Consider the following 280,868-nt stretch of genomic DNA (forward strand, 5'->3'; position numbering starts at 1 on the left):
GCCTCGCAAAGCCGCATCTGGGGGGAATATAATGAATTCTTTGGGAAGTCTAACCTGGCTTTCTTCATGAATAAGATATATTTCCAAAGCATATCGACCCCTCTTAATAAAAACACATAGTCTGCCAGGAATAGCCAAAGCCGCTTTAGGGGCCGCCCGTGTACACGTTAATATTTCTGTTTCTCTATAAATGTTCTCGGGGCCCCACTTCTGTCTCCAGGCCTGTCACTGCAAGGCCAGCTCCAAGGTGGAGGAGCCGGCGATGACAAACTGTCATTAAAACCTGGGCCGGAGTCCCTCTCTCCTTCAAGGAACTCCAAACTCTTGGATGCTCCCTCCTCTTCCTCCGTGCACCCTACCCCCCATGCAACCCTGAAAAGGAACTGGGCTTTGTCTGAGGAGCAAAGGAGAGAGGAACACCCCCACCCCTTCAACCCAACCTCCCCTCCCCGAACCCTGTTCCTCACTCCCTGCGGAGTATTGTTAAAACACAGCCCCCCTCTCTCTCTCTCTCTTTCCGAAAGCCCGGGTCTCTTAAAACAGCGTGCTTTGCATGAGAAAAAACGATTAGTCTTCAAATGCTCCGCTGTCAAAGGAGGGCTCTCTTTCAGGTTGGGGCAGAAATTCGCTCAGATAGTAGAGTTCCCCCTTTTGTTTTTTTCAAGATGAGGCATTATTGGAGCCAGGCTCTGTTAGCATTCATTGCTGAGAAGAACACACTAGAGGGGTTTATACTCCATGCTCCCCCCCCCCCCACCCCCTATCCCCCTCCCCTTTTTTTCCCAACTTGCCCCAAGTCCGCCAGCAGACGGAAATGAAGGAGCGGAGTGGGGGTTAGAGGTACTCATCTCAACATGTTTGGAGAGGAGAGAGAATGTCCGGGCATGTGCTTCTTTCAGGTATTAACCTTGGGATTTACATTTGACATTCAAACAACAGACCCCTCGTTGACCTCGACTCCAGGATGCAGCAATACTGCCGGTATAACACCCACTGAAAGACAACGGAGCGGCATGGGAACGCAAACATGTGGGAGAGGGGGGGGGGGGACAATGCGTAACTTCATTACTGGTGTCAGGGCAGGAGTTTAGTTTGAGAAATGCAACAAACCAAAAAAAAAGAAGCGTCCAGATCATTTGAGAGAGCGTGTGTGTATGTATGCTGGTGTGCCTGACTCGTGGCATCACACATCAAGAGGCAGGGGGCGGGGGGTGGAGGGGTGGGGGGGGGGGGTGGGTAAGTGACGGATCATTGTTCACAGCAAGCGGACAGTTCATCCGTCCCCACCGTCGCCGTCCCGGCCGAGGGAAGGCGCGCAGACCCCCTCACGGATGCCACAACCGGGTCCCGTCAAAGCTGACACAATGCCACATCTGCAATAACAGAGTCCCCCCCCCCCCCTCAACTTTACACGCGGAACCGAGAGCAAATGCCCCCCCCCCCCCATAAAAAACCCAAAAGCACTTCACCTCTTGCTGCTATCCTTCACACCGCGGACTTAAAGACGTTTTTACGGCGGCTGCACGCAAACAAGAGGAGGGGATGAGCGGCGGCCACAGGCAGGCGCGACTTGTCCTGTTTCTCCTCAAGTGTGTGAAAGAAGAAGAAAAACACACACACACACCCACACACACACACACACACACACACAGGCGCTTGACGGCACACTCTGCTTTCTCGCACACGAACCGGAGCATTCGCAATAAAACCGTGTTCCACGACCTACAACGGGGCTTATGTTAAGCTGTCGGACGCGACTCAATCGATCGTAAATTCAAATAGACTTTGCTGTTTTCACTCTTTTTTAAAACTTCTTTTCTTTCTTTTCTTTTTTTAACGGCCGTCTTCGGTGCCTCGCTCTGGGAGAGCAGTTGACCAGAATAGTTGTCAGGTCCAGTTGGAGTTTCCGACAGGCCACAGCCATGGAAAACAAACCGCCCCCCCTCCCCCCCATCCTCCCTGCTAAGGCAACTTGAGCTCACACTTTTTTTTCCTTCTTTTTTTTCTCTCTCCCATTTGGTATTTCAAATGAAAAAAATAAAGTTGCTTCCAAAAGAGAGGAAAGAAAGAAGAAGAGAAAGAAGAAAAAAAAGAAGAAAAAAATCTTCTAAACACGCTGGTGTGTATGAGCCAGAGAAGAAGAAGAAAAAAGGAGGGAGACGGAGAAGTGTGAATGAGTGATTGCGTGTACATGCATGCAGGTTGAGAGCGGCGAGGTGTCTGGATGTGTCAGGAGGCCTCGAGTGCATTAAGATTCCTGGACGTGTGTAATATACATATCTGAAATTACCGTGCGATATCTCGAGCCCTCTCCATCGCCACTCCCACCCCCACACACACACACATCTTATACGCACACACACGCCTTATCCGGAGACATCACCCGGCCTTGAAAGGTGCCTTTAGCAGGGCTCCTTGAAGCGGTGGAAGCGGGGGTCCCGCTCTGGGACAATGATGGTGGAGGTGGAGGGGGAGCCGGGGGAGCGGGAACACACAGCATATTAAATCTGCTGGCGGAGCTGGGTCGTCCGCGCGGAGAGAGAGAGCCAGAGAGCCAGATCTGAGGCATGCCCTGAAGGGATGGCTGGGCCTGGGGATTAGGAGGCCAAGGAGAAGCCCGCGCGAGCCCCAAGACCCCTTCTTGTCTCCGCTCGCACGCAAATGCATCCAGACGTTTTGACGCTTTTCAGGTTCCCCATCTCAGCCCCAACTTTTCATAGCACTCCTCGCAAACCACACACACACACACACACACACACACTCGCATATCTCCACATTTCCATCCGCTCTCATCTTTTTTTTTCTTCTCCTCAATCACTACCTCTGTCTGACTTGTCCCTCTTTCTTTCCCCTCTGTGTCTGCTTCATTTGATGTCAACATATCAAAGTACTAAATCATCAAAGTGAGAGAGTTCTTTTTCGGGGTCCATCAACTCGACTATACGCCGGTCACACGCGAGGGAAGCAACAAGCTCGTCACATCGCACGGGGGAATGACTCCAAACTTCCGCTTGTTTCTGTGTATTTTAAAACTTATTTGCACCTCCTGTAACACAAAACACCTGCAGGAGAAACACGCAGAGCGAGCGAACACAAAAACAAAAAAAACGCAGTCCTCATTATCTTGAGGAAAAACAACTTCCTCACATTACCCTTGTTTTAACAAAACATCTGCCACCTCTTTGAGGGCATTAGCACAACAACACAGCTCATTAGGGCCTCGTGCATACAGACCTGATAACAGGTATTCCTCCTGCGGGGTGTAAAAAGGGCCCCGAAGACACAACCTGCCCTTTTTTCCCCTCTTTGCTGTGAGTGCGAGGCCCTTGAAGAGAAGAGAGGGGCCATACCTCAAAAGCTAATAGCGTGTCATCTCTCCTGCATTAACACGACAGCTCCTTATTCTGCCGGGTCGGAGGTCACGGGTGAGCCGGGCCAGCGTCGCTATGCATAACTTTACTTTTAAAAGGGAAGCTTTAGGGTTGAGATAAAAAAAGATACACAATGCGACGCTACGCCGCTATCTGACGGGCGCTGAAGCGATGCTGGCGCGTGGACCCGGAGGCGGCGGGGAGGCGGCTGTGATGCATCTCTGCTGGCTACAGTAAGCGAGTGGGCTGTGCATCTCATTCTGAGCAGATTAGCATCTTAAACATTGCTGCATTCATCACCGCTGCTGCATCATAATGAGACAAAGTCCTTTTTTTTCTCCTCTTTTTTTTTGTTGGTAAAGGTGCACCTGTTTGAAATCAGTATGCCCCTCTGTGGTTTCTTTTAGGTTTAAATATAATAGTTTTAAAAAAGGCGTGTTCTTTTATAATATTCGTAGATATTTATTATCGCATTGTTCTTTTTTTTAACCTTTTTTGGAAGCTGTTTTGTATGTTTTATTATTAATCAACTTCTTAAAAATAAAATATTACTGACATCCACATGTGAAGTAAAGACAAATTAAACATAAATATTAAATCCAGAAATGTCACAGATGTCTTTTCGGTCACTGATTTTTCATTTAATCACATTTAATTCAAGGCTTGTGGAAAATGTAGCATATCTTAGTATTTTATATGAATAAAACCAGATGCCATTGTAATTTTATGACCTCAAATACAAATTATATAGCAATCATGTTATATTTTTAAAGATCAGTTTTATTTCACAATTATTAATAAGCCACAAAATGCCAAATGTAGAAGGGAGAAATGTACATCCCTGTTGGTTTTATTACAATAAACAAAACGACATGTAATGATTATTCTCACGATGCAATTTAAAAATATAAAATGTTAACCTTAAAGTCGGAGGCCTGAAGCGTCAGTCCATTCTGCTCATTGTTAACTGACGTGACAGTGATTCACTTTCTACTTGTAGGGTAATGTTATTTTATTATCATAAATAAAATAAGGGACATATCAAGTGACAGCTCATGTGACAGTTCCTTTTTTTAAATTTTATTAGACAAATGTAACCAAGACCTCTCCTCAAACCAAAGCCACAGCCGCGATGAGTGATGGAAGAGCCTCGTAAAAACAGTTTTAAAAAAAGGAGATTTGTATCTGTGGTAACTTGTGCTGTTAAACATCTTATTAGGTGTGTTCGCCCACATGCTCCGTCTCAAGGCAGCCAGACCTCCGTTAATAATTTGCCAAGTGTCAAAAAAAGAAAGGGAAAAAAAGGAGTATTTGAGCTGCACCGCATGGCTGAGCACCTCGGACCCTCGTCGTCTGTATGAAACCCGAGAGCAGACGAGCAGATAAAATGTGGAACAGCTGGCGTGGACAGAAGGGAAAGTTTCAAACAAATATCCGCACATGTGGAGGCTCGGGGGCTCGCAAACGTTTTCATGTCCCGGACCCCCCCAAAAAATGAATACAGACTTCTGTTTGAGAGTCTTTCTTGTTTCACCCTGAACAAGTCCATGTGAGAGTTTGTTATGTTGCTGTTGGTTTTGGTTTTTAGAAGAAGGGCTGTGTGTGACGACAAGAGGCCTTTGTATCTTTAATTGTGATAAATCCAGTGAGTTCGAATGAACTAAATCAGAGTGGCTTTACTCCCATTTCTAATTTTGCTCGGGGCCCCATAAAAACTCCCCACATGGACCCCTGCAGGGCCACAGACCCCCCCTGCAATGGGCTTACATTTCTGAGCACGTGTCTCCAAACACATTGCTACGCTTCCTTACACATTAGTTGTTTCTTTTTTAAGGTGAAGCACATATTAATTTAGATTTATAATATTTAGTGTTTGGATTATATCAAGTTTCCAGATACTGAGTGACATTGACATTTTCACCAAAAAAATTATATGAGCTGCAAAACGTCAAACTAAAAAGAAAAAAGAGTTAGAATTGACTTTGTTTTCTTTCTTTTTTACAGTGCAAATATATCCTGCTTGTCTAAAATAAAGGCCTCAAATTGACTTTAGAGTTTAGAAAATACTATAAAAGCCAGAGATTAAGAAATGTGTGTGCGTGTGTGCGCACGCGTGTGCGTGTGTGTGCACGCAGCCGTTTCAACGCGTCTTGCGGACTCTAAACGGAATAAACTAAATCAATAGCAGACCCTGAAATATGATCACACATTGCACATACACATGCACCCCCCCCCCCCCGCCCACCCTCACCCCCGCACACGCGTTTCTTTAGGCAAGTCCAATAAAGTTGATTAATAAAAAAAGTTTCAGTTCCGATCAGATATACGTGCACGTGTTGCTTCTGTTCTTACGACACACACACACTCACAGAGCAAAAAAGATCCAGAAAACCTCAGTTTTACCATGAAGACCAAACTTTATGCAACTTTCTAAATAGTTGATAAACGCGCACATCTGTGGCTCGCCTGGTTGTAAAGTGTGCCATCCGGGGATTCCAACAACCAGCGCGTATTTCACAGAGCATAAATCACGCGCAGCCCGGCCAAGTGTAACACAAGTCTGCCGGGAAGACCGAAGCTTTCATCGTGTTTCGCACCAGTGTTTCCTCCGTTAATCCACTTTCCATGTCTACATCTGAACTCGTATGAAATCCCATCGTTTTGAAATGTGAAACCTCTCCCGGCTCGCTCCACAAACGGCTCCTCTAAAACTTTTCAAAAAAAAGTAGAGAGACGCGCGTAAAATAGATTTTACTTACTTCTTTTTTTTGGGGTTCTGGGAGATTTCCCCTTCCAATTGTGGACTTTGTGTGTATCTTCACGGAGAGAAGAGGACGAAGAAGAAGAAAATAAAAAGGTGCTTTCTCTTGTTTCTTCGGCTCCTTCTCTGTCCAAGTTGCAGATGTGCCTCAGGAGTTGCCTGGGACTTCTTTTTTTCTCTTACTTTTTTTTTCTTCTTCTTTTTTCTTTGGACGCTGCAACTCCAAAGCGGCGCTGCCAGAGTTTTTTTTTCTTCTTCTTCTTTTCTTCCTCTTTGACCGTCTTTTCTCCTCCTTGTCACAGTGTTCCGTGTCCGCCGGTACCGACAGCACCGAAAGCCGGCCGACTCAATCAGACCGCAGGACGTGCGTAAAAAAAAGAAAGAAAAGCAGCTCGGGCGTGAGAGGAGAAACGCGTGGAGAGTTGTTATTACATTTAGTGCGCTTTTTCCAGGAGAAGAGAGAGAGAGGGCGAAGTGTGGGACTCCAGCTGCTCCTTCCCTCGCTTGACTCCTCCCTTCGGATTGCTCCCTCCTTTCCTCACTGCCTCCCTCCTTTTGTATTACATTGTCGGTACCCCTTTCTTTCTTTTCTTTAAAACCATCATGTTTTTTTTTTTTTTTTTTACTGTAATCCTAGTTAGTCCTAATACTACAATGTATGGCACACAAACCCACATTACGCAGTGTGCCCACCTCGCTCTTCCTTACAGGGGCCCCTGGTCTCCAACTGACCCGAGTTTGGGGGGGGAAACACTGACAAGAGAGTCGGAGGTCAATAATCTGTTTATTTTCTCCTTGCACAACCATGTAACTTAGTTATGAGTGTTATGTTTGGTTCCTGGATCACATCAAAGACTATTACTTTGAGATTTACGCTGCTATACTGCCACTTTTCACGAAAGGACAGCGAGAAAATACATTGCTTTGTGTATATTTAAATAAATCCCTATAGTTAGACTGATATGTGACAATACATTTAGTATAATGTCACATAGACGCATCAAATGGATGTCTTTTATTATAATCTATTGCTGAAATTCTGCATTATGTGATAATTGTTTTGATTAATTTGCTGGTGAGAATCAAAGTAATAAGAAGGTATGTTGATTTGGTTTGTAATTATATTGTGTATAAGGTGTAATGTAACTTTTTTACATTAGCAGTTCAATGAAATTTACACGCGCCCTTTTCTTAAATATCCCCCTTAAACACCTCTATTGACACGATGGAGCTCACATATTTGAAACTGTCGATTTATGAGAGCTAAAATAGTCTCCTGGGCTCAGCCGTCAGAGTGATACCTAAAGCAGAGGGAAGCCCTCCTGTAGGGTTAGGTTATAATCAATATACATAATCAATATACAGGGAAATGATGTGGTACGGAAGGTCTTTAGGGTGCTGTTTCAATCAATGAAGAGGTGGGAGTTGGGAGAGGAAAATCACCGGTTAATCGCTTAACCAGGATTTGAATGTGTGTGTGTGTGTGTGTGTGTGGCCGAGAGGTCAAGTGCTGCGAGTCACAGGAAGTGTGTTTGTCCCGATTGGAACGCACATCCAATCAGCTGCTGCGGGTAAATAGAGAAGACTGTAAAAAAAGGGTTTATTTCCTGTTTAAAAAAAATTATTTTTTGCAATCACTTTTTCCTATAAGCGTATTATGCAAATGAGAGCGGCATTGACTCATTAGGGCCTTAATCCATCAGAGCCGAAGATCTTCTGTCACCACTGTCAACACCTCCGTCGTCAATAAAGCCCCAAATGTTTGACTCGGATTGTGTACAAAAAAGATGGATTTTCAATGTAAACATGTTGGCGTCTATGACGAGTCCTTTGAGGAGCCATTTAAAACATTACAGCGCTTTAACTCAAATAGTTTCTACATTCATCCAAAAAATCTTCAGATGCATTTATTTAATAACGATCGATAAAATATCAAATAAAAAAAGCACACGTTTGTAATTGAGACGGAATATATCAGGTTATGTATGTAAAAAAAATAATTTTGGGATGGAATATGAGCCCATACAATGGCAACGCTCGTGTCCATGGCGACAGGAAGTGGCGCCGAGAGAGGAGGAGGAGGCGGTCGAAGGAGGCTCTCTGTAAGACACGACTAATTCTCCTGTCAGTTTGTCAGGCGGTGCTCATCTGGCCCGGACTACACAGAGATAAAGTCCTCGTTATGAATCTCTCAAAGAGAATCCGAGGAACGTGGAGGTGGGGGGGGGGGGGGGAGAACATAAGGGTAAAGGAGAAAGGAGGGGGGGGGTGCACACGGGCATCAGTGGGGTTAGCGGGCTCCCGAAAGTATTTCATCAAAGAGGGCCCGGGATCCTGGGGATTGAGATTCTGCCTGGAGGCAAGTAACCAATGGTCTCCCAAGAACATATTCCAAAGTACGGCTCGCAAAGCCAAAGCACACATCAAAAGATCTCGGCAGCCAAAGCGATTCTGGAGGAGTGGAGAAAAAAGGGGGTTCGGGTCGCTTCTTGGCCCCCTTTAAGCCCCCGATCTCACCCCAATTAAGAAGGAACTCCTGTTTGTTCCAGACCCTGAGATCCACAGACAGGGAGGTGTACTCACCAAGGTAGACACACACACACACACACACACACACACGATGACCAATCACAAGCATACACACAGTCTCATGCACACACACACACACATACACACACGATAACCAATCACAAGCATACACACAGTCTCATGCACACACACACACACATACACACACATACTGTACACACATGATAACCAATCACAAGCATACACACAGTCTCATGCGCACACACACACACACGATAAACAATCACAAGCATACACACAGTCTCATGCGCACACACACACACACGATAAACAATCACAAGCATACACACAGTCTCATGCACACACACACACACACACACGATAACCAATCACAAGCATACACACAGTCTCATGCACACACACACACACATACACACATGATAACCAATCACAAGCATACACACAGTCTCATGCGCACACACACACACACGATAAACAATCACAAGCATACACACAGTCTCATGCGCACACACACACACACACGATAAACAATCACAAGCATACACACAGTCTCATGCACACACACACACACACACACACGATAAACAATCACAAGCATACACACAGTCTCATGCACACACACACACACACACATACACACAAAGTAGAATGGGAGCCAGAGCCTTTAGTTATCAATCTCCTCTTTTATGGAACCAGCTTCCAATTTCAGTCCGGGAGGCAGACACAGTCACCTCGTTTAAGAGTAGACTTAAGACCTTCCTCTTTGACAGAGCTTATAGTTAGGGCTGAATCAGGTTTGCCCTGGTCCAGCCCCTTGATATGCTGCTATAGGCTTATAGCTGCCGGGGGACGTTTTAGGATGCACTGAGTACCTATCTCCTCTTTTTTCTCTCCATAAGGATGAATTTTCATCTCTCAATCACACGTTACTAACTCTGCTTTCTCCCCGGAAGTCCTTTTGACTTTACGTCTCATGGGGTCATCGGACCCTATGAGACGGCATAGATCCATCTCCCTGATGGACGGTCTGGGTGTGAAATTCCTGCTCATGACTACGCCACTGTCCTGTTGAGACTCCGCCCACTCCTCCTCCCCACCGCCATCTGCCTGATGGATCGTGGAGGTCTCCATCGTGGAATATGCCTACTATGAACTATTCATACACTCTGTCATATTCATTGAATGTATTTTAACTCTAAATCTGTCCTTCTGTACACATTACATCTATTGCATCTGTCCATCCTAGGAGAGGGATCCTCCTCTGTTGCTCTCCTCCAGGTTTCTTCCCTTTTTTTCCCCCTGAAGGGTTATTTGGGAGTTTTTCCTGGTCCGATGTGAGGTTTTGGGGCAGGGATGTCTATGTGTACAGATTAGACAAATTTGTAATTTGTGAAATTGGGCTATACAAATAAACTGAATTGAATTGAATTGAATGATAACCAATCACAAGCATACACACAGTCTCATGCACACACACACACACATACACACACGACAACCAATCACAAGCATACACACAGTCTCATGCACACACACACACACACATGATAACCAATCACAAGCATACACACAGTCTCATGCACACACACACACACACACACACACATGATAACCAATCACAAGCATACACACAATCTCATGCACACACACACACACGACAACCAATCACAAGCATACACACACTCATGCACACACACACACACACACACGATAAACAATCACAAGCATACACACAGTCTCATGCACACACACACACACACACACATGATAACCAATCACAAGCATACACACACACACACACACACACATGATAACCAATCACAAGCATACACACACACACACACACACACACATGATAACCAATCACAAGCATACACACACTCTCATGCACACACACACACACACACACACATGATAACCAATCACAAGCATACACACAATCTCATGCACACACACACACATGATAACCAATCACAAGCATACACACAGTCTCATGCACACACACACACACACACACACGATAACCAATCACACGCATACACTCACTCTCATACACACACACACATGATAACCAATCACAAGCATACACACACTCTCATGCACACACACACACACACACACACACACACTCACTCATTGTCACTTTTCCCTCACAGCACAATCAAAAAGAAAAGAAATGCTGCTCACTGGAGATCAACATCTGCGTCTCGTGCTTCTTTCTTTCCTTTTTTTTCCTTCTTCTTTTTTCCCCGAGAGTGACCGACTGACAGAGCGTGTTTTCCATGATCTCACTGAGATATTATGTCGTGCTCAGTGTGTCCACCACGTTTGTTACACGAGTAACAGGAAATCAATACTTGGCAGAATGTTGCGTAGGCATTTGGATTTTCTTTGGGCCTTCAATTTCTTCGCCGTTGGACAGATGTCACCGTGAAATGGATACGGCGGAATAGGCATATTATACCCACGCAGATGTGACGGCTGGAAATGCACCGGCTGCAGGAACGGAGCAACGACAGAGGCTTGCTGCAGAGAGGGTTGAGGATGGAGGCCCATTGGAAGAGTCTTCAGCCGGCGTTGAGGGCTTTCACTTCACTCCAATGATATGAAAAGCCTCGCAGATAACAGTCTGGCATAAAAATATATCTTGGATAAAGCAGGAAAATGTACTTTATGCACAATGAGGAACAGGTCTTGTTATGCAGAATGCACTGTGTCTCATAGATACATCATATCTTATTTTCTAAATGTGTAAATTGCATTATAATGCAGTATAAACTCATTTTGACTCTCACATATACTGACGGGGATGATCATACAAAGGTTTTATATGCAAAATCCTGAATTAGCCTGAACTGAACCAGTCAAGTTTGTATTTCCATCAGGAATGTACAGTGGATTATTAAATATCTGAAAACCTGGACCTATGAAATCCACATCTCCGCGCATGGCTTCACACCTCTTTGTATTTCTGGTGAAGTGATCCGGGAATAAAAAATAGGGCGGTCAGTTTATTGAACATCAATATTTCCACACTTCCACATCCGAGATGGTTGAAACTAAATAAGGAACATTTCACTTCTTCATTTTGAGCTGGTGTCCGTAGTCGTTGTCCCTTCAAACACATTCATCTCCCAATTGTCATCTTTTCAGTGGCAATCCCATAATCCAGTGGGTCTTTAAATGTGTTTTTAGGATAATCTCTCAGCCCATAAAGGAGCCCTCCTTCAGTGAATCTTAAATTGACGACCATACGAGTGCAAACATGAGCCCCGGGAGCCCCTCTTTCCCTCCCCGTGCCTCCTGTCTCTCGACTAGAGGCCGGTGGGATGCTACTCAAAGTGTTTCCCTTGCTCTTCATCTTTGTGCTCCGAGTGCATCTTCACACTGGGCCTGTTTGCCGAGGACCAAGAGATGTTGGGACCGAGCAAACATCCCACAAAGGAGACCTTCCGTGACCCGCTCTCCTCCATCCTTAAGCTGTGTGCACAGCAGCTCAAAACGGGCCTCCCGCCGCCTCGTCCAGGCCGCTCCGCCCTCCTCCTCCTTCCTTCTCCTTCCTTCTTCTCCACATGTGCTGTACCTGTACACACTCGTACACCCAGGACACTAAACGCACCGCTCCCCTCTTCTCCACCCATCCTCCCTCCCTCCCTCGCTCCCTCCCTCCCTCCTCCACCCTGCCTGCCGGAGGTATCGGGTGGCTTTGAGTGGGCCCCCATTAGTGTGAATGACTGATAAGACTCTCTGCCCCCCCCCACCCTCCCCCAATAACCAGAAGAGGATATTTGCAGTTATTTTTGAATCCGTCAGAAATAATAAATGCCAAACTATATCCACTTGGGCTATTTAAGCAATTTCCCCCACGATAACATCCCTTGGGGATTTTCATTGTGGATTCCAAATGACGACATAACAAAACCACGACGCCTGGTGCCCCCCCCCCCTTATCAGGCGGGATTAAAAGGGAATAATGAAACAGAGAGCGGTTGGAGCCTTGTGTGGTATGAATATGATTATCTAATGGACTCCAATGGAAGGGCATGTTAATTCCATTTTAACGCGAGACCTTTTCCCGGACTATCTCCTGCCCCTGGCTCCTCCTCAGACCCCTCCCTCCTCCCTTCTCCCCCCCTCGACCCGTTTTCCCTGCCTCTTTCTTCTCTTGCTTTAAGTTTAAATAATCGTTTCCCCCCCGCAGAAGTCATTATGCCCTCCGTCTATCTGTGTGTGTGAACGTGACCATGGGACGGTGATACCCCCCCCCCTCTCCCCCTCCCCTCATCTTTTCCAGTTTGACTGTAGTGTGTTGGCCTCTTAACTTTCAGACAAAAGCACTCTGGGCAATTATCAATATTCAGATTTTTCTTCTCTTTTTTTTCCGGCACTGAGATCATTGTTGCTTGATGAATGTGGGTCACTCGTATAAACTCGAATCAAAGTTTCTGAGCAGCCAGTTGAAATCACATTACATGGTCTGATCTGGGCCTTCATATTGTGTATGCACCGGGCCATAAAGAGTCCCTTTTTCAAATGATACATTTTTTATTCTGCAGCATCAAATAATCTCCGATGAGTCAGAAGCTTTTCTCCAAGCTACATGCACACTGATGACTTTTAAGGGAGGCATTCTCCATTTATAAACACCAGTGTTAAAGTACTCAACGTGTGCACTGAAAGCCGCTGCGCCTTTGTTTCAAGTGCAAATAATTACCCATCCAACACCAAATAGAGATTTAAGTCATGCGCAGACTTTGCTGTCAAGACCCTGGAAGGATGCTGCCTGACTCACCCATAAAGTGTGTATTTCACAATTGATGTTGACTGATTAGAGTACCCTTTTTCTTTTGATCCAGCGAGTGGGGGGTCATCATTAGGCCCATTAGGACCGATGAGACTCCTGGAGCCGCGTAGACAAGTCCGTTCTGATCTTCCCGGGCATGGAGCAGTATTGTGCATCAGCACACACATCCTGAGAGCAGACTGAGCTCCCACAGGACACAGTTAAAAATAAAAAAAGAAGAAAAAAACATCAATATTTCATCAAACTACTCTCTCTTTCTGGTCCAGATCAAAGCCTCGACTCCCACAGTCCTACAGGTAGAGATGGCTCTTTTGTTTTCGCTCCTCAGGTAGAGAGCAGCAGTCAGACTCTTTTCGCTTTTGGAGTCTTTGCAACGCTCAGCCCGTCCATCTCGCCGCCTCACTTTTCGGAGGTAAAATCGGACGGGTGGAGACGGCGAGGGTGAAAAACATGTCCGGAGATTGAACTCCTTGGCCTTGTAGTGCGGTGTTATTTCCTATGTTTCTTCCCCAGGTTGGCCCCATAGTGAGCCTGCTGCTGAGAGCAAACGGAGGGAGGGTGTTGTAACTTCTTCGAGAAACTGCAATAGTTTTGCTAACTTTTCATTTCATTTTTATTTTTATTTATTTATTTATGTGAACAGGGACCGTACACATTAATCAACCCCAGGGGTAAAAGTGTCAATGTTAGCTAAGGCTAAATTTCAAGTGTAGTCCCTGTGGCCAGATGTTACAGCCTTCACTAATGGAGAGAAAGGTTATCACAGTAACATAATTTTAAAAAGCAATAAACATACAGGTTACGATCAGATACTGGCCTCATCATAAAATCATAAAAAATAAAAAAACATCATAAAAAACTATAAGTATATACACAATCACTGAGGAGGGAGTCACGACACAATTTCTTCCTCACTGTTTTCTGCATCGTCATCATTACGACGCTTTTAATATACGTGCCGCCTCATTTAAAGATCCCGTCATACCAACAATCAGGAAGGAAGCGTTCAGCAATGGGCTTTTTCAATATTTCATCAGGCGTGATCGAGATATATATAGAGTGGGTACGGAAAGTATTCCCTTTAAAATGTTCACTCTTCGTTTCATTGCAGCCATTTGCTAAAATCAAAAAAGTTAATTTTATTTCTTATTAATGTTCACTCAGCACCCCATCTTGACAGAAAAAAACAGAAATGTAGAAATTTGTGCAAATTTATTGAAAAAGAAAAACTGAAATATCACATGGTCGTCAGTATTCAGACCCTTTGCTGTGACGCTCGTATTGAACTCACATGCTGTCAGTTTCTTCTGCTCCTCCTTGAGATGGGTCTACGCCTTCATTGGAGTCCAGCTGTGTTTAAATAAACTGAAACATTTAAAGGGGTCTGAATACTTTCCGTACCCTCTGTATAAAAATAAAAATAAGCTATTTTATGTTTGATTTAGGATTTAATTTGAGGGCAGATACATCCGCCACAGAATGTGTTGGCCTAAGTGAAGACAAGTTGAGTTGAAGCAGCTGATGTCAAACGTACATAACAAACGCAGAATGAAGACAGGATGCAGGTTTTATATAATATATATATATATATATATATATATATATAATGAGAGACGTCAAAGTAAAAGTGATTATTAAAGAGTATATAATCTATATTTCTTCTGACAATGCAAATCAATATTGCAATGTAAATAAGAGTCGCTCGTGGTGATGAACCTATTCACACTATACTTCTTAAACTCGTGCAAATGTCACTATTTAAAACACACGTGCACACACGGCAAAACTCAAAGAGGTCTAAATTGTTTTTAAATGAATTCTTCGAGACTTTTCTTTGATTTTTTTGTTGGTTCTCCATTCATCGTGGACTTGTGTGAGAAAAACATGGTTTTCTTCAACAATTCAAGGTAACATGGGGGTGAGAGGGGGAATCAATCATTCAACCAATATTGTATGTATTTATTGATATGCAAATAGTTAATTTGTGGTAGAAGCATTGTTTAAAGTCAAATTGGACCATAAAAGATGTCGACAAAACGGAAAGCCAACTGAACTGTAAGAGTAATTTAAATCAACAAAGTAGTCTCAGAAAACTGAGAACACTGTATACCAGCGGGCCAAACCATTTTAACAACCTCATTTTAACGAGGGCTGGACAGAACCCAAAACTACAATAAATACCATTTATTCAATATTAACTATGCCAACAAAGAAAACAAAATAACTGTAACTAAACTTGTAAAATGACCCACATGATACTTAAAGACAAGTGATCTCTCGCCATCTTTTCACGATGAAACATTAAAAAACAGATTCATTGATATGAACTCTGATTGTTTATCAGAGTTATTTATCTGTTTACTTCATCTAGAGCTTTCAAATATGTTGGATGCATAGCAGCAATAGAAGTGGTTTGCATGCTTCTCTTCACGTCATGAGGTCATTATTATCAACATTGTGTTCCTTGGGATGCCGATTCGTGGATCATAGTAATGGTTTATGAAGTAAAGCCCAGAAAACATTGGGCTTTCAAATATTTTTGTATATTTTCAAAGCATTTCCGAGTAATTAAACTGATATTTAACTGTAGATTTAAAGGACGGTTTATCATAATTCAGTACTAATTATTCATAAAACTGATGTTTAATAGCAACGCAAATTACATTTAATTCAAATTAATTAAACCTAAAGAGTCGTGAACATTATACAACGTATCATCTCTCGACAAACACAAAGAAAATTAAATAAAAAGGAACAATAAAGTTTTACATTATGAATGAATATTTACAGGGATTTTAAAATAAAAAAATCCCTGTAAATCAGTAACTGTCAATTTACTAACCTCTAATACATCTTCTTCTCCGCCGTGCGCGAGTGCATCTTTGTTATGTATTTATATACTTGTGTACATGTGATTCCTCTCCCTACAGCAGCCGTGGTTTCCTGCTGTCCCTGAACACACCGCGCCTCTCCTCCTCTCATCATCAGCATCAATCTGTGGCTGTCACTGGGAGCCGGACAGTGAGTAACGACGCTCCCAGTCAGTCAAACACTTATCACCGCACAGGTAACACACAGGCCTGGAAATGACTGACATGAAATGGAAACGTCTCTCATTCTGTGGGCCCGGGAGCTGAAGTGAAATATTAGCTGTGGGAGAGATGGCGGCTGATAAGGGGGCTCCCTGTTTGGGCTGGAATTGTGGAGGTCCGAGTTCTATTACATTTCTTTTTACGCCGACGATCCTGTGTGGAAAACGTTCCTTATCCGTTTCCCTCGTCGCCGTCGTGTGCATCATTTCATTGTTTTCTCTGCCTGCTCTGAACTGTCCTGATGGGGTTGCTCTGACCTGCCACGGCAGAACATCCTACTGGTGATACACGGGCCATCGTTCATGAGGCTTTCTGTGGGCCGCAGAATCAGACCATTGGCCGGTTGAAACTAGCCTGCTCAATGTCAATGGGTCACATATGCTTACTTTGTCCCTCCTATTACTCATAGACTCCACCACGTCCTCCCTCTTTGCCTCTTTGCCTCTTTTTTCTTCCCCTCACACACACACACACACACTCACAATTCCCCCCGTGCAGAAAGATGGATGGGTTGTTCCCAAACCACAGGTGCTGCTCTACTTGTGACTCTTTTGTATTCTTCACAAAGAAGTTCAGACCGACTGGGTTTTGACTTTTTACTGTTTTTCCCCAGTGGTGCTTCATGTTGTGGGATAATGAGGAAGATGGAATATTAGTAATACGGTGTGCGATCAATCTGCTTGTCTATTAGCAGCTCTTTGGGAATGAGATTGTGTTGCAGGAAGAGACACACTTCATGAACGGGAATCTTTTTCAGACGTGGCCTCCCATCCACACCGCCACTAGATGGAGATGGTTTATTTTAATGGTAGCTCACTGAATCCTGAACGCATCAGGCTCGCGATGCTGTGCAAGCTACGCCCCCTTGTGGTGGATTTAATTAAAAGGACAGCTCACATGTGTTCTGCAGTCTTTTTATACAGACTATAATATATTATATATATATATCATATATATCTATATTTAATATATATAATATTATATATACATATATATAATATATAATATATATACTAATATAATATATATATATACATATAATATATATTATATATATTATATATTATATATGTGTGTATATATATGTATATATAAAAAAGATTTATAACAGCTGAGTGTTTGTCAAGGCTCAGGAAACCTTGCAGGTATTTTCAGTTTATTAGACAAAAAAAGTGTTTTTTTTTTACCTACTAGTATACTTTTCATGATGTTCTAATATTTAGAGATAGGATATTTGAGTTTTCTTAAGCTGTAAGCCATAATCAGCAATAATCAATAAAAAAAGGCTGCAATATTTCATGATTTGTAATGAATCCAGAATGCATGCACATTTTTTTTTTTTTTAATTGCATTACAGAAAATAAAGAACTTCATCACAATATTCTAATTTTCTGAGACAGTCCTGTATATTGTGGTGTTATTTGGTCCACCTCCTGCATTATACAGTATATATATAATATATTGAGGAGTAGATTTGGAAAAATTGTAATTATGATTTGAATATATTTTTATATATATATCAACATATATTCTTTTTTACGAGAAAAATAAACGCAACAACTGGTGAGATTCAGACCGTGGTGGAAGTAACTACTATACATGTGTTCACTCATACTGTAATTAAGTATAATTGTAAGATTCTTGAATATATCATTTAAATAATTTTTTCTAAAGCGTATACAGTAAAACAGGATTTTAAAAATATATTTCGGGTTCTTTATTGAAAGCCAAAGACTATTTCACAAAGAAGCAGAGATTAGAGAAAAGTCCAAGCCCTGGACCTGTAACTGTACCTGTACCTGTACCTGGACCTGGACCTGGACTTGTTTCTACAGAAATTAGAAATTAGATCCACCTCAACTAGCAACAACAGTAACACATGTTTTTTTTTATTACTGCAGGACAATTGCCTTTACTGATATGATTTCTGTACTTTACAAAATAAACATTTCTAATGCATGAATTTTACTTTCAGTCGAATATTTTTCAGTTTGTGGAGTATACAAACTGATTATTTTTCTTGTGGTATAACTACTTAAGTAAATTACCCTAGTACTTCTATATATTATATATTATTTTAATATTGTTTTTGTATAAGCTACAACAATACCCAACTGACATGCCTCAGTGTACCACCGACCATTGAGTGTAGCTATTGGGTGAGACCTAAAACAAGTAGGAAAAAGTCACCAGAAACCTAAAAAATTGCTCTATTTGTTGAGTCAGGACGTTTTTTAAGGTCCTCATGGTGGTAAATACAATCCAGACTGAATACTGAGGGAAAGGAAACAAAAGGCATCAAGCCAAAACAACCAATTTAAGATCACTACTTCCTCTATAAATCAACATCAAGGATTCAATACATCTTGTCTCTGCAGTAAAATACAGTGAAACACATCAGACAAATAGTTATGGGAGGCAATACAATACAATAGATACTGTAAAGTAGTTCTGAAACTGGGCACTTCGCAGATGATGGAAAACAGGCTTCCGGACGCGCGTGAATTAAGTTATCAACATTTAATGGCAGGAAGTGTAAAACAAACATTCAAGGCGCTCTTCCTCGGCTCCCGGCGCCTCCGCCCCCTCAGACTTGCGGCCTCGAGGATACCTGAAGAGTCCCGATTGCCCTCATCCACGGAGTTTCATACTCAATCTCACTGGCCCCGGTCAAAACGTCACTTCCGGTCAAATCGCTAAACAAGTATTTTCACAATAAGAGTCCCGTCTTGTTATTGTCTGCATTAAAGTCACTTTCACAATAAAAGTCCCTTGTTATTGTAAGTCACTTGACGGAATTCAACCGGCCTCGTCAATCTATAATACTAACATACAGTCACTCTCATGCAACATACATTAATTCTTGCCATTTACATTTGCATAGAGTAAACATTACCCCTATGCTTCATAATACATTAATAACAATATAAATATTCTCCCTAATATTTTCTATAATAATATCTTTCTATATCTATTAATTTAAAACATAAGACCTCTGCAGATGTTATCAAAATAAACTATTACAAATTAACAAGACCAAAGTGAGCCCATATAGCATTTACCACATTGTGTGGCGACTCATCTTAAACAGACCGCATCTAATCTGATTACTGTCAACATCAATGACGCACATTTCTGCAGTTTCCCCTTTTCAAACCGGCGTGAGACACACTTCTCCCTGGTGCTCGAGCGCCGAGGGATGTGAAACATCCAGTGGTTTGAAGCAGATACATTTGACATCAAGTTAACAAAGCCTGGTATGCAGATTAAACTGGATTACACAAACCTATTATAGGATAGAATAGGCTAAAGGTCCCCGGCATTGAGACATGAGTTATGACATGGGCTTAGTGACATCCACCGCGGGGCCTCGGCTCTGCAGATGCACGAGAGCGCGTTGTTATTGACTGTTTCCTGTCGTGAGAGGGTGAAGACGTACAAGGCAGGAAGATGAAAGAGCAGCGTCTCTGTGGTCTCACCTGAATTCCGCAGGTAGGCTGCAGTCGTCTTAACCTCGGTGACCACGGGAACACCGGGTTTCGTTTTTCACAGTCCTCCTCCATCTGTCTTTACCCCGTGGACTTTCTATGTGTCAGGAGACGTATACATACACGTAGTCATATATCTGCTCCGGCATGCTTTGAGTGGGTTTACTTACAGGTGGGATAACAACACAGGACAGGTGGGGGCTAATTTCAGTAGATATCTCTGCAACGCAGCCATTGCACCTTTTTAATTGTATAAATGTGGAGTTGGGTTGATTTGCGTCATGGAGGTAACACAGCCACGCCATGCAGACGTCCTCAAAACTATTGAAGTATTGCCCAATGTCAGATTTTTACAAGATAAAGTGGCGGCAGTTTCTGTTCGGAGGCATCATGAAACTGATTGTGTGGCAAGGCCAGGGTTGCCAGGTCTGTGTGACAAAACCAGCCCAATGGCCAATAAAACCAGCCCAATATCAGAACTCAAAATATGCCCGTGCCAAACCATATACACTGCTTTTAAAGTCCATGTCCATGTGTGTACGTGCTGATCTGGAGTCAGTTTGGTAGGATTTTGGTATAAATAAATTATTTCATTTAAAATATGTATTTTTATTTCAAGATATTCATGTAATTTGCATGCAAAATAGGTCTACCCGAACCAGCGGACAAAAAATTCAACCCGCGGCAACACTTCAAAAGTAGCCCAATTCCACGGGAAAACCGCGGACCTGGCAACACTGGGCAAGGCTCATGGCTCACCCATCACAGAGGCATGGAAACACTGGACACATGTACAAATGAACGTTTCAAGAACATTGATGCCCTGGTTCCGACTTTCTGTCTCTTTTGGCTTTTAGCTTCATATTTCCAATGGTAGCCTAAAAATAGATTTAGCTATATTGCACTATAATCTGGTTTACTTTGATGTGTTTGGAGAGCAGTGTTGTGTGAAAGGACAGTTGGCCTCTGTACCAACTTCCATAAGGGACTCTCTCTCTCTCTTGGGTTTGGAGGGCTTTGGAGTGGAGGTTGTCTGTATTTGGACTGAAGGTATTTAAACCATGTTAGTGCTTTTTGAATCAGTGCTATTCATGCATGTGTTCGTGTTTTTCTGTGTAAAATGTGCAGAATTCTGCATGTAAAGATTCTGTTGGATGTTTGTCCCAACGAGTACAGCTATGAGGACTGAGTGGACCGCATATTTTACTACCAACAGAGCCGTAGGTTGGGTTGAAGACGGATTGTGATTGTAATTTGCAAACTTAAAATCTCACTCTTAAAGGGCCAGTGTTTTGGATTTGGCGGCATCTAGAGCTGAGGTTGCAGATTTACAATCAACTGAAATGTCTCTCCTGTGTCAAGTGAGCAGAGGAACTACGGTGGCCTTTGAGGAAATGAAAATGTTTGGTTTGTCCGTTCAGGGTTAAGGTTAAGGCTGTGCAACATAGCAGATCCCTAGATATAAATTGATTATTTTAAAATCACATTTTATTCCCTTTCTGCCAATCGATGCTAAAAAGCTGCAGAAATATCAAATAAATGCTGCTCACTGGCCCTTTTTAAAAAGCATTATGAGCTTTTCTTTTGTTTAGTCATTGCCTTGTTGAAACTCCCCGATGCTGCTTTGGCTATACCAAGGTAGGTTTAACAGATATATGTTCAATGATAGGATTAACTGGTGTTTATTCTCCTGACATTTTGGGGTCCTTGCACTAGGATTTGACATTCACCAGCACAGGTGAAAACTTCTGCAAACTTGTGCGTTGGATTTCATGTAGATTGTGTGCCTTTTACGAAAAAACAACAATGCCTCCAAGGATACAGTTTGCCCTTTTTTTTGGATGTTGGTGAAACTGAAATCAGCTGCTTCAGTTGTGGCTGAACAGGGAAAGTTTTTCAGAGACATTTCCGTCTCTGTGCTACAGCCGTTGCGAGGAGATGGCGGGGGAACCTCTTTCATGCCAGTTTGAATGTGGGCATCCATTGGCATCCACTGGGAAACCGCCAAGTCACAGCCAGACGAGGTTCAACTGTGGTGACGGTGGCGCAGACGGTCGGCAGCAGGACGTCGAGTCAGATCGAAAACATTGTGGATTGAACAGGCCGGATTCTAGTGTTTCCCACCGCAGCAGACACGTTACACCACCGAAAGCACTCAAATACTTTCCCATGCAAAATAGATATGAACCGTCTATGGCAGGCCTATTCAACTAGCGGCCCGCGGGCCGGATTTTCTTATTCGGCCCACTTGCTGCTGAAGTTGAATAGCCCTGGTATGGCATCACTCACCACCGCTTTAACGACTGTTAAAAGTTCCCCCATTTTTTGTTGCAGAAAAAGAATCAAGAAATCTCGCATCATGCCCTTTTGCCATTTTTAATCGATGTTTGTTTTTTTACGCGAAAATAAAAATTACAATTGTTTCGTTGGTTTTAATTCAGTTACAGCAGCCCGCAACACATACATAATGGGGAAAAAGAAAATGTAAGAATACAAACACTTTAAAAAGTATTTACACAAATGTACAGTTTATACAGTGACTCCAGAACAATTGGGATTGTGACTGTCAGAATATGAATGTAAACTCTCGCAGTAAGAATAACGCTGGTGAACAAACGTAAATATTATGTTGAACGAGAATCAGGTTTCAGGTTTTGGGAAACATGGGCCTTCATATAGAAAGGGCAGGTGTCGTATCAGTGTCTGACATGACAGAGGGACGTTTGGGAGCTGCCTGTATTTGACTGAGCCCTCCTTTTCCCAGAGCGCCAGCGCACACCTTCACGATCCTCACGAGGTCTTGTCTGAAGCGCACCCCAATGAAGACGTACAGGAATGGGTTGAGGCAGGCGTGAGTGAACGCCAGGCTCTTGGCGATCTGTCCAGCCACATCGAACCCGTACACGACGTTACAGTTGGTGATCGTGGTGTTCGCGGCCTGCGCGGCCTCCATCATCAGCAGGCCGTTGTGCGGCAGCTGAGAGAGAACGAACACAAGCACCACGACGAAGATGACGCGGAGGGCCTTGTGCTTCTCGAAGCTCTTGGCCTGCAGGAGCGTGCGAATGATGACCGAGTAACAAAACAACATGACGAGTAGGGGGAGGAAGAAGCCCACGCAGATCTGCAGGGACAGAACCAGGATCTTGGTGCGGTTGTACGCGTTGTTCCAGAACACCAGAGCGCAGAAGGACTGCCCGCTTCGGTCCGGCTTCACCTGGGCGAAGAGGAACTCCGGGAGGGCCAGGAGGGCGGAGACGAGCCAGACACCCAGGCAGGCGAGCTTGCTGCAGAGCAGCCGCTTTTTCTTCAGGTTCTGGGCCTTGGTGACTTGTACGATAGCAATGTAGCGGTCCACGCTAATGCAGGTGAGCAGGAGCATGCTGCTGAAGAAGTTGATCTTATAGACCGCCGACACCATTTTGCAGAGGCCGACGCCAACGACCCAGCCCTTGACGGCGTCGACAGCCCAGAAGGGCAGCGTGCACAGGAAGAAGAGGTCAGCCAGCGCCAGGTTGAGCAGGTACACGTCGGTCATGGTTTTCAGGCGGTTGCGCACGGTGGTGTAGATCCAAACCACCATCAGGTTGCCCACGGCGCCGAGGAGGAAGATGATCCAGAAGAGAGGCGGTTCGTACTGCGCGCGGAAACCCCTCACCCAGATCCTGTCACACATGCCTGTCGGCTCGGAACCGTAGTCGTCTGGGTATTCAGTCGGGCCCTGCTATCCAACACAGGAGAACTGATTAGCTTACTCAATATTAACCCTCCTATTACCTTTGGGGTCCATTTGACACCATTCAATGTTTAACGTCTCGAACATTTTTTATTGACATCATCTTTTTTTGCTTCATATTTCATGACTTTTCCTAATTTATTGGGGACAACGGGGAAAACAGAAAATTCACATGATGATATGTTTTCACTGTCCTGTACACAACTTGTACACATCGGTGTTCTTTCGGGTCAATTTGACCGCAGGCTGTTTTTCACTGTGTCAAACATATAAGAAATATCAACTTTTTTATTTATTTAAAGGGCTATTTAGGTAGTCAACAAACAAACATAAAGTACCTCACACTTAAACTTGGGAAACAATATTAATTCTAATAATTTTCTGACGGTTTTAATTGCTGTGGTCAAATTGACCCCGAGGGTAAAAGATGTCAGTACATTTGAAGGTAACAGGAGAGTTAAAGAGGTTTTTTTTGCAGCAGACACTGGTGGAAAGTAACAAAGTACATTTCAAGCACTGTACTTTGCACTTTACATGACTCTTTCCATTTCTCAGAGGCAAATATGGTGTTCCTCACTCCAGGACATTTATTTTGTACCTTTGGTTACTAGTTACTTTGCAGATTCCGAGTAGTAATACAAAATATAACTAAGTACAGTCCAGTATTATGTATTACTATGGATAAAAATAATCATTGCTGGTAATCACAAGCTACCTTGCACTATAAATATTTTTTTTTATGTATGAAAATACACTTTTTAATCTTGATTCTACTTTTGGACTTGTAACTAAGTATTTTCCTTCAGTTCTACTTGAGTAGAAGATCTGAGTACTTCTTCCAGCGCTGCCTTTTGTTCTGCTTTTCATTTCCTGACTCACACACTGCTGTAAGGGTTTCACAACACGCTTCTCGCGAGGATGCAGCGATACGACATGAAAGGCGGTGGGTGACGTACATGCAGAGCGTGCAAAAAAAGAAGAAGAAATTGCTCTCAGGTGCAGGTGTCGTGACTGTACGGGAGAAACCACACGACTGCACAACTTCCTGCTGCAATCCAGGCCGAGGGAGGGGTGGGTAATCGATGGTGAGGGGCTCCAGAAAGGGGTGCGCAGCAGAGCTCAGCACCCCCCCAAGCATCAAGTTTAGATTTAGGGCAGAGATAAACAACGAGTGGAACATGTGACGCTGATGCAGCTGTGAATGTGGCGTGTGAGGATCCTTCAGATGTGTGCTGTCGACATATTTGCACTGCAAAAAACACAATTCTTAACAATAATTTTTGCCTAATTACTCACAATTACCGAACAAGAAACATTGCAGTGAGACGGGTCTTGTTTTTAGAGAGTGCATTTTAAAAAAACACTGCCTTTACAGCATTACAGGCTCATTATGCCACATGACACTTTTACTCGTGAAATATAGCTAAATATGAGTTTCCCCAGTTATTCCTAGATCCGTCTTTTTACTTGAAAGGCCTAAATATTCCATCTTATTTCACAATATCTTACAAAGAATTTTAATTTGGCAATGATTTTGAATTATTACAAGCACTGTAAAACCTTGTATTCATTTTTTAAGGTCTTTTTTTCCAGTGTGAAGCCTACATGCAATCAAAAACATAAAACATAAATAAAATAAAAAAGTAAGAAACTGCACTGTGATATTATCATATATCATATTTAAGAAACTGCATTGTGTTCTACAATATGGTGTTCTTTAAAAGCATACTGTAAATACTACAGCATAAACAAACATGCACGTTTGTTTACATGTGTGTGATGGCAAGTAGTGTCAGCTGTGTTCTACTACAGCCCTTTTAAATCAAGCGCACACCAACATGGACCATACCACTGGTTCAACATTTTCCACTGGTGTCGCGGCTACAGATAATTATCTCAAATTAATACTTACAGTTCCAGAATAATTAGTTCCAGCATAATCAGTTCCTGTGGTCATGTACGTCGTAAATGTCTCTTCCATGTTATCTACAAAGAACAGAAGGATATTAATATAACACACTTGTAAAAAGTTTTTTTTAAAGTTAAAAAAATAATGAAATATAACATTAACGGTTAAATGTAAAATGCCCTGTTCATCCTCCACAGTGTTGTCGTCGCTTACCCACTGGGTGATGAGACGGAGGAGGCGACCTCTCAGTCACAGCTCTAGTTTTTGTCTGGGTTGTGCAAACTGGTCTCTCTAACACACAGACGCATCTCCTCTGGCTTATATGGTTTCCCTTTAACCACATGGATCACGTGCTGAATCGCATCACTCCATCTCCTACTCAGTTTGCAGACAACAAAAACACCCACGACCCTTTGTGCTGTGGATTTCTTACCCTAAACACAGCTATATATATATAAAATATGCATTGATTTGAAAGACAATATGATGTTTGAAAGCTGTGCCGGGGTTTCCCTCGGGAAATATGTGATGTTTAACCCACCGAAGCGTGGCCATCAAACTGGAACCAAAACAATGCACCCACATTCCTTCCACAGCCGATTAAGTCGGGACCAAGTCGGAGCCTGTTTCTGACACACTGTGGGTGCACAGGTGGAGCACTTAACGGCACAGATGATGAGTGATGCATGAAACTGAAAACCTCGAGGTGTGATTAAAGATCACATCTGGCGGAGGTAGTCCGTGTCGAGACGCCGTAAGCCCCATTGTTACATCGCACTTCCAGCTGTCTGAGGCTCAGGTAGTGTGGCCTAAAACGACTGTCCAAGACATCCATTATCTTTCCTTTTAAGATGTCTTACTGAATACATGTGTCAACAACATAAGGAAGTCTTTTTCAAAGGGGAATTTCTATTTCAAGTCAACGCTGATGAAACAACATCCCCTTTTTATCATGAGATAGAGTACCCGACATGTTGAAGTGCATTTAGTATTGTGTATTGTGTATGCATATATGTTGTATATATACATATATATTTTATTTTATATTTTGCTTTGTATGCTTCTATATCTTTCATCCCTGTTTTTTATATTTTATTTTTTATTTTTTATTCTTGTGTGTTTGGTTTATTGGTGCTGCTACTGCTACGACAAATTTCCCCTTGCGGATTAATAAAGTATATATCTATCTATCTAAAGGAACAGATTAACCTTTTGGGACATAATTTACTCTCTTGCTGAGAGGTGGATGGAAAGACCAATCGTTTGTCTGTTCAGTCAATATGGAACCAGGAGTCCTATTTCACAAAATGTCAAAAGATGCCTTAAACCTGGATTTGAGTTTGTTCCATCCAAGTTAAACTAAACTATAAGTCCGGCTCGCACTGCAACACCAAACCATGCAATAGTCTAACTTCACCTGTCAATTCCTGCAAAGTAAAAAATGTCATGTGATGTGTTTTGACAAAAAAAACAAGAACTTTGAGTGAATATAGGGAAATGCAAAGGTCATTGGTAATGCCTAGAGTAAAGGGAAATGAAGAGCACATTGTTGACAAAACGACAAAACATGGCTGGGTAGAGAGTCCCCGAAACAAAGCTGAGTTTACAAAGCTGAGTTTACAAAGCCAGGGTGACGTGGTTTTAAAATGTTTACTCGTCATCAGAAGTTTTTAAAAACCAGTTTTCTGCTTGTTCCCTGTGAGTGTGTGTTCCTCTCGTGGGGTTGTTTTGGCCCTGATGAAGGACAAGCATGTGGTCTTATCTTCTCTGTTTCACTTCTTGGCCGGATGTAACTTTTGTAAGCATCTTGTGAAGAGGAGACGGGGAGCGCGTGGTCCATCAGCTCTTCTGATTTCCACCTAACGACCGGGTGCGTTTCTCTGTTTTGCTCACAGGAAGCGGCTGCGTCACGATCAGATCAGCATTATTATCCTTCTGGGAACGAGCTGTCGAAGAAAGCGGTGCACTGAGAGGTTTCACTCACGCAGCCTCGCTAACGGCAGAGAGCTCGCTGTGAGGGTGGAAGACGATGCAGCATCAGGGCCCAGGTGGAAGTTATTTTGTTGGGAACTGCTGAATGGTGTATATGGATGGAGGTATTTCATAGTGTGTCTTTGCAATAATTTGGTAATTTGCACTACAGTTGCTTTTCTAATGGTCTCCTAAACCTGTAAATGAAAAGTTGTCTTCCATATTTTATTGTTATTATGTGTAAATGTTCTGACTGTTGGTTTACAAATGATTTATAGTCTCCAGTGTAACAAAAACAAACCCATGAGAGTGGTTGTAGAGTGCATGATCAAAGACGAGGGGATAACTTATTGAAGAATATCTTGTTGAGATAATGTGTGTGGCATTGTGTTTGATTAAACCCTCTGTCATCAGCATAATTCAAAATAGCAATAGCATATTACTGTTGTTATTTTTGTAGCAGACACGTGAAAAAATAGCCTTTCCTTAAACTCTCATTCATTTACTTTGAATGTTTTATCATAACTTTGCTTATTATCTACGGAGAAAAAAGACTCATAAGATTTGACTGAGTACTTATCTCACGGTAATGTGTGAATAATACAAGCCTTTGTTATAACACATACATATATGACAGGAAGAAAAGGGGCAATTCTCCCTCAGATCAACCTTTACTCTCCCCTTTATCCTCCGTAATATAACTTTATTTTGACATGCCTTCTGATATATATGATGTTATTAGTTAATTCAGAACTGTTGCATATTCAGCCAAAGCGTCATCTCCTTTAAAAAGGCAATAAGCCTCACAAATAATAAGAAGTTCCCTGTTTTAGTTTACAGAAGCCAGTTTGAGTGTTGAGTCATTTGCTGAACTCAAGCTAAAAATAAACCACTAAGATCATTTATCCTGGTTCTTTGCAGTTCATCGCTGACCTTTAAATACTTGTTAGATGTTTTAACTGTATCACAAAGTCTTTATTCTCCTTTTGAAAATAAAGAACTACAACAGTTACAATACTGGTTCTGGGGTCACTGGAGGCCATAATACCCGAGTATCAACAGAAGCCAATGGACCCAATTGACAATGACATGGTTGGACAACAACTGCACAGGTAGAGGCATAAAGCCCAATATATACAGAAGCTAAATGTATTTTAGTTTGGAAAACATTAGACACCATAAGGGTACATGTATATTATCTCAACCAGGAGTAAACCATGAGGGGATCCTGTGTTTGTGTGTGAGTGCATGTGTGCACGTTTCCCTGTCTGTCTGTCCGCAGATAATCTTGCATACCACTAGATCCCCCAGCTTGATATTTTACTGTGTACATTTATGACTGTATGTGTCAGGACCTCTTGTTGTTGTGGTGAGTCACAATATTTAAATTTATTTTATTGACGACTTTAAACCTTAATTGAGTGCTGACTCCACTTAACAACAAGTGGTCGACAAATAATTCAGTTTGGAAATTCTGCTTCTGCTCGGTATTCTGAATTGATCCTCTCCAGAATTGGTCAAACAATTATGTTTTTAATTTATTCAATTAAACATTTGAGCAGTGGTCGTGAATCTGCACTTTAACGAGAACACTTTTCTAGTATTGTCTTTGAATTTAACGTAACATCTGTAAGGGGAAATAAACATAATTTTTATTTTATTTTTTAAAGCTATACCTACTTACAGTAAGTTTCCATACCATAAACTCTTTCGACAGCTCTGTGAAACTGATGGTTTGGGCAGTTAGAAGCTTTGTGGTCACACAGTATAGATTTGTAATGAAGGACCGAGAGAATAAAGCTATCACGCCACACCGTACGTACATCACCTTCCATTCAGAAACTTGTGTTATTTCTCCTCCAGCCACAGTGGACTCGTTGGTTCTGGAGAGAAACTAAACAACGGAAGCCTTAGTCCTGCTGGTGAAACTGAGAAAACCCGTCTGACGCCTGCCTGGGCGTTGAGCAGGAAGCTCCAGTGAACGGGGACACGGCTCTCACATGTCGCCCCACATTGTGGGAAAGTACTCCCGGCCGGGCTGCAGGGTTGAGTTCGGTACCGAGAGACGCGAGCCACCACTTCCTGTGTAGGCCGCTCGCTGTGATTTACAGTATGTCGTGCACCGAGAGACAACTGCTTAGCCTTTGCGTCCATATCTGAAATTATGGTCTCTCCTTAGATGCTACTATTAGAAAGCAGATGCATGCACGCAGAGGAAATATTATTGTGTTTAGTATTATATACACTGCCGTTCAAAAGTTTGGGGTCACTTAGAAATGTCTTTATTTTTTAAAGAAAAGCACTGTTTTTTCAATAAAGATAACATTAATCAAAAATACACACTATACATTGTTAATGTGGTAAATGACTATTCTAGGTGGAAACGTCTGGTTTCTAATGAAATATCTCCATAGGTGTATAGAGGCCCATTTCCATCAACTATCACTCCAGTGTTCTAATGGTACATTGTGTTTGCTAATCGCCTTAGAAGACTAATGTCTGATTCGAAAACCCTTGTGCAATTATGTTAGCACAGCTGAAAACAGTTATGCTGGTGATATAAGCTATACAACTGGCCTTCCTTTGAGCTTGAAGTTTGAAGAACAAAATTAATACTTCAAATATTAATCATTATTTCTAACCTTGTCAATGTCTTGACTATATTTTCTATTCAATTTTCAATTCATTTGATAAATAAAAGTGAGTTTTCATGGAAGACACGAAATTGTCTGGATGACCCCAAACTTTTGAATGGTAGTGTACCCTCCACGTGGGTGTTTTCTCATCAGTGCCCTCCCCCCCCTCCCCCTTTTACACCACACGTACAACTCCTGCACATGACGCAAAACCAGCACGAGTTTAATTTAGGACAGACTGTGGCTTGAAGAGTTTAGAAAACAACAAGGGGGGGAGGGGCTGGTGACCACTAACCACCACTCTGGTACAACCGATGCAAAAGCAATGAGGCCTTCATACGTGCAGCTTTGGAAGCAGATGAAGTAACTCATATGTTAAATTAGCTCATTCACAGAGGATCTGGACAGGACTCAGTGTGAATAGCAAAAAAAAGCACTTTAATAAGGCAAGAGGATCCAAAAAGCAACAAAGTCCAAAAAGGGGGCAGGCAGAGAATCGGAGGTCTGAACAGGCAGGTCAGGAATACACAGGGCACAAGGAAGATGGAACTAAAGACAACAATCCAGCAGGAGAAAAAGGGAACGACAGGGAAACACAGGTGTACGGCATGAGACACTAACGAGACGAGAGTGGCTGAGAGCAGGTGAAGGGAATGAACCAATCAAGGAGACAGCGGAGACAGAGAACAGGGCCTTACACAATCTGTCTGATTCAGCACAGAACCACTTAAGATACCATCTTAAAGCGTTGTGGACTGTGGAAAATACACACAGCCTTCCCTGAAGGCTCGGGTCTTGTCTGTTTTGACCTCAACAAATATAAATGAAGGTTTCGCGTGACAAATGACAATTATTGCTTTATCGTTATCCTCTTTTCTTCATCTGTCTTTCTCTGTCTCTCTCCAGATTAATATAATATACTAAACAATTAGAAAAAGAGTACCATTCAAAAGAGTGTACGTCACACACTGCCTGCGTCCTCCTTCATCACGCTGATTGGGGTATAAGAGACATCCTGGAGGCTCGGTGAATGGAGCCATCCTCAGTCCTAAAGAGGACAAATGTCTCTCTCACGTTTATGTCCTGACTTGTAAAATCAATTAATGGTTAAAACATGAAGCAATACTGCATTTTCAAAAGAGCTCATCATAATCTTCTGAATCCACATCCACTTCAGTATTTTACGTGTATTTGTGAACAGTAATCGTATGAATTGAGGCCACATTTAGCCACTAAGGTCATTCATTCCCATGGATAAAGCCCATCATGCTTTATGCTGAGGCATATAGTTTTAAATGATTTGCAGTCTGGCGCCCCCTCATTGAAGAAGTCAGAGATATTTAATCAGTCTAGAATTGAAAATAATCAATGTCACACTTTGTATTTTGGTTATTTATTGTTTATTGCCAGACAATACCCTGAAACCAACCCCACCATGTAGTGGGTCAGAGAAGAGAGACATGTTGTGGGTCAGGCCTTCACAGGGTATATTCATCATGGTCCTAGACAGAAAAATATTACAATACAATCAGAGGTCAGAAAGCTTCAGTCTTCAGTGATTGTACTTGGTGTTTAAATGATTAAATATACCTTAAGCTTAAAGTGGAAAAAACTATTACTTGACTCACTAAGAATGACCACACGTTTATTTGTCAACAGCTTTTATTTCCCCATAATTTGCACAATACCAACAAATGCACATCTAGTGTAGTATAAGGTTGATGTATCATACTCTGCAAGAACATTACTTCATGAACATCATATATATATATATATATATATATATATATATATATTCATTTTACATCACCCACAGCAATACGAAATGTACACAGTTAAAGATTCCAGACAAAAATATTCTGTGCCCATTTGTGTCGGGGGAAATCATTCAGGATCACGATCCACGTCATTCAATAAGCAAGAGCAGGGCAAAAAACTAACGAGGTTAAAATGTTAAAATATTGGCATATTTCCGACGATCAGACTTTCACAGAATGTCAGATTGTCGGAAATATGTTTTGTGTGAAATGCAATACATGTTTGAGGTGACAAATTAAAGCAGGGGTGACCTCAAAAAGATTTGGTAAACATGACTTTGAAGCTGTCCCCTATTAATAAACCTGAATGGCTTGGGCTTGGCTTAGGGTCTAACTCGACAATATTTTGGACTGACTGCTAAAAATTAAAAACACAAAATGTCAACGATCAATACCCGCTGCTGGACTAAGCTAAACATCACCTACAACCATCTGGTAGATGCAGTCGCAGTGCGTCTCCTTCCAGTTGGACAAAGGCCTCTTCAAACAGGGACGTGGTGGTTATTGCATCGAGCACACTGAGGGGAGTCTACTCGCTACACTCCGCTCCGCTAACTGGGAACGTAGAAAGAAAAAGAAAAAAATCCACAGCTGGAGAAGGCTATCTTGTCACTGATGACCCCCTCCCCTCCCCCACTCCGCTCACACTCTTTTACTAAAGCCAATCACTGCTGAAGATGCCAGATAAAAGCGCGAAGAAGCAATCCCTCGTCCAATTTCTCTGTCGTCTCTCGGCGGTGGAACCTGTCCGGCCCCTCTGGACCGCCTGTTGTCTGGAGGTACGACTCATTCATTGGGCTCGTATCTGAAACAGACGAGGAATAACAGCGTTACAGACCGGAAAATAGAGACAAATATATATGAAAAAGCAAATCGTCAAGCGAAGGAATGGAACACAGGCGGCTGAACTGAAAGAGGCTCATAGCGGTGCGTCTGCTAGTTTTACGTAACATGTCATCGGTTGTTTTATGTTGTATTTTTTTTCAGACATCCATTCGTTCATTCCTCTGTGCACATGGTGCTTTCTGGAGGATTGCGTTACGCCTGACGCTCACCTCTGCAATCGTTTTCTGATGTCTTTGATCTGCTCATTTTTCTTCGTCAGGATCTCCTTCATGTTGCGGTAGGCCGCAGTTTGCTGGAACTTCTTGTCCAACTCCTGCACGCCACACACACACACACACATGAAAATAACCGCAACAGAAGCTGAACGCACCGACACTGAGCCGTTTCCGTAACTCGGGCGGGACTGAAAAACATGTTTGAGGAAGCCTCTCACACGGGTTAACTTGCAGATGCTGGTTAGTGTCGGTCGTGAGGTCAAAACAAAGAAAACACACACAGTGACACACACCTTCTCTGCCAAGGACAGCTGCTCCTGCACTCGCAGGAGCTCATGTTTGGCAGAGATCAGGTTCTCCTGCAGACCCTTCTGGGAGGCAGAGTTGGCGCTCAGAGACCTTTCGTAGTCGTCCCTCAGAGAAGCCACCGTGTCCTCCAGGCCGCTGATCTCCTGGGATTGAGCAGCCAGCTTGAAGGAGGGGGAAAAAAACAAGCTCAAAATCACTGCCGTCACTACCGAATCTACATGCCCTACTCCGATTACACGGGGAGAGACAAAAGCAACTCTTTGATCAGATGGGTACATACCCATCGAGGTCCAAAGTTAGCAGATAAAAACCAAAATGACAGCAAATGTTCAGATGCAACAAAAAAAATAGAGTTTATAAAAAAAAGTATGACGGTGAGCAAATTCAAAAAGTCAAAATGAAGATGACGCTAGATTGCTCAGCCCAAAAACTCCAAACAGTACCTGCTGGTCCCCTTGCACCTTCTGAAGGTCTTTCAGGGCTCGGTCTGCTTTGGTTCTCTCGTCCAGTGCACTCATCGCCTCAGGAGAAGAATCGGAGCAGAAGGTTCACAACGTGAACTGGTGCATGAATCATAAGCGATGTTGCGGTGTTTAATCATGTTTCTGCTCTACCTGGGATTCTAAAGTCCGCATTCTGGCTTTCAGTTTATCGTTTTCCTCCTGTAGTCTCGTTATCTCCTGGGGGAAAAATATATATTGAAGATGAGGTGCGGAGGAGCGTATGAATATGATTACGACGTTCACAAGGATTACTCCGTCGGCATTTCCTGCGATGTATTTCCGTACCTTGTTGAGAAGTTCGGACACACCGCTTTCATTCAGCGGTGCTAGTTTGGGTTTATTCGTTTCCTGGTACATCTGGGAATAAAGGAAACACTTTAAAAACACATCGACTGTACCGTCACATTGCCCGTATGTAAGATGTAAATGTAAACACGTGTGGGTGTCGAAGCTTTTCAGAGGTCAGGTGTGAAAAGTCAAACCCATGAAACAGCGGCATATTGTGTTACAGCGTTGATATGTTGTTTTTTTAACTGTGCGTCGTGAAAGCACACATCAAACTCAGCGATGTGTGACTTCTTAACCGCACGGCTACTCGTGAAGGGGCAGGTGGCCCGACATATAAAACGACTTGAAATGCACAGCAGCGTTGCTCTCTGGCCACTGAATTCCTCGTGGGTGTAAATATCCTTCGAAACGTGTGATTAATGAGCTCGCCGGCTGTGTGCCGCGTGAAGCGCTGCACATTATACCTTATCGCCGCTTTTAAAGTCCGTCTTCTCAAATTCAGCCACTTGTTCTAACAGCTCCCTGTATGGGTGGAAGAGCAGAGTTGGACCGCAGAATAATGCAGAAAAGATTATACAAAATGCTCGAAATGTTATCAAATATTGTTGAAGCGGGGTTCATAGACATGTTGACAAATGGATTTCCATGACCTTTCCATGACTTTAAAATCAATTTCCATGACGAAACATTTGGTGAAATCTCAATGTATAAATGACACAAATGAATGAGAGACAATAGTTTGATTAAAAGAATAAATAGATACAAATGTTTATTCTTTTGATCAAACGGCGTAAATAAGTCAAAATAACAAATTTCCATGACTTTTCCAAAACTTTAAGGATTTTTTTTAAGGACTTTTCCAGGCCTGGAAATAACCAGTTTGAATTAATTTCTTTATAAAATAAATTTTAAAATTAAGTGTGGAACTGATCTGATTGTATGTCAAATATGTGTATCTCTTCACACAACTGTCAGCTTTCCACCACAATGTTTTTTAGTTTTTTTTTGACATTACAAAAATAAAATGCTATTTGGCAGTTATGTATCTTTGGCAAGGAAAATAAAGACCCAATTGTTCTGGATTGGCAGTTTACCACTTATGATATACGATGTATGCTTGTGAACAGAACAGGTTGAATGTGGTTTTTAAAAAGCAGCGGAACACACGTCGACTGTGACTCGGGGCGTGTTCCTTGCTTTGTACGGCGTATCAGTCACGTAGGGCTGAGAAAACAAAACAACAACCTGGAGGGCCTTTTCACCCACCCAACATGTGCATATTATAAATAAAATAAATGTTCCAAAGCATGCGCAAGGTGAAAGGTTAAAGAGGTCAGAAGTTGTGCAAAGGTCAAGTTATTGTGCACTATGTTATGAAATTAATCCACATGACAACCTCAACCTGACCATATTTGTGCCTTCATGTCAAGAGAGTGAAGTACCTTCTGACAGCAGATCTAATGTGATTAATATTCATTTCAGGTATCACTCGTGCATAAGTGCATTGCTCTATGTTCGGGTTGGAAGATGAAGAGCCTCCCTTGGCACCATCGCTTCGTAACAACGGGACAACCTTTTATATCATTCTGTTTTATCACGACTTCCCCACTTTAAAAGAATGCACTCATAAAACATGACCAGTTAATAATCACTCACGGTAAAAAAAGACGATATTTCTAAAAAAATATGTTTGCGAAATGATTGTAAATGTGTAAAAATACACAATATTGAAAGGGCAAATATTTATTTATTTTACGGATTAAAGAGTTCGTTTTTTAGATTTAAATATTTATATATATAACTGCTAGGACTTCAAAAATTAAAAGAATCAGATAAACAATTTTCTTTTTTCTCAGGAAGATATATTGCGGGGTGTTCCATTACTATTATGGTCTTGGTTTGAGATTCATACACATCGTATGGCGGTAGTCGTCTTAAAGTATGGTATTTTGTATAATTTTGTGAACTGACATTAAAATGTCTCATGTGGCAGTAGTTGTGGTTTTCAAGCTAAATGAACGTTACTGCAAAAAAGGAAACCATTGTAATGGGTAAGAAAAGGGTTAAATGACAAGGCGATGACCTTTTTGCCTTGCATACATACTGTAAACGTGCACGAGATCGAAAGCTGAACAGCTGCAGAGGAAATGGCACAATGTGGAGGTGTTATTCTCATGAAAGTGGAGGCGTGCTGTGTGTTTAGAGGCCTAGCGCACTTCTTACTCTGGGACGCCACTCTGTTTGACCTTGAACTCGCGTCACATCATTTAAAATCATTTTATTGTCATGTTTTCTGTGCACAATTTGTACACACTAAATAACATTAAAAAATAACTTTCAGGACCCAAGAGGCGCTATGTAATATCTGAATAAGAACGTGATGTACTGACCTGAACAGGTGACCTTTCGTCAAATGTTTGCTTCGTGTTTCTCGGTGTATTAACACTAAAAAATTCCAAAGAAAGCCTAAAGCTGCTTCCTCCCTCGCTGCTCACCTGTTCTCAAGCTCGGAGATATCGCTCTGCAGTCGAAGGTAAAACTTCTCCGCCTGTGAGAAGAGCTGCCTGAGCAGCAGCACGTTGGTGTGAGCCGTGTTGATGAGCTCCATCTCCACCTCCCCGCGCACCACCATCTGCAGCCCGTCCAGCATCTCCTTCACCTCGTCCACTGTGAAGGTTTCCTCCACCAGCCTTCAGAGAGAAACACACATGCATCGACATCACAGTTCCATCTTCACTGAAAAGCACGCCGTCGTTGGATTATATACGACCCTTGCATTGAAAACATACAAAGAATGATAACAAAAACTTAAGTGTGACCGGTCACCTGCTATCTTTGAGTTCTTCAAAGCACGAGTCAACGGTCTTAAGTCTCAGGACCATCTTTGAACGTGCAAATCGCATGTAATTGATGACTTCATTCTGATGGTGTTCATTAAACCCAAATTCAGCCTGCATGGGAGACAATAAGAGAGAAACGAGGAACGTTAAAGAGGCTCTCGCCAAAGTTGAAAAATGGACAGAGAGACAGAGAGAGAGAGAGAGAGAGATTGTAGTGGAGAGCACGACTAGCGGATGAGCTAACTTGAAGAGGATTTCCCCACGCTAAGATGTGAAGGCCTATTCACACACACGGTTCTAACTTTGAGGATGTCTGCTATCCGTCTTCTCGTCTTTATATAACACTGAGTGAGATGATTAGCATGCTAGCTTCTAAAAGCAAACAGATGGCCAGGTCTGGCCTGACGCCCCACTAAAAATGAAAACACAGCAAAACGATAGCAGCTACTTACCATGGTGGCTTTGCAGCTAACGTTCACGTTGCTAAGCTAGCGTGTAGACTGAGATGATCCAAACGGGGGGAAAGGATGTTTCAGCCTCTAATTTAGGCCACGCAGCGAACAGTCGAGAAGCTAATGGCAGTATGCTGGAGTCGAGGGTTTCGGGACACCTTTTGGGATGATAGTTCAACTCGGCGAAGAGGCTAGACGGAGGTTATATCATAGCTATAAGATTATCCGGCAGATTGGCGAGCCGAGCTATCCAGCTAGCGAGTGTTTGCCTCGAGAATGCCTTGGTAACGGAGAATAGCGTTATTGCCTTGGTTACTGGAGGTGCGTTCAGTGGCGCTACGTAAAACGTGAAACGAAAAGTTATAATAATAATACTTCGAATTTATAAAGTGCTTTTCGAGACACTCAAATACGCGTATGATTTTGTGTTATTGACACAAAATGTTATTATATAAAAGTTAAAGAATGAATAGACATGTGACTTAGTTGTTATCGTAAGATTTAATATTGTATACAAAGGAGCTCGTTTCACAAGTTATATTCTGTCATTCGCAGTTTGTACTTTCCATTTGTATTTATTTTCTATTTTAAGAACAAATGTTTCAAGAAATATCAACTGTTCTGAAAGAGGTCATTTTTAAACAAACAAATATTTTGTTGTCAAAGTATGATGGCAACCAAGATTAGTATTGTATCTCTGTCATTCATAGTTTTTTTTATTTTTTATTTGACAGGTTATAGGTACAAAAAGGTTGAGATTATTTGTATTTAAATGCATAACATGTATTAACGCGTAAATAAACTGCAAATGGGCTTGAGTGTTAAGTGTGTGATATTGGGCAGCTGGTGGCAGTATTGAGCTGGAAGGTGGGAGAGGTCCTGAGAAGATGTAGGGCAGGCTTATAGGCCTCAGCTCGTCGTCAGCAGTCTATACTGACTAAAACACTATGCTGTTTGTTTCCTATGGCACTTACAGCTCATGAATTAAAAAACTTGAGTAGTCAAGCTACTGGTCAAAACAAGCTGACATATTTGATACTCACTAGCCCAATTTTGCCTGCATCTCACAGTCACATAAAACACTGCTTGTAATAATAATAATAATAATAATAATAATAATAATAATAATAATAATACATACAATTTCTATAGCGCTTTTCATAGTACTCAAAGATGCTTGTGTTTTTTGACGTATGTTTTCTGATAAATAAAAAATATATATAATGTCTAAATTATGATTGGTAGATTATGCCTCCATCAGCAGTTTGGTAAACTATTTTATGCATATGGCCGTGTTTGTATTTGCATATTTACAATACAATTACCCAGGTATAATACATGATTCAATTGATTAACTGATTCGACTCATCATAGCTGCTTCTATTCAATTCAATTCTTCATCAATTAAACTTAAATGACTGCATGTGAGCCAAATAAAAACGTCACAGAGATTGTGTTGCATTGCCTACTTGTAATATGGCTAAAAAAAAAAAAAAAAACATCATCCATTTTGTTAAGGGCTCGAAAAAAAAAAAAAGAAACGTTTTTTTTTCATGTCTCTTCTCTGTAATTAAACTAACAGACCAATAAGCAGCAGGTGGTTGGTGGTGAACAGATAATCAGAATGAAAATGTGACCATGTTTGTTGTGACTCATCAAATTCCTGTCAAACAATCAGTCCAGTCCAGAGACCAAGATGTTTCCCCTTTACCTTCAATCGCAGTAAGTGACTTACAATTTTAGATGAATAATATACACCACACACCTTGATTGGGGGGTGGGGTTATTGCGAGAGAGTAAAAGTATAAAGCAAACAATCAAATGAGAGTATAAAAATGTAATGTCTACTAAACAATAAAGCAATACACAGCATTACAATAAAACAGGATGAGCAGTTGACAGATGTATTTGAACTAAGCTGTTGTAGCAGTAGGATGGATATGACATGATATATTGACTGAAAATGGTGTGTACAGATTTTTTTTAAAGAACTAAATATCCTTAATCATTTAAATCCTTCTTTTGCGACTGTGATGAAGAAAAATGTGTGTACGTGCCTGTATATTTGTGTATGTGTGGACAGTTAATGTTTGTTCCGGTCTCAATCTTGATGTAGGCCCAACTGGTGTACTCTGCTATAATTGCACAGGTATTGCTGCATTGTTGGAAGAGTGTCCCTAGAGGGCACACTACTCTTTCCCCAGGCCACATTGTTATTTTACCTCGTAAGCTACCGATATCTGGAAACCTGCAAAAAATAATCAACAAATAAATAAATAATAATAGCAATAATACTCATGATAATAATAATTGATACTATTTGAAGTTGAATTGCTCTATAAATATGTTTACAGTCTCGATACGATATATACATATTACAATTTAGTTTCCATTTCATCAGATCGATTCAATTTTTTTAAACAGTCCGTTCTAATAAAGTAACTGTTAAAACCGAACAGTTGTTGATATGTTGTGAAATACAGTTGCTGTAATCGGTATAGTTTTGAAACTGTCAAACGGAAACAAAACCGTTTTGACTATATATGTCGTTAGCGTCGGCTGTTCCGAGGTCAGTTTCGGCTGTCCTTATCAATACAAACCCTGAGGACAATGGTGAAACCCCGATCTTGGGTCAGCATCTCGACAATTCCGACAAAACCAATCAGCTGACAGCCGCATGACAGGCAGGCCTCGCGCGTGCGCAGTAGCACACTCTCGGTACGAGGAATATGGCAGCGTCCTGAGCCCTGTTGGGGGGAATACGGCGTAACTGAGCACCTTCAGCATCAGAGTGGGAAAACTGAGAAGCACCAGCCGCACTCAGAGGAGGGTGGGGCTGAGGGACGCCCTCGACTAACACCCGTTAGCGAGTTTACAGGTAAATGTACCCGCCACCACCTGCCACCGCCATCTCCATGTTTGCGTGATTGAACCCCGTTGCTAATGCGACCAGCTAACTCGCCGCTAGCTCGAAGCTAACCCAACATTAGCCTGCCACTAGCCCCCCTCCCTTTTTTTTTTAGCATTTACATTTGGCAAACAAACGCTGACAGCACCAGTGTCTGCGCTATCTGGCATTCTAGTTGATAGCCGCATTGTTGCCGACATCGTAACGGACTGTGCTGTCGTGCTTGTTTTTAGCCTCAGTTAAAGCGTGTAGGCCCGCTGCAATGAAGCAGAATCCGGCTCGGCGCTGGAGCTGCAGGTGACGTTAATGCTGCTCGTCGCGGATTCACTTGACAGATCGGGACCCAACATTTCAGATGCATCGTTTTGGCTATTGTAGTGCATTTCGTGCAACGTCTATATTTATTAATATTTATATATATCTTGGCATGTAAAAGAGAATACAATTCACCGGTTTGATGAAGTAGTGCCCGAGTCGGTGGCCAGAGGGATATTGCTCTATATAAATTGGCAAACACAGAGAGAGCAACCCAACACGTCTCCAGTGCAGACAAAAGATGTCAAGAGGAAAACCGCATTGCAGAAACCAGCGTCGTATTTCCTAGTTTTGTCAAGACTATATCATATTTGATGAATATGTGGTTCATCCAGACTCCAGAGGGCCCCTGTCGCCTCTGTAGGTGATCATGTGCTTTTTTTATTGTGCTGTCAGTTGAGTTGTGGTCAAAGCTTTACGTTCAACATGATACCTGGGGATGTATAAAATGGTGAGGGCCATATAGTGAGACAATGGCAGATGATTATTTGACCCTTGTACCCACACTGATGATGCAAAATGACTTTTTTCCCCTTTTTATATTGTTCTTTACAAAAGGAATCAGGTGATCCAACTTTCTTTCTCCTGCAGCTGTGGGAAGACAGGATGGATTTAAATAGGCAGAGCAAAGGGGCATGAACACAGTATCAAGTGTTAACTGTAGTGACACTTACAGTATATAACCTGTGGCTGTAATCTAGTTAGTCGGCACCTAATCCCCAGTAATATACAGTTAAATGTTTGTTTTCATTTATTCAGATGTCAAATGTACAGACTGTCAAAAAAACTTGTGTTTGTGAAAGTTTCTGAGAAGTTGTGAGACCTGTCTGGAGCCAGTCATTATGTAAATATTGTGTGCTTTGCTTGAGGCCTGGCACCATTTCCATTTTCTCCACTGTCCTGCTGTTTCTTTTTGTTGTGCTTAACTCTGTCATGGACAGGCCATGAATAATTTCCTATTAATCTGCATACAAGTAAGACGTGGTGGGAGGGGTAATCACATGACCCAGTCCTGGAATCTGCCGTGGACTTTTTTTTACAGTCATCCCGGTGCCCTCAGCCCAGTAATGTGATAATAAAAAATCTGCACAGCCCTCTGGTAAAGATCCCGCTGTGCACTGTTTGCTGCTAACACCGATCACTGAAATCAGTATCTGCCGATCCGATAATACCGATCACCGATCACGGTGTCGATTGACGCATTCTATTTATTGTGTAGCATTATTGCCTAGGACTATGAGGAAATACATATATAAAGCACCTCAAACATTAAAGAAATTACAGATTTCTTTAAACATTTAGGACTTTTACTTTGAAAAATGTCCTAATTGATACATTAAAATAGTTTGATTGCTATTGTAGGGGATTTCAGATATGTATGGAACACATCTGCATCATTCATGTCTTGGAACTCTTGGGGAAATCTATTTACAGGACTTTTTTTAACATACAAAAGTCTGACTTATTTTTATAAACTCTTCCTTGGTACAGTAAAAATGTTTTAATGTTAGCATAATTTAAGCTAAATCTCAGAAAAGATCTATAAAGATACAAAATCAGTTCATTGTTTACTTTTATATGTTCGTGTATGATTTGTCGACATCTTATTTTGAAAAACGGATGTTGTTTCACGTGGTTCTTCTGCACTGGCGATTGAAACGTCTCTGATAGTTTTTCTCGCAGATGTTACGTCATCTGATCGGCCGTTTTGAGAACGCCGATCAAAACCGATAATGGGAATATCGGTCGATATGGATCGGCGCCGATCAGATCGGTGCATCCCTAGTATTCATTATGCAGCACCATGAATGAGTGTTTGAAAAAACACTTGGCTCTTGACTGTTCCTTGCACCTTTGTTTCTACAGCACAGGATTCAATTATTGAGACCCCAACACTGGCTAATCTTTACGGATCCTCGTCCGGTGCTGTGTCACCTGAAAGTCGCTCGCATTTGTGTCCCGACCTCTCTGAACAACAGGCAATCGTCCCCTCGGTTAATGGTGGTTTCCATCATTTGGTGATGTCTGGCTGTCCCGAGCTTCAGTCGCACACTGAAATGGAGAGGAAGAAAAACAGGAGTGTGATTTTTTTTTTTTTTTCCCGGATCCTGCCAGAGTGCTGACACAGGTTCCCCCTGTCACAGTGCAGCCGCCAGCAGATTACTGCAGTGAGGATAGCAGAGGCAGTTATGCCCCCAGTTTGCTCTGTTCTGGCCTGTCCACTCGTTTGTCTTTGATGCCTTCATCAATTTATTTGTTGTTGAAAACATCTGGCACAGAAATCTTAACCATCCCACTAATGCTCTGTGGTTTGTTTCTGGTTGGAAAAGGCAACTCTTTGTGTTTAGTGACACCAATAAGGATCCTCCTTCATCTATTGTCCAGGTTTGAGAGCATCTCGCTGTGGGAAAGTTACATTGCAAAACACTGAAACATGGCCTAAACTCTGTTTATCTAAAGCAATCAATAGGCCCAGCTGGCTTTGCGCCAGACTTCATTGACACACACTCAGCTGCTGCACTGTTCCGTGGCTCTGATATAAGACGAGAATGAAAGACCTTTGCCTCCTCTTTGTTTTGCTGAGTCGGCTGTATCCCGGTGGATCCCTCGGTATGCCGCTCATCAGAGTGACCCTGTGAAAAAACGAAAACACGAAGGAGAGCCAGCGTGTGGCTGTCGGAGCGGTTTGTAACCAATTAAAAGAAGTCATGTGCCACCAGCTGCACTCAGGACGCCGATGAAGAAGCGGCGAGACGTGGACGGAGAGGACGGCTCGTTGGATAATCACCGTTTACTCGGCATTGCTTCTGAAGCCGAGGGAGCGTCTGGCGGGAGTCTCTCCCTCCAGACTGCAAAATGTTGAACAACCGTGTGAAGCGTGTGCTGCAGTACATGGGAATGTGCGATACCTAAACTTGATGTAGTAATTACCCGTGAAGGTGCAGGCTCCTATAGAACCGAGACATGAAGAGCTTTTGGTTATCATCCTTCCCTTCTGTTGTGGAGTTAAAAATATAACACGTGATCCAAAGCAGTGTTCAAAGCGCTTACTTTGTGATGTTCGTCATAGTAACTTTTGCTCTGTTTTGTAGGTCCTGTGAAAAGATGAACGTCATCAAAGAAAACAAAGACATGGCCTGTTTCTACACCACCAAACACTCCTGGAGGGGAAAGTAAGGCCCACAACCTTTTTTTATTTAACCCCACCGCTGATCGGATTTCAGAGCTGGCTGTATTGTTTACTCCACATCTTCTTTTCTATTGGTTTACAAGGCAGCAGCTAACTAAACGCTTCCCTTTGTCACCTTGTAAAGACAGTTTGGGAAAATCCTGAACTCCTGACTCAGTACTTCCATTGTGTTGACTTCCTTATCAGAGCCAAGCCTGCAGACACCTGTCAGCAGTCACTGATCATTACTAGTGACGTCGAGATGTCTTATGACATTTAACCCGAAGACACAGATGATGGCAGCCAACACTCGTCTTTAGCGAGATACTGGACATGTACTGACATTCAATTAGTGTACGGATACAAAATATATATATATATTAAATATTATATATTATTATACTAATATAATATATTATTAGAATTATTATTATCTTATATAATATATTATTATTATAATATATATATTATAATAATATATCATAAATAGAGATAGATTAATTGATGGAGTACATTACAGGACAATAAGGCCAACAAACTGTGCATACGCTGTGAATATGTCCGGATGGCCCAATGTCCTCGCTCATCTCAGTGCATAGAGTTTCTACTTTCATGTTAAAGATTATAGCTAAATTACACCCTGAAGCCAATATAGGCCTAAAACAAGATGAGACTTGACATGGATACTAGGTGGCCCTGAAAGCGAAAGGATTTACAAGTTTGAGCCAGAGGGATCACGTTACCGATGCCTGCTTTCTAAATGTCTTTGTGCCATTACGGCCGGCCGTTGACTCTGGTAACCTAAGCAGGGCTGCGGAGCAGTTCGCCTTCATCAGAGCTTCATCCCGCTAATGCGTCCCGAAGTGTCCGTCGGAGACGAGAGCCGATGTATGTGTGGTGGACAGCGTAGGCCGACATCCCATCCTGAATGTTGGTCGACACATGTCAGCTGACCTGGGTCCAGCTCCGGTGAACAGGCATTGCTATCAGGCATGTCACAATTTATCGATATTAACATTTGATGGTCATCTCTCCGAAGAGAGAGATTAAAATTAGAGACAGAAATACAATGCAAGAGGGAGAGAGACATAAAACCCAAACTGTATTTAGTGCGTAATGTTGTTCTTGGATTGTTCCCATGAAGCTTGACTACAGTTGCAGACATCAGTGTTCCATTACTGACTACCGGAGATTACATTTTGACAGCATGTTCGTGTGATTTCCAAGGAAATTCAAAGAGTTTTCTGCCTGTCTTCTGTATGAAAAGGGCAACATTTACACAGAGCTTGAAGAGGCCAACAGAAAGGGAAAGTGTCAAGTCAGCAGATCCTCCTTCAATTGGCTTCACGCTCACCTCAGATATTGTGGGCATGGCAGATAAAATGACGAGTGCCTTTTTAACCCTTTTGGATCACATCCCCAGTCGTACTGTGCACCAATATATGCACAATCTCTTACAAAAACAAACAAATTATCTTTCTTTTCTTTTTATGAATCTGGCTTATGTAAGACAGCAGCGACAATGATCATGCCCATTGTCTTTAAGTAGGCACATTTATTATTTTTATGATAAAAAGTGAACTTGTGTTTCGCCAGTTCCATTTTTTTCATCTGAATGCAGAAGGAAATTTTACAATACAGCATTTTGTTTCCAGGAATGTTGCAACAGACACCAAGTCTGTAATACTGCAGATATAGAAGTATTGCAACACTTCCATCAGTGGGCCGTGTGCTCAATCCTCATCATAGCGCCTCATTCGACGCTGAATAGAGATTTAACAGACCTTTAATTTCAATTTTTTAAAAAATGTTGATTGCCGATTTAAACATAAAAACGTACAGTAGCAATCAAACTGCATAAAAGCTGCAAAAAATGAGGCGTCAGCTTGAAATCATGAGTTTAAATGATTTAATTGGATGATATGGCAGATTGGTCAGCAGACGGGGGGGGATGTAGTTCATCAGTTCTGCAGGGAGTTGAAGGGGAATTAAAGAATCCCTGATGATACGATGTTGCTTCGTAGTCTGCTGTCATGTATGTGCCCAAAACACGCGTTTCTTCGCCTTCCAGTGAGTTAACATCACTCGATGTCTGAGAGACCCTCCGGTCTTCTCTGATACTTTACGACAATAATTACAACGACAACAGCTCTTGGTTGAGTGCAGCAGCTTCCTCTCTCTCTCTCTGTCTCTCTCTCTGTCTCTCTCTCTCTGTCTCTCTCTCTGTCTCTGTCTCTCTCTCTCTCTGTCTCTGTCTCTCTTTGTCTCTCTCTGTTTCTCTCTCTCTCTTTGTCTCTCTCTCTGTCTCTCTCTCTCTGTCTCTCTTTGTCTCTCTCTCTGTCTCTGTCTGTCTCTCTCTGTCTGTTTCTCTCTGTCTCTCTCTATCTGTCTCTCTCTCTCTCTGTGTCTCTCTCTCTCTCTCTGTGCTCACGATCATGGTCAGTTAAAGTCTTGTGACTCCAGCTTTTAGAGATTTAGATTAGTCTCCTCAGGAAGGGCAAGTTCACGGTTTTTGAGACACATTTATTGTCCCAGAGTTTTCTGTCGTTTCAAGCACAGCAGCTCTTCCTCCTCTTCGTCAGAGCAGGAAAATGCAAATCAGAAATCTCATTTGAATCTTCCTCGAATGCCTTTAATCTTCCGACAATAAGGAAGCTGCAGATCCTTCTGTTTTCACCAGCAGGTTACACACCACTATATAGGTGTTCCCCATGTATTTTAATCCATATATGATGATATATGGATTTTAATACATGTTCATATATTACCTATCTGAGCATCACATTTAGCTCAGTTTCCAAAACTCTTTAATTCTCTGAGATCGAGTGTTTGTTGAGTCTTGTTCAGGCAATTATGTTGTTTCGTCCAAGCTTGTTATGTCGTCAAATGAATCTTCAGCTCAGTCTTTGTTTAAAGAGGAGAGGCCGTTGTTAGTCAAACGCCGGACGTTGCTTAACGTGACGCATGATGAAATCCCTGAAAGTGGAAGGAAAAGCTTTGGAAGACGATGTGTACAGTACAGCTGAATGAAGAGGAACTAATCACAAACTATATATGTGGTGAAAACTTATGTGATGCTGGATTAGAGTTCCCTTTTCTCCTCCAGTGGGAAAGCCACTGTTTAAAAAAAGAGTTGGCACAAATCACACATCCATTACATCACTATTAACTTTACGACTACTGCTTTATTTCTATCAAACAAACTAAAGGGTCGAGGCCGACACGGTGCTGCCAAACACAAAGTAGTGTCAAGTCTCTCCTCGGTTGATTTTCATATCTTTGTACGAATGGAAATCTGAACCGCGGCAGCAGCAAGCGTTGCCCAATAATGAGCCGAAATGTCAAGTGTACCTGATGTGTTGTAGCTGAAGCGGAAAGAATCTCCTCATGGTATAATAAATGTACTTATTCACTTTACTCTCATCCCACCTTCCTCCATGCAGCCTTTATTTCATTTCAGCTGGGGAATTTGGACACAGCGCCTCCTCCTGTTCTTATCACTGCATCCATTATGTAGCCGGCTAGAGAGCCACTTAGCGTATTTCTTCATATTCTACAATTGGCAATCAGTCTTTCTCGTTATCTTTCAAAGGAATGCTGCTCGTGATCATCTTCATGAGGTTTCGCCTGCTCTCATGTCCAATGTCGAACCCTGCGTCCATTAAATCTTAAAAACGAGAGTATTGAAATGCTCTGGTAAGCCCCACTGAACTTATACTAGAAGTGACTCCTTCATACACGAAGCTGTTGACAAACTGATCACAATTATGGAAAAATTTGCACATGGCTTTGTTTTCCAGTATTTTATGATGAGACATGAAATAGACAAACACACGCTTATCGGGGAGGGCTGGATATTGTTTTTGTGCAGTTGTTTTTGTAAGAAATAGATGATAAACAGATGGAACTGAAACAAAAGTCGACAAACGAAGCTCTGCCGCAGATTAATATGAGAGCGGTGTAGTCGTTCCCAGCGAGAATATAATGCAGGAGGGGTAAATCAGTCCACAGAGAATGAATAATTAACTAACTTTGCGCTGATACCCAGTTGAACCAGCCACTTAGCACCAAGGTCAAGCCGCGTAGAGACGGCACTCCCGAGAGCGGGACGGAGAGTCTCAGACTTTGTGTCCCGAGATCACAGGAAACCCAGAATAGTGAACAAGGAAAACTCGGTGTGCCGTACGGAATAATGTATTTGAACCAGCTTTCTAGCGGGAGCAAAACGGACGTGACATTTGTATAACTGTGAAAAGGGAAGGCCTCAGGCCGCTGCCTGACCCGTCTGTTTATGTTAGTCATGTCCTCAAGCCTGAACGCATTATGCAGAAGTAACCTCTCAATTTGACCACACAGCGATCAAGCGCACAAACGTCAGTCAGCGTAACGTGCAGAAAGATTGGCACAAAAGTGAATTTCACACTTCCTTCCCTCCTACCGTGTGAGAAAGCCTCGGGTGAATAAGTGCGAGTTGTTTTCAGAGTCAGAGATTGACTCATTAACAAACTGCAAACGTACGTTAAGTTGCAACCTTTTTCATTCGAGAGTCACTCGAGGGACAGAGTGGTAAATACAGGCAACGCATAGCGAAGCCCTTCCTCACGGGACGTGGGTAAATATTCATAACTCCCAGCTGCATTGCTTCAGTCTGGCATGTCGACACTGAATGGTGAGAACTAAGGCTGCATGTTAATGAGGTTCAGATAACTGTCTGGCTATCGCAGCGTCTCATAATTCTTTTGCCCCCGTCTGCCTTCTTAGGTCCACCGTTACCTCACGTTTCTGTAAACTGGCTTAGTTAATCTGTAATATGGAGGATAGCGTAAGTTAACTGAACCCCGGGGGTGTCACCTGTCCGGCACTCATCATCAGCTTCCACAGGGCTACAAATGGAGCGCTCCCTCTCGCGCCATGCCGCAGCTTTATCGACATGATGAGATGTGTGTATTATATTTGAGCTAACTGGGCGTGTTCGCCTCGCTTCAGCTCACCTGTCTGAAAAATACCGCCACACATTCAGCCACTTCCCCACATCTCATGTTGGGTGACGGCTGCAGGTGATGCAGTCGTGGTTGCGTCGGCCGTGTTTGTGACTCATCCCATCTCTGTGTTTCCAGGTACAAGCGAGTCTTCTCGGTGGGGACGCACGGCATCACCACTTACAACCCCACCACGCTAGAAGTAACCAATCAGGTCAGTGTGCATGCCGTCGCACAGGAACGTGTGGGACGTGCTGTTCTCAGTGACATGTGACTATTGAAAATCCATTTGAAGCACATTGCTCTTCTGCTAAAAGCTGAAACGGCGTATTTTTTGCACAAATACACACAAATACACGCCCTGAGTAGAGCGTGAAACATGTCCTCATCAATACCCATCGAGCATGAAACCGTCAAGAAGATGTCTAAACGGGAATTAGCTTGTTGGTTGTTTTAAATAAATAACTATATTAAGCGTAGGTAACACTGTTTTAAGTCCCCCTGTTTAGCTTCTTTTTATTGTATTTATTTATTTAGCTGTTCTTTTTAAGCAGTATATAAATATTTTATAAATTGTTTATTCCACACTATAATGTATGTAGTTGTGAAAGGCAATTGTAAGTGTGTATTAATTATGTATCAGCATTTACAATTGTCACCAATTCTACATTATTTTAAAAAAAATACATATTTATAACTGTTTTCCTATATTATCATTCTTTATATATTTATTCACCAGCCTCCACAGGAGGAATTACATTTGTTAAAGAATGAATAATTCGAGCTTACAGTATGTAGTAAATAGATGATGTGTAATAAACCATTTACGGGGTGTTTGTATACTGCTTCTAAATGCTAAAAGACTTAAAGTAGCATGAGTTCTTATTTCATGTTAAACTGCTTGTGTGTGTGTGTGTGACTCTAACGGTGTGTTTATCTCTGCCCACGGTACCAGTGGCCTTATGGGGACATCTGTGGTATCGGCCCGGTGGGAAAAGGTCAGGGAACAGAGTTCAACCTCACATTCCGCAAAGGCAGCGGCAAGAAGTCCGAAACGCTCAAGTTCTCCACGGAGCACCGGACTGAGCTGCTCACCGAAGCTCTGGTGAGGACCAACCAACCCAGAACGGTCTTCTCGCATCATAACTGCACGTTTTGCTGTGTTGTCCTTAATAATAAATCTCAGCAAAGCCACTTAATGATTTGTGGATGCAGTGCTTGCAAATCACCGACCCTTCGACTCACTGTAGGTGTTTATCACAAGCGTGAACTGGTAGATGGTTTTGTTGATGCTGAGGTGTTTTGAAACGAGGAAGAGGAGGAGGAGGTGGTGGTTCCCCGTGGAACTCATTACCTCTATTTGTTATTCTGCAATAAAGATAACGCATCACAAGTTTTCCAAAAGGCAAGATTTAAAAGCAAGTAAGTTGACTATAAAATGTAAAACTTTCTTTTGTTTTTCTTATTCCCAGAGATTCAGAACAGATTTTTCAGAGGGAAAAATAACTGGCAGAGTAAGTACTGAAATCTATACGGAGGAACATATTTAATTTGAGTATCTGTTTTCCACTGTGGTGACACCCGAATGAATGCCTTTCAACGCGTGTGCTCGCAGCGCTACAACTGCTACAAGCACCACTGGAGTGACACGCGGAAGCCGGTGAGTCTAGAGGTGACGCCGGGCGGCATCGACCAGATCGACCCGCACACCAATCGGGTGGTGTGTTCCTACGACTACCGCAACGTCGAGGGATTCGTGGAGGTCTCCGATTACCAGGGCGGCTTCTGCATCCTGTATGGGGGCTTCAGCAGGCTGGTATGCACTCAGAGAGTTTGTGTGTGTGTGTGTGTGTGTACGCTTCAGTGTGTCTATTGTGTTCCTAGGCTCTAGAAGAACCTGAAGTCATGGTTTGTGGAAGATTAATGGGCATGGAGAAGTCATGGAAATGTGCTTCAATAATAACTGTATAATAGAGTACATGAGGTTCATTTAAGATTGACTTGGAACAATCTACAATGGTTCAACAATACTTTAACGGAAATCTTAAGATTCAAGATCAGACCCAGCCAGGTCCAATGGACCCGATGAGACGTGACGTCACAAGGACTCCGGGGAGGAAGCAGAGTTAGTAATGTGTGATGGAGAGATGAACATTCATCCGTACGTAGAGAGAAGAGGAGACGGGTGCTCCATGTATCCTAAGATGTCCCTCTGCAGCCTATAAGCCTAAGATCACACATTCAGGGTTCATACACACTTTTACCAGGACTTTTCCATAACTTTGAGGCATATTTTTATGACCATCTCTTCTCTGGGAAATGTGTCTATGCATGAAGAATAGTCCGACGTTACTCCACACTTTCAGTGGCGTTACTGATCCGGCCGTCTTCTCCCTCTCACTCCGCCGTTGCCCTTTCTCTCAGCATCTGTTTGCCTCGGAGAACCGGGACGACATCATCCGCAGCGCCATAGAGCACGCCGGGAACTTCATCGGCATCACGCTACGACTGCGGAAGGAGGCGTTGACCTTTGACGACTTCGTGACGGACCGGTTGGGGAAGTACAGCTCGGACGACAGCATCACCTCGCTGGCCGAGTTCGTGGTGCAGAAGATCACCCCTCGACACCCGGTGAGGGCCGCTTCCCCCTGTTCGCCTCGCTGTGCTGTGCGGGAGGGGTTCTCAACACGAGGCCCAGGGACCCACCAGGACTCCCGTAACAGATTGTTGGGTCTTCTTGAAACACGAGCAGCAGTTTCATTTGACTCATTTCATTTTATTGACGGCCATCAGCACGTCATTTAGAAGCTCTTAATATTGTAAATTGATACAAATGTAAGTATTACGTGTTTTAAAAACAGTTATTGGAAAGTGTTGAGCTTTGCACAATACAATTCTGCATGTCTATATATCTGTGATATTTTTGATGAACTTGATGGCAATTGTAATTTTTTCATTTGCAAGCAAATCTCAAAGTATTGACCTACTTTTGCTCTCAGTTGTCTTTATTAACACTTTCTACAATATATAAAATAAGATACGAATAAACTTTATTTAGCCAGAGGGAAATTGTTGTACAGCAGTTGCAATGCATATTGTTAAGCGTGTAAATAAAGGAGTGCAAACATATCATCTATTTAGTGCCCTGAATGACCCGTCTCTCTCCTTAGGAGCCCGTGAAGCGTATTCTGGCCCTGACGGAGACTTGTCTGGTGGAGCGAGACCCGGCTTCGTACAACATCGTCACCATCAAACCCTTCGGAGAGGTGAGCACCGAGAAACTACAGCGGCACCGAGTCATCGCAACCTCAAAGCTGAGATGCTTACACCCACAACCACGTAGTTCTGTCTAGTGGTGCTCCTGTGAAGATAGCTGTCGATTGTCTTGTTTCATCGAGTATGAACTTCATCACTGCAAGTTAGCAGCTTGGATGGAAACACCCGAGTCTGTGTGCTTTCCCTTTTTTCCCCTCACTCTCATCCTCTCGCATCGTCTCCCCGCAGGTTTTTGCTCTCATCTGTGACGTGGACAACCCTCAGGTGTTTACGGTTGAATTCATTCGAGGTCAGATCAGAAAGTTTTCCTCCACAGAAAGGTACACATCCACCCATCTTTGTGTTTCCATTCCAGGCCCTGTGGCTTTATTAAACGTGCTCATTTGCCTTTTTTTCCCCCTCGTGATAACCACATTTTTACGACATGAGTAATTTGCCTGTGTGCACGAGTCTGCTGCACTCTCCGGTGACTGTGCGCTTCTGTGTTGCTTTGAGCCGAGTGTCGCTCTGTGCGTCTGTAGGGACTCTTTGTTAGCCAGCCTACTCGATGGAGTCCGCGCATCAGGCAACAGGGACGTGTGCGTCAAAATGGCGCCCACGCAGCGAGGGCAAAGGTGGGGCCTGCTGAGCATGCCCGTGGACGAGGAGGTGGAGAGTTTGCATCTCAAGTTCCTGGCGGCGCCTCCAAGTGAGTCCAAGCACCTCGTCTCATGAGATTCATCAACTTGAATGGCCACCATAAGGTCAAAGCTTCCAATGTCTTTGGTTGGTGTTCTCTCGTTTAATGGTTCCCTTCCTCGTCCCTTTGCTTAAGATGGAAACTTTGCAGATGCAGTGTTCAGATTCAACGCCAACATCTCCTACAGTGGAGTGCTGCATGCAGTCACCCAAGATGTGAGCGTGTTCAATCCATGTGTTTTTTATGTCAGTCGACCAGAGCAGAAGTCATGCTAATTTCCCCGTCTTTACCTCTCTCTCTCTCTCTCTCTTCTCTTCAGGGTCTTTTCTCCGAGAACAAAGAGAAGCTCATCAACAACGCCATCCTGGCTCTCTTATCCCAGGAGGCCGAGCTGCCGACTCTTAACACGGAGCTGGAGAGCCATTTCCAGGCCATTCGACGCCTGGTGGCCTCCAAGGCCGGCTTCCAGGCCTTTACCCAGCTGCCCAAGTAAGAATTCAACCGTCATGCCCCTGTGTCCTCCTGCTTTTATTTCTTTGAAGTGTACTTTCTGTTGAGCTGCTGGTAACAGGCATGCTCTGTCATTTCAAGGTCTGGTCAAGGGTCTGGAGTCACAGATGCAACGTAAATATGAATCCATACATCTCAGTCTGCCCTTTTGCCTGTCTCTGTTTCTTATCCCTCTTTACTCTTTTCCAAAGTCTCTCTTTGCCGTCTATCGACCAGCCTTCTCCTCTTTTATCTCGGTTCTGCTTTCATCTCAGGCGTTTTAGACAGGCACTTCAGAAGGGTGGTTATGTCACTTAACCGTGTTCAGTCAAGCCGTCTGCCTCGATTCCTCTCGACCTTTTCCCCCCCTCTCTGCTTTGCCCATTTTTATCCTTTTATATTCCTACACATCACAAGCTTTGAGAACCCCACAGTCTTTTCGGGTCACTGAGATGTATGAGAGGAACTGTATTTACTGTTTATTATTTGTTCCTGCGAAGCTAATGAGAATTGGTTTTCCTGGATGATTCATTGCCAGAGTAGCTTGGTGTTCCCCTCAGACCACGACACAAGACACGGACCACTATAAAGACATAAATGGTTTATTTTTGCTTTCAGGGAAACTTATTTGATATGGTAACTTAGTAGTTCAGTGCAGGAGACGGTGTGACACCCTTTTGAGCAAAAGAAGCAACAAGCCGCTTTGGAAGCAATTTCATTCTTTGTGTACCTATTTCAAATAACACATTATTTGTATTTTTTACATTATGTTGCTTATAATCCTCTACGTTTTTACGGCACGGTCATTTCAGTGGCGTTGATAATTCTGTGAATGTTTGTGTGTTCTAGGTTCAGGGAAAAGTTGGGAGTAAAGACCGTGAAAGCTTTAAAACGGAACAACAACAGTGTGACGCATGCTGCTGTAGACATGCTCTGTGCACTTATGTGTGTAAGTATGTCCCCCAAACATCTGGGCGTCGGCCAACTGCAAACAAATGCATCAATCGGATGAAACTCGGGTGTCTCTTTTATCTTGCCGTTTCTTTGCAGCCGATGCACGATGACTACGACCTGCGGCAGGAGCAGCTGAACAAGGCCTCGCTGCTGTCTTCAAAGAAGTTCCTGGAAAACCTGCTCGAAAAATTCATCACCAACGTGGTACGTTTGTTTTTTTATTGTCGGCAAACTGGGCGTAGAAGTTTATGTTTGGAAAGAGACGTGCGTTTCCTAAATCTAGGCGCTTATTCCCTCTTTTCTTTTTCTTTACAGAACCATGGAACAGGAGCTCTGGTCATCAGCGCCTTACTAGACTTCTTAACCTTTGCCCTCTGCGCCCCCTACAGTGAAACCACAGAGGGCCAGCAGTTTGACATGCTGCTGGAGATGGTCGCCTCTGATGGACGCACCTTGTTTAAACTCTTCCAGGTAGTTGAGCCATGTGAATAGAACGCTCCTCCCTAATTATGATGTGAATTCAGGAGATGCTCGTGTGTTGACTTATGCTGTCCTTCTCCTTAGCATCCCTCAATGGCAATAGTGAAGGGGGCCGGCTTGGTGATGAAGGCCATTATTGAGGTAATCCTTTATGTGGGTTGTGTTGTTTACGGTGTTGATAATTTCACGATGTTTGGAATGTAATTAAGCCTCATGACGATTACCAACCTGTGTTTGTTTAAATGAAGGAGGGAGACAAGGAAATAGCCACCAAGATGCAGGACCTGGCTTTAAGTGAAGGGGCTCTTCCCCGGCATCTGCACACGTCTTTGTTCACCATCAGCTCTGACCAGCGGATGCTTACCAACAGGTCCAACCACAATAAATCCACACACTCACACACAATGATTTGGATTTGTTGGTACCAGCAGCTAGTTAATGCTTTCTATTTAAGTAAGAAAAACACTCGTATGTCATGGCAGACAGATGAAGTTTCTACAGTGGATACACGGGGAAGATGAGTCCTCTAACAAAACAACTTGCACAATTTCTCAGGCAGCTGAGTCGTCACCTGGTGGGACTCTGGACGGCGGAAAATGCTGTTGCCATGAACCTCCTGAAAAGGATCCTGGTAAGTCTACAAATTAGCCCATTGCAGACTTTAAAAGGTTAGACAGAAGCCATCAGTATCATATGACGCAGGCAAAGGGCTCCAGGATGGAGGCCAGAGCTTTTCTCTGGCAGCGGGCACCCCCGTTTACGTCTGAACCCATTTCCTGTCCTGTCCCGCTCTCAGCCAACCGGCCTGCTGGCTTACCTGGACAGTCCTGACCCAGTCCCGGAGAAAGATATGGATCGAATGCACATCCGCGACAACTTGAAGCTGGCCCAGGTATCTGCAGCCGCACCGCGTCACGTCTTATCTTTTTGTGCAAAGTGAACAAACCGCTCGTTCAGAAAGTATTCGCAGTCTATAATGGTTGTTTTTGTATTTGCTCCCCACAGGACCAGCTCAATCGAAACAAGGTGCCCGAGTGGCAGCGGATCGCCGGCAAAGCGGCCAAAGAGGTGGAGAAGTTCGCCAAGGAGAAGGCCGATATAGTGTTGATACACTGGAGGGATAAAATGGGCATAGCACAGAAGGAGGTGAGGATATATTTATCTTTGTGAAGATGCTGAGTGGCTGATTTTCCCGTTAGCAATCAGGCAAGCTGCCGCTCCTGTTGCTGTCTGCTCGGGTGTCTCTAACTGTTGCATCCTCCTGCTGACGCTGAGCACTTCGGCAAAGTCAATAACGCACTTCTCAGCTGCTGCTGTTTATTTAGCGTGCGGCGCGGTGGCGGCTCTGACGCCGCCTGACTTTGGGGAACCGGGACGTGTCGAGAAACAGTCGCGTCTGCTTTTTCTGTGCTTCGCACCACCTCCTGTTCAAGCTGCTTGTGCACATTCTCACTCATGTTTAAATTGCAAAGACGGATGTTTTCCACTCCAGGCATGTCTGAACATGGCCGTGTTAAAAAGATCTCCTTCTTTTACACTGAATCAATGCCTCTTAACCCACTTGTCCTGGAAACCTCCCGGCTTCTTTTTCTTTTTCTACACTTTTGTCAAAATGGCTAATCAACGACATATTTTGATTGGCTTGCTTACACTGAACGTTTCCTAATGATCTTTTATTTTTACAGCACATGCTTCATTAATATTTGTTGTTGGCGGCGAGTGATCTTGGAAAATAAAAATATCAAGCAGATTAGTCGGCTAATAAATGAAGGATTTTATTGATGGATTTGTGTGTTTTATGATGTACTCTAGTGACGTTGACCCTTTTTGTTTCGATTTATCTGTTTGATCCGAGGAACAATAATCTATCTGTGTTGTACCCCCACCCACCCACCCACCCTCACCCTGTCCTGTGTGGTTTCTCTGCTGTCAAACAATGCAGCAGGACAGAAATAACCTGGTAAGTAGGACTGACCAATGGGATCCACGCTGTTTTCTTTCCATCTTCTTTCTCTTGACAAAAAAACCAAACATTCTTCCGTCTTCATGTGACACATTGGGTGTGTTTTTTATAATTCAGCCAGGCGATAAACTATTATCGACCAGAGATTGCCACATGCGTCTTCAAATAGATGCAGGAAGAGAAGAAGTCAATAATGCATTATACGGTAGACGGTAATAGATTTGATCCCGTCTCTTCTCGTCCTGCTGTCAACAGAGGAGGAACGTTCAGAGTTCCCGTTATGTTGTGTAATCCGTAAATAATAAGCACTTTCTGTTTGAAACTTGAGTGCAATTAACATAAATTAAGGATTATTTGCCGAGGCTCCTGTTTCGCCTCTGGAGCTCTTTTCTATCATTTTCAAATTTAATTTAGAAAAGTATTTGTTTACCTTGGAAATCAATTCATATGCTAACTAAGGCTCCAGTGTCAACATCCTCTAGAGAGGCCACAGATTCATGAGCACTATGATCGTAACTCTGTCTCGCCCAGCAAGAATTACAGAACACATCCAACTCTCGGATCCCACTTTGGTTTTGTGTTTCATGACCTTGTTTTCTACGTTGGATTAATAATAATAATGATGTTTTTTGTCCCTAATATCTGTCCGATGTCTTTCTCCATCCTCAAAAAACATTTGTTATTGTTTTTTCTCCTTACTGGTGCCATCTATTTCATTTCTGGTGTCCTTGTCCGTGAAGTAATGCTCACGTTGTTGCCATTTTCAACTTCACTACTCTCTTCATGCCATAAGCTGTGAATGAACAACAATATAATGCTGTTGATAATAATGACTGACCTGAAGCGACTCCTCAAAGTCTTTCATTTGTCTTTTGATTTCAGAACCCAAACCAAAAGCCCGTGATCTTAAGGAAGAGACGCCAGAGAATAAAGATTGAAGTCAACTGGGAGCTGTTCTACTACAGGTACACAATGGTCCCATGCGGAGCTCGAGCAATATTCTCGCTTTGATGACTCATTGTACCGCGCAGCATTCGGATGCCTATTGAATTGGGAGTGACTGCAGGTTTAATGATTAGCCTTTTGTGTCTTGGCTTGTCGACGTCCATGAAAACATTGTGCTGGTTAGGAGCTGCTGCGTTTCCTATGTTTTTAAGTGGCACCTGTCGAGGAGATGTTTGTGTCACGCATCAACCCTGAGTTGCTTTTGTTTTCTCAAGATTCCAGCTCGACCACGCTCGCTCCAACCTCATCTGGAACCTGCGGACGAGGGAGGAGCTGCGAGACGCTCTGGAGGGGGAGATGCGAGCCTTCAACGTGGACCGCGAGCTCGGCAGTGCCACCGTCATCTCCTGGAACCACCAGGAGTTTGAGGTTTGAGCTCAGCTGGACTATCAAGACTCTCATTTGATTTATAACCACCGATATCGGTGACGCACTGGAGTTTTAGCCCACACCAGGACACAGTTGTTTCTAAAAACGAATACACGTTTGCGTTCTTATTCGCAGGTGAAATACGAGTGCCTTTCAGATGAGATAAAGATTGGGGATTATTACCTGCGTCTGCTGCTCGAGGAGGATGAAAATGCCGAATCGAACGCCATCAAGAGATCGTAAGACTGCGTGCGAAACGAGAACCCGACCAGCCGCACAACTGTTTGAGCACAGTCTGAAAAGATGATCCATCCTTCTCCCTCTCGCCCTCTGCTCGTAGGTACGAGTTCTTCAATGAACTCTACCATCGCTTTCTGCTTACACCCAAAGTCACCATGAAGTGCCTGTGCCTGCAGGCGCTTGCTATAGTCTATGGGAAGTGCTACGAGGAGATTGGCCCTTTCACAGACACTAAATACATTGTGGGCATGCTGGACCGAGTGAGTACACACTCTTACTGCAGGATCTCGTGTATATAGTGTTTATGTAATGCACTGGAGGTGTTTTATCCCTCTTAATTCATCCTAAAAGCCCAAATACTCTAATGTGGTTACAGTGTACAGACAAACTGGAAAGAGACAGACTCATCGTCTTCCTCAACAAGCTCATCCTCAACAAGGTAAGCCACTGACAGCAGCAGTGCCTCTTAGAATTTTCTGTTTAATTTAAACAATTTTTTTCTGTCTTGAGTGATGATTCATTTTCTGTTCTTTAGAAAAATGTGAAGGAGGTGATGGACTCGAATGGGGTGCGTATATTGGTGGATCTGCTCACCATGGCCCATCTGCATACCAGCAGAGCTACTGTGCCCCTACAGGTAAAACCATGGCTATTCACCTTATACGATGTGAACAATGATGTGTCTATTGATTTGATCTAATCGCACACGACGCTAGATGTTGCAGTCTTGTGCGGCCCATAGATGAGATTTAATCCTGTGCTGACCCTGGTGGGAACATTGTAATGATCTGTCCCGAGCGTCACACTGAGGGTCGTCTCTGTTTCCACAGAGCAACGTGCTGGAGGCCTCACCGGACATGAAGAGGGAGAGCGAGAAGGAGTGGTACTTTGGTAACGCAGACAAGGAGAGAAGAGGACCTTTCAGTTTTGAGGAGGTATGTGATGCTCTTAAAATGTCAAACACCGGCTGAGAATGCACAATAAGGTTATACGATGTGTGTGAGTGGGAACTAACTCATAGCTGATAGAACATCCTTCATGGTCCATCTTTCTTCCAGGTTTTTGTTTTGTTTTTGTATAATATTAGATTTTGTCATTTAATTTAATTTAATATTTTTTAAGTGATTTACTATAATCTATTTTTGGTTATTTAGTATATATTTACATAAAATTATTTCTATATTTCGATTATCTTTCTTCCACAGCTATATATATATGCTTTATAAATGTACTGTATTTTACATAACTATGCAACACTTTTTAATTTTCAATCATTTGAATATAATAAATACATGTCTAATATTGTTTTGATAATTTTCTTGAGAAATAAAAGTCAAGCTCTGCAATTTCTCAAATTTTCACTTTAATATCAATTTAAGAACAGAAAAGTAATATCTGTAAGAACAGCTTATCAAAGTTTAGTAAGTCAAGAATAAGAATGACCTCATGTAATATATTGCTGATTAATCTAAGAACAAAATATTGTATTCTTATTTTGTTTCTATTATATCTATGTAATGGAGTAAAATGTCCCAGTTAATGTAATTTGATGTTATCTAGAGTAGACATCTTGAGAGAGCATTCCATTCTCACAGTTGTTGTTGTAGTTTTTACTTTATTCTCCTCTAATTTCTGTAGTTTATCTTCTTTTTTAAAACTTTTCTTGCAGCAGCCACCACTACTTAACCTTTAATATTACATTTTTGCTTTTCCTTCTCCAGATGCAGGAGTTTTGGAACACCGGCGTCCTGACAGCGAAGACGCGCTGCTGGGCTCAGGGGATGGACGGCTGGCGCCCCCTGCAGGCCATCCCACAGCTAAAATGGTGCCTCCTGGCCACTGGACAGGCCGTGATGAACGAGACTGACCTGGCAACACTGATCCTCAACATGTTTATCACCATGTGCTCCTACTACCCCAGCAGGTGGGTAGAGCAGAACATAACTCCCCCCTTTTTTTTATATATATATATATTTAACAAGGTCTCATGATATTATTCCATAAAGGAATGAAGTGTGTGTGATGATCTTTGGTTGAAACTGTTGTTTCTGTACTCAGGGATGCAGATAATGCCATCATCCGTCCTTTACCTAAAATCAAGAGGATGATCAGTGACAACGCTTGCCTCCCCCACATTGTTCAGGTATCAAAACAATCTGAATCAGATACATGTATTTGTTGTCTACACAACAGTGTCATGTCCACTTTGGTGAATTCTTTCTCTCCTCCAGCTGCTGTTGACCTTTGACCCCATCCTGGTGGAAAAGGTGGCGAATGTCCTGTACCTGGTGATTCAGGACAACCCTAATCTGCAGCGCCTCTATTTAACTGGGATCTTCTTCTTCATCATGATGTACACGGGCTCCAACGTGCTTCCTGTCGCAAGGTGGAGACACACAGACGAGCGTTGTGTGCCAGCATGACGTCGTTATCCCCAGACATTCAAGTCCCATGAAACGGAAGATAGAGGGTCTTTAGCTTCTGCCCTCAGTATTCCCCAGTGACATGAATATTTAAGCAGTGTATAATTACATGAGCGATTTAAATCATATCTGTTATATGTGTTGAGTGTTGTGTGATACAAAGCTACATAGGACTGTTGTTGTTGCTAATGGGCATTATAGATGTCATGATGTTGTTGGTATTTGCTTACATAAGCATATTTTAGCACCAGTCACATGCAATGGATTGACTTCAAAGACATTCCTGTGTTTGTTTGTTTTTCAAGGTTTCTGAAGTACACGCATCTGAAACAAGCTTTCAAATCTGAAGAGGTAAAGTTTTTGTACATTGATTTGTACCTTTTATAAATTACAACAGATTGCATCCTGTGAATTCGACACCCTCTTAACACTAACACTTGTCTGCTGTCCTCCCCAGTCTAAGGGCCAGGACATCGTGCAGCGTAGTGTCCTGGGGCCGGTGCTGCCTGAGGCCATGGTGTGTTATCTGGAGAACTACGAAGCTGAGCGCTTCTCAGAAATATTCCTTGGAGAATTTGACACACCGGAGGCCATTTGGAGCAGCGAGATGAGGTCGGTATCGGTCTCCGTCACGTCTTTATTCGTGTGCTTTAAAAGGCAGCGTAGAGACGTGTTTGAACTCTCCGTTTCAGGCGGTTGATGATCGAGAAGATCGCCGCCCACATCGCTGACTTCAGCCCCAGGCTGCAGAGCAACACGCGGGCCCTCTACCAGTACTGCCCCATCCCCGTGGTCAGCTTCCCTCAGCTGGACAACGAGCTCTTCTGTAACATCTACTACCTCAGACATCTGTGTGACACCATCCGCTTCCCCAACTGGCCCATTCGAGACGCTGTATGTCTGTTTAATGTTTTATATCCAAGCGTGTTCTTTTAAAAAAAAAAAAAAACATCCTGCTTGTGTTTTCTAAGTAAGGCGTCTTTAAATTTGTGATCCACGTCCATTATTCCTGCAGGTGAAGCTGCTAAAAGACACCCTTGAAGCCTGGAAGAGGGAGGTGGAGAAAAAGCCTCCCTCTATGTCTGTAGACGATGCATACGAAGTCCTCAACCTCCTCAAAGGACAGGGGCAGTGAGTGGCCTTTGATTTCTTATCACTTGTTACTCGACTTGTATCCTGAATATACTTGAAAGCAGGTCATGTCGATGGTGTCGTTGGATCACGTGGATTTAGATGGCAGGACTGAAGAAATTATGTCATTTGTGTCTTCAGGCATGAGGAGAGTAAAATCAGGAAAGCTTACTTCAGACTGGCACAGAAGTACCATCCGGACAAGAACCCAGAGGGCAGGGTATGTGTTCCAATCCTCACTGACGTGACGTGTCTGTCGGGGCTAACGTATCATATATTCATCCACGGGTATCGTTCCTACTTGTGTCTTTCAGGACATGTTTGAGAAAGTCAACAAAGCCTACGAGTTCCTTTGCACAAAGTCCGCCCGGATCCTGGACGGCCCGGACCCAGAGAACATCATCCTCATCCTCAAAGCTCAGAGCATCCTGTTCAACCGGCACAAAGAAGGTGTGCAGACGGGCCGACTGCCTGTCTTTCATTTGCTGTGGTTCTTTCTACCTAAATATTTTTGAAAGAAGTGACATTCAGGCACATTTCTTATGAGTGAAGTTGAACAAAAGTGTGTTTATTGTATTTTTTGACTGTTCGATTTTATTTTTAAAGCCCGACATCACAAATATGCCTCATGTGGGCTTTTACAATCTTAAAAATTAATCTTAACAAACATCCTCTGTCCTTGGACCCATGTATAGAAAAAGGATGAACTACCCCGAAAATAAACATTTAATAAGGGAAAAATACAGGAAGAGATCTTAAAGAGAGCCACAGAGGAGCGATCCCTCTCCCAGCGATAGATGCCACGTGTACAGAATGAACAACATATTAACGATAACCGTAACACTGCTCCTCTTCCGCTCATTTGTCTACAACAGAACTGGAACCGTACAAATACGCCGGTTACCCCATGCTCATCAAAACAATCAAGATGGAGACGGACGACGGGCTGCTCTTCTCCAAGACCTCGCCTCTCCTCCCCGCTGCCGTGGAACTGGCCTTCCACACCGTCAACTGCTCGGCCCTCAACGCCGAGGAGCTGCGCCGCGACAACGGCATCGAAGTACGCACGCGGTCGCCGATCCCCAAATGCGAAGCGGTCCAAATGAAACGGCTGTCCGTCTCCATGCGCGCCGCTTTATTCTGACCCAATCAACGCCTGACTGTATTTAACCAGGTGCTGCTGGAGGCGCTGTCTCGGTGTGTTGCTGTTCTAACTGCTTCCAGCAAGCCTAGCGACATGGCTGTACAGGTACAAATGAGTCTTTAATCACGGGGAGTCAATGCAGTACTGCTTGTGAGGATTCCCGTCAAACTCCTTCTCAATACGTGACCGCGCCTGCAGGTGTGCGGGCACGTCTGTAGGTGCTACAGCGTCGCAGCCCAGTTTGAGGAATGCAGGGAGAAGATCATCGAACTGCCCAACATCATCAGGGACCTGTGTCACATCTTGTTCTATGGAAAGGTGAGAAGCCACCGTCTTCTGTCTATTACAAAGAAACAGCTTCTATGTGCACAATCGTTCAGCATCAATATGTCTGTTTGATTATTTGTGAGATTTCAAACCGTATTTTCAGAGGCAACTGTTGCACAATAAAATTCACTCTTTTGTTTCGCGAATGAAACTAAAGATGGGGGAAGTGCATATTTAGCATAGCGCATTCATCTATTTTAAATGGACTGCATTTTAAATATTTCCTTTTTAAGTTATAATGTATATGTCCTTTGAAAGTGGTGAATATATTATAAATTAAAGCGCTCCATTGAGGCCATCGGCGTTACTCTCGGCAGTCATCTTTCTATTTATTTAAACGTGTTCAAATGCTCCATGGAGCACCAGCGACCGCTCCTTGATGTTCTCTCCCTCGCCTCCTCTCAGGGTCTCCCAAAAACCGCCACCCTAGCGGTACAGTGCGTGAGCTCCTTCGCGGTGGACTACTTCCTCCAGACCCATCTGTACCACGCCGGCGTGCTCTGGCACCTGCTGGTCCACCTCTTCAACTACGACTACACGCTGGAGGAGAGCGGCGTGCAGGCTAACCAGGACACCAACCAACAGGAGGTCGCAAACAGCCTGGCTAAACTCAGCCTGGTCGCCCTCAGCCGCCTGGGAGGCTACAGCCAGACGCCCAACAATCCAGACGGGAGCAATCCTGTTTCGGAGACCAACGGCATTGAGGGAATTCCTCCGGAGAACCCCACCATCCGCAAGAGCCTGGCGGCCATGCTGTCGCCATACATCTCTCAGAAGCTGGGAACAGGGTCTCCTGCTGTGGTATGTTATGCAGGTGGACGAGGAGGGCGGCGTCATGTTTTTACATCCATAAACCCCGACACTAAGCTGAGCGCCCCGCTGTGCGTTTAGGTCTTGAAGCTGCTGAATAGCAACTCGGAGAACCCGTACTTGATCTGGAACAATGGAACACGGGCCGAGCTGCTGGAGTTCCTGGAGCGGGAACAGGAGGGAAACATCAAGAGGGTATGAACAACATGTAGAGTACCATCCGTTACGACATAGATATTACTGATGAGCGATGGCACGGCAAAGAAATGTTCTTCATGCGTCTTTTCTACGTCTCTTTCCAGGGAGAGAACGATAAAAGCTTTGGGTCGGAGTTTCTGTTCAGCGATCACAGCAAGGAGCTGATCGTCGGGGAGATCTTTGTGCGGGTCTACAACGAGCAACCGTCTTTTCCTCTTGAGGTGAGTAAAAGAACAGGGTGCCATTCGGTTGCTAGGGCAACAGCTCTGGGCCACGTTTACTTCCTGTGAGGACTGCGCCTGCATTACCAAACACTGCCACAGGAGTGTGTTCATGTTGTCAGGTTTGAAAAGGTCTGTTGAATTAGACTATTGAAAGAGCCATATTCATTACACAGTAGGTGTGAATATTGACACAATATCCTTATTTAATTTCATTTTTTTGCCACATTTATTAGTCCATTTGGTACATAAACTAGACTTTAAACCATGTCTATGCTATACATGTTATTTCTCGTCGCTCAGTTTGACCTCTGTTCCAGTTCAAGCCGGTTTCTTTAAGGAATGTGGAGGTTCTTGTTGACGTCTCCCCCCCTCGTCTCTTTTATCGTTATTTGGTCTGAGCCTCCCGGCCCTCGCTCTACAGTCTCTTCTCTACCGGTTAACACTGGACCAGCACAAGGCCGCTGTGTCTATCTACGTCTGGCGTTCTCGTACCTCATGTCAGGGAGAGAGCTGTGTGTCTGCAAAATCATCTTTGTCGATGTAATTTAAGCCTAATACAACACAACGTAAAGGTTTAACACACGCTGTATATATATGTTGTGGAAGCACACAATTTGAACCATTTTATCCACCACAGTTACCATCTGTCTTTATCCCATGTCGATGCTATAATGTGTTGCCATCTGTGTTGAAGTACCCCAAAGCCTTCGCAGCAAGTCTTCTGGACTTCGTGGGCTCCCAGGCCCAGTACCTCCACACGCTGCTCGCCATGAGTCAGAGCAACAAAGTGGAGTCCCAGCAGCATGCCGAGAGGCTCCGCTTCGCCGAGATGGCTCTAGAGGCTCTCCGCAATGTCATCAAGAACAACCCCGGTGAGATATGAAGCTTCCTCCACTCCAACCCCGAGTAAATGTATGTGGACGTCTTAACTGAGCTGTCGCCGTTGTATGATTTCAGGTTCGGAGTCGGAGTGCATCGGCCACTTCAAACTGCTCTTCTCTCTGTTGCGGGTTCACGGAGCCGGCAGAGTGCAGCAGCTGGTTTTGGAGGTAGAGGTCCATGGTCCCGACATCTAATCGTGACTGTGGTTACGCATGATCTTTGCATTTTAAACCGTAATGCGTGGTTTCCTCTGCAGGTTGTGAATACAGTGACGTCAAACCAAGAATGCGTCGGCAACATTGCCGAGTCGCAGGTGTTGTCCAACCTTTTGTTGCTGCTGCACTCGCTCCCCTCCAGTGAGAAGACACTCAAACAAAAACACCAATCATTGGCTTTTTACTAACTTATTGCAGTGTTGTTTCTGTGGACTAACTGTTTTTTGTGTGCATCTTTAGGCAGGCAAATGGTGCTGGAAACCTTGTACGCACTGACTTCTAACACAAAGCTAGTTAAAGAGTCGATGGCTAAAGGTCAGTGGAATTCGTTAGTTTATTTTTCCATATTTGTGGGAATTCTGTGTGCACAGATGCTCATGTTCATCCTTGTGTTCCCCAGGTGCTCTGATCTACTTGCTTGACCTCTTCTGCAACTGCACACATCCCCAAGTTCGCACACAGACCGCAGAGCTCTTCTCCAAAATGACCTCGGACAAGCTGGTCGGCCCAAAGGTCAGTCTGTACAGACACGGATAGAAGAATTGAAAAAGTTAAATGTCCTCCTCTTCATCATCAAATATTCTCTCATCTCTGCCAGGTGCGTCTGACGCTGATCCGTTTCCTTCCCGGCGTGTTCATGGACGCCATGCGAGACAACGCCGAGGCCGCCGTGCACATATTTGAGGGCACGCACGAGAACCCTGAGCTCATCTGGAATGACAACTCGAGGGAGAAAGTGTCCACCACTGTTCGGGAGATGATGCTCGAGTATGACACGAGCCCAAATCAATACCGTATTTAACCAATACTTGGCGGAGTACTTTGAGATATTGGAGTATCCTAACTGTGTACTATTGGGTGTTTTTCCAGGTACTTTAAACAGCAGAAGGATAATCCTGACGTGATCTGGAAAGTAAGTGTCAGAGTAGATCACCAGCAATGAAACATTTTTTCAAGGATCATTTATCGTCATTATGCACAACACAAAGCAGCTGTCGCCCATTTTCAACACAAGAAAAACATTACGAACAAAAACATATGAATATGTTGTGTGTGATTTTAAAGTGACAGTACGTTCTTCGTCTGTGTGCTCAGTTGCCTGAGGACTTCACCGTGGCTTATGGAACAGGACAGGGCGAGCTGGAAGTCGGCGGCGTCTTCCTGCGTATCTTCATCGCTCAGCCCGGCTGGGTGCTTCGCAAACCTCGAGAGTTCCTGGTTTCTCTTCTGGAGACCCTGACGGAGCTGCTGGAGAAAAACAACCCCAATGTGAGCCTCCTCACTGAGAAACGCAAATGCACAGTATTCTTCCTCATTTCTGACTAAGGACGCTCGTCTCTGGATTGAAACTTCAGGGCTTCCTCAACTGTTGGGCACCATATTCAAAGTGGTTCTTTTGTGTGGAGAAACTTCGCTTTCAGCCGACAAAATCGCGTTCGTCGACGAAGCGTTTCTCCGGTCTGCAGCCCCAGCTCTTATTCCCACACTAACGTTTCCACTTCTTCCTGTGGTCTCCTGCAGGGCGAGGCCCTGGAGACGGTTACCACGGCAGCAGTCTGTCTGTTCAGCTCCCAGAGCCAGCTGGCCGACCAGGTGCCCCCTCTGGGTCACCTGCCTCGTGTCCTGGCAGCACTCAACCACAAGAACAACGCCGTGCCCAAGAACGCCATCCGCCTCATCCACGTGCTGTCGGACAACGAGGTGACGAGCCACGACTGTTTCACGCGTTTGTGACTTTCTGCACCTCGTTCACACACAGACGACCACAAAGGTTTTAACGGCAATACTGTGTCTGCATTTTGATTATTCTGTGATGCAGCTTTTCTACACTTACCGGGAGTGGAAAGCTCATTAATTGCTTCTGCGTTCCGATTGGACGGAGCTTTAACGCCTTAAATTCGACTGTGAAATAGTCGCCCTCCAAAATATCTGCCGGCTTGCTTGCGCACTAGACTGTTATTTATTGAAACGGGATTAACAAATTAACGTGAATTTACTTGCTTGTGTTACTGTTGCACGCCATCGCCGCCATTTTCACAAGTTTGGTGGTCCCTCCCCTTTCGCTACGTAGCCATGGTGACAGTTGGGGGTAAGAACGTCCAACGTACCGCACTCAACCTTTTGACCTTTTATTAGTGCACCGTCCAGCAACTCTTTAAGGACGAGAGTTCATGTATCACCAGTATTCAGTCTCACTTTGCTCTCTTAGGATTTGTCTCCTTTCTGACACGCTGACGTTGTTGTTGTTGTTGTTTTGTCTAGCTGTGCGTGCGCTCCATGTCGTCTCTGGAGACGATCGGCCCCCTCATGACTGGGATGAGATCTCGGGCCGACATGGCCGGGTTAGCTTGTGAAGCTCTCAACCGCATGTTCCAGAAGGAGCAGACGGAACTAGTGGCCCAGGTAAACTGTCACCGCTATTATGTACTGGATTATTTAGTTTGTGTGTGTGTGTGTGCATCATGTTTGATGACCATGTAAAATAAAGATGACGATAATAATAATATATTTTACGAACGAACGGAACAGGCTCTCCGAGTGGAGCTGGTCCCGTACCTCCTGAAGCTGCTGGAGGGAATCGGCCTGGAGACGTTGGGCAACCCTTCAGCTACGAAGGCCCAGATAGTGAAGGCCATCAAGTCCATGACTCGCAGTCTGCAGTACGGAGAGCAGGTACGATGGGAACACACGGGCAGCAGGATTATCAATGGAAACCACGAAATAAGCAGTCCTGTGGTTCAGTTGCATCAAACTGGTTGTTACCTTCGCATTGAAAATGCGGAAGGTTATGTTTTGATCGCCGTGTATTTATTTATTTATTTGTATGCGTGTTATTCGCATAACAAAAAAAGTTTTAAACCGAATCGCATGAAATTTGGTGGGGTTATTGGTTATTATCCGGGGAGCATTTGATTAGTTTTTGGGATCAATCGGGTCAACGGTCAAGGTCATGAAAAGGTAAAAATCTTCTTTTTACCATAGCACGGTCAATTTCTATCCAATTGGCATGCAACTAATGCCAACATGTTCATAATTCAATGCCCAATCTTGTGATATGCGAAGGTATGCGCTCTACCGAGTGCCCGTTCTAGTTGGTTGTGTTTTAAACTGCCCATCACTGCTTTGCAGGTAAATGAGATTCTTGCAAAGTCTTCAGTGTGGAGTGCCTTCAAAGACCAGAAACACGATCTTTTCATCTCGGAGTCACAGACCGCAGGTTACCTGACAGGTAAAGTGTTTCTCTGAACTTAACCTGCTATGAACACACTGCATCACAACATCTGACATTTAACAAGCGACAATGATGAAGTGATGTTCCTGCTGGTGTTTATACGGTGAGTCTTGTGTTCCTCTCTCTGAGCTCTTCTTGAATCTTAATGCTTTGCTTTGTCCTGAAACCACCTCGTGGCTGACTCCTCACTTGTGCCTGAACCCCGAGAGCCTTTCTCTCTCTCCACGGCCTCTAACTTCCTGGCTCTGTCCTTCCCTTCCTCTTTGTCCTCCACGTTTCCTCCTCAGGGGTATCCACTCCTTCTCTCCTGGCTGCCAGTAGCCCACTGCGAGGTGGGCTCTAGACTCCTAAGCTGGGCCCTCCCAGCCCACCTCTCTCTTGCTCTGATGCAGGTAGACGTTGACCTCGCTCCTACTGCCATTCCTTCCCCCTTTACCTCCATCTTTGACCCACACTTCATTTTCCATTCCCATCTCTCCATCTTCAAATTGCTAGCAATAATTTCATCTTCATCTCCATCCACCAACGACTACTTATCCCAATCCATTTCTCAGGAACTAACGGAAATGCCCTTGAAAGTTGAAAATGAGATGCTTAGTCAGAGTAGTGATCCCGCCTCCATATAGTTGATGTCGTATGGGTTAGTGCATCACTGTAGCACACCAGCTACCCCACCTGGTAACACCTGGTCTAAATGGTCTCTGTGCTCCTGTCACCTGTAGGTCCAGGAGTAGCAGGTTACCTTACAGCGGGAACTGGCACCACGGTGATGCCCAACGTCCCGCCCCCTGTGGACACCGACATTGGAGACCTCGGCTGACGGACACAGTCACGCTCAGGCTCCCAGAATGCCCTGCTGCTTCCCAGCTGCAGCTCAGAGAGGGACTGTGCCGCTCCCAGACGAGGGGATGGAGAGAGACGGAGGAGAGCCGGGTCACCAAAATCTCTGCAACACCTCCTCCGGTATCGCTCTCCTCTCCCCCTCCAAATGGCACTCAAGTCTTCACGAACACTTTGAAATTGTTTTATCGGATGACCACATTTGTTTCTTTGTTTCTGTGCTCCTTTTCTTGTTTCTTCCAATGACAACACAGAAGAGTTTACTTTTTGTATGAATATATTTTTTACTCTAGATTTTGTTTTGTTTTTCACGAGAAAGACATTGAAATACTGTTGAATAGGTCGTAGGATAAGTTAACTGTCTCTTCTCTGTCCTCTTATTCCTCTGTGTCATGTCCTGATGGGCTACACTTTATCCACACCCTGACTAGAAGATGCTCGGCCTTGTTTGCGACACGTGTGTGTGCACAGGACCTACCCACCTCTTACATGAACATGCCATTTACTTGTCTATAAAATGGATTCTCATGTGGAAAAGGAGGGGAAATGTTAAAGTACAACATATGAAAACATTTGTGTACGATTTTGCTGCCTTGTTTCTCCACCAGAACATGTGATTGGAGCCCTCAGAGTGACGCTGACCGCTTGTCTGGTTTGGTCTAGTCCATCCCCCCTTTCAACGTTGACACAGATCTGATCGCCAAATGTCCAGCCTCTTATTCCTCTGCTCTTAATGCATAGTTAATTCTGCTCTCTCTTTGAAGGCTGGTCTTTCTGCCTCACTTTTTTTTTTTTTACGTGATTCTCCCCCCCAGAATGCATAAAGCACTAGAATATTTATAAGTGGATAATAATCAACAACAAAAATGAGCTTCTGCTAAAACATGGCGTTGACGGATTACCAATCTATGTGAAAGACTAGTGCAATTTGTGAAATGTTCAATGTAATATTACGTATATAAACTTTCTATAATGAATGTACATTAATAAAAAGAAAATCAGTCGCACTTGTACATAAAATTTTAAGAATAAAAGGGAACCCACAGTGTTGTTCTTTTGTATTTAAATTTGTGTTTCTAGACGATATTTCAACAGAACGAGTTGTTTGTTTGACCTTTTCTACGGACGACGACGCCATCAAATGTGCTCTGAACTTAACTGGATGATTTAACATGTCATACTCGCATGCTAGTCAATCTGAGCCATCAAACTTTTTCTTTACTCAAACTCGAACAGAAATTATAGACTTAATCTTTTGAAATATAATTTTCTAAATTCTTAAATTAAAAAGCCTGAAAATGTTTGATAAATGTAAGAACCATGATTCTGGAAGGAGAAAAGAGTGGGAAGATGTTCCGACATGCCGGAGGGAGGACGCCGAGGGTTCTTCTCTATAAATCATTCCACAGTGAAGAAGAAATTAAAAACATGCTTTTGAGCTCAGTTCCATGTTCAGATGTCGACTGTACGGGACGAGTAGTGCTGATCGCATCACAACAAATGTAATAGCAGTATTTCTTAAGACTTGGTGGGTCAGTGTTTTTCTTTATATTTTTTTTAAACACTTTGCCACTTACTTAGTTTCAGTTTTAATCTTGGATGTGGGGGTTTACTGTTTCTTGGCTTTTTTTATGCTTCAAGCAATATTCCGACATTTTGGGAATCACACTTATTGGCTTCTTGCCGAGAGCTGAATGAAAATATCCCTATAACACTGCAGGCATGAAAATCCCTTACCTTTCGGCGAAATTCGCCGTTTTGAAACCAAAATAGGTGACTTACGTGAATAGTGTAGATCCGAAGAGTTTTTGTTTTGGGGTGGGCGGTCAATCGGCCGGCCGGCGTTTCTGAGATTGGAGTGGGACACGGAGAAAATGTGGAGTGGTGCTCTTCTCAATAGAACATCTTTGATGGGACGTGTCGCGTCTCGGCCAATCAGCGTTCAGATGTCTTCATCGTTTGGGGGTTCAGGTTAGCTTGAATGTTAGCCGCTACATCTGCTGCTGTCACGCTGCACGGTGTAGCGATACTAACAAAGTACCCGTACGTTAAAAACGATGTGATTTAGCATATTTTTAGTATCGATACTTCATTAAGAGCGCGCGATCAGAGCGCACGCGCTGCTCCGCTCTGTGTCAAGCTGTCTGCACGCATTTCGAGTGGCGATAAGTGGCGGAATTTTCGAGTCTTCGGCTTTAAAAATATAAATAAAAAAAGATGCCAGAAGTGAAATGTTTAAGTTCTTTGTCTCCAAATATATATATGTGTATATATACACTACCGTTCAAAAGTTTGGGATCACTTAGAAATGACTTTATTTTTTTTCAAAAAAAAAGTTTTTTTTTTCAATAAAAGATAAATATTAATTAAATAAATACACTCTACATTGTAAATAATGTAAATGATGATCATTCCAGGTGGTCTGGTTTCTAATGACATATCTCAGAGGTGTATAGAGGCCATTTATTGCAACGAGCAGTCACTCCAGTGTTCATTGTGTACATTGTGTGCGCCTTAATAGAAGAGAAGAGTAATGTCTTCGTAAAAAAATAGCACATTATGTTAGCACAGCTGAAAACAGTTAAGCTGGTGATATGGCCTTCCTTACTTTGAGCTTTTTTGAACAAAAGAGAAAAAATTATAATTAATACTTCAAATATTAATCATTATTTCTAACCTTTGTTATGTATATTTTATATTTTATATTCATTTCATAAATAAAAGTTTGGAAGACAGTATGGAATTGTCGAAATGTCAAACTTGATTTGTGATTTTATATATATATATTTATATTTACATTTAAATATATATATATATACAGGCACGTGCACAGACATTTTGGGGGGCAGGTGCTCAAACCCAAAAAAGGGCACCCAATGCCCAAAAAAAAAATTCTGACAGTTGAAGCATAAGCAGCAATACACTGATGATGCTGTCCTCGACCTGCGTCTCCTCTGGGCAGCATCAGACCGCTAGCTTACATTTTCTTTATGAATAAAGATGAATTATTATATAGCAACAACAGTACACGCGTTCTGATTGGCTAATGGGTCGTCATGCCAGCCAGTATCGCCCTCCTCGCCGGTCTGATACGGATCCGTATTGCCCTCTGACGTCATTTTCAAAATGAGCGATATTGATAGACATCAACAGCCAAGAGCAGTGGTCCTCAAACTAAGGCCCGCGGCCGAATACGGCCCACCTCCACATTTGGCCCGGCCCTCTGAACAATACCAGAGAGGCATTATGATTTTTTTTTCAGTCTGGCCACGCAAATCCTAGACTAGCCCGTTAAATAGAACGGAATAAGAACTCTCTCTCTCTCTCTCTCCTCTCTCTCTCTCTCTTTTGGGGCGGGGGGGTGCTAGTGAGAGTGTGCTCACCTGTGCTCACCTGTGTGCGCGGATGTGTCGGCGCGCATCACGGCAGAGCGATGCGACCCGAGAAGTGTTAACGGGGGGTGCTGAGCAATTAAATAGAAGAAAGACAAAACGCAACAACAGGACTGCATGGATTAATTAAATTAAATTTACAAAGAAAAACTCAGCAGAGCTGAGGGGAACATGTCAAATGAGAAAATGAAAAAGTACATATTAACTTATATGTACGGTTTATAAATATAATAAATATGTACATATACGAGTGGCTTATTTGTCAACTAGCACCAGTTCATCATCATCTTCATCTGGGTCTCTGTCGTTGGAGAATTAGCTGGCCTGACCTGCTGCCTCTTCCCAAAGGGTTTTATGTGGGCCTCAAACAGCAGAACCCTGTCTTCTGCATCACATCCACAGCATCACTGCTGCCATGACGACCCACATGTGGTGAGTAGGATTGTGAGTGTGACTGGGGTGGGTGATAGTGATGGTGGTAGTGATAGGAATGGGGGTTATGCTGCCCAGGGCAGTAAGAGTGAAGCTGTGGGAAATGGTGAGGATGGAAAGAAAAATGGTGCTGGTGAGAAGCCCATAGAAGTGGCAGAGCAGGTGGGTAGAGGTGTAGAGGCGGAGGAGGAAAGTGTAAATAGGTAGGGAGGGGCTGGGTAGGTAGAAGGAGCGGAGATGGAGGAGGTAGGGGAGCAGACTCCTCTGGTTTGAACTTATAGTTAAAAAAGAAGAATTTGACAATATCAAAGCTTTTCCACAAAGAACAAAAAAGAGGAGTTGGTGTTTGTACAGTCTTTAATTTATTTTCATGTCTTTATTTTGAAAAGATGCGGATGACATCGCACTCCTCTCCCATAGCCACCAACAGATGCAGGACAAATCCGAACTGCTAGAAAAAAACGGCAGCTGGACTTGGACTCAAAATAAATGGACCAAAAACCAAAGTAATGCGGATAAACACCAAGAACACGGACCCAATAACCATCGGGGACCAGACGCTGGAAGATGTCGACAAATTCACCTACCTGGGAAGTGTGATAGCTGTTGATGGTGGGACAGAGGATGACGTGAAGACAAGAATTGGGAAAGCAAGAACAGCATTTAATATCTTAAACAAAATTTGGAAAAGTAAAAACATCTCCCTCAAGACGAAGCTTCAAATCTTCAACTCCAACGTCAAAACCGTGCTGCTCTATGGCTCCGAAACCTGGAGAACTACCACTAACATCACAAACAAACGACAAACCTTCATAAACCACTGTCTAAGACGCATCCTGGGAGTCTTTTGGCCAAACACAATTAGCAACATCAACCTATGGGAATGCACAAAACAAGAAACAGTAGATATACAGCTGTTAAGGAGAAAATGGAGCTGGATTGGACACACACTACGAAGAAACACAACAGCAAAAACAAAACAGGCACTGACATGGAACCCACAAGGCAAACGGGGTCGAGGACGACCCACAAACACCTGGAGAAGGAGCACAGAGCAGGAATTCAAGAAGAAGTGGCTGACGTGGAAACAGAGAGGATGGCTCAGGACAGACGAGGGTGGAAACAATTCATCAATGGCCTATGTTCCGAGAAGAATACAAAGGCCTAACTAACACTAGCTTCACTTTAATACCAATATCCCGAGGGGTAACGGCAAGCACAGAGGATTGAATGAATTGTAATTGCGGCAGAGTATTTTAAAATTCCAATAGTATTTGCTAAGATTATAAGATTATGGAGAGAAATACTTTGAAGATGAAAAGCCACCCATCGTTTTATTTTGTACATACCCCTTTCTCCCTCAATTGATCTTCCTCTGCACCCATTTGTGATTACCTGCCTTTCCCACAATGCATCTGGACAATTGCCAGAGAATCGGCATTAGTTCCACCAGAGCCGAGAGAAAATTAAAACTCGGCCAACTTAATGGCCGACGCGCTCTAACGTCACTCTTGTTTCGTGGTAAAAGTAATATGTTGGGTTCATGTGTTTGCAAGAGTGATGTATAGCCTTGATACCAGCAACAACAAAAGGTTCATTCTTCCCCATCACCTGAACTAAATACAATTATTCAATGAAATATTGAAATCAAGTAAATTATTATTTTACAATTAGCTACATTAAGCACATTGGGACCATTTCATCAACTTGTTTTATTAAATCGTGATGAGAAAATTACACAAACAAGGACATAACCTAAAACAAGAGGTGATGCATCTGCTGCACTCCAATATATTGAAAAACAAGTACCAGGTCGACTTCATGCATATTCACTATCATCTTGTGACTCGTGCAGTATTAACATTAATACAAACATTAAACCCTGTATTATTCTTTTCAACTGGGTACACTTCCGGGCCCCATACAAATCACATTTACACGGCTTCTTGTTTACATATAAGTGTGATTAATGCACATTTTTTCGACGACGAAATGCAAGATAAGTCGATTTTAAGCTTTTAGAGCTTCCCAGTTCCCCACAATGTTTAACTGTCAGGATCTGGAGTTCTATTTCATCCTTCCTGACCGCCAGAGGCGGTGCTTAGCACTGGATATCTTCCGTCTTGCGCATAGCAGGTCGAGTATTAATAACAACAAAGTCACCCGTGACCTCGGATGACCCGCCCACCGGGTATAAGTTCCGGTGTCATCCCGAGATCAGTTCTTTTCATCTTCTCAGCAGGCATCAGCTAAGGCTGAAGTTTAACTGCAGCTCGTCGCGGGAGCCTTGTGACCAAATGGTCGGAGTTGCGATCCGTCGCCTCCAGAGGCTGCGACGAGCTCTCCTCCTCGGAGGAGGACGTTGCGTTCTCTAAGGCGGTCCGTCGAGGCGGACCGGAGAACGCACGAGTCTTTTTCGGTCTTCACCAGAGCGCCTTCACCGCGAAGCTTCAATCGGGTGAGATCGAATACAATTGTTGCCTATGACGGCATATCCCACAGGAGCAGAGCTCTCGTTCCTGCTAACTGTGTGCTAACGGGAGCACGTCCGCTCGGTGCTGCTACACCGGCGCGACCGGCTCTCTGTAGCGATTGAGATAGCGTGTGTGTTGACTTTGGTAGCTCAGGCTAACTAATGCCACGCTAATGCTGACAGCTACCAGACGAGTGAAGTGTGTCCTCACTCTCACTAGACATGCTGGGTTCTGACCCGTGTTCACGGGATCAGCGTCTACAGTAGCGCAGAGCTCTCGCTCAGGCTTACTGGGAGGCACCAGTAAGTACAGTTGCCATACTAGTGGAGAGGGTCCTCGAAGAGACCTGCCCTCTCACTACGACTGTTTTCCACAGGACCTGCTCCCCCGTAGCACAGGCCTTCGCCCAGGCTACTCGTGGGATGCTTGTAATTACAGCTACTGTATTAGTCAAGCGTGTCCTCACTTCCTCTCTCTAAGAGAGAGGCTGTTCTCTAGACCGTTTTCTAAACTGTCTCCACGGAACCCGTTTCCACAGTAACAGAGTGCTCTCGCTTAAGTTTACTGATAGGACACCAGTAATCACAGCTACTGTATTGAAGAGGTGTCCTCGCTCTAGACGGACTGTCTCTGTCCTGCTCGACAGGACCTGGGCCACAGTAGCGGAGTGCTACTGCTGCGACCCTAGCTGCTACAGCTACCGTACTAGCGAGGCCAGCGTCCGCGCTCTACCCTCCTAGACGGGCTGTCTCCGTCCTGTCCTACAGGACCTGGGCCACAGTAGCGGAGTGCTACTGTTGCGACCCCCAGCAGCTACAGCTACCGGACGAAGGAGGCCAGTGGTGGCTGATACCCTCACTAGACGGGCTGTCTCCGTCCTGCTCCACAGGACCTGGGCCACAGTAGCGGAGTGCTACTGCTGCGACCCCCAGCAGCTACAGCTACTGTACGAGTGAGGGCAGCGTTACGCTCTCCCTCACTAGACGGGCTGTCTCTGTCCTGCTCCACAGGACCTGCGCTGCAGTAGCGGAGTGCGCTCGCTCTAGCTCCTGCTAGGACCCCAACAGACAGGTCAGGTCAGCTCCAGGCCAGCCGGCCAGTTGCAAGCGCCGGCTAGGAGCCGCATGGGCTCCCCTAGCAGTGCAATCGGGCAGGCTAGCTTATAGAGTAGGTCTGCTGACCGCAGAACTAGCTCAGATAAGTCGCCACCCTAGTGCAGGGAGGACTGAAGCATCAGATCCACCCACGGTTGATCCATTCCCAAGGGAGGACATCCCAGTGGTAGCCCCTTGTAGGGGGCAGTCGGCCCCATCGGGTTCGTCATTCGCAGGGCACAGGAACTGCTGGATATACAGCAGCCGAACCCCACGCACGCTAGTGCATTCCTCAGGGGCATTCCCGGCCCTGCCACCTTTTCAGTCTCCTCCAGAGACTATCTGAGGTTACCATCTTACGATAGATCACCGAACCCCGGCGTCCAGGCAGGATATGGCCAAATGTGGCCTTCGTCCCATGCCATCCATTGAGCTGACTATCGCATCCATCGGTTTTTCCCCAAGGGGACTCCGAGGCCGGATGACCGGTGCCCTCGAGCCCAGTCGGTTCTCAGGTGACCATTTTACCGTGTTTACTACACGGCAACTCCCCCTCATATGTCATACTTGACTACAGCCTCAGTGATGCTTCGCTGCAGGCATGTGCACTTACGTCGCGAGAACCTGGGCGCCTAATGCTCTCCAGGGTTCAGACCAGCTGTTTGGCCGGGCGCAGGCACCCTTGTCGGAGGCATGTAGGAACAACCTCCCTACTGTCCCAGTGAAATCAGGGACCTGCTCTACAGGCACAGCAGCGCACGGTGCAAGCCGGTTAGACCAGGCAGCAGTTATCTGGTCTTCGCAGGACCGTGTCCACACCCCGCAGACTCGGGGGCGCCACATCTTGTTTTTCTCAGGCTGAGCCCAGCAGACATCCTTCGTGTGGTCTCCAGAGGAGATCGGCTCATGTCTGTCGACTTAAGGGAGGCCTTTTGTCAGGCTCCTAGAATGCTTCACAGACGGTTGCTCTGTTATGCTTTCCAAAGCCGTTATTCCCAGGCTTCTTCCAGGTGGACTTCCCCAGGAGTTTCTACAAAAGGGCATTACTGCCACCCTGCAATCACCAGGGCGTGAGGAAACTGCCATCCTGGACGATCTGGCTATGTGCGCCATACCCATTTAGGGCCACACAGTACATTACTTGCACTCTCTCACGCCGCCCGGTTGGGCCTTCGTGAACAAACAACTGTGAGCCATTCTCAGAGCATAACCTTTATTGGTGTAGCTCTAGATGCAGCCACTAAGCGGGCCTGGCCGTCACTCAGACAGGTGGACAGCATCCTCTGCAGCCTTCCTCTCTGAGGGGGCAGATGGCTGTCTTTTATCCTCTCTTCTTGCCTATCGGGTAAATTGACAGCTGCATCAGCTGTCTTACACTCTTTCTCAGGCTGCCCGGTTGGGCCTTCGTGAACATAAAGAGTTTTCTGAGCCATTCTCGGAGCACAACCTTCGTTGGTATAGCTCTAGAGGCAGCCACTAAGTGGGCCTGCCCGTCACTCAAGAGGTAGATACTCTCTGAGGGGGCAGGCAGTGGTCTTTTATCCCTTTTTTCCTTGCCTATGGGGCAAATGCTTGGGCTGCTGTCGCGGTGCCCTTCGCATGGAGGGCCTAACAGCCTTCGCCAGGGGCCACAGGCACAAGATGGGGGTCACAGTGGTGCCCTCGGCTCTATCCCCGTAGAGGGTGAGAGCATACCCGTCAGAGGGTATCCCCAGGAAGGGTCCGCCCACCGAGGTCGCCACAGCAGACTCCCGCCTCTCAAGGTGGGGCGCAGTCTGGCGGTACAGGACTTCCAGAGGACAGTCTATTCGCGACACTTGGGTCTGGAGGCACAGGCCATGCACCTAGCGCTCAAACAGTTCCTGCCATACTTGGGAGGGAATATGTACTTGTTGGGCGAGACATCGCCTCAACCACGGGTTGGCTTGAACCTCCAGGGGCCCCTAGGGCGGCAGAGCTGCTACGAAGCTCCCGTGCCCTTCTGATTTTTCTTACTCCGGTAACCCTTCACCTGACCAATTGTCGGGCGAGGTAGCGACCAGGAGAACGGAACCAGGGCGTTCCCCACATTTCCGCTGATCTTGCCAACTACTCGGGGTTTTCAACAGGGCCACCGAATTTTGCTGGTGGCCCCCTTGCGTCCAGCCAGGACTTGGTTCCCCTGGCTGCACAGACTTCGCTGTGAGACGCCACGGTGCCTCGCTGACATGCGGGTCCCCTAGCACAGCTAGATGGTGGGACCTGCCATCCCGATCCCGGCCGTGCCCAACAAAGGGCTTGGCCGCAGGAGAGCAGAAGCAGCTGAACAGAATCAGTCCAGAGGACTATTCTAAATGCCGGAGTGCCATCCGTCTACGAGACGTGCAGACCGAAGCCGCTTCCCGACCAGCGGACAGAGGGACCCAGTACTGTGCCTCGTGCCTACGGTACTCACGCCTCCGTCATCCCTTCTAGTTAAGGGCATGTCTGCCTCTATCCTGAGGGACTACATAGCTGCCATTTCAGGGCAGCATGCTAAAGCCGACAATGATGCGGAACAGCCACAAGCTGGTGTCCCTCTTCATAAGGAGGGCCTCAGTGACTATCCCCTGAGCCCCCCCCCCCCCCCCCCCGAGGGCTCCTCCAGGGGACTTGCCCGGGGTACTGGACACCCTATGCTCGCCTCCCTTGGCAGAGGCAGAGCTGTGGTTGCCGTCGGCAAAGACCTTTCATCCTTGCCATAACTGCGGCAGAGCAAGTAGGCAAGCTACACGCCCTGTCGGTCAATGAGCCTTGTCTGAGGGGAACTCAGAGGGCTCGGGTGTCACACTGCAGCCTAAAGCAGTGGCTTCCCCCAAAGGTGCTGGCACGCTCGGGTCTCAACCAGCCTGTCCAGCCTGCACAGCTTGACCACCATAACTAGTCAGTTAGGGTGGATCTAAGAAGGGCTATGCCACTGCAGAACAGTGCCTGTTCCACTAGATAGTGGAGGCCATTGCCTGGGCATAGGTGGTGAACGTCCGTGCTCTGCCATCCAGAGCAGGGTGTTGGGCTACCAACGGCGTTCCCACATCACGGGCGACCCGAAGAGGTATGCCCGTAGGGAATATAGGTGCATATGTATGCAACAGCCTCAGGGGCATCGTTGCGCACATTCACCAGAAACTACAGAGTGAACGGGAACACCCTCCATGCATTGCAGGTGGTCCAAATCCTCTGCTTGAGTCATATGAGGTAGTTTCCTTGGGATTCCTCGTGACACTGTTGGTATAAGTCATCCAGTGCTAAGCACCGCCTCTGGCGGTCAGGAAGGATGAAATAGAACGCAAGTTACGTATGTAACTATGGTTCTATGAATCCTGGATGACCGCCTGTCAGGCCCCAGCCTGACTGTTAGTTTTTGCTTCACTTCCTCACCTTCCTGGCTGGCGTGGGCGTGGTTTCCGGCTCCCTTCATTCCAACTACACACACCTGCTCCCCGTTTGGTCATCAGCACACCTGCCTTCCATTCACTAATCATCTCTTCAGGATAAAACCCCGGGTTCTCCCTCCATCACATGGCTGGATCGTACTGTAGATCTCCATGGGATCATCAGCTCTTCTACCCCCAGTCTACGCCAACCCACGCTACGCCATCGCCAACCTCCACAGCCCCGGACTACTCCTCTCCTATCCCCCTTGGACAATTATCTATCCCTATAATAAATACACCCTTCTAGGGGTTTTGTACAACGCCTGTCTCTGCCTCTGGTTCTGCGCTTGGGTTCGCACTCCGTGCCAAACCCTAACAGAACGATCCAGCCTACTATGGACCCAGCGGAATCGGAGAGTTTCCGGCAGGCCCTCACCCACCAAGGAGCGCTCGTGGGGCAGCACGAAGACTTCTTCACGAGACACTCACCGCCTCCAAACCCTCAACACCCAGGTCCAGCACCTCACCTGCAAGGTAGACCAAGTCCTTTCACCCCCCGATTCCTCTACCTCCTCCGGAGAGGTCACTGGGCCTCCACCCCAGCTCAACGCTTCTCCCCATCTCACCTCTCCACCTAACCAGCGATCATCATTTCCTCATGAGGCTAGGATAGCTCTCCCTAGGAGTTACGATGGCAGGTTAGGAGATTGTCGCGCATTTCTTATGCAGTGCGCATTTGTTTTCCAACATCAGTCAGTTATGTATGCGCCTGAGCAGGTAAGAGTAGCATATGTCACAAATTTATTGTCTGGTAGAGCACTTACGTGGGCGGAGTCCACGCTGTCTAGGGGATCGGAGATGAATAGTTCCTATTCAGCTTTTACAGAAGAGTTTAGGAGAGTTTTGATCACCCTAGCCGAGGGATAGATGCTGCCAGCCAATTATTCTCGCTCTCCCAGGCTAGTCATAGCGTAGCCGAATACGCAGTTGAATTTAGAATTATAGCTTCTAATAGTGGATGGAATGATGACGCCTTACGCTGTGCATTCCGTAGGGGATTGAGCGATGAGGTGAAGGATGGGTTAGCGGTCAGGGACAGGGCTACTAGTCTAGACAACCTCATAGAGCTTTCCATCAGGCTAGACAATCGCCTACAGGAGCGTAGACGAGAGAAGTCACATAGACCCACAGACTACAATTCCCATGTGCCCCGGCATCAGCGCTTCTCCCCAGAGCAGAACTCCCAATCTAGAGCCACTCCACGGCTCGTTAATCGGTCTTCTTCACCCAGTGAGGAGGAGCCCATGCAGTTGGGTCGCACCAGAATATCTCCAACAGAACGACAGCGCAGAGTTTCCATGGGAATGTGTCTTTACTGTGGAGCTCCTGGGCATGTCATCGCACTGTGTCCCCAGCGGCCAAAAGAGCTGGCCCGTCAGTAGCAATGGGCGTACTGGCGAGTCCAACCAGATCCACACTGCCCATTCAACCCGTAAGCAGCTTGATGCCTCCATCTTGTGGGAGGATCAGGTATTGCCCGTTAACACTCTGATTGACTCCGAGCCGATGAAAGCTTCATTGATGTGGAGTTTGTGAGAGAAGCAGGCATTCCACGGAGGTCCTGGAGGTCCTCTAGAAGCCCGCGCACTAGATGAAGGTCTGCTGGCCCGTGTTACCCATCGCACAGTTCCTGTTACTCTCCTATTGTCCGGTAATCATCGGGAGATGGTTCAGCTCTATGTTCTCAAGACACCCACTACGCGTCTGGTTCTAGGACGTCCCTGGCTGGAGTGCCACAACCCACAGATCGATTGGACCACCGGCATGATCAATGGATGGAGCGTGTTCTGTCACTCTCACTGTCTGCAGTCCGCCCAAACACCTGGCAGGACCACGCCGGTCAGACCTATCTCCACCCCACCCGATCTGTCCTTAGTGCCTTCCCAGTACCATGACCTGGCAGATGTGTTCAGTAAGGAGCGGGCACTCTCTCTTCCTCCTCATCGTCCCTACGATTGCGCAATCGATCTCCTTCCAGGAGCCCCGTTGCCCTCAAGTCGATTGTTCAATTTGTCCCGTCCAGAGAAGGAAGCCATGGAGAAATATATTCGAGAGTCCCTAGCTGCCGGACTCATCACGCCTTCCTCGTCTCCTGTCGCAGCTGGCTTCTTCTTTGTTAGCAAGAAGGATAAGACTCTGCGCCCGTGTATTGATTACCGGGGCTTGAATAACATCACCATCAAGAATAAGTATCCCTTACCTCTCATCAGCTCAGCATTCGAACCACTTCATGGGGCCACCATATTCTCCAAACTGGACCTCAGAAATGCCTATCACCTAGTTCGGATTCGTAAGGATGACGAGTGGAAGACGGCATTCAACACTCCCCTGGGTCACTTCGAGTACAGGGTCATGCCTTTCGGCCTTACGAATGCACCTGCCATCTTCCAAGCCTTGGTAAACGATGTCCTCCGGGACATGCTGAACCGGTTCGTTTTCGTGTACCTCGATGACATTCTCATCTTTTCTAACAGCAAAGAGGAACACATTCAGCATGTACGTTTCGTTCTCCAGAGACTCATGGAGAACAAGCTTTACGTCAAAGCAGAGAAGTGCAAGTTCCATGTCACCTCTGTTGACTTCCTAGGCTACATTATCGAGGAGGGGCAAGTCAAGACTGATCCTCTGAAAGTCCAGGCGGTAAAGGAGTGGCCAACACCTGCAAATCTGAAGCAACTCCAGCGCTTCCTTGGATTTGCAAACTTCTACCGTCGGTTCATCAGAGACTACAGTCGAGTGGCAGCTCCACTCACCAGACTCACTTCATCCACCATCACGTTTTCCTGGACACCAGCAGCTGACAGAGCTTTCACGGAGCTCAAGAGGCGCTTCACCTCGGCCCCTGTGCTGGTCCACCCGGATTCCACAAGACAATTTGTGGTAGAGGTTGATGCGTCGGACGAAGGAGTAGGGGCGGTGCTGTCCCAGCGTTCGTCAAAGACCAAAACTCCACCCTTGTGCATTCTACTCTCGCCGACTTTCATCAGCAGAACGGAACTACGACATAGGAAACCGTGAGTTGCTGGCAGTGAAGTTGGCCTTGGAGGAGTGGAGGCATTGGCTTGAGGGTACTGAACAGCCATTTATTGTATGGACGGACCACCGTAACCTGGCCTACATACAATCTGCAAAACGTCTCACCCCCCGCCAGTCTCGCTGGGCATTGTTCTTTGGGCGTTTCAACTTCACCCTGACCTACCGTCCGGGTTCCCGAAACGTGAAGCCTGATGCTCTTTCTCGCCTCTTCACTCCTGTGGAGACCCCTGAGATCCCTGACACCATCATCCCTGAGTCCCGAGTGGTCCGAGCTGTCACCTGGGGTATTGAGTCCGTGGTCAAGGAGGCTCAAAAACATCAGACAGTCCCAGAGAACATGCCGGAGAACCGACTCTTTGTCCCGGATTCGGTTCGGTCCGAAGTTCTTCAGTGGGCTCATGCTTCCCGCCACGCCTGCCATCCGGGGGTTCGACGCACTCTATCCTTCCTTCGTCGACAGTTCTGGTGGTCAACCATGGATAAAGATACTAAAGCCTTCGTATCCGCCTGCAGGGTGTGCGCTCAGAGTAAGGGGTCCCATCGACCTCCTGCTGGTCTCCTACGACCACTTCCCATTCCAGGCCGTCCATGGTCCCACATCGCCCTGGACTTTGTCACCGGGCTTCCACCATCTAAGGGGAACACGGTCATCCTCACCATCGTTGACCGGTTCTCCAAGGCGGTACATTTCGTGGCCCTGCCAAAGCTTCCCACAGCTTCCGGCACCGCTGACCTAATGGTTAAACACGTGTTTCGCCTTCATGGAATTCCCACGGACATGGTCTCGGATCGGGGGTCCCAGTTCACCGCTCAGGTTTGGAGGGCGTTCTGCCAAGCTCTGGGAGCAGGGGTCAGTCTGTCCTCCGGGTATCACCCACAGACCAACGGCCAGACGGAGAGAGCTAACCAGGACTTGGGAGCAGCCCTCCGTTGCATCACAGCCCAGAATCCATCATCTTGGAGCAAACTTCTACCCTGGGTGGAGTATGCGCACAACTCCCTCTCCAGCGCAGCCACCGGGATGTCTCCCTTTGAATGCTCCATTGGATTCCAACCCCCTCTACTTCCACTCCAGGAGAAGGAAGTGGCGGTCCCGTCGGTCCAAGCATATCTACGCCGCTGCCGGAAGGTGTGGCGAGACTCGGGCCGCTCTGCTCCGTTCCACTACCCAGAACCAGCGTTTCGCTGATCGTCACCGGTCCAAGGCCCCGGTTTACCAACCAGGTCAGAGCGTGTGGCTGTCCACCAAAGACATGCGTCTTAAAGGGGTATCCAAGAAACTGGCACCCAGATTCATTGGCCCCTACATCATTGACACCATCATCAACCCTTCTGTTGTCCGCCTCCAGCTACCCGCTTCCCTCAGCATCCATCCCACTTTCCACGTCTCCCTCATCAAACCCGTTTCCTCTTGCCCTCTGTCTCCTCCCACTGAGGTACCACCACCTCCTCGCATAATCGATGATCATCCGGCCTACACGGTCCGGCAGCTACTAGATGTTCGTCGTAGAGGTCGGGGTTTCCAGTACCTGGTGGACTGGGAGGGTTACGGTCCAGAGGAACGCAGTTGGGTATCCCGAGGGCTCATCTTAGACCCCTCCCTCATCAAGGACTTCCACCGGCTCAACCCAGACAAGCCTCAAGGGCCACCTGGTGGCGTCCGTCGGGGGGGGGGTACTGTCAGGCCCCAGCCTGACTGTTAGTTTTTGCTTCACTTCCTCACCTTCCTGGCTGGCGTGGGCGTGGTTTCCGGCTCCCTTCATTCCAACTACACACACCTGCTCCCCGTTTGGTCATCAGCACACCTGCCTTCCATTCACTAATCATCTCTTCAGGATAAAACCCCGGGTTCTCCCTCCATCACATGGCTGGATCGTACTGTAGATCTCCGTGGGATCATCAGCTCTTCTACCCCCAGTCTACGCCAACCCACGCCACGCCATCGCCAACCTCCACAGCCCCGGACTACTCCTCTCCTATCCCCCTTGGACAATTATCTATCCCTATAATAAATACACCCTTCTAGGGGTTTTTGTACAATGCCTGTCTCTGCCTCTGGTTCTGCGCTTGGGTTCGCACTCCGTGCCAAACCCTAACACCGCCAGAGTTCTTAGTCACTCGGAATCTCGTGAGTTCGCGAGAAGATTCCGTAGAACTGATCTCGGGATGACACCGGAACTTATACCCGGTGGGCGGGTCATCCGAGGTCACGGGTGACTTTGTTGTTATTAATACTCGACCTGCTATGCGCAAGACGGAAGATATCCAGTGCTAAGCACCGCCTCTGGCGGTCATCCAGGATTCATAGAACCATAGTTACATACGTAACTTGCGTTTTTGTGTCTTGTGTCCTGTTTTATTTTGAAGTCCCTGTCTCTCGTGTCCTCTGTTTCCCTGCACTTCCTGTCCCTGTGATTGTCTCCCCTGCCCCTGATTGTTTCCACCTGTGTTCAATCACCTGCACCTTCCCTGTGTATTTAAACCCTGTTGTCTCATCCCCAGTGTTGGTTTTAGAACCATGTGGATGGAGTGGTTTGACCTGTTATTTTGTATGAGTCTTTTCGTTAGGAAGATTAAAGTTTCTGTGGAACGTCTTTGGCGTTTGGGTCCTCTCTCTCGGGCTACAACAGTCGTGATACTATCAAAGGGCCAGAGACATATTTTACAACTAAATTCAGTACAATTCCTATTAAATATTCACTGAATGATAGAAGCACAATTAGTTCATCCTTCGAGCCGGAATTGAACCGGCGACCTGAGGATACTGCATACTTTCCAAATGGAAATGATACTACAGTCCTCTGCTCTACCAACTGAGCTATCGAAGGGCCTGAGACACATTTTTTTCTGTGTCTGTATTGAAGCTGAAAATGAAGCCAAAGCAAAGGTTGATTCCAAATAATTGACAATGTAAAGATTCAAACATTTACAAATAGCCTCCTGTTGTCTCCGTACCTGCTCTTTTAAAAACTGTGTAAAGTTAAGTAGGAGCCGTTTACAACTAAATTCAGTATAATCCCCTTTTTAAACATTCCCTGAATGATAGAAGCACAATTAGTACAATTAGTTCATCCTTCGAGCCGGAATTGAACCGGCGACCTGAGGATACTGCATACTTTCCACATGGAAAATAATACTACAGTCCTCTGCTCTACCAACTGAGCTATCGAAGGGCCGGACATACATGCATTTTTTATTCTCTGGAAGGGAACCTGCATTGGAGATGATAATAATTTGCATTAGCCTGAATTTAAGAGAATATTTTTTTATTCTGTGGGAGGGAACCTGAGCACCAAGAGTAAACCTCAATTTGGAGATGAGAGTAGTTCGATCTATCCGGCCTAACCCCCCCCTCCCTGCCCCCTCTTCCCTGCCCCCCCCCCTCCAGATGGAGGGCTTCACGCCTCCTTCTCCCAGTCTGAAAAAGTGACAGAGTGCTGACTGGAGGTGGCCACCAGATGGAGGCATTGTCCTTTCAGTGACATGTCTCCCCCTGTGTGCCTGTTTAAAAAAGTTAAAGTTTTTAACTTTTCCCATTCTATACCACCAGGGGCCTGAAACCCGAGTGAAAATCAGACAGAGTTATTGTGGTGTATCAAGGGAAAAAAGAAGAAAGTCTCCGTATGTGCGAATGTGTAGAGGACTCCAGTGCGCACATTTGATAAGGGGTCACCAAGACACCTCTCGCACGAAATCGGAAACCCAGTTTTCAGAAAAAGGCTTATGATGAATTTGAGAAGGACTTTCGGAAAATGAGTGTCCGAAAAAGAGAGCTCTTCGGAATGGTCAAAACGCGGGTTTTGTTTGGAGCTTTTGCAAACTCTGAAATTACTCTGAGTGTTTAGCAGGTCCAGCCCCGAGTCACATGACTTTCGGTCCGAATGAGAGAGCATTCGGCGGGGCACCTCGCAGGGTCAGACCGCGGTGGTTTGATGGAGGTTCTCTGGATTGTATAAGTCTTTTTCACCGTAATCCACCACCCCAGACCGAGCAGCAAACGTGACCCTCCATCGAAGGGCCCCCGCCGGCCGGCCTCGTGTCGGTGTTCGGGCGGGTGGTTCCTCCGGTCAGAGGGTTCGTCTCTAGCCCGGGAGGGCTTATCGCGGGGTGTGTCCCCCCTCGCGTACCTCCTCGGGTGACCCATTGTAGCGAGACCGAGACGCCCCGTCTCTCCAGTTGTCCTCCACCGACCCCGCCGACCTGAGCCGTCACCCCACAGCGGGTGAGGCGCGCTCTTGCTCGACGTGAGCCCCCGGGAAACACATTGCTCGAACCCTACCGCATTGTACCAAACCCAATGCCCCCACTTGCTGAGCTCGCGCCTCGGGTCTCCCTCCGGGGAACTCGGTGGCGGGGCCGGCCCCAAACACACCCCGGCGCACGCGGCCGACGGCGGACTGCCGCCCCGGCCTGTGACTGAGGGCTACCTGGTTGATCCTGCCAGTAGCATATGCTTGTCTCAAAGATTAAGCCATGAAAGTCTAAGTACACACGGCTGGTACAGTGAAACTGCGAATGGCTCATTACCTTTGCATTGAAAATGTGGAAGGTTATGTTTTGATCGCCGTGTATTTATTTATTTGTATGCGTGTTATTCGCATAACTAAAAAAGTATTAAACCGAATCGCATGAAATTTGGTGGGATGTTTGGTTATTATCCGGGGACCATTTGATTAGATTTTGGGATCGATCGGGTCAAAGGTCAAGGTCATGAAAAGGTCAAAATCTTCTTTTTACCATAACGCGGTCAATTTTTATCCAATTGGCATGCAACTAATGCCAAAATGTTCATAATTCAATGCCCAATCTTGTGATATGCGAAGGTATGCGAAGGTATGCGCTCTACCGAGTGCCCGTTCTAGTTAAATCAGTTATGGTTCCTTTGATCGCTCCAACGTTACTTGGATAACTGTGGCAATTCTAGAGCTAATACATGCAAACGAGCGCTGACCTTCGGGGATGCGTGCATTTATCAGACCCAAAACCCATGCGGGGTGGCCTCTCGGGGCGCCCTGGACGCTTTGGTGACTCTTGAGAACCTCGAGCAGATCGCTGGCCCTCATGGCGGCGACGTGTCATTCGAATGTCTGCCCTATCAACTTTCGATGGTACTTTCTGTGCCTACTGTTAAGTATTCAGAAATCCCCTGGTGCTGAACCGAAGAAAATGACCGGAGTCGAAAAGTTCTAATAAAATGTATTTATTAAAAAGTATTACCAATCGTTGATAATAACTAATAACTGTTCAGATACAGAGTATAACTCAGCTGAGGGAGCATGAATCACTGCGTCCACAGACCGCCAAAGCAGTTAACTGTCTAACAGTGAGTCAAGCTCACTAAATCTAATCCTCAACTGAGGGCTTCTCACAGGATCAACGGCCTACATGCAGCTAACCTGCATGCAGTGCATCTCTGCCGTCATCCAAAGGTCAAAAGCCTTGTCTTTCTGGTCAACATCTGTTTTTATACCTTCCCGGGCGTCCCGGCCCCTGGGGAGATATTCACTTCTCATTGGTTAACCTGTCTTGGTAAAACATTAGTCCTAATCCACTCATTGGCTGAGCAGTCTGTCCGTCGGTGTTGAAAGCGTGTCCACGCCCCTTGACACTTCAAGTCAAGTCTTTTATTGTCAGATACACAGAATGACACAGGGTCAGACTGGGCACTGAAATTCTTAGGACAAGGCACCACACAACAACTACCATAGCCTAACATAATATAACATAACATAACATGACATACACACTGTACAAGAACTCTGAACATAATACTAACATATATACATATAATACACATAATAACTAGACTACAGACAAATGGGAGTAGCAGGAAGTGAAAGCAGGTAGTGCAATAGAAAGTGTAAGTGTAAGTCCAAGGCTGAAAGTGACAGTGTATGTAAAGTGACGAGTGTAAAGTGTCGAGTGCAAAAGTGTCGATCGTGTGTCAGTGTCCATTGAGCAGCCTGATGGCTCTCGGGAAGAAACTGTTCTCCAGTCTCTGTGTGCGAGACCGGATACTACGGTACCGCCTTCCAGAAGGCAGCGGGGTGAACAGTCTGAAGGCTGGATGATGGCAGTCCTTTAGGATCCTGCCAGTCTTCCTGAGGCATCGTGCGGTATGTGTCCTGCAGGGCTGGGAGCTCCCTACCGATGATGAACTCCGCAGTCCTGACCACACTACGTAGGGCCTTGCGGTCCTTGGCTGTGCAGCTCCCATACCACACTGTGATGCACCCAGTCAGGATTCAATTCAATTCAATTCAGTTTATTTGTATAGCCCAATTTCACAAATTACAAATTTGTCTCGGAGTGCTTTACAATCTGTACATAGACATCCCTGCCCCAAAACCTCACATCGGACCAGGAAAAACTCCCAAATAACCCTTCAGGGGGAAAAAAAGGGAAGAAACCTGGAGGAGAGCAACAGAGGAGGATCCCTCTCCTAGGATGGACAGATGCAATAGATGTAATGTGTACAGAAGGACAGATTTAGAGTTACAATACATTCAATGAATATGACAGAGTGTATGAATAGTTCATAGTAGGCATATTCCACGATGGAGACCTCCACGATCCATCAGGCAGATGGCGGTGGGGAGGAGGAGTGGGCGGAGTCTCAACAGGACAGTGGCGTAGTCATGAGCAGGAATTCCACGACCCAGACGATCCATCAGGCAGATAGGATCTATGCCGATGACCCCATGAGACGTAAAGTCAAAAGGACTTCCGGGGAGAAAGCAGAGTTAGTAACGTGTGATTGAGAGATGAAAATTCATCCTTAAGGACAGAAAAAACAGGAGATAGGTACTCAGTGCATCCTAAAACGTCCCCCGGCAGCTATAAGCCTATAGCAGCATATCAAGGGGCTGGACCAGGGCAAACCTGATTCAGCCCTAACTATAAGCTCAGTCAAAGAGGAAGGTCTTAAGTCTACTCTTAAACGAGGTGACTGTGTCTGCCTCCCGGACTGAAATTGGAAGCTGGTTCCATAAAAGAGGAGCTTGATAACTAAAGGCTCTGGCTCCCATTCTACTTTTAAGACTCTAGGAACTACAAGTAGTCCCGCATTTAGTGAGCGTAGCTCTCTAGTGGGGCAATATGGTACGACAAGCTCCTTAAGATATGATGGAGCATCACCAATCAAGGCTTTGTAGGTTAAGAGAAGAATTTTAAAAGTGATTCTTGATTTTACTGGGAGCCAGTGCAGAGCAGCTAGTGCAGGAGTGATGTGATCTCTTTCTTAGTTTTAGTGAGAACACGAGCTGCAGCATTCTGGATCAACTGGAGGGACCTAAGAGATTTATTAGAGCAGCCTGCTAATAAGGAGTTGCAGTAATCCAGTCTCAAGTAACGAACGCGTGAACCAATTTTTCTGCATCTTTTGAGACAAGATGTGCCTGATTTTTGAAATATTACGTAGATGAAAGAATGCAGTCCTTGAGATTTGCTTTACGTGGGAGTTAAAGGACAAGTCCCGATCAAAGATAACGCCAAGATTCTTTACAGTGGTGTTGGATGCCAGGGCAATGCCGTCTACAGAATCCACATCACCAGATAATTGATCTCTGAGGTGCTCAGGGCCGATTAAAATTACTTGGTTTTGTCTGAGTTTAACATCAAGAAGTTGCAGGTCATCCATGTTTTATGTCTTTAAGACATGCTTGAATTTTACAGAGTTGGTTGCTCTCCTCTGGTTTTATCGATAAATATAGTTGAGTGTCATCTGCATAACAATGAAAGTTTATGGAGTGTTTCCTGATAATATTGCCCAAAGGAAGCATGTATAAGGTAAATAAAATTGGTCCAAGCACAGAACCTTGTGGAACTCCGTGATTAACGTTGGTGGTTATCGAGGCGTCATCGCTTACAAATACAAACTGAGATCGATCTGATAAATAGGATTTAAACCAAATTAGTGCCGTGCCTGAAATGCCAATCGACTGCTCCAGTCTCTGTAACAGGATGTCATGGTCAATGGTGTCGAATGCAGCACTAAGGTCTAACAAGACCAGGACAGAGAGGAGTCCTTTATCTGCTGCCATTAAGAGGTCATTTGTAATTTTCACCAGTGCCGTCTCGGTGCTGTGGTGTTTTCTAAATCCTGATTGAAATTTCTCAAATAAACTATTATGATGTAGAAAGTCGCACAACTGATTTCCACTTTCTCAAGGATCTTGGAGAGGAAGGAGGTTAGAGATCGGTCTGTAGTTAGCCAATACCTCTGGATCCAGAGTGGGCTTCTTCAGGAGAGGTTTAATAACAGCCACCTTGAAGGAGTGTGGTACGTGGCCTGTTAGCAGAGACACATTGATAATATCTAATAGAGAGCCGCCAATTAAAGGCAAAACGTCTTTAAGCAGCCTCGTCGGGATGGGGTCCAAGAGACAGGTAGACGTGTTGAAGTAGAAACCGTTGAAAATAATTGGTCACGGTTGATAGGAGAAAATCCTCAAATATACACCAGGGCATACAGCGGTTTCCAAGGCCATTCCACTTGAGGACAGATTGGCACTGGTTATGGGCAAGAGATTATTAATCTTGTCCTAATAGTTAAAATCTTTTCATTAAAGAAGTTCATAAAGTCATTACCACTAAGGTTTATAGGAATGCTCGGCTCCACAGAGCTGTGACTCTCTGTCAGCCTGGCTACAGTGCTGAAGAGAAACCTGGGGTTGTGTTTATTTTTTTCTATTACTGATGAGTAATAGGCTGCTCTGGCATTACGGAGGGCCTTCTTATATGTTTTAAGACTATCTCGCCAAACTAAGCGGGATTCTTCGAGATTAGTTGAACGCCATATGCGTTCAAGCTTTCGTGACGTTTGCTTCAGTTTGCGGGTCTGAGGGTTATACCAGGGAGCAAACCTCCTCTTCCTCACTGTCTTCTTCTTCAGAGGGGCTATCGAGTCCAGTGTCATTCTCAGAGAGCCTATGGCACTGTCAACAAGATGATCAATCTGGGACGGACTAAAGTTAGACCAGGAGTCCTCTGTTATATTGAGACGTGGTATCGAATCAAATACAGAAGGAATCGCTTCTTTAAATTTAGCTACAGCACTATCAGTTAGACATCTAGTGTACAAACTTTTGACTAACGGAGTACACTCCGGTAGTATAAATTCAAATAGGATGCTTTCTATTGTGCATCTGTAGAAATTGGTGAGGATGACTGAATCCATGCCAAACTTCTTCAGTCTCCTCAGGAAGAAGAGGCGCTTCCGGGCCGCTTTGACCTGTGTGAGCAGACCAGGTGAGGTCGTTGCTGATGTTGACCCCGAGGAACCTGAAGCAGCTGACCATTTCCACTGCAGAACCGTTGATATGCAGGGGTGCGTGCTCCTCCACCTGCCGTCTCCTAAAGTCCACAATCATCTCCTTTGTCTTGCTGATGTTGAGAGAGAGGCTATTATCCTGACACCATGTAGTCAGGGTAGCAACCTCCTCTCTGTAGGCTGACTCATCATTGCCAGTGATGAGGCCCACAATGGTTGTGTCATCAGCAAACTTGACAATGAGGTTGGAGCTGTGCGTGGCTACACAGTCATGTGTGAAGTCACTTGAAGTCATCTGTCCCTCTTCCTCTGCGTCGTTCTGTCCCCTCTCTGAATGGCATCACAGGGGTCCTCAGGATGCCTCTCAGTCTGCTACCCCCTGCTCTCCGAGCCAGGTGTGAACTTTGGGGGAAGGGGATCCCTTGCTGCAATTGATCTGTTTCTTGTCACACAGAAAGATTCATTTTACCAGTTTCAGTTATCCATTAAATTATAATCCAGACATTTACCAAACAATATTGTAAATTATTAAACAATAACACATTCCATAACAACATGCATGAAGTAATGGTATATTAGTAAATCCTAATTTACATATTGCTTTAGTAATCAGGGTTCGATTCCGGAGAGGGAGCCTGAGAAACGGCTACCACATCCAAGGAAGGCAGCAGGCGCGCAAATTACCCACTCCCGACTCGGGGAGGTAGTGACGAAAAATAACAATACAGGACTCTTTCGAGGACCTGTAATTGGAATGAGTACACTTTAAATCCTTTAACGAGGATCCATTGGAGGGCAAGTCTGGTACCAGCAGCCGCGATAATTCCAGCTCCAATAGCGTATTTTTAAGTTGCTGCAGTTAAAAAGATCGTAGTTGGATCTCGGGATCGAGCTGACGGTCCGCCGCGAGGCGAGTCACTGTCTGTCCCAGCCCCTGCCTCTCGGCGCCCCCTCGATGCTCTTAACTGAGTGTCCCGTGGGGTCCGAAGTGTTTACTTTGAAAAAATTAGTTCCTCTGCCGTGTCGGGTTACCCGGCGAATCAGATGCCGTGAGCCTCTGCTCTCTTTGCCGGAGCCAGAGCCACACTGCCGTCCTCCGGGCTGGCGCCTCATTCGACCACGACCTCAGATCAGACGAGACAACCAGCTGAATTTAAGCATATTACTAAGCGGAGGGAAAGAAACTAACAAGGATTCCCTCGGTAGCGGCGAGCGAAGAGGGAACAGCCCAGTGCCGAATCCCCGTCCGACGGGAGGATTGGGGACATGTGGCATACGGAAGATCGCTTGCCCGGTGTCGCTCGGGGGCTTGAGTCCTTCTGATCGAGGCTCATCCCATGGACGGTGTGAGACCGGTAACGGCCCCCGTCGCGTCCGGTCTTCGAGTCGGGTTGCTTGGGAATGCAGCCCAAAGTGGGTGGTAAACTCCATCTAAGGCTAAATACCGGCACGAGACCGATAGTCGACATGTACCTTAAGGGAAAGTTGAAAAGAACTTTGAAGAGAGAGTTCAACAGGGCGTGAAACCGTTGAGTCTGCTCGGGGGATTCAACTCGGCGAATCAGGGACGCCGCTCGGTCCGCGGGGATCCCCTCGTGGGACCTCTGCACTCTGCTGGCTGGCCCTCGCCGGGCGCATTTTCTCCGTTGCGGTGCGCCGCGACCGGCTCTAGGTCGGCTTGGAAAGGCTTGGTGTAAAGGTGGCTCGTGGGCTCCGGCCGCGTGCTTTACAGCGCCCATTGCCCGGACCTCGCCGCTTCCCGGGGCCGTGGACATAGTACTTGCTGCGCCCTCTCTCACCGCGTGCGGAGGGACGGGGCCCCCTGCTCCCGGTGCGACTGTCGACCGGGGCGGACTGTCCTCAGTGCGCCCCAACCGCGTCGTGTCGCCAGGGCGGGGATCGGCTCTCGTAAAAGGCGTCAGGGGTCTGCAGCGATGTCGGCAACCCACCCGACCCGTCTTGAAACACGGACCAAGGAGTCTAACGCACGCGCAAGTCTGAATATTTTTTTGTATTCTCTGGGAGGGACCCTGAGCACCAGGAGTAAACCCACATTTGGAGATGCTAATAATTTGAATGATCCTACAGAGAATATATTTGTATTCTCTGGGAGGGATCCTGAGCACCAGGCACCAGGAGTAAACCCAACATTTGGAGATGATGATATTTAGAATGATCCTAAAGATAATATCTTTGTATTCTTTGGGGTGGATCCTGAGCACCAGGCACCAGGAGTAAACCCCAAATCGGACATGATAATATTTTGAATCATCCTACAGAGAATATTTTTGTATTCTCTGGGAGGGATCCTGAGCACCAGGCACCAGGAGTAAACCCCAAATCGGACATGGTAATATTTTGAATCATCCTACAGAGAATATTTTTGTATTCTCTGGGAGGGATCCTGAGCACCAGGCACCAGGAGCAAACCCAACATTTGGAGATGATGATATTTAGAATGATCCTAAAGATAATATCGTTGTATTCTTTGGGGTGGATCCTGAGCACCAGGCACCAGGAGTAAACCCCAAATCGGACATGGTAATATTTTTGTATTCTCTGGGAGGGACCCTGAGCACCAGGAGTAAACCCACATTTGGAGATGCTAATAATTTGAATGATCCTACAGAGAATATTTTTGTATTCTCTGGGAGGGATCCTGAGCACCAGGCACCAGGAGTAAACCCAACATTTGGAGATGATGATATTTAGAATGATCTTAAAGATAATATCGTTGTATTCTCTGGGAGGGACCCTGAGCACCAGGCACCAGGAGTAAACCCAACATTTGGAGATGCTAATAATTTGAATGATCCTAAAGATAATATCGTTGTATTCTTTGGGGTGGATCCTGAGCACCAGGCACCAGGAGTAAACCCCAAATCGGACATGATAATATTTTGAATCATCCTACAGAGAATATTTTTGTATTCTCTGGGAGGGATCCTGAGCACCAGGCACCAGGAGTAAACCCAACATTTGGAGATGATGATATTTAGAATGATCCTAAAGATAATATCGTTGTATTCTTTGGGGTGGATCCTGAGCACCAGGCACCAGGAGTAAACCCCAAATCGGACATGATAATATTTTGAATCATCCTACTCATCTTTCTATTTGTTCTCCTGCGCCTCCATTTTCCGAATCATCTTCTGCAGCTCGGTCCTTCTGTCTGCCATCTTTTTGCCGAAGAAACCTCTGCTCTTTTTTTTCATTTTGAGACAGATGTTTTCGAGGATGATGTTGACGTCTGTCAGATTTTGAAATCTAAACCTCCAGTTTAGACATTCAGCGGACAGTTCTTCTTCCATCTCTTCGAATTTAGTGTGCTGCAGCTGGAGCTCTTTCTTCAGGCTCTGATACATCTCAACCATGCTTTCCGTTTCGGCCCTAGCCCTTTTTAAAGTGGCCTCCAACTGGTTGTTTTTGTCCAGTTCCATCTTTAATTGCTCGACCAGAGCCTTGTTTTGGGAGTCCTTCTCATTGAGGTCTTTGATGTTCTGCAAACGGAGGACATCCATCTCTTCGTCAAGAATAGCAACGATGTTGTTGTAATTCTCACGGCTGCAGCGCTGAGCGTCCTCCAGTTCTTCTTGCATCTCTTTGACCTTAGAGTGCAGCAGCTGGACTTCTGTCTGCTGGTTCAGATATATCTTAAGCACGCTCTTCGTATCGGCCCGAGCCATTTTCAAAGTGGCCTCCAGCTGGTTGTTTTTTTCCAGTTCCATCTTTAAATGATCGGCCAGAGCTTCGTTGTTGGCGTTAAATACTTGTTTACTATGCTCCAAAATCTGGTCCTTCTCGTTGAGGTCTTCGGTGAGTTTCTTGATCTCTTCCTCAAACGTATCAACCATCTTGATGAAATTCTGTTGGCTGCGGCGCTCAGCGTCCTCAATCTTATCCTCCATCTTTTCGTCCTTTAATTGGAGTTCTTCTTGCATCTCTTTGACCTTAGAGTGCAGCAGCTGGACTTCTGTCTGATGGCTTTGATCTATCTCAGCCAGGCTCTTCGTATCGGCCAGAGTCATTTTTAAAGTGGCCTCCAACATTTTGTTTTTTTCTAGTTCCATCTTTAAATGATCGGCCAGAGCTTCGTTGTTGGCGTGAAATACTTGTTTACTATACTCCATCATATGGTCCTTTTCATTGAGGTCTTCGGTGAGTGTCTTGATCTCTTCCTCAAACTTAGCAACCATCTCGTTGTAATGTGGGTGACTGCGGCGCTCAGCGTCCTCTGTCTTTTCCCTCTGTAGTTGGAGTTCTTCTTGCATCTCTTTGATCTTAGAGTGCAGCAGCTGGACTTCTGTCGGCTTGCTCTGGCTTAGTTTGTTTAAGAAACAAGCCGTGAATCCCATTTTCTTCTTAATGTCCACAGCACCAACGGTGGTCTGTGGCTGCTTGACGTGGGGGACCTGTTCTTTAGGTGAAGGTCCTGAACAGTTCTGGAGGAGAGAAGCGTGAACGTCGACAGCACTGGACATTTTCTGTGGCGGTTTGAAGTACAGTGTAAAAACGTTGGTGAAGGTAAAAGAGTGTAGTCTGACAAACACTGCTTGTTTGATAAACACTGCTAGTCTGATACACACTACTTAACTTCTTGTATGTTTTCTTGAACACTGATTGTCTTGCAAACAAAGGCAGCACTGGAACACAAGAATCTCTCCTGAGCTGCTGGTATACACACTAAAAGAATAAAGCCACATGCTTATGTCACTGTCATGGATGACATCATCAATCAAAGGACGTTCCATTCAGGGGGTTTCCATGAGAAAATATTCTGAGTGGAAACGCCCTCTTTGTGACGCATTCCATCTCCATGGATACATCAGGGACTACACAATTGTCCAGTAAAATACTACACGGTATTTTTATCGATGTTACATCATTTATTTAATTCACTTTTTAAAAGGCACTTACATTTGATACATACCCATGTATTCTCAGCTATTTATATAGCGATGCACCATTGTGTTTCCGATCCCGTGAATCTGGCGTATATAAAGTGTTGAATCGTAATTCTCGCGGTACCTACTATGCTTCCTGAAGGCAACGTAATCGAGGCGGGTCCTCAGATCTCGCGAGAAGAAGGACCCGGAAGTAGAGCGTCCACAGAGTCAATAAGCAAAAGCCAAACATATCTATGTGCCGTTTGACAGCGGAGATATAAATATAACCACCGCGTAAACACCTCCTTCTCCCAACTCCAAACCACAGGTACACCTCATTTCCCGACACCCCACAGCAGGACAGTTATCAACTTCCACTTTTATTAACCATGTGTTGTGGCTCCTGACAAAATAAATAGTGGTCTCATAATTAGTTTCACAAAAATCTCCATTGTTTGTCGCTTGAGGCTATCTTTTAGGATTTATTAGTCAGAGGAGAGACAAGTGAAAGAAAAGCAGCACAAAGGAGGCGGAACTAAACGTGAACGAGTTTGAAGAGACGGATCTTCTCCAGTGGCGCAGGGGATGAAGGCTGCCGAGCTCACAGGCGTCGAGTCCTACAACTCCTTAAAGTGCCGTAGCAGCCCGTGAAATGGCTTCTTAAAGTCGCGTAACCCCATTTGTTTAACGGAGTGTATTCCACCACCGCCTCCGAATAAACCACTGAGCGCTGATGGCAGCGAAGCATACACTATAGGCCTACAGTCAATGTGGCCAGAGTCTTCAGGCTGTGCTGCTGTTTGTGTCCACTGGAGGCGTCTGGGGTCATGCATTACAGTTATGTTGCCACGATATCATGGTTGAGAAAGAACTGCATATTTTCTTTGTCTCCATGTGAGGCCTGTGTCTTCAACTGGTGAGTTTGACTGATACTGATACGGCCCCTGGCATGTCGGTACAGTGTGAGTGAGTCATTTAGTACTTCCTATAGGCACGAAGCACATCTGGTTAACACTTCCTGTACGCATTAAATACATCTGGGGAACACTTCCTGTAGGCACTAAATACATCTGGGTCACACTTCCTGTAGGCACTAAATACATCTGGGTAAAACTTCCTCTAGGCACTAAGCACATCTGGGTAACACTTCCTCTAGGCATTACATACATCAGGGTAAAACTTCCTCTAGGCTATAAGTACATCTGGGTAACACTTCCTGTGTCGTCCTGTAGGCGACGTGTTTCGTGGTGACCGCCCTTCCCCACCTCTTGTTCATGGCCTCCTTCTCCTGGATGCTGATGGAGGGCCTGCTGCTGTGGAGCAAGGTGGTGTCAGTGAGGACCGCCGGATGAAGCTCTACTACGTCATCGGCTGGGGTGAGCTCTTCTTCTTCTTCTTCTTCTTCTTCTTCTTCTTCTTCTTCTTCTTCTTCTTCTTCTTCTGTGGTTTGTTACAACAGTGGCAAACTCGAGGGATGGTGGAGTAAGAGGCTGGCATGGGAGGATTAAACATGAGCCTCATAATGCATTCAGAAATATAGATCTTTTTTTTTTGCGTGCAAAAATCTGAACACTTACTTACCCCCCAAAAAGAGTACTGCCAGGTAGGCCTACTTTTCAATGCATTCAGGAAACTCAAATCAGGTTGAGGGAGCAGCAGCTGGACCATCAGAGCTTCAGGTGAGGTGTTACATTGATTCTGTGTTGATGTGTATTATTATGCTTGACATTGTTAATATCGCCTACCTGTTTAATGTGAATTATTATTATTATAATGTTAAAACATGCATGTGCAGGCTAGGCTACGTTTCCTTTGCTCTTTAGGGAACAGTCTGGCCACAGTGGCCGTCAGCAACTTCAGCACAAGAAGTTACTGTTTCAGACAAAGTGGTGGAGTCGGTATCCATGGCTGCATTATTATATAGCCCGACACTCTTTGTTTTGAGTAGGATATAGAATATATACTGTTACTGTATTTTGGCATTTTAGCAGAACTTTTCTTATTTGGTGCAGAATACGGTTTTGGATTTAAACTAAGGTTTGATAACAGTAATTTAGTTTAAATCAGTTTAAAGAGACTGAGACTGTACTTCAAGCAACATCAACGGTTTTCACTTGTTTTTTTGCGAGAGAAAGTACTGGTATTTTTCCAAATATTATGTCACTCGGTAGTTTAATTATTTGTTGTGTCAGTCCTTGAAGTTCAGGCAGGTTGTGCCTTTAAAGCCCCCTGACTTGCATTTGTCTGACCAATCAGAGGCTGAGCTACAGGACGCTCTGCGTGTCGTCGACTGGGACATGATCCAATCCAGTTCCAGTGACGTCAGCGAGTTTGCGGACGTAGCAATGAGCCTCATAGCAACGCTAGCGGACACCATCGTCCCCACGGTAAAAGTTAGGGTCTTTCCTAACCAAAAGCCGTGGGTTGATAGATCCATCCGTGAAGCTGTGAACGCCCGTACTGCTGCCTATAACTCCGGTCTTGTATCCGGCAACATGGACGAGTACAAGGCAGCGGTCTATGGACTGAGGAGGCGGTGAAGGAAGCCAAGAGGAAGTACCGAGACAGAGTGGAATCACAGATGGAGCAGCGCGACACCAGGCGCCTATGGCAGGGGCTACGGACTATCACAGACTACCAGAGCAGACCCGCGCAATGGTGAGTGCCGACGCATCCCTAGCGGACGACCTGAACTCATTTTATGCACGGTTTGAGGCTAGCAACAACAGCGCTAGCTCGCCGGCTAACAACAACACCGTCAGCGTAGCCGAGGTGAGTTCTACCGCTGGGGATGAACACACACTCTCTGTGACCGAGCACAGTGTGAGGAGGGCTCTGTTGAGGGTGAACACCAGGAAAGCTGCAGGTCCAGATGGCATATCTGGGCGAGTACTGAAGACCTGTGCTAACCAGCTAGCTCCAGTGTTCACCACAATATGCAACCTCTCCCTGGCTGAGTCCGTGGTCCCCGCCTGCTTCAAGAGATCCACTATTGTCCCTGTGCCCAAGAATGCTTCTCCAGCATGTATGAATGACTACCGACCGGTGGCCCTCACCTCGGTGGTCATGAAATGCTTTGAGAGGCTGATAAAGGACTACATCTGCGCCTTCCTCCCTTCCTCCATGGACCCGCTGCAGTTTGCTTATCGCCCAAACAGATCCACGGATGATGCTGTCTCCCAGGTACTGCACACCACACTCTCTCATCTGGACAGCCAGAGGGGGCTATGTGAGACTGCTGTTCATTGATTATAGTTCAGCTTTCAACACCATAGTCCCTCCAGACTGGCCGGCAAGCTGATTGAGCTGGGACTGAACACCCTCCTGTGTGCTTGGATCCTGGACTTCCTGACCGCCAGGCCACAGGTGGTCAGGGTGGGCAGACACACCTCAACCCCCTCACCCTGAACACAGGATCCCCCCAGGGTTGCGTCCTCAGCCCCCTACTGTACTCCCTGTACACACATGACTGTGTGGCCAGGTTCAGCTCCAACACCATCATCAAGTTTGCGGATGACACAGTGGTGGTGGGCCTGATCTCCGACAACGACGAGAAGGCCTACCTGGAGGAAGTTGCTGATCTGTCACTCTGGTGCCAGGACAACAGCCTCCTCATGAATGTCACCAAAACTAACTTGTGGACTTTAGGAGGGTACAACAACAGAGGACGTACTCACCACTGGGGATTAACGGGACTACTGTGGAGAGGGTGAGCGGGTATAAATACCTGGGAGTCCACATCACCGAGGATCTGACATGGTCAACGAACACAGACACTCTGGTGAGAAAGGCAAGGCAGCGCCTCTACCACCTCAGGCAGCTGAGGAAATTTAAAGTTTCCCAGAGGATCCTTCAGTCCTTCTACTCTGGAGCTGTAGAGAGCGTCCTGACAGGAAGCATCACAGCCTGGTTTGGCAACTGCTCCGCTCAGGACAGGAAGGTTTCAGAGAGTAGTGCGTTCGGCTGAACGCACTATTGGAACTACACTCCCACCCTGCAGGACTTGTACACCAGGAGGTGCAGAACCAGAGCCGGCAGGATCATGAAGGATCCTCACCACCCCAACAACAGACTGTTTCAGCTGCTGCGGTCAGGCAGGCGCCTCCGTAGTCACGCTGCAAGAACAGAGAGACTGAGACGGAGTTTCTTTCCTCAGGCCATCAGGACTGTGAACTCCGACCTCACCAGGACCCCCACATAGACCCACACAACTGCCCCTCTTAGGCACACACACACACACACACACACTTACTGTAAATATTGTGTTGTTTTTTATTGTAAATAGTGTGTACTTGTTGCCCTTGCACATTCCTGCTGAGCATTGCCACTTTCATTTCACTGCACACCCTGTGTGTGTATGTGACAAATAAAACATCTTGAATCTTGAATCTTGAATTACATTGATCTGGAAAACGATAACTCATAAAAACACCTTTAGTGGACTTGCAGTGGATGAACAGCCAGCAGCAACACGACATCGTTCTTTTGTTGCTATTCTTTGGCGTGCTGGTGGCAGTAATAACTTGTGTAACTATGTGTGATGAAGAGGAGGAGTTGCAAGCTGTTGGATCTTCCACAAGGCAGCCTGGAGGAGAGGCTGCAGAGGGACAACGCTCTTCTCCAGGTAACCAAGAACAACTGTTGTCTTCTAACCACTTCTCCCTCCCTAATGTTCATTCATGAGGTTGCCAACCATGTAGTAGACGGACGCCTTCTGGACGCCATGGGGGAAGCAAGAGCTTTCATTAAGAAAAGATGCTGTGGTGATGGAAAATAATAAATTATTAAATATAACTATTGTGTGTATTATTTTACGCAACTATTCTAGTCCGCATGTAGCATATTCCAATCTGTTAAAAATGTTCTCCTGAGAGAAACCTGCGTAACATCCGGTTGTTCTTTTTATCACGGAGGATGGCAATTTTTTTATTTTTATGCAACTTTAAAAAGTAAAAAGGCAGCGCCGTCTATTTCTTCTGCTCGTATTCTCTGCCGACCTCACTAAACTTTAGCGCCGCGCTCTCGTCTTTTAAAATGATGATTCCATGCGAATGCAACATAAACACTGCCTCGCTGCTAGCATGGCACGCTGTCTTCACTTGGAAGATTGCAGAGTGTAACTGGACGCTCAGCTCTGTGACCTCGATGTAATGATCACACGGGGCAAGGTCAGAGGAGGTTCAAGATATTTAGACTATACAGCGTAGTTTTTGTTTGCAGTTTCTTTTGGATAGATGTTTACAAAAGTTCCTTTCTCAAATCTCTCGCTCTCTCCGGAGACATCTTGTTAGTATATATATATACACACACACACACACACACATGTATAATTAAAGAAGTCATTAATGCAGCTGAGAACACTATTTAGATCAGACTTAGAAACTGGATCACCATAATCTTTTTTCTCACTTGTCATCTTGGGGTTCTAGATCTCAAAGGTAAAAAATAAGTATAAAACGAGTCATGTGTTATTGTACCAGATGTCCACGTGTTAATAATAAGTTCACTATTGACAGAAATGCAGAAAAATGTGTTGACACTGTCTATAGTGCATTATTAACATACTCGGTATGTGTTTTAATCTGCGTACATGCATTATGATGTATATGATATTCCTTTATTTGTCCCACAGTGGGGACATTTCACAAATCACAGCAGCGGTGCACATCAGAGCATCAATGAAAATAAATATACAACAAAATAATAATGCTAAATATGCAGGGGGAAAATAAAGTAAAGTGCTGAGTAAAGTAAAGTGCCGAGTTTGCCAGGATCGCCAGCGATCTACTGCAGTGTGTTGTGCAGCCTGACAGCAGCAGGAAGGAAGGACTTGTGCTGCCTCTCCCTCAGACACCGGGGAGGAATCAGCCGGTGGCTGAAGGAGCTGTGCAGAGCTGCCAGAGTGTCATGCATGGGGTGGGAGGCGTGGTTCATCAGAGACGAGAGCTTTGCCATCATCCTCCCGTCCCCCACCACCTCCACAGTATCCAGAGGACACCCAGCACGCTGCTGGCCTTCTTTAGCAGCTTGTTCAGCCTCTTCCTGTCAGCCGCTGCCATGCTGCTGCTGCTCCAGAAGACCACTCCATAAGAGATGGCTGATGCCACCACAGAGTCCAAGAAGGTCTTCAGGAGGGCTCCCTGCACTCCAGAGGACCTCAGTCTCCTCAGCAGAAAGAGTCTGCTCTGTCCCTTTTGATAGAGTGCATGTGCGTGGTCAGCCCAGTCCAGTTTGTGTTTCAGGTGAACACCCAGGTACTTATAAGATTTTACAATCTCAATGTCCAGTCCCTGGATGCTCACTGGTACCAGACAAAAGCAGCCTTAACTCAGATTATATATATATATATGTGTGTGTATGTATATATATACAGGACTGTCTCAGAAAATTAGAATATTGTGATGAAGTTCTTTATTTTCTGTAATGCAATTAAAAAAAATGTCATGCATTCTGGATTCATTAAAATCAACTGAAATCCTTTATTCCTTTTTATTATTTTATATGGCTTACAGCTTACACAAACAACTCAAATATCTATCAATATTAGAATATGAATTGTCTAATTAACTCAAACACCTGCAAGGGGGGTTTCTGAGCCTTGACAAACACTCAGCTGTTATAAATCAAATATTAAAATTTTATGAGATAGGATTTTAGAGTTTTCTTAAGCGTAATATAATCAGCAATATTTAAAAATAAAAGGCTTGCAATATTTCAGTTGATTTGTAATGAATCCAGAATGCATGACATTTTTGTTTTTTTAATTGCATTACAGAAAATAAAGAATTTTATCACAATATTCTAATTTTCTGAGACAGTCCTGTATATATGTGTGTGTGTGTGTGTGTGCCTGTGTGTTTCAAAGCCAAGGGGGTTTCACCTCAAACACACATCTGTAAAGTTATGTAACTCTATAATTGCTCACACTGAAGGAACTTTGTATCATCTGGTCAGATACTGCCAAAAAGCCACATAGCCGTTATAATCAATGCTATCATGGCTATCAAGTGTTGAAAAATTGGTAAAAAAGGAACCAAATAGAAGTTTTATTCATTACTATTATAGATAAATATACCAGTATCGTATTTATGGTATCATACGTATTTATGGTATTGTATTGAATTCTGGTATCGTGGTAGTATCATGATATGGCAGGTATTGTATCAAAGATCGTGACAACCAGGTAGAGGCAGAACAGACTCAAGGCTCAGCAGAGCACACAAGACTTGAAGACTTGTTCAGGCCAAAAAGTTGGTTCATGAATGACCATATTATATATAATGACAATTTATATTTATTACTACTATTATCGGGCCCGATCACTGACTTAGTGAGAATGGTGGACCTATTGTTCTCTTAAAATGTTTATTTTTATGTAGATTTGTGGTCGGAACAATCAAATGACCGTAGGTCATACAACATGTGGCGACAAAAAAAAGTCACCAGCATAATATATATAATAATATAATATGTATTTTTATATGTACTATATATTATATATAATAACAGTGTATTTAATATACAGTTTATAATATATAATAATATATATAATATTATATGTAACAGTTAAATAGCCACTGGCTAACATAATATATATATATATATATATATATATATATATATATATATATATATGTATATATATGCACACACACAACAGACAGCGATGTGTAATCAGTTCCTTTGGCAGACAGGAGCTAAATAACACGCGAATAACAGGTTTAAACGTCAGCTAGTTAACACAGAGTCAGAATAAATAGTGTCTCGTTCTAACTTTAGATAATTACGGTCAAGTTTTAACATATTAAAGACAAAGCTCCTCTGTCTGACCCACTGTCATGTGATCAAAACTCAGAGGCGTCTTTAGGAAAGGCTACTATTAATTGCGTTGACTCTTATCCTTCTGTTCATATGTTTAACCCAATGAATATTTGTACAATTGAAGTGTTACTCCATTTGTATAATAGCCCTTTGAATATTAAATGTAGACGCTGCGGATCTTTTCACCTTTGGAGTCCGACTCCACACGGTCGAATTAGCGAGTAACACCGGAAGTTGCGTCGTTGGCGCGAATAACAACAACAACAACAAAGCGGATATTTCAATTTCCGAAGCTATTATCATTAAATTACAAAATGTATAGACTTTTATTCAACACGGTGGAGGCCGTTCGTTTATGATAAGATGTATAAGAATGTTATTTGATGTATGTTTAAAGTTATAACGCTTGTTTTAATGTTTGCTAAGCAGTTGCTTTATCGTGAGTTAGCCAGACAAGCTCTTCCTACATCGGACAGTGGCCTTAACGCTATTTACACTTTTATATTTGGATGTTTCTCTCTTGACAAAACGATGACTAGTCGGCGGTCGTATTAATTACTATCAGTAACGTACAACGTTAGTCATTCGCTTGCTACCTCTTTTTTTATCTGGCAGTGCATCAAAGAACAGGTAAGTTGCCTTCAGTTAGTTAGCGTAACATTATCGTGAAAGAATATTGACTGATAGCTATAATCACTAAACTAACGTTACTGCTAATGCCATTTTAACAAACGTGAATGTAGTTAATGTCTTTCCCACTGGTCCTTATTCAGTTATGTCCAAAGGGGCCAAGGGAGGCTTCATTGTGAAGTTTGTGGAAAGCAAAGCACAAAAAACAGAGAATGCTGTCAAGGCTTACGAGGTAAAGTTCATTATCATATCCCTTGTTGATGTTTACCTTTTTTCCTTGTGCGAATGTCTATTCGTTTGCAGTGGATGATGACCTTTTTCTTGCGTTTAAACAGGCCATTTTGGAGCTGCAGTCTGACAAGTACTTGAAAACCATCGATGAAGATGCAGTTTTACAGATGGACCAGAAGGACAAGTCTCTGTTTGTCTTCAGCAGCTTCACCACTCCAGCCTTCATGCACTGCAAAAAGGTATGACTCGATATGTGATGCATCAAAACCTGGATCCTAAATGTGATGGGAATTTGTGAAAGCTTGTCACTGATGGTAGTTATTCTCTTTCTCCCTCTTTTTTTATTTGACGTGTAGCTTGGCTGCCGGGTGGTGAGTCCACTGGTGGTGTTGTACTGCCTGCAGCAGCAGCACTGCGTCCCCAAAGCAGAGGAGCCCGTCTATAACATGGCAATGGCTGACATCACTATTTCCTGCACCAGCTTGGATAAAGCATCACGGGTAGGTTCACTGCGTGTGATGCTTTTCAGATTGTTGCTCTCTAATAAATACCAAAGATGTCACAGAGTGTATTTATGTTTTGAACATAAAACATGAAGAAATATTCGACGCAATTCAAGTAACATAATCGTTACTGATTACATCTTAATGATGTTAGGCAGTTTCCTCTATCCCTCCCTTTTTAACGTCTCAGGCAGGGTGATTATGTGGGGATTTATTGTCAATCTCAGCTGCCTGTTAGTGATGTGAACATGTATTAACGTTAGTCAATCATTTGAAAGAATACGGAATATAACTATGATGACATGTTAACTAATGCAGCTTTCATCTTTGTTATGAAATCGCAGAGCACAAACCACGAAGCCATACTTTTCAGTGAGTGCTGAACATTGTTTGCACTTAATAGTGCAAGTCTGAAAAGGACCAATTCATATGAAAGCTGGTCATTGTAGTGGAACATAGATGTACATCCCCAAATATATACAAAAAGTGTAACATAGTGCACAACTAATATTCTCCATTGGGGGTTTAGACTTAGGAATGCACAGCACAGTGTTCTTTAGACTTAGGAATGCACAGCAGTGTTCTTTAGACTTAGGAATGCACAGCAGTGTTCTTTAGACTGAGGAATGCACAGCACAGTGTTCTTCCACGTTTTTGTGTCTCTCTCCACAGGCAGCAGTGATGGATCTGGTGCAACTCATGGGTGGACGAGTCTATCTTGATCTAAATGTATCGGTCACACACCTGATAGCCGGCGAGGTGGGCAGCAAGAAATACCTGGTAGCGGCCAGCCTGGGTAAACCCATCCTGCTGGCTTCATGGGTCAATGCCTGCTGGGAGAAATCTCAAAACAGGTGTTAAAACGGACATTTCTGTTCTAACATCTATGTAGAAAGATGCATACAGATTTTTGTTTTCTTGGCCAAATCTACTCTTTTGACGATAATGAACACCTTGTTCTGCCTCCTTCAGTCTTTTCCGGTATACAGACCTGCCCATGGAGGACTACCTGTGCCCTGTGTTGTGTGGCTGCACTGTTTGTGTGACTGGCCTCTCCAGCACAGAGCGCAAAGAGGTGCAGCGGCTCTGTGATCAGCATGGAGCCATCTACACCGGTCAGCTCAAAATGAACGAGTGCACACACCTCATCGTTAGTGAGCCAACGGGTAGGTCACTATCAGTTACAGCACAATGGGTTCCGTTATAGCTGCTCGTATCATTTGTAAGGGTTTGTATTTGTTCGCAGGTCAGAAGTACGAGTGTGCAAGGAAGTGGAACGTGTATTGCGTGTCTCTGCACTGGCTCTTTGACAGCATCGAAAAGGGCTTTTGTCAAGACGAGAGCCGGTACACTGTGGAGCGTAACGCATCAAAGACCACTCGACCGCACACTTCCACCCCCACTGGCACCAACAAGAAATTGGGTGAGCCACAGTCTGATTGTTGCTTGTTGTGTACTGTATTTTTGTCTGTAACATTGTATTGAAGAATCGTGTTTCTGAACTCCAGAGGGTCCATCTCTGCTGGGCTTGAGCCACATCTCCGTGAATGCTAGCATGACAATGAATGACACCGTCACCAACGGCACCATCAGCCGCCTGGAGGCTCCAGACCCCATCGATACTCTGGATCTCACCGTCTGCCCGGCTGATGATATACTGGATGGCTGTAAGGTAAACAAAAGAACGTTCCTTTTCATTTCGAGTCGAGATTTCATTTCCACTATTTTCTCTTTTTTCAAATCATGAGAAAGACATAGATGAGGATTTATTTCCGTCTTTGTTCAAATGTCGTGCAGCTGTACCTGTGTGGCCTGCCAGGGAAGAAACTGGAGAAGCTGCGGCGTCTTGTGAACGTTGCAGGAGGTCTGCGCCTCAACCAGCCCAGTGAGGAACTCACACATGTGGTCATGGGAGAGCTGGACCAGGACCTCAAGACGTTTCTGTTCAAAGCAGCACATCGGTCAGACCTGCAAAGATGATTACTTTACATAGATTGTATTGCATCCTCGCCTATTGCATGTTTTTTATCCCCTGAGCCTCACTTATCCAAATATTCCTACATTTTCAAAATGTTTATATAGGTTACTATCAAATGAAGGCAAATGCCTCACAATAGAATGTAATAATATAAACGTATAAGCTACATGGACTTGAGGCCTCTCTAAATGTAAGTTCAGGATACATCCATACCTTATCCGAAATCTTCGATTTCTACAGAATATACAGAATCCCGCTTGATTACATTCTGCTAAATCATAAATTGTGATGTTCACGTCTGCATGTTGCTTCTCAGACCCCATGTGGTAACAGTGCAGTGGCTGCTGGACAGTTTCAACAAAGGCAGTCTGCTCCCAGAAGCGAGTTACCTCCACCCCGACTGTGTGCCCCCGTCCCCGGCTGCCGTCTCTGTGTCGGCCCGCCGCACTCCTTCCTCCCGGCATTCAGATGGCCCCCCTGCAGCCAGCCCCAGCACTCCCATGCAAACCAGAGCAGAGGAAGATATGCTCTCTCAGTACATGAATGATGACCCTACATTCGGTAAGTATCTGATTCTACAAGATCTACTTTTATATATGAAAGCTCAGTTCATTTTTCTTGTTTCCTCCAGTGGACATGCCCCCACCAGCAGAGGGCAACAGCAGGAGGTCCGTCCGTACATCTGCTGCCCAACCGTGGGCACCAGACCGCACCAGAGGACCAGAGCCAGACTCCACCCTGCAGGAAGCCAGCGAGGCGGGCCTGTTTTTTGGGAGACGTTTCCTACTCGTGGGCTTTGGCGCCGAGGCAGAGACCCAGCTCTCCATGCTGGTGACAGAGAATGGAGGCACGGTCCTGATGGGCCGGACGCGTGTTGTGGCAGACTACGCCGTGGTCCCACTGTTGGGCTGTGCAGTGGAGGCCACAGTGGACGAGGTGGTCACTGACACCTGGCTGGTAAGATCATCGTCACACTGCTTTAATTGTGTCCGTGTCGGGAGGAGGGTGCGGCTTTCTGGCTGATTTGAGAGCCGTCTGTTGATTTGTCGACTGGTCGAACAAAGAGGAAAATCCTTTGTTTGTTAATCGTCTTTGTTGCTCGTCATATTTTATTTTTGAGGCAACAGACTTCATTTTTGAGTCAATAGTAGGAAACACTATCTGGTTCCAGCATCACTAATATAAGTACTTGCTGTTTTTTTCTTTTTCATATCATGTCAATTTTAATATATTTAAGTTTTGGACTAGCATTTGCACAAAAAAAGTCTTTTAAAGACGTCACCTCGGCCTCTGGGAACTTGTAATGTGCATTTTTCTGTAATGTTTTTGCTGCAATCCGACATACATACAGTGGGTACGGAAAGTATTCAGACCCCTTTAAATGTTTCACTCTTTGTTTCATTGCAGCCATTTGCTGAAATCAGAAAAGTTCATTATATTTCTCATTCATGTAACTCAGCACCCCATCGTGACAGAAAAAAACCATAAAATGTAGACATTTTTGCAAATTTATTAAAAAAGAAAAACCGAAATATCACATGGTCATAAGTATTTCACTGATTCAGAAAAACACATTTGTTCTCCATTTGTTCTGCGCGCCACGATTATGCTTCGTAAGCTTGAGACCTGACAGGCGGGCTTTGCTTGTGTTCTTTTCCAGGCCATGTGTGTGGAGAAGGAGTGTGTGCTGCAGCTGTGCTCCAACCCTTTGTTCACGCCCGTTCCTCTGATGGACGGATGTTTTCCCCTCAAAGATTGCATTCTCTCCGTCAGCCAGTTTACGGGAGCAGAGAGGGAGTCTTTGGTGGAGCTGGCCAAGCACCTTGGAGCCAAGTACGGTGACATTGCAGTCCCACTTTTATTCTACATTGAGGGTGCTTTAATCGATTTGGCCACCGCTTGTTACCAGACGATATCTGTTCTAAATGGTTTGATCGTCGAACTCTATGACGGTCAATCAGAAGAGCTCATCAGATGACGCTATGTGTCGCTAAAATGGCTTCAAAAGTCTGGCAGTTCAATTAGAACGACTAAATAATAACCAGGCGTCGTCTGTTGCTGAGTCTCTAAGAGAGGAGAGGGAATTATGTGGCACATGTTGCCTGCCAACAAAAAGATTCTTTCTCATATCAAAATTGTAATAATTAATAGACAATGTTGTAGATCGATGTGTAACAGATGAGTAAATAATGCTACGTGATAAATGAAAGGATTCAATCGACCCTGTGTTTTGTATTGGCCCCAAAGATCCTGATCGGAGCACCCAGTTCACAGAACACACAGTATAAAGAGTAAGAGCTGTTTAGTTTTGGGTGTTTACCTTTTCCAAATTGATGAGGTCAAAGAATTTAATTGGAAAAAGCAAATGTATTTATACAGCACAATTCATAGGCGTGACGAAATTGTCCAAGTTTGATTTCCTTTTGTACACGTTTGAAGCTGCATCAGGTCCCGGACTGTGGTGTTAGAAATGCAGAAGAAGTCCTCGACTGCACGTTGTTCCGACACAATTGATTGGTGTTCTCCCTCCGGCTTACCTTCACCCTCACGTGTCCCGCCTTCCCTTTTTGTGAACTACCTCTCTTGAATCTTTTCTTCTCTCACCCCCTGCAGTGTCCAGGATTACTTTGTGCGCCTGGCCAACCAGAAGAAAGGGATGCTGGCCAGCACTCATCTGGTGCTGCAGAGCCCCGAGGGCACAAAGTACCAAGCAGCCAAGAAATGGGGGCTTCCAGCCGTCACCATGCGCTGGATCCTCGGCTCGGCTCGGACCGGCCGGAGGGCCGAGGAGGGGCGCTTCCTCGTCGACCTGCCTCCCTCACCAGGTGAGAAAAGGGTCTTGATTAAAACTTTAAAGCGGATGGAATTTTTGTGTTTTTTTTTTTAATGTGTTGGCTGTGTTTAGAAACATGATGGATGGTAATTATAGTAATTAGTGTTTTGTTTTTTCGCACTATAATTTCTTTCACGCTTTAACTTATCTGGCAGATTAGTCGGAAAAAGTGAAATAAGATTGATGTCCAAGGAATTTGTCGAGTCATTTTCTACTGAAATTATAGATAATTTGTCTATTATCGTTGTTGAGTGTTATTATGGTGGGAATTAATTGTTCCCTGTGCTTTAACAACAACGTTTGTTCTTCTTCTTCTTCTTCTTCTTCTGCAGAGAGGGAAGACGAGAGTTTTGTCGGTGGCTCCCAGAAGCCGACCATGCCGCCGCCAGCATGCCTGTCTCCAGAGATCCCGTTGCTGGGTCTCCAGACCGGAAAGGTCGTCACTCCGCTGGACTTGGGTCGCCTCCGGAGCAAAGTGCTCCGCTCTGTGTTGGCTGAGATGAGGCCCAAAGAGGACATCAGCACCCCCAAAGAGAACCCGGAGGGCGGCGGAAAGAACCCCCCTCAGAACGAGGCCACCCTGCAGCTGGACACGCCGTCTCGTTTCCTGAGCAGAGACCAGCTCTTCAGGCCGTCTTTCAACTTTAAGGTTGGGAGCCTCAGAGTCTAGTGATACAAGTACAATTTTAGCTCTCTGATGTAACGGCTTGAAGCCATAAATTGTGCACTGATACTTGATGGATCGTCCTGTTTCTCTTGTGAAGGATGCCCGAGGAGCGTTGGAGACTCCGGGGGGGGAATCCAAACCAGGAGAGACGACGGAGACTCCACTGACCGACGTCATCAACAGGAACCTGAAGGTGTCTCTGGCCAATAGCACCCGGAATAGCGCCTTAGATATGCAAGCCATCACTGCCAGCCCCCAATTTACCAAGACGGCTGAGAAGGAGGTAAACTGAAATACATAAAAACACAGTATGCCCGTTTGAATACTTGACATCGGTGCTTTAATCTTAGAATCTCTTAATTTGGCAAATACAGTGACGCTGATGGAGGATCTCTTACACACCTCATATATACTCAAACGGAAAGTGGACGTGTGATGGAGTAGACGATGTCCTCTCTATATCACTTGAGATATATATAAACCTAATAGTTATCAAATGTGTGTATCAGGTCCCAGAAAAAGGAGCCAGCCCTCTGACCGGCGTTGTGATCTATGTGGGAAAGAAGCTGAGCAAGACGCAGAGCGAGCTCAACGCCGTCGCTGCCTCGCTCGGAGCCGACTTCAGGTATCCAACACATCTTTTGCTTCAATTACAGGATCAGTAAAAAAAATTTTTTACAAGTATTTGTATTTGAGTAAATATGAACGTTTTACAAACATTTCTTCATCAACTGGTTTTCAGGTGGGCTTGTGACGATACTGTGACGCACTACATCTACCAGGGCCGCGTGGGGGACAACACCCGGGAATACAGAGGCGTGAAGGAGAGAGGGCTGCATGTGGTGTCCCAATACTGGCTGCAGGCGGTATGAATATAACACACGCTCTTTACTTTATCCTCAACTTGTTTTTTTACTCTTAACTGCACAGGAAGCGATTAACAAATCTGTCAAGCAGTTCATAGTTTTTCTCTTTTAAATTAATTAAGACTGGAATTAATGATGATTAATTGATTCATCATTTAGTCGAGAAAATGAAAAAAGATTGTGAAAATGCCCATTACAGGTTTTCAGAGCCCACGGTCATTTTTTTATTAATTTGTATTTTATTAACATTCATTTGTTTTGACAAAGCAACAGTTCCAATAACCAAGATATTCATAATTTATCATAAATAGATACAACAGAGAAAAGCTAAAATATTTCGAAGACCAACTGCAATACTCAAAGTTGAAATATTATTATTTATTATTATTATATTCATGCATTCTCGACAACCATTTACCAAAATAAAGGTCAAGAGTATTTAATCATGGGAATGCTGTAGAAAAGGATACATCTGTAAAAGAATAAGAAATTAAATGAGGAAATTGAAGATAAATAAATAAAAGAATTTACAATTTAAAAGAATAGTTACAGGTATTTTCAAGAATTTTCCACATTTGTTATAGCAGTTGGGTATATGCAAAAACTAAATACATATTCATTTTTTTATTGTTATTATAGAGATAAATATATGTTGAAATATATGAATAAATATACATTAAATGCTTATTAATATAGTTTTCTATTTGTATGCAGTTTTTATTTTTCTATTCCCACATTTATTTTCTTACTCTCTTCCAGATTTATTATTTTTCATGTCACTCCTAGAACTTCAAATCAGAGGGGGCCCAAATCCTACCTCCGTATGCATTTGTATTGCATGAAATCAATTATTGTTTCTAACACGCCTGCCTCTGTTTTCCGATATGTGCAGTGTGCGGAGCAACAGACGCGCGTCCCCGAGTCTCTGTACCCTTTCACCTACAACCCCAAGATGAGCCTGACTCTCAGCCAGGTGCCCACCAGCTCCCAGAGGTCTTCACCTTTCACACGATCCCAACTCAAAGACATCACGGAGGCAAAGGACGACAAGGTGGGTGTAAATATCGACGTGAATTCACCTCCCAAGATGCAGAGCGACGATGCATACTGTAGACTGTTAGTGACGTCTCCCGAAGGAGCGCGTCACTGATGCAGGAGTGTCTCGTGTGACCGTCTTTAATGTCCTTCAGTGTGGACACGTTGCCACAGAAGAAGCCACAGCATTACGGCGAGTCAGCGATGGGAGCGTCGATAAAGACGACACGAGTGAAGCTGCGAACAGAAGCGGTGGGTGTCTTTTATTTGCACAAAGCTTCTTCTGCACGTTTGAATGACACGCTGACTCGTTTCATCTCTTGTGTCCAGATGTTTCAGAGACTCTAGAAATGAGAGAGAACCTGCAAAGACAGCTCCAGGAGATCATGTCCGCCACCAGGCTGACGACGGTGAGGCGGACCTCGGCCCGACTCAACAGGATGGGGTCCGGAGGGGCCGACTCGGGCCCGCACACACCCGATGGGAGCCGGATCGGACGCTGCGGGAGCAGACGTACTCTGGAGGCTCTGAGGCAAGGACGCCAGGCGTTGAGGAGATACTTCATGTTCAAACTAATACAATTGTTCATTTTAAAGCATCTCAAAGCAAATCGGTATCATTGTTAGGACTATTGTTGGGTGAGTCCATTCCGTGATGAAGGGAATGATTCCTTTCTGCTATAGTAGCTACTGGAAACCCAAATAATATGTCGCGGTGTCCACCTCTTCCGCCTCGTTCTTTTCCTGATGTCAGGGTTCCCAGAGAAGCGGCTCTGGACATCAACACAGAGCCTTCTCAGAGTGAGCAGATAGTGTGGGACGACCCGACAGCCCGGGAGGAGAGGGCCAAGCTGGCTGATAACTTGCAGTGGCCCGGTAGTCCATCCCAATACTCTAAGCCCTTCGCGCCTCCGCCTCCCAGTGCAGAAGACGGCCCCCAGTTCAGGGACTCCATGACGGACTCTGAGCTGGTGGAGATGGGTAAGAGATCAAAGTGTTCACTAAGTGGAGATTTAAATCAAAATATAACCCTATAAACATGTTCTTACGTTGAGATTATCTCCTAACTACCACCAACTGACAACGGAAGTGTCAGATGCTGAGTCAGCTGTTTATCTACCTGCGTCTGCAAAGAATAATCTCACCGTAAACGCACACGACGGAGCGGCTTCTGACTACGTTCAGTTTGTTCTAATGCACTCGTTGACCTCCACCCTGACCTCACAGCTGCTTGTGACGTCATCGACCAGCACATGGGCCAGAGAGCCACAGCGGCTCCATCTGAGGAGCGGGAACGTGACATCCTGACTCCCAAAGCCCCCAGCATCGCCTTCCCTCTGGCCAACCCCCCGGTGGCGCCGGAGCCACAGGTGAAGGTTCCCGTTTACACGAACAACAAGAAGTTGATGCACTAATAACTGTAATTCGGACTCTTTTTTTATAACGGGTGCTGAACGGTTTTGTTCTTTCACCCACGAGGAGCCGGAGGAAGAGAAGCAGCCGCCCCGATTTCAGCTGTCCTCCCTCAGCCCACAGGAGCGCATCGATTACAGTCACCTCATCGAGCAGCTCGGTGAGTCTCCCACCTACTTGGGGCTCTGGAGTGTTTCATCGTGTTCCAGTCGTGCATCTGAAGTCACAGGAGCTCATTCCTGCCGGCTCAAGAGGAGGAACAGCCTCTGGGGGTCGGGGAATGCTTCTTGTTGTGAGCTCAGTATGGTCAAATACACCACCGCTCATCATACATGTAATCATGATTGGAACTAAGACGATATATGAACAGCATCTACAAATGGAGCCATTGAAGGAATACTTCACTCAAAAAAAGTGACAACAATTCAACATGAGTAGCGTGAGACTGCTTCTGCAGAAGTGCTTTAAATAATATGGTTTTAGCAAATATGCATGTGTTTAGAGAGTAAGGAGCATACAACTGGATACATGAGACTTTATTACACGGCAGGAGTTGTGTTAGAGTTTGTAAACGGATGTTTTGATGCGATTAAAACCAACTTTTTCCTTAATAATCTTCTCTATAAAAGTGTGATTTAACCCTTGTGTTGCCTTCGGGTCAATTTGACCCGATTCAATGTTTAACCCTCTTGTCGCCTTCGGGTCAATATGACCCGATTCAATGTTTAACCCTCCTGTTACCTTTATATTTACTAACATATTTTACCCTTGAGGTCAATATGACCCCAGCTATTAAAATCTCCAGAAAATTATTAGAATTAATATTGTTTTCCAAGTTTAAGTGTGAGGTACTTTATGTTTGTTTGTTGACTCCCGAAAGAACACCGACATTAAACATTGAATCGGGTCAAATTGACCCGAAGGCGACAGGAGGGTTAAACATTGAATCGGGTCAAATTGACCCGAAGGCGACAGGAGGGTTAAATATTGAATCGGGTCAAAATGACCCGAAGGCAACACAAGGGTTAAATCTGCCTCCTGAAGGTTTCACTTACAACAGTTTATAGGGAGTCAGTCAGCAGCTATTCATACATTTAGAAAACACCTTTTTAACCTTCAGGTCTGTTCCTATAACTCCAGATTAGGCGCAGCATATCTAATCTGTCGTTGTTTCTTTCCTTCCCGTCGACTTTCCGTTGCTCTTTCAGGCGGCGTCGTCCTGGACAAGCAGTCTTTCGACTCCAGCTGCTCCCACATCATCGTCGGGACTCCTCTGCGCAACGAGAAGTACCTGGCAGCCATGGCGGCGGGCAAATGGATCCTGCACCGCTCGTACCTGGAGGCCTGCCGCTCCGTGGACCGCTTCATCCGGGTCAGGACCTGGAGCCTTGCGGTCTGGCGTCGCCAGCAGACTCACACATGCCGTGGTTTTTACTCTGTGTGTGTGTGTGTGTTCCAGGAAGACGAGTACGAGTGGGGCAGCAGCTCCATCCTGGACGCGCTGCCCTCCATCACCTCCCAGCAGAGGAGGCTGGCGTTGGCTGCCATGCGCTGGAGAAAAACCCTGCAGGGCCGCTCTGAGCAAGGGGTACCTCACCACTGTCATTCGTATTGTAGTGTCTGCTCCTGGACTGTATGCATTATTAAATGCGTATACACATGTGTGTGTGTGTGTGTGTTTCAGGGAGCCTTCAGTGGATGGACGGTCATGCTGAACATCGACCAGATCAGAGAATCCGGCTTCAGGCGGTTGCTGCAGTCTGGCAGGGCGAAGGTCGCTGCTTGTTTGCATACTTTACTCATCACTATTGCGGTTTTCAAATCGGGCAAACCGGTAACCGTTTATCAGAGAGAAGGATTCGTAGTACTTTTATTTAACGCATTATAAGTTTACGCATGATGCGTTATAATCACCCCGATGTCGACACATCTCGCCTTGTGATCCGTTCAGTGGGGAGACGACTCCCTGAGACGGCAGTCGCCTTCATTAAATGTGACATTTGTTGTTCCGGACGAGGTGACTCCTCTCCGCTATAAAACACTGAGCCAGTATTAACCCTCCTGTTACCTTCACATTTACTAACATATTTTACCCTCGGGGTCAATTTGACCTCAGCAATTAAAACCTCCAGAAAATTATTAGAATTAATATTGTTTCCCAAGTTTAAGTGTGAGGTACTTTATGTTTGTTTGTTGAGTAGCTAAATAGCCCTTTAAATAAATAAAAAAGATGATATTTCTTATATGTTTGACACAGTGACAAACAGCCTGGGGTCAAATTGACCCCAAAGAACACCGATGTGTGCAAGTTGTGTTCAGGACATTGAAAACATATCATCATGTGAATTTTAGGTTTTCCCAGTTGTCCCCAATAAATTAGGAAAAATCATGAAATATGAAGCAAAAAAACATGATGTCAATAAATTTTTTAGAGACGTTAAACATTGAATGGGGTCAAATTGACCCCAAAGGTAACAGGAGGGTTAAATCACAGTTTCCACCACGGAGCTCAATCATGCAGCACCAAAGAGCCGACAGAAGAACGGCAAATGATTTAATCAGAGTTTGTAACACGCATGAAACCAGGTGTGTCATGTGTCTACCTGGCCACATCTGCGCTTTATATTCACAAAGAAGTTGACATGTATTTTTCTGTGAATGCAGCAAAGCCATTGTTTCCCGCCCTTTTTAAAATCCTCTCTCTCTCTCTGCAGGTCATGCCGAGTCCCTCCCCGTCCTTGTACAAGGAGACCACTCACCTGTTTGCGGACTTCAGCCGGCTGAAGCCCGGAGACTTCAGAGTGGATGTGTCGGAGGCGTCCGCCCACGGAGTCAACTGCTTGAAGCCCGAGTACATCGCAGACTACCTCATGCAGGTGAGAGAAGCTTTTCAGACGAATCGTCACAAACCAGCCGCTTCATATTATTTGCGAATAAACAAAAACTTTGAGAATTTGTTGTGTTGTGACCCCGAGAAATGTTTTCATAACTGCTGACTGTAATCGGCTGATTTTGAAATGCCTTTTTTTGTTGCAACAAGTTCGACCCCATAGATTAAATGTTAAAGTTGTGCCTTATTGCACCAAAACAGGAGACGATCCCGGCCATGGAGCTGTACTACCTGACTGACGCTCCCTCTGAAGACGCTCCGGACACTCCGTCACGTAAGCGCAAAGCAGCGGCGGAAAACTCCAGGCTGAAAAAGACACGTCTGAACTGAAATGTTAAACTCCTAAATAGTGTCTTTTTTGAAATGCTGATTTGTAAATATGAATTTTTATTGGTAATGCTCACAATAAACTAAGTGCATTGCAGTCTGTGCAGTGGACTGTGAGACTGTAGCCATGATGGATGACTTAATGAAGGACTGAAAGAAGTGTCGAGTCACGTTTTGTAATTGGGTGCAGTAACACTATCTGGCCTGTAGAGGGCAGCACGTCTTCACTGTCTGACTCTGGCCTGTGTTCCAAGGGAAGGCACGTTTCTCATGACTATTACAAATAAACAACTTTATTTATTTTTCTGTTGACGGGTATATTTGTGCAACTCATTCCTCCGCCCTATACTCTTCCTCATCCCTGTGATGGCGGCCCACTCGTGTCTGCTGTGGATCGCCATGCAGAAAACACCAGATTTTGTTCACCCGTCGTACGTGCGTTGTGCCGTCTCGTGCCAGGGTGCCAGCCGAGGTCAGATGCCCCTGTCGCCTCCCATATGGCCGGATAAGTGGTTTAACCTCGTGATAGATTGACCAGCTGACGGCCTCCACACAGACTCAGCGTTGAGCTGCTGTGGGATTAGAGGAGCGAGAGCTGCACTGACAGCAACATGACTCATCTAAAAGGCCTCCTACGAAGGGAGGAGTAGCTTCACTTGTAGAGCTTTGGACAAAAAGCACCCGTATCAACAACAGTGCTCTGTTCTTCATTTATAACTGGGTACCAACCTTTTTTATTTTACTTCTGGTCCATTTACAATGAAGCTTTTGCTTGTGACACCTGGTCATATGGTGCATATGGTAATACATTGATAGCTGTTCCACCAGTGGTTTTCACATGTTTGCATTTAAGACCTGAAAAGGTGAAGCGACCCCTTTAGATATTAGCATGCGACCCCCCCCTCTCAAAGGGTCCTGGCCCCCCAGGGTGAGAACCAGTGAGCTGTAGCACTGACCAAACGTCTTGTGAAATGCTCGAATGGGAATCCATTTTAGTTTAACTTCAACTAAAAGTTTTTTATAACTGAGTTGTCAGATTAAAAAAAGATTCAAACCATCTGGGGAAATAAGAAGCCCACTGCAGGACATGTGTATGTATTATTATCTTTAATAAACGCTTATGTAAGGAATAAATTGTAGCCATCCTTTTTTGGTTCCTCCTCCCCTCCCCAATAAATGACTCCGAGGCCATGAAGGCACACTATGGCTTCTCTCCTCAACCAAGTTTGTTTTGTTACAGATTCTGAAGCAAATTGTTCAAATAAATGAATACAGAAAAAAACAAGCTGCAGGAAATAGTTTTATTTCGTTAATGACGTAATGAAGCGGCTCGCGTGGATACCTGAACGCTTGTCCGTCACGCGTCCTGCGGCTTTAACGGGGGCCTGACACGGTTTCTGCAGCAGTGCACCACACACTGAAGCTGTGTGTGGGATGAAGAGGACAGACCATAATAACCGAGCACAGTTGATCTGAGTCAGGCCATCAGGAACTCGTGTTCAGTCAACAGGTGTCCCGCGGGCTAATCTCCCTCTCTGCCGACTGGCCGGTGGCCAACAGTTCACCTCCCGTAAAGGTCACTTTAAGATTTCTCATTTTTTTGTGTGTGTGTGTCGGGACAGTTGGATTTTCAGCACGACCCCTCCGAACAAGGAGGAGGGAAACTCTGCAGCAGCACTCATTAAAATTCCCCGTCCGTATTCACTCGCCACGGGAAGAAGAGAAAAAAAGAGAGAAGAAAATCCCTCCTTCGGTGGGTGGCGCCGGCGTCCTGCGCGCCTCTTTAATTGCGCACCACGCATTACGCGGACCACAGTTTACACCATCAGCGGCGGCCGCGCGGAACCACGCTGCCCCGAAGCGGACACTTCTGTTTTCGTGTGTGTCCCCCCTCGCCCCCCAACCCAACCCCCCTTTTTTTCCTATTTCATTCATCCATTCATCAACGCTGGAGCAGGAGGACACGGTGGGCGCGCAGGGTCCGCCAATAAGGGGGTGGGGGTGGGTGGGGGTGCGCACCATATCCACGTCTCATCATCCAGCGGCCGGACACGCCGCGCGGACACCACGCACGGCGGAGCGGCTTCTCGCTCGGGCATATACTCGTCGCATGCAGCCCCCCTGACCCCCCCACCCTCCCTCCCTCAATCCCTCCTCCTCCTCCTCCCTCCCCTCCCGTTTTTTTGATTGTGACATTTCTCGGCGGGTGGCACCGGGCGACACGTGCGCCTGGATGGTGTGAAGAGTGACGCGGCGGCTTCGGGTGCTTCATTTCTCTCGGATACGCCAAGTAGAGCCGACGTGACGGCGCACCTTGTGTCTCCTATAGGTGAGTGTGCATCAGTTTCTTCCTCTACTCGGGGTCAGGCAGCCCGTGAAGTGTGTGTTATCTCACAGCAGCCGGCCGTGTTGATCATGCTGAGCATCCGGTGTGTTGCAAAAATCCTCCCTGAAGGTTTCCAGTGACAGTCACAGACACCGAGCATCAAGTCCCCGGCGGTGCTGCGTTCACGTGACTGTAACCGTGTCTGGTGCGCTGGTAGTCCAGAGCATCGTGTAACCTCTGCGTGATGTAGAAGTTCTCTGGAAGATTCCTGGAAAATCCTAATTTCCCTGGAAAGAAAGGTATAAAAATCGTTTGTTTTGTGTGGGATTCAAAATGTTTTTTCTCTCTCTTGGTAATCCTATAATAAATAAAAAAAGAGGCTATTATGGTCAACTTGGAAAATGTGCTCTGAAGTGTTTCATTAGACTTTGAGTGTCACTAAATTCTTGGAAGGATTCGTGGTAAATATTCCTTGCAGTGGCTTATTGACCGGCTTGTTTACTTCCAAAAACAAAGAGTTCAAAGTTTCTCTTTAGACCAGTCCATCTTGCCGCTTGAGGATCTGTGTCCTAAGTGTCCTTCAAGTTGTTTATCTCTCAGGTAACATGGCAGCAACAAAGCAGTAATAGGAGGAACTCTCTTAAAACGTACGGCCACCGTGAACAAACCGGCATCGCCAAATACCCCCGTTTGAGTTTGGGGTCTCCGGCTTTGTTTCCAAGCACACTGGGAGCGTATGGAGTATAAAGTAAAGTGTGTACTAATTGAACCTGCCGGCCTCTCTCTCCATTGTGCCAGGAATGTTTGGTTGCCCATTCTCCACAGAAACCCCCCCATCCCTTTGTTCTGGAGGACAATCCTCCAGTGCCATGTGTGTGTGAGTGTGTGTGTGTGTGCAGCGGTGGGGGGATGGAGAGGGGTCAGCGGGGGGTGGGGGGGTATTGACATCTGTAGCTGACAGCTTCCTCGGGGCGAGCTGACGTGCTGTGATGCCATGAATGAGTATTAGGGAACATATAATTTAATTAAACTTAATTTTAGTATGTAAAAATATAAACATTAAGTTGATTTGCATATAAACAATTTTTTTAATTAAAGTTACTTAATCCATTCTAGTAAACTGAACCCCTATGGGTTTAGTTGGAATTTCTTAATATAATTGAGTTAACTCTAATCAAAATCGTTGAGCAGAAAATATAAATATAATTAGGCTGAAATTAGTTGAAAATAATTAGTACAATCAACTTAAAAAATATGTCTGGATTTAGATGATTTTATTTCGTGCAATCACTTACCTAAAAAAAATGGAGTAATTCCAACATAACATTTTTTTCAGTGTATGAGCGAAGCACTTAACGGTAATGAGGACGTTTATTCTTCGTGCTTCTGGAGAAATGCCGTGCCGCAAACTGGCAACATTTACCAACTGCAACCGCATACATCAGAAAATACTCGATGGAAAAAACATTCGCTCGTCCGAAACCCTTTGGTTTTTCAGCAACTTTACGCAGTCTGAATTGGTCCCAGAGGGTGTTTTTTTAAAAGCGACATCTAGTGGCGAGGTTGCAGATTGCAACCAACTGAAACTTCTCGGCGTGCCGAGCATATCGAGGAGGACGACGGTGGCCGACGCGATAACGTGAATGACTTTATCTCGAGCTAGTGTTTGGATTGGCGGTTCTGGGCTTCGGTAAAAAGACATGGCGTATAAGACCTGCTCCCTATGTAGATATAAAGGGCTTATTTTAAGCTAACGAAAACACAGCGAATCTTATTTTCCTGTGATTCTATTCCAATTAAAACATACTTGTAAATATTATTTTTGTCAATAGATCACCAATAAATGCTACACACTGGTCCTTTACACTTATTTACACTAAATAGTCCCAAATGTGAAACTATGCAATTAGTTGATTGTCAGAAAATGAATCGCAAACTGTTTTGTTAAAAACATTTCCAAAGCAACAAGAGTTAGTATCTAAAGTTACACTATAGTGCAATGGTGTCAAACCAATGTTCACCCTGGGCCACATAGGCGTCATGGCCGCTTCTTAAAGGGCCGGTTGTAACTAAAGGACTGTATAAACTACTCGCGAACATATTGTTAAATAACTCTCTTTGCATTTGACTATTGTTTATTTGAGAGTAGAAATATTGTACACAAGAACATTTCTCTGATATTATATCACAAATCCATTTAATTTGAAACCTTCAAAATAAAAGCACAGGATATAAAGGTGATCTTATGTCTTTCAAGCCATCAGGGGCCACGTAAAATGACGTGGTGGGCTGCATTCGGCCCGCGGGCCTCGTGTTTGACAACTGTGCTATAGTGGCTCTGAGCTCAATGTGGATGTCAGCTTACTAACATGTTGATGTTTAATATAATGTTTTAGAATTCAGTATCTATCAAGATGCACACTAAACAAACAAATGTGAACGTGAGTATGCGCAATTTAAATGTCCATCCTCTTGGGACCGTGAAAATCTGTAAACTTTCAGTAAAATCCATTCATACATTTTTTTAACTGGCATAAAACTCCAACAGTTCTCCAGATTCAGCTTCTCAATTTTGAGGATTTTCTGCTGTAATATTTTCAAATGTATGGATATTGATCAAGGAAACGAGGTGTTAAAGACGTCAACTGGGGCTCTGGGAATACTTTATGTGATGGGTGTTTCTCCATATTTCCTTATATTTTATATGATAATCAATTAATTTAGAGGAAAATTGCCAAGAAATCCTTCCAATTCTTTCGGATGTTGTCCCGTATGATGGAGGCCAAAGTGCGTGTCAGTCATCAACACCTTCCTATTTGGTGTGATACTGTCAACATTATAATACTTATTAGAGGGCTCTGGCTGAACAATATCCACATCTGCTCTCTTATCGGGAATCTCAGGAAAAGTCTACATTACACTGAAAAAAGCCCGGAAACTATCCGTTTTCACATCCACGTCAGCAGACCTCCCTTAAACAAACGTATCGGGGAAGTTCCAGGAAAAAGGAAAATCTGGTTTCTGACTCCAGCAGCAGAACGTCTGAGCCGATGGGAAACTGTTGGGGAATGTGGCCGCGGCAGTGTTACATGGCTTTCATCACTGATGACCGGTAGAGAGTGGTACACCAGGAGTCGGAATGCAGGCCCCCGTGGGCCCCCCTCGTGCTGCGCGGTATGTGCGATGGACTTTGCACCTGACAAAACAGGATTTAGCCGAAGCAACGGGAGGAACAATCCAGCCGGTGCTATTCCTTTTCCTGTGTTTTGTAAACGCCACGCAGTATTAACGAAGGCCCTCCGCTGGTTTCGAAATGACTTAGAGCTGAGAGGGGGGCACGTATACAGGAACCACTGGGTGGGGGGTGGCGCCACTCTCAAAAAGCAAGCAGAGAAATACATTTCCCCCGTCGCTACTTCTGATCCTATCCGCTAAAGAGAGTTCCCGTGGGACCAGGCGGAGAGTCGTGCTTAAAAAAAAGCCAAAAGCGACCTCTCTCTTTCACCGTGTGAACCTTTGGAAGCCTTCAGTGTTATCAGCGCAGGCTCTGTTGACCATTGGGGGGGGGGGGGGGGGTAGCCTATGAGTGCCTCAGGTCAACAACCCCACCTGCCCTGACCGCGCACAGGTGGACAGGAGATAATGAATAACGAACCATTATGATGATGAAAGGGGGCGATGGGCGAGGGTAGATAAGAGTTTGGCGACCGTCGGAGCGTGAGGTGTTTACAAGGGGAATTCCTCACATTCCTCAGCTGCAGCCGTGCCACTACAATCTGAACCCCCACCCACTGACGGTCACCCTCTGCGCCGAGAGGGACCCAAGGGGCGGAAGGGCCCAAATAGCCGCTGACCCGCAGCCTTGCTCGCAGATCAAAGTTTTCACTTATCAAGGGAAATATCTCCACCACCTCAAGATTTATCGGCAGAAATGTAGGCTAGGTGCAAACATTCAGGATTTCCAAGTGATTTATCCTCAATACTTTATTTTGTTGCCATGAGCTTCACATTTGTAGTTTTAAGTGAAATGTATCAAACTAGTAAATTGGCATGGAATTTAGTGCAGGCCTTCTTGTTCCCCTCAGGATGAATTCTGATAACTTTGTTGGGGACTTTTAATCTGGTGCCACCAGCAGGTCAAATATTAAATTTGTCCAAATACCTGCAATTTCCCATCGGCCCTCATACCACAACATATCTGAAAAAGGATCAAATGTGCGTCATATTTTGTGGCATGCTGTTTAATACCCACCGGGACACAGAGGGCTTGTGTTTTAGGATCAATCATCATTTTAATGCAACTCAGATGACTGGGTCTAATAGGATTATTGGAAGGCCTTGTGGGATGGGGGGGGGGGGGGGACACGTTACCCTTGCAAACCCAGCCTGGGGGTCATGTGATGGAGGGGGACAATACCAGTAGCCCGATGATTACGGGGTCTGAGATTGGGCTCACCTATGAGGATTACTCAGAGCCTCTAATGGAAGGTGGGTCTTGACCCCGACTCGCTAGGAAGCTAATCACCACCCTCTCACCAAGAAAAGTGCTTATTTGTAAAAAAATAAATAAAAAGCTAGTGAATAGCCTCTAGTCTCTGGTTTCCTTGATAACTTCTTCAATCTGGATATTTGTTCGCTAAACACTGAACTAGTGTAACAGATTTTTAAAAATCATTTGTGAATACTTGTCAGTTCTACTTTTGGGTGAGAGCAAGTTGTATTCATATTCTTTTTCTGTGTGTATCCAGCCTCCAGGCTTCTGAGCATGCCGTCAGTTGAAATCAAACCTCGTCTCCAGTCCAGACTCCTCTGATAGAGGCTGCAGATTAAAGTGGCACCATATGCTGTGGCCTGAGGAGACCCCCCACCCCCCCTCCCCTCGGTAGATCTTGTTATTGCGCTCTATATATCACTGTCGGCAGCTATTTGTTGTGGCGGATTGAGGTTACGGGGGCATTGTCTTAAATGCTCGGTCATTGCCACTTTACCCCGCCTCCTAAATCAAAGCATCTCTCGCTCATTTCCTCTCGGTTCCGTTGTTGTGGAGGTAATCCCGGACTCGTCGAATTTATCCTTTCTCGGGAGCATTTTTTAATTCATCCTCTTTCGGGTGCTCTGTAACTCCGTCAATGTGAGCGTAGCCAAATACATGTGTTTTTAAAAGTGACCGTAGTAGTGAGGACGTTGCCATTATGCTATCTGCTTTCTCTGAATGCAAGGAAAGGAAATCTGGAGCTTTTTGAGAATATCAAACCATTGTTTTCACCATGTGCCCTGCCCATGACGCATGTGGCTCATTTCATGGCTGCTGGAGAGCCAGATTGAAGAGCAGCGGGGCTGATGTGACTCATGCGCAGTGCTCGGCAATGCACAAGGCAAATCCTCGTCCAGGTCGCATGAGGTCAAATGAATTGGAAGAGGAGATGGAAGAAGAATGATTAGTCAGGCTGCGATTATAAAGTGCCAAATTGCCAAAAGTAAGTCTTTGTGGGCGTGCTGCTGGCGTGTGGGCCAGAATGATGGTACAGGATGCATCTGATGTCTTCCTCGCCAATTGTCATTTCATTGTAATAATTGCATTAACCACGTCTGGGAGAACTCCTCAAATATGAAACTATCAACGCTTGTCAGCCCCAATTAGAGAGCAGTTTATGTGGTTTTGCTCCCATTCTCCTCCTCCTCCTCCTCCTTCATCTCCCTCTGAAGTCTGAGAGACCTGCAGCCCCAGGGGGGCTGGAAAGCCGTCTAGTAATCTGAGACGGCATTAATACTGAATAAGATGGAGAGAGGCGTTGGTCCCGCAAATTTATTTCCATCATTTAAGTGGCGTTTCAATTTTGAGGAAAAAAACAAACAATTGCATCACAGTTGGATTTTGCAGAGTGTGTGTGTGTGTGTTGTGATGCTGGTAGTGGTGGCAGGGATTGTGGTTTGTGGCAGCGACATCGCCATGGAGACAGATGCTGGAGTGAGAACAGCACTGGCAGCAGAAAGGAACAACATGGCAACAACACAATCTGATTGGACGGCCACTCGGCAGACCTATGGCTTTTTTCTTATTTTAACTGGAAATATTTTCCTCTTTTGAAGCGTCCTTCACGCTGCTAACTTTCACAGTTGCATATGGTTCTGATCCATTGAAACTTCAAGGTCCATGTGTACACCCAGATCACCCCGTGTGTATTGAGAACGTGCAGGACAAGCCAATCCCCCCCCCCCCACGCCCCCCGGGCGAGGACAGTGTCCTTTGGGGCGAGAAGAGATGACTTGACGTTCTGGGTTGCTCAGAAGCCGCAATGTGGACCCCCTGGTCTCTGCGCAGACTGTGTGTGCTGTGAAGAGACTGCAGCTCGCTGTGTGGTCTACCATACGTCACACGCTGGAGTAACTGCAATGATTTCTCTCTCCCTCTCGACATGATTTATTCCACATCTCTTTCGTGTTTCCACGGCACGCCGTCGGCTTAAAGGACCGTCGACGCAAGTGTGTTTGAACACGTCGCCCCGTAATCCTTGAAGAAACGGTTTGCCATTTTGGGATTCGGCTCATTTGAGTGAGATGATCAATATCAATCTCGTGTCTGTTTGTTGATCGCTGAGCTAGCGCAGAGGGGGGGGATGTTAGCATAGCTTAGCATAACGACAGGAAGCAGAGGGAACATTTTAAAACACACATTGCCCGACCGCTTTAGATGCGTTGATGTGAGAAATAACACATATAGCTCCATTGATTGCAAAATGGTTGGCTGTGATGTTTCGTAAGTGAGATAAGCAGAACCACGGGAATAATCCTGTAAGATAAATTGTGACGCAGGACAGACGTATTGTCCCATGCCCAACGTCACACAGAAGAGAAGAGAGAGGCAGTGGAGGGATGGAGACAGCGGAGGGATTGAGGCAGAGGGGTGACGGAGGCAGCGGAGTGATGAAGTGACGGAGGCAGCGACACCTGCACATTCTCTTCACGCCTCTCCGTCTCCAAACATTTGACATTTAACTCCGTTAGCCGTAAACAAGCCGCTGCCGCTGTTTGGTCTGTTCCGCTTCGTGGTGGTTGAAACCAGCCGAGAGCGAAATGCAAAGAAAGAGTTGTCTGCAAGAAAAGTAAATGAATAAACCAAAATCTAGAGCTGAAGTCATTTATTTAAAAAAGGAGAATATTAAGTGGTTTCAGCTCAAATATAACAGTTTGCCGCTTTTCTCTGTAGTTAATATGGAATTAATATATTCCTTTAATTTGTCACCCTTCTTCTAAACCGTCCGAGACCTAAAACTCGGTGAGCTTTCCCGATGAACTAGAGGCATCCTCCTCTTCATGTTGTTTATTATTTCACCCGTTTGATCTGAGAACAAAAGGGGCGTGTATCACATGTGGTTCATCACTCCATCGTAGACTTTGTGAAGCCACAAGCTCTCCGCTCCATACAACACGGCCCTGAACCACCACTTCTTCCATAGCGTTAAACACTGCTGAATGTGTGTGTGTGTGTGTATTTGTGTGTGATAGTGTGTGTGTGTGTGTGTCACCATCTCATCAGCACCACGCTGAGTCCGGCTTGTTTACCTATCCATTAATTCAGCCATGAGTGATGGCACAGGCAAACCAAAGCGCTCCATCCTCTGGTAATTAAACGTCTGTTATTAAGACATTTCTCTATTGGAAATCTTCTTCTTTTTTTTTAACCACACACACACACACACACCTTGAGAAGTTGCCGGTGGGCGTCCTGGCTCGCGCTGGTAATTAGCGTGCTGAGTGGTTGCACTGATTGCTTCATTATTTCTCCGATATTTGATGGATGTTGCACGTTTGAAAAGCCCACGCCGAAGCTCCTGACGCGAGCGGTTCGTCAAACTTTAAAAAGGCTGCCTAGCAACACTCTGAAGCTGCCCCCTCATCTCCCCTGATCCCGTTGCATCAGACTTGCTCAACGCCACACACACCGGATGCATTGACCGACCGGCCGGCTTCACCTCCGACGTTTCAGTCGCATGCTGCTTTTATATCTTTTTAAATGAGTCTCTTTAGATTTTGGACAAAACTCGCAAATACAAAACGAGAACGAGTGATTTCCATTATCCACCATTTGCTGATTAGATTATAATGGTGACATTACCAGATAGATCAATCAATATGCGTAAGTTGCAGCCATATTTAAATGACTTTTACAATATGAAGAAGTTTGCATTACCAAAGAACGGAAACATTTCTTAAGCACTGGCAAAAGTGGTGCAACTATGTCACAGATGAATGGCCTGACTGTATTTCTTTACTCTATGGAAAATTATTTCTCCCTGTTTTATTTATAGTTTTGTTACTATGGTATTGTTTTAGTTTCTTTATTACCTTCGCATTGAAAATGTGGAAGGTTATGTTTTGATCGCTGTGTATTTATTTATTTATTTGTATGCATAACTCAAAAAGTATTAAACCGAATCACGTGAAATTTGGTGGGATGATTGGTTATTATCCGGGGACCATTTGATTAGATTTTGGGATCGATCTGGTCAAAGGTCAAGGTCAAGGTCATGAAAAGGTCAAAATCTTCTTTTTACCATAGTGCAGCCAATTTTTATCCAATTAGCATGCAGCTAACGCCAACATGTTCATAATTAAATGCACAATCTTGTGATATGCGAAGGTATGCGCTCTACCGAGTGCCCGTTCTAGTTTCCATATGTGTTTATTTTTTTTGTTTTTTACTTCTCTTTATACATAGAATCTGAAAATTTTAAATAAGTGTATGTGAGATTCTGAACACTAAAAAAATATAAATAAATAAAAATTTAAAAAGAAAGTAACCACCATTAAACAATCACATAATAAAATGAGACTTTTCCGTGAAAAAAAAAAGAAGAAGTTTGCATTTGTGTTCCCAATCAGGGAAAGCACACACATTCTTTTAATTTGTGTGCTTCAGAAATATTTATTTGACTTTATTTCCACATTTCTTTAACAACAAAACATGTTCTCACTTAATTGCTAATAAATAATGAGTTGGATCCTTCCATCATGGATCGCTGGCTTCGTTCGTCATTCCAGTCAATTGGTTTTGCTAAATTGTTCAAAATTCTTGGCAATTGTGCTCCCGGTGGTGCCGCGTTGCTCTTCTGAGAACAATCCTTGCCACGGGGTGCCGTTTGCACCGTGATACTAAGCCCCGTGGTTCCCCTCTGTTTCCTCCTCCACTGGACTCCCACTGGACTGGCCTCAGTCGGGTCTCAGTTTTAAATGTCAACGCTGTCGGGTCCCCACGCCGTGGTGTCTTCTGTCGTCTCCGGGTGAACGGCGGCCCCGGGGCATTACGGCTGCCGCCGCTTCCTTTCCGTCATGTTTTACAGCTCCAAACCAAATACCACGTCTCTAATCACGTGGTGGCGTCAGCAGAAAGGTCACCGCTGTCCAGGATGGAGGACCCCGGGCTCCATTACTCTGAAACTGTGTCACCTCCGGATATATAATAGTGGGGGGGGGGGGGGGTGGAGCATAGGAGGGACGTGGAGGAGAACAATACAACATCTCCCCCCCCCCGTCTCCGGACATGTGGAAATCTCTGGACCTTGGTCGTTCTGTACGGATGTTGCTCCTCTCGGTCGCTCGTCCCAGCTGGCTCTGCTGCGCCGCTCAAGGAAACGAGGTACAATGGCCGCCCTCCCCTCCAAAAAAACATCCTTCTCGTTCCTGCCATTGTCAAGAGGTTGCGTCAAGGGGTACCGTTAGGAATGTGTGTGTGTGTGTGTGTGTGTGTGTGTGTGAGTGAGGACCTTCCTGGACTTTCTGAGATGTGTGGAAACAATATGTATTTCCCCCTTTTAGCTCTGTGTCGACCTCATGGACATTCCTGAATGCACTAAAGAGTCTTTTTCCCTGCCCTGCTGCGGACATAGCTCCTGTGTGATTCATGCTCTTTTAATAGTAAGATGATCAGACCGTATGTTGACAGGAAAAGGCTGAATTCCACTGCCTACTGCCACATTTATGCTCCCTGACATCTTGAAATATGGATACCGTTATGGAACAAAAGAATCTTCTCGGTTAGTTATTTTCCTTTGTTGCGTTTGACGTCTAAAGGTGTGAAACACATATTATCTTTCCCAATATGTGTTGGGGTTGTTACTCTTTGATGAGCTGTTTTTCAACCACAAGAGTAAGAATGTATTGACACGTGTTTTTTAGAGGTAAAACTCCACATTATTATATTTGAGCGAGTTCATTCTTAATCTTGGGATCAATATGTTTGATAAAATAATCTCAAAACCCAATATTTGTTGTTGGTCCTCATCACCAGTTAAGGTGGTAAAGTACGAGGTCAAATATCCAGTATTTCACAATTTAAACATATAATATGTTTTTAATGTCCCATCTCGTGAATGACCTCATGACCCCCCCGGATTTATTTTAGGACCCCGCAGGGGGTCCCGATCCATAGAGTGGGACCCCCCTCTTCTATTGCATCAGTTTCATTTCACAGCTTCTTTAATGATAATGATAACAGCCCACGGTTTGTTGTTCAGCCCCTCAGCATGTGGAGATCAGCCCAACGCCCTGTTAGAGCTGCTATCTGATCTGATCTGAAGGGATTACGCTTGTTTGTGATATGATGCCCTCTCTGTTGGTGGCAACCCGGGGGCGTCTTATTTTGCGTGGGGTAAAAAAAAAAACCTAAAAGAGTAGATGGTGCAACCTCTTGTTTTGTCATTTTACGACATCTTATAATCCCCCTCGAGGCAAATAACACATCTTTCATGTTCATGTTCGTGCACGATAGTTTGGTGAGACGACGTGAATCGCTCAGACGTGCAGCTCCACGCCGCCCTCCTTACGCACGCGAGTATCCGTCCTCCCGGCGGAGCTCGTCTGGGCGAGAGGGCGGTTCGGCTTCGACTTCATCCACGTGTGAGTCACCGTCTCCTCGGAGGCCGGCGGACCGCGAACTCTCACCCTCAGAAAGGGCTCCACGTTGGGGACTTCTCGGCAGAATCGCTTCGACAAAACGGTCCTACGCAGTTAAATGTTGCAGCAGTTGTGCCGCAGTGCACGAATAAGTGGCTCCGCGCTCCCAAAGGTTTGAGTCGGCGCATATCGAAGCGCGTGTCCTCGCTCTCTGTGACGAGGTATCGATGGCGTTAAATAAAGATGCGCCTGCTCTTGCGCAAGAGGGTGAAGGTGGCGTGGAGGCCGAGTGATAACTGTGACGCACGCTGGGAGGCTGCAGGGCAGATGGAGGCTCGCAGCACCCTCGGCGTAGCGGTGCTGCGTCATGCTGTTTTTTTTTGCTGTAGTGTTGGCTTGTCAGTTTGTCTCAATGTGGAGACGGTGTCTGCCTTTTATTGACGATCCGGGGCTAAAAATACCTGCCGCCTCGCCAATCAGAGCAGAGGACAGGTTGAGCAGCGAGGTGATTGGCTGGGATGTCCAGTGAATGTTGCTAACCGTTCTCCGATTGATAAAAGGGCATCAAACAGACATCCGATGCATTCATTGGAAATGCGAGAAAAATACTCGCTGCAGATTATTCTCCAATGAGGAATTCTTCACCATGTTCATCTTCCTCGCTCCTTTTTTTCTTTTTTCTTCCTTTTGCGTTTGCTCTTAAGGGCCATTCTGTGCTGACAATGTTTTACAAGTCTGACCATAATTTGAAAAGCTTTTGTTCAAAATGAGGCAAATGAGCAGGGTGTTATTCAGGCTCTGGCTCTTCTTCTGTGGTTGTATAATTGCACACAGATTTTCCGTCTGTTGCAGATTGAATATATTCATATTAATCCTCCTCCCCCCTCTTCCTCTCTTCCTCCTTCTGTTTCATGGATCGTGGTTATCTGGATCGTGGACCATGCACTACTAATTAGTCATACACTCTGTCATATTCATTGAATGTGTTGTAACTCTGTCACGCTTCCTTCTGGTCACATGACATCTATTGCGTCCATCCTGGAGAGGGATCCTCCTCTGTTGCTCTCCTGAAGGTTTCTTCCATTTTTGCACCGTGAAAAGATTTTTTCTATTTTTTGGGAGTTGTTCCTGATCTGATGTGAGGTCAAAGGTCAGGGATGTCGTATGTGTTCAGACTGTAAAGCCCTCTGAGGCAAATTTGTGATATTGGGCTATGTAAAATAGACAGAATTAAATTGAATTAAAAAAATGAGTCATTCAACCTTTTAAAAAATACAACTAATAAAGAAATGTGACTCATTTTTTACAAAGCCACTCTGTGTTGGGCCACCAGCGGCAGGTCGGCCATCACCTTCGCTGGCGTGACAGGTGTTCAAACTGCTGCAGACAGGCTGTCAGATGGAGGACGCCCGCGTCACCGGCTTGACAGGGAAATCTGATGTAGTGCTAACCTCCACCCCTCCTGGACACGCAGGCGTTTTGGACAGCACTCACCTGACCCTAAAATACAGAACGTGTCGGACATGTCAAACTTTCTCCACGGCATTATTCCTCTTATCTCCTCTGCAGAAGTCACATTCTTACAATGGTAATATAATCACTGTCACTCTTTTGAACGGTCTCTATCTGAAACTCGAGCTGAATGTGGCCGGTAGGTGCAGGTGTGTCCTCAGGTAAGACTTCCTATCCATGTGGTGTCAGAAGGGCTTCCCAGGGGTAAACAGTGGAAATCAACCCTTTCTTGCATTGACTCGTTGTTCTGCAGAGCTGAATGTTCCCCTGACGTCGTCGTCAACCCTCTGTAGTTCTGCTCATCTTTATAATCATAAGTCTTCTCAGTGCTCGAGTACAGCTCACATACGTCTCAACAATGTCTCTGTCATAGAAATGGCACTTTTCAGTCACAATGGCAGCGTGCGGTTTGTTTTTGTGAGCTGACATTTGCATAATGGCAGTTTTGTCAACAAAAACAAGATGTAAATTGTGTCAAAATGACACACTATACCTTGAGTGTTGAGTGTATTCATACAGGAAAAATTACAAATGAAAGAATATTTTCAATCAATCAATTGTCAATTTCTGCTGCCTCATTATATCGTGAGGTAGCAGAAAAAGACAACCACGAAATACTGATTTATTATTATCATATAGAGTGTATGGAGAACCTGTCAGCCATGGAGCAGCACTAGCATCCATGAGCAGTTTTGTTTCAACAAGGAAATATCTGTTCAGCTGCTTGATCCGCCCTCCCCTTTTTGGTACTGACAACACATTCTGCCAGAACACACTGCAGTAGGGTAATGATGCTCTGTGGGCTTGTCACCACGAGCAGCTCCTTTGACATTATAAATAGTAATTGTATCTATTGTTAACATAAACATATTGATCAGTGCAGCTTTGAAGCATTTAACTTGAATGCTGCCAACAGCAGCTCTATGCTGCCTCTTGAAATGTGCACAGAGACGCACATAGCTATAATAAACAAGTTATTGTTTTCTTGTTAGTATATATATATATATATATGTATGTCCCATATTTGCCAGCTTCCAGACTGACAGCTTTACAATGCCCCCTTTGGTTCGAGGGACCAAGCGTGAGGTACTTATTTGGATGAAAGACATGACATTAAAGATGTAGGGGAGCAAAGAGAGATTGCAGATGAAGGAAAAAGCTCCGGGCTTTTCTCCAACATCGAGCCCCGTGTTAGAACCGCTCGCTATCACTTTAGAGAGCGCTAACAGCCTCCCTCGACTTCTGTGAGTTAAGGTGGCACATATGCAAAGTGAGTCTATCATCCTCCGCCCGGAGAACACGCAGCGGTGAACAGTTATCACTGAACACGCTCGCAGGGAGCAGTCTCCGCCTCTGGGACGTTGCATCGGGAGCTGTCTTCAAAACCACATTAGTTGAGTTTCAATCAATTCTGAAAATGGTCTTTTTAAAAAGGGAAAAATAATGACGTTTTGAAGTTGGAGAAGGAAGGAGGATGAGGTGAAATACTTCATCAAAGGTCTCGAAAATCTATTTTCCTGGTGTAAATTTAGATCTTTGACAGCCATTACGGGGAGGATGATGTGCTTGTTATCCAATACCGGTGGCCTCATTGAGCGGCGCTGGTCCGATAATCAATGTGGCCGAGCGGGAGAGGCACACTTTACATATCAACCTGACACCGTGAGATGTAACGCTCTGGAAATCTGGCTGTGAGACAGAAGCCAAAGATGAGGCTTTGATGGAATGTCCTTCCCCGGGGGTTTGAGATATGAGAGAGAAAAAGGGCAAAGAAAGAGTTGTGTTCATTTGAGCAAACAGATTATTGAGCTCCATGTGCAGTCTAATTATTAACTTCTTCTCAAAGCTACAAAAGTCTTGTAAAAGATTGTTTTTTTTACATTATTCATGCTGCCTGCTGACCCGCCGTCTCTTTTAAGTGAATGGAAAGCAACGCTTTGGCCATTACATCATCCTCGCTTCATTAGTGCAGAGCTAATTAAATACACGCTTGTGAAACAAATGGCGCGCGAATATAAAAATGCTATCCAGATCAATCTCTGGTGTGATCAGATATTTATATTCAAGGCGGATTGAAAACATACATTATTATTCCTCCAACGTGACCCTTGCAGAGCTGGGATGGGTTAAAAACAGCATTTCACATAAAACTTTCCTGAAAAGCATATATTGTACATACAATACTACCCTCAGGAGTGGACAATTATCATTTCAATTATTTATTCTATTTGTATTTAATTATTTTTTATGCAATCTATTCATTATTATCCTTTTTCCCCCTCTTCTTTTTTTCTTTTCTCGGAGTGAGCACCATTTGATGTGTGTTGTTCTTTGTGTGTTGTGCACTGTACCTGAATATCACGTGTGCCAAGACATACAACTGAAACATTGACAAGGAAAGGGACTACATGAAAATACATATTGTTATGGTTACATTTTAAAAAGTGAGCAAAAAAACAAACAAAACAACAGCATCTCCTGTGAGTGCGTGGATGGCGACGACACCGCCGCATGAAGAGAAACAAATGTCTCCGGCGGCGTTGGCCATTACGCGCCCACTAAGTGTGGTGGATGTACCTGTCATCTTAAGCCCCTTTCACCCATTTTCTTCCTCTCTTCTTCTATCCTTTTTAAAATGTGTTGCCGTGTTGTGGCAAGCGTGGCGGGGACGTGACACGCCGCAGTCTCACGTTACTCTTCGTCCCCGGGCAGCTCGCAGTATCAGTCGCTCGCTCAGTCAGGGCGGGTCGCACGAGGACGAGGAGAGAGAGGGAGACGGAGGGAAGGATATTTACGACTCAGACAGTGGCGAGGCTGAGCTGAATCCCAATGGCTGCTCCTTTACTCCCCCAAACCTCTCTCATTAGAGAAGCGGCGCGCTCGTGCAGAGCATTTGCAGGTAACGCAGGCTTCCAGCTGTGTGAGTATCACAAAATATGACAACTATTATCCACTCATAGGACAAATCCATCTAATCAGATTCGGTGTTCATCATCTAAGAGCAATGAGGTGCTTCGCGACGAAGCACTCTAATTAACTTATTTTTTTGGCTGCGTGCAACTACTCCCAATATGTTTCTTCTATTTCTGTTTCAGTTGTTTTTGTACTCATCCCATAATAGAAAAAAGGCCTCCGTTAGTAGATTCCTCCGCAAGTGATCGTTGTAACACACAAATCTGCGAATAAAGTTTTCAGGTCTGACTTCAACGCTAATCAAACGCCTTCGCTGACAGCACGGCTTCAATCATCCAGGTGCTTGATATTCAGTCGGCGGTGTCGTCTTTCCAGTGATATAACGAAGTCTGTCACAGGTTCCTCCCCAGGGCTCCGTTACCTGTCTCCCTCTTTGTTCCACTGATTCCGTCCCCAGACAGTCTGGCCTTGGTTTTAACGAACGCCTAGTTTGATACCGTGAGTCTGGCTCCGACTCCTGTGAAAAACATTCCGGCGCCCAAAAGATTTGAGACTCGAGTCGGATTTACGTCTCAAAACTGAGGTTTCACTTGGCAGCTGCGGAGCTTGACTTTCCCCAAACTTGACTCAAAACAGACCTGAGGTCAGTCTTGAGACTCGGGTCAACAAAATGAGGACTTGACTCGGACTTGTAGCGCCCATACTCCGGTTCCCATTCAGGTAAACAGTTAGCTCTGTGAGCCCTTAGTTCGCACTATTAGCGCTGTCAGCATCGTTGAGAGGCAGCCACAGTGCTCCCTATCTCGGGGATATACCCTTTAAAAAAAGACTTGAACTCGGGAAAGACCTTAAGTCATCAAAATAACAACTTGAGACTAAACCTGATTGATTGCTGAGAGATTTGACTCATTAGAATCGAGACTTGGACTCAGATTTACATTCAGTCCCAAAAAGGACTTGGCTTCCTTGAGACTTGACTTGAGAGTTGACTCATGTGAGACTGGACTTCCTTGAAGACTTGAATTGAAGGTCCGTCTTGAGTGAATAAAATGAGGACATGAGACTTGACTTGAACCATTGTGGGACTTGACTTACGTGAGACTTGAAGATCGAGTTACAAAGATATTGACTTCAGACACCAATGAGACTTAAGACCTGGACTCCAAGGGGACAAGAGTCCCAAAAATGACTTGACTTGGATTCAACTCGTGTAAGATTTGACTTGCTTGAGACGATACTTCCTGAAAGACTTGACTTGAGACTAGAGACTTGTGTCTTGGGTTGGAATTGACTCCTGGGAGACATTAGTTCAACTGTGACTACTTCAGCTTTGACTCTGACCTAAGTCAACAAAATGATGACTCGAGACTGGTTCTGTACTTGATTTACTTGAGACTTGACTCATGGGGGACTTGGCCTCACACTCTGACTTGAGTTGAACTTAAGTCACAAAAAGTAAGGCTTGAAATCGAATATTGGACTTGAGAACTATGAGTTACTTGAAAGCAAAAACCACCTTGCAACAACTTGGCTTGGACTGAGAGGACTTGAGAGCTCCTAAAACAGCTGTGACGTGCACAGGAAGCTCGTGCCGTTAAACTCTCCACGTGAAAAAGGACCGTTACAGACGGGCAGGAGATGGAGCCGGCTGCATTCATCTCTCTCTCGGTGTCTCCCATGTGCTCCCACGCCCACAGGCCGGGCTTCGGCCGTGATTCCTCTGATGAATTGCTTTGGTAATTGGCCGTGTGTGTGCACGCTGAGAAATGGAGAGGCCGGTGATGCTTTTCTTCTCCCCCTCCTCGTATGCCCACGGGAGCTCTTCCTCACTTGTCCTCTGAACAAATGAGAGATTTATTGCGTCCTGCGAGAGCCGCCGCAGGTTTTCCCCTCTGTGGATGCGATGTGAGAAGCTGAGATTCTCTGTTTTTTGGTATTTTTTAAATAAGCAATCTCTAAAATGTTTGTGTTAAAATCTTCCATGATTTGATGATAATACATTTTTTAAATCTGTTTTCCTCTACGTTAAAAAAAACCAACAACAAAAACAGAAATACGCCTCAGCGTAATCCTAATTCTCGTTTTGAGTGTCACAACTCGAAAAGTATCATCATTTGATCAAATCGGTCCGATAACATTTGGAAAGTCTGGAAAAGCTACATGATGGAATTATCTTATAGTTATGGCCTAAGCAGAAGTGTCTGGTGCACGTTCCCAGAATCAACTCAAAAGTCAATTATAGGTTTGACTGTTTCTTTACGTTGCTTTTGTTTTTTTATATGTCAAGCATATTTTGATGATTGTGATGGCCATGATAATCATCCCATGCCTACTCACAACCTGTAGGCCTAAAAGGCGGTTTTGAAAAAGTTAGCATCTTACTCCTTCATACCTCGGCATCGGCTTGGCGTTACGACATTTACAAAAGATTCCAGCGGTGTGCCAGATTCACAGCTACCTAACTTTAGTCAAATTGTTCCACCCGTCGTCGTTATATCAGTCGTAAAAAAATATATATATATTCTGCACACTTTCTACCTCTTCAGTATAAAAAAAAAAAAAGTGAAGCAAATCTGCGGATTTACTTGCACATAGTGAGAAAAAAAAATCTCGGGTTTCCTGCTTTTGTGCAACTAATTGAAGTACAGTAGTTACCAGTACAGGGGGGGGGGGTACTGGGTCTCTGATTGATAACCTGCACATCCTCCGTCAGCCTTTATGACGCAGCACCTGCATCTCATCCTGCCGGGTTTACCATCCACGGCCGCGACTGACAGCGCTCACGCGTTCAGCTCACCACCGTGACTCAGCAATATGGCCGGCGTCAGGGATGGCAGCATGAAGAGAGCTCCCTGGAAACCTATTCCTGCTTTGCGGTTCTTCTTGCTGCGAGCATTTAATTTAGGCCTGTTGTTGCATGGAATCAATACGCGTAATCATTCAGTTGTTGTGTGTATCCTGCCGGACAATTAAGTTATCAAAGCCCCCAGAGTCTCTCTCGAGTCATCGGCACTGCTTTTCAACCCTCCCACTGACGGAAAATGGTCTCATAACAGGATTGTTCACGGCTGTAATCAGTCATCGGCCTCCCCCGTTTGCACAATAAGCCACAGTCTCCCATGATTGGTGCCAAGCGGAACGTTGTTTTTCAAGGTCACCAAGATGGCGTCAACAGTCCCAGAGTGTCGCGCCTGAGATACAGCAGCAACCTCCGGACAGGGAAGACAAACACATGAGGACACAGATAGAAACAGAGCGATCTGGGAGTGTTCGTTGATATCCGTCAAAAGGGTAAAAGCGGCATTAAAGAAAGAAAGGGCACCCTCTGTGTAAGCATGTCTCCTGGGTCGCTGTGGAAGGGCTGAGTTTGCCTCACACAGCTGGGATTAAATCGAGTCTGGGACTTGATGCAGTTAATTCTGTATGAAAGGATCCAGATTTTTCATGTGATCACACTGTAAATCCGCTGTTTGCGCTGAAAGATGATTTTCCGACACCTATGTAATTCGCTGCACGTATGTATCTCTTCGATTATGTCTCAGCCACAGGTTTCACGCTTCACAGGGAGAAGCTACGCGGCGAAGAGATAAAGCAAAGCGCCAGAGCGCGGCATCAGAACTGCGGGGAGGAAAGCGGCAGTGACAACATCGTGATTGCAGGTCCAGTTATCAGTTGACTGCGAGAGCACGACAGTGTAGTTCACACCGTCGGCGCCTCCCACACCACCCTTCCCTCTTCCTCCTCCTCCTCCTCTCTCTGGGCGAGCAGCCAGCCTGCTGCCTCGGCTCCTGTACATAACCGCAGAGTAGAGGGAAGTCCAAAATTAAAAGCATTGTTATCCCTGCAGCTGGTGGCCACGGGGAGTTGGAGTGACAGGCTTATTTCATTGTGACGTCCCGGGTGACCTTGGCTTTGGCCTCTAGTCTGCCCTCCCCTCCAGACATACTATTCAGACCAGGACCAGGTCAGCAGGACTGGAAACTCAAAGCCTGCACCGGGTGTCAGAGAAAAGCTTGTTACTGGATTTCTCACTGTGCCTACGGGGAGTGAGAAATTCGGTAATTCTGTCGCCCCCCCCCCCCCCCCCCCGATTCAGTTTTGGGCCCCGAAATGTCCTTGTGAATGGATTTGAATATAATGTACTATTAGGGTTGCCATGGTGATGGCTGCCGTCTGTGTGCATGTCGGTTGCCATGCAACTTTTCTTTTGCCTCTCCGGTGGGAAGCTAGGCTGTGCACAGTGCTAAGCTCAAGATGTAAAGCTGTGTCCGTATGATGCAATTATTGTGAAAGCCAGCGTTGTTGTTGTTGTTGTTGTTGTTGTTGTTGTTGTAAAAGGTTTAATTAATTTGAGAATAATCATTTAATTTTTTTCCCTTTTTTATTTTTTTTGGTCGATTTCAAATATCCCCCATTTTCTTTCCTTGTCACTAGTGACACTATTATTGGCTCGGGGAGGGTGTAGACATCCGCCTTTTCTGACACAGGAAGTTGCCTTCTTGTCCCTCCACAAAGTTCCTGACCTGCAGGGTTCAGGCGAAAAAAACAGCAGCGCACTCAAAAAGCACACGGGGCTGTAAACGTACCGGTTCAAAGAAATGATCCTGGTGCTTTGAGTAACGCACCTCTGAGGTTGAAAGTTTATCAGAGCGTCAAAATAAAACTATGGAGTTTAGCCGCCAGCTTAATTTCTCCAGATGACTTTGCATATTTTAGTTTAAACCCCGTTGTATTTTGGCATGAAAAAGGGGGGGGAGGCTGCATTTTGTAATGTAGCACCAATGTCTGTGAGCAGACTCCGCCTCCATTCACCCGGCACCAACAACGACATGATCCCTCACCAGCTTCCCATCTTTCCGTGCTGGCGGGAGGTTTTAGTGCCGCGGCCCCGACCGCCATCTCTTATTATCGTCTACCTGCGTGTGTCGCAGCAGCAGGAGGCTTCTGTCCATAGATCGACCTCCTTTATCCACGAAAAGCTTTTCTCTGCTCTGAAGTAACAAGTATAAGTCAAACGCCACTGTCTCTCCACTCTCACCTTCGCTCGGCCTCGCCCCCTCGTGCCACGCAAATTAAAGAGCGTGTCAATGAGTCTGAGCTGGCCTGACAGTGCTGATGAGGTGTAATCACCGTGGAGAGGCTCAGCTGCTCTCATCGCACCCGGCCCAGTGAGCTCATTAGGCCAGGAACATGGTGAAAAAAATTAACACGAGGGTGAAGGAGAAAAGCTCCGACGGTACCGAGCCGCTGCATCTTGGCGTGGCTGTGAGTGGACGCGATGATGATGGGTTTCGGGGCGGTTGCAGCTGGTGTCATTTCCTCAGACGTGAAGCTGGGAGAAACTCTGCTCTTAAATACTGTATTCTTGCAGCCTCGACTCTTTTGCAATCACCCGCAGCATATTGCGTCTGAACCCGAGGCGTTATAGTCACAGCTGTGAGTTGAGCGAGTGTCTCTATTTTCGTTTTCTAAACACTTGTGTGTGCGCCAGTCGTGGCGCGTGTCCTGATGTGTTCGTATCTTACTTTGATATATTCGTGAATTGTATTTATTTATTTCCCTGCTGTCACAATAGAATGACGTCAGGAGGAGGGCAAGAGAATTTGGAATGTTTCTAAATGGTCATTTGTTCCAATGCTGTGCCCATTATCTCACGCATCTGATTTTCCCTTTGAGACAAACACGACAGAAATCCTTTAAAATATCCGATAGACGGTAGATGGACGGGTGGGCTGATGGATTGAATATCAGTTAGGTTCATTCAACACATTTTCCGAAAATATCTCAAAGCATTGTGAGCTCAGGTTGGGTGTTGAAAGGTTGCTGCAATGGCAGCAACACAAAGAGGATGACTCAGTTGTAGTGTGTTGCCTCCTCAGCCTGCACCGCGGGGGCTCCATTTAGGAGACATAAGGCCTCATGAAAGGATCAGCACCCTGCTACCTTCTGCTTTTATAGACTGTCCCCACCTCATCTCACAGAAACACAGGTCACCTGAAACCAGACCTCTCATTCTGGGGGGGCGCAAATCCAATTTCACATGTCACACACACACAACAGATTATTCATGCAGGTAGGTTGAAGGGTGCTCAGGTGTGTGTGTGTGTGTTTTAAATGCACTGTTTGAGGAGTATGTGTGTGTTCGTGTGGACTATTTCAGGTGAGGGGTGTGGGCCCGTGTGTTGCTTAAGGGCACGACCACAAAAGGGAGGCGAACACGCACACCTGAACACACTCCTCTGGGGGTGAAAGGAGATGTGTGTGTGTTCTTTCATTTAACAGAACGCCATCAGTGAGTCATTCTCCTAAAGAGCACCCTTGGGTTCTTGTCTGGCTGACACACACTCAGTGGGCGTCTCAGAGCCAGGCTTACTGGTCAATGTTTTAATGCTCCTTAATCGGTTTTACTCACCAGCGCAGCCCGCAGGATGCCAACGCTGATTTGAAGCCGGAGCAGCGGAGGCTCCGCCAGCGCTCCACCTGCTCTTTTAGTGTGACATTTCAGTTGGGTGTAATTCACATGATCCGCTGTGAGAGGTGTAACTCTTCTCTGGCAGTCATTACAGGGATTAAAGTGTCGAGGTTAAGCCGCACAATCTTATCTGCAATGCCTTCTTTCTTTTTTTGTGTGTACCCTACTTAAACCTGCCCGGACACAATCACAGTGCATCGCGCCGATACCGGACCGTGACTCGAATGTGATTTTGATACCTGAGCGCTGAGTTTCTTCTTACCTCTCTTCCCTGTTCTGCTCCCTCTCTCTCTCTCTCTCTGTCTTTACTAGAGAACCATGAGCACTGTGGAGGAGGAACCGGATCACATGATACCATGAAGACAAGCCTGCAGGTCCTGCGCTGCCAGCTGCTGAGTGAGTAAACCCGAGGGGGGGGGAGTGATGCCTTTTCTCTTCTAACCACAAGCCGCTCTCATGGTGGTTTGTCATTGATGAATACCTTCAGGGAACCTGTAGATTTCAGACACTGTACAGTGTTGTATCCCCTGAGTTCTGGTTCTCGTGCTGCTTTAGATTCAGAGGACATGATAACGTCTCTGTGCGCAGAATGTCACATGAATATGGAGCACGGCGGGTCGGACTGGGACCCACCAGGCTGCTGGACGGTTAGCTGAACAGGCTGATGACGATATCTGGTACGCACCCCCCGAGCTCCACCTCGGGCCAGCGGAGCCAAAGGCTGTCTGACAGAACTGCCTTAATCCCTCAGAAGTGATAAACTCGGACCGGACCGCTGTGCGAGAAGTGCTTTACGCAGAGGTGGAGCGAGGTCACATCGCAGCGGTGTGAGTCGAGAAACATGCGGGCCTAGCTTTGTATTGAGTTTATATTCAGACTATATTTCTATTTCTCTGGGAGCAGCGTGATCTCTACTTCGCATCGAGTTCACGCTTCCATCAGGGCTGCCTCTTTCACGGTGAGCGGAGGCCCACCTGAGACCTCTGCCTCTGTGCCATACGCAGACATTTCTCATTTATCTGTCTGTAGCAGCCATCTGCAGGAGACAGATGTGCCTTGACATCCTCAGGCTGCATCCAGGAGACGGGAGATAGAAGAGAACTGAGGCAGATGATGACGGGCGACAGAGCGGGAAGAGATTTCCTCTGTACTTGTTTTTGTTTGTTTGTTAGTCTTCTGACTCGTCAGGGGTCCCTACCTGAAGACATTAGACACCTGAAACAATGCGGAGAAGTTACTCGTCTGGCTGCGCCGTCTTTCGAAGCAAAAGCCGCGACAGTCGCTTGCGAATTGGGTTTTGAAGTTAGCCATTTGGAAGCTAGTTGGCGTGTGCTAGTTGTCATGTGCTAGTTAGCGTGTGCTAGTTAGCGTGTGCTAGTTAGCGTGTGCTAACGAGTACAGAAGGCTTGACTTGTCCTCCGAGTCTGACTTTGTCTCGTCTTGTGTGATTGAAGCCGCCGACATCAGTGAAAATGTTGAAATCCTCCGTGAAGGTGGAGAACATTGGTCGTGTCGGCGACTTTAAGTTGTATAACCGCAAGCCTGTAATTCAGTGTTCTCCAGACAACTTCCTGTTTAACGTTTCTCCTTCCTGTTGACGCTGTCAGTCGCCGCTAAACGATAAACAAAACCTCTTTGTTGTTCTTGCTTTCACATTCTCCCTCCGTCTGATTCTCAGATAAACGCGCCTCTGTTCAAAGCCGCCGTTCGTAAAGCCGGCGAACAGTTTGCGGCGGCATTCAAACAGGAAGCCATTATCCTGTTACGAGAGCGTTCCCCTCTTATCGCAGGGCTCACATCTGTAGCGCCCCTCCCCGCTCCGCCTCTTCACCCACTCCGCCCATCCAGTCCTCCTCCGCCAGGACGGTTCCAGAGGTCCACAGGATGTGTCCTATCTGACGGTTTCCCCCCGCGAGACAGAAACCCCCAGAACGGCAGACGAACACGCCCAGAAGCAAAAGGAATGTGTCTGTTAGACCTTAAAGATGTCTCTCGATAAATATATATATGTGTGTGTGTACGTCTCATCTTATTGTCATCGTACAATACGGGAATGCAAATGTAGTTCAGTCATGAAAGAATTGAAAAAGCTACATTCTTGAAACATGAGCGTACTCGTACAACATCATCAAAGAGAAAGGAAAAAGCTTTTGTTTCCTTTTATGGTGAAACGAGATCACCACTCATCCAGTTTGTTATAGCTTTACAGTTCAACGTATAGCATTTCACCATTTGTTCTTTTCCTGACAGCCTTAACTGTTCGTAACAACGCATTTAATCATTGATTTGTCTTGTTTTCGAACCGTATGCATGTGTAGTGAGAAGGACTCAGGCTTTATTTACTGTTTCAGTGACGGGAGGAAGAGGAGGGGGATTAGCAGTTGTAGTGTGGACGCATGTTTACAGGGGCTCAAGCCGTTGCAGTGAAAGGATATTTACTGTACTTAAAGGACCAGTGTGTATACTTTTGACGTCTCTCCTCAATGATAACCTCAGTAAACTGTGTGAACATGAGTTTATGGTTTCAATCGCAAGTTTTAAATCTTCTTTAATGCAAAAGTTGTTCATTTTGTAAATTATGGGCCCATTTTAGAATAAAATAGAGGATAAAGCGTGATATTCTTCAGTGTGTGATCGTGACCTTGTGATTGACAGGTTTCGTTTTTAATCTACCACATTTATTTGATAATTCTCATTCATTCGTGATTTATTATTATAGATTACTGTATGCTAGCCAACAATAAATCAAGTAAAAATCAGCCCCACCTTTGTAATCCAATAATATCATCTACATTATTCTGAAATGGTAGCACCATAAATATTGCTATTAAAGTACTATTAGTTGCAGTGACGGTTGTAGTGGTGGTGATGACGGTGCTGTCGTAGCACTGTTGGTATTTTGGAGTGAGTCATGGCTGATAGCGCTCAGTCCAGGCGAGATAATTCAATTTTACCAGCAGTTAGTCAGACAGGTCGGCCTGAACTGACGGATCGGATCGACTCGCTCTGTCAAAGACTCAAATTCAGGGTTTAGACTACCTTCAATAAAACCCCCATTTAAGGCTTATGATTGCTTTGATTTAGGCTTGTTAGCCGTTATCCCGGAACGTGAGATATGAAACTCTTTGTATTAGGGATCGTCTCCGTGGTGTGTGCGCCGGTATGATGCGATAAAGGCTCATCGGTATTCTGACGAGCACTGAGAGATAAAGCCTCTTCATTCGCCCCGAGGGAGTTAGAGGGACTCCCATGGTGGTTCGTCCGCTGGTCGTGATGAGCATGAACGAGGCTAAATGTGATCCATGGAGGGCCGGCCGGCCAGAGAGGAGGACGTGGTTAATTATTAGTTATGCCGTAATGCCCTGGGGTTTTCCAAACAACAGTAATACATGCTATCCTATTGAGTAATGAGGCGGACACGCAGTGGTTCCCTTTAGTTCTTGTACATTTGCATTTCAGGCATTCATTACCAAGAAAGTGTCGGCACAGGATGTTCCCCAAGGGCACATTGAGATCGTTATTGATACTGGTTCTATTTATCATTCAAATGACATCCGTCTAGTTCATAGATCAGGGAAATCCTAAGTTAACTTAACTGTTTTAGTACATTTTGGATTGCGTGGAGGTCTTCCTCCAGGTTTGTCAGATACCTTAACATGTTGATGAGGAGCATAGTTATTATTCAGGAGGTTGAAGCAACCTGGGGGGAGTTAATATATATTTTTTAAATAACTTCAATGCAAAACCTTAAATAAACGAGAGATTCGGTATTCATCCACCGTGATTGAAATCCTGCTTGTGGATGGAGGTCCGAGAGGAAACGTTTAGATTTTAACGCTGAGAAATACAATTTGCTGAAACTATCGATGACAGTTAACTCACATTAATTAATATAGATTTTTGAAGATGACGGTGCTGAAATACATTGAGCTATTGCTTACCCTTTTTTTAAGTATTACAAAAAAACTCCACATACTTAGGAGTTGATAGAAGTGTATTCTTAATGCAGGTTTGGTCAGTTTCATTCACACATGTGACCTCGGACAGATTTTCCTTGACCGTAGATCCGCACACATGCAGTTCCTCTCCTCCTTTATTGCCGATCACGCTGCCTGAGCAGGGAGATGACGGAGCAGGAGCAGTTCAGAAGTACAGCCTGGCGAACCGTCACCAGTCTTATTGCCTCCGCATTGAAAATGCGGAAGGTTATGTTTTGATCGCCGTGTATTTATTTATTTATTTATTTGTATGCGTGTTACTCGCATAACTCAAAAAGTATTAAACCGAATCGCATGAAATTTGGTGGGATGATTGGTTATTATCCGGGGACCATTTGATTAGATTTTGGGATCGATCGGGTCAAAGGTCAAGGTTAATGTCATGAAAAGGTCAAAATCTTCTTTTTACCATAGCGCAGTCAATTTCTATCCAATTGGCATGCAACTAATGCCAAAATGTTCATAATTCAATGCCCAATCTTGTGATATGCGAAGGTATGCGCTCTACCGAGTGCCCATTCTAGTTGATGGATGGTTTTTGCAGCTTCTATTTTTGGCTTCCCGTCCAGCCTCCCATTCAAATAGTGCCGCTGCCAGCTGCCCGCTGATGACGTGACACGACCGGCCGGGCTCCAACACCTGCCTCGTCGGCCCTGTACGCACATTCAAACCACATCTTTCTCCATCGCATGTAGCATGAGGTGACCCCTGGAAAGAAAGATAAATACCCCCACCTTCCACAGGGAGTAGTGGCCCCGCCCCTCAGGGTTGATGATGCATCCAGGCTAGTGCATACGCACTGATGGCCTGCATACCACACACTAAGTGCTCCAGTTTGATTGATTAGTGCACCTGAACTATATGGTTCTTCCATGGCATGAGTTTCATGCAGAACTTCATCAGCAATGTTGTGTTTTTTTTGTTTTTTTTACTCCACCAGCGTAACTTTAGATGCAGTGACAGTCGCTCTGGCCCCTGACATTGAATCTAACAATGAATGATTGGTGGGACAAAGCCTGCATTGGGTCAGTGCGCAGGATCCTCCTTTGCAACATGATTTATTGACGTCCCTGACGGCTTCAATGGAGGACTTCAACGGATGTCACCGGCTTCTTATGCATTCAAAAGAGCCCCAATTCAGCAGGTTTTTTCCCCCTGCATACGTTGCCCCTCCCTCCATCCACCCCGAGCCTGGAAATCAGGCCTCGTTAGTCACGTCAACGGGTTTGTTTGTCTTTGTGACATCAGCATGTGCTATTCTGAGGTGATCAGTCAGCTGGGGGATCCAGATAGAGACGGCATCAGGTTGGAGTGAGTGATAACCGTGTGAGCTGTGGGTCTCCTGCCGGTCCAGACTGGGACAAAGGTCTTCAATTCAATGCTGCCATTGAAATGTTGTAGCACACCACTTTTGTTGTTGTTGTTGTTGTTTTTGGTCTTCTCTTGAGCAAAGATTCAGAGGTTTCTTGTTGTCCGCCTCCTCTTATGCGTCATCACTCTCAATGGGACGATTCCTTTTGTGGGTGTTTTCTTGTAAAATAAATGTAAATGTGCCTCTAATAGGCTCCAACCTCTCACACCTGATTTTCCTTTTTATGGAGCTTGGTCTAATGTGTCTTATCCAACCTTTTTCCTTTTGTCCGTGTCCTATCACTGATGAAACACACACACACACACGCACACACATCTCCCTCTCTTACTCCCCGCTACACCTCCGGCCTCCTCGCTGCCACCCCCCCCCCCCCCCCCCGCACCGACCTCGCTATTCTGCCCCTTTTCCATCCAATTTTCTTATGTTCGTCCCCATTGCTTCAACTCAATAATGGATGTTCATGAAGCTCAATTCCCATCTCGGGCCTTTTCAATCATTTCTCTAGTTAATTCACCCGCAGTGCCTGCTCCCTCCCACACCCCCACACTCCCATGCATGTCTTTGTGGAGGACGGGTCGGGCTCTCTGTCTGCGTTCCCCCTGCTTACGCTCTCACTCCATCAGCCAGACACACAACCGTTGTGACGAAGTACACCCATTTGCCTCAGGATGCGTGTGTGAGAACACACGGATGTGTGTGTGATCCCAGCACAGAGCAGAATTCAGCAGTGTAACGTATGTTGTTCAGGTCAAAAATAGATGGATTTCTTGTTCACTAACAACGAAGGTTGAAACACGATGAAACAATGTAATGATACATCGTATGGATATTTTCTGTCGGCTGTTTTCGTGCACAGTTTGAGATATTCATCTTCCATCAACTCACGAGGAAACCTGTGCAACGCCTCGTAATTATGATCCTCAATAATGAGAATAATATGAAAGTTACAGCGTCTGATACAGAATCTTTAATCAGCACTAATGAATAAATGGGCAGATGTCTGGGTGCAGGATTACTTTAAAAGCAGATCCTGCTCTTTAACATTGAAGATATGATCTTTAATAAAAAATGATTTGACAAAACCGCAATGTCCCAAAATGTGTGTGTGTGTGTGTGTGTGTGTGTGTGCCTGAGCATTACGTTTGCCCATTTGTGATATAGCTTTGTTGGTAAAGGGAGCCTGGGTGTTATGTTTTATTCAGTAGAAGCACCGTGTTGGGTTGCCAGGTTGTGACAGTCAGGTTTGCGGACTGATTGAAGTTATTACTCAACCCCGGCCACGACAACGTCCTCACTCTTCATTGGCCTCTTTAATCTCACTTCATCTACTTTTTTTATTTGCATGAAAAAGAAAAATTACTCTACCTTGCTTGCAACTGTAAGTATTTAATATACAAATCCTACGATTTGGTCGTAATAATGACGTGAATTTGTTTATTTTGATTTTTTGTTGTGTCTTTTTGTCAATTTGTGAAATGTTCTTCTTCTTTTGAGCATCTCAAAGGGTCTTATCCTCTAAACGTGACGGCTATTCACATGCCAGACGATCATCAATCGGCCAGATACTTAAGCTTTGATAGCTGGGGTTAGTCTGTGTTCCATTTCCCGGCCTAAAGGATCATTTTAGGAGAGACGCGCAGTCATAAATCAAGGATGGCCATGTGTGTTATCTCCTCAGTTATGAGTCTGGAGTGGGCTCCGTGGATTAGAGACGTGACAGGCTCGGTTAATGGAAGATGGGGCCCGGACCCTCTATCCTGGTAGTCTGTGTTATTGAGTATGGAGGAATATGATTAATGATTCAGAGGCTCAGTTTAAATAGTCAGTGCTTTGGGGTTCAGCTGCCGTGGTGTATTTTAAATCCTGCGGTGAACAAAGAGGAAAGAGGATGAAGAAGCTTTCTATGGCAAAGAGATTTCAGATTACTGATATTGACATTCGCCTGGGCTTTTTTTATATTTAAAGTTAATCATTTTATGAAATAGTCTATCCCTTCCCTTCTACACGTTCAACAGATTGACTCCTTCTCCTCTGTCAATGGAAACTCGGTTTCTATAGTTACTGAGCACGACATCTGGGTCACAAAGATAGCTTTCCAGTCTGTGTGTGTTTTCTCTGACTTGCATTTTGGGAAATTCATGATTGTCACAACGATGCAGTCTTTATCATTATCCTTAATTCTGTCTCTGAACCCCTGTAATGCAGAGATCTCTGTAATCCCACCCTAACACCTCCATTGAACGATTTTTGTTATCTATTTCATGTTGGCACGTTTTCTTTTTGCACACTTCTTTGAGGCTTTTTCTTGTCACAAGCGTGATGCATAATCAGGCTCATGGGGTGTGCACCTGTAAGAGCTACATGTCTGTGATAGTTTTTGACGATAAAAGATACTGTTTATATTGTGGTGTTTATGAATTATCCTGGATGGCTTTAAATAATAGATATGTTTAATCCAACATGCCCGTCTTTAGTGAATGACTTTAGATCTGGACAGATCCAGTCTGTATGATTTTAGGGGATTTATTTGTAGAAATGGAATATAATATGTACTACTATGTTTTAATTAGTTGATAATCACCTGGGAATAAGAATTGTTGTGTTTTCGCATAGAATGAGAACCTTCATATCTACATAGGGAGCGGGTCCTCTTCACATCGTCCTCCATGATGCTCACCATGTTTCTACAGTAGCTCACAAGGGACAAACCAAACACCGGCTCTGGAGAGGACCTTTTGCATTCTTACATTACCCAAAGGATTTACCTTACTTCTCTGACATGCTTGGAAAGAGTGGGGGGAGGTTTTTTTACGAGGGTGCAATCTACAACATCACTGCTAGATACCACTATAGTATACACTTTAATTCATTATTTCAGTGAGCGTTTCTAAAGGATAAGATGGGTGATTCTCTATATTTGTCTCATCCTATTAAAAGAATCAGATAAGAATCTCCTAAAAGATTTTAAAAACATCAATTAGCTATCCTGCTGTAACGCCCTGTTCCGTGTCTCCTGTGTCTCCTCTGTCTTGATTGGTTAATTCCCTTCACCTGCCCTCAGCCACTCTCGTCTCGTTAGTGTCTCATGCCGTACACCTGCTCCCCGCTATATATTGTGCCTGTCATTCCCTTGTCTCTGGTCGGTTTGTTGTCTTTATCTCAGTCTCTTAGTGTCTCTGTTTCGATGTCTCGTTCCCAGCCTTTGTTCCAATGGTGATTCCTAGTGGTTTTTTTAGCTGCTTTCGAGCCAGAGTTTTTATGTTTGACCTTTTTTTCCAAAGTAAATAGTTTTTTTGATTCACTCAAACCTGGTGTCCAGCCTGTCTCTCTGCACCTGAGCCTCACCCCATGACACAAGCAGCCTCAGAAACACTCAGAAGCAAATCTGTCTGACTAAAGTTTTCTCAAACACTAAGTTTACATTACGTGACATTTGCATCTTCAGTAAGAATGAATGCGTGAGTGTCATGAGATTTGTTGAACATCAAAAAAGGAACATAATATTGGCAGCATTATCCCTCAAGCAATAAAACAATAATGGTTGAAACAATATCCCAAATAATCTCCAAGTAATGTGACAGAACTTCATTCAGACAGCAGTTCAGACAACGTTACTTTGTGTTTCTGCCTGTTCTGAATGCATAGAAACCTCCCGCTGGGAGACTTTCGTAATGTGTCCTATTAGCAGTGTTTAACAGTGTCACGAAGGCAGGGAGCAAAGGGGAAATTAATAAGCCTTTACACGTTCTTCCCTCTTTGACGTTCTTGCTGTCTGGATAACATAATAGGACCAACTAATGGCTGGTCTCGACACAGCCTCCGTATGGAAGTGAATCTGTCAAATTCTCTGAGGTGTTTTCAGCATGTTAAGTGGGCTATTGTGACACATGAACAGTGTCTGTCAATATGTCAATACATCTTGTCTAGTATTGAGCATAAAGCAACAGATCGTTTGTTTCAGAAAACGTACTAACTCAGACAATCTATCGAGACATCTAATTTCACAGTGCTCACGATGATCAAAACCATTTAAAAATCCATTCGAAAATGTACTAAATTACCTTTTTTCCCCAGTGTTATCAGGAGATTGCAATCAAATAATTGCTTGTTGTATTATGACCAAAGTGAAGACTGAGCTCTTTAAGAATGTCTGCAGAGTAACAAAGCCAGAAGATCCTTACGTCTACGTACACACAGTGCAACTCGTAGTGAATAATGCAGTAAAGAACAAGGTGAGTGACAAACACCGCAGGTTCAGGAGATAACAGGCAGAGGAGAATAATGAATGCGAGACAAGACTCCATCTCTCGACTGAACACCTGAGTTTCAGTTTCATTCGCCGGGCTTCACTCTCACCTCGCTGTGCGTGGCAAGATCCTTCAGGGAAATGATATAGAGATAGATAGACGTGCTGAAAAAGACACCCACAGGGAAATAAATCCAATAATTCATGGCGCTAAGAGGATATTCTGCATCATCATCCTGTGCTAATCACCAGCTTTCTCTCTCCTTCTCTGCAGGTGTTCTCGCATTCCTAGCACTGCCAGTAGGACTGGTGTCATCGGCACAGGAGCTGTACCTCAGACAGACATCCCAGGACTCCGTCTCCATGGCAGCCGCCCACAGCAGCCCCCTTTCTGCCCCCGAACTTCCCGCCCTGGACTTGCCACAGGAAGGCTCCAGTAGCGGGGAATGGCCATCCAGAGGAGGCCCTCGAGCCTCAAACATCGTCCTCCCTACTGTCGCCCTCCACCCTTTGGCCTGGCCTCTCCCAGCCCAAACGTACAGCCTGACTCATCACGACCCTCCCGTCCACGACACGAGCACTGTGAACACTGAAGGTCACGTGAATCAGCCGCTGGAGCCGAGCTCTGATATTGTAAACCGAGGCCACCTGCACAAATTGGTCAGGGTGACTCAAGTCCATCACCCAGTGGCTGTAAGCGCGAACCGGGCCAGCAGCAGCGTCCTTAAATCACCCGGCACAGCGGTCCCAGATACAGATGTGGGATCTACTGCCAGAGAAGCTCCGGATCTTCTGTCCAGCTCCGAATCAGACGGAGGAGATGCGCTTGCTTCTCGCCACGTCGAGCCTCGGAAGTTGAGCGTGAAGGAGCCCGCCGACCGCGGCCGGCAGGGTGTCCCAGATGTCGAGCGCTCCTCCTTTTCCTCTCCGTCGATGACTGCCGCCGACCCCGCAGCGGGCCTGAAGCTCAGGGAGCGCGCTCGGGGCGCCTCAGAGCCGGCGGCGCGCCACACCATCACCCTGAGGGAGGTGCATTCGGCGATCGAGCCCCCCACCGATGAACTGGTGACGGAGCCGAAGGACGGGTCCGCGACTCTCGCCGAGAGCCCCACTGAGACGGTGACGTCCGCCGCGTCCGCTCCGGCGCTGTCCACTGAGCTCCAGACGCAGAATCCAACGATCACCCCGAACAACCACCCTGCAGCCAACGAGACCGCCACCGAGGACGGCCTCGTTCAAGGCAACGGCACGGACAGCGCCCCTCGGGGTCGCTGGTTGGGGAACGCGACCGCGTACGGAGGGCTGCTCTCTGACGGCAGCTCGGTGGAGGAGGCCCTCGCTCCGGGGAACGGCTCGGAGCCGCCCTCCACCGCCAGCGGGAACTTCCTGAACAGGCAGGTGCCTGCCACCACCGAGGACCCGTGGACGCCCGGCAACAGCTCAGGACCCACCGTTGACTCTCCGCTGTCCCGCTTGACCATCTGCCTGAGCAGAATGGACATCGTGTGGATCGTGCTGGCCATCAGTGTGCCGGTGTCCTCGTGCTGTAAGTAAAGTTAGAGTGGAGCTGGGACAACGGGGACATTTTAATGCATAGTAAAAAAGGGCCAAATCACTTGGCTGACATTGACGTAAAACCTATTGATGCTCGTATCATACAGAAATCGATATATTTTAAGGAATAGTTCTGCATTTTAAGAAGTTGTCTTATTAGTTGGATAAGAAAATGAATACCTCATATTTATCAATAGCAGCCCCCCTCAGAGATGCTTGCCTTCTTTCCAGCATAATGGGACCGCTATGGCCAAAATAAATACATTTGTAAAAGCTCAGCAGTAATGTCTCTTTCCATAAATCATGACCCGGTTACTCGAGATAATCCTCGGGCTTTGTTGTGAGCAGTTTCGTGTCAGAACTATTTTTCTGTCAACCATAATTCTGACATGAAACGGCTCACAACAGGGTCTGCGGACAGCCGAGGTCACGCAGAGTTAATTTGTCGTATGTGTTGTAATTTATTTATTTAATGCCCTCCTGTTTTCTTCACCGTTCGTTTTGAAAGCCCCCAGACTCCCTGCAGGACAAGACTCATTTGCATTAAACTGGAGAGAGTGAAATAGCATAATAACAGCAAGACGAGGGAGTCTTTTTAATCGAGCCGTAGAGTTCCACCTTTGCATTGTGCTCTGTTTGAGGTGGAAGAATAAGGATTTATTCCCCATGGATATTATATTATTAAAAAATGTCTTACTTAGAGACTGGCAGCTGTGTTGTTTTAAATAGCTCAAAATAACTCGATGGCACACCCACCTGTAGCCATTTTAAGCTCTATCTTAAGGCGGTATTTTTCCTTCTTTTTTTTAGCTATTTCTTATAAAGTCGTCGTGTTGCCGTGAAACACGGCAACCTTTACCTCTGTAGCGAGCGTGGGCGCTTTCCTAAATTCTATTTGAAGCAGCGGCTCTCAGTCTCTCTCCCTTCCTGTCTTCTGTCCGCTCTAGCTGTGATCTTGACTGTGTGCTGCATGAGGAGGAAGAAGAAGTCATCAAGTCAGGAGAACAACCTCAGCTACTGGAACAACGCCATCACCATGGACTACTTCAGCCGGCACGCCGTGGAGCTGCCCAGAGAGATACACACTCTGGAGAGCGAGGTACACATTACACCACCGGTTAGCTCTATTAGTGAACGCTGCACACAGAGGTGGAGGCACATGTAGTGGATGTTTCACTATCAGTCAGCAGGATGGTTTTTAATGAGTAGGGAGACAACAAGAGGGCCCATGTTCAATCTCCCCTGCCAGCGAGCCTCGAGGCCCACTGAAGCGTGGCGCTGAAGTGTGAGATGCCATTTGGAACAAGCAAAAAGAGGAATTCCCTGCAGGAAATCTATATGACTTGTTAGTAGTTACAAATCAGCTCCAAAAATAGTAACACATGTCAAGGTCTTACCTTCTTGTGTACCAGTGTGCTGTTATTAAGAATACACACTGGAGCAAATAAAAACATATGACTATTCCATTTAATTTACAACTGTGGTTTTTACACATTATACCAACTAAACATGTTGGGACACGCTTATAAAATGTGTTTCATGTGATGAACAGGGCTGTAATATTCCTCTGTAATATTTCTGCTAATAATAGGTTATTAGTCCAATTTTCCAAAAATATTCCGCTGAGGGTGTTTTAGATACAGGAGCAACATAAAACATTGCATATTACATGTAATTAATACCAATTAAGAGATTTTTTCCCCTGTGTTTTTCATGCTGTATATTGGTTTTTTTAGAACATATTTAATCATTCAAACCACAGAGTATGGCATCCTAAAGAAGTGTAACGTTTGTTTGAAAAACTCATAGAAATCTTTTGAATGCTGCTAATCGGCTGTTTTTGTATTTGGGGGCGTGAATGCGCTGCCTCGGCTCTTTTCCATGAAGTGTTTTCATTGTTTTGTTCATGCCCTGTATTTTTTTGCCATTTGATTTACTGAGAAAAATAACAAGATGAGATTTTTAGGTTTTAGTGCAGTACAGCGCCATCTGGTGGAAATGGCACGCTATATCATCTATCGCTACGTATCATTATATAAAGAGTATTTTAAAGTTGGTATTAAATGTGCTACACGTCCTCTTCTCCTCCATATCATTTTGATAGACCATTATTTCGCTCTGTTTGCATGTGGTTTTTTTCATCACCATTTACCCGTGTCTCCTTTCTTTTACTCCGTTGCTCAATTTGCACATCAGCAGAGGGAGGCTGAGGCTGGATCATGTGTGGGATGCCCCTGGTGACACCCAGGTGTTGTTACACCCCCTGCTTTACCTGTCTTTGTAGAGCAGCTTCTCCTAGTGCTTTCGGTAGATTACAAGGGTTCCAGGAGACATGACTATATGACCTAAGACGACGGCGTTCGTTTGATTTTGATTAGTGATAAAATGGTCTCGTAATACAAATAATCTAGTTGTTCACGCCTCTTTCCTCCAGCACTGCCTGATTACTGCTGACTCACCGCCAACAACCATTTCCACATCCCTCCGTTTCACATTAGGTCCCTCTGTTGCCTTGTTTCCTTGTTTCCTCTGAGTCCCCCCCCCCTCCCTTTTACATGCCTGTTCATCCATAGCTTGTGTCAGTTATCGTTGTTCACCTTGTCCTTAAAAGCCCCGGGCTGCACCAAAACCCATATTTGAATGTGGTCGCTTCCACACTAGATGATGCTCATTGCCTGTAGTTAGATACAGTAGACTGCAGCGTGTGCCCTGATGGCGACGCCGTGTGAACCCTGAGTCACGGCGATTGTTTCACAGTTAGCAATGTGCTCTGATTTATTTTCTCTTTTCTTCTGCGTGTGATTTTGCAGGATCAAGACACCTGCCTCCCCCCGAACGGAGACTACAGCAGCAGCAGCGTGGTCCTGGTGAACCCTTTCTGCCAGCAGACGCTCTTCATCAACAGAGAGAAAGCGTCTGTCTTCTAGAGACAGAAAAAGATGGACACCGTCGGATTCTCCTCTTCTACTCCCCCTGCTGTTGTTGTCTATTTTCTAAATGTGCTAAATATTCAGAGACTTTGACTTTATACTGTATACGGCGAACACAAAGAGGCAAACTGAAAGAGGAGGGGTGTGAACAGACACTCTTTGAGGATGCACATGCATATTTTTCTGATGTACATTTTCTACAAAAGGCTTAATTGTGATAAAAAAAGGTTTTTATTGTCTTTTTAAAATACAGATTATAGGTGGTGTCGTTTCATTTCAGTGGCTTGATGGCGAGCGCACTGCGGATGTTGCCACATGAAATTTGCTTTAGAGAGAGAAATGTACTATAAAAAAAACTATGAAGCTGTTCTTTGTCATTTTATTTTAAGATAAATTCCAAAATACTTATAGCCTGTTGAACTTGAATATAGCACCTACGTTATCAGGGGACGGGGGAGTGATACTGTATGTGGGATCCAGGCCCATGTCTATCAAACTGTCTATCAAAGTTATTCTAGAAGCCAAGAATAAGATTGATTATTAAGCCACTTGACATCAAAGTGTAGGAGTATCTTTTAAAATCAGCTCTCGAGTGATCACATCATTAATCGTGACAGCTGGAAACTGTTCATCTGCTCCTTTTTTCATTCTTTTTTAATCCTTACATTTGACTGTTCACTTTTATTGAAATTAACAGAAAAATATATTTATGGTATGGAAGTAATAATGAGAGTAACACACTCCATTTATAGATAAACAAAATGCTTTTTAATGCATGGAAGGTGATCGCAAGCCTATTCAAGCATTATACAAGTCGTTTGCACACTCGATACCGCTGAAGTTCCCTTAAATTGAAGAGCATTGTTATGATAAATCTTTTTTGTTTGTAAGTTTAAGTGATCGATAAGTCCTGCATTTTTACTTTAAGCAGTTTGATAAATATGGGCCCATATTTCGATGGTTGATTTGGGCAGATTATTTGCCGTATGCATTTAGCAGCGTTGAGAGATGTTGGTCAAATGACGTATGGTGGCTTTCCCCCACATGTGTCACCAGCCTCTCTAAGAGGGGCCACATAGATGTCTTAATTCCATATGTTAAGAATACGTTTTGTATATATATAAATAAATATATATTATATATTATATATATATATTTATATGTGTATATATGTATATACACTACCGTTCAAAAGTTTGGGGTCACTTAGAAATATCTTTATTTTTCAAAGAAAAGCACTGTTTTTTCAATAAAGATAACATTAATCAAAAATACACACTATACATTGTTAATGTGGTAAATGACTCTTCTAGGTGGAAACGTCTGGTTTCTAATGAAATATCTCCAGAGGTGTATAGAGGCCCATTTCCATCAACTATCACTCCAGTGTTCTAATGGTACATTGTGTTTGCTAATCGCCTTAGAAGACTAATATCTGATTAGAAAACCCTTGTGCAATTATGTTAGCACAGCTGAAAACAGTTATGCTGGTGATATAAGCTATACAACTGGCCTTCCTTTGAGCTTGAAGTTTGAAGAACAAAATTAATACTTCAAATATGAATCATTATTTCTAACCTTGTCAATGTCTTGACTATATGTTCTATGAAATGTTCAATTCATTTGATAAATAAAAGTGAGTTTTCATGGAAGACACAAAATTGTCTGGATGACCCCAAACTTTTGAACGGTAGTGTATATATATATATTTATATATAAATATATATATATTATTTCTATTTTTATATATATATATATAATATATGCACAGTATGTGTGTGTTTGAAGGCCCTGTTTGTGCATGTAAACATACTGTGAGTGTGGATGGATGAGTTGAAATGCGCTGCCCCCCCCCCTCCCCGTAACCAAGTATCACTGTTACTTTAAATCAAACAAGACTCTGTATCACTTTCAGCTCAGTTGTATCTGTTTCTTTGTAAGTGTCTGTGTGTCCGTCTGTTTGTTTCTTGTCTGTGTCGTGGAGTGGCTGCTGGTTTTAGTCCAGTTTAAGAACGAGTTTTCTCGGCACTGTAGGAAACAAGTAGACCAACTGTCTACTGTAAATGTCTCCCTCCATAACAATGTGTTTGTCCATCAATGCAAACTGGGTTTGTTGAATGATTGTGAGTTAGTTGCCGGACCTCATATTAATATGTTAGAGGCTGTCGAAAAAAAATCTTGACCAATCGAAACACCGAGATAAATAATGTATGCTGAATATTTACTGTGAGCACATACAGAGGCAGTTTAATAAAAAAAGGAGTGAATATGTTGTTTAATTACTGAACCATGTGGTCCTTAATTATTGAACCATGTGGTCCTTCTATCATCTGTTTTTATTTTGCATTGCTGCAGTTGTATTCAATAATCAATGCTGCCTGCCTCTAGCGTCGCTAAAGAGTTTCTGCATTGTGAGATGTTGTTCTGTAATCACAGATTCAAGAGGTGATGTTGCACAACACACCTAAACATATTGATATTTCTCGCATTGGATGCTCACGGCTGGGCTTCTTGTTTTGCACGCTCAAAAGTGGATATTTTACAAAACGTTCAGTGGCACGATGGAGCAGTATTCAACATTATGTATTTTTTGTACTGTAGTATACACTGTACTTTTTACTGCTGAGCAATAAAACAAAGAACAAACTCTGACTGATTTCATTCATTCAATCAGCAGGCATGTCCTCATATGGCCACACCATGGAGTCAAAGCCTAACACAAGTATTTTGTCAAATATTTGAAGCATGTCAGATAGATAACGCACTTTCCGCGTTACTATATAACAAAGCAGCTTTAAACAGCCTTGCCGACCACAGCACATCCATTGTTGTGAGCTGGAATGTTTCTCTTTGTGCATCAGTGCTGCGTGTAAAGTGACCTCCAGCTCGGGGATATGACGTCATTTCAATAATCTGTTTACAAGCCTGCTTTACTGTTGGGGAGAGTGTTATTAACATATTTGTAGGTTTGTTAAAATCTGGCACAACATGACAGTTTGACTTTTGTGTCTTTTGACAGGCCTCATTCTGTTTGGCATGTTTGATCCAAATACATGCAGGAGTTTAAATAGAAAATACGTATTGTATTACAGTCATGATTCTGTATTTACATAATCAGAGCTATGTCAAAAATAATGAGCGTCTAACATTCTTTTGAAAGAAAGTATGAAGACTTTTGAGGCTTGTGGTGGAGGACATGTTGTCTTCAGCCACCATCAACTTTACACACATTTAAATATCCAACATTATATAAAGAACTGTATACAGAAATATGTTATGACATTTAGATATTCAGAATGTACTGCAGTGCAATACTGATTCCCAATAATTGGAGAATAAGGAACAATAAAAATAAAATAAAAATACCAATGCAATATCAATAATAAAAAATCTATTGTAAGTCAACTATGATTGACTTACAATCAAAATTAGGAGGTGTTAAACCAAAAGCCTTGTTTTAAGTTAGAGGGTGATAAATCAAAGTTATCAGATATTAGAGCCATCATTTATTTTTTACTTATTTATTTAATGTCTAATCTTTCCTCTCTTGGCTAATAACTGAATTGCTTCCTGAATGTTCATACTAATTATGCAAATTACATGTATTTTCTTCTTAAAATAAGATACTGTGCCTAAATGTTCATGTACCCCGAGGTCATTATTTTTATATTATGCAACTTAACACTAGTTTTTAGATTTTACAGAAAATGTGATGCATTGCTGTACATCAAGGCGCCACCTGTAATCCCTTACTTTAGAATACTTCTGAAACTAAATTAACAATCAAACAGCAACCTGAATGGGGACATTTAGAAACTTCTTTAATGTTTGCTTCTTTACTTGATACTTTTCTATATTCTTGTATTGTTACTTTGAGTTGATTCTTTTTTTTCTGAGAACCGAATTGATGTTTTACTATCATATTATATATATATATATATATATATATAATGTCATTATATCAACATATATCAACATATCATTATAAGATACATTCGATTGAATTCCTGCAACTACTAGTAGATAAATAGCAATAAGAAGACTACAACGTCACTGTAACGTAAGTGTATTTAAAGAAATAAAATGTAATTAAATATTTCGAAATATGGACTGAGAAAATGTTACAATATTGACTTTAATTATTTGGACTCGAACTGCTTCCGGTTCGGGGTTGAGGTTCTTCCGGGTCACGGTACAGATTTGTCAAATAGCCCCTGCATGGCATGGTTGTCAGGATAGCCTTCGATAGGGTAGACATTTTTTTTTATCAGCCTGTAACAGAAGTGAAACCGTCAGAGTGAAGAGCGATCCCATCTTCTCTGTCACTCTCAACAGCTGTCCCGCCTCCCCGAGAGCAGATTTCACACATTTGTCATTGCTCGGGTTAGCTCACGAGTTTAACGTTGCTCTTTTTGAAAATGGCGGATCTACCACCGGAGAAGAGCCTGGACGATTTCTTCGCCAAGCGGGATAAAAAGAAGAAGAAAGAAAAAGGAAAGGCCAAAGAAACCGTCGCCGGGCCCACTTCGGGTGTGATAAAGAAGACCAAGAGGGAGAAGGAAAAATCCACAAAAAACGACAATCAAGATGCGCAGATTGAAAAGGTAACTGCTATCGTTGCTCTCCGGTAACTTTTTATTTTAATGCCTGTTTTTTTTCCTCCAGATACCGGTGTCGTGTCAAATGTTCCGTCGTCATACTCTTATTTCCTGCTTAAATTTAGCCCCGCTCGCTCGCACCGCGCTCACGTTTGTTCCCCACCCAATGCAGGAAGATGAAGCACGAAGTGAAGCTAACGCTACATTCTGACGTGTGGGGAGGAAACGCCGGCTGCTCGCATATGGTTCCCCCGGGCACACATTGTGCGGCGCGACGGTCATCGCCGCGACCTGCGCGTCGCGCTCCCTCTGGTCACGACCTCCTCTGCTTCCGTTTCGTGCCTAAATTATCGGTTGCGTGTCCACGTTTGAGGCCCAGCAGTGGACTCGTGCAGTTAAAGGCCTCGCGAGTGCATGACGAGGCTGTCATCCCCCTGAATCGTGGCTGTCCAACTAACGTGAGGCCGAGCCGCCATTTGTCACAAGTTCCAGGGGGCGTCGCAATTAATCACAATCACGTAACTACGTTAGGTTTTCTTTATTTAAGGTTGAGGAAGTCATCGCTCTGCCGGGTGACGTTGACTCCCAAACGGCGACGGCCCCTGTGGTTTTTTTGACCATTACTTGAGTCGACGTGACTGAAATGGAAGATGTCTTTTTTATTAAAAAAAGAAGAGACGCTGCCAATGTCGATGTGCTCGTGTCTGCTGAGATTTAATGCTCCCTTCTGTCCAGAAGGATGAGGAATGGAAAGAGTTCGAGCAGAAAGAAGTCGACTACAGCGGGCTGCGGCTCCAGGCTTTGCAGATAAGGTAAGGAATATGTATGTGGTTGTCATGACGACTTGACATTTACACTTTAACCTTGGTGACATCCGTTTTTATTTACCCGCTTATTGTCCCCGTGAAATATGTCCACTGAGGGATAAGGTCATTATTCTCAAGTCACAGTAAATTCTTTGAGATTTTTATTTTAAAGCATACGATGTGTAAACTGTTTTCACCGTTCTTTTAGTTAGACCCTACTTCACAAAATAGTTTCTTTAATCAATTTTAGTCGGGAATACTAAACAATATGTGCCCTTGAATTGTAATGAATCTAGTTTTACAAGCCTATCTGCACTTTAGAAGAATGCATCCTCGCAGCTCGCCCTGGGTTCACCTCGACTGCCTTTTGTCTGTTTGCAGTGACGAGAAGGAGGAGGAGGAGTACGAGAAGGAGGAGGTCGGCGAGGATGGAGAGATCATTCTGGTCAGCGGAGACAAGGTGTCGGGTCCCTGGAACAAGTCCGGTGCTGTTCCCACTCCTGCTGCTGCGCCTGTCGGTGAGTAAACCAACCTCAACGCTTGTGTGTTTGAAGGGGTCAGGGGTCAACATACCACTGCTTATTAAGTATGCCCTTGTTGGCGTTTCCCACCCTAGTGATGTTAACACTGAGCTCGTATGTCTTGGACACACTAACTATGCGTTACTGTATGGTCAGTGATGGGAGCCGATGACTGAGCTGATTTTGCCTGTGTTCCAAGCTATACATGTTTTTTTAATCTGTTTTATCATAACACATTTATGTATACAGCCTGAAGCAGTTGCTATATTTGTTTTGGAAAATCTGTTTTCCTCTTTTAAACTAACGTCATTTTTTATAACAGAGGAAGTAGAGGAGCCCGAGTCAAAGCCTGCTGGCGTATATCGCCCCCCGGGGGCTCGGCTGACCACCACCAGAAGAGGCGCCACCCAGGGGCCTCCTGAGATCTTCAGCGACACACAGTTCCCCTCTCTAATGGCCACCTCCAAGCATGTGGAGACACGCAAGTAAGTGGCATTCAGGGACAACAGCTGGTCCAATATGTTGCCGTCTGACTGAAGCGCGTCTCGTTTCAGGGACAGAGAAATGGAGAAGACCTTCGAGGTGGTAAAACACAGGAACCGCGGCAGAGAGGAGACCGGCGGTAGCGCATCTATGCAGCACTTGCAGCTCGACAACCAGTACGCCATCCTGGGGGACAAGTAGAACCGCTCCCCTCCGTCCCCTGGCCCCTTCAGCAAGGTCCGGCCCAGCCCCTCGAAGGAAGCTGAACTCCAGCTGCGTTGACTGCAGTCCCGACGGAGCTCATCGTGCCACATACACATCATACACATGCACCACATACAGTGACACGCCCTTTAAAAATCGAAAGTAACACACTTTACAGACATTGGGTTGGCAAAACTGAAGGACTGCGTCTGAAGGGGCTGTTGAAAAAGGGAATAATTTAAAAGGAATTGGCAAAAATACACCCAAACGTACAAAACTGCAGCGGCAACAGCAGACTTTGTGGATTGTACTCAGAGCAGCAGTTGCGTGGCGCAATTTTTCTCTGGACTTCAACTTCGCTTCGATAAAGCCACAGAGGATAACTTTAGGCGAGATGATTTTACAAACTCATGTGAAAATATCTATTTTTTTGCAAGATCGTTATGACCCAATCGCACATGGTATTTTGGGGTGTGTTTTTGAGTTCTGGCGGGGAGCTTTGTGAGATGCTACCACAGCAGCATAGCTGGTGGTGACAATGTGGACTGAGCTCTCTTTTTTTCTTTTCTGCTGTGGTGGGAAACGGGGCAAACACCACCCCGCCCCACCCCCCTCCCCTATACACAAGCCGGCCATCAGGCTCTTTAATTTAGAAACGTGAAACTTTGTTTGTTCCCCTTCGTGATGACGACACTCTGCACAGATCTATGGACAAGAAGCGATAGGTTGTGGTCCTCTGTTTAGAATTTCTATATAAAGTGGCCTTACTGATAGAAACTGCTTCGTCATCTGAAGAGAACTTTGCTTGCCGTCTCACGGGCTGCTTGCCTGCCTCTGGATCTCAACACTTTGGGGCAAAAGAAACCCCATATACAAATAATCCCTCTGTTCAAGAATGTAGTGCTGTTGTAGTTTGCCTGGTGATTGCAACGACTAACTGTCTTTTATATCCACTGTTAGATTTTGCTGCCCCTAAATCATTTCGGTCTTCTTTTTGTTTTAGGCATCAGATCAATAGAAATTAAAAGCTGGTTTCTAATTATTTTCTTCTTTGGTAACCAATATTTTACTGTGGTTTGACACCAGATGTTACAGTATCAAGAAAAATGACGGGAAACCACTTTAAAAGTATAATTTCTTCAGTTTTTTTCTTTTCTTTTGGCCATACTGAGTACACGTAATTTTATTATTTGCTAAGTGCTACATTTCAATCTCAGTTTTAAAACTTTTTTTTTAAATCAAGGCTTTCCTCATAAGTAAACGTGCCGTGTCAGCCCTTATTGCCCTTATTGCAGAAGATCAGGGAGCTTGTGCATAACTTAATTTCGGGTTACAGCAACGACTCATCGGTAAAACCTTCCGGTCACCAAACCAACAGAGTACTACCCGCTTACAACCCAGTGGTACTCCCAGTTAAAAATCTAATGGGTTTTTACTACAAGCATAGTTAAGTTTGGGAAGGTAAAGAACTGGATTTATGTTCTATGTTTCTGTCCTTTCCATAAAAGATGTCGGGGCGAGAAGATCCCCGCTGGAACACTTTGGGTGGACGTAGATAATATTTGTGATGAAAAAGAGAGCCGAATACAAAAAAATAAAGTGATCCTTGTGATTTGAAGTCTTGTCTGAATCTTTAAACGTTGAAATTGGGGATTTAATGTAGATGGTCTTTTTTATTCAGAAAAAGTGGTGTCCATTTGTAAACTGAAGACCTGTGTTAACCTGCTATCCCCCATAATCTCTTAATTGGTGTCTCATTTTGATAAAGCGTTGACAAATTATCAAAAGTTTCAGATCTTTTTGGAAAAAAGTAGACGTTTCAAATGACCTTATACCAAGCATATTAACAAATAAAAAACTTTTTCTCACACAACCGACTTGAAATGTTTATTTGAAGGAGGCAAACTCCAACAAATTACTTAAATTGTCATTTCTATCTGAGATTTATGACATGTAGCCATCTGCTCCGTCCCTCTGCTGTCCGTCCTCACTGGTTCCCTTGAAAAGACGGGACTCTCAGTTAAAGATCTCCAACTTAAAATCACAAACTGTAATCATGGAGAGTAGTTTTTACCTGGATCTCTTATCCGGCAGTCGGATCGGGCTTGAAACCAAAGCTGTTAAAGTGCCAATAACTGAAGGGGCTTCTGGTTATCTGAAGAAAACTAAACATTTCAGGAACTTGCAGTTCTGTACATTAGCTCTAAAATATGAGCACCCTGTATGCTAAGATGTCCCCGAGTTGCTTTTGAGAATATTTCATTTCATTTCAGTGAGATGCTTCTTTTTCTGATTGGTTGAATTGTAATCTGCTGTTCCTCTCGCCGGCCACCAGGTGGTGCTGCATTGAGTGAATCCAGAGTCATTTCCGGGGGCACAATGGCGCGGTAATGGCGGGCTAACCGTGGCCTCTGGCGTCACCGGCGGCTCCCCGAGGTGTAGGTAGAGATTATTCTTCTGTGAATCAACTATACTCAATGATTGTAATGAAAAGAAGAAACTAATATACTAAAATGGATCGTTGAGAATAACCCCAAATGTTTACTGACCAAAAGATAGTTGAATTATGAAAGAAACGACATTTTCACGTCATAATTTTGAGATATTTAATTAAAAGAAGCAGCAGCAGAACGATGCCTCGTGGTTTGAGTTGAGACCTGATGTTTGTCGTCTTTCATTTTTCTTTTTTTCCCTGGAAGACAAGAAAAGACATTCAGCATTTGTAATTCTTTCTCGTTAATTACCACATCCTTTGTTTTAAAACGTGTCCACTGAACCGTAGATCACATCTCAGTGTATCATGAGATTATAAATCTATTCGACGTTGAATGAGGAAATATACAAGGGTGCTTTTTATGTATTTTGCTTTGAGTTCTGAACAGTTTCTCACCTGAGTGTCTTCTCCGTCAGAAGGTGGTGGGAACCCACGGGAATTCCCAATTGGCTCCCAAGTACCTTCCCACTGATTGGGTGGGGGGGGGGGGGGAATAAATCAACAATGTACAGCGATGTAACAATAATCTGAAGTTAACACTCTTGTATTTCGACACTTTTTAGATTCACATAACTACCAACACATTTTGGATGTTTAAAACAATTTAATTGGTCTACTTATAAAGAAAGTTCAATTGTGACGTATTTTGCCACCTCGAACTGGTATTCTTTCCCTGTGAAAGTTTTCCGATTTGAGGTCCTGGGACGGGGATGTATGAGTCCAGAATGTAAAGCCCTCTGAGGGGAGTTTGTAAAATGAATTGACTCTATTCCTCCTTCCCAGATGTTCTGATGCTCAATCATGAGACGACTGTCTGAAAGTCTACATACCTCATCACTTTCATGATCTGGATCGCTTTTCTCTGGGACCTGAAATGGAAAAAGGCATCGCATTCTTTCAGAAAATACCGTAAATATTCACACCAATCCCCACGACCCAACAGCGCTCGTCTCCGCAAGGTCCGCAGAAAGCCCTAAAACTGAAATCTAGACACTCTTTGGATTAGACACACCTCTGTAGGTCACACACACACAGTTGTGAAATAGTTTAAATCTGACATCTCAGGAATAAATGACAGATTAAGGCGAACATTTGACACTTTCCATATTTGGATTTTCAAAAACCTCTCGGAGAACAGTGACATCACTCCCTCCGTATAGACTACCCACCATTGATGTGTTTGTGTTGTTGGAGGTCACATCATTACTGATCATCGGTATTTGACGCTCTGCTTGCTCCTGAAAATGTAGAATGATATAGTTCAAGGACACTTTAGTGTTTACTTAGGATATCCATTTGCCAGATTGCTTGCAAGGGGACATTGACATTGGATTTCAAAGAAAAGCAACTTCATAATCAATCGAAAGAGCAGCAGTGTGACACATGATGTAGGCCTCTAACTGAATAGATTCTTTAAAAAAAATTTATTTAACAAATTTAATGTATTCCTAGCATACTTTTAAATGAAAATTTGAAGTCAGGGAAATTCAAGAAATATCAAAATAATTGCAAAGAGAGTGAAGAACATCACAAGTTAATTAAAAATTAATGTAAAAAAAACTTGTTATAAAAAATGAAATTAATGAAATAACTGAGGGGCTCTTCAGGCATACACCCATCTTCAGTCCAAACCTCTCCACAACAGACTAAGTGCCAATCTCAACAGTCTTTATGAAACCGGTGGATCCTTGAGGACATCAGATATAAAGAGACGTTGGTTGTAGTTTAAATCTGTTTCCTACTCCTCAGTGGAACTCATAACCTTTCCTAAGAACTGGAGAAGTTTCACCTGAACAAATCAAACGGACCCCATCACCAAGAACATTTGACACTTTCCATATTTGTACTTTGAAAAGCCTCCTGGAGAACAGTGATGTCACTCCCTCCCACACAGACTACCCACCACCGTTGATAAGTTCGTGTTGTTAAAGGTCACGTCACCGCTGCTCATCGGTAGAAAAGCCCCTGGTGGCCAATAAGATTTTTTTTTCTCCTCCTGAAAATGAAAATGGTGAATGATTTAGTCACAAGGACACTTTAGTGTTTACTTAGTAACCGTGTGCCAGATTATTTGCAAAGGACATTGACATTGGATTTCAAAGTAAAGTCAATAGAAAGAGCAGCAGTGTGACACATGATGTAGGCCTCCACTGATTATAGATTATAGAAGATATAATGAGTACTATCAATTTACATATAGCAAATAAATTGCATTATAATTTAAAAGTTGGAACCAAATACCTAAATATTGAAATTTAATTCACAGATCAGAGTTTAAGTATAGTATATCATTTTGAACATTAAGTTCGGTATATATTTAAATTGTAATATTGACTAAGCAGAGGTAATTGAATTAAACAAATAGGTAATCATTTGGTCCTAATAGTCTAATAGTTGCCCCGATACATTTGGGGTATCGTAAGTAACATTTACGTTGTTTCTTTATCAATATTATCTCCAATTGTACAATGCCAAAATAAATGAAATAAGTTCAAAGTTAGTGTTTTGATATTTTAAATATCTTTTGCGATCAGATCATCTGGGGGAAAACCCCAGTCGACTCACCTTAGTTGATACTGTGAGAAATAATCCCAAAAAACAGAGCAGTGTGAGCCCTCTCATCTTGAATGTATACAGCCTCCTATCTGCGCACACACCTGCTTTATAGTGTCAACATGAGTAGGTGGAGTTCTTACAGTCCTTGTATGTTTTGTGTTTCAGCCTAATTACAAAGTCCAGCTTTTTGTGTGGATACTGGCAGACAACATAAACACAACCAGTAAACCAGAGATCTTGTAAATATTACATCTATAACAAAGCAATGCAACAATCATTTCTGAAGGTAAAGCTGAATAATGCCATTCGTTTCTCACAACTCTTTCTCTCGGATTGCAGCATGACTAATCCAAACATTTTGTTTATGTTAGATTAATTTCAAGTTTTATTGAAAGAAATCAAACTGTCCAAAGCAGGTGACACCATTACCAAGAATATGTAACACTCTCCACACTTAGGTGTATCTCATAGAACATGGTGAAATGACGAAATTGACGTGGATAAAAAAAATATATACTCATAACTACTGTTAATTGTATATTTTAATGAGTGTTGACTAAAAATAGTTCATCGTCAGGTGGCACAACGCGCGCCGCCTCTGCAACTTTTCCATACTGTACGCGCGCTCCCGATGGTTACCATGACTACTGAATGGCAACCACAGACGGCGGCACCTGAAGATGGTGAGAACACACACAATACAGTCGTTCACGTGGATTTAAGATTACACATTTAGAGCGTGAGGCAGCTTGACTCGTGCTGTCCTCGTGTTTCTGGAGTCGAGTCGACATGAAGACTCAAAGCAGCAACGTCGGAGTGTTTGTCCGGATCCGGCCGACGGCGAACTTCTCCCCGGACGTCGTCGAGTGTCTTCCGGACGGACAGGTGGCGTTTTTTTCTTTTTTAGATATATGACTATTGAGATGCAATGACGTCACAATGAGAAGCCAGCCGGAAATAAAAGTCCGGGTAACTTTAAACTTCCGAGTTCATTTTTTTTTTAAATGCCTCATGATTGAGCAATTAGCAAGTCTAAGTTTAAAACGGGCTTGAACAGTAATGTTTCCACCCAGGAAGCACGAACTAAATCCACATTCACTTTTTTTAAGAGGCACAGGTGCAATTAATTAGATTATTGATTACCAGGCGTGTAGTTCCAGCCATCATTAACGGGATTACTTACACCTGTTGCTTGATTGAGTAGTCAGAAGAAGAACAAATCTTTTTATTTTGGGGTGATGCCGTTTTCAGCATATCAGAAATAAAGATGGAGGTAGTATTATCTGGTTCTTCTCTCTGAATACAAATATATTTCAGTTACAATATTTGAGCCCTGGAACCTCGCTCAGCACAGTGGACACCATGTGGTATGATTTCAATACATACATTAGTTTTTGTGCTTGAACATAATTCTGGTGGTTGGTGTCAAGTATATATGTATATATGTTTTTCCCCCCCCTCCAGACAGTTAACATCCATCCCAGGAAAGACTCCAGGAAGCAGCAGGACACCAGGAGCAATCAGCTGAGCTATTGGTCCTTCCGGCTGGAAGGCGTCCTGCAGGCTGTATCCCAGGAGGAGGTGTACGCCCGAGTGTGCCAACGAGTGGTACTGGGAGCACTGGATGGCCATAACGGTAAATCCTTTAGAAACATAAAGTGTGTAGTCAAGTATTAATATCAGATTTAAGCATATTGACATTCATACCGTCTACATGGCTGTAAGTCTGTACGTTTTGTATTTGTTTACAGCCACTAGAAAGGTATTTGATGGAAGTATGTTGTCTAATTTTGGAGATTTTCGTGATTGTATTGTCTGAAGTGTCTTCTGTGTTTTTCAGGTACTGTGATGTGTTATGGGCAGACCGGTGCGGGGAAGACCTTCACCATGACAGGCTCTACAGAATCATACCAGCAGCGTGGCGTCATTCCTCGGGCCCTTCAGGAGGTAGCTCGCATCATGTGACGATGTGTCTCTCTGACTGCTCCATTTAAGTAAATATGTCTTTTTATTTCAAATAAAATCTCGAATACGACATTCAGGTGTTTCTGGAGGTGGAGAAAAGGACCGAGCACGTCTTCTCTGTGCACCTGTCCTACCTGGAGATCTACAACGAGACCCTGGTGGACCTGCTGCAAGGCCCACCACGCCCATCTCCTCGTGGCATGGTGGTGATGGAGGAGCCGGGAGGAGGGGTGTTCATCCGAGGTCTGACTCTTCATCCGGTCCACAATGAGGAGGAGGCTCTCAACCTGCTGTTTGAGGTGTGGTTAGATGTTCACAGCTGCAAAAATAATTAAATTCACCTAGATTATTATGCCGATTCATTTTTTTGTTGTTGCCTGGTTTCTATTACAAAATAGAGGTTGTTGGGTTCAGTTTCTTGCATGTAATGTTTTGTAATCAGTTGTGGTTGATTAGGGCGGGAGCTGTATTAGATAGATAGATAGATATATACTTTATTAATCCCTAAGGGGAAATTTGTCGTCACAGTAGCAGCACCAATAAACTAAACACACGAGAATAAAATATAAAAAACAGGGATGAAAGATATAGATGTATACAAGTAAAATATAAAATACAAAATTAAGTATATATATGTATATAAAATGAAACGTATATGTATATATATACACACACACAAACAAATATAATACAATGACTGTGCAAAGTATACAAAGTAAAATATAAAATAATATATATATATGTCTATATATATACAACATATATGCATACACAATACAATACTAATGACTGCAGTGTAAAATTAAATAAAATATAAAAATATTAAATATAGACAGAGTGTGCAAAATGCAAAATGTGTGTTTAGTGTAAATAAATGAAATGTGTGAAGTGCAGATCAACTTAGTTAGTGCCATGATTTTATGGATGAATGAATTTAAGATGTAACCATGATAACGGTCTTCTTTCTTTACTCAGGCCGAGTTGAATCACATTATTGGATCACATGCCTTGAACAAGAACTCCTCCAGGTCCCACCGTATCTTCACTGTGCACATAGAGGTATTATTACCCTGACGGGTTACTGTTACGTCTCCTTTTTTTTTTCACCGTGGAAAACATGCAATGATTGACTGAATAAAAAAATACACACGTCTTTTCTTTCTCGCAGTCTCGCTCACGGTCTCTGTCTGATGTCAAGTACATCACCGCCAAGCTGAATCTGGTGGATTTGGCCGGATCAGAGAGGCTGGAAAAGACTGGGGTGAGTTTGAGTGTCTGACTCCACACATAGACACGTGTACGCTGAAAAGCCATTAAAAGGTACCTTTTGCATTGGTGACACAAGGTACATAAGTTATATACAGGTGGGACGTTAAAATCCTACTCTATTAAAAATGTATTTAATATAAGGTGTTGGCTTCTTGAACCTCCAGTCAAAGTGAAGAATAAGCGTTTCTCTATGAGTTGTCATGTGACAGTATCTTTCTTCTTCTTCTCACCTTTCTGTTCTCGCAGTCAGAGGGTCAAATGTTGAAGGAAGCGATGTATATCAATAAGTCGCTGTCCTTCCTGGAGCAGGCCATCCTGGCCCTGGCAGACCGGCGCAGAGACTTTGTTCCCTTCAGACAGACGAAGCTCACTCACGCCCTCAAAGACACCCTGGGTGAGACCGGCCCGGCCTCTGGGTTTGAACAACGCCAACAGATTATATTTGGATATTTAATGGTTATCTTTTCTCTGTTGTAAAACATGTATAATGAACTGCAGTTGTCCATTTCTGTAGGAGGGAACTGCAACACTGTGCTGGTGGCCAACATCTACGGCGAGGCTGCACACATGGAAGACACGGTAAGTGGTCGATACGTCCATCAATCGGAGAGCCGTCTCTTTCTCTCTGCTCTGGGTGATAATCAATATTCCTTGCAGCTCTCTACTTTGCGTTTCGCCAGCAGAATGAAGTGCGTCCAGACGCACGCTGCTGTGAATGAACACAACGGCACAGCAGTGAGTTCTCACACACCACACACAACAACTCTTCTGGGAGGTCATAACAGAGTAAAAAAGTGTCTTACTTTTGTTTATCGTCTGCATTGTATTCTGTTCTCTGAATGAAAATAACCACGTGGTTCATGAGATGTGACGTTGTGATCAGGCTCAGATCAAGAAACTTAAGAAGGATGTTCACATGCTGAGAGAGGAGCTGTCCATCTACACCACGCTGGTACATGTTCTAAATATATATGTAATCTGCACATCATTCACACTTTGTCATTGCCTCTCATCTCCTGTTATTCAGTGAATTACTTTAAATACTGTAAACGTACTATAATTCACCCTGTGTGTAACTCTCATGGTACGTTTTAGTATCAGGCAGTGCTTTCTAATGTTTATTTCAACATAAGAAATACTGAAACATCTTTCAGCTTGTTTTTTAATTCAAGATAAATCTCCGTTATTCACTTCACGCTCCGCCAGGCAAAGCGACCGAGCTCCCCGGACGACCTGCTGTCTAAAGCCGAGCTGGCTGACATCCAGAGCCAGGTTCAGAGGTACCTGGAGGGAAGCCTGGAGGAAATCAGCGTGAGAACATAACGCATCGCTACGATGCTTCCTCCGCTCCTAAACGTCTCCTTTTGAAGGCGTTCACGTTCTGACCGAGACATCTAATTACAGATTGCAAGTAACAGGCAGATCCAAGCGGCGTTCGCTCAGTTCAAGCTCGCTGTGCAGTGAGTAGCATCGACCTTTTGAAATATTCAACCTCCAAAATGCAGTTTTATTACCTTCGCATTGAAAATGCGGAAGGTTATGTTTTGATCGCCGTGTATTTATTTATTTGTTTGCGTGTTATTCGCATAACAATTTTTTTCAAAAACCGAATCGCATGAAATTTGGTGCGATTATTGATTATTATCCGGGGACCATTTAATTAGATTTTGGGATCAATCGGGTCAAAGGTCAAGGTCATGGAAAGGTCAAAATCTTATTTTTACCAATTTTTATCCAATTGGCATGCAACTAATGCCAACATGTTCATAATTCAATGCCCAATCTTGTGATATGCGAAGGTATGCGCTCTACCGAGTGCCCGTTCTTGTTTGGAAATGAAATTGTTACAAGCTTTATTTGTCAATGGTAAAAAAAAATGATGATGTTTCTGTATGCGAGAGGGAAGCAGAAGATTGAGCTATGCAGGAGCAAGAAGGTGGAGAAAGACCAGCGTGGGAACAAAGCTGCCGTCAAGGTCGGTACTTCTACAACTGACACTTTAGTGAACAACTCCTTGTGCTTGAGCTTTGATGAGATGTTGCTTCGTAAACTCTTTGGGAGGTGGACGGTCGAGGCGGCACCGACGATGTGGACGTTGGCGGCTTTGAGACGTCCACTCAATCACAGAAGACCAGCCAGCTCCAGAGTTCAACCAAAACCAGAAGGCCCAAGAACAAGCCGAGGTTAGTAAACCGTGAGCATCCCGTTAGCCAGACAGCTAACTCGGACGCCACGGCAACAAGAGGCTTTTTATTTGCATCCCACAAAAAGCGTTACTTGGAACAGTAGTTTAAACTCTGAGCGCGATCATCTCCCAAAAGAAGACTAATTAATAATAATGATAGAAGCTGTGTGTAAATATATTCGACATTCACGAGGCAGACGTCATTTAACCCTCCTGTTACCTTCACATTTACTGACATATTTTACCCTCGGGGTCAATTTGACCCCAGCAATTAAAACCTCCAGAAAATTATTAGAATTAATATTGTTTCCCAAGTTTAAGTGTGACTTTATGTTTGTTTGTTGACTACCTAAATAGCCCTTTAAATATATAAAAAAGTTGATATTTCTTATATGTTTGACAGTGAAAAACAGCCTGGGGTCAAATTGACCCCAAAGAACACCGACATTAAACATTGAATGGGGTCAAATTGACCCTAAAGGTAACAGGAGGGTTAACCAGATGAATGAACACATATAAAAAGCCAACCCAGGTTTCGTTCTCCCTGTGATGTTCCAGCCCAGGCAAGAGAGCGGGGAGTCCAGTTTCAAGGAGTCGTTTGGAAAGCGTCTCCAAATCCAAGCTGAACTCGGTCCAGACGCCCGAGCCGGAGGATGAGTCGCGTGAACCCGAACCGGAGGGCCGGGACGCACGGGAGTCTCAACCGCCCGCCAACGACCCCTTCCCTCTGGAGTGTGTATGACACGAATACAGACGTGTCTTTGACATGGCGGGCTCAGTCCTATAAATGGATCGTGACACTCTGTCGTTTTAGAACCTCGCCCCCGAAAGATTTGCCGTCTCCTCCCGGCTCCGCCCGGTCCAAAGCGGAGGCCTTCGAGGATTTTAAAGTGGGACACGGCAGCAAGATCAGCCGCATCCTGAAGGAGAACAAGGCCGTGCTCCGGGAACGCCACGGTCTTCTTCAACAGCTGACGGAGGAGGTCAACGCGGTCAAGAGGGAGATCGACTTCGCCCTGGCTTCCATACAGCAGCAGCAGGAGGAGGAGGAGGAGGAAGAGGCGAGAAGAGGCCGAGGTACTCGCGTTCACACCATCGTGAGGATGTTTATGCGGTAGAGGCTTTGTGGCTCTCCCCGTGTCTTTCCTGATACCAAGTATTTAATATTCCTAAAGGAATATCATACTAAATTTACATTTGATGACATTTCTCATGACATACTATACAATGACTATGTATTACCTTTTAAATGGCAATTCTATACTATGACTTTGACTTTATTATGACTTTCTTGATACCAAAAAGACTTCCCATGTTCGAAATGAATCGAAAAATAAATGTTCAATTACATATTTGGAATTAAAATGTACGACGTAGGTTTTTCTGCATCAAGTGGCTTTTTGTGTCCCTGATAAAAGATCTGGGACTAAAGAGGTGAATCTTCTTTGGGATTTATGTTTTTGTATGAAGGTCAACATTTAGTGACGGAGGAGGAGCCAGATGCCGCTTCATTGCTGCAGCTGAGGGAGCTGAAGGGCCAGTACCGGCAGCGGTATCAGGTGCACTGTGACATCAAGGCAGAGGTCGACTACTGTCAACAACTTGTGGATCAGTGCAGAGTGAAACTGTTCTCTGGTCAGTTCTCCACATATCTTACATCTTATTCTCGTCTGACTCAGCTCAGAGCTTTCATGGAATCATGTGTGCCTTTTGTGTGTGAAAAAAAGTTCAGAAAATAAATAAATTGCTTAATTATGTCCTAGAATTTGAGAACTGGTATGAGAAGTCTTTCCCGGCGCCCGAGGAGGAGTTGGACATAACGATGGAGACGACCCGAGAACAAGTGAGTCCGACACGCATTGAGTAAATAACGCTTCTGTAGTTTTCTATCAAGCTTTAAACAAATAATAGACGTAAAGGTCCATGACGCATTATACAAGTCAGCCGGCGTGCTGGGAGGAAATCATTTCCGTCTCGTAGTCGAGCGAGAGGCTGTGAATGACCTTTGGCGAGGAGTTACCGGCTTCATGCTGCTCTTAGGGGAAGGAGCAGCTTCTGGAAGAGGAGCTTCTTCCTGACAACTCCGAGTCCTTCTACAACGCCCGCTACCGGATGCTGAAGAAGGCGAGTCCTCTTTATTCTGTTTAACCCTCCTGTTACCTTTGGGGTCAATTTGACCCCATTCAATGTTTTACACCTCTAAAAAAAATGATTGGCGTCATGTTTTTTGCTTCATATTTCATGACTTTTCCTAATTTATTGGGGACAACTGGAAAAAACTAAAATTCACATGATATGTTTTCAATGTCCTGAACACAACTTGTACCCATCGGTGTTCTTTGGGGTCAATTTCACCCCAGGCTGTTTTTCACTGTGTAAAACATAAGAAATATACACTTTTTTATTTATTTAAAAGGCTATTTAGGTAGTCAACAAACAAACAAAAAGTACCTGACACTTAAACTTGGGAAACAATATTAATTCTAATAATTTTCTGGAGGTTTTACATGCACGGGTAAAAGATGTTAGTACATTTGAAGGTAACAGGAGGGTTAACACTCAATAGACAACGGCTCTTTTAATCAATAACATGACGTGAAGGGCGGTAACGGTGAGTATCATTTGGGCTTTCTTGAAACTCAAACAATATTGCCAACTAATCAGGAGATCTCCACAAAGAATCAGTTTTATCAGATGTGCTCTGAAGCTTCTGGAAAATTAGTAATTTAGCATGAAGAAATGACTAATGCGTAATTTAATCGATTAACTGCCATCATTTGGTTAACTCACCACGCATTTATGCTGTTGCCAGAACAACAGGATTGATTGATCAACAATCCTCAATTTTTGCACCAAAAACAACTCAACCTTTCGATGTTCGTCTCTACAGAGGAGCATCCGGGCGCTCTGCTTCACTCCGGTGCCGAGGAAGACTTCCTGGAGTTCTCCCCGTTAGCCGAGTGAGTTCCATGTACACGCTGAAGTGGGGGAACTGGTGTTCACACGTGATGCATGTTTGTGGAATAAATGACACTACACAGTGAATCAGCTTCTTAAATGAAAAGTAAAATTTATTATTCCTGAACCACAAAATAGACTTCTTTGGTTGTACAAATTCACTAGTTACAGTCTTGTGTGAGCTCTACCTCTTGACCCTAGGACTCTTGACCCTTTCCCTCTGACCTATTTGCAAGTAAATTCCCCCAGAGAGAACTCAAGACCAAAGAATAAACACAAAATCTTAAAACACTGCATGAATAATGTAGTGAAACACATCTGGAAAGAAAAGAAGATTTGCCTACTGTAAGTGAAAAAGAAAAGAGGAGATATCAGCAAATGTAATCAAACAAACTGAATTTCAGTCAGTGAGAACAACATGGAAAGCTATCATTAGAAGACCCACATTAAATTAACACAAATGCAACTATCCTGTGATTCTGTGAAAATACCCATTGGAGACATAAACGTGTGTTAAGCAATGAATTGAATGAGAACAATGTCTTGAGAGGGATTTCTAATTGGTTGTGCCTCTCCCAGCTCTCCCATTAACAAACCAATATACACGCAGAGAGCATCCCAATACCAAGCCCGTCCAAACCCAGAGAGTCAGCAGTCCAGACACTCGCTTGGTCCCGGTGAAGACCGGCTCAGTTTCAAACCCAAAGTTTGCTTTTCTTTTCAGTATTTGTACATTATTCACACAATAATAAATCATTTTTCAGTGGCGTCAGATTTAAATTAACCATAGACAGAAAAATAAAACAACTGCTACCTTCACATCAATAAGTAAAAAAATAATACCCATAAAGGGCAGGCTGAGTACCGTTAATTAAAAGATATTACTAGAATTGCGTTTCCAAACTTTGAGAGTGTGATCCGTTTCCGTAAAACTGGGAATGTAACGCAGTCAATTACAGCTCAACTTTGAATAAGAAATCTAATTTGTAGATATGCTTCTTTAAAAACATTTAAGAGGGAGTGTATATATATATATATATAAAGTAGATTAAAAGATGTAATATGATATTCAGCTTTAACAAAGTAAACCTCATAGCTATCTTTGACGTTGGTTTAAAAGGTACATTCTGATTAACTTTTAGTCATGCTGTGTGCCCAAAAAGACCGGAGGGGTTAAAATAGAAGGCCTTCAATTTGAAACGCTAAAAACAATAAATTACTTCGGATAAACGCAGTGCAAAAAAATAGATATGTAGTATATTTTGTAAAAGCTCTCCACATTGTGTGACTGTGAAGGTAGCAGGATGTTCCCTCCTCAATTAATATGTACACTCCCGTCTCGAGAAACCCCCGACATCTATTCACTGAAAGCCGACACGCGTCACTCAAGAAGTTAGTATAGCTATGACCCATTTCTTTTCTCTTCCAGTATGTTTTTTTTTCTTTCTTCTTTTTTTACAGCAAAATTATTGGAGGTGCGAAAAATAATCTAAACATGAGTCACCTTTTTTTTTTTTTTTTTTTTTAAACAGATCAGCTTCTACAACAACAACACAAAGGAGATCTTTAAGAGGTCTTTAAGTAGCAACCCTAGCTAACCACACGAGCTCCTTCCTGCCACGCCGCTCCCATCCACAGGCCAGACGGGATATAAGTGAGTGTGTGTGTGGTGACTGTCGGCGTCACCGTCTCTGCAGTGGTTATATACGGGAGAGTAACTCTCGCTCGGCTGACACCGTGTAGTGTTGAGTGACTCTGCTCCACCGTGTGTGTGTGTGTGTGTGTGTGTGTTCACACTGCGCCTCCAGCCCGCTCCTCTCGGGGGGAGGTGTTACGTGGGCACGGCGGTCTCCAGGCTGCGGCGGCCCTGCCTCAGTTTGCGCTTGTTGCTGTACAGGGCCATCTCCTCCAGAGCTGAGGGGGCAGGCAGCGGGGTGGGCACCTCGACCTCGGGGCTTGCAGCGGGCACTAAACAACAACAACAACACATTTCAGTCAAGCGGCTGCTATTTATCTACTTTTTTTTAAAAGATCAGACACGCCACAAGGGAAGCTGTAGAGAGGAGGAAAGGTGAAAGCAACTGGGCGGATCCCTTAAACCTGCGAGAGAAGCCCCACATTCACAGAAGCTGGAGGCGAGCAAATGAGTTGAGCAGGAGAAGTGGAGGAGTGACTGCTCCCTGAACTCGGCCATTAAAGAGACTCCAGACTCAGTGTCCATGTGGCTGAGAGGAGATGACTACGTGGAGCAATGCAACGGTTTAGTTTAAGTTGCTGCAATTATTCACAGTTTTCCAGGCAGCTGGTTTCTACATGTCCCTCTACCTGCGTGAGCTGCTTTCCCGTGAAAACTCATCTGGTTTAAGTTCATGAAAACAAAACTCGAGCGCAGTGTGCCATCACGACTCCAGACAGCAGATATTTCTCAACGTTAACAGTTGCCGCTTCAGAACGCAGAGTTATGCCACACAGCTAGCGGGTTAGAGAGAAAACGCACAAACCAACACCCGTGTCACATGTTACATACGACCACACACACACACACACACACACAGGATCCTACCAAGAGGAGCTGCTTATCCCAGGTAGTCACCTGCATCAGAGGGGATAGAACACATGGAGGTAATGGACGCGATACTTAGTCCACACACGTCTCTCCCTGGTCCCGGTCACTCAGTGTGTTATTACCGTCGCATTGAAAATACGGAAGGTTATGTTTTGATCGCCGTGTATTTATTTATTTATTTATATGCGTGTTATTCGCAAATCTCAAAAAGTATTGAACCGAATCGCATGAAATTTGGTGGGATGATTGTTTATTATCCGGGGACCAGTTGATTAGATTTTGGGATCGATCGGGTCAAAGGTCAAGGTCATGAAACAGTCAAAAATTCTCAGAACTCAAAAAAGTACTTGAATCGCATGAAATTTGGTGGGATGATTGTTTATTATCCGGGGACCATTTGATTAGATTTTGGGATCAATCGGGTCAAGGTCAAGGAAAGGTCAAACTCTTTTTTTACCATAGCACGATACATTTTTGTCCAATTGGCATGCAACTAATACCAAAATGTTCATAATTCAATGCCCAATCTTGTGATATGCGAAGGTATGCGCTCTACCGAGTGCCCATTCTAGTTTGTATGCGTGTTCCTCGCATAACTCAAAAAGTATAAAACCGAATCGCATGAAATTTGGTGGGATGATTGGTTATTATCCGGGGACCATTTGATTAGATTTTGGGATCGATCGGGTCAAGGTCATGAAAAGGTCAAAATCTTCTTTTTACCACAATTTCTATCCAATTGGCATGCAACTAATGCCAAAATGTTCATAATTCAATATGTGAAGGTATGCGCTCTACCGAGTGCCCGCTCTAGTTACCACCTGAAGTCGTGCACAGCTCCGGTTCTCACCTGGGTTGATGGAGCCGTCGTCGATGAACTGCGGGTCATCCGCTGCTTCCGGGGTCTGGAAGGGAAGAAGAGATCCGGTGAATGACCGAGCGGCGGCGGCGCACCGTCGCCTCGACCCCGGGGGAAGCCGTCACCGCGTCGGCAAGCGAGAGCGTGCCGGCCGCTCGCCGCCGGGTTAGCAGACGGCGCCGAAGCTCCCAGTCGGTCAGAGAAGCCAGAGCGGCTCGACTGGACGCCCCCAGGAGAGAGGAGCGCGGTAAAGAAGAGGTTAACTCTGGGTTCCTCGTGCAGCCAGAGAGCGACAGCCAACAGAGCGACAGCACCAACAGGAGTCACATTGGAAAACTAAGCAGCATGTTAAGTTGTCTTTGTGTTGATGCCCTAATAATAATAATAATAAACCAACTTGGACCTCGGTCCAGAGACCGGAGCATCGTGTGATTGTGTTCTTACAGGGTTGACCATGTCGGTTTATTAGTAATCGACACATTTCAGCAAGAATTGACTAAAGAAAAGAAAAGATACTGTGTCCTCCTATTTAGATTTTTAGTGGGAGACATAATAATCTAAGAAATTATATGATTGTAGAACTGTGAATAGAAAGTAATTTATGTTTGCGTGAATTTTGCGTTTACAGCTCCGAGTCTTTATCTGGTTTCTCTCCCATGAATTCTTTGAATGTTTTGAACCGTTTGTTTGATGACGTTTTGGTGTGTGTGATGTTCTGCCGTCATGTGACCTTGCAGACGCCGGTGGTCCCTCGAGTCTCCTGTTCTACATGACTCATGTTTATAGAAATCAACACATAGCCTTTAAACACTACTTTTGTCCGTCCATATGCAGGAAACATTGCGTCAACACAGATAAGCAAAATCACTGAAGAGAACACGCACAAACTGAAGTCACTGCGCAACAACCAAACTACACGGGATCCCACACTGCGGAGCGCAGGCCGACACGGGCACAGAAGACCAGATGCTTGAACCCCAAGAGAAGACCGCTGCCAGACCAGCTCACCGCTCCCAGAGCCCCCGCTCCCTCCTCCATCTCTTCGTTCACACGGAGAAGAGGAAACTAACTATTTCACTCCCCACCTCTCCCCTCTGCGTGACTGAAGACGCGTGGAACGAGATGGAAGTGAGTGTGAGGGGTGGATGAGATGCAAAGTTTGTGGCCATTTCCCCCCGGAACCAATTCTCGTTAGTGGGGTCAAAAACCGCTGCTGAGTGGCGAGTGGGGGACCAGGAAGGGAGGAGCGAGACCCCGGCGCCGATTTGGCGTCGTTTAACGTCGAGTGAGTCGAACTCTTCGTCGCGAAAGGGGGAGTTAGTGAGCCAATCGTATCGTGCGGAGCAGGCGGGACTCAATCGTGGAGCCAGAACCCAGACCTCAGTCACACTGATGCCTCTCGACCCCCAGAGGAACCAGAGGGGAGAGGCAGCGGGGGGGAAAGCAGGGGGGAGGGGGGGAGCTCAGCATGCAGCCAATACCTGGATGTCGTATACGGGTTTGGAAGAAGGAATGGCGGCAAACTGTCGGTAGTCAAACTTCTTTGACGACAGGGACTAGAAGGATAGCAAAAGGGAATGAGCAGAGGTTGAGGGAGAAGAGGAAAACAATGACAAGAGGAGGGTGGAGGAGGGAGAAGAAAAGGGAGAGGTAGGAGGCAGAGAGGCTCATGGGTGATTCAAACAGCCAGCTGTGGCAAATGATGGGAGAGCCGTGTGTGTGTCCAGCTCTGATTGGCTCGTGGCGATGAGGCGAGACGGTGGGTTCATGCCAATGTGCTCGTTCTCCCTTCTCCAGCTTGTGAACCAACAAGCGGACTCGTTGCCGTTCTCAAATAAAGCTTTTCCTAAATGATGATTCAAAGTCTCCGAGTCCGTTCAAAGGAAAGGCACAAAATCCGTCAAAAACAAAAATGGAAATTTAAGAAAGAGGGAAAAGGTTGAGCACTTACCAGCCGCCCTGGAGAGGTCACTCCTCGAGGACTGAGCTCTGTCAGAGGGGAACAGGAAGTGTGAAGTAAGAAGAGGAAGGGTCGAAAAAAAACCTACTCAAACATTGGAGTAAACAGGGCTAAAGTCTGTGGGAATGTCCAGTAGCCCACCTAAAAAAACAAACAATTAAGAAATTAACAATTCAGAAACTGTTGTTTTCCCCCCGTCTAAAAACACCGTGATTAAACACGAGAAAGTTGGTCCCCTGTTGAAGTTGACGAAGATGACGGCGTGACTTAAAGAAGATGCTCGTCAGCGTCTTACCCTCCATAGGCGTGGGCGAGGGCGTGGGGGCGGGCGACGGAGACTCCGTCAGCTGGTCCAGCGTGCCGCGCTTCTTCCCGTCGCGAGACTTGGCGATGACCATCTGTGCTTTCAGTGCGTCTTGCTCGAGAGACTTCATTCTAGAGGGGGAACAGCCGCCATCAGATAAACGATCGATGAGAAAATAGAGAGACGACGGCTGATGAGACCACACACACACACACACACACGCACACACACACACACACACGCATAAGGGTGTAGAGTCAATCACTACTAGTGTTGGGTGCTCCTTGTCCTGGTTTGCCGTCACTAACAACCCGTTTAATTTGAGTGCGCAAAAAGAAAGGAGGCACTCCAGGAAAAGGACGACCTTACAAAGAACTTGCACACTCACTGCGTGTGTTAGTGCACCAAATAGTATGAAAATCAATAGAAAAGCAGGGCGCAAATGAAAAAAAGAGTGCAGCAGAGAGGAAGAGGCCAGAAGTAGAGAGAGGGGGAACCCGAGGAAGCAAAGACGTGCAGAAGCAAGGCGGCACGAGCGAGGCGGCAAGCGCGGTCGCAGTGAGGCTGCGAGGGCTTGGACCTTCCTGGACTCGGCCTCGAGCTAAATACCCCCGACTCCAAAGCACCCCGGCACGCCCCGACGATGCAGTGCGTCTGGCCCTGGTGGCCGAGGAGCAGACCTGAGCTGGGAGGCTGCTGCTGCAGAGGAGGAGGAGGAGGAGGATGAAGAGGTGGGGGGCTGTGGGGACTCGGCCGTGCCCTGAGATGCCCTCACTCTGGCCTGGTAGAGCCTCTTAGCCAGGTCCTGCTCATACTGCCTCACATCCTCCTCCAGGCCACAGGGCCTGGGCCCCGCGAGGAGAGGAGGAGGAGGAGGAGGGGGAGGGGATAGGACGAGAGGTGCACCCGGATAGAGGAGGGGTATGAAGAGGAGGGGAAGGAAAGAAAGGCATACGGACAGAAAAGAAAGCCAAAGAATGGAAGGTAAAACACTGACACATTTTTGAAGAGCCACGAATAATACAAATATTCACAAGACATGAGAAAAGTAGGAGGAGACGGAGTAACCGCACACGGGAGGAACCGAGCACGTATGTTCACTAACTAACACGCTACTTTGAAGTGATTTAGAGATAATTCATTAATTAAGAGGTGGAGTCCAATACTTTTAAGACACCTCGTCAAGATTTCATTTTTTTTAGTTTATATTATCACAAACATTTTATTAATTGGCTGCAGTCAGTAACTCTTGATGTGAATCTGTCAAAATCGACCATTTCAAAAACAATATGAATCAAATAATTTACACGTCGGCCAACAATAAAAAGAATCGCCGACGAGTCTCAAAATGTCCTCGTTGTCGTCACAAATGTCTCCGATCCCTTTGATGTAAATTAATAACCCCGCTTCATGGTGACACCCAAAGCAAGGACAAGTGAAGTAAAAGCTTTAAATAAAAGTATTTACCGCGCTGCCCTCCACATGGCTCTCTTATCCGCCTCCAGGGCTCGTTTCTCCGCGGGGGACAGGTCCCTGTCGGGGGCCACGGCCAGCTCGGGGCTCTGCATGCGGAGTCGCTCTTGGTGCCGGCGCTCCGCTTTGACCGTGCGGATGGGCGTCGCCGAGATCAGACTGCCGAGGACACGCGAGGGGCAATGGTGACTCCGGTTGCCGACGGCAACGGCAACGAGACATTCGGGGACGTGAGGCGCGAGGTAATTACCCGGTCGTGGAGTTGGGCCTCTGCTCCTGCCGTAAGCCGTCCTCCAGGGAATTCCTCTGGGACTCTCCCCTCCCGTCAACGGAGGAAGGCCTACGCACAAAAAGATATTAGATAGATAGATAGATATATAGATATATACTTTATATATACTTCACAGTAGCAGCACCAATAAACTAAACACACGAGAATAAATATTATAAAATATAAAAAACAGGGATGAAAGATATAGATGTATACAAGTAAAATATAAAATACAAAATGAAGTATATATGTATATAAAATGAAACATATATGTATATATATATACACACACACAAACAAATATAATACAAAGACTGTGCAAAGTATACAAAGTAAAATATAAAATACAAATGTATATATATATATACACAACATATATGCAGACACAAATATAATACTAATGACTGCAGTGTAAAATTTAAAAATGTAATTAAATATAGACAGAGTGCGCAAAATGCAAAGTGTGTGTATGTGTGTAGTGTCATTGAAATGTGTGAAGTGCAGATCAATAGCTGAAGAAATTAATTTAAAAAACCATCTGATGCTTTAATGTTTTTGCAACTTCTCACCCGGAGCTGCCGCTGTAGCTCGGCGGCGTGGCGCAGTGCTGCGATGGGCTGTTTGCCGGCTCCACGTTGTACTCCACTCCATCCAGCAACACTTTGCCGGTTGCCTTCATGTGTGCCACCTGCTTCGCCATGTCCTCTTCCTCATCCTCCTCGTCCTCATCCAGCAGGTACTCCCGCGCCCGCTGCTCGAACTTCCTCTCTGGGGCGAGACCAACACACGCGGAGTCGTACGCTTCAAAATGACAGTTTTGCCGGGAGGTCGGTGGCAAAAAAGGACGTTTGAGGAGGAACAAACAGACGAACCTTCCTCCTCCCTCATCTTCTTGAGGTCGTCTTCTCCAACCAGAGACACGCGGGGTTTGGGTTTCTCTGGCGTCTGCTGCTTCACGTCAATCTCAAAATACTTCTGTCTGTCCCTGAAGGAGCGCTGCTCCGGGCTGGACTTACCACCAGGAGAAGGACTCTGTGGGACAGAATACGACATTAGAGAGATTATAATCGATGGCACCTGAAGCACCTGCAGTATTCACAAAAGAGCAGCAGCAGAACAGCGCAAAAAAAAAAGTGCAATAAAAGAAGGTGAATTGCTGTTTGCATTTCCAGAGGAGCAGAGGATTTCACAAGCGATGCCGGAGGAGAAAAGTATCACAGACCAAGAAGAAGGCAACAAATGATCCATTTGAACCGGAACCCCAGCACCACCAGCTGATTTAATTAACTGGGAGTTATGGCTGCCTCCCAGTGTCTGGGAGCAGAGGCACCACCACCGATCGAGCCGAGCGCACCCAGGCGGAGGCGGCTGTGGACGTGGCGGAGGCGCCGGGTACCTGCAGGTCCCAGGAAGGCCTGGAGAGGCGAGGCACCGCCGCCAGGCTCATGTACTCCTGACGGTCGGGTGAGAGGGGGGGGGCGCTGCTGCCCGGAGCCCTACCGGCTCCCCTCCGACCGCCTACGTCATCGTCAAACACCTCGTTGGTCAACTCAGGCTGAAAAGGCCACACAGGCGGTCGGCACACGGTCAGACCGCGACGGCCGCGAGCGCAGAGACGCGGACACGTTTGTTCACGCAGCTGCAGATTCAATACATTCGCTTGTTAAATAACGTACTGGGCTTATTGTAAGGCAACCTCTATTTTGGGGGAAATGCTGTCGACTCATTTTCCTGAGTTTCAGGAGGAGAGAGTCCTCCGTAAAGCATCCGTCTCGAGCTCTTGATCCGGCTGCGTTCCAGATGTTTCGGTCACTTTCAAAATTCTTTTCACTTTTTCCCCACAGAATACATAATAGACGAGCCGCCGGAAACTCCTTCAGGCTGAAGAGGCTTCCTCAAACGTGACGGGCCCAGTCGCACGCGGTAAAACGTGTGCGGATGTGATCGTAACACACACGAATATAGTCCTTTTAGTTACTTTTATTTTTGTAAGTGTACTGTCCGGTCCATTACGGTAAAGCCGAGCTTTTGATACGTGTTGGTCAACGTGTCCACTTACCTCTGGGGAAGGTTGCTGTGGGTGGAAGTTGTTCCTCACGCCGTACAGGTCCTGTTGGGCACGGCAGGAAGTTAGTAAAGTCAAATAAACTCAGGACAAAGACAGAGCAGGCGGACGTATTAACAGCAGGGACATAATATACACGTATATATACAAATACATATAAGGAAGGGAGATTGAATATGAGTACACGGGCCACACATGGATGGACGAATGGATGAAGACTCGACGCCAGTGTGACAGATGACGCCATTGAAGTACAAAAACCCACGATGAACGCATGGCACACGTCACAGCACGTCACAGGCCCCCCCGACGCGGTGCAGGCTCCTTATAGGACAGCCTGCTCCAGTCAGGGGAGGGGGGGGGGGGGCGAGAACAACCAATCAGCACAGCATGCTCTAGTCGTTGTGACCCGGCGTGAGTCCGGGCAGCGCGGCCTACCTGCGGCGGCTCCAGCACGGCCAGTGAGCGAGGCACGGCGGCAAACGCCTTGTACGCCTGCTTGACATTCAGGGGGAACTCGTCGGGCGAGGTGGGGGAGGGGGCGCGAGGCTGCAGGGGGGGGGGGGGCATGGAGGGTTTGGGGGGGGGGGGGTCATGTGGTAAAGGAGCCACGGTGGTGGGGGTGAAGAGGAAGTGGGAAGGACAGACACACGGAGACATGGAGGAAAGGGGAGACTATGAAAAGAAAAACCCAGCAAAGTTGAAGAAGACCGTGGAGGAGAGAACAGGTGAAGAGCATGGCGGCTGGTTTCATGTGAGAGAGGAGGGGGGGGGGGGGTATGCCAGAGAAAGACAGACAGTAGGGCGTGGGAGGTTCAAAGCCGTGACGGACTTTTCTGAATGAGCACCTTCATGAAACAAATAGGAAGACGTGAGATGAAATCGTGGCTTTGAATTATTTAGCGACCGCTAAAGGATGAAAACCTGTAATTATGAGGATTTATGTGATTCAGGAGCTCAGCGCTGAGCCGGATGCTCCGTCTGCAGGTGGAGGAGGTCTGGAGGTCCCTTTCTTTGGTTCTAGCCTCTTTTAAACAAACATCATTCCCGTGCCACGAAGCTCCGCCTCCCCGCTGCGCCGCTACGAGACGCAGGGTTTTTGGGGAACGAGCGGTCAGAGGCGGCGCCGCCGAGCTGAGGGCGGAGAGAAGACAGCACTATGTGGTGGTCAGGGGTCTTACAGGGGTCTGGGAGTCGAAGGCAGAGGGGCCATGCTGGAATGGGTTCGGACTGTGGCCGTCCGGAGTGGCGGGGGAGGGACTCTGCCACACGCGCCCGACTGGCTGGATGGCACCCGGCCGAGTCTGGAGAGAAAACAAATGAAGCTGCATGACGCCCGGTTACAACGAGGACACACGTGGTATTCAGACGCACAACACCTGAGGATGAAGGGCAACTCAAAATGAACGTGGTGAAGGAAGGATGTGAATCAGAGCATCGTTCACCATTCAGAGTTCTCGTCTCCAGGGTTTGGAAGTTGAATTACCCAATCTAGTTAAAAACTGTATCGAACCACAGGTGTGAAAGCGCTTGAAAACTCCTCTGAAACACATGTTAATAAATAGATTTTCTATTTTTCCTTCTGCATTAGTTGGATTATTTGAAATTCTGACATTCAAAACTATTTAAGTGCCAAGAAATCTAAATACTTAATAGAAAATATAACCTAAGCAAAGGGAACCAGGAGCAGATATGTACTACAAAGGTGAGCTGGATATATTGGTAACGACTCTAATCTACAATAACATGTATTTCCTACTCACTGATGCAGACGTGAAGTCAGTGTTGGCGGAGGAGTGGAGGTGTAATGGAGGTTTGCCTGCAAATTAAACATAAATAATAAGACAATGACGATAGAATGAAACTAATATCACTTTCACTAAAAGTTGACTGTTGGAGGATGCCAGGCCAAATACAGACACAATCAAACAATGCAACACCACCAGGGCTCACCGACATTACAAACTGCGTTCCTTACGGTGAACTTTGCTTTCGCAACATCTCCATTATATTTGGTCATTCTCCTCTGAGAGAGTGTGAAGCCTCAGCTGGTCAGTAGCGATGTTAAGGACAATCAAAGTCAAAAAGTCTATTTTTACAAATGAATGCACATCCAGCCTGCATGAAGCGAAGCATCAGTCGTCAGTATTCACATGCTGTGCATTCTGGGGGAACCTGAGCGGACTTCAGCTGAACTCGTTATGTTTTAATAACAGCATGTGCTGGAAGAAAGAAAAAAAACCCAGGCCAGAGCAGAGAGGGTCACGAGACCCACTTACGAAGCGGGTCTCCCTGCCCGCGTACAGCGAGCCGTTGGAGGAGTGGTTGCTGGGCTACGGGTGGGAGGAAAGGTCAAAGGGGTCAACTGTAAAAACACCCATTCGAGAGCAGATGGATGGAAAAGGAGAAAATAAAAATAAAACCATGGCGGGAGGACGGCAGGTGAGCGACGAGGTGTTCAGGCTGCTCACCGGTTGGATCGTGGGAGAGTAGGGGGCTTCTCTGATTGGGCTCTCAGTCCGGGTGAAATCAGAAGGAGGTGACTGGAAAAAAACAAGATCAAAACACCAAAAACACACTTAACAACGGCTCCTACTTTCCCTCTGTGCGCCGACGACAGCATGTAGCAATGAAAAGGCAAAACAAGCATCGCCTGGTTAGTCCGGCAGAGGAGTGAGTGTGACCCCCCCCCCCCCCCTCGGTGAATCCACCCAACGGCAAAGCTCTCGCTGATGAAGCGGCGTCTCCGCCGCGACTCACGACTTCCCTCGCAGCTGTCGGCTCAGACATTCCAGTCGGTCCTGAATACGTACCGACTGTGTGCCAAAATACCTCACGGGGCGCCGCGACTACCGTGCTCGGAAAAAAAGCATGCGCCGGTTCAGCTGGTTGCCGAGCTGAGGTGAATACACACGAGAAAAACGCTTTGCACAGAGAGAAAGCTTTTTAAAAACCACACCAGTCCTCCTCGGCATGAAACGGTGAAGCGAGCGCAAAGAAACAAAATGTAGGGATTGGGAAACCCACGGCGGCCAAAAATAGTCGCCCACGGACATGTTTTTGGATACAATTACATCGATCATTTCATCTATTGCTGCTTTTTAATATCTTTGTACAAAAATCAAAGGGTTTCAGTTTACAAAATCTGCCAATTTCCTCAGTTTTGGCAACGGGAACATTTTCAGTTGATCATCCTGAGGATATAAGCACACTTATAGTACGCCAACCCCCTAAAAAGTGAATTTTTAAGTGAAACGTCGACATGAAGGGTCCATGTCGAGGGACGCGAGTGAGCCAAAGCACAAAGTGTGCGCGGTAACACACCATGCTGCCTCCACACCACACTCAGGCAGGCGGCTTGCCTTGTTGAACAACCAGGGCTGCAGCTGGCCCGACTTCCCGTAGCCCACCGGGGGCCCCGACAGGACCTGCTGGCCCTTGCCTCTGCGATTGGCCACCAGGAACGGGTTCTCCCTGAAGCAGATGGGCTGAGAGTCCACCAGGTTCTCCTCTTCTTCAGGTGCCAGTGAGTTAAGGGTCGTCGAGGAGCCAGCACTGTCAGCAACGGAGGTCCCGTTTGGGGAGACCTGGGAGCCGTGGAGGTGGTCGTGCTCCGCGTTCAGACGGGGGCGGGACTCGGGGTCCGTGCGGTCGAGGGGTTTTGTGGGCGGGGCTAAGCCGAAGCCCAGAGTCTCTAAAGGGGCTCCGGCCTGCGGGGGGGCCTCCATGGGAGCAGGCAGACTTTCAGAGGTAGAGAACTGGACAGGAGCAAAGGGAAGAGGCAGGACAGTAAAGAGAAGGAATGAGGACGCAAAGGAAAGGTGTCACACAAACCACATGGTCCCTTGTGGAATTTAAAAAGAATCAAAGCGGAATGTTTTAAAAACAGAAGAGAAGGAGATAGAGAGAGAGAAAGAGCGAGAAAGAGATAATACATTACAATTTGTATTCTATTTTCATATCTTTGGCCATTGTTTCAGTTATAATTTGCTGAGATCTGGGAACACCGTGACATATTTAGAGCGGGAATAGATCTGAGATATTTAAGGAAAACCTGTGTAACGCAGCACATATCTGGTGCGCTCACTTCTCTCTCCTTACACAGGAAAACTGTAAGGATGAAACATTTTCCAGTAATGTAGTATAAAGCTGAAACAGGACGCCGGTCTAAACTGAACATAATCTCTAAATAGACAGAGAGTTTGTGTAATAACTTTATAGTTGGCTTTAGTTTTATCTCCTAAATCATCTTTCCTTTGTTTACGACCTGATTACATTGTGCCGATCGGCTCTCATAACTGGTCTGGTGGGATATTAAAACACTCGACGTCAATAAACGGCCTTATTGATTCGTCCCGGCTCTCGCCGAGACCTCAGCAGGTAACTTGGCGAGTACAATGTCGTTATAACCAGGAGCCAAACCGGCCACATCAAGATCCACGTCGTAAAACACCAGAGTTCTCCTCTCAGAGCAGCGAGTAAAAAAAGATCCACTAAGGCAGGCGTGTGCTACGCTCAACTTATCCAACTCAGTACAACAAAGATTAAAGAAATCCGGACACAAGATGAGGAGGGTGATTCCTCTGTGTGGTATGATGTGCTTCTATAAATAGACACTTGACACACACGCCTCGAGCTGCTGAAAGGAGTTACTCACATCGTTAAATCTTTCCTGTTTCTCAGTTGCCCATCATTCAGGACTCGTTGACGGCTGAATGGCACTGGACACGTTACCGCAGTCCAGACTCTCGGCCTCGGCCTTAAATAACCGTATTATCAGACCGGCGAGACATTCGGGCTCCAGCACACCTTCAACTCGTACTGTACTGAACATAGAGGACGAGGGGAGATACTATGCTCCCCGTCGAAAGAAACCCGACGCTGTAAGAGCGAACAAATAAGTGTTCGTACAAACCCAAAAAACAAAGAAAATGCCTCCTAAAATACCGCAATCCAGATTAATCAACGTGACCTTGACGTACGTGGCGATGATCTAAATGGCCGGACTAAGAATACAACGCGCTTTGTGAGGCCGTAACGTGGCGGCCGGCATGCTGACGGTTGGAATCTGTGGTGTGATGAAGGTCAGTGGGATGGAATGTGAACCAGTGCCCTTTTGGCTCTGTGAGGGACAGCTGGGGTTGTGGTTTTGGAGAGGGCCGAGCGAGGCTGCTGGCCTGCCAGCTGGGAACCAGCAACTGAATCATTTTTAATCTCCACTTGTAGAGTAGAAGTGCAGAACGTTTGGGAAGCGGATCATATCGGATATTGAAAACGTTTTGATATTTATAAATGTTGTCTGTGCCCTAAAAATGTAAGTTTTGTTGTATGATTCTTAAATATTTATTTTTTTAACGTGAAGTTTGTAATTACAGGTCCGTCTCCGTCTTGATGAGTGACGATGGACTGTAAACGCCAAGGACAATAATATAAATAAGTCCGAGACTCGATTGTTCCTGTTATAACATCGAACATATTGTTCTATCTCTAAGTTTATTACAATGTTGTCAATAAACCAAACCGAAGTTCTAGTTCTCACCGGTTCTGGGTCTAAATAAGTACCAGAGTCCTCTGGGACAAAGTGATTCTGTAGAAGCACTCAAGATATTTGTTTTCTGTTATGTATTGTTTTTTCCTTCCGTCTGGATTTTAATATTTTTCCCCCGTTGATTTATGTCCTGTAGTCTGCCGACATAAATTAAACAACTTAACACAATTCAGCCACAATTGAATCTCAAGCCTCTCCTTTCCAGAGGTAACCAAAGCTCAAATTCTGCTGTGCGGCCCATCACGCCCGACACCTCACTTCTTATAAAAAGCAGAGTTAACTCGTCGCTATCGCTGAAACGCATCGGCAGAACCGCGGCTGCAGCTTGTGGAAGGAAGACGGGCTCGTGTTCTGAGGCTCCGAGCATTAACAGCTGCACACTGTATGAAATGCACTTGAAGTTACACCGAACAACCAAAACAAGACAGAGATCCACTCGCGGAGCGCGATACGGTTTTCATTAAAGTTATCCGACCCAAATGGTCATAAAAGGAACAATAATTATTACTTTAGTGTTTGGTTTAGTTCAAAGATGTGTGTTTAGGGGCAATCTAATCCTTCTGGTGATCAGGTTTCAAAGCTAAATAAAGTAGAGAGAGAAGGGAGGAAAACAGAAGGAAAGAAGATGGAAAAATAATAAATCTAAAGCAAGTCCGCTCTCTTTACTCACTGTCGAACAGGACGGCGCCGTATGTCCTCTCAGTTACTCCTCAGAGGGCTTTGGGAGCTCCGACTGAAGCGCTTGTCGGTTCCTCTTAGACGACGGCCTCCCTCCCCGTCTATCCCCCCCACCCACGAGACTCCATCCAACTCAGAGCCAGATGCAGGTTTAAAATATCACAGAGGATAGGCGGGTTGATAGCAGGCAGCTGTCCCCTTCCCCCACCCCCCCACCCCCACTATCTCGCCACCTCTTTCACACGCTCGCACTCTTTTTTATCAACCAGGCCAGCGCCTGCTGTTTGGCCATGCTTCATTTCAAGTCCACCTCCTCTTGGACTCTTTCCACAGACTCTTGTTCCTCGGTTTTAAATGTCCTGAGCTCCGATTCTTGGTCTTCACTTTGGTTTTTCCAAACTTCTCGATCAGACCTGGCTCTTCATGCTATTTCTTCCGTCCGGGTCGACCGCTGTTGTTCTTTGGTGTAGGACACGATGACAGCGGTCTTTGTACGGGTTTGGCCCTGTAGCCACGAAGAGTAATGTTAACTTGGGGTTTCGCCCTTGAGGGAGGTTCACATTCCTGCTCCTGGAGGGGCAACTGTCGGGCTCAGGTCACTCAAGAGTTTCCCGCGACCCAAAACCAAGGGATTCCATGAAGAGGTCTATTCTGAGCGACGAAGGCCATTTCCAACATAGCCTTCACAGAAATGCAAACAATTCCCCGCCTGACGGGGTTGCACTCTTTTCCGAACACGTTGAAAAGGACTCATCGCGCTTTATGTAAAAACATGTGCAAATTCTACGGCGGCACGGAGACTCGAGAACATAAAGGAGACTTACCCGGTTGAGTTTCTGCAGACTGGTGGTGGGCAGAGCCGCCAGGGTTTTATAGTCAAGCTTTAGAGGTCCAGTTCCAATGTTCTGAACGGAAACAAACAGGGAACAGCGCTGAGTAGTGGACGAGGCTGAGACTCATTACACAACAAGCAAGAATCTTGTCAAAGATTAGTTTTAAAAATGAGTTTTACTGAACCAACTGGAGGAGACTAGGGCATAGCATAGTAGAGGACCATCCCTGTGAAGTAAAGGAGCTACACTTTCCTATTATAAATGTGAACTGGCTAAATAACCAGACATATAATGTGTTGTTATATTTAAGGAAAAGTATGGCATGTATAGCCAAACCCTGGCGAAGCTTATTCCATTGTTGTCCAAAACAATTAAAAACATTAACTGTTGCACTGGGTGACATGTTCCTTCATAACAAGCCCACATACTGTAGTGGTGCACCAGAAGCAGTCCCCAAATACACCCTTTACTCCGGTTTACAGCGTGTTGCTGTTTTAAAAGTATTTTTTTAATTAACATGTCATTTGTGAACCATTTCTTTTTTTAAGATTTAAACATGTACACAGGAGCTGACAGAAACAAACTGGCTGCAGGAGTTACAAGTGTTACAAAGACTAACTAACACGTTGTTGGGTCTGATCCTTTCATGTTGAAAACAGCAGCTCGATAGAGCAGAGAATTAAACCAGAGTGCAATTATCGGACACTAACATCCTAAGTGTGGTTTACGACCATGGTCATTTTGGTGATAATCACAATCACAGGCATGCAACCCCATCAGGAGCGGAAAGGGGGACAAAGACGGTGGAGGGACGAGCTAGTAAAAATAGATGAGTTTATTGTAGGGCTGTGAAACGATTAAAAAATGTTATCGGATTAATCACAGGTTTTTGTGGATTAATCATGATTAATCACATATTACCGATATTCTCGGTATATTTTGTGAGAACATCGAGATTTATGACAAAAGACGGATATATACATTTATACATTCTTCGATACAATGGTGCTGCAACTCAGCAGTTATTTAGCAGTTTTCTTCCATATGGAACATGAATACATCTTCATCCTAAACAGAATGTTTAACCCTCCTGTTACCTTTCGGGTCAATTTGACCCCATTCAATGTTTAATGTCGGTGTTCTTTGGGGTCAATTTGACCCCAGGCTGTTTTTCACTGTGTCAAACATATCAGAAATATCAACTTTTTTATTTATTTAAAGGGCTATTTAGGTAGTCAACAAACAAACATAAAGTACCTCACACTTAAACTTGGGAAGCAATATTAATTCTAATAATTTTCTGATGATTTTTATTGCTGGAGTCAAATTTACCCCGAGGGTAAAATATGTTCGTAAATGTAAAGGTAACAGGAGGGTTAAACAGAACATTTTTCTTGTTTGTCAACCATTAACTCCACCATGATACAATCTAAAGGTGGACAGATTGACAAGTGACTTTTTTTTGCTCGGTCCCGATGCGCGCGCACGGAGCTCTGTGGCGCGCGAGACGGAGATCGATAAGTGTTAACGCAACGCGAAGAGACAGAGATGACATGCTGCTGTGGAGATACGATCAACAACAGACGTTTAGTTTAATAAAAGAACAAAGACGTGCAATAGAGAACATGTCAGGGGGCGGGCCAATCTTTTTACTGTCATGCGATCTACCGACACTACGCCGCGATCGACTGGCAGGTCGCGATCGACGTGTTGAGACCCTGATCTACAGGAAGTAAAAGTCGTAACAAGGTTTCCGGAGGTGAACCTGCGGAAGGATCATTACCGATGAACAGACCGTCTGCATGAGAGCGGACAGAGTTCAGATTGAAGTGGTGTATTGGAAGCTCATTTTGCAAGTGACTTTTTTTTCGTCCCGACGACCAACAACAGACGGATTGGAAGCTCATTCTGCGCATGCGTTAAATGCGTAAAAAAACCAAAACTAGTTAAACCTGTAATTGAATTAACTGAGTTAACGCGTTATTTTTCACAGCACTAGTTTATTGCTCTTTATAGCTATTGCAACAATTAAACTACCAGGCTTAGATATGACTGTCATAAATGTGTATCACAACCACTACAACTAAAAGAAAAACTGTCCTTTCAATTCCGTTTCTCTTGTTTTCATTGAATTGGACATTTACCTCTTTCTCAAGCGACTGCAAGTGTTCAGTTTAACTACATCATCACTAACGTGTGTGTGTGTGACGTGCATGCTGTGTGTGTGGCTCTGATGTTGGGTGGCCTGCGTAAAGTTGCACCCGGAAAAAAAATAATTGGATATATAGGATGGTCAGAGAGACGATTACCTGGACATTACTTTTTCCAGCAAACTAAGCCTGAATTGAATATGAGAAAACCAAAGAAAAAGTCTATTTTCCCTGAAAGGGATGACCAACGTGGTAAAATCCTGCGGAGGTTCCAGGAAGTTCGTCTGCAGACCTGCCGACGAGGAGTGTCTCACCTCGGTCTCCTCTTCGAGCAGGCGAGTTGCCTCCTCACGCTCCAAACGCATATGCTCCTTCACCAAGAAAGGAAGGGGAGGAAGAGGAGGAAGAGGAGAGTCCAGGAGGGAAGAGACCCAACCACACACAGCCACACAGTGATGCGATGAGAGGATGGAGATGGAGGAGTTACAGAAGAGGAAAGCAGGGTTACAGGGAGTGAAGAGGAGAAAAACAACAGTGGAGAGAGAAGTGGTATAGAGATGAATGATGGGATTGAGATGATAGTATATATATAAATATATATATATATATAAATAAATATATATAAATATATATATATAAAAATATATATATAAATAAATATATATAAATATAAATATATATATATATATATAAATATATATTTTTTGATTACACCAAACACACCAAAAGCAAAGGACAGATGAGAGAAAAAACAGAAGAGAAAGAAAAGGATAGAATCCGCACACATTAAAAGTACTCTATTCATACGCTATGGGAGCAGAGAACAGCATGCGAGGTGGGACATTGCAGGAATACTTCTGTCAAACACAATACACACACACCGGGGGCAGAGGGGAAGCTTCATTCACCCGATAACAGACCAACCTTCTGCCCCTAAAAGCTCCGCCCCACACTATTGTGCAGCTCTGCAGTTTGTCTGGAGCAACAATGTCATTCTCTTGCTCCGCTGCACGGCGCTCTATCTGCTGATCTGACGGATACAGTTTGACCTCGAGCCTTCCCACAGCAGGTCATAGATTTTCAGTTTCACTCACCACTTTCTCCATCTCTTCCCGCTCCCACTGCGATGTCTCTCGCACCATCTCGGACTCCTGGGGAAGAGCAACAGTTAATATCTATACAATCCCAATTAAAGTTCATATGATGCAATGTCAATGTAAATAATTTTCTATAAAAGTTGTACGACAAAAGACTCTGCGCTGGTCAAAGCGAACAGAGGAACTAGCGTTTGATAATCAACAAGCCCGGCATTCCTTTAGTACGGGCAGTCTCCCAAAAGCTCATCTGGACAAAATAAACTCCTGTGTTGGTGATTCCTGGGTGCTGTGGTGAAAAGATGTGTATGTTTGGTGTGTGGTTGACAACTCCCCCTGCTAACGGCAAACTGGTGTGGAGGCACGGAGTCGGTGTGACTGAACTGCTGAAACCAACGGCTGATTCGCGTGTTGACTTGACCACTGTCGTCTCAAAATTGCCAAATTGAGTCCTGGTATGTGGATGAATGGGAAGTTTCCTGGTGTCCAAACCAACACTATTCACTTCCCCTTACTCCTTGTGCCTTTGGGCTTCGTCTGTGCATTTAGCAACTATTCACTGTTTAGGCCAGAGAGTCGGATAACCTGACCTTCAGGCTAGGGCGGGTAATATGTTGCTATATGGAACTGATAGATGGCCGCATGCTACCAAACTACCAACAATAGTAATTGTTGGAGCTATTTAATTTGACATTTGTATTTAGGTTTTATTGTAAAGTAATATTGATTATGTATTGCTTATTTAGGTTATATTTTGATATGTTAGTTGTTTCTTATGATAGTTGTAGTGTAGTTTAATATATTTAGTTGTAGGTTCACTGATTGGGTAACACTGGGCACCTGTGGTTACATGTAGAGGTGGGTAGGCACAGGACCAGCATGCACCAGGGTGGCCAATGGTTTTTTACCACAGCATCAGCGAAGAGTGTCAGCGTTTTTGTTTGTTTTGGAAAATAAATTATCAAAATCACCATACCGCAATGGACGTTACTTTTCTTTTGCGTGCGTCAGCTCCGAAGCCCACGGTGTATCAATGGCGCTTTGATTTATAGTTTTGTTTGATTTCGAAGGACAAATGGCCACTACAGTCATGTTCATCGTTTACATTCATTATGATAGTTTTGGCAAAGTGGTTCTGGAGGGCCTGACTGGTCGGGCTGTCAGTGTTGCCGACTTGGTGGTTTACTGGGCCAGTGCTGCTCGCTACTTTCATTGGAAAATAATTGGCAACACTGGGTTTGGATTTTTTTTCAAAATTTAGCTTACTCTCGCTAGTTTTTAAATCACTGAATATATATGATGTGTAAAAACAGTGCATAATGTGTATTGTACCTTCTGCATGATTTCCATCTCCTCTGGGCTCAGGTCTCGGTCTATAGAAGAGATGCTTTCCATACTGTTCTTACGCACGATGCCTGAAGCAAATGGGTTGGCGATGATGCCGGGAGACGCCTGGAAATGGACCCAGAAACAATGTTGTTAAAAAAGTACTTTCTAAAACAGAGCGGGCAACTTCCGGGAAAAAAATTAAATGTCATAAAAACTGCTGGCAACTTTGTCCAAATAGACCTGTTCCTGGTGTCTCACCTCCACGGCAGCCATTTTTTGTGGGTCGAAGCCATCGCACATGAGCATGACCAGAGAGTCTCCGACAGCTCGAAGGACTCGCACGGCCTCTGTGTGCGTCATCCCCAGCAGGCTGTGGTTGTTCACCTCCAGGATGCGCATGCCAACCTGCAGCCGGCTGTCTCTGGCTGCTGCGCCGCTCGAGCTCACCTGTTTGAATACCAACCAAAGGAAGGGTAAGTCGATGGCTAATACCGCCTGTGATAATACAGGCACATATATGACAATAAACTCTGATACGTCACTCTTAAAAGTGTGTCCTTATTTACGACGTCAATAACCCTAATACACTTAATACCAAGTTGCAATTTGCATATTTTTGGACAGATGCCAGTCAAGACTGAGCATGCCCAGTTCTCAGTTTCATGAGGCTTTAAACAAAGTGGACTCTGAACTCTTTCTATCCAACCAGTGCATCTAAAGCTACAATGGAAGATACCATTCGGGCTGCAATTGCTTAAAAAGTGGTGAAAAAACCTGAAGAAATATTGCATTGCAGAGTTGTGCTACATCATATATAATCGAAGCACCTTAGAGATGAAGATGCCCTCGTCTGTGGGGTCGAAGGGGTTTCCTGCATGACCCTTGGCCCCTCCACGAATACTGATCCCAAGCTTCTCCCCTGGCTGCTTCTGGATCACAATTTCCTGCAATGATGTATACACCGCCCGTCAGCATTTGCCTCGGCCGTGCGAACGTTATTATACACTACCGTTCAAAAGTTTGGGGTCATCCAGACAATTTCGTGTCTTCCATGAAAACTCACTTTTATTTATCAAATGAATTGAAAATTGAATAGAAAATAGTCAAGACATTGACAAGGTTAGAAATAATGATTAATATTTGAAGTATTAATTTTGTTCTTCAAACTTCAAGCTCAAAGGAAGGCCAGTTGTATAGCTTATATCACCAGCATAACTGTTTTCAGCTGTGCGAACATAATTGCACAAGGGTTTTCTAATCATCCATTAGTCTTCTAAGGCGATTATCAAACACAATGTACCATTAGAACACTGGAGTGATAGTTGATGGAAATGGGCCTCTATACACCTATGGAGATATTTCATTAGAAACCAGACGTTTCCACCTAGAATAGTCATTTACCACATTAACAATGTATAGTGTGTATTTTTGATTAATGTTATCTTTATTGAAAAAACAGTGCTTTTCTTTGAAAAATAAAGACATTTCTAAGTGACCCCAAACTTTTGAACGGTGGTGTACATGTAAATACTTTTTGGAGTTGATGGCCTCACCTGCATCCCAGGCGGTGACGGGTCCCTCCGCACCAACATACGGATCTCCTGCTTGTTGGCCAGCAGCGCCCGCACAGCTTCCTGGTGCGTAGCGTGGCGCAGGTCGATGGCGTTCACTTCTAAGATCCGGTCCCCGACACGCAGTCCGCTTTCGCACGCCAGACCGTGAGGAATCACCTGGCGAGGAGACGGACGGGAAGTTATACACGACACACATTATAGATGACGCAACAAAACCCCACAGAGATTTCAAAGCCACACCTTTGAGATGAACACTCCGGGCTCATTGATGCCGAACGGGTGACTGGCGTGATCGCTGCCTCCCACGATGCTGAGGCCGAGAGGGCCACCCGACTTCAGCAGGGTGACTTCCTGTTAGGATTAGAGGTGGAAGATTTTAAGCCTAAATCTATCCAACAAAATTGGAAAAATTAATTCTCGGGTTACAGTCATGTCTACATCTACACGTCTAATAAATACAAAACAACCGAGTACATGCAAGTACTGTATCTCTACAGGCTCGGTGAGATCAACCACAATATCTTTGCAGTATCAAAAACTGGAAATGCTACACTCTAAAGAACACCATTCTTTGAATTGGACCACGTCTTCATACCATGCACCATCTTCGCTGGAACTGGACAGCATTAAGAATAAGGCAGGGGCCAAATAAACAAAGAGTAAGACTTAGGGCCTCTGTGAGGCCTCTACAGCACAATAATGAGAAGCTATGGAACACACTTAGTACTAAGAGGTCTCACCTCGATGGGATACTCGTCCTCCATCCGATTCAGGTTGTTCCCATGCAGGCCGAGACTGTCCTCCTCCTGGTCTGGTGAATCTGAGGGCTCTGGGGGTGGAGGGGAGTGGGCTCGCGCCCGGGATTGACCTGGAGAGCCCCCCGGTGCATTCGGGTCTCGCTCCACCAGGAGGGAGATGGTGGGTGAGGTGCCGGTAAGGAGCGCTACTGCCTGGTCATGCCTGGCCTCTGTCATGTCTACACCATTGATCTGGATCGACAGTAAAAACCAACCGCGGAGGGTGTGAGCCCACCGAGACGCTCCTGTTTGCCAAAGCTGCCACTGGGAGTGCGATATGCATCATGTGTGTGTGTGTGTGTGTGTGTGTGTGTGTGTGGCTGTGGCTCGACTGTCTGCGTGGCTCTGTGTGCGACTTTAATCCATCATGTGTGTAAACAGGGCCGACAAAAAATTAATTAAAAAAACATCAGACTGATCACGGTCGATCGATCGGCGCATGTCTACTTTTAATGTAATCTCTGACGTACTTTCCACTCCTGCTTGCCTTTGTCCACTTAAAACACAAGTGGAAGTGTGTAGTTTCTCCAAAACTCTTGATCTTAAGTGTAAAAAGGCAAGTGGGGATTTTCTTAGACAGCTCTGTCAGAGACTTATTGAATCACTAGCTTTTGCTAACCTTGGTTTTTAGATTAGGGGGCAGCTTTCAGGTCGAAAGTGACACGCAGAGGTCAGCACTGACCCGACAGTACCCGCTCTTACCATCGGCTGATATGACGCCACGGACAGGCTCAGCCCACTCCACTCCACCCCCATACCATAACCACCAGCAGCAGGCAAGGAGATGCACTTAATACATTAGTGAGCATGCAGATGGAGAGAGGGGCGTGCGAATGAGAGAAAAAGAAGCAACCTACAAAATTCACGAAAGAAAAAGCGGTGGAAAACTGCCAGAGGAAAGAGGAGCGTGAACCCGGAAAGAAATCAAAGAGAGGAGCTTTTCGAGAAGGATTCGGCGCACTAGGGGAGGAACCTCAGGACGAATCAAAATGAACCATCAATGTGTGTGTGTGTGTGTGTGTGATAAAAACATGCATGTCACTGATATGCTGACAGCAATAATAAGCACAGCCAAGCTTGGAGTTTGATCAGCTCAGGAACAGCGTGCAGGTCATGTAGGAAACCCTGAGCAGCCAAACATATCACCTAAATGCTGCACTATTTAACTTAAAGTGCCACATAGTCTGCATCCGAGGAGAGACTCTGGGTTAGAGTTGGTAGGATGACTGTATTAGTCCTGCTAACTTATGGTTTTGATGTATGAGAGTCCGATGAGTTCAGTTCCTGCATGGGACCCAACTCACGATACCCGAGTGATGAGAGCAGTGTTTATAATGGAAGTATGATCGCATGAAGCAATGATGAGAGATATGAAGTGCTTCCTTTACATTGCATCAGATGGGAGAAAAAAGACCTACGATCTAGATTAATTACAGAGCAATCAGCCCAAAAATGATAAAACAAAACCAATGTGTACTGTTGAACGTTTACTAATAATAATTATAATTCGTCCCTGCTCTTACCCCAAAACTGCCGTACATACCAACTTGTGAATTGTATGTACCGTTCCACCTCTAGGAACCAAGGTTAAAAGGAGGAAAATGGTTCCCCACATGGACGTAAACATTGTAAAGGAAGCCGTATTGTGTTCACACTGAATGATGGAGATGAGCAGTACTCACAGACATCACCCGGTCGCCTACATGCAGTGTGCTGTCTATGTGTGCTGCTCCCCCTTCTGCAATCCGAGAGATGTAGATTCCCTAAAAAAAATAAAAAAAATGTTGTCAACTGTTCAAAATTTTGCACATTTGTGGATAAATGACTCACAATTGCTCCTTCTGTTTTTTAAGAACGACGTACAAAAGAGACGCTGCTATTACTCCGTATCAGGTGGGAGAGGCTACCTAATTATTCCACACATCTCTGCTGGCCTCTCCTGTCTGTGGATCATATTAGACGGGGTTGTATTAAAAGGCTCTGGTGCAACAGGCTGCAAACGCTGTGATGCCGGTCCGTCACTGTGTGACATTCCTACCCATATAAAGTGTGCCAGAGGTAGTTAATGAAGGGATTTATGGAACAAATTGTGATTTACGGTTCTACACACAACCCACATTACAACTGATTAGCAGCATCGTCTTTCATTACGACGCGACAGCACAAGCGGCACACATCATGACCCCCGAGACATATTGTCCCTTTGCGCAGACAGATTACACAATTTGTTGAACTAATAACAACATGGGTGAACTCTCAATCTGCGTTCAAGCAAAGCAAAAAGTGCAAACACATGCCCGGAGCTACTGCTCCAGATCAACCAACAACCAAGCGAGTCACTGCCATTCCATTTGCCAATCCGTTTAAAAAAGCTTTGGACCGAGAGGCGAGACTTACAGTCCGACCCGCCTGGATCATACGTTCATGAGTCCTTTCCTCTGTGTGGGCTCGTTGAGCCGCCGCATGAGTCGCAATGCACGATTGCACCGGCCCAAATATACAGCTCACCCTGTCCAGTTACAGTCGACCTATCAGGTGTCAGGGCTGGCTATTCATATCTCCGTCTCCCTGGTGATGATGTAAACGCTGTGGCTAGAATAGACGATGTTAAAAGACACATCTCTGTGACTGAGACGGGTACCGCACTCTAGTGACCTAACTTCAAACGTATTATTCGTGATTGTACAGTAGATTGTATGTTTAGCTTTGGATTATCTCTGTCTCATCTTTCTATTTTAAATGAACCCTACGACCTCAATCAAGTTTATGATGGAAAGCTTTAAAAAAGTTGAATGCTTTATATATATATATTATATATAAATTCTTTATATTATATATATTATTATATATATATATATTCTTTATATTATCTATATATATATACACTTTATATTATATATATATTCTTTATATTATATATACAGTATATTCTTGAATATATATTGAATGCCATTATAGGACAGTACCTTTTGGTAGGGTTGGGTTAGAATTCCTTATGGGCTGCAACCAACTATTAATCACATTAGCAATTAATCCATCAAACAATTTATTCATGTATTCAGTGTTTTATCACTAAATTGTTTTTAAAAAAAGAAGGAAAAAAGGCTGTTTCTTAGAGCCCACAACAATATTTCTACATTAGTTGTTTTACCGGTCCACAAATCAAAAGGTATTCGCTCATACCCGTTACGTACGTTACATTGGCATTTGTATTAAACAATTACTGATTTGACTAAAGGAAGACTCATTAAAAAAAGGTTCATAATGATATTGTGACTTAAGATTTCACTTTATTGTCCATCCCTATCCGATACCACAATGTTTAAATGGCATTCCACTACCGTGACTAATGTTCAGCTGTCTACTCATGACTTGGATTCATCTTGCAGCCGTCTCACCGTGTCTGCTGTGCGGAAGGCCGTGGAGCCTTTGCCCCCGGCGATGCTGAATCCGAGCCCCTTGTCGTTCCGGATCAGGCAGCTGGAGAACCGCTGGTGAGGCTCGCTGGGCGCCGCCTCCACGTCGAAGGCGATGCCGCTGCTCCGCCTCTCCCGCGGGAAGTAGTCGTCCTCCGGCCTCAGCGGCGTGGTCGTGATGGCGTTCTCCGGCTCCACCATTCGCTCCCGCAGCACCGACATGGAAACTGTAGCGCCGGAGCTACGGAGCGCTTCGACCGCCGTGTGATGTTCTGCTTCGTGGAGGTCCACTCCATTCACCTGAGACGGACACGGAGAGCGACGGACTTTAGCGCTGTACAATTAAACACCTCTGACGATAAAACAGAGGGAAGATGTTTCTAAAGATAAAGTAAATGGAGAATGCTTTACCTCTTGGAGCTTGTCTCCCACTTTGACGCCTGCTCTGGCTGCAGGACCTTCTTCGGATACTCTGGAGATGAAGATTCCCTGAACACACAAACACAAATAAATTAGTATAACATATGGTTTAAAAATGTTCAAGACTCCGAGTACACATCGAGTACACGTCATACCTCATCATCCCCCTTGTAAGGTGTGGACCCTTTGCCTCCAGCAATGCTGATCCCCAGGCCGCCAGTTTGTCGCATGATGTTCAGGGAGTGCTGAAAGTGGAGGAGGGCGGAGTCAGCACAACTACCAGTGAAAGCCTCTAGACACCACTCGGCTCAGGACAGAGTCCGGGAGGCCAGCCCGCAATGTTGTGACTTCTTGATTAACAATTTAAGTGTAGAATGTTTACATCTTCAACCTAACTTTTGGGTGACCTCCCTCCTTCTGCCAGGAGGTGGTGTCTATCTGATCACAGCAGCATCCTGTCGTCATGCCAACAGATGGATGGAGAGACACTTTGACTTGCCTGGCGCCTAATGTCAGTTTTAATTGGAAGTTGGATGATTTGTGCCTTGAATTTAGTTTTTATTAAACATTTTAAGTAGATAGGTTATTTGTTTGTAAAAACATACACTGTGTCTTGTGTGTGTGTACGGGATGAGAGACTTTTAAACAAGTGAGGGAAACACCAAGTAAGGCCTAACAGACCGTGTATATTCTGTGTACTTGCAAGCCATGCAAAAAGGGGGAGGAAGGCAGACCAATGAGGGACAGGAGGAAGGAACGGGGAGATGTGAAGGGCAACGGAGGAAAAGAGTGTGCCGTGTCCTGGAGGTGGCGACGGCTTTGGCCGTGTAGTGTAGCCCCGACATTTGTTGTAATGAGATGACATCGTTCAGTTCTTAAGCAAACACATTGAATACAAATGACTTTGAGATCACAAATACTCAGGTGGCAGATTAAATCATGCGATACTAAGTGACACTTAAATGTTTCAGTACTCAATGGATGTACAATAGAATAGTTCACGCCATAGTTATACATTTTCTTTTTGTTTCGTTCAACTTTTTTGTTGTTTATCCCTTGTTTTACACTTCTTGCTATAAATACATATAACTAAAATGAGCATTATCTAAAATTCTGAACATGCAATGTCAATTATCTAAAAGACATCTGTAAATGTCTAATTGATGCCTACTTTCAATGAAAAAAAAATAATGACAAAAAAATAATGTTTCAGTACATATTATCTTCACTAAGACTAAACAGCATAGGAGAATATTCACATACAATCAAACAAAAACATGCTGAACAAATTATTGTTTGCACATGACGTAATTGTTGCATTGCTCATCATCATCGAGATCTTTTTCCCCCCATTTTCAATCTATAAATGTTGACAGTATGAAAATGAAGACGACTGAGGAGTAAACTTCGGTCCCTCTTCGTCGGTCTGGAGCTCGTCCTCTGGTTGGCGGTCGAGGAGTTTACCTACTGTGTCCCAAACAAAAGCACCCGGAGGAAGCTTGTGAAGCAGCTCATTCATTCCAGGGCAACGCAGCGTGGACAGCGGAGGGAAAGGAGCGCGGCAGCAGGAGCAGAGGAGAGGTAGAGGAGCAGAGATAGAGGAGCAGAGAGGTAGAGGAGCAGAGAGGCGGAGGAGCAGAGAGGTAGAGGAGCAGAGAGATAGAGGAGCAGAGAGGTAGAGGAGCAGAGAGGTAGAGGAGCAGAGAGGTAGAGGAGCAGAGAGGTAGAGGAGCAGAGGTAGAGGAGCAGAGGGGCAGCAGAGAGGTAGAGGAGCAGAGAGGCAGAGGAGCAGAGAGGTGGAGGAGCAGAGAGGTAGAGGAGCAGAGAGGCAGAGGAGCAGAGAGGTAGAGGAGCAGAGACCAGAGGAGCAGAGACTGAGGAGCAGACTCATGGGTCAGAGAGTAGAGGTTTCAGCAGAGGAGCAGAGTTTGGCAGAGAGGTAGAAGAGGCAGAGGAGCAGAACCTGGAGGAGCAGAGAGGATACTCATGGGGGGGAGGAAGGAGTTCAGCAGCATAGGGTTTTGTCGCCCGTTTAGAAGAAAATATCGTGGTGAGAATTAGACACGGCTTAATATGTATAACATTTTTATCAACTTGAGGATGACAGCGGTGGGCATCCAGGGGACTAATAATGACTTAGGAAAGTCAGGGTTTCAGACAAATTACGAATATTTGGCAATATTTCAGGGGTTTTGATTTAGCCAGCAGATATCCATATATAACGAATATCCAGACCAGGACTTCCTCTTTCGTCGGCCGGTATCATTTGAAATTTGAGAGGCATGAATGGAGTTTAAGTTGAGAGACGGATTATTTTTACATCACTAGTAGCCAATTTACACTTATTTAGTGGTTTGTTTTTTAGCCAATAAAAACTAACCTGCCAGACGACAGCTGATGGGTTTCAAGGTTGTATTTGGGCTCATGTGTTCAACCTCCTTCGACTACAAAATGAACCAAGATAACCACAAGTGTGTCCGGTTGCCTAAAGATTATGCATTTATATGAAAATACCTCTTCACAGAGATGTCTCTGCCATGAGGAAAGCTTGTAAACACGATTTGATATTATATGCAATGGGAGGGAGTTTGCCCTCAGTCGTTGCTGACTGTGACTCAAGTTCTGTACTTCATATTGATTAAAAGATTTGATTCATTTAAGATTTAAAAAACTCAAAGATTAAACATATTAATCCTGTGTAACTTTTAAAAATTCCCAGAAGCCATAAGATTCAAGATTCAAGATTCAAGATGTTTTATTTGTCACATACACACACAGGGTGTGCAGTGAAATGAAAGTGGCAATGCGCAGCAGTGACTCAACATACAGGGGGTTAAGCTTCACCCTTTCCTGTATCAACAAGAGAGACATGGAGTTACTCGTCGTCGTTTAATTAATCATCAGGGGGAAGTCAAAGGTTCAGTCTAACTCCTCGTCATCGAGCTCAGGTGAAGAGCTGCATTGCTGCTCTTACAAGTATCTACATTTTGAATAAGTCCGGTGTTTGTATATGAACCCTGAACAGGCAGCACACCATAAGGAGGAGATATTAGCCGACGCGTTTTAGATTATAATCTAAAATATTTGGACACATGGAGGCAAACTGAACAATTTGTCAATGGCTGGAGAGCTAGTCTAATTTCCCAGGATGCACTTCAACACAGCGCATTGGTGTAACCTCTTTGCAAGTTTATGCCCGCAATAAATTCAATAACTAAAAACATGGCTACTTCATTCCTGCGTTCCGGGTTCTGCCACACTGGCCATCTCAAAGGTGAGTTGTGGTTAGGGGGTCCCCAGTGATTGGCTTGGATTGACCATGGATTTCTGTGGAACTTTCTCCCCATCTGAATACAGGCGGATGAGTGGGTGAGTCAGGGACACAGAGAGACAGACTTGACGGGAAAGAGTATGTACAGACCTCTTCCTCCTCAATTCGAGCAGGTTCAATCAGCAGATTATTGACTTGATCAAATGACACCCCCTGTTAGGACAGGAACCAGCGAGAGGCATGCGGATTAGTCAGGCAAAAATAAAAATATGCTGACACACACACACTGGAAAATAAAATAAAAACTCCTTTCTCACGCTTTCCATTAACTTCACCAAACACCCAACACTCAACTCTCCGCTTGCGGGCCGCGGGGACTCTCGGGTCCACCGGGATGGACCTCCTTGAAGCACAAGTGACCCCACACTCACTCCCCAGCCACCAGCAGCAAATACAGGCAGAGATGGAAAGACGAGACCAAGGAGCCGAGGCTACGGTGCAAAACACACACAGTGTCGAGAGAGCGGACACGAGAAGGCGAAAGCTGCCGTGCCAAAGTAAGCCCAGCCTCCACACCGCAGAAAGCAACTTCCTCCAGGAGCAAGCTTGAATTTAGACAAGTCTACTTTTGTCAAAAGTAAAACCGCTTCCAAAAAAAGCCAAGAATATCTACATCATGACTTTCCAAAAGTAATTCACAGATAGTTCAACAACAAAAAGGTTTAAGAAAATCAGAGCAATCAGAAATATGATTTAGATTTTGAAGAACAATGAAGAATCTTACTCTACAATAATTTAAACATCCCGTACACACAAAAAAAGACTATTACCGTGACATGACACAAAGAAGGATCGTTGGATGTCACATTCCAGCTCTGCCAATATATGTTCTGGTTGGTCTGAGGTCAGCCACACAAACAGACCCACATTCACAAATGCACACAAAACAGATTTGGTGAGATGATGCTGTTTGATCACAGTGTTAAAAATAATCTCTCGAATCAGCGTGATGAATAAAATCAAATCTCCCCGATTATTAAAGATCAATAAGAAGATTCACAGGAGCAGACTTCACTCATCACGCATTCATACTCATTCATACATATGCAGACGCGCACAATGTTACCAGAGAAAGTGTGAAAATGTCATGACTCAATTAAAATCAGGAGATGGCTGATAAGGTGGGGAGCAGTTTAGTGCCGAGCTGGGCCGCTGGTGTGCAAGAAAAGCCTGCAGCTGTTTGTGCGGAGGCAACGCTATGCTTTGAAATCTGAGAATTCATACCTGGTATGTCGGATGTGCATAAATAAAGGCCGAAGAATCACAACGGTTTAGAGTACAGTTCACTAATGTGTCTCCAAGTATGAGATAATCTTTGTAATTTGTTGTTGTTTTTATGTCAAAGAAATCTTAATGAAAAGTACATGGAAAGTATTATCAGCGATGACCTCCGAGTGTTTGTAGGCGTGTGGGGAAGGGCGTCTCGTCTTTGCGTGGGACCGAGCAAAGACAAAGCAACGTTCTGAGACTGCCCTTGAATTACAGCGCAAGGGTAGAAGTTTTCATTTCCACAATGACCCAGCATGCAATGCCACATCCTTAATATATGCTGGCAAGCCACTCCAAACCGAACGCAATCTTGCGAGGAGGCAAAAGCACTCTATGCATACAGGATCAAGTGTCTGCGTCGATGCAATGAGCAAGCACAAAACATATTGCATTTAAATATATTCTTACAACATGGAATGTAAGATGTCAGCATAAAATAAGTTACTGATTTAGTGTGTGATGAATAAAACCTTTCTGTACACTGCATGTCCCGTACCATTATATTTCTACATGTGTAGTAATAATATGCGACAGTGTCCACCCAGCTACCCTCTCCATTCCCGGCTCTCTCCTTTACCTTTACTTGACTGGAGTTGACCTGGAGCCGGCTGTCGTCCAGCTCCTCCATTCTAAGATGGTGTTGAGGGTTGCATAGAATGTGCTCCTCCTCCTCCTCCTCCTCCTCCTCCTCCTCTTCGTCCCGCTCGTCCTGAGCAGCCTGCGTCGGAGAGTTCATGCGGTCGGGATTGAAGCCGTGCAGCAGCGCAGCCACGGCCTCAGGTTTGGGCAGCTTGTTGATCTTGAAGTGCTTCTTGTAGTGCGGCGTGTCTTTTCGGATCAGACGCTGCTTCTCCATGGGAATAACCGGCCTCTCTTCCTCGTCGCTCCTCTCGCCGTCCTCGCCGAGCTCGTCGTCGTCCTCATCCAAACCACGGATCATGGGCTCCTCTGCAAAGTGCACAGAGGGCTGGAGAACAGATTGAATGAGTCAATCACATCGGGTTAGAAGGATCAATCGGGGAAATGACATACGACCGAACTGTGTTGTGACTTGTGGATGGGATTGTTTTAAACGTTCACCTCAATGTATTCCACCTCCATCTCATCCAGCTCTTCTTCCTCCTGAGGGTTGTGGCCGTCTACAAGGCCCTCCCTCTGCGAGGCCGCGGTCACATTTCGTCTGTCCTCGTGGGAAGTGCTGTTGGACACCTGGGAGTTGTGGCTCTGATTGGAGAGGTCGCTGAGCCGTTTCTCCTAAAACCAAAAGCATCACTTTGAATTGTGCACCAGTGAACTAAACGCATTTACGTAGCTATAAACTGCCTTTTGTCTACTTCCTAGAATAGCGGGTCACACGATTACTAAAACATGAATACGTCTCTAAATGTTAACCGACATGATGATGACATTCATGATACGGTATGATGGACGCACCTGTTGATCAGGGGACTCTTCTTCTCCATCAGGTCTGGATGTGTAAGCTTCATTCCTCCTCTCCTCAATCCCCTTCTTCATCACCTTCAGCTCATTAGGGTGTGGCGTGGCTCTGCGCTGAAGGCCCTGAAACAAAGGAAAACATGAATTAGATAACATATACGCATTAGAGTAGAGCAGTTAGAAATACGTCATAACCGTGAGTAGAGAACATTATTTGACTGTATCAGTGCTGATTAGTATGAGGGCAAAACTCAAAATGACTTGAAGAGGACGTTAGGCGCCACTGTTGTGTTCCTCACTCTGCGCTCCGCAGCGGCCTCATCGTCTTCATCCTCAGCCTTGGTCTCTTCCTGGAACTGAATGACTGACACTCGGTTCAGGTTGCTGTCCGTCCAGCTGTCGTCCTCACTGTTCTGCAGCAAGTTCTCTGTGGACCGTGAAGGAAGAGGACAGAACGATGTCAAACTTGAGTTAATGATCTTGAAACTGTCCATTTAACAGAGATGGCTCACAATCCATATTTACAAGCCGACTAAAACCTATATATAAAAACATTGTAAAGCTCTTTTCCCCCCCTTTTATTAGGTGACTACAACATTTGTGGTTTTTTTTAATAGATTTGCTGTGCCCCCCCCAGCAATAGATTGCTTTTGATCTGTGTAGTTATTCATGTGTGTTTCCCCAAACTGTGGGCGTGTCGATCGTTATCTACTGAAGGTAAAACACCGACTGTAAAAACATACAATAATTTATTACAATTTAAAACAAAGTCAACGGTATTACTGTTGGGATTCATACTATGATTGAGTTACATGATGAACGCAGAAGATTTAAATGACTTACACATTTGAATAACTGACCGAGACGTATCGTTTACAAAAACAATAACCATCCAAATAAAGGCTCACATTGCATTAACAAAGTGCGACTCACCCAAGCTCGGAGAAGGCTGCTGGGGCAGTAAGTAGCAGGTCAGCACCTTCTCTCCTGTGCTCTCATCATCCTCTGTCTGGAACTTGAGCATTGGCTGTGACTGGTTCTCTGCCAGCCACATGGCCTTTAGGTTGAGGTTTGTGAGGGCAAAAGGCAGGTTTTGTAATCTGGACAAAAAAGGGATTAGGGATGAGACACGGCCGTTCCTTTTCAGTGAGTAAAACAAAGTAGCATCTACCTGATACGTATAGGATCTTAAATAGTTGAATTGGCAATCACACAAGAGAGTTCAAAGAAAATCCATGACTGGATTCATTGAAATGGACATTGGTGCTGTTAAAGAATTACCGGGATAACCTTCAGGATTGGGGGGAGCCCTTACTCCCCCTATAACCTTCCGAAAATGCCGAATGACTTTTACAATGATGCAACGTTTTTCAGATGAATAAATCCCATGATTTAGCACCAATGTCTGAACAATACATCGACACAAGGTCATGTTGTTTGCTCCTGTTCACATTAAAAAGGGACAAATTGTAGGCGCAGTGTCTTTGTAGGATGCCGGTAATGCTTTAAGTAATTGTTGGCAAAAGCATTCGAATTTAATCTTTGACCTCAGCACCGAAGGCTTCTGGGAATTATATACAGTTCAAGGTGTTAATTGAGGTTTACTTGTTTCCGGCCACATCTAGCACATGGAGTTCAGTGGCATCTGCAAGCTCAGCAGGCAGCTTGGCCAGGTGATTGTCTCTCAGCGAGAGGACGTTGAGGCTGGCACAGCCGCCCAGCTCTTTGGGCACGCCGCCCAAACGGTTGCGGTCTACATTCAGGTTGGTCAGCTTCTTCAGCTTGCCCAGCGAGCGAGGAAGTGACTTTGTGGGAGTGAGAGGGAAGTCATTAATACTCTGTGGAAATTATAGTAAAACTTAATAGCCGTTAATTGAACTTAACGGTACTAAAGGGAATGCATGACTCCCAGCTGGGCCCGTGTGAGGCTTTCGCAAGTGGTTCACAGCTCTTTACCTGTAAAAGGTTCTCCGTCAAGACGAGTTCTGTGAGGTTTTCACACTCGCCGATTGAATCAGTCAGGTCGGTCAGTCTATTCTGGTCCACCTTCAAGATGGACAGCTGCTTCAAAGAGCCTGGACGACAGACACAAAACACAAAGCCAGCTGATTAAAACAAAACACCACTACATGGGACATGTTATGATCTTTTTTAACAGTATTCTCTGTAATAAATTCATTTAAAAAAAGATTAACAGAGCTATTGCTTTTGCCTATGTCTTTCTTCACTGGCTTTATTTCTCCAGCAGAGGGCAGTGTTGCTCTTCTTTAACTACTGTCTGCAGCCTGCTGCAGGTTTACTTCATCTTGTGCCTACTTATTAGAGGGCAAACCTTCTCAAATCGTTGGGCTTCTCTCACACCAACTAATGTTGACTTTATTCTGTCTTGCTGTTTGAGAAACATAAGACAATACTCTATAACAGTACACTGACATGTTCATGGGAGCGACTGATGTTATGAACTGTGAGGCTGGTGCCAGCAGAGACGACAACATCTAGAACATTCTGGTGGATTACTTTGTAATGTGAACACCATTGTGCACTGTTGTGTTGTCTGATAAGGCCCGAGATACAGCAATCTGTTCCTCAAACAGGACTTCCTGGATCATACTTCATGTGTCCCTGGTACCTTGAACAACATGCCCCCAATCAACACTATCTTTAGCCTGAAACCCCCGCTGAGAGAATCCTTCTCTCCCTCCCTCTTGTGTTAGTTCACCTATGCTGTCCGGGATGACCTCCAGCAGGTTTTGTGTGAGCAGCAGGTCGGTGAGAGCCAGGAGGCCGTTGAGCTCGGAGGGAAGCTCCTCCAGACGATTCTCAGACACATCCAGACACACCAGTTTCCGGAGGTTTCCCAGCTCCTACAAAACACACGATAAATACCACTTGCAGTGAGTCACGGAGGCACAATACAACGACTACCTTCAGAGCACAAACAGGCAGACGAAATCCGCGGAGTGGGAGTTAATTACGCATATGTGTAATAATAAAATGATTGAAGAGAAAAGAGTGCAGAGTTCCTGCAAAAGGTCATCGTTAAAAAAACATTTGTATTTAACTGTACTTACTGGTGGTAATGAGGACAACTGGTTACGGTCCAGCCATAGCTCCCTGAGGTTGGGGAGAGCACCGAGGGTGTCCGGCTAAGAAACGGGACGCAGCAGAGGGAGAACATTGGGACCGTTGGTTATTTGTGCTAATTTTTCAAGTTTCAGGTCGTGAACTGAACGCTCTAATGAACACATGCAGCAGGGAGTGACTCTGTTCCATTTGAAAACACTCGGATGGGTTCAGGCCCCAGCAAATACAAATAATTCGCCCTAAATACACACGCACATTGTATATGAATTGGATGAATAAAAAGGGATCACATTAACATGTTTAAGTGTCAGTATGTTGTAAAACTTAGATTTCAGTTTGACTCATTTTCATCTAAGTTTTTCAAATTTTCCATCTTTTTATCTACTTAAAAGGTCAGCAGCTTCAATAAACTTGATCTTTAAAGACACTACCTTTCTTTGGGATCGTACATTAATTGAAGCACAAAAATGGTTTCAGTGAACCATTCATCATTTGTTCACAATCCATGGCTCACTGAGCTCAAGTCTCCCAAAATCGCATCGGTTTGAAGTCCAAGTGGTAAATTAAATTAAGCAAATTGTCAATGATGGCAAGTAAAGTTTCATCATCACGTCAAGTATTTGCTCAGCCTCCGCCCTAGTCAGGTCCCGAGGAGCTGTTTACCGTCCCATGACACATGGTGGGTGTTTCCAGGCTTAAAGCGGCGCTCACTGTGAGGTATAGTGCACGCTCGGCCTCAGGTGGAACAGACCGGCTCGGCTGGGTTTGGTGAGCTAAACATGTAGTGTGGATAATAACTACTGAGGGGAGCAGATATGAGAAACATGCCACAGTCTCTCTGTGTGTGTGTGTGTGTGTGTGTGTGCCTGTGTTGCACTCGCAGTGCAAACATAGATTATCTTAAAAGGGCACAACAGACAGTTTTTAAATCCTGAACAGTCCTCTGCGTCAGGCTAGTCCATCATGTGAATCGTTGAATTACCAAAACGTCCAGTGCGTTGCTGCCCAGGTCCAGCTGTTCCAGTTTCACCAGGAAAGAGAGCGATCTGAATACAAACACAAATTAGCACATGCAGTAAGTCACACGTTATGTGCTCTGAAAAGAACAAAGAGCCGCGCATTGCACACAATTACAAAATGCCACTCATTCGCATTTGCCGACATATGTAACGAATGCTTTTAAACCTCGCTACAGGTGACTTATAGTTTGTGACGTGTTCTTACGCACGACAATAAATCTTTCTTAAAAGTACTGAATGTGTAGGTGAGAAAGGTTCTCACAAAACCGTGAACATTAGCGAAAGTACGAAACCTCACGCATCGTGAGATTATCGTCACTTATTGTGTGTGATGGAGATGGAGATGGCGGACGTGACACTCACGTTGGCAGAGACTTCAGCAGGTTCTCCCTGAGCTCCAACGTCACCAGGTTGGCCAGGCTGTGGAAGGAAGAGTGGCAGGGGAAAGGAGGCAAGTCAGAGACAAAGAGGGGCAAGAGTTGGCAGGTGGCGAGAGGAGAGGGTGGGGGAGTAGGAGAGGGGAGAGGAGAGGCGGCTTGGTTAGTCAGATGGCGGGTCTGTTCGACCGGGCTGCCTGGCATGGTGAGGGGCTCCTCCATCTGTCTGAGCACAGCAGTGGCCAAGAGCCCAGACGGCGGCTGCCTCGCGGCCCACTGGGCAACAGAATCACACTCCTAGAAAACATACTCAGACCCTAATGTATGGAGGATCTAATGGAGTACAGGGCCTCAGACCCTAATGTATCGAGGGTCTAATGGAGTACAGGACCTCAGACCCTAATGTATCGAGGGTCTAACTGAGTCAAGGGCTTTCGGTCTGGCAACATGGACCATTAATTTGTTTTCTTCACAGAAATTGGAATCTTTACCGTTTCTAACGCAGGACTATTCACATTTAGTGCTGTAACTAAGACTCTTTTTTAATTGCCAAATAATCTATCGCTGTTTTTTCTACTCGTCAATTAATCGCTGCGTCAACAGAACATCGGAAAGCGGCGTTAAAGGCCTTACAAGGTAACACTTTCAAATTGTTATTATTAACTACTTGAGAGCAGAGTTACAAAATGAATGCGATAAACACTTGTTGTTGTTGTCCTGGTAAACAGTAAAACACATTGTATCCTATCAATACATCTACTGCGTGCACATGTACATACTTTCCAATGTCGTTGGGCAACGTCTGCAATGACACGTCGTTGAGAGCCAAGTGAGCCAGCGCTCGGAGCTGAGTGAAACCATCTGGCAACCTGGAGCAGCAAGACGGGGGGGGGGGGGGGGGACAGTGGAGATTTTTGATGTACAGCACATGGGATCACTTAACTCACACACAAGAGCTATTGGCCCATTACATAATCCCATCTGTTAAAGCATTCAGCATCAAAGCTTTATCCAGTCGCTCCCTTAATTTTCCATTGGAGGAAGTTTAAAAGGTGAAATAGCAACTTTGTCATCACTGATTGGGGATGTGGCAATAAGTCACAAGAGAGCAGTGACTTCATGTAGGAATGTAATAGAGATCGACGAGTCTCCTGGTTAGATTAACCCGACACTGTTTCACACAGAGCCGTGTTTGGTTGGGAGGAACACCGTCACAAAAAAAGCACGATCTCCTCCAGACCTTTGTTCACATACTGTGAAAAATAGTCTCTTAGCAACTGAGTGATTTTCAAGAATTGCGGTAACAGTGTAGACCGTGCAGTTAAACACCCAAACATGTTCCACTGCATATTTAAAGCAGGGAAGCAGAGTAATTAGAGCACACAGATAACACTTTCTCCTCACAGTGATGGGCGAGTAGAGTGATAGTACCTGGACAGGGGGTTTCCACTGAAGTCTGCGATCTCCAAGGCCTTGCAAAACTTAATGCTCTCTGGGATTTCGGGGATTTCTGCAGGAGAAAAGAGGAGGTGTGGGAGGGAGACACCGTGGACACACAGATTTAGAGCAGGGGGGGTCGTATCCTATGGACCGAATCATTTTAAATTCCTCTTAATCACAACCAGATGGCCAACAGCAAAAAAGTGAGAGAGACTGCAAAGGAAAACTGATAGAAAGAGATGTACTAGGGAGGCTATGGTGAAAGTGTACTATTACATCTTCCTTTTACTCCCATCATATAACATTCGCAGAATAATCACACATTTATAGCCATTTGCGTTCATTCAAGTCATAATCAAGCTCATTGGACCCCTGTCTCTGTAAAGCATCTCAGCGTTTACGTCGGGGTTTTACTCTAATGTATTGTGAAAACAAAGGATCAAATAATAAGACAAAAGAAGGGATATTTGGATTGTTTTCGTTAGCCTTTGGTTATGGGGTGGTATCTATTCTGCCTCTCTTCTGTCCCTCCTTATTTCAAACTCTGCAGACTGGATTTGGTGTCAAAATCGCCAGCAAAGGCAAATAAATATATTGCTTTTGAGGGAAAAGAAGTTGAGCCGAGAGACACCGGATGCTGAAACCGCTTGAATCATAAAAGCAAATATTGTATTTTCTATAATCCATTTGATGGTGTGAAATGGAACTGAGCTCAAGTCGGTGCTTCCCAGACACAGCACGGTACCAGACAGTACGGAGACGCTCGATAAAACACACAAGAAGATATCTGAGTTCCTAGCCTTACCAGGTAGGGCACTTTTACCACTGGATCCTGCAGGTGCAGGTTAAGAAATCCCGACTGAGCCGAGCAGCCGATGACGCTTATCTGGCTCAGTATCTTTCTGCAGCAGGAAGCAGACGGGCAGACGGGAAAGACCCTTACAGGCCGCTGCACACCGCTCTCGATGCAGTGCGTAGCCGAGCAGATGTCTCTCATCTGCCGTGTATCCCTGCCACTGAGTATCAGTGTATTTGTGTGCAGCATGCAAGGACACAGAAAGGGCGAGGTGTGTGTGTGTGTGTGTTACAGATGAAGAGTTGAAATTGAATAGCAGCCCCAATTTAAATGAGTTTCACCTGTTTAAAATATTACTTCTAGCTGCATCATGGTGCTGAATGTCTTTCTTTCGTTGTTTTATAGTTTGTTTTTTAAAGGCCACGTAAACTGTCTGTCGTGGCTGTGGGTAATCTGGGTAATCTGGCAAAGCGGGACAGCTCATTTTGATCTAATGTCTGCTGCTAGTGTGTTGATTCTCCAACTGATTCGTCCACGCTCCTGCGGTTTAACGCCACACGTCAGAAGCCACGCCTACGCTTAATGCTTCGTGTTTTTGGGGTGGCCTAAACAAGACCGTAAGCTTATTTAAAAAGCATGTCGTTAAAGTTATTGCGTGTTAATTAACGGGTGCTCTTACAAGCAGAAGTCGTAAAAAAAAAAAAAACGGCAATGTGAACGTGTGATTGTATTCGCGTACCATTTCTGGAAATGTCCAGCTCCACCAGCTGCATGAAGTTGGCCACCTCTGGAGGGAGTCTCTGGATCTCATTGTCACTGAGGCCGAGCTTACGTAGGTTCAGTAGTCTGAAGAAAGGCTGGGGAGAAAACACGAGACACCGTGTCAATCAAAACAGATGAGACTAGAATGGGCACTCGGTAGAGCGCATACCTTCGCATATCACAAGATTGGGCATTGAATTATGAACATTCTGGCATTAGTTGCATGCCAATTGGATACAAATTGACCACGCTATGGTAAAAAGAAGATTTTGACCTTTTCATGACCTTGACCTTTGACCCGATCGATCCCAAAATCTAATCAAATGGTCCCCGGATAATAACCAATCATCCCACCAAATTTCATGCGATTCGGTTTAATACTTTTTTTAGTTATGCGAGTAACACGCACACAAAAAAACAAATAAATAAATGAATAAATAAATACACAGCGATCAAAACATTACCTTCCGCATTTTCAATGCGATGGTAAAAATAGATTCTCATTACATTTTAAGTAGCTGAAGCTTTTATCCAAAGCGACTGACAATCACACGCCGCAGACACATCTACGGGGAGCGAGGAAGAGCATTGCTCAAGGACACAACGACCGAGGATTGAACCGGACTTGCTAACCACTGAACAAGTCGCCCATTAGGTCCAACAAGGGGGCATCAAGCAACAATATTTAACAATCAAACGTTGTTTTATAATGCTATCGATTCTATAAAGCGATATACAAATCTAAAAAAAACAATATACATAAGTGGTAAAGCGACTGCAGGGCTCCAGACTAACTTTTTTTACTAGGAGCACAGTGGCCCCTAACTTAAAATTTTAGGGGCGCAAGCAGAAAATTTAGGGGCGCACACAGGGTTTTTCCTGGGTCAAAATGGGTCTTCGGTGCCCCAAAAAAAAAATTGTGCGCGCTATGCGCGCACCGTCTATTCGTGCAGGTCGAGCTATTGAGTGAGTGATCAGCAGCTGGCCGATCTGTCCATTCACGCACCTCACTTTTGTGTATTGATCAGACAAGAAGACACGCTTATCAACTCCAGTGTTTCCCCTACCATTATAACAGGGTGAAATCTCCACCCGCCACTCTGTAATTTTCGTCTACCCCCCCCCCCCTCCCAGTCAACAATTCTCGGCTCGCGTGACAGAGCGATGCGCGCACCGACATCGAAGTTCTGCCGTGATGCGCGCACACGGGTGAGCACACTCACCCCCACCCATTGATTGAATGCATTCATAGAAAGCAGTTTCTTTTAGGAAACGGAATCAAAATAAATATTACTATGCAGCACGTTCTCTTTTCAATACCATCTAGGGTTTGATGATGTTATGATTAGAGATGCACCGATCAGGTTTTGGTGCGATCACCGATCACTGAAATCAGTATCTGCCGATCACCGATAATACCGATCACCGAGTCGATTGAAGCATTCTATTTATTGTGTAGCATTATTGCCTAGGACTATGAGGAAATACATATATAAAGCAACTCAAACATTAAAGAAATTACAGATTTCTTTAAACATTTAGGACTTTACTTTGAAAGATGTCCTAATTGATACATTAAAATTGTTTGATTGCTATTGTAGGGGATTTCAGATATGTATGGAACACATCTGCATTATTCATTTCCTGGAACTCTTGGGGAAATCTATATACAGGACTTTTCTTAACATACAAAAGTCTGACTAATTTTTATAAACTCTTCCTTGGTGCAGTAAAAATGTTTTAATGTTAGCATAATTTAAGCTAAATCTCAGAAATGATCTATAAAGATAAATCAGTTCATTGTTTACTTTTATATGTTCGTGTATGATTTGTCGACATCTTATTTTGATAAACGGATGTTGTTTCACGTGGTTCTTTCCGCTAACTTTGCAAAACCGGATGTTGTCACTTAGATCCTTCCGCTAACTTTATCAAAATCCTCGCGCGCTCCCGATCGAATGCGTTTACCGTGAACATCAGTCTGTAGGGGCTCAGACATGTGAGAGTCGGCTGAGTCGACCCAGAGATTCAACTCGGGGGACGGGGACGCCGCTCGGTGGTGAGGATCCCCTCGTGGACCTCTCACTCTGCGGCCCTCCGCTGCGGTGCGCCTCTTTTCACACATTAGCCCCCCCCGCTCTCACACACAGGCCAGCCTTCTGCTTCGGTTTTCGTCTCCTTTCTTCTTCTTCTGGAGTTAATGTCGGTTAGCAAACCAGTCATTCAGGCATTACCGCTAACTATAGTGGGCTGAAGTGTAGAACAAGTTTGTCAGCAACAAAAATATTTCATAACAAAAAAAAGAAATCTGCTAATTTACTGGTCGCGCATGCGCGAGTTGATGAAAAATTTACTCGCACTGTGTCTAATTTTAGGCGCAAAATGCGACCATTTGGTCGCAGTCTGGAGCCCTGGACTGCAAACCCCACATTAGATATTTAAACTGCTTTTTTTGAGTGACAGCCCAAAAACAAAAATAAATCTCAATTCACTAAACTGTGAGACAAGACGAAGCAGCAGATCCTTACATTTGAGAAACTTAAGCTTTCATGATGAAACAATTATCAAAATACTTGCCGTCTATTTAATATTTGTATATTTAATTTAATTTGTCATTAGTATTGTGTATTGTGTATGCATATATGTTGTATATATACATATATATTTTATATTTTACTTTGTATACTTCTTGTATATATCTATATCTTTCATCCCTGTTTTTTATATTTTATTTTTTATTCTTGTGTGTTTAGTTTATTGGTGCTGCTACTGTTACGACAAATTTCCCCTTGGGGATTAATAAAGTATATATCTATCTATCTATCATCTATCTAAACACACAACATCCTGTATACTCAGATGAGGGACGTTTCCAGGACCAGTTTTAGGAAACATCCCATTCTCGTATCCCCAAAAACTCCTCGCCATGGCAACGCCAACCAAACAAAGTGGCTTTCGAAAGGAGAGCCGAGGAGAGCGCCGTGGCCGTGCCAAGTGCTTTCACAAGAGCCCGGTTGTTGGACAGGACAGCGCTCAGAAACATTCCTCCGCCAGCCGCGCAGGGTGTGTGTGTGTCCAATGTGTGTGTGTGTGGGGGCCTGTGTGTCATCTGCCGTTAAGATGGACAGACAAGACAGGCTGGCGGGTGAACAGCAAGAGGAAGAGGCCAAGCTCTCGATCGGTCCCTGGCTCTGCAGCCCACAGAGGAGCCACTGTCTGCCAGTCGCCTCCCCAGACGCCGCGATGGAGGAAGACTCTTGAGAAAGTACGCAGGCGTGGGCTTTCTGGGGTAGGAATTTGTATGAACTCATTATTCGGGGATACTTTCTGAACATAGGGTGCACGGACGTCAGCCAGCTCGGAGCCCGAAGCGTAATTCAAATTAAATCTCTGGCTCTCAGCAACAAAACAATCCCTGTGTGTCAATTACCAGAGACTGACATAAGAAATTGAAAGTTCCAGACAAGTTCCAACCTCCTCCTTTGTGATTGGGAGCGCACACAGTCCGAAAAAAAAACCTCCTTTAATGGGCGACGTCAGGTTTCTGCTTGACTTAAGTTTGAAAACACACACACACACACACACACACACGCACACGCACTCAATACAAAGCGATGGGAGGCTGCTCTACAATCACGCTGACAACGAGAAGAATGCTCGAGTTCAGCGGCACTCTGTTCCTCGATGACGGACGCATCCTGCTCTGCGTCGTGTGTGTTGTGTTTTTTTTTCCGCAGAATGAGTTTGCAGGAAGTGCAAGACGGAGCCTGTCAGCGGTGCCTTCCCAATTATCAAAATTTCCCAGAGCTTCACTGGTAGCTCATAGTAGAAGCCCCACCTGAAGGAGAGGGAAATGCAGGGGGGGGGGGGGGGGACGAAGCAGGGGAGAGACAAAGAGGGTGTTGGCTCACTGAGTAGCAGGGGGACAGGTATCAGGTAACAGGAACAGGAAACGGGAGCTGAAGGACAACCATGTGACCGGGGCCACGCCCAGGTGGGAACTGTCCTTGAGAGGGGAGGCAACGTTCCTGGTAGAACAGGTAACAGGTAACTCTGAGACTTCAAGCCTTTCAGGCAAAGGGTGTGTTGAAAAAGCACATCTGAATGCTCAGGTACTTCAGAAACTGTTATTTTACGTTAGTTCAGCACGAATGCTGATGGAAGGTATTTCTTCAACTCGCCACAGTGAGACAGAACTCTCCTCCCAAAGTATAATGAGTCATATTCAGGGTTCTTACACATTTTGACCAATGGATTTCCAGGACTTTAAACCAAATTTCCATGACCAAACTGAAATCTCGGTATAAACATGAAAACTGTAGAACGTTTTGCGTATTGGGAGCTACCGCTGGCTTATATTTTGAGCGTCTTTCTTTAAAAAAATATATTACTCGGCGTGAATGAACATGTGATTTTAACGAATTTCCATGACTTTTCCAAAACTTTGATGATTTAAGTTTTTTCCGTGACTTTTCCAGACCTGGAAATGACCATTTTAAAATTCCATGACTTTTCCAGGTTTCCCATGACCGTACGAACCCTGCACATTACTGCGAAAAGACAATCAGCGCTTCTTTCGTTCAGGTTAAACAGATCCCCTCTTAAAGGCTTCTGCATCACTGCATTCCTGTCCTCTCCTGATACCGGCCAGAGCCCGATCGGTGGCGAGAGAAAGCCAGACAGCGATGCTATCGGGCCTGAGAACAAGTCATTATGGACAGACGCTCACAAAGATGGCCATTCACTCCCGAGTGGCTGTTCGCAGACAGAATCTAGGAAACCGCTGCGACGCTGGATCCAATTCTCAGACCGGCTTTACGCCAGAATACCAAGATTTGAGTTGCAACATGTATGTTTCTGAGAAACTGTAAAATGCTGAATAACTTCAAATACTGACATGAGCAACATGTAGAATGTCTTCTGTGATGCGTCCCATTACTTTCAGAGGAGTAAACAACCGTCCACTCCATTTCCAACCGTCTGACGCACCTCCGATGGACAACCGACTGTGTTTTACGGGTCAACGGGTCAATTGGAATAACAAGCGGGAGCAGTGGGATTTAGTGTACCGCCATCGTCTCATCATTGTGTTAGTGAAACACAAATGTCTGCTCGCTGACTCGCGGAGAAACACAGTTTTGACAAGGCTGTGTGTGTGTGTGTGTGTGTGTGTAAACATTTATAGAGTGAGTTGGTGAGAACAAGTGTGCTACATTTGATGTTTTAATGAGGGCCTTTGGAGAGATGTTTGCTTAAGGAAGGGAGTGAAGCCGTGAAGGAGGATGTCGGAACAGAAAGGAGTGAGCGGAGAGGTAGGTAAAGGAGAGCCATGTCAGCAGAGGGCAGTGTGGGCTCTCAAGACCACTTCCAGGGTTACACAGCCCACCAGAATATTATTCATACATTTTATTTACTTCAAAATCAACATTAGCCATATGGTAACTGTTGATAAGTCGAGGAGGAAGTCTTTGTCTCCGTTTAAGAAAAGCGAAGGAACTAAAAAGATTAAATTGTGAGCGCCGTGTTGAATATAGTTAAGAGTCACGCTTTTTGATCTGCGCTCCGGTGCATATTTGTGTGTTCGTGTGTATCAGCGGCGGTGGGACCTCACATCATTCCAGAGGAAACTAAATAAAATGGGAATACAGACAGCAGAGAAGCAAAGTGTGTACGCTTGTGACACTCGCGAGTGAACTGTACGTTCTCTGTCGCCGCGGCCTGATGTTCACAGAGGCTGCAGTGTTCCGGTCAAGTGACTCCATTAAGCTTACGGTTTCCCTCCAATCACGCCAGCAGACGACAGACGGAGCAGGCTCCTCCCGCCCTGCTCACACACACACACACACACACGCGCACACTATCTCGGTGTTTAGTGAAACAAAAACAAGAAGGCTGAACCGACTTGAGCAGGTCACTGACAGGGGAGTTTATTTCAGATTAAAAAAGAGAAGAGGAAGTCAATCTAACATCAGTAATTACCCCAACACCCTCATTTGTTCTGTTTTACAGTCAGACGCCTCCTTTCCTCTGTGAGTGGAAGCCCTATTCACACATTCCCCAACCTCTTAATCTTGTCCCAAATCTGCCCCGTCCGCCATGTCCCCACTCTTGCAAATATCAATTCTCGCACGATGCACACAAACTACACACTGTGTGTGCGCACGACTGGAGCGAGGGGCTCGAAGAGGGAGAGAGAGGGGAGAGCACATGCTTTTGTGCTGGCCTGGACTCTTTCGGGGTCCGGGGGGAAAAAAAAAGAAAACCTCCTCCTCCTCCTCCTCCTCCTCCTCCTCCTCCTCCTCCTCCTCCTCCTCGTCGTGAAGCTAAAAGCAACAGCACCAGAGTCATTTCAAGGCCAATGCTGATGGGGTAACGTGGGCTGATGTCGCTCTGCTGATTGGCCCCAGCGTCCCCTCCCCCCCCCTCCCCCCGCGGACCACAGTTTGAAACCCAAAGTTCCCAAAAAGTCTACACATGAATGAGACCCCAACTGGTCCTCTTCCCCTCCCTCCTTCTTCCCCACATCTCTGGGTTCCCTCCATTTCCCCTGGCAGAGGGACAAAGGCCAAGCAGCCAGCCCCACACAGGGCCGTCAGTCACGGGCCCGCTCTCGGCGCCCCCCCCCCCCTCCCAGCGGCCCGGTCAGGGGATTCCTTCATTGTCCGAAAAGGGCACCGCAGAGAAGAGAAAAGGGCCGGGAATGGAAGGATGAGGACTTGAAAGGGGAATGTCGCAAAGGATAACAAAAAGCAGGAATGACTAAGAAGGATAGAGAAGGGGAGGAGGGAGAGAGCAGCGCAGAGGAGAAAAGAAAGACCGTGTGCGAAGTCGAGAGGGGAGAGCTGAGAGAAAGGGAGTGACGGAGGATTATTAATGAAGAAGAGAGGGTAAACAATGGATTCCCACAGAGTTTTGGAGACTCTGCTGCACGACTAATGGGGACAGAGACCTCAGCCACCAACACATTATCTCAACGGACTACAGCCTCTCTAATAAATGAAGGGCTTCTATTAATCCAAAGCAAAACATGCAACTCTTGTGGTCCACGGTGGCCCATAAACAGTGTGGATTACAATCCTCCCATTGGCCTCATCGTAAAACCTAAACGCTTGAAGCCGACGTTCCTCCTGCCCTCACCCACCGTCTCCCACACACACTCCCACTGTGGCTTGCAGCTCAGTTGTATTCGTCGGACAGAAATAACCACGGCGTCCACGAACACACCGGCACGACGCTGCTGAGCTGCACCTGTGTTTTCTCATGGCGTCAATCAAACACGCTCGCACGGACAACCAGCGGTAGGCGTGTGGGTGCAAGGGTCTTTGTGTGGCCGTGAAATTGTGTCTGTGTGCCATTGTAAAAAAAAAAAAAAACTACATGTGTGAGTGTTTGTGTTTCATTTTAAGTGGCACTTGCAGCCGTGACTTCCCTTATCCGGCCCCAGTGCCTCAACGGGCCACACAGAGAGAAGGGCGTGGCAAAGCCGACTCTCATCACCTCCACCTGTCCCGGTGCCTTTGATCTTTGCGGGGAGCAAACACAGCCGATGTTTGAGCCGACCGATACGCGTTCGCAGTCCTGAACTACAGGCGGCCGGATGCAGCTGACAAGAAAGGCACGGAGCGGAGCCGTAAAACACATCGCGTTCGCGGCGCTGCCTTCGTCGGTGCAGCCGACATTTGCATGATGAGAACTCTGAATGGTGGTGGAGATTTCCCGGATGTCTAAAATCAACTATCAACCGCTCAGGTTCTGTCTGAGGCGGTGGGCCTCCGAAAAAGGAAAAGCAGCCGTTTCATATTTTACGGCATCTTAATGAACCCTAATGTTGTGTATTATAAATATACATTTACATCCCCTACTAAAACACTTGTAGCACCTGGGGGAAACTCGTAGTTATGATCACGCTGGCATGAATAGTGCTCTCTCTCTCTCTCATTCCGTCTGCCCTCAGGACATCCTGTGCTTTTGCTGTGATGCCGTGTTTTTCTTAAAAGAGGACGAGTCAGGACGTCAGCGGCAGTGAGGGATCCATGTTTACAGTTCGTGTGTGTGTGTTCGTGATTGTGTGTACATGAAGGACGAGTGCTGATGAAGAAACCCATGACTGTTGAGAAAAAGGGGGGAAACCTCTACTTAATATAGAGGTCAGCGATAGATGAAGTTTCCACGGAGCGACTGTGAGGGCCACAAAGTAAACATGGTTAGTAAACAACCACAGTGACACCCCCCCCCCCCGCCACCCGCCACCCGCCTGGTAATGCTGAGGAGTTTTGTTTCGTGACAATACTCTTGTGCTTCAGTGGATCCTTCCTGAAAGCGACTCAACGAGCAGACTGGAATGTTCCACTCATAGATCCCTATTCAGCAGCCGTGTTGGTCTACAGCTGTCAACACACAACGTTAAATAAATAGAACGATCACATCACACATGTTCATGTTGAAGAAGACTCCAGCGGGCTGAAGAGGACAGAGAGAACAGGTGGACGTGGTATTGTGTTCCACTCACAAATGCTGTGACATGTGCACATTTTAAACCCATGCCCTTTTAGTTTATTTATTTTTAATAGGAATTATTAGAAAGTTGTATGCATTGTTAAAAAAGGACCGTTTTTGTTAAGTGCACCAATCTATACTGACTTCCGAGAGACAAATGCATTCCGATGGTAAGTTATGTGGCACTCTTTGTCACGCTTTCTGTAACTACGAATGGTCCTTGATCGGTTAAGCCGTTTTCAGCCGGCATTTTAAAAATAGACGAGTAATCCCCCCGGTGTTGCCGACTGTTGGGCTAATCACTGATTTGGTAAGTAAAACCGTCGCGGTGATAGAAACGCTCGCGACGCCGTGTCCACGACTTGATCAACACGAACGCGAGAGAGAGAGAGTCGGCACCGTTTCCCGGCACGGATTTGCAATCCAAAACCAAATTCAAAGCAGCAGCCGGGCTGAGAGCCTTGAACTTCATCTTTTCAAAAGCTCCAACACATGCCTGCAGTTTGCCTCCGTTCCAGGTTCCATAAAGCCCGTCTCGCACCTGACTAAAGCAATCAGAACACTTCAAAATTCAATACACTGTTTTATCCTCGAGCTAATCACTCGAAATCCAGACTGTGTGCTGTCCTGGCTCCTCAGTGGTGGAACGAGCTCCCCTCTGACACCAGGACAGCAGAAAGTCTCTACATCTTCCGCCGGAGACTGAAAACACACCTTTTCCGACTATATCTGGATTAAAACACACATTTGCGCTTCAGTGGCACTTATTGGGGTACTTTTGTAGTCGACTATGTTGAGGAAATATTACTTCCTGTATTCTTGTTGTTCTTAGTTTATACTCTAGGTTGAAATGCACTTATTGTAAGTCGCTTTGGATAAAAGTGTCTGCTAAATGACATGTAATAATAATGTAATTATCCTACTTTTACATGAAAGAAAGTGCGACTGCTGGAGGAGATGAACAGCTGTGTGAGGACGTTCCAAACACCAACACTGCCTGGAGATTAAACTGATGACTGATACCGCGAGTGTTTACAAATTCCGTGCGCGTGGCCCCGAGGTTCGCGAGCAACACTCGTTTGCCTTATACATTACGATTAGTGGACGAGGGGGCCACGCTGCCCCGATTCAGACTCTACTGCTCAGTTTCATTAATAGCCCCCGATTCTCCAGCTACGCTCTCACACAGCAGGAATGAAAGAGTCCACAGCGAGATCAGTAACTGTAGAGGAGCCCCCCCCCCTCTCCCGGACTTCATCACATGCTCTCCCATTCCCACAGACGTGACACAAACCCAGAAGCCCCATTGTTTATAGTCCACAGAGGACGTTTGGCTCTTTCCTGGACGGGCTGGATCCGGTATGCGCCGCCTGCCGCCTGCCAGCTGCACTGGAGGGGACCGACACGGCAACCGGGGGCCTCTGGCTCTGCATTTCCCCCGGGCGTGTACAAGTCATTTTCTGGTTAGTTCGGATACTGTCAACACTTATTGTGATCGCACACATTAGCGAGAGGGAGAGGACCGCTTTGGCTCTGTGGCTGCTGGTAGGGTTCTTACACATTTTGACCGATGGATTTCCAGGACTTTAAACCAAATTTCCATGACCAAACTGAAATCTCGGTATAAACATGAAACATTTAGAAAATGTTGCGTATTGAGAGCGTACGCCGGCGTATATTTTGAGCGTCTTTCTTTAAAAAATATATCAATTATTTCAAACTCGGCGTAAATGAACATGTGGTTATAACAAATTTCCATGACTTTTCCAAAACTTTGATGATTTAAGTTTTTTCCATGACTTTTCCAGGCCTGGAAATGATCATTTTAAAATTCCATGACTTTTCCAGGTTTTCCATGACCGTACGAACGAACCCTGTGCTGGAGTCAGCGTAAACAGAGAGAGGCGTTCAAAGGGCTCGGAGGAAGATGTGCATGTAGCTCCTTGATATACTTTACTAGCGAGATATTGTCAAGTATTAGATCTTTTAATAAAAACGACTGAAAGTTGTTGTGTGTGTGTTGCGAGTGGACAATCGATGCACTGTGTGTGTCCAGGTTGTGACTTCCCTCACAGGATCATGTGGCTCGGTGTCTATCGTTTTTTCCAGTAACCGTCTCAGCATTTTTCCTCTCGCAGCAGGCCTGAAACTGGTCCCTCAGGATGTAATGCTGCCCGTTGCTGACACTGTACAACAATAATTATTCCCCCAAATGTATCACAGCATTCCTTTGTTTGTCTGAGCTACTGTAGAAACATGGCTGACACCATGAAGTGGACCCGCTCCCTATGTAGATGTGAAGGGTTCATTCTAAGCCAACATATACACATGGATTCTTAGTTTTAGGTGATTATACACTCATGAAAACCTAGTTATGAATATTATATGCAAATAGATCCCCTGGAATTCCACACAGTGGTCCTTTAACCCTCCTGTTACCTTCAAATGTACCAACATCTTTTACCCCGGGGGTCAATTTTCTTAAAATTAGGGCTGTCAATCGATTAAAAAAAATTAACTAATTAATCGCACATTTTGAAATTGCGATTAATTACAAACTTTTAATCGCGATTAATCGCAATTGAAAGTTTGTTCCTTCTTTTTAAAGACAAAACTGCACACAGAGCTGTGTTTTCAAAGAGGCTCCTACATATACAGTGCCAGCGAGGTATTTAATATCGTGGATGACAAATTGTTTCTTCAGTGAAACATCAGATTAGTAAAAAAAAAGAAGTATATTGAGACCCCATTGGTCCTGTCATCTTTAACATTGAACACAGCAGAACCAGTGGCCTTGGTAACTGACTGATATTCAAATATGTCACGTTAACCCTCTGGAGGCTGGGGGCATTTTATACATTTTGCAAAAAAAAGTAAATTCACCTTTTAAAGACTTTTGCATATGACACATACCCACGTGTTATACATCAAACATTCCAGAACAATCTCAGCTCTATATATTGAGGCACATTGTCCTCGCGCCGTGTTCTCTGCTCTCTGACTGACAGGCTGCTATAGAGCCTCACATGTGAGGTGGGAGGTCCTTGTGATTTACTGAGTGATCATTGGTTGTTTTTTTCGCAAAATGTTGGCAGACAAACGGATTGACCAATCACGTTGAAGGTTTCATGTGACGAGTTCTTTCCGCGCCGCCTCACCCGACACGTCGCCCCTTCGTTCCTCTGTGTATCAGAGGGGGAGACGGGAGGAAGGAGGAGCAGGAGGAAACCCGACTGATTCATCCACGAGTTAAACTGATTTCTGCTCCTTATTTTCGCGGAGAAATAATTGTTTTAAAAACGGAAACAGTGTCAAACTAATCGCATAGATTAACGCGTTAACGCTGACAGCCCTACTTAAAATACATTATTTTTTGCATTTTTGACAATGTTGCATGTTTATAAGGCCACGGTTAGTATTTAATAACGTCGTTGTTGTCTCGTCATCGTCTCGTCGTTCTCAGACAAACGTGTTTAAATATAGTTTTAAGAAACCAAATGAACCCTGTTCTACATTCTTTCAGCTGTGCTCCTTCTCAGTATTCCCATCAGTGTTTTAGGTCCCCGAGGTTCAAGGTCCATCTTAATTAAAACACTGTTGGAATGAGTCGAGTAAAGTTCAACAAGGAGGGACTTAAATGAAGCTGGATTGGCTTGAGAATTCAGCTGAAGCAAAGACGTGTGTATCATGCATGCTTCAGTGTTTGTCTAAGTATAGTGGCGGTGTGTGGGCATCACCAACAGGAATGTGAAATGAGTAAGTTCAAGTGTGTGTGTGTGTGTGTGTGAGAGAGAGAGAGAGTGCAGCTCAGAGGGCAGGGCGAGCTCCTGAAGATTCCAGGCATGCCTGCATTTCCTTGGAAGTCACGTGCTGCAGAGCAAACACAGCTATGCTGGATTAATGACACAGAGCACACTGAGCCTCGCACTTTTCCCCAAAGTGTTTATAGTAGAGCCAAAGCATTACGAAGACAAAGCTGCGGTAAAGTTGCTAACAATGCCACTCGTTAAAGTTAGTTTTAAAATCTAGTAAATCTTTCTTAAATTAAAGATTACAAGCGGAACAGAAGTTTAGCTCAGAACATTTATTTGAGCGGTTTATTTATATATATATATACTAGGGCTGTCAATCGATTAAAAATGTTTTACTAATTAATCACACATTTTGAAATTGCGATTAATTAATCGCAATTAAAAGTTAAAAGTTAAAAGTTCATTCTTTTTAAAGACCAAACTTCACACAGAGTTGTGTTTCAAAGAGGCTCCTACCTATAAAGTGCCAGCGAGGTATTTAATATTGTGGATGATAAATTGTTTCTTCAGTGAAACATCAGATTAGTAAAAAAAAAGAAGTATATTGAGACCCCATTGGTCCTGTCATCTTTAACACTGAACAGCAGAACCAGTGGCCTTGGTAACTGACTGACATTCACATATGTCACGTTAACCCTCTGGAGGCTGGGGGCATTTTATACATTTTACCAAAAAAATTAAATTCACCTTTTAAAGGCGTTTGCATATGACACACACCCCCACGTGTTATACATCAAACATTCCAGAACAATCTCAGCTCTATTCAATGAGGCTCATTGTCCTCCCGCCGTGTTCTCTGCTCTCTGACTGACAGGCTGCTATAGAGCCTCACCCGTGAGGTGGGAGGTCCTTTGTGATTTACTGAGTGTTCATTGGTTGTTTTTTTCCCAAAATGTTGACAGACAAACGGATTGACCAATCACGTTGAAGGTTTCGTGTGACGAGTTCTTTCCGCGCGTCCCCGACACGTCGCCCTTCGTTCCTCTGTGTCTCAGAGGGGAGACGGGAGGAAGGAGGAGCAGGAGGAAACCGACTGATTCATCCACGAGTTAAACTGATTTCTGCTTCTTATTTTCATGAAAAATAATTGTTTTTAAAAACGGAAACAGTGTTAAACCGTACTGCCGCGGCTTGACACTCGGTTTGAGTGTAAAAACTTCAACGAACACCGGAAGTAAACAAAGTTGCGTTAATTGCGTTAAAATATTTTAGTGCGTTAACGCGGCCAAATTAATCGCATAGATTAACGCGTTAACGCTGACAGCCCTAATATATACATATTTGAAAATCTCTTTGAGCCTAAATATGGTCTAGTGATGTTTGACTGAACTTTTACACAACAGTGACAGAAGAAACATAATTAGAAAGCTGGTGGAAAAGAGAATTAACACAAAGAGACGCATTGTGATTTGTTGCAATTCCTCGAGTTAAAATAACTGAACTTTTCCTATAAACAATGCTCCATCTATGAACACTTGATGAATCGCTCATCAGATTCAGCTGTTATGGTGTGACCGTGCTGTCAACGGACTCTAAAAGCAGAGCTCAACACAAGAAAAAGCAAAGGAAAGTGTTACGTAGCGAGACCAAAACATATTCACAAGATTTAAAAAGTAGACAATCGGTGCATTCTTGCCGCACTGGAGATGAAAAGATGTGCTGGGGGGGCCGACCGACAGACTAATATGCACACACACGCAGACATGTCCTATTCTACAGAGCAGCTACTGCTTTGTTTGTTATTGTTCTCGGGCATGAGCGTGACACATGTACGTGTGTGTGTGTGTGGGTACTGCTTTGTTGTCTCCAAAGAATCCCCCGGTGCTTTCTATTGTCCGCTCTCGTCTCGTCTCGCAGTCGAACACACGGACATTCACCCATCAGCACCCATATTAAAAGCCTGAAACTGGTCATGTGGCACGACACACACACACACACACACACATTCAACCTCATATTGTTATTTCTCAATAACCAATTAACAAACCATCACAGGGTTCTTACACATTTTGACCGATGGATTTCCAGGACTTTTCCAGGACTTTAAACCAAATGTCCATGAACCAAACTGAAATCTCGGTATAAACATGAACAATTTAGAAAATGTTGCGTATTGAGAGCGTACGCCGGCTTATATTTTGAGCGTCTTTCTTTAAAAAAAGATATGAATTATTTCAAACTCGGCGTAAATGATGTGATTATAACACATTTCCATGACTTTTCCAAAACTTTGATGATTTAAGTTTTTTCCATGACTTTTCCAGGCCTGGAAATGACCATTTTAAAATTCCATGACTTTTCCAGGTTTTCCATGACCGTACGAACCCCGACCATGACCGTGTAACTTTATCATCTCCCAAGTCCCTCACAGCTGAAAAAGATGCTCCCAAATTAGAACTGAAGCCTTTTCCCACACAGGTGAGCCAGGCCGCTTTACAGTCTCAGTAGCAGTACATTGGAGACTTCCTCATACAGAATTCACAAGGACTCAATGTTTTCTCTGTGGTTTTATGCAGCTGTGTTGCTTGGGGGGAATAGTTCCATATGGCATGTCAGTTCTGTCAGGGATACAAGAATGTGGTGGAAATTACTGTTATTTATCTCTTTGTAATCTTTCAAACGGGATTGCTTGATTATAAATTGACGGAAAACTGCTTTCACTTTTGCACTTCATATATAATGATGACACACTACATAAATCACAAGATCTTCATCTTCAGGTCAAATAGGTGCGTCACAATTCTGTATGTTAATACACACAAAGCTTTGCCAAAATCAAAGCACATGTTAGACAAGACAAACCAGCAGAGAACTGCGGCACAGAAGAGATGGGAAGATTAAAACATGGCACACCTAGAATCATTTAACGTATTCATTCTTTCGGGAATTTACGCAATTTATTCCATGGGAAAAAATGTGTGGACGTTAATGCTCTTCTCCAGAGCTACCTGTGAACGGGCTGTAGAACACACTCATCTGAAACACTCATCAGTGAAAGTTACAGCTTTCATACACACCGGCATGTTCAGCAAAAGGACACCACAATCAAGTCGAACATGCTTCTATAACCTTCAGTGATTCTGGTTAGTGCGAGGCAAAATCAATAACGTGATCAATCAGGAGGAGAGATAGACAAAGCAATTTAGATAAGTTGAAAATGCTTATTCAGTCAGTGATAACTGTGTTGGGAAACTTGAAACGCTGAGCTTTGCAATCGGCCCCCGTCATAGCACAGTACATGTACACTACCGTTCAAAAGTTTGGGGTCACTTAGGAATGTCTTTATTTTTCAAAGAAAAGCACTTTTTTCAATAAAGATAACATTAAATTAATCAAAAATACACTCTATACATTGTTAATGTGGTGAATGACTATTCTAGGTGGAAACGTCTGGTTTCTAATGAAATATCTCCATAGGTGTATAGAGGCCCATTTCCATCAACTATCACTCCAGTGTTCTAATGGTACATTGTGTTTGATAATCGCCTTAGAAGACTAATGTCAGATTAGAAAACCCTTGTGCAATTATGCAAGCACAGCTGAAAACAGTTATGCTGGTGATATAAGCTGTACAACTGGCCTTCCTTTGAGCTTGAAGTTTGTAGAACAAAATGAATACTTCAAATATTAATCATTATTTCTAACCTTGTCAATGTCTTGACTATATGTTCTATGAAATGTTCAATTCATTTGATAAAAAGAAGTGTGAGTTTTCATGGAAGACACGAAATTGTCTGGGTGACCCCAAACTTTTGAACGGTAGTGTATTTGTAGAAAATAACCCACTAATGGAACCAAATGTGTTCCCTCTGGAGGCCCGTAGATGAGAGGCAGTGAGTTCCTGTGAGACAAGTGAAGAGTCCTCAAGTGGTGTTGACACTGCTGTCATCGAAGTACACACTGCTGCTGCAGCCACGAGTGTTTTACTGGACGACTTTATCACGAGTCTTGACCTCTTGGGCTTAACTTTCCTTCATGGGTCGGTGGCACATCGTGTTCAATAACAGAGAAACAAGGTGGTTTACATTAGTTACCGTAAACTCCATCGGTCGAGAGACACTGGTCGTCTTCTATGGGAGAGGCGGGGCGAGGAGCAAAACAGACACGCTTGTAATTGGAGGGAGTGTGGCAGCTCGGGCGTAAACAACAATAAAACACACGCAGATTTCTTCGCAAAAACCTCCCGTGACTCAGAGTCCCGGCTACGAAACAAGCTCCCGAGTGGAGATGCTCTCACAAAAACAGGGCATTCCACGGCTCACTTGATTATTTCCCACTTCCTGCTCGCAGGGACACTCCCAACGAAAAAAGAAAAATGGACAAAAGTGCTCGAGCAGAACGGAGCTCTGTGTGCTTCGGGAAGCAGCGAAGTCCTTCGGAACCGGCCACCTGTTTCCAAACCGCGTGTGAAGGCAGAGCGGCTCTGTTGCGGCAGCTGTTGAGTCGATGAGGCGGCTGCTAATTGGTGACATTCCAACTCCGATGGCTGAATGCGAATTAAAACGAGAGTTTGTGGTGAGTGGTTAAACGCCGCTTCTCCGTCTTCAATGGCAGTGTGTGGCCAGCAGATAAGGGCAGCATTTGTTTGCGGTTGGTTTAATGCCATCCCAGATGACCTTTCGGCCTCCGGGCGGGGACGTCAGCACCCTGGCAGGTCGGCCTCAAAAGCACCGTTCGTGCGACCGACTGCGGTTCCTGAGCTGCTGCTCAGCAAACGATTTGGAAGAGGATCCGATTCGAAAGAAATATCACAATTGAATTTAACCAATCCAAACTTTATAGACGTCAATAAGTGGCCTAAAAATGCTGCTGAAAATGTGTGAATGCAGAAGACAAACGGTTTACTGAGGCAGAATACACATCTGGCGCAAGCTGACCTCATCCCGCTTTCAGGATGTGAAATAACAAACCTCGCACTCTGCCATTATGTATGTCTGTGTTTACCAAGTCTTCTGGACAGGGAGCCAGTCTTACCAGGGTTTTTGTTATTTACTTCTTAGGACAAAACCTGTGCCGTATTATATAGTTCAGAGTACAAAAAAAAGAATCTGAGTTGCAAGTGTAAATTATTATTCGTATTTAAAAAGAGAAATCTGTATTCTTAAAGCCTCCTGCATGCATCCAATCATAAACATACCAAAAACTGTCAGAAAACTATTGTTCTTGTCGCCATGATTTCTACTGTACGACCAACAGTCACATGGTACATCTTTATTTGTCGACTTAAGACAAAGATGTTTTGCTCAACTAAGGTAGAAAACGTATATTGATGCTTAAAAGCCATTAAGCAAATATGAAAATTGGCCACCGGCCACTTTTTGCATTTTACAATAAATAAATTATTTCTTTGCATCTTAGTTCAAAGATTTAGGTGTGCCGTCCCCTGATCCTGGATGAAGGCAGGCGTGCTTCCTTAAGCTCTGAGATTTCTAAACACAGACTGCTGAGAGGATAAAATCAACACATAACACAATGGCGCCCCCAAAAAAAACAGAAATGGGGACAGCGATGCAAAAAGAAAGAGAAAGAGAAAGGCGTCACCTTGCACATCTCGTCTCTGTGTACTTAATGCCTGTAGCCAGCAAAAGCTCCTGTCCTATCACAGTGCTCCAGCGGGGCACGCAGAGCAGTCACACTCTCCCCAACTGCAAACAGCTGCAACAACTACCAACGCCATCAATTATTCACCGGGGCTTTGCCTTCTTGTTTACCTTTGCAGCTGGCAACCAAGGCCACAGGCCGCGGAGGGCGGTGAGAAACAGCGTTCGGTCAAAAGCACGCTGCCGAAAGAAAACTAGGGAATCATTGGAGCGTGTGTCATGTGACCGGGAAATGCTCCTATGCGGGAAGTCAACAGTGCCGCACGAGGTTGAGCCGACAACAACACAACAGCACGTAGAGATGGGGATTTTAAAGCAAAAACATTATTCTATTCAATCATTCTACGACGATTAATCTGCTCGCACTCATTTGCGACTGTTTCTCTATTCTTGAAGACGTGAAAAACGTCTGCACATTGCCCAAAAGTACATGCCAATCACATTGCCTGGTTTTTCCAATACAAACAATCCAAAATCCCCAAAGTATTCAATTAACAATGATGTCTAAACGACATTTCAGCTGCTGCAGAATGACTGGGAAAACAAATGATTGACCAACAAACGTACACTACCGTTTGGGGTCACTTAGAAATGTCTTTGTTTTCAAAGAAAAGCACTGTTTTTTCAATAAAGATAACATTAATCAAAAATACACACTATACATTGTTAATGTGGTAAATGACTATTCCAGGTGGAAACGTCTGGTTTCTAATGAAATATCTCCAGAGGTGTATAGAGGCCCATTTCCATCAACTATCACTCCAGTGTTCTAATGGTACATTGTGTTTGCTAATCGCCTTAGAAGACTAATGTCTGATTAGAAAATCCTATGCACTGTATACACATAGAAGAGAGGCATATTTACTTGTACAGAATTATCCATACCACGTGTAGCCATAGCGACAACGTGTTTGTATTGGAGGGTTGACATCGCCCTCTTTACATTGCTGCCATTTCCCAGAAAGAACACATGACTGCTCAACGGGAAAGAGAGACAAGGAGGGAGGGAGGATGTGTGTGTGTGTGTGTGTGTGTGTGTGTGTGTGTGTGTGTGTGTGTGTGTGTGTGTGTGTGTGTGTGTGTGTGTGTGTGTGTGTGTGTGTGTGTGTGTGTGTGTGTGTGTGTCCAGTGAGATAGTTGCTCTGTGACCGCTTCTCTCCCACCTGACGCTGCATGTCAGCCCTGCCTCTGGTGGTCATGGTAGGACGAGAGGCCCAAACTCCACCTAGAGCCCCAGAGGAACGAGGGGTGTGGGGTGTGTGTGTGGGGGGGGGGGGGATCAGTGGAGATCAGCTCAGCACCCTGATCACTTCCTCCAGTGGAGCTCCCCCCTTCTCCTGTTAATCCAGCTCCGGAATGAAATACACCCCCCCACACCCCCCCCCCCACCAGATTGGGGGAGGGGGGGGGGCAGGATGTGAGACCAGCTGGTCATCAGCTCAGACAAAGAAACCTGCTGAATGTGCTTTTGCATCAAAAAGAATCTCTCACATCGCTGTTTCTTCACGGCCTCACGAGCTCTGGGTCACTTTTCAGTCTGATTCCTGTGGAGGAGGCCGGTTACAAACTTACTCCACCTCGGTGTTCTTCATGATGAAGGCCTCTACAATCAGGGCGGGGGGGTGGAGTCATTTTCATCCACAAACTGAGGAGATCTTATAGTCGTATGGCCAAAATACATGAATACAAAACACTGGAAACAAATCCTACTAAAGATGTGGACTGGAGCGGCAGCATCTCCGGCTTCAACGTGCTTTACAGGAAGTAGCAGGAAGTGAGAAAAGAGGTGCGCCAGAGGAACAACGTGGTTTTACCGCAGAGAGGCCAGTGGCAGGTGTAATCTATCTTTGGTCCTCGTCTGGAGAGAAAATACAAGGTTCTTCTCTAAAGTTAACTGGAAACTCTATTAATCCTTTATTAAGATGAATAGATGGCTGGATCACCATTCATTTTCATTATGCTGAGCCATGTCATCCTTCTTGAGATAAAAAATAATAAAGACTCATAAAATAAGGACGTCAAAAATACAACACTTGACTGTTTCAGCTTGGGTAAACAATGGCAGACCAATTTCCATTCAGCAGGAGCCGAGTGAAGGGGCTTAATTTGGGTTTCTCTTGACCCGAGGCTGAACCCACACAAGGGAGTCAGAATTTAAAAAGCCCTTCGATTTTTATCAGCGCGTTTATGTGCTCAAAAAGAAACCCAAATGGCGGAGCCCAGAGGAAACGTACACCGAGACACACTCAGTGTGTTTACATGATGGTATAATTCGAATCTTGCTTTAGTCGGACTATGCTATATTTTGGGGGATCTGCTATTATCCCAATATACATGGCAGTGAGTCATTCGAATCATTGGCCGAGAGCATGTCATATCCGATACGATAGGTGGCGCTGTTTTCATTACAACTCGTGGTGATACAGCCATTTCCGCTTGACCTCTTCATCACCACCAACAACAACCAACAACAACAACATCAACATTTCGAGAAAGATGGCGAACAGAGAGCAAGGCGAAGCTACATCCCTCTACTATTCTGGCATGATGTTAATAGTGACATTATCGTCTCTTTCGACTCTTTCGACTTCCGGGTCACGACATGGGAGGGAGGAGGGCGGCGGGATCTCAAACATGCGCAAATACGCAAAGTCCAGTTCCTAATCCAATTCACCGTTACATGCCGCGATAGTCGAATTATCAACCGGATCGGATCAAGTTATCCAGGGGTGTTAATCGGATCGTAGTCGGACCGCACATAGTCGAACAAAGGTGTTCACATGAAACGGATCATTCGATTTCAGTCCGACTAAGACAGATATTCGAATGCATGTAAACACGGTCACTGGCGTTTACAGAGTGTGTGTGTGTGTGTGTGTGTGTGGGGAGGGGGGGTCACAACTGAGATGCTGAGGGGCATTTTCATGGCCGGGTAAATCCCTAATATGCCCTTTAGCCACAGAACTCTCAGCACACACACAGAGGACACTTGTGACAGCTGAGGATAAAAAAAAAAGATTTATCACTTAAACTTAAGCTCATATATATTTTTTTTCCAGACCAAACGACATTCTAGCAGTGTAACTTTATTTAGTTTTTAAACCGGTCATTCAAAGATCTGGTCTCCGATAGTAGTTGTAGATTTCCTCGCACCCCAGATATCGGATGAAGCAGTTCTCATATTTCTGGCCGTGTCAAGTGTTGAGGCAGGAAACGATTACTGCAAAATATCGAGTGTACCTGGAACATCCTATGAGGTAATAGTATCGGGAGCAAGAAACCTGTTTCGCAAAGTCTGATGGGGACACACCCATCGGGGATTTGTTCCCTATTTCAACAATGGAAAAACTAAATAAGACCAAGTGAATACACTCAGTGTGCATGTCCCCTTGTCGGGCGTTTTTGGGCTGCTGTCCACTGCACCTGCAGTCCAGCCGGTGGCTTTTCAGCAGGTGTAACTGACCTGCGCCCGATCTTAACGGTGATCATTTGAGTCACGATATGCATGCGGACTTAATGTACACCTGGTCAGAGGCAGTGCACACGGGAGCCAGACATTGGATATGAGGGTGAGGGGCCATCAGACTTGTGAATGGACTTCTTTGTAACCCGGCATGGGACTTAGGAGTGGCTAAAAAGATAGCTCCCTCTTCTTCAACATGATGTTTTGAGGTAGGGGGAGAAGTTCAGATTGCAAACTACCCTGCTGAAGTGAAAACACGGAACAAGTTTAGGGAAATACCGATTTGATTGTGGGGAATGCACCTTTAGCCAAAGTACCACAAGCAATTCGTCAATAATTGACAGAAAGACCTGATCAACCAGCTCCCTCTCCCTTTTTGTCAAATAATAAACATGGCTGCTTTATAGTCAAACTACATTAAAACTCAGAAACTAAATGCTCCAGAAGCACACAAAAAAGACTCATTGCAGATCATCTGAGATTAATTTTTCTGCAATCCAGCATTAAGGGCTAAGGATGTCTGGACATGAGGGGAATTCCTGCACTTACAAAGGTGTTCTCAAAACTCATACTTAATGCTGCTATTCCGTGTCGTATAATCCCTGCCTGGATAACATCCCACCCTAAAATCAAACTGTAAATGGTCTTTGTGTGGAAAATTAAGATATCATTACTCAGAGTATAATCTGAGATTGGTGGGCAGCGTGGTGGGGGTGAGTCCCAGCAAACCTAAGAAACCATGAGGACGTCTAAATCTCCATCTGTTCACGATGGTAAACCCCAAGCAGTACGATCCAGAACGATCCACCCAGCAAGCGACACTAAATACTACCATGCAACACTCGTGCTTTATTGATTATTACCTTCGCATTGAAAATGCGGAAGGTTATGTTTTGATCGCCGTGTATTTATTTATTTATTTATTTCTATGTGTGTTATTCGCAGAACTCAAAAAGTATTGAACCGAATCGCATGAAATTTGGTGGGATGATTGGTTATTATCCGGGAACCAGTTGATTAGGTTTTGGGATCGATCGGGTCAAAGGTCAAAGGTCATGAATAGGTCAAATCTTCTTGAATCACATGGAATTTGGTGGGATGATTGGTTATTATCCGGGGACCATTTGATTAGATGTTGGGATCAATCGGGTCAAAGGTCAAGGTCATGGAAAGGTCAACATCTTTTTTTTTACCATAGCACGATACATTTTTGTCCAATTGGCATGCAACTAATGCCAAAATGTTCATAATTCAATGCCCAATCTTGTGATATGCGAAGGTATGCGCTCTACCGAGTGCCCGTTCTAGTTATCAATGTATAACATCTTATTGGCTGTGTGTCATTGTGTGAAATGTTACTACAAACAGATGTGAGACTGACAGGTCAGTCCACAGACTCATCTCTGACGTAAATATACAGTGACAGGCAAAGAGCACACAAACGCACAAAGATATTCAGACCATCACTCATGTATGGGTTCATTGTGGTCATCATACCGTCAGTGGCCTTGTTCCCAACCCTGTATGGGCCTGACCTCTCAGACTGAGGACCAGAGAGGGCCCGTGTGCTTCGTGTCCGCACGCCACGCATTCACCAGGACCGCACGAGACGTCACGTCGACGCGCGTTTATGTCTCCCGGTCGAAGCCAGCGGCGACTGTGGCAGTCAGTCGTCCGCGCGGAAATATTCGGGCGTATCTCTCACTCAGCCGTTCGGGGGCCGTGCACCAGGTACACGGCGGACATGTGACAGGTATGAACGAAGTGGAGGGAGATCAACGTCTGGAAGAAACGCCTCGTCGGGCAAAGTCGGCCTCAGTTTTATGTGCCACAGATTGGCCATAATAACAACACTGAAGATGGGTTGAATGTTCAGTGGAAAGAAACAGTGAAGCGCAGAGCCAAGTTTGTGTCAACTAAGTAGTTATGCAGTTATAACTTAGTTATAACTTAGTTATAACTCAGATGTAGGATAATAACCTAATAATGTTTGTAAAAACAAAAGGATTGTTCAAAAACACAAATGCATCCATTAGAGGCAAGAGGAAGAAATGTTTGTGAATTACAGAGGAAAACAGGCAGTCCTGTCAACACTTTACCTGTCTTGCGTCGCCCCTTGTCTTGTGAACGGTCTTCATCAGTGAACGTGCCACTTGCCCCGTTCACAACGAGGCTAAAGCCATGAAACGTGAGAGACTGACAATGTCTACTGACCAGTCTATTCATACCAACTCTGCTGCATCACAGTCAGCCCCTTGTTCCGATCATGAACAATGCCTTGAACTGGAAGAATTGAAAGTCGACCAGGCGAGTGCTTTGTTCCACATCTCTGGAGAACTATCGGGAAAACGGACCGACCGCAATTCCGCTCCCCTTAAAATAAACTCTTTGGCCGTGCAAAGAGGACTTTTCTCATTTTTCACATCGTGGGTGTGTGGGTTGCAATTCATTCCCCGCGCACCTTCCCACACAGAATCCAATCCAACTGGCCAGTGATGGCTTTACTCAAGGCAACATGTTGTGGGCCAGCTGTTTTGGTAGTCCCTCCGAACATGCAGCATATCCACCCTCGGAATAAAACATGTCTATTTAAAGTCACACTTGTTAATCAAGCATCCATGGATTAACACGACCATGCAAAGATTAACTGCATTACCCAGTTGTGACATCAAAAACTCAAATGTGGAGCTGATGTTGTCGTTTTTAGACATTGCTGAAATATAATAAACTTGTAAAAAACCAAATGTAGTCCACATCTGTCATCAGTGTATAATGCTGTTACAGCACTGCAGGGCCAACCAATATGCAAGGAAGCAGGTACCGATTCTGAAAAGCTAGTACCTGGCAGGTGATCATGCGAGCTATCTCACCCGAAGTGACCTGTTATTATTCTGCTCAAGTGTTTGGCTCTGCGGGCATACATAAACGTGGGTGAAACCAGGACACCATCCAAGTCGGTAACAACTAGGTTATATCGCAACTTGTCAGGGGCATCATAAACATTGCTTTTTGACACAGAGGGGGGGCTCTCGGTGTGTAAACTCATGCGTACCTTTGGTAGCTCTTTGAGTTGGTTGGCGTCGAGCAGAAGCTCTTCCAGGCTCCGGCTGTAGCGGAACACCTCATCGGGGACTGTCTGCAAGTTGCAATGTCGCTTGTCCACCGACTCGACGTGGCGGTTGCAGCGCCACAGGGGGATACACTTCAGCATGTCCGGCCGCCGTGGGGGATTTGGTTGCCGGTGCTACTGAAAACCCCGCATCGGAGGGTGAAGGTCGGCGGGAGAGATGATATATGTTGGCGGGGCTCACTCAATGTCACACAAAAAAAACACTCGCTGTGTTCCCACGACGATCCTAGAAGGGAGGCCGAAAATCCACTTAAGAGACACACAAAATAATCCTTTTTTCGACCCGTTCGCGTTATTCCCAGTTTCAGTTCAGCGGCGTTCAGGGATCTTCAGCTTCGTTCCTGGCGTCATCCACCCCGGAATTACAATTAACATAAAACAATAAAAGAGAACTCCCGCCTGACTCAAAGTGTTTCCTCACTTCTTCGCAGAGACGGTTAGCTTGTTTTCCTCACCGCCACATCCCTGTGCGAGACCGAGGATCTGCCGTGGCTAACTGGGAAAGAAACAAGCACCCAACTGTCCAACTCTGCATCAACGGTGCTTCAATTAGACGAGTCATGAGTGGTGACCGCTAAAACAACCACTTGACTTGGGTTACAGGTGAATAACGACCGCAGGGCAGCTCACGTAAACACACGGAGAGAGTCAGCCGAGATTAACCCGAGTAGCCTGTGGCTGCGCAAGGATGTGCTCGTCCTCACCGGCTGTGTTGTTAGTAGGCTAGTTACTATTAGCTAACACCGCCTTTGTGCCTAACTGCTGTGAGCTAACTAACGTAAATCCAACGGACGTTGCGTAGAGCGCTTTCTTCACCGGCCAAAGGTGTGTAATGGTAACGTCAACAGACGTGAGATAAACGGCCCAGTGGCTGTTTTAATGCAACGGAGGTATTAAAAAAAATGCCAGCAGCGATAGCAGGAGCTTCAGCAACAGCCGCTCATCCCTCCCCTTGGTGAGCCGAGACAGGCCGGGTTGTCGTGTGGGGGCTGGGCTAACTTTGATGTGGAGCAGGAGAGACCACACGCTAGCGTTACTGGCGCCTCTGAAGCGGTTAAGTGGCTTTATAGCGCCATCTAGCGGCGGTGTGGAGAACATTTGTCAACGGAAAAGATAGATAGATATCGATAGATATAGATATAGATAGATAGATAGATAGATGGATGGATGGATGGATGGATGGAAGGATAGATAGATGGATGGAAAGATAGATAGATAGATAGATGTAGGTAGGTAGGTAGATAGATGGATGGATGGATAGATAGATGGATGGATGGATGGATGGAAGGATAGATATAGATGTAGGTAGATAGATGGATGGATGGATAGATAGATAGATGTAGGTAGATAGATAGATAGATGGGCCATTCTACCGAATTGGTTCAAAGTGTGGTCCCAAAACAGGAAAAACTATTTAACAAAGCAATTACATATTCAGACTAAGAATATGTTATGGTCTGTTTGAACCCAATGAAATATATTATAGTCATAAGCAAAAGATATACAACATATTCATTTATAGTGTATTTTATATTGGGAAGTATTTGCCCTGTCATCTAAATTTTTGTAAATAACAATTTGGGGAGTTTGTTTAATGTTGTGATTTTAAAGATCGTTATGATTAATTTCAAACAAAAGTTGTAAGATTTAGATTTATTGTGGGTTCAATTTTAAAATAAAAAATCATATCCCCAGTTTACGTGTCACTACTAAAACACAACAGTTCATTGGCTGAGCCTGGTTTTTAGCAATGCCCCTGCATTTTTTTTTACCAGGCAGTGACTGTGTACCTCATGGCTAAATGATAAAAAAAAAAGTAACACTGGATGTTTTGTATAAAGTATATTGCGTTATCAACTCAAATGTTATACTAATTGGTTTAATGTATGTTCAATTGTATCGATCAACTCTGGAATCAATATGATCAGTATTATGCACCCCTCCTCTCTACCTCCATGTTTCATGGATTGTGGAGGGCCTGATCCGATGTGAGGTCAAAGGTCACGGATGTCATGTGTACAGATTTTATAGCCGAGGTAAATTCGTAATGTGTAATATTGGGCTATATAAATTAAACTGAATTGAATTCACCAGAAATGGAGGATTTTGCCCAAGAAACGTTAGAATATAACAGAAACGGCCTCCACCGCGATGTGCATCTAGGTCACCGGGTTTTACGTCAATGATTTAGAACTCACGCAGCATCAAACCAGATATTCAGTACATACTTGTGTTCTCCCTCAAGTTTGGTTTCGTCTTTAATGGTGCAGGATTCTAAACACATGCCATTTTGACTGATTAGGTACAAAATAATCCACTCAATGTCGAATAGGGTGTTTATACAATTCTTTCATTTTTCAATTAAATCTAAAGCTTTATCTTTGGAGTATAACTAATGGGAGAAAACATAGCACTTACTTATGTATCAAAAACTCAATTCTACAACAGGAATAAAGACGCATGGCCAATGCAAAAAGATAAAAGGATCCTTTAACCATTTATTTAAACAAAAAATGCACCACACTATTTGTGGACAAACTATAACCTTTAATTGTGGAAAGAAATGGGATTTACATGTCCCGGATACTTCATGAAAAGGATAAGGAGTTAAAGCTGGAAATCAAAAGAGTTACAAGATTGTTTTACAAAATTTTAAAGTTGCACCCAAAAAAAAAAGAATTTCACAGATAAAGCCAAACAAACGACAATATTTGTTAACGAATCCCCCCCCCCTTGGGGTGTTTTGACAATATCAACAGCAATTTAAAAAAAGAAATAAACGTAATTACAAATTTCAGAACTCCGTATCTCTAGCTAGTGAGTGTGGCTGAAATGAGTTTGGGAGGTACAGGATGGATGCTGGTAAACCACTTCAGAGGCTTCACGCAGAGAGGTCACTGCTGTTGAACCGGTCTTGGTCATACACCTCCGCGACAACTTTGCGACCCCCGAACCAGCGGTCATTGAGGGCCTGGATGGCCTTGTTCATCTCGGAGGCCATGGAAAACTCTACAAAAATTTTGACAATGATATCGGCATCCTCCTCTTCCCCTTGCTTCTCTTGGTAGATGATGACTCGGTTGACGGCGCCAAACTTCCCACACTCTTCCGTCACCTCGCCCTCCAGGTCGTCGTCGATGTCCTCCGGCCCGACCATATTTCGAAGCACCATCACCGTGGACTGGAATTTCAAAACGTTTCCGCAGTTTATTTGGATAACAAAACGAGAGTAGATAAAAAAGCTTTCGCGAAGGAAAATCGGCTTCTCTGGGGCAAAACCTCACCTCCGACTTTCTAAGCAGTTTCTGCATCACCATATGTCTGGCACTGCTGCCCGAGATGCTCATGTGTTCCTGGTCACTCAGCATCTCCTGTCCTGTACCATCCTGCAGCATCTCCTCCTTCTCCTCTTTCCTCTCTTTTTGGTTGGAGCCAGCTTGATTCGACAGGACTGGAGGAGATGCGAGCACGGGGTTCACAAGACCAACCTGGGGGAGCACTGGAATGGGAGGACGCACTGGAGTCACACCTTCATGGGAAGGAGACATGCAGTCAGTGACATCAAGTGTGCAAAACAAGAAATATTGGTTTTACGTCATTTATTTAGGTGTGAATTCGACACGATATTCCACCACACTCACTATGGTTTACGTTTGATCCTGTTGATCAAATGTTTATTTATGGCTCGCAACTTGATACCATTAGTGAGTTATGACCAACCGATCCTATAAGTTGATCTCCTTCAATTTCCCACGAGCACTAAAATCACAGTATCCAGTCATCTGGATGGCTTTACCAGTCGGCAAGATACATAGCGTGGTGGTTCCTCATTTAGCAATGCACAAATCATTCAGTGCATTTAGAGTTTGCAACAGTTTCACCGTGAAAGATTGTTTTATTAATTTCTTGGGAGTTTTTCCTGATGCGATGTGAGGTCCTGGGACAGGGATGTCGTATGTGTACAGATTGTAAAGCCAGCCGAGGCAAATTCGTAACGTGTGATATTGGGCTATATGAAATAAACTGAATTGTACAGTTTAACAACGCCTTCGTCAAATACTTCCATTTACTCTTGTTTTAAGGACAAAGAGGGTAGCATTAAGCTAAACTCTCACGACGCAACTCCTCCACGGAGGTTATGTTCAATCCAGCCCCGATTTTCATGTTCATATTTGGTGGACAGATCGGTCTTTAACCAAACTCCTTAAAACGTAACCCAACAATCTCAAATCATGAAGAAGCTTACTTACTTAAAACGAGCACTCACTCATGTCTTGGTACACACCTGTGATGACCCCTGGTGCCTGGGCAGCCATAACAGCCTGAGGCATTCCCATTTGCTGACTGAGAAGTTGGGGCGCGGCTAACGCCCCCAGGACTGAAGCGCCAGCTACAGCCTCCTTAAGAGAGGGGGCCGAAGACATTAGGTAAGGGAAACCCACAGAGCAGAGCATCAGGCAGCAGTCAACGATCACACAGCACGGCACAGGGAGCTCGACCGTGCCTCTAGTGAGGATCAAGGTCACCAACTTTACCGTAGGACAGCTTTACGGACAAAATCATTGACTACCTATAGCAATTCATACATATACAGCAGAGATGTATAAAAAACATTTCCATCCCGACACACACGGAACACAACTGTGTGGTTTATCATTGTGACCGTTCACATAGCCATCAATGTGTTTGTACTAGCTAAGAAAGAAGACATGGAAGTACATGGCGGAGCTTTTATCACTTATATTACGATACAATGTACGCAATAAAAAGAGACTATATCTTCAGATTTACTTAAAACAAATGTTAAAAGTTCATGCCCAGAAAGTTTAATTTTCCAGGGCGGCTAAATTGACACTGTGTCAGGGCAACGATTGTTTTTATGTGATCCTACAATTAATAAACAATTCAACGCCCATATTATCTGTGCTTTTGGTGTCAATTCTAGCTAGATCTGAGTTATATTTACCTGGAAGGCCATTAAATCCCTTTGGAAGGGATTCATACTTGCCTGGGCCGTTATCTTAGCAGTGGCTGCCGCTGCGGCCACAGCTGCAGCAGGCGGCAGACCACCGGGGGTCGTGGGGGTCAGTAGGGGCATGGGCGGAGTCACTGCTTTGCCCACCCGTAGGTACTGACCCCCAAGGTCAAAGAGGTTCATAGAAGACACAGCATCCAGGGCTGACTGAGGCTTTTCATACTCTGCAAGTGAATAATAGTTGTAGTAGTAAATAGCGGAGCAGGTGCACCACAAAGAGAGCGAGCGAATGAGGGCCCTCCAGCTCACCAATGAAGCCAAAGCCTCTGTGTCGACCTGTGGTGGGGTCTCTGGCTAACATGCAAGACTTGATCCTTCCGAAGGCCTCAAACACACTCTTGATGTCATCGTCTGAGAGGTCAGGGTGGACCGACGCCACGTAGATCCGATTAAAGGCGCGCGCCTCCTCTGCCAGCTGGTCAATGATGGGTTGCGCCTGACCAATGTTACTTGGCCGCCCAACCTATAGCACAGATCATACCAGCAGGGCTACTGAGTATGGGTTTTTTAAAACCGCGAACGCACTCCCGTAAAAAAAAGATATCCCTGCAGCGCTAACTTTCGATAGTCGCGAGTTCAGTCGAAGCCCTTCTCTTCGTCTCATTATTATGGTACTGGAAAGTGTTCTGCTTTTTGCATTGGTGCTTGTTTATTATTACACCGGTGCATGTTTATTATTACACTCATCTGATAGAGAAGTTCTGAGATCTTAAAAAGCCTGTATTGCTTTTCATTCCGATACTGGCCATCAGGTACAAATACCTTTTACTTTTAATTATATTTAAAAATGTGACCACGACACAAAACTTTGGACAATACTTTGAGTTCTGTGAAGATCGTGTTAACTTTTCAGAGCTTTCTCATTTTAAATGACTAACAGTCAAAAAACTGCCTGTGTGATGGACAATCATAGGGTTGTCCATCAGCTGAAAATTAAAATAATTAATGTACTAAAACTTTGATTCCTGATGATTTATGTAAAATTGTCGGCTTTCATTATGCCCGTGACAAACAATACAACTTTCCATACATGTAGTACCACCTATCACTTCATTTACAATGTAAATACTAACCTATTTTGGAAATAAAAACGCAACTATCAAACTGCAGCGGTATTTCAAAACAACCACCAGCTCAGCCAGTCACACTGTGCAGGCACAGTGTGACTGGCTGAGCTGGTGGCAAACCCAACGGAGGACGCATCTAGTAACGCATATGCTACTGCTTCGCACCCTGACAACTTCCTTTCCCTACTACGCCAGACGAGCATCTAAGTGCGACTGGGATCTGTACTACAGATGGGGCGGCCAAGCAACACCAACCAGGCGCAGCCCATCATCAGCAAACCATCGACAGAGCGACGCCACGCGCCGCTGGAAATCCTACTGGAACTGGTCACTAAAGTAGCTTTGAAATCATGGAAGCATAACACATACACAACACAAACAGACAGTAGTCTGAACATACACCCAGACATACACACAAACCTGGAAATCAATAAAACACAAAAAAACAAAAAGGGAGAGCAATGAGTCGCAAATGAGTCATTTCACACATAAAGTATCACAAAAGCAGTAAATTAACAAATTGACTTAGTATCCATACATCCATCAAAGAAGTATATAAAATGGGAGATATTAAATGGTTTCCTGTTGTCCGTGTTTACCCAACATCTTGAGGTAATCATATCTTCGGACAACATACCTTAATGTTTCGCCCCCCCAACATGACTGAGTTCATCTGCTCCAGAGCCAGCTGAGCAGCCTCTGGCACGTCATACTCAACAAAGGCAAAACCCTGCAGAAAACATACCAAACGTAATTAGTCAAGCAGATTTGTCAAATCTTCAGCATTAAATCAAGGTGGGAAAGCAGAATTTACAACATGAACTACACTGACCTTGTGTTTCATTGTAACAGAATCCCAAGACATGTCAATGCTCTTGATTGGGCCGAATGGAGCAAAGGCCTGTCTGATGGTGTCCTCACCAAGCTCATAGTATATGGAGCCCACATACACGCGACACATGATGGCTAGGGCACGTTGCCGCTGAGCTGCCACCTGCCAACCAGGGAAAAGAACACGATAAGCATTAGAGTAAAATAAAAGACAAACAGACAAATAATAATAAATGTGTATTTTCTACTTTGATTACTTTGCGCCCAAAAGTTAAGAAGCTATCTCTAAGTTAAGGGATGTCGGTAGGTAAATAGGGTAATAATGGGATACTGTAGCAAATTAACAGCACTTTGTTTAAAAAATATATTTATAACAGTTAATACAACTATATGAACTCTATTCTGTCACTATTTAAACACACAGAGAAAAACACACTGAAGTGATTGACATGCACAGCCCTCACAAATATTTGGCGTCATTAACTAACCTCTAGTCCAGTGATGCAAGTATAAGTAAAATAATAATAATAATATATCCTTTGATCCCACAGTGTGGAAATTCTTCCCTGCATTTGACTCATCCTTAGTTATTAAGGAGCAGTGCGCTGCAGTGAAGCGCACGAGTAGCGACTGGGGGTTCAGTGTCTTACTCAAGGACACCTCGACATGCAACTATGGGATCGAACCAGCCACCCGATTGCTATCCTAAGTTGCTAGACGACCACTCTCTCCATGAGCTACAGCCCCTGTAAGTAAGCTAACAAAACTAATCGCAGAGTTCAAACGAAATCCACACACAGCCTTGATGAAAGAATTTTTAACTTTCTTCGAAAACCTAAAGGGAAGGACGGTTTAACCACCCATAGATCCCAACTGATGCCTTTAGTCTGCTTTGGTGATTTCACTATATTACCAACAAAATAGAACATGTGCCTAATTCATGACATTTTAGAAAGTTGACAAAATATGCATTTCTTGGTTATTGGGATTGTTGGAAAAGCAACAAGGAAAAGAAAAGCAATAGTTTCTATTGGTATGCGCACAGTAAAATAATGTATACTATTGACCGATTGTAAAGGTGAGAGAGGATCTCCAAAGCCCATCGTCACTGCTGCCATCTGAAAGACATTAAAGATGGGAAAAGTGCTGAAACGTAGGTTAAATATCCCTTTGCTTTATCAAAACGGTAATTTCTTTGCTAGATAGACAAAAGTTGATAGGCTAACACTATATTCAAAACCACCATCGAAAACATACAGTTTGGGGAGTTAACTCCCATATCTAAATTACTAATCACTACACGGCAATAAACAAGCCCCTATAAAAGTGCAAAGCATTTAACATGATAATGCCTTTTGACAATCTTCTCCATATTAAAAGGAGAAGAGACAAAAGCAAGGGCAAAAGTTCTACAGCTGTGGTATAATTACAAAAAGGGAGTAAGACTTCCAAGAGAGCTTTAACAAAACCGAGTAGTTTCAAGAAATGTCTGAATTACTAATGTAGACAAATGCTAAGATATTCTCTCAAGAGTCAAGACATAAGACATTACAAACTCTGTTTGGCAGAGTACCAAAACATTTTACACATCTCACCTGCAGGTTGGTGAGCTGTTGTTGCTGATGGGCGATGGTTTGCTTCACCAACACACTCTTAATGCTTTGTTCCATGGCATACTTCTTAGCCTGGAAAAGGAGAAATACCATGACATGCCAGTTACTCATATGACCCAAACACCTGTTATATACTCAAAAAAAATCAGTCAAGGCACATGCATACAAGTAATAAGCTGTTTAAACACCCAGTTACACGACCTGGACAAAAAAGCATCAAGGAGAGATCAGGTTTCTTAAGTCCTCCAAACCATGTGTGTAAATATTATGATTTATCTATACAATACAAACGTACACTCAAACATTATCCCTTACGGTACATTTAGGAGTTTCCTACCCTCTGAAGTGCCTCCTGCTGCTCTGGCGTAAGAGGCGGCAGGCCAAGTTTGGCACCTGTGCCCTGTCCATTCTCCATCGTTAGAGCTTCACCTCCCTGCAAATCAGAAAAAGAGTCATATTTAGACAAGAATAACACACAAATAAACAGAGTCTGGAGCTTTAACACCTGCATGTAGCCACACACGCCAAAACTATAACGTCCCAATAACGTTAATTGCAATCAAAAGTCACATCACCGCACAGGTTAAATTTAAATATGCTATCAAACACAGGACATACATCCGGATTTAAAGCAGGTGGGACTGGGCGAACTCCTTACCTACACAACCCGCTAATGGCTGGGTCCACCAGGCTGAGGCAGGAAAGCCCCCAAGGGGAAGAGGACTGATGGGGAGGCTTTAACAATTCAACTAATTCTAGGGGAAATACAAAATTCCTTCAGACTAACAATAAGAGAAACAGGCAGCTAGCATTATTTTTACATTGTAATATTCACATAGACAGCCCGTCTTTCCTTATATTGTCGTCAGCTAGCTAGCTAGCTAACGTTGGCTTGGTGCACATGCGAACATAAGCTGCGTTTGGTTAAAGTAGCTAGCTAGCTACACGTTACAGTTAAACCGAAGTCGAATAAATACAACGTCGTAACTTACGTCGATATGTGCAATAACTACTCTTTACTACATACAAATGACCGCAACTGCGTTGTATGATGAGCGAGGCCTGATTTCCATTTAGCTTAGGTTACCGTTGTTGCTAGCTAATGTTAGGCATTCATCACTATGGCGCGTGAATCCCGCTGTATTTTCCTCAGTGAGATATACTGTGCATTCACAGGATATTTAGGACAAGATAATGCCTACCGAAGATCGCAAAAATACTTACGCAACCACCACGGTAGCTGAATAATGTTAATGTGCCTTTTTAAACAAGGAATTTATTTACCGCAGTCTCTGTAACCGCCATGAAGCACACCGTCTTGGAGTAAGGCCCGCGCTACAGCTCTCGCGAGATCTTGACGTTTTGGATCGAAAATATCGCGAGATCGGAACAGTCGCGAGGATATGGTCGGATGTATTGTTGACTAGAATATTTAAATCTATGCATGAACCTCGCGCTTAAATGTTTTAAAATAAATAATGACCTACTAGATTATATATTCCAACTGTATTTCTACAGCCGATAATGTAATCAAATTCTTTATTTTGATGGTTCCTCCACCGTATTATCTTCACATTTAATTACACATTTTGATTGCTGTTAATCAAATATTTCATTTTATTTCAGATTTATTTAATAAGAACACATTCGTTAAACATATCTAATTGCAAAACAATTATCCAATGCAATATCTTCATGGATACAAAGATAAAAAGTGTTTAGAATTGATAATATCTCAACCAAGGTTACAGCTACAATTTAGTGGAATAATTCTGAGATATGTTACCCAATCTCAAATATAACTCTTGGTTTTGTGATTATTTTAAATTCGTTGGATTATATTCCTGAAACAGACCAAATAAACAATGTTCATTTGAAAGTCAATCAAAAATATATATTTTTTCAATATGCTTTCAGCACCAAGTTGGTTGACAGAGGAACAAAACACGTGTTGTTGTTGTTGTTATGCATTAAACATCTTATTAAACATTAAAACTCTGATCAAAATTGACTGACATTGTAACTGTGAAAGGCACAGAAGAGCAGAAGTGAGGAAATGTAAGTGATATGCATTTCAAACACCAATTAAAATAATATGCATTATGTATATTTCAGAAACTGGAGATGCCAACTAAATAACAATCCTAATACTTTATTGGTTGTAATTTAATTAATTTTTTGAAAATAGCTTAATGTGAACATCAACATATGCTCAATACATACTGGGAAATGATTCAGATTGGTGGGTTGATCAACAATAAACCCCATTCTAATAAACAAATAATTTCAGACATGTTACATATTGTTTATTGTCATGTATTTAATTGTAGTAGCCTTAATATTTAACAAATGTTTAAGTAGGACACATCCAAAAGGCAAATTTAATTCAACAGTTTCACAGAAAAAAAAGTAATTTTAACATAAGATGAGACTGATATGGATGTTTTTCTTTCATGTTTGCACAGTCGAAACATTCATTTCCTTGGTCGGGTCCCCTCTGAAACTGAACTGTGACTGACAAAGGCAAATGTTAAGTTTTGAATGGTTGCAGGCTATTAAGTCATGCATCTTACTGGATCAAAGGAGAGCGAGAGTGGCACTTCTTTGTATTGAAAATCAGTCAAAAAGTAAACCCATTTAATAGCCACAAGCAAATATGTACACCACAGCCCATAGTCGGTGAATGTCGGGGAGAATTCATGACTCGTCTTCAGATACACACTGATAAGAAAGAGAGTACGTACTGTAAGCAATGGCTGTACAGCAGTGTATATGAAGCCAACCGTACAGACCCGGGAATCAAATGAAGCAGAGCTAAAGGAGTCTGAAAAAAGAAAAAAAGAAGTACACTGCTGTGATCAGACAATTCCCCATTTGTTATTTTGCTCTCCGGTTTGGTAAAAGAACAATACACCTTTACTGTGCCAAGATTGGATTCTCAACAATAAAAATCGTGCTGAGCTGAGGGAGGGTATTCTATGTGTGTGTCTGTGTGGACTGCAGTGCAATCAACTCTAAAAGTTCACACTGACTGTGTGAAATACAACTAGAGTAGATCTGATCCTGTGTTCAAAAAGCTCTTTTTATCGTGGATTATGTCGCATCGCCTGCAGCCCATGTAAACCTCGAGAGGTTAGCTGTTAATGATTACGTAAAAGACTAAAACCATACATTCCTAAAAAACGTAGGTTTTTCCTTCAAAAACCCCTCGAGACACAAAACACGTTCGGCATTCCCAAAATGCTCAGATGGTTTGTGAAATATAGCAAAAGTAAGTATAGCAGTAATATTTATTAACAAATTAACAAGTCTTAAGATCACATCACCTTTCCTCCCATTTATGTAAGACTATGATTTCACGTCACACGCTTCATGTGATGCATTCCAATTTTCGCACATGCACTTTCCAAAACTAACATTGCCTGCAGCAGAGGGCGTCATCACATGATCCACATGCCCAGTATACAAAGGCTGACGCTCTCAATGGAGCCGCCGTGACCGGGTGACGAGCTCTTCTTCACATTCACGCGGGCTGACTGTCCGGACTCACGATAGGAGACGAGCACGAGTAAGAATCAACGCGTCTGGCGTTGAAACTAAAAGTCGGCCTGAATTTGTTAAATTCCAAATCTCTGTGTTGGGTACGATGCCGTTTCATTCGGGAACGCTGTCCAAAGTACATTGCCATTTCAGGCACTTTGCAAGTCTTTGGCTTTCAGGGGGAAAACCCGTAAGAGCACTGCAGGCTAAAAGAGAGGCATCGTCTCATTGCTCGTCACGACATTGAGGCATGGTGTGCTCAGCTCCGGGAGAAGAAGCCTTTGACCCAAGAGTGCAGTTCGGTGTGTTAAAGCAAAACAAAGAAAGAAAAAGAAAGGGCTTGTGGCAAGCTTCTTTTGTTCACAGTTAAACATAAATAAATTATTCAACTGAAGGAGTATTAACAGTGCATGTTGGATGGAATAATACATTCCTTAAACTGTCACAAACGGAGGGTTTGAGCTTTTATGGGAGAGACAGGCTGTAGTAAATTAGTTTATTTAAAAAGGAAATCATCACCAATCAAAAGTGGACATTGGAGCGCTCACGGGCAACAAAACGTCCTTTCCGAAAACACGGCCGCCGCATTAAGTTGTGTGAAGGCGTGAGAGCCCTCTTTGGCAGGGAGTTTGTCTTCCACTGCTTTGCGGGGCCGCCGAACACAGCCATGATGCCTCACGCCCTCCAACCAGAGGGGCTTTGGATTCCTGGCGTTCCCTCTTTCTCACTGGGATGGTTTCCTGACGGTCAGGGCCCAGCATCCTCCTGGATTTGTCCCTTTTTGGTCAGCTCCCTCCGTTCCCGGCTGTGTGATCCTGTCCGCTGCCCTCTCCCTTCCTCGACCCCCGTGGTCAACGCCGGGGCCCCTCTGTCCGGGCCAGCCGCGGTCGTGGCCCCTCCTCACTGCGTGCTCCCAGAGGCCAGCGCTCGGACCCGATGTCGGCAAATGGCGTCGTCTAGGAACCCCGCTACCTTCTCGCTGTCCTCCTGCACGAGACATTTTAAAAAGATGAGATACAAGTTCCTCTTTCGCTTAAAAATGTCAAAAATCACAGTCTGGACATTGAAGAACAAACACAAAGAAGCTTTTATATCTACCTCGTTGATGAAGGCGTAGTGAACGAGTTCACTGGCGAGGTCTTTGGAGGTGTCAGCTGAAAGATTCACAAAATATTTTGCTTACAAAAATACCACAATATAGTGCATGTTGTTGTTAAGTTATTGCTCTATTGTTCTTATTTTCAACAAATCCGTTAAAAAGACCAAAACGCACAAAAAATTAATGCAACTGACAAGTAGATTTATCCAAACCCTGATGTACTGCAGCCTTTCCCTCTGTGCCATAGAGCTCCATTATTGTCCAACAACGACTACAAACACACCACTGAGACACGAGGCGTTGGTGGTTTGGGTCTTGTTCATGGAATTTGTTGACAGCAAGAAACGTGTAGAACAAAGCCGTCCCTCTCTTTTAAGGTCCAGTTGTGCTCAACTCAACTCACTTGGAAGGATGTCACAGCTCAGCTGCCTATGAAGTTTGTCATCCATCTTCAGAAATAAAGAGAGCTGGAGAGAGAGCAAGAAGTTGAATTTAAAAATCGAGCTGGATTCAGGTTTAACCACCATAACCGACTGGATTTCTACAATAAGTGTTGGCACGGAGATGGAAGATTGTTACCGGCAATAAACTACCAACAAAAGAGTTTATGCTCAAATATACCTGTAATGTATATACTATGTGACTCACATGAGTTTTGGTCCCTTCTTCATTTGACTCCAGATTACAGTGCATCTGAACGACCTACGACAAAACAGAGACAAAAGCGTCAACACTGCAAAAAAATCTTGAATACTTTTTTAGACGATAACAAATAGGCATACTAATAATATTGATGAACCTGTTACATATTTCATATAACCAAATGTGAGATCTTTTCATGTGTAAATAACTTCAGTTGTACATTCTCTACCCAATATTATTGTAAAAGTGAGCTGTAAACATATTTAAATGTATGTATATTTATATAAATATATATATATATATATAAAAATAAATAAATGTATATGTATAATAAAAAAAATATATATATTAATATATATATATATATTAGGGCTGTGAAACGATTAAAATTTTTAATCGGATTAATCACAGGTTTCTGTGGATTAATCATGATTAATCACATATTTCCGATATTCTCGGTATATTTTGTGAGAACATAGAGATTTATGACAAAAGACGGATATATACATTTATACATTCTTCTATACAATGGTGCTGCAACTCAGCAGTTATTTAGCAGTTTTCTTCCATATGGAACATTAATACATCTTCATCCTAAACAGAATGTTTAACCCTCCTGTTACCTTTCGGGTCAATTTGACCCCATTCAATGTTTAATGTCGGTGTTCTTTGGGGTCAATTTGACCCCAGGCTGTTTTTTACTGTGTCAAACATATAAGAAATATCAACTTTATTATTTATTTAAAGGGCTATTTAGGTAGTCAACAAACAAACATAAAGTACCTCACACTTAAACTTGGGAAGCAATATTAATTCTAATAATTTTCTGGAGGTTTTAATTGCTGGGGTCAAATTGACCCCGAGGGTAAATTATGTTAGTAAATGTAAAGGTAACAGGAGGGTTAAACAGAGCATTTTTCTCTTGTTTGTCAACCATTAACTCCACCATGATACAATCTAAAGGCCTCTAGTCTTCCTCTAGCAGCTGCTGAGGCAAACTGACTGTGTGGGTTTTCTTCATGAACTGGGCCGTGATGAAAGGGACGGCGGGGACACCGCTGCAAAGCTGAAACCTCACCGGCACGGACAGGTGGACAGATTGACAAGTGACTTTTTTGCTCGGTCGATGCGCGCACGGAGCTCTGTGGCGGCGAGACGGAGATCGATAAGTGTTAACGCAACGCGTAATAAAAGAACAAAGACGTGCTATAGAGAACATGTCAGGGGGCGGGCCAATCTTTTTAATGTCATGCGATCTACCAACACTACGCCGCGATCGACTGGCAGGTCGCGATCGACGTGTTGAGACCCCTGATCTACAGGAAGTAAAAGTCGTAACAAGGTTTCCGTAGGTGAACCTGCGGAAGGATCATTACCGATGAACAGACCGTCTGCATGAGAGCGGACAGAGTTCAGGTTGAAGAGGTGTATTGGAAGCTCATTTTGCAAGTGACTTTTTTTTCGTCCCGATGTGCGCACACACGCCGGCATCCGAGCTCTGGGGTGCGCGAGACAGAGCTCTTGGTCGTGTTAACGCGACACTAGAGTCAGAATGACATGCTGCTGGAGAGACGACCAACAACAGACGGATTGGAAGCTCATTCTGAGCATGCGTTAAATGCGTTAAAAAAAATAACGAAGTTAAACCTGTAATTGAATTAACGCGTTATTTTTCACAGCACTAATATATATATATATACAGACATCTTGGACATGCAGCCAGATTGTGTATCTCAACAGTATTTCGGTGACGTATGAAAGTCTAACCTTCCTGGATTCTGTCTCCTGGGGTTCAGGAGTCGGCGTCTTGACCGTCTCAACCTGCTCGTGAGACAAGGACAGGGCTCGGGGGACGGGGTGAGGCCGGGACGAGGCGAAGTTCATCAAGGGGTAGATCCCATTCCTGCAGAGGGGGGACAGAACAGCGCGTTGAGCCTCGTGCTGCGGCCACGCCGCTGAAACGCAACGAGCCCGACACTCGGGGCGAAACTTACTTGACATCCTCCAGAAACTTGTCAAGCTCCAAAGGGGACACGTGGGAATACCTACGGGACACGAGGAGACACACGGGGGAGCAGAGTGAGTGTTGTGAAGCACGACGTCAGGGTATTCAAGACGAGGAGCCGAAGATGCGAGGCGTTTGTGAGATTTTACTTGAGCTGAACTCCTTGTCGGTCATCGTGTTTGATCTCCGCCATGACGGCGTTGGGGTCAAAGGACTTGGTTTTCTCCTCCACACAATTTTCCGGGAGCAAATCTGTAGATGCAAGACATGTCTGGGCATGAGCGGATTTGGTGCAACGGATTTTGTTTTATATATATACAGGACTGTCTCAGAAAATTAGAATATTGTGATAAAGTTCTTTATTTTCTGTAATGCAATTAAAAAAACAAAAATGTCATGCATTCTGGATTCATTACAAATCAACTGAAATATTGCAAGCCTTTTATTCTTTTAATATTGCTGATTATGGCTTACAGCTTAAGAAAACTCTAAAATCCTATCTCATAAAATTTGAATATTTCCTCAGACCAAGTTAAAAAAAAGATTTATAACAGCAAAACAAAATCAAACATTTGAAAATGTGTTTCCAGGTGTTTGGAGTTAATTAGGCGATTCAAGTGATTTGTTTAATACCCTACTAGTATACTTTTCATGATATTCTAATATTTAGAAATAGGATATTTGAGTTTTCTTAAGCTGTAAGCCATAATCAGCAATATTAAAAGAATAAAAGGCTTGCAATATTTCAGTTGATTTGTAATGAATCCAGAATGCATGACATTTTTGTTTTTTTAATTGCATTACAGAAAATAAAGAACTTTATCACAATATTCTAATTTTCTGAGACAGTCCTGTATACACACACACACACACACACACACACACACACACACACACACACACACACACACACACACACACACACACACACACACACACACACACACACACACACACACACACACACACACACAGAGTTTCGTCTTTTCCAGAATCCTTTTTTGTACGCTAAAGCTAGCAAATATACAACATGGTATTATCCCTGAAAACTGACACAGGGTAAACAAACATGTTGTCATTGTAAATGAAGCAGAAAAAAAATAATACTCTACGCTTGGCAAACTCTTATATCGAGGTGTGCGTTGAGAGAGGAGAGAGCTTTGGCTCGCGGCGGTGAGAAACTCACACTGGTTGTTGATGAGGCAGTGGGCGGCGAGCAGTTTGAGGGAGTGGACCTCGAACAAGACTCGGTGGAACAGAAGGTCGTGAGCCGTGGGACGGAGCTTGGCTTCGTGACGCAAACAGGACTGGGTGAACTCCTGCAGGAAGCGAGCACATAACTACAAGGCAGCCCAGTTTGACCCCGATTCACGAGCATCAGTCACTCTAAAACTAACAAAATAAACCGAGAAGCAAGGCGCTACGTGGGCGAGTGTGAACAGTGGAGCGTGGGACAGTTTGTCTTTACGTTTCCATGGCTGCACCGGTGTATATTTAGGACGTGGAGTATTTCTGAGACTTACTCTCATGGGAGGGTCTTCCAGAGATTGACCCGCATTGACGACGGCCTCCTTGGACACGGCAGTGTCTCCGTTGGCCTGGATCTCCAGTACCGCCATCTAGCGGGGCAAGTAATCGTTTAACAATCGCACATCACACACACACTCACACACAGATCTGTTTCTCTCACCTCTAGAGCACAGATGCCGAAGGAGAAAATGTCTATGGCGTAATCATCTTCGCCAGCTAGGAACACAAAACAGAAGCAAAGATGGAGGCGGTGAGTCGCAGAGATTCACTTTCAGAAAAAGCTGCCTGAAGATGAAATTGTAAACGAATACACACATACATATAAGTCTGCCCTCATCGATGTTTTTTGTTTCTTTGATTTCAAAAAGGCTCAGATACACATACACACACACACCATTCTCCAATACTCCTGATGTTTTGTCCACTGTTTTGTCGTCCTTTAGGTGTTATGCCTTTTCTCTTATAATACATTTATTTTTATAATTTTTTATTTAAAAAAAAGACGAACATGTAGTCAGATTGAGCCTTCTTCCAAACAAATAATGAACTATATATATGTATATATGTTTTTACAGCTCTTGAAGCAGCACAACACATTTCTAAATGAGATTAAATTAATATGTTATGGCTTCTACTGTGTCTCCAATAATCAGACACTCATTATCTCACTATTTATCTTTATATGCTAAAATTACAGTTATCACGTCACAGACTTCCTATACTTCTCTGGAGGAAGAATCAACACTCTTGTTTTGGAATATGGAACAACACGGGCTAAGTCGAGTGATTGTGGGGATATTACTAACTTCATCAAAGTTTTAAAGGTACACAAGGCGAAGGGATGACTGAATTATAATGGGGCAGCACGGTGGCTCAGTGGTTAGCACTGTCGCCTCACAGCAAGAAGGCCCTGGGTTCGAATCCCGGTCGTCCCGGTCGTTCCAGGTCCTTTCTGTGTGGAGTTTGCATGTTCTCCTCGTGTCTGCGTGGGTTTCCTCCGGGTACTCCGGTTTCCCCCACCATCATAAAGACATGCACCGCAGCCTCACCCCGGTCATATGGATGTGAATGAATGTTGGTGGTGGGGGAGGGGCCGTAGGCGCTGATTGGCTGCCCGTCAGTCTGCCCCAGGGCAGCTGTGGCTACTGATGTAGCTTACCACCACCGGGATGACTGTGTGTGTATGACTACTGGACTCTGGACTGTAAAGCGACTTCGAGTGTCTAGAGAAGCGCTATATAAAATAAATGATTATTATTATTATAATGTTTTACTTTGGGGTGAATTTTTCAGTTCAGAGCGAATGAAGATAGCTATTCAATAGAAACCAAGCCGCAGAAATCTACACAAACTCTCTGCTCCATCACACTTACATCCATATTCTGGAGCAAAGAAATGAAGATTCCTCTGCTCATCGCGATGCTGCCTGGCTTTACTGTGGACGCTGGCATCCGGAAACACTGACGAGAGAAGACACAAATAGTATCGACGACATTAGATGAAATGAAATGATGGATGTGACAATTGAAAACAAAGCTAGCGCAGAAACTATCGATATCTTACCGTTAATAAACAGCCGATGCCACACTGTGGAGAGAAGATTAAGATTACAATTTAGATATTTACTCTGTTTTAACAAAACTGCAGAGCTGAATTTAGTAAATGCAACATGGGTTTCCTGTGCTGTAGTAACATAAAAAGCCCTGCAGGGAGCAGACCTGAGCCGATCTTGATGAGGCCGTTGTGCTGAATGAAGATGGTGTCGCAGGTCAGGTTGGCGTGGATTATTGGAGGCTCGCAAGAGTGCAGATAGCTACCAGTGAACAATAAAGCGTCCTGTTAATGTGATGACTGGGACAATAGAGATCTTTCATGTTAAAATCCTGGGGAAGATATCAGTCAGTACCTGAGGGCAGAGAGAATCTGGGTGCACCATCTCTTCCAGGCCTAAAATATAGTGCAACAGAGCAACATGAGGACAAACAAATCCTCTCTAACTCTCAGGAACGTAATGCGGAGAATACCAAACACGGCACTGTTACGACTTTTAAACGGCGGGCGTAGAAGAAGAGAGAAATAAGAGAAGCAGGTTTGAAAACATATATATGTCTGAGCTGATTGAGCCACCAGGGTGTCCTGTTACATCATCTCTAACCCTGCAGGAAATATTGGATCTGAAGCATAGTGATCGGGCTGCAGTACCGTGAGCCGCCACTAGGGGACAGACACATCAAGGCCGTTTGTAACCAGAGAAAACACTGACCTTCACGTTCATAGTCTTGTGGTTCTTCTTAGTTTTCTTCAGAAACTGCTTGAGGCTGCCCGACGACATGTATTCTGTGATGAATATAACCTGTGGGCCGCATATGGAGTCGAGTTGGGACTACAGATGAAAAATAGCCTCTTGGCTAACTCTGGTCTATGTGTGTGTGGAGAGAAAATACCAAAGAGGATTAGAAAAAGCGTACCCTCGCCTGGCTCTCCTTCATGTCCAGCCAGTACTTGTGGAACTTGACGATGTTGGGGTGTTCCACCTGCATCAGGTTCTCAAACATCTCCTTGATCGTCTCCTGAAAAAACCCATACATCTTTACTTTACATCATAAATAAATAAATCCCCTGGCCTTTACATATTAGGCTAAGACGATTCCTTTTATTAAGACTTTTGGAGGAAAGAATGCCAACAAGTCACTATTTCAAACTTCTCAAATATGATATTTAATAATTTGATGGCGTTCTTCTTCGTCGTCTAAGTAAAATAAGACAATTTTATATGTCAATAACTTGAGATTGTTCACAATTTTGAGATAAAGATGAACCAATAATAAAAAATAGTAAACTCAAACAAATGCATGTATACAATGGGTTGGGGGGGGGGGGGATTAAGGGATGAAATGAAGGTATGAGGAAGAAATAAAAAAATTAACTCTTTCAGATTTTTCAGATCAGTTTACAGACTTGTTCTGCTGTTGCGTCACACCTGGGTGAAATCCTCAACAGCATCTCAGAATAAACACACAATAAAACCGCCTGTCATGGCTGTAAGAAACCAGAGCCACACTACCTCCTGTGCTTTGAAGACCTTCTTGTCGGAGAAGAGCACCTCGTTCCACACCACCTCCACGCCCTCCTCCGTGTCCATGGCCAGAGAGGCACTCTCCACACCTGGGACATTACCTTGGCTCACCTGCAGGGGGCAGACAGGAACAAACAGGATTTAGCACAATGCTAAAAGACCTCCCTAACCCGCTCCAATCAATATGTTTTTTAACTGAAACAGTTCACGAAAGACAAATATTCAACTAATATACTTTTCATGACCCATTAGATGAAACGTACTTCAGTATTCTTGAGGCTTGGATAATTATAACACCTCTAAATACATTTTCCTTCCACACGTTGCACCTGCAATATCTTGAATACTTATTTATTGCTGTCAGAGTTTAAAGACATTAAACCTGCATTACAGGGCTCCGCACTAACATTTAAAATGGACTAGGAGGCCGGCCACCAGGCTTCAGCTTCTGGTTGCCAAAACTGAAAATACGTTTGCAGCATTGTCTGGTTCCGGACTTCAACAGACATATTTAAATATCACTAATGCAACAAACGTATGTGTTTTAGGGTGCACGTTTTGCCGTCCATATTTTTGGGGTGTATTTATTGAACACGGTTACCACCGATTACAACCAAAGGCCATGGATTGGTTGCCAATTTCCAAAAAATGGTTGCTGACGGCAGCCTTGGAAACATTGCCGTCAGGCCCTGCATTGATTAATTAATACGGAGCAACGTCATCATTTGGGGACGTGTTTGTGTCCATCTGCACGTCCGACAACTCCTGCGGGAACAATCCGTCCCTCCAGCTGACAAATGTTCCACTGTGTTAACCGGTTAGTCTCGAACTGTGTCGACAGCCGACGTTTGGCAGCGACCGCACGAGAGAACAGACAAAGCAGGAGACATAGCGGTGCCCTCGCTGAAGGAATAAACAGCACGTCTGAAATGATTTGACGTCACCGCTGCGGTTATAATAATATCTGCTAAAAGCTCCACATAATCCACTAACCAGAATCTGACAGCGGCAGCTCCATTAATAAAAGTTGTATTTATTTTTATTTTTTCAAACAGCATGACATTTATATTTCCATCCATTAATGCGTCGGTGTGGATAGATGAAGGATTACATGATGGAGAAGTGAGAGTACTGTGGGGCGAGGGGACTTAAGAGTGACAAGACACGGGCCACAAGACGGAGGACGGGGCACCGGCGGCCCGAGAAGTACAAGAGGAGAGACCGGCAGAGCGAAGGGACGAGGCCGGGTCTGTAATCCAGCGGACAGCTCCGGGAGTGTTTGTGCAACCACAGGATACTGCTGCCTCAGCTGGGCGGGCCTTCAATACGCCTATGCAGCAGAAGTGGTGGTGGTGCAGCGAGTAAATCCATTAGCAATAACAATGATGCACTCTACTAATCCTCGGGGAAAATTGGTGGAGAACTGAAGTCAGTTTTTTTTCCCACGTTGGTTTTCTTTAAAATGAGAATACAAAAAATTTCAATGTTAATTATCAAGTACGATCCACACCTCTGAATTAAAAGTGTCTCCTTTGACGCTATACAAGCAAAGTGTGCAACAAGAAATCTTTACAGACTCCATGACCTCTGGCCTCTGGTTTGGTTTATTTTGGAGAACACACTCATTGATCGTGGTGTTGATGGCCCAAACTGAACACTATCAATCTGGGCTACAGTGTTAAAGAACATTTGCCACCAGGCCGCGAAGAAACGATACGATGCCGAGATGAGCAGAGAGGTGGCACCGAGCTGGACTGGCACTAGATTCAAGATTCAAGATTCAAGATGTTTTATTTGTCACATACACACACAGGGTGTGCAGTGAAATGAAAGTGGCAATGCTCAGCAGGAATGTGCAAGGGCAACAAGTACACACTATTTACAATAAAAAACAACACAATATTTACAGTAAGTGTGTGTGTGTGTGTGTGTGTGCCTAAGAGGGGCAGTTGTGTGGGTCTATGTGGGGGTCCTGGTGAGGTCGGAGTTCACAGTCCTGATGGCCTGAGGAAAGAAACTCCGTCTCAGTCTCTCTGTTCTTGCAGCGTGACTACGAAGGCGCCTGCCTGACCGCAGCAGCTGAAACAGTCTGTTGTTGGGGTGGTGAGGATCCTTCATGAGCCTGCCGGCTCTGGTTCTGCACCTCCTGGTGTACAAGTCCTGCAGGGTGGGGAGTGTAGTTCCAATAGTGCGTTCAGCCGAACGCACTACTCTCTGAAACCTTCCTGTCCTGAGCGGAGCAGTTGCCAAACCAGGCTGTGATGCTTCCTGTCAGGACGCTCTCTACAGCTCCAGAGTAGAAGGACTGAAGGATCCTCTGGGAAACTTTAAATTTCCTCAGCTGCCTGAGGTGGTAGAGGCGCTGCCTTGCCTTTCTCACCAGAGTGTCTGTGTTCGTTGACCATGTCAGATCCTTGGTGATGTGGACTCATTCCTACTAAATGCTAACAATTGATATCGTCTACAGAGCCCCACCTGCACCCAGCTTCATGACATCATCATCATCATCATCTCGAAACATTAAAAAAACGCCTCTTTGTATGCCCTTCAACGGGAGACAAACGGCAATCAATGCGACCACAAAAGCTTAAAATAAACCTCAAGTGAAAGCAACCGAACGTCGGGCGTGTTTATTGCTCAACCTGCAGTGCAGCTGTGAATCTCTCCCTACAGGGGAGGCATAACATATAATCTCACAGCTACGCGAGATGATAATCTGATTACTGGTGCTACAGAGCTGGAACACAATCCTCTGGCGGGCAGAGGAGGGACTCCCCTTGTTCCATCGATCAGGAAGAACAGGTCCGCTTCCCTCTGGGCTCGGCCGTCGTTTATTTTCTTTCGATGTCGAGAGACACTGGGTCCCCCGTCCCAACATTTACTTCTGCACGGTCGCCGCAGCGCGAGACCCTTAAAGGGTACCTGTAGTGCAAAACAACAATGTGCTACATCCATTCGGCGCATCAAATAAATCATATTTACCCCGCCGCTATTGTCAACAAGTCACGCATAGCCCGAGGATTTACATTTCTTTGTCAACATTCCGAGTCCGTGAACGATTCAGGGCGCAGCCATTTTGCTAGTTATTTACTCCAGCTCAAAACTAACTATGACGTTGAGTCGTTGAAAGGAATTCAGCCCATCCGGAGCCACTTCTACACGCGTTGCTTCTTGGGATAGATCGGTGGCCTCAAGAATTACACAATCTATATCAGGGGTGCTCAATACGTCGATCGCGGCGACCTGCCAGTCGATCGCGGCGTAGTATTGGTAGATCGCATGACATTAAAAAAAATTGGCCCGCCCCCCTGTCACTTTCTCTATAGCGCCACATTACAGCAGCAGCACGTCATTTCTGTCTCTACGTGTTGCGTTGACAGTCCTCTGCCCGCCGTCTGCGTGGCGCGGAGCTCCGACACCGGTTTGCGCGCATCGGGACGGACGGAGCAAAGAAAAAGTCACTAGCACCCCGAACATGTCGGCCAAACATTGCATCAATGAAAGACATCTCCAGCGCTGGCTTATGCGCGATGTAGCTATCAAGCTCACGCTTTTGTGTGAAGCAGATGAGGTCTAATGACACTATATCATCGGACATAAGTTCGTGCTCTTTACAACAAATGCACTCTCTGTCTGTTTTCTGTGGCACACATTTCCCACAACTGCACCAAACGTCCGCCGACTTGCGTGCACGGTCCGCACGGTGAAGCATCTGGACCGGCGGTCCTTCGGCATCAACTTCATCAGAATCATCGCTATCATCGCTGTCACAATTCACTAAATGGGGATAGTCTGCTTTTAAAGGTTCAAACAAGTATCCAGTTGCTGAATCAGAATCTTTCATCGTCCATATTATCAATCTCTCAGCATTTGTTTGCGAGCGCTCGACGTTGTTTATATTGGTATCTGAACACATCCGCTGTGGCTGGCTGTCGATCTATCAACGATGTGACGTCACACCACCCGCGACATATTCAAGCTCCAGTGCAATGTCGCATGTCGGAGTTGAGGACTTTGAACAGCCTAAACTACGTATTGTTATTGAATACTGGACCGTCAGTGCATGAATAACCTTTAGAAACACATTATCTTTTGATCTGGCTACATATTGTTTTGCACTACAGGTACCCTTTAAGCAGCACACCGCTCGGCTGTGATTGGCTGCAGCAAGGGGAGGCGGGTCCAGGGCGTGGAAGGGGATTTAACCCTTGTGTTGCCTTAGGGTCATTTTGACCCGAATCAATATTACACCCTCCCCCCGCCTTTGGGTCATTTTGACCCGATTCAATGTTTCACCCTCCTGTTACCTTTATATTTACTAACATATTTTACCCTTTGGGTTCAATTTGACGCCAGCAATTAAAACCTCCAGAAAATTATTATAATTAATATTGTTTTCCAAGTTTAAGTGTGAGGCACTTTATGTTTGTTTGTTGACTACCGAAAGAACACCGACATTAAACATTGAATGGGGTCAAATTAATCCTAAAGCGGGGGGAGGGTGTAATATTGATTCGGGTCAAAATGACCCTAAGGCAACACAAGGGTTAAGGAATCGTGTGTTCATGGCAAAACCACTTCTATTCTGATGTTTGTGAACTCCACGTCCGAGCCGGGGGGGAAACTGGATCGACACACTCGCCTCTCATTACCTCACCGCACATTTCTCGCTCACCTGATTCTCTTTATTTCGATGTGTGAAAGTAAAAATAACGGTTAAGAGTATTCTGAAAGATGTGTGTGTACAAACTATCTTCAAATATTGTCACACGTCTCAGTAGCAATGTTCCAGAGTGCTGCAGGGGTGATTTATTTTCGGAGGCCAACCCCGATAGTTAGCGTCGCGCTGGTTCCCTCGACAACAAGACAATGAGATATTTATTATATACTTTTGGTTATTGCAGAAAATAAGCTACCGAAGACGATTTTTTTTTTTTTTAAGTATGAATTCAATAGACAAAACAAAAAAGCTAACAATGGGCTATAAATTAACAATACCATGGTAGCAGGAGTGTAAGTAAACAATGTGGTTACGAAGGCGAACAAGTTGACCTTGAGTCGTTTCATTTAGCAACCGCTATTTTATAGACGCGTAAACACATCAAAATTTCCCGAGAGCAGGGCTCCAGACTGCGACCAAATGGTCGCATTTTGCGCCTAAAATTAGACACAGTGCGAGTAAATTTTTCATCAACTCGCGCATGCGCGACCAGTAAATTAGCAGATTTCTTTTTTTTGTTATTAAATATTTTTGTTGCTTACAAACTTGTTCTACACTTCAGCCCACTATAGTTAGCGGTAATGCCTGAATGACTGGTTTGCTAACCGACATTAACTCCAGAAGAAGAAAGGAGACGAAAACCGAAGAAGAAGAAGGCTGGCCTGTGTGTGAGAGGGGGGGGGCTAATGTGTGAAAAGAGGCGCACCGCAGCGGAGACGCAACGAGGCGAGGGCCGCAGAGTGAGAGGTCCACGAGGATCCTCACCACCGGCGGCGTCCCCGTCCCCCGAGTTGAATCTCTGGGTCGACTCAGCCGACTCTCACATGTCTGCCCCTACAGACTGATGCTCACGGTAAACACATTCCATCAGGAGCGCGAGGATTTTGATAAAGTTAGCGGAAGGATTTAAGTGACAACATCCGGTTTTGCAAAGTTAGCGGAAAGAACCACGTGAAACAACATCCGTTTATCAAAATAAAATGTCGACAAATCATACACTAACATATAAAAGTAAACAATGAACTGATGTATCTTTATAGATAGTTTCTGAGATTTAGCTTAAATTATGCTAACATTAAAACATTTTTACTGGACCAAGGAAGAGTTTATAAAAATTAGTCAGTCTTTTGTATGTTAAGAAAAGTCCTGTATATAGATTTCCCCAAGAGTTCCAGGAAATGAATAATGCAGATGTGTTCCATACATATCTGAAATCCCCTACAATAGCAAGCAAACTATTTTAATGTATCAATTAGGACATTTTCAAAGTAAAAGTCCTAAATGTTTAAAGAAATCGGTAATTTCTTTAATGTTTGAGTTGCTTTATATATGTATTTCCTCATAGTCCTAGGCAATAATGCTACACAATAAATAGAATGCTTCAATCAACACCGTGATCGGTGATTGGTATTATCGGATCGGCAGATACTGATTTCAGTGATCGGTATTATCGGTGATCGGCAGATACTGATTTCAGTGATCGGAAACACTGGAGTTGATAAGCGTGTCTTGTCTGATCAATACACAACAGTGAGGTGCGTGAATGGACCGAGCGGCCAGCTGCTGATCACGCACTCAATAGCTCGACTGCATGAATAGAAGGTGCGCGCATAGCGCGCAAAAAAAATTTTTTGGGAGCACCCAAGACCCATTTTGACCCAGGAAAAAGTGCGCCCCTAAATTTTCTGCTTGCGCCCCTAACATTTTAAGTTAGGAGCGACTGTGCTCCTAGTTAAAAAAGTTAGTCTGGAGCCCTGCCCGAGAGGAATATTTACTGACGGATTTTATGTCGCACAACAAACCGTTGAAATCTCTTCAGCGCGTGTTCACCACAGACCTCATTTCAGGTATCTAATAAATAAACATTAGTCCCGAGACGAGGGAACCGGAAGGGAAAGAAATGCAAAATCATTCCTGGGTTTAAGGACTCTGCTGCAGCACTTCACCAAGTCAACTCGGCTGGAAGTGATGCAGTCTCATAAAGCTGCCAGCCAATGAAACCCGGCCTTTAAGAGGGGGGTCTTGGCTGGGTGGAGCATTGAAGAAGGATGCAGTGTGTGCTGCGTGTTGTACAGTGTTCATACTGTATGTCGCCGGCAGACACACCTTGCTCACGGTGCACAGCTGAATTGACTTACGGTACACCCACTGTAAATCTGCAATGGCCGGACAAGTTTAATTTCCCAGAACCAGAGCGGCGATTTATATAAATGAGAAAAGGTGTACTCGATAAATGGGCAGCGGTGGGATTAGCAGGGGACTAAACTTCAGGATCTCCCTGCAGAGGCATCTCGTATGAAAGTGTGTCTTTGTCTCACACTGCGTGGGTCCAAGCTTTCGTGAAAAAGAGCTTCGTCTCCCATTGGTCGGGACCTCGCCTCCTCCTACACCTCCGACCTCGACGGCGAGCCGGTACGCCGCACCGCGTTAATATTTAATGAGTCGATTTTTAGCACACGCGATTTTTAGTACAGGCAACCGAAGTGATCTGCATCCCCGTGGGCGAGAGACTCGGTGTCTGTACTGTCTGGAAATGAGTGCAGACTTATTTCGGTTTGGTTGCTTTGCGCTTTCTCTCTCGTAGATTTCACCGGAATCGAAGAGGAGCACGATCACAAGTGAAAAGTTGAGGAAAATGAAAAAACCTGTTCCGTCTTCGCACAATGCGGAGGTGTGAATAAGGTGTGCCCTCAATTCAAGCAAAATGAATAAAATACGATTTCCCCAAAAATGTACTAGTTACACACATATAGTCTTTACAACATATTTGTTGTCTTCCCAGGAAACGACTTTGTGGGGTTGAGGCAACAAGACTACAGAGTTGAGGAAGAGATCGTCATTTGGGTTGAAAGAACTACTAAAGTGCCCTAACTGAAGTACGCGAGTTCCGTGACAAAATAAATGGAGAACAGACAAGCGGTCACACGGAGGACGATATTATTACTGGGCGGAGATGCTTGGGATGGAAACTGGTGACGGACGTGCCACGGGAACTTAAAAACAAAGACAAATCCTAAAGATGACAATACGTGTCAATTAATCGATCCAGATTGACGCGCCGCCTCAACCCTCGTGAGCAGACGTCTCTGAATCAACTTGATGGAGGGGAAACCTCCATTTTTACCCGGAAGTATTATCCCTCCATAAACACTGTGCCGTTGCAAGAATGTGCGAATGAGCAAACGAGCAAACGCCAACAACAAACCAGACTTCGCCCTGAGTACACGGAGCCGTCGCCGAGGCCTCCCGCTGCTCGTCTGATGAGCCGTCTCACACTTCCCGTTCCTGTCCGCTCGGCGTCGGGTTCTTGAGCCACCGACCGTCTGCTGACCTTCGGCCGCCAAACCCAGCGCTCCGCCACCTCGGGATGTCACATGTGCGACACACAATCAGGTCAGCGTCTCGGCTCATGTGTGAGTGTGTGTGTGTGTGAGTGTGTGCCCGCTCGGCTTGAAGAACAACGTGATGGCACCAGCTGTGACGAGTCAATCAGGGGACAGGAAGTGAGCAACACCGAAGGCGCACGTCTGCATGAGAGATTTTAAATCAGAAGATAAAATCGGGTTTACTTGTCTGGAGCATTTTCTCAGATTAATGCCCTCCACTTCCCACATTATCAAAAAATAAAACCGTTAAATTAACTAAATCTCCTCTTTGCGGAGGGTGAAAAGTTCAACCTCTCTGTAAAAAGGACAGCCAAGGTCACACAGGCTCATGAGCCGCTATTCGACAGATCGGCCCACCATCACGTCTCACTTATTCATTTTCTCGTGGAGCGGTTAAAGCTCCCACGAAGAGGAATGTAGGACAGATGGATACAAATGGAGTCAAAACAAACGAACAAAACAGGACACAACACAGTCGAGAACACAGGGGAAGTTACTCAGCCTCTTCTAATGAAGCTGTGCTGAAAATCAAAAACTGAAAATATTTTTAGATCCGGTTGTGCCGTTAAAAACGACCTATTTTGATGAAAGGTTGAGATGAAATAACAAAAAAATCCTCTTTAACGACGTGAATCACGCCGCCTTGGCCACACCCTGTGCTTCAGAATGAACATTGTGAGGCCTTCACAGGCGATTAGAACCTGAGCGGTGCTTTCCAAAGCAGCATGACATGTGCTTTTATAGTGCAGAGCATTAGTCTGCACCCGCGCTGCCACGCTGTCCTCGCTCCCATTGTCTCTGGGACAAAGCTGCAGATTTATAAGGCCAGCGGGGGAAGAAGTGGCAAAAAAAAAAAAAAAAAAAACTCAGCCGCATTCAAAAACGTCCTCGATGTGCCGAGCAGCCTCGTCACATGAAAGCTTTAATCCGTTTCACAGCGACCCGCATCACATCCCGTCCACGTGAGCGTCCGTGTGGCGGCGTGGCGTTCACAAACATTTACACTGCGAGTCACAGGCGTTAATTTGCAATCCTCGAGTGGAGGCGTTCAAGAGCACGTTATTGAAAAACGACATCCTAAAGAAGGACTTATTGAACTGAGCTTTCCACTCGTCTCAGCAACGAAACTCAAATTCGACCTTCAAATACTGGAATTACTTTTGATACGGACACTAAAACAATGCAATATGAGAATATGCACGACTTTACGGATTTAAAAAATCAACAGCTAACTTGTAATCTCCCGTTTCTTTATTGAATGATTAACTCATTGCAGCAACAGTCGGCCTCCAGCCCGACTGGAGTCAGAGCGTCGCTCGGCTGTGAGCCCGCAGCGTAACGGCGACCTTCTCAAACCCGTCGACCCTCATGTGAGCCGAGAAGCCCCGCTGCCCTTTAAACACACACCGCCATCTCTTCTAGCCAATCAAACCTGTTTCCAGGGGAAAGAAACGGCTCAAGGTCGTCGTTTATCTGCATAGCTGCAGTGTGTGTTTGCTCATTCTCCTGCTCAACCCCTTAAGACCAAGAAGATAACAGCTGACATGTGTAACATTTACAGGGTGAACGGGAGAACAGAGAGATTCATTTTCCACTAAATAGACATTCAATAGCAGGGACGAGCATGCATGTTGTTGTTTTTACATTTCATTTATAAGTGCGATATCTCTGTCTGGTCATCTAGCCAAATATGGTTGGTCGGTTTTGTCTGATGAACAAATGAAGCGCACCCTCGGCTCAGAGACAAAGCGCCCTGCCTTGTACCAAACATCAGGGTAAACTGCATTAGATTAGATATTTCTTTATTAGTCCCACTAATTAGGAACACTTTTAATAACCCGATAGTGGATTATATAGCAAGATAATCCATATCGGACTCTGTTGAAACCGTATTCACTGTTCTGGCTTGAGCTGTTGCAACATTTCAGTCATTCATCACACATCTTATCATTCTTTGTTTCTGATGAGTAAAGTGAGCAAGAGGGAGAGGAAGGTCAAGAGTCCAACTCACAAAACTACGCACCTCAGCTTGATTAATAAAAACAAGTGATTTACACTCAGTTCATTTGGGAAGTGCGTCAAATATCTGTGTTTCTTTTCAGGATAATCTCTCAGATAATTCAGGCTCCATTTGATGAAATACTCGCTTGTCTGAAATTCTTAAAAGCCAAGAACAGAGTCGCCCCGGCAGGTGAGAACGCGTCCGACGCGGACAACCTCCCGCCGCGCGCTCCATGGCAGCAGCAACAACAAATGACAACCTCAACATCACCTGGCATCTCTTAGCACGACTCAGACATTTGTAAAAAAGGCCGAGTCACAACGGTAGAACAATCTGGACGAGTCGCCGCCGACGGCTCTTCTCTCCGGGATTTGAGTTATTGCCGCTTGGCTATCCTCACACTTCATGAACACAGAGAGAACTGAAGCCGTCTCGGCCTCCCGTCTCCGGCGCCGGCTGAGAACAGGAAGACGCTCTTCAAACACGGGCCCCGCGTCCGGCCTGGCAGACTCTCAGACCGTCTCTGGTCCAGGACGGCTGAGAAAAAGCAACTCGTTACAGGCTCTGGTTCTCTTATTCGGCCCTGTAAGCGACCGTCTGCGGCCGGCAGTGGAATGTAACGCAGAGCTAAAGTAATCATGGAGGTCCGCTTCTTAGGCAAACACCGCACTTCTTCTCACTCCATTTAACTCGATAGAAGACAGAAACGCTTTTAGATCGGAGCCTCGACAATTTCCTGGCCACAGAAATGTAGCCGGTAGATTATTTGGAGCGCCGGCAATTTCGTGCACTCATTGACGTCAGCTACAGTTTTGTGAGGTTTCGGTGCTTTTCGGTCTGAGAGGTTGCACATTCAGAGGCTTCACCCCCCCCCCTTCCAACTTTATTTACAATCCCGTAGTTTCACCAACAAACTCACTTACTCACACATGCAGTATTTTGGTACCAAACAGAGACTTTAAAAGAGAGGAGAAGGTTTACAAAACAAGGATGCAGTGTTTTGCAATCCCCCCCCCCCGGTCCAGTTCTTGGAATAGAAGCAGCGGTTTGAACAAGGCTGCTAAAGAGACGTGTGTGTTTTGCTATGCCCCGAGACTGGCCGCCTCCTCCCGCCCCCCCTTCCCCGTTTGCTTAAAAACATGTGCAATAGACTGTGTTCTTGGAGAAGCTTAACGGGGTCTGGCGGAGTCTGCGCGAGTCTTTAAATTCTCCATAAAGCGGGGTAATTTCTGCCCGTCGGATTACCCAACTCATGCTTGTAAATCCCCACAGGCAGCTTGCTTCATCGCCACTACGAACCCAGGGGAAGAGAGCCCCCCCCCCCCCATCTTCTCTTCTGGGTCCACCAGCAGAGGCGATGCGGAAAATTTTTTTTTAAAAACTCTTTATCCGGGGGTAATCCCCCGCCAATTTAAAAAAAAATTTTGGTTTCTTTTCCCTTAAAAATTTTCGGAAAATTTTAATTTCTCCCGGTTTTTTTTGGGAGGGAAGGGATTTTTAAAGGGGATGTTTTAAAAAAGGGGGGGGGGGTCCGGAAAAGGGGCCCCCGGAAAAAGGGGAAACCGGGTTTGTTGGGTGGGAAACCCAAAAAGGGCCCAGGGGGGGTTTTTCTTTCCTTATCGGACTTAAATTAAAAACCCTTTTTTTTCCCGGGATTTAAAAAATTTTTTTTTAAAATTAAGGAATTAAAATTTTGGGTTAAAATGTTTTGCCCGGGGCCTTCAATAATAAAAATTTTAAAAACAAAAAAATTTTTTCAAAAACCCAACCCGGGAAAATTTTTAATTTTAAAAATTTTAAATTAAAGGGGTTTTTAAAATAATCCTGTTTTTTTTTTTAAAATGATTTAAAAAATGGGAAACAATTTTTTTATTTTTTAATTTTTTCCTTAATAAAATTTGGCCCATTTTTTTTTTTAAAAAAAACCCAAAAATTTTTCCACCCCAAAATAAGGGTTTTAAACCCTTTTTTGAATTTTAAAAAATTTTTTAAAAAACCCCCTTTTTTTAAAAAATTTTTAACTTTAAAACTTGGGAAAAGTTATGTATTTTCCCCAAAATTTTGGGAGTTTAATCTTTAAAAAAATTTTTTTCAATTTTTTTTTAAACCATAAAAATTTTGTTTTTTAAACTTTAAAAAAAAAAAACCCCTTTTTACCCCCAAACCCTTTTTTTTTTGCCAGGGCTTTTTAAACCGCCCCCTCCCTTTCCCCTTTTATTTTTTTTCAAATTTTGGGTTTTTAAAAGGGTTTCGCCCCCAAAAAACCCCCCAACCAAATTCCCCCCCTTTTTTCCCAACGGGTTTTTTTGGGAAAAACCCCCCCCCCCCAAACCCTTTAAAATTCCCGCCCCCCTTTTTTGCCCGCCCCCGTTCCCCTTTTAAAACCCTTTTTTTAAAAGCCCCGGGACGGCATGTTTTTCCGGAATAGCTTTCTTCGAGAGCACCGGACGACAAGGCCGAGGGGCGGAGACTTCGCGGCAGGGCTCGGTCGCAAAAGTAAGAATGAAGCGGGAGTCCGTTGAGCCCACTGAGCCGTTTCACCCACTAACTGCAGAACGACGGTTTGGGAAATAAGCAAACAATATATAGCGAGGCTCATGCTCGAGAGGCGGGGGGAAAACCCTCTCTAGTAGAAAAAATTAAAAAAAAAACCGGTTTCAAGTGCCGCTGAATAAACAATCATTGGGAAACGGTTCTATAAACTTGTGGAATGTTTTTGCTTCAATTTAGACAAACGTTTTTTAGGAATTTTTCCCTGTTGGTTCCCCAAAAGTAATATCTTCCCAACAATCTTTTGGAAATGTTGTCCAAGGTTATAGTTGGGATTGCTCCTATATAAGCCCAAATCACGGTTATCTATTGAACAAGGGTTAGATCGGACCGGCATAGCAAAAGCTTGCTATTAAAGCCCTTCTTCCTATTCCCGGCTACATTATGTACTGTGCGTCGGCCAGTCCAATTTTAATTTGGAAGGTGAATTACAACCTTCAAACCACTCATTTGAACAGGTTATTTGGCTACAAACGATCCTTAACACCTTGTTAACCAAATCAAAAAAAAACACAAATCGTTGTCTGCCCTTTCCCGGGGGTGTTATGAAGATAATTCCATCAGTTTAATACACCTTTCGGGGACCGCGGGCCATAAAATTACAGACTTAATTTCCGCCCCAAATGTGGACACCTAACTCCTGGCTTGTCCTAGCTTTGCAACCAGACCTGGCCAATTCTTTTCGACCGGGCCCGTCGTTTGGAATTTAAGGGCCAAAAAAAGGGTTTGGTTTAAAACCATGTTATAGGAACGTATCCAGTTGGAGGGGTATTTGCGATGCGCATCGATCACCGTTAACAATTCCAGGTTCGTGCTTGGCCACATTGTTTTTCTTATTTGCTTCCTTGAGCATTTGAACCCTTCAATAGAACTTTCTTGTCAGCCACAGCACTCAATAATTATCAAATAACCGGAGGAGACAAAACTTTACAAGTTTAACATATTTAGCATAAAAAATAGGATTCCTTTTTATGTGATGATCCAGTAAATATCGAGGCTCCTCAGGTCTAATTGTCCGTGATTGATATCTGTTAAAGGGCATTGGCTTCTGTTCATCTCAACACCTCTAAAGAAGAACTGGCGAATGAGGGACTTGCCCTTTAACCCTCAACCGAAAGGCAACTCAAGAGCTGAACGCAGCGCTCAATATTTGAATCAGCAATGTCTAAAACAAAAAATTCCTTCGAACCCGTTTTACTTAAAATGGAAAACATAAGCCAACGTTTACTGTAGAAAGGCTATTAGATAATCTCTGTAGTCCTCAGTTTTATACCAGGTTGTTTAAACCTTTTTGGAGTTTTAACTAAGGAAAGATTCTATCTCCTTCCCTCCTTGCCATGTTTCCCTAAAGTAAGAATCAAGTATGCCACGTTATTTTTTTCTTATCGTACAATTAAATTTACGCTTCACAAACCCTTGTCGTCTAGGCCCCCCCCAGAGCTGCATAAAGCGTTTTGTTACTACATTGTACTCCCAAGTCTAAAATTTTCTAACGGGAGCCAACCCTTGGCTTATTAACCCTTTCCTTTTTGGAACCAGCCCATCGATCCAGGGATGGCTAACCTTAAGTCACCTCCCCCAAGATCCTTGGACTGGGCCAATCTTGTGACACTGTTTATAGTTAGGAGATAATCAGGATTTGCCCTGGATCCCAGCCCGCAATTTGAAAATTAAATTGACTGCTATAGGCGTTAACTTCTCGCCGCTTTTGGACCTTAGTCTATTCCCTTTAACCTCTCCGTAAGAGAGAATATTCATCAACGACTAAGGTTTCTAATCCTATTGACAGACGATCTCAGTTGGACGGACCCATAAACCAAGTTAATCACATTCCTATGAAAGTTCGTTTTGGGACAAATTTAAACCTTCATACATGCCTTCCTTTGGAATCCGAACCCCTAACTTTCATTGTTCTGCCTTTCAATAAATTTCAAAACGAGGTCTACCAATCCTTTTAATATTTCGGGGCCTGCTTAAACTTTCCATACGACTCTGCATATTTTGAATGTTTTAACTCAGAAATCCAATTTTATGGCCATTAACCTCTATGAAATGTCATCCTGGATGAAGGATTCCTTAACGTCTTCCTCGGCTCCCCCCTGAAGGGGGAAAAATCTTTGCGACTTTCTCTTAATCCATTGAGGTTTTTCAAGGATGCTTTTCAGCACAAGATTGTAAAATCAACAAATTTGTCAAAATAAATTGGTTCTTAAAATTTAAACTTAATTAAATTGAATTTTAAAGAGGCGATGCTTAATAAATTTAGGTCAACTCCATTGTTGGATCGATTGGTTCTGTAAACAGAGAAAAAGAAATCACGATCTCTCACAATGTCTTGACATTGATTTACAATAAGTCCTTTAAATTCCAACCTCAAACTTGATTGAGAGATGATCACTCAACTATTTATCTGTCAACAAGTTTCTCACTAGAGCTACGCAATCTGTAGAAATTTAAGCTTCCTTTAGATCTAAACATGATCAGAGCTCTTATTAACAACTCCGTCAATTTATGCCGAACCAGAGTCCATATTGTGCAGTGGCATCGAGACACACTCACCTGCTCAAGAGACAAGATCTGCTTGACAGATGCTCTTTACCCAGGCAATCTGCAAGCGTCACAGCACTCTTATATGCTCAATCGGCTTTGCTTTTCGGATGTCTGAAATATTCCGCTTTTCCTTTCGATGACATTACCTTCAATAATCAGGCTCTAAATCTGCTTCGGTCCTCAAGTCCGTTGACAGAAGTCGCCTCTGGGCAGTCGGACCTGGAGACAATCCTCATCTGTAGATGCCGGCGACATATCCTCCAGAACACACTGTCCTTATAACTGCAACCTGTAGGTTGCTCTGATGTGTGGAGGTCTCAGTAATATGCCACATGAAGCTAGTTCTACACTCTGTCCTAGGTATTAACTTAGAATCGTAACCTCTGTACAGCTCTCAGTTTGGACGTGTCCAATCTGAGGCCATTGTCAAAATCAGACTCGCTGCTCTCTAGCCTTCCTTCCCTGAGAGAGTTATGTTGGTCTGAATTCAGTTATTGGCTGAGTACAATTGTATGCAGATTGCTAAACACAGAGACTTTGTGAATATACCAATCACAATAACGTTTCTGTCCTTGAAGCGATGTTGACATATCTGAACAACGTGTGACAACTTCTTTGCTGAGCTGATTAGACGAGCTAATAGATACAGTCCTCAATATGTGTCTGAATTTGCTAATAGCTGCCTGATAACATCCCACTAACACTTCCACAATTGCGATGGATTGGACACATTTGAATTCCACAGGTTCACGCTGTTCATGAACGCCAAGAGAAACTTTCTCTGTATCAACAGAGTTATTTATTTACACAGGAGACCTCATTAGTGCTTAAACATCAATCTGTGTTTGCAACCTGGAAGCTATGCCGAGTTTTTGCATCTTTGGGTAATTACTGCATGTTATTTTTGTACAGCTTGTCATCACCTCCGAGTAAAGATCTGCTATCTGTAGGGGACTAAGCTAGTCTCAGTAAGTAACTGGAAATTCCAGCTCAATAGTTAGCATAAAATCAACACTTGTGAAGCGACAGAGTTTAGACTGGCGACTTTCTATTAACTGATTAGCCTAGTGGTCTCAGATTAAACTCAGGCCTCAGTTGGGTGACTGTCTTTCTCTGTAACTGAGGTTTCTGTCAATCTGCACGGACTCAAGGAAGACGTGCCAAGTTTGTCTGAAATTTTAACTACAAGTCCTTGAAAGATGCATCATTGCGAATGTAGGGCTGTCACCTTGCCTCCAACGGTGTGCGAAAAGCTGTTGCAGCTGAGCTGGAAAGCTCTGCATGGTGACACCTTTGGTTTGCTCCTGAGGAAATATCTATTTATTACTAGTCAGTTGGATGGTTTGACTTTCCAAGACGAGCTTGAAGTTGGCATATTCCCTGCGTCAGTTGTATACATCTAGCATTCATGAACACGTGCTCACGATGCCTGAGCGCTAGATAACTTTCTCACCGACATGCATCACATCTAATTACAACTGGTGTCACGAACCTATGAGCACTTTTGTTTGGAAAGCTTTATCCATGTGACAATACGGAACTCTTTTGATAAAATTATGATGTGATAGGTCCTTGATTCACTGGACTCGATTCCTCTTTTTGCTATAGCACACTGACAAGGCGAAGGATCTAGGAGTACTATTGGAAAGCTCTAAATAGCGTGAACTCTGTTATTTAATAATCAGGAATCGTCGCTTAAATCAGCAGCAAACAACATCGGAGAGGATTTGATTTTCCAGCTTTTTATTCGCCGTGAAGATTTAGGATTTATTTCATTATTGCGGTTATGGGCAGTAACGATGTACTAGAGTTTGAAACCTGAACAATGAATTTGTAGGATGTTGATATACAACACTGGACTCATTTGATAATCTAAATGGACGTCGGTTATCACGGTCACTGGTAAGTCCTAAGTCTCTTGAACATGATTCAACTTATCACAGATTTGCTGCCAACACATGCTCACAATGTTCTAACAAATACCTGCGAACTCTCAGGTACCGAATTCCTTTCCTACGACCACTCGAGTCCTTTGATGTGATTGTCACGGGGGGCTAATTTAAATTCACGGCGCAGCTCCGTTAAGCCGATACGCAGGTAGAAAGCAGAAAACCAGTGTATCATACTCAGTTTGTAGTAATCACGAAACAGAAAACATGTACTCTTTGCTTATTGAAAATGCGGAAGGTTATGTTTTGATCGCCGTGTATTTATTTATTTATTTATTTGTATGCGTGTTATTCGCATAACACAAAAAGTATTAAACCGAATCGCATGAAATTTGGTGGGATGATTGGTTATTATCCGGGGACCATTTGATTAGATTTTGGGATCGATCGGGTCAAAGGTCAAGGTCATGAAAAGGTCAAAATCTTCTTTTTACCATATTCAATTTTTATCCAATTGGCATGCAACTAATGCCAAAATGTTCATAACTCAATGCCCAATCTTGTGGTATGCGAAGGTATGCGCTCTACCGAGTGCCCGTTCTAGTTCTTTGGTGTATTTGTCCAAACGGGACATATTCAGGACGGCTACGATGAA

The 280,868-nt window shown here is 44.6% G+C and overlaps 11 protein-coding genes across 27 annotated transcripts in view; 5 read left to right on the plus strand and 6 right to left on the minus strand.

Moving 5' to 3' along the window:
* Nucleotides 1-6,577, minus strand: part of gli3 (GLI family zinc finger 3) — a 94,655-nt gene extending 88,078 nt beyond the window's left edge. For 2 of the 3 annotated variants that reach the window (XR_008834005.1, XM_056433551.1), the window contains exon 1: nucleotides 6,131-6,576. The gene's annotated coding sequence lies outside the window, so the exon portion shown is untranslated. Of the gene's footprint in view, nucleotides 1-1,469; nucleotides 1,520-6,130 lie in introns of all 3 variants that reach the window. The other variant, XM_056433552.1, reaches the window with a different exon arrangement.
* A 15,849-nt stretch (nucleotides 6,578-22,426) lies between these two features.
* On the minus strand, nucleotides 22,427-25,984 carry LOC130206268 (C-C chemokine receptor type 9-like). 2 transcript variants are annotated; one of them, XM_056434156.1, is made up of 3 exons: nucleotides 25,925-25,984; nucleotides 25,715-25,788; nucleotides 22,427-23,787 (listed from the first exon to the last, which is right to left on the minus strand). In XM_056434156.1, exons 2-3 carry the CDS (start codon nucleotides 25,781-25,783, stop codon nucleotides 22,738-22,740), a joined length of 1,119 nt encoding a protein of 372 aa, XP_056290131.1. In that variant the 5' UTR covers nucleotides 25,784-25,788; nucleotides 25,925-25,984; the 3' UTR covers nucleotides 22,427-22,737. The 2 variants fall into 2 exon arrangements, with proteins under 2 accessions (XP_056290131.1, XP_056290130.1); XM_056434155.1 differs by having other exon boundaries at nucleotides 22,427-23,790.
* A 5,717-nt stretch (nucleotides 25,985-31,701) lies between these two features.
* Nucleotides 31,702-37,892, minus strand: lztfl1 (leucine zipper transcription factor-like 1). 2 transcript variants are annotated; one of them, XM_056434555.1, is made up of 10 exons: nucleotides 37,589-37,892; nucleotides 37,123-37,247; nucleotides 36,792-36,986; nucleotides 34,761-34,818; nucleotides 34,294-34,365; nucleotides 34,120-34,185; nucleotides 33,949-34,026; nucleotides 33,490-33,648; nucleotides 33,191-33,294; nucleotides 31,702-32,940 (listed from the first exon to the last, which is right to left on the minus strand). In XM_056434555.1, the coding sequence occupies exons 1-10, from the start codon at nucleotides 37,589-37,591 to the stop codon at nucleotides 32,922-32,924; spliced, it is 879 nt and encodes a 292-aa protein (XP_056290530.1). In that variant the 5' UTR covers nucleotides 37,592-37,892; the 3' UTR covers nucleotides 31,702-32,921. The 2 variants fall into 2 exon arrangements, with proteins under 2 accessions (XP_056290530.1, XP_056290529.1); XM_056434554.1 differs by having other exon boundaries at nucleotides 33,490-33,666.
* Nucleotides 37,893-40,333: 2,441 nt separating this feature from the next.
* Nucleotides 40,334-70,890, plus strand: LOC130206087 (dnaJ homolog subfamily C member 13-like). 2 transcript variants are annotated; one of them, XM_056433828.1, is made up of 58 exons: nucleotides 40,334-40,466; nucleotides 43,904-43,984; nucleotides 49,098-49,173; nucleotides 49,915-50,064; nucleotides 50,432-50,473; nucleotides 50,575-50,775; nucleotides 51,384-51,590; nucleotides 52,130-52,225; nucleotides 52,464-52,555; nucleotides 52,757-52,923; nucleotides 53,050-53,129; nucleotides 53,234-53,403; nucleotides 53,506-53,538; nucleotides 54,253-54,352; nucleotides 54,454-54,561; nucleotides 54,673-54,828; nucleotides 54,922-54,978; nucleotides 55,086-55,207; nucleotides 55,393-55,468; nucleotides 55,634-55,729; nucleotides 55,843-55,983; nucleotides 56,780-56,797; nucleotides 57,683-57,765; nucleotides 58,021-58,174; nucleotides 58,310-58,413; nucleotides 58,515-58,674; nucleotides 58,791-58,853; nucleotides 58,950-59,051; nucleotides 59,245-59,349; nucleotides 60,136-60,338; nucleotides 60,473-60,557; nucleotides 60,646-60,800; nucleotides 61,143-61,188; nucleotides 61,295-61,449; nucleotides 61,530-61,731; nucleotides 61,853-61,968; nucleotides 62,110-62,188; nucleotides 62,283-62,418; nucleotides 62,844-63,028; nucleotides 63,143-63,217; nucleotides 63,311-63,430; nucleotides 63,845-64,240; nucleotides 64,331-64,444; nucleotides 64,552-64,668; nucleotides 65,366-65,543; nucleotides 65,629-65,720; nucleotides 65,810-65,909; nucleotides 66,009-66,083; nucleotides 66,169-66,281; nucleotides 66,367-66,536; nucleotides 66,639-66,681; nucleotides 66,864-67,037; nucleotides 67,290-67,469; nucleotides 68,031-68,171; nucleotides 68,298-68,441; nucleotides 68,898-68,997; nucleotides 69,288-69,392; nucleotides 69,723-69,811. In XM_056433828.1, the coding sequence occupies exons 2-57, from the start codon at nucleotides 43,917-43,919 to the stop codon at nucleotides 69,341-69,343; spliced, it is 6,777 nt and encodes a 2,258-aa protein (XP_056289803.1). In that variant the 5' UTR covers nucleotides 40,334-40,466; nucleotides 43,904-43,916; the 3' UTR covers nucleotides 69,344-69,392; nucleotides 69,723-69,811. The 2 variants fall into 2 exon arrangements, with proteins under 2 accessions (XP_056289803.1, XP_056289801.1); XM_056433826.1 differs by lacking the exon at nucleotides 69,288-69,392 and having other exon boundaries at nucleotides 69,723-70,890.
* A 35,075-nt stretch (nucleotides 70,891-105,965) lies between these two features.
* topbp1 (DNA topoisomerase II binding protein 1) lies at nucleotides 105,966-119,373 on the plus strand. Of its 2 annotated transcripts, none has more exons than XM_056433695.1 (28): nucleotides 105,966-106,328; nucleotides 106,472-106,560; nucleotides 106,664-106,798; nucleotides 106,916-107,059; nucleotides 107,735-107,916; nucleotides 108,035-108,228; nucleotides 108,309-108,485; nucleotides 108,571-108,734; nucleotides 108,860-109,023; nucleotides 109,357-109,601; nucleotides 109,672-109,997; nucleotides 110,701-110,873; nucleotides 111,654-111,865; nucleotides 112,206-112,522; nucleotides 112,638-112,823; nucleotides 113,050-113,165; nucleotides 113,283-113,406; nucleotides 114,299-114,457; nucleotides 114,597-114,693; nucleotides 114,772-114,973; nucleotides 115,195-115,421; nucleotides 115,668-115,810; nucleotides 115,920-116,013; nucleotides 117,062-117,225; nucleotides 117,313-117,441; nucleotides 117,538-117,627; nucleotides 118,568-118,729; nucleotides 118,945-119,373. In XM_056433695.1, exons 2-28 carry the CDS (start codon nucleotides 106,474-106,476, stop codon nucleotides 119,071-119,073), a joined length of 4,542 nt encoding a protein of 1,513 aa, XP_056289670.1. In that variant the 5' UTR covers nucleotides 105,966-106,328; nucleotides 106,472-106,473; the 3' UTR covers nucleotides 119,074-119,373. The 2 variants fall into 2 exon arrangements, with proteins under 2 accessions (XP_056289670.1, XP_056289671.1); XM_056433696.1 differs by having other exon boundaries at nucleotides 115,923-116,013.
* A 1,038-nt stretch (nucleotides 119,374-120,411) lies between these two features.
* Nucleotides 120,412-159,938, plus strand: tmem108 (transmembrane protein 108). 4 transcript variants are annotated; one of them, XM_056433699.1, is made up of 6 exons: nucleotides 120,412-121,399; nucleotides 143,499-143,582; nucleotides 153,077-154,348; nucleotides 155,304-155,455; nucleotides 156,553-156,604; nucleotides 157,167-157,252. In XM_056433699.1, exons 2-5 carry the CDS (start codon nucleotides 143,543-143,545, stop codon nucleotides 156,595-156,597), a joined length of 1,509 nt encoding a protein of 502 aa, XP_056289674.1. In that variant the 5' UTR covers nucleotides 120,412-121,399; nucleotides 143,499-143,542; the 3' UTR covers nucleotides 156,598-156,604; nucleotides 157,167-157,252. The 4 variants fall into 4 exon arrangements, with proteins under 4 accessions (XP_056289674.1, XP_056289672.1, XP_056289673.1 ...); XM_056433697.1 differs by lacking the exon at nucleotides 156,553-156,604 and having other exon boundaries at nucleotides 120,415-121,399; nucleotides 157,167-159,938; XM_056433698.1 differs by lacking the exons at nucleotides 120,412-121,399; nucleotides 156,553-156,604 and adding an exon at nucleotides 130,958-131,033 and having other exon boundaries at nucleotides 157,167-159,938.
* Nucleotides 159,939-161,474: 1,536 nt separating this feature from the next.
* cdv3 (carnitine deficiency-associated gene expressed in ventricle 3) lies at nucleotides 161,475-165,771 on the plus strand. Of its 3 annotated transcripts, none has more exons than XM_056434371.1 (5): nucleotides 161,475-161,890; nucleotides 162,620-162,696; nucleotides 163,072-163,208; nucleotides 163,534-163,696; nucleotides 163,766-165,771. In XM_056434371.1, the coding sequence occupies exons 1-5, from the start codon at nucleotides 161,705-161,707 to the stop codon at nucleotides 163,893-163,895; spliced, it is 693 nt and encodes a 230-aa protein (XP_056290346.1). In that variant the 5' UTR covers nucleotides 161,475-161,704; the 3' UTR covers nucleotides 163,896-165,771. The 3 variants fall into 3 exon arrangements, with proteins under 3 accessions (XP_056290346.1, XP_056290348.1, XP_056290349.1); XM_056434373.1 differs by having other exon boundaries at nucleotides 162,623-162,696; XM_056434374.1 differs by having other exon boundaries at nucleotides 161,476-161,890; nucleotides 162,629-162,696.
* Nucleotides 165,772-169,464: 3,693 nt separating this feature from the next.
* kif9 (kinesin family member 9) lies at nucleotides 169,465-177,412 on the plus strand. The gene is made up of 20 exons (XM_056433418.1): nucleotides 169,465-169,833; nucleotides 170,413-170,584; nucleotides 170,789-170,895; nucleotides 170,991-171,212; nucleotides 171,889-171,972; nucleotides 172,082-172,174; nucleotides 172,429-172,576; nucleotides 172,697-172,761; nucleotides 172,840-172,917; nucleotides 173,066-173,134; nucleotides 173,389-173,493; nucleotides 173,587-173,642; nucleotides 174,082-174,157; nucleotides 174,244-174,365; nucleotides 174,926-175,099; nucleotides 175,182-175,444; nucleotides 175,838-176,002; nucleotides 176,131-176,210; nucleotides 176,408-176,491; nucleotides 177,258-177,412. The coding sequence occupies exons 1-20, from the start codon at nucleotides 169,738-169,740 to the stop codon at nucleotides 177,321-177,323; spliced, it is 2,325 nt and encodes a 774-aa protein (XP_056289393.1). The 5' UTR covers nucleotides 169,465-169,737; the 3' UTR covers nucleotides 177,324-177,412.
* scrib (scribble planar cell polarity protein) lies at nucleotides 177,413-243,588 on the minus strand. The gene is made up of 47 exons (XM_056433417.1): nucleotides 242,601-243,588; nucleotides 218,155-218,272; nucleotides 216,611-216,689; nucleotides 215,959-216,048; nucleotides 215,166-215,222; nucleotides 214,766-214,829; nucleotides 213,771-213,845; nucleotides 213,419-213,563; nucleotides 212,656-212,774; nucleotides 212,305-212,504; nucleotides 211,633-211,799; nucleotides 210,999-211,126; nucleotides 210,697-210,822; nucleotides 210,343-210,516; nucleotides 209,840-210,229; nucleotides 208,084-208,146; nucleotides 204,818-204,907; nucleotides 204,654-204,731; nucleotides 204,225-204,542; nucleotides 202,509-202,589; nucleotides 200,770-201,018; nucleotides 200,270-200,380; nucleotides 200,009-200,185; nucleotides 199,283-199,399; nucleotides 198,714-198,902; nucleotides 198,459-198,578; nucleotides 197,127-197,183; nucleotides 196,347-196,403; nucleotides 193,874-193,954; nucleotides 190,186-190,581; nucleotides 189,295-189,366; nucleotides 189,108-189,156; nucleotides 188,587-188,642; nucleotides 188,005-188,127; nucleotides 187,262-187,372; nucleotides 186,818-186,868; nucleotides 186,155-186,313; nucleotides 185,631-185,790; nucleotides 185,328-185,526; nucleotides 184,738-184,827; nucleotides 184,482-184,646; nucleotides 183,695-183,859; nucleotides 183,006-183,145; nucleotides 182,702-182,739; nucleotides 182,232-182,306; nucleotides 180,742-180,796; nucleotides 177,413-179,293 (listed from the first exon to the last, which is right to left on the minus strand). Exons 1-47 carry the CDS (start codon nucleotides 242,757-242,759, stop codon nucleotides 179,157-179,159), a joined length of 6,120 nt encoding a protein of 2,039 aa, XP_056289392.1. The 5' UTR covers nucleotides 242,760-243,588; the 3' UTR covers nucleotides 177,413-179,156.
* A 1,575-nt stretch (nucleotides 243,589-245,163) lies between these two features.
* puf60b (poly-U binding splicing factor b) lies at nucleotides 245,164-252,525 on the minus strand. Of its 6 annotated transcripts, none has more exons than XM_056433437.1 (12): nucleotides 252,509-252,525; nucleotides 251,883-251,979; nucleotides 251,562-251,657; nucleotides 251,207-251,296; nucleotides 250,655-250,729; nucleotides 249,613-249,774; nucleotides 249,418-249,510; nucleotides 247,963-248,176; nucleotides 247,645-247,877; nucleotides 246,964-247,078; nucleotides 245,963-246,207; nucleotides 245,164-245,859 (listed from the first exon to the last, which is right to left on the minus strand). In XM_056433437.1, the coding sequence occupies exons 3-12, from the start codon at nucleotides 251,637-251,639 to the stop codon at nucleotides 245,560-245,562; spliced, it is 1,605 nt and encodes a 534-aa protein (XP_056289412.1). In that variant the 5' UTR covers nucleotides 251,640-251,657; nucleotides 251,883-251,979; nucleotides 252,509-252,525; the 3' UTR covers nucleotides 245,164-245,559. The 6 variants fall into 6 exon arrangements, with proteins under 6 accessions (XP_056289412.1, XP_056289415.1, XP_056289413.1 ...); XM_056433440.1 differs by lacking the exon at nucleotides 252,509-252,525 and adding an exon at nucleotides 252,449-252,474 and having other exon boundaries at nucleotides 247,687-247,877; XM_056433438.1 differs by lacking the exon at nucleotides 252,509-252,525 and adding an exon at nucleotides 252,449-252,474 and having other exon boundaries at nucleotides 245,963-246,195.
* An 831-nt stretch (nucleotides 252,526-253,356) lies between these two features.
* LOC130205905 (nuclear receptor-binding protein 2-like) overlaps nucleotides 253,357-280,868 on the minus strand; it is a 37,173-nt gene continuing 9,661 nt past the window's right edge. Inside the window, exons 2-18 of the mRNA XM_056433442.1 lie at nucleotides 263,105-263,227; nucleotides 262,509-262,610; nucleotides 262,304-262,393; nucleotides 261,947-261,987; nucleotides 261,759-261,853; nucleotides 261,604-261,627; nucleotides 261,414-261,500; nucleotides 260,201-260,256; nucleotides 260,034-260,129; nucleotides 259,697-259,829; nucleotides 258,660-258,762; nucleotides 258,500-258,550; nucleotides 258,273-258,408; nucleotides 256,512-256,565; nucleotides 256,267-256,330; nucleotides 255,863-255,918; nucleotides 253,357-255,751 (exon numbers count right to left, since the gene is read on the minus strand). Coding sequence (XP_056289417.1) covers nucleotides 255,665-255,751; nucleotides 255,863-255,918; nucleotides 256,267-256,330; nucleotides 256,512-256,565; nucleotides 258,273-258,408; nucleotides 258,500-258,550; nucleotides 258,660-258,762; nucleotides 259,697-259,829; nucleotides 260,034-260,129; nucleotides 260,201-260,256; nucleotides 261,414-261,500; nucleotides 261,604-261,627; nucleotides 261,759-261,853; nucleotides 261,947-261,987; nucleotides 262,304-262,393; nucleotides 262,509-262,610; nucleotides 263,105-263,227 — 1,398 coding nt within the window. The 3' untranslated portion in view covers nucleotides 253,357-255,664. The remainder of the gene's footprint in view (nucleotides 255,752-255,862; nucleotides 255,919-256,266; nucleotides 256,331-256,511; nucleotides 256,566-258,272; nucleotides 258,409-258,499; nucleotides 258,551-258,659; nucleotides 258,763-259,696; nucleotides 259,830-260,033; nucleotides 260,130-260,200; nucleotides 260,257-261,413; nucleotides 261,501-261,603; nucleotides 261,628-261,758; nucleotides 261,854-261,946; nucleotides 261,988-262,303; nucleotides 262,394-262,508; nucleotides 262,611-263,104; nucleotides 263,228-280,868) is intronic.

The sequence above is a fragment of the Pseudoliparis swirei genome, chromosome 16 (genome assembly GCF_029220125.1).
Source record: "Pseudoliparis swirei isolate HS2019 ecotype Mariana Trench chromosome 16, NWPU_hadal_v1, whole genome shotgun sequence".
NCBI lineage: Eukaryota > Metazoa > Chordata > Actinopteri > Perciformes > Liparidae > Pseudoliparis > Pseudoliparis swirei.

Bases quoted from the DNA above. Each gene is read 5' to 3' on its own strand.
- LOC130206268 (XM_056434155.1), bottom strand. From the start codon at position 25,783: ATGGAAGAGACATTTACGACGTACATGACCACAGGAACTGATTATGCT. The intron at 23,791-25,714 runs GTAAGTATTAAT...TGTGTTGGATAG, and splicing joins GAACTAATTATTCTGGAACT to CAGGGCCCGACTGAATACCC.
- lztfl1 (XM_056434554.1), bottom strand. The intron at 34,819-36,791 runs GTGAGCAGCGAG...CCACCCATACAG, and splicing joins ATCTCCGAGCTTGAGAACAG to GGAGCTGTTAGAACAAGTGG. The intron at 34,186-34,293 runs GTACGGAAATAC...TTTTTCCCCCAG, and splicing joins TGTCCGAACTTCTCAACAAG to GAGATAACGAGACTACAGGA.
- LOC130206087 (XM_056433826.1), top strand. From the start codon at position 43,917: ATGAACGTCATCAAAGAAAACAAAGACATGGCCTGTTTCTACACCACC. The intron at 61,189-61,294 runs GTAAAGTTTTTG...TGTCCTCCCCAG, and splicing joins AAGCTTTCAAATCTGAAGAG to TCTAAGGGCCAGGACATCGT. The intron at 63,029-63,142 runs GTACGCACGCGG...GTATTTAACCAG, and splicing joins GCCGCGACAACGGCATCGAA to GTGCTGCTGGAGGCGCTGTC.
- topbp1 (XM_056433695.1), top strand. From the start codon at position 106,474: ATGTCCAAAGGGGCCAAGGGAGGCTTCATTGTGAAGTTTGTGGAAAGC. The intron at 110,874-111,653 runs GTACGGTGACAT...CACCCCCTGCAG, and splicing joins GCCAAGCACCTTGGAGCCAA to TGTCCAGGATTACTTTGTGC. The intron at 113,166-113,282 runs GTATCCAACACA...ACTGGTTTTCAG, and splicing joins TCGCTCGGAGCCGACTTCAG to GTGGGCTTGTGACGATACTG.
- tmem108 (XM_056433697.1), top strand. From the start codon at position 143,543: ATGAAGACAAGCCTGCAGGTCCTGCGCTGCCAGCTGCTGA. The intron at 143,583-153,076 runs GTGAGTAAACCC...CCTTCTCTGCAG, and splicing joins CCTGCGCTGCCAGCTGCTGA to GTGTTCTCGCATTCCTAGCA. The intron at 154,349-155,303 runs GTAAGTAAAGTT...TGTCCGCTCTAG, and splicing joins TGTGCCGGTGTCCTCGTGCT to CTGTGATCTTGACTGTGTGC.
- cdv3 (XM_056434371.1), top strand. From the start codon at position 161,705: ATGGCGGATCTACCACCGGAGAAGAGCCTGGACGATTTCTTCGCCAAG. The intron at 162,697-163,071 runs GTAAGGAATATG...GTCTGTTTGCAG, and splicing joins CTCCAGGCTTTGCAGATAAG to TGACGAGAAGGAGGAGGAGG. The intron at 163,697-163,765 runs GTAAGTGGCATT...GTCTCGTTTCAG, and splicing joins AAGCATGTGGAGACACGCAA to GGACAGAGAAATGGAGAAGA.
- kif9 (XM_056433418.1), top strand. From the start codon at position 169,738: ATGAAGACTCAAAGCAGCAACGTCGGAGTGTTTGTCCGGATCCGGCCG. The intron at 172,175-172,428 runs GTGAGTTTGAGT...CTGTTCTCGCAG, and splicing joins AGAGGCTGGAAAAGACTGGG to TCAGAGGGTCAAATGTTGAA. The intron at 174,158-174,243 runs GTCGGTACTTCT...ACTCTTTGGGAG, and splicing joins GGAACAAAGCTGCCGTCAAG to GTGGACGGTCGAGGCGGCAC.
- scrib (XM_056433417.1), bottom strand. From the start codon at position 242,759: ATGCTGAAGTGTATCCCCCTGTGGCGCTGCAACCGCCACGTCGAGTCG. The intron at 212,775-213,418 runs GTGAACTAACAC...TCTGTCGTCCAG, and splicing joins GGTCATCCCGGACAGCATAG to GCTCTTTGAAGCAGCTGTCC. The intron at 182,740-183,005 runs GTAAGACGCTGA...CCCCTCTGACAG, and splicing joins CTCGCCCACGCCTATGGAGG to AGCTCAGTCCTCGAGGAGTG.
- puf60b (XM_056433437.1), bottom strand. From the start codon at position 251,639: ATGGAGAATGGACAGGGCACAGGTGCCAAACTTGGCCTGCCGCCTCTT. The intron at 251,297-251,561 runs GTAGGAAACTCC...CTCCTTTTCCAG, and splicing joins AGCAGGAGGCACTTCAGAGG to GCTAAGAAGTATGCCATGGA. The intron at 246,208-246,963 runs GTGTGTACCAAG...CTTCCCATGAAG, and splicing joins GGCACCAGGGGTCATCACAG to GTGTGACTCCAGTGCGTCCT.